Raw genomic sequence first — 250,061 nt, 5'->3', positions numbered from 1 at the left:
AAAATATTGGGGCATATGACGCGTCGGACACGCTAAATATGTCAAATTTATGAAAAAAATAAATTTATTACCACATGGATAATTTTAACTGAATCTACCATAAAACCTTTTTCCAATAATGTGGTAACCTTGTCGGACAATTTTCACGGGGCATATGAGCAGTCGGATGCGCCGATGTCAATTTCCTGAAATTTTTTTATTTATTACCATTTTTCCGACAAGATTAGTAGGTTATAAGTAATTATATTCTTAATCAAAAAATCAAAGTGTCGGACAAAAATATTGGGGCAAATCGACAGTCGGACAAAAAATTTAATTTTTATTGGTAAACTATACTTTTAAACTATGCTGGGTTCGTACATCCCTTATCTTTACAACCATTTCTCCGACAAAAGTAGTAAGTTACAAGTAATTATATTCTTAAGCAAAAAATGTAATTGTCTCACAAAAATGTTGGGGCAAACGAAAAGAAAACTTAATTCTTTTAGGCTATCGACGAGGAGGTACAGTGGAACCTCGATAACTCGGATTAATCGGGGCCGCGGCCGATCCGGGTTACCGAAAATCCGGGTTAGCCGGAGAGCATGGTAAAAATTAATAAAATACGGTATACTTATAGATAAAGTCCCTTATAAGCAAAATAATATGAAATATATATGCACAGTTACCTATAGTTGTATAGAGTTTAGTATAGACAATATAGAGTATTATTCATTTCTAGATAAAAAACTAGAAAAAATTTCTAGAGTTTGGTTGTGTCAATTTCGTCTGGTCTGCCATCGGAATGATGTTATGTAATTTAAGAACAGTGACTCTTTCATTGTTTAAAAGACATTGTTTAAAAAACAATTTTTTAAAAGACAGTTGAAAATAAATAAAGGAATAACAGGTGCCTGTTGTTTGCGATAATGAACGTCGCTCTGCCGCCGCTGTGTGCATGAGTCATTTTTACTATCATATAGATCAAATTACACAGATATTATATTATGATTGAAGGGAAGTTTTATCAATGAAATTCGATATTTTTAAGACATTCCAGAAGCGGCTGCAGATAAAATGTTTTAACATAATATGTACATACATTTTTATTCTTGAAATGTTTGTCCGATGAAAATCTGTCCGGGTTAGCCGGACTTCCGGGTTAGCCGGACTTCCGGGTTATCAGGGGCCGACTTATCGAGGTTCCACTGTATTATCAAAAAAAAAATAAAACAGATTTTCTCGGTTATTTTTGAATCCATTTAGCTGAAAATAGGTACACACGCTAAGTAAAACATTTAAAAAGGTATGACGAAGAGCTGTACCCAAAATTTTCTTAAAAAATTTTCCGACAATAGGGAAAATTTTAGAAAAATTTTGATCTAATAATTTGTGTACATACTCCTTGAACAATGACAAACGTCGTTCTATAGTATTTTTTTTGAATTAAAAAAAAACATTTCCGACAAAAGTATCAGGTTATAAGTAGTTATATTCTAAATCAAAAAATCTAAGTGTCCGACAAAAATATTGGGACAAATCCAAAGTCGGACAAAAAATTTAATTTTTATTAATAAACTATACTTTGACACTATGCTGGGTTCGTGCATCCCTTATCTTTACAGCCATTCTTCCGACAGAAGTAGTAAGTTACAAATAATTATATTCTTAAACAAAAAATGTAATTGTCTGACAAAAATGTTGCGGCAAACGAACAGAAAACTTAATTCTTTTAGGCTATCGGCGAGGAGGTATTGTCAAAAAAAAATTTAAAACAGTTTTTCTCGGTTATTTTTGAACCCATTTAGCTGAAAATAGGTACACACGCTAAGTAAAACATTTAAAAAGGTATGACAAAGAGCAGTACTCAAAATTTTCTTAAAAAATTTTCCGACAATAGGGAAAAGTTTAGAAAAATTTTGATCTGATAATTTGTGTACATACTCCTTGAACAACGACAAACGTAGTTCTATAGTTTTTTCCCGAATTAAAAAAAAAACATTTCCGACAAAAGTATCAGGTTATAAGTGATATATTATATTATTCATATAAGTGATATATTATATTATATTATATGATTCTTATATTCTAAATCAAAAAATCAAAGTGACGGACAAAAATATTGGGGCAAGTCGACAGTCGGACAAAAAATTTAATTTTTATTGGTAAACTATACTTTTAAACTATGCTAACCTTTACAAAAATTTTTCCGACAAAAGTAGTAAGTTACAAGTAATTATATTCTTAAACAAAAAATGTAATTGTCTGACAAAAATGTTGGGGCAAACGAACAGAAAACTTAATTCTTTTAGGCTATCGACAAGGAGGTATTATCAAAAAAAATTTAAAACAGTTTTTCTCGGTTATTTTTGAATCCATTTAGCTGAAAATTGGTACACATACTAAGTACAATACTTAAAAGGGCATGACGTAGAGTTGTACCCAAAATTTTCCAAAAAAATTTCCGACAATAGGGAAAATTTAGGAAAAATTGTTATCTGAAAGTTTGTGCACATACTCTTCGAACAATGACAAACATCGTTCTGTAGTTTTTTTTTTTCGAAGTTAAAAAAACCGACAAAAGGGAAAATTTCGGAAAATTTTTCGAAAATTTTGGAAAGTTCTCTACGTTACGCCCTTATATTATAAGGAGTATTTCTACAAATTTTCAGTTTGATCTATGTAGAGCTAACCGAGAAATATTGTTTATAGTTCGCTTTGGCCTCCTTGATGCTTATTATTTTTTTATATCCAAGAGAACGGCTGTTCCTGTACTTGTGACACTATATATATGTACAAGAAATTTTCTATTTTCTAAATGTGACTGAATTAAAAAAATTGGGCCAAATCCAATCTTAAAGTATAGGGAAAGACTCGCCCATCCAAATGTCAACCATCCATTTTGGTCCAAGGGTGTGGATTTTACGGCCCTTCCCATTTAGGGTCTGTTTTTCGTTCTTGTCCCAAAAACTCCCAAAAATTTCGAAAATTAAGTCCGACCTTTACGACTTCTTATAGTACTGATCATTACCTTTCCAATGCATGTTTAATTTTGAAAATTGGTTATACCATTCAAAAGTTACCGATCTCAGAAATTTTATTCAATTTCTATTTAAAAAGGGAAAAATGTTTTGTATGTGTGTATGTTTGTGGAAAAGTTACACCGATCTGAATTTTTTTTCTATGTTTTAAGAGGGGGTCAGGGCCGATTCAGAACCGGTGTAGCTTGTGACTTTCGACCACCCTTAAGCCAGCTATATGACTTGGTAGGTACAAAACGGCATATTTTTTGGGGGTACATACATATCTTAGGTTCAAGGAGAGACAGGAAAACCGCAAATACACCAAATTAATATCTTTGAGTTAAGCTTTCAAATAGTGCCTAAGTGGTTAGAATCAGAGATACACACGGCTCAGTACAGCTGAAAAACTGAAAAACTAAACTTTGAAAATTTTGGTTTTTGGATAATTACTCAAAATTTCAACCTACGCATTGCGCCAATAACTGAGGACTCTAGACGCGTCTAACGGTGTATACCTCATATCAGGAAAAATTCGAATTTTTATGTTATAACCTTCAAAAATGTGATCAAATCTATTTCCTATGGGAAAAACGGTTTTTCAAGTTCAATAGTTCCTATAATACCTTCAGTTATCATACTTGACCTTGGATGCATCCGACACTACTTCTTATATTTAGTGATCAAAATCGGTTATACCGATTAGACGGTATCTAGTTCCAAAAGTATAATCCATTTGACCATTATCGCCGAAATGGTTTATGTAGTTGTAGTGCTTGCGACGCTAAATTTAATAGAGCAATCCGAGTTCATTTACCGGCCATTAAAATAATTTTTTATTCTATTTCGAATAGAAAAAAAATCTAGTGTACATTCAATGGACACTAGATCATTTGAGAGATAATCATAGAAAGGCGACCATTTATCTTAACGTGGAATCGAGAAACAATACATTCAACTTCATACATTTAATTTATATACAGGGTGTTTGGTAAAGAATGGGCCATAGCTTAACCTCAGGTTCCTGAGGTTAAAATAGACCGATTTAAGGTAACTTACCTTGGTACAAAGTTTATAATAACCGAGATACAGGATGTCAAACTTAAACTTTTTTTTTATTTATTATTGAATATTTCCTAACTAGTATGGGATAACAACATGAAATTTGGTATGTGGAGGTTTTTTGGGTCGAGAAAACTAAATTCCCTACCAAAAATTATGTATTGCCCAGAGGACGCCACATACGCCTTTCAGCACTCATTTATTACGTTCAATTTTTTTTATCCCTCACTCTATATAATTTTGACATTAAAATGTTTATTCTCATATTAGTAATACTTAAAAAAGGTATACTTTTTCATCTCCCTAAACTCAACCGTTTTCTAGATAAACGCATTTTAAATCTGCGATACACCATCATTTTTAGCATAATATCATTGTAGTTACACCCGAAAAATAACTTAATACCATAATAATTGTGCCAGTTCTCAAATTTATGTCATTGCATCGCAAATTCCATTTGAAGAAATTTGCGATACATTTTCGGATAATTTTATGGTTTTAAGTTATTTTTCGGGTTTAACTACAATGATATTATGCTAAAAATGATGGTGTATCGCAGATTTAAAATGCGCTTATCTTGAAAACGGTTGCGTTTAGGGAGATGAAAGAAGTATACCTTTTTTAAGTAAAACTAATAGGAGAATAAAACTTTTAATATCAAAATTATACAGAGTGAGGAATAAAAAAAAATTAACGTAATAAATGAGTGCTGAAAGGCGTATGTGGCGCCCTCTGGGCAATGCATAATTTTTGGTAGGGAATTTAGTTTTCTCGACCCAATAAAACCCCACATACCAAATTTCATGTTGATATCTCATACCTGTCAGGAAATATTCAATAATAAATAAATAAAAGTTAAATTTTGACACCCTGTATCTCGGTAAACGCCCCATTATTTTTGTCCGACAAGTGATCCAATATGCATTACACATGTAAAAGAACAGTACAAAATAAAAATGACATATGTGGTAATAAATAAAAAAATTCCAGGAAACTGACATCTTCGGCGCATCCGACTGCGCATATGCCCCGTAAAAATTGTCCGACAAGGTTACCACATGATTGTAAAAAGATTTTATGATATATACCGTTAAAATTATCCATGTGGTAATAAATTTATTATTTTCAAAAATTTGACATATTTAGCGTGTCCGACGCGTCATATGCCCCAATATTTTTGTCCGACAAAATTGTTTTCGCTGTTTATATGATAAAAACCATTGATTAAAATAAAATGACCAATGTGGTTATAAATTTTTTTCTTGCATAAAATTGACAACTTCGTGACCGCTTGACAGACAAACGCCCCACTGCCATGTTGTGCTAAGCTCCAAATTTGTCCGACTCCACCCAAATAACAAGCACAAAAAGTTTCAACGGTGTGGTCATAAATAATAATTTTATATGGGGGCCTAAGAACTATAATTCTCGATGTAACCATTTTCAAAAAGTTGCTAGTTTCATGTACTACGCAGAACGCACTGAGGATGATCTGATCCAGATTGAAAGCGTTGTGCAAATCCTATTGGATGACTTTTAATGTTTTTTAATAAAACTTTTTTATACCATTATACAAACGAAGTTTTTACTTCTGTATGATTTTTTAACTATGGTATACAGCCAGCTACTGGGATTTTCCCATTAATTTTGTTAATATATTTTTTAAAAATCACTTTAACATTTTTCCTCTTTTCTGGATTGAGTACTAGATACAGATATGTACTAGTACTAGATACTAGATACTAGTACTAGTACATATCCATACCAGTGTGAATTTTACTACACGTAATTTGCCGTGTAAAGACAGAAAAAGTAGAGATAGCCGTAAAATATTTGCGAATTATGTACCGATGGCGTTAAAAAAAATAATTATTAAAGACACAGTTGCTATAATGGTAGGGGAGCAAAATATGCTAAATGTGCAGTCACTCGAGCGTTATGGGGACCTATTGGGTTGTGAAGAGTATGTCCTAAAACCAAAACAAGTTAAGTAAAGTTTTCCATTTTAGTGGGGACTTTCCATTTTTAATTAAATTTTCCATCGTTTTTTACATTATAGCGTCATCGGTCCATAATTCGAAAAAATGTCTCGAATAAAAGTTACGTATTTTTACGTAAGGAATCCAAATCTGAAATAAAAAAATGGGGGCTCTCATTTAAGATTTTAAAGTAACCCCCTACCCCACCTCCGTAGGGGGTCGTGTTTGGTGCCATTCGATAGATTTTTCAAAGATATTGAATAAGTGTATTTTTCAGTTTTTCGATCTGATGTTTATTTCGCGAAATATCGCGGGATTCGTATTTAAAATATTAAATTTATCCTCCATCCCTCTTCGTGGGAAGTCGTTTTTTGGATCATTCGAGAAATTTTTGAAAAATATTGAGTACCTACTTATTTTTTTAAAATAAAATAAAAATTACATTTTTATTCTTCTGGAATTTACCAGCTGAACAGACGGGGTCGTGAATTGTAAGTTTTTGAATTCCCTCTTTTCTTCTTCGCTTCAGCATCCATCTGGCTTGCAATTTTTAGAAGCCATGGAGGTGTCACCAGGGAAATGGACCAATAATTTTTCAATTTAAAAATCTTTTAGTAATATTTTTAATATTTTTTAATATTATCAACGTTGCTATTAGGATTGAAAACTATACCTTTACATTACCTTAATTATTTTTTAGTTTTTCGATCTGTCATTTATTTCGCGAAATATTCGCTTTTTTTTTCTTGTGAGACTTTTGGACGATTTCGAGTTGTTCTAAGGATAGATTCCCCGCCCCCCCTTTAACGAACTTCCTAGTGTTAAGAGCTAATATATGGTAGAGGTACATTTTCAGGGTACAAGGTTTCTCAGCATGTAAATAAGTATCGTTCGCGGTAACAATCCTGTACTAGTCCAGGATTACTTCGCATGCGCACTTTAAAAAAGAGCGTTCGCGGTAATCGAGTTCTGAACTGCTAGTCCGGGATTTTGTCAGATTTGTCGTTCGCGGTAACCGAACGGCGTGTTCGGAACCAGTCCAACCAATCCTTGGGATCTGAAACGAACTCGGGGTCCGAATATGCGCAGTAGGAATTTCAAAATACTTACAAACATTTCTATATTGTCCTATATTTCTATATTAGGCTTTAAACAGCTGATTTGTAGCGGTGTTTGCTTTTCATTCTGTGTTTATTTCATTTGTTTTTAATACTGTGGTTTAACTCAAATGTTTAGAAATTTATTGATTGTGATTGTCAATAAAATCTTTTTTACATACTTTGATGTATAATTTTTACAGTTTAATATGATCATAAACAAATAAAACATTTTTGAATATGAAGGAATATGTACTAAATACTGTGTGTCTCTTTAAAGTTAAATATTTATTTTATTTGTGATACAAAAATAACCAATGTAATGTAAAATTTACTACTTGAAAAAAATGAATAAAATAACATAGGTATATCTATGAAATCTTTATTAGACGAGGATATATATATATATATATATATATATATATATATATATATATATATATATATATATATATATATATATATATATATCAATCGGTTTTAAAACGTCTTGCGACGTTGTCCGATGCCTAATTTCCATGACACTCTATCATCCCATTGGCCCTCTCTAAGATCTCTTGCGCTCATCGCCTTCGTTACTCCCTCTCTCCAAGATTTCTTGGGTCTTCCTCTTTTTCTGCGGTTTGGTGGTACCCATTGCATAATTATTTTAGGGAGTCTTGAGTTATCCATCCTCTGGACGTGTCCGTACCATATCAGCTGTTTTCTTTTTATATCTGTTGTTAGAGAACCGTCAACCCCCATTCGCTGTCTTATCTCATCATTACGTATTCTCTCTCTGCGTGACACTCCTACTGATGTTCTAAAAGCGTCCATTTCTACTGCCTCCAGTTTTCTTCTGTTGTTTTCGGCTATCCGCCAAGTTTCTGCTCCGTACAATAGACTGCTTTTAATAAGAGATTCGTAGATATTGTGTTTTCTTCTTTTTCCTATTTCATGATTCCACAGTACGCTGTTTAGACAACCTATTGTTTTTCTGGATTGTGTTATTCTTCTCTTTATTTCTTCATCATCTTTCCCCGTTGTGTCAAAAACGATTCCTAGATATGTGTAATGGTCGCAGGGCATGATGATTTCATTATTACTATATTATTACTTCAGATATTATTATCGATATTATTATTTCAGACGAGGATACCCTAATATACAGGGTGTAACGAAAATACAGGTCATAAATTTAATCGCATATTCTGGGACCAAAAATAGTTTGATTGAACCTAACTTACCTTAGTACAAATGTGCATATAAAAAAAGTTACAACCCTTTGAAGTTACAAAATGAAAATCGATTTTTTCCAATATATCGAAAACTATTAAAGATTTTTTATTGAAAATGGACATATGGCATTCTTATGACAGTAGCATCTTAACAAAAAATTATAGTGAAATTTGGACACCCTATAAAAATTTTATGGGGGTTTAGTTCCTTTAAATCCCCCCAAACTTTTGTGTACGTTCCAATTAAATTATTATTGTAGTACCATTACTTAAACACAATGTTTTTAAAACTTTTTTGGCTCTTAGTACTTTTTCGAAAATTCAGTTTTTATCGAGATATTTTGAATATTTGTCAAATCCACCACATATTTGTATATGGTTAAGTACGATTATGGAGACTTGGTAATAATATGAAAATTTTTACATTTTTAGGTATATTTTGAACCGTATTAAAAAAGAAGCCATATCTCGATAAAAGTTGCCTTCTCGAAAAAATACAAAGAGGCAAAAAAGTTTTAAAAACATTTTGTTTAACTAATGGTATCGCAGTCATAGTTTAATTGAAGCGTACACAAACATTTGGGGGGTTTAAAGGAACAAAAGCCCCATAAGATTTTTATGTAAACATATTAAAAAAGAAGCCACAACTCGATAAAAAATGCCTTATGGAAAAAATACTAAGAGCCAAAAAAGTTTTAAAAATATTGAATTTAACTAATGGTACCACAATAATAATTTAATTGGAACGTACAGAAAAGTTTGGGGGGGTTTAAGGGAACAAAACCCCCATATAATTTTTATGGGAAGCACAAATTTCACTATAATTTTTCTTTAAGATGCTCCTGTCATAAGAATGCCACATATCCATTTTCAATAAAAAATCTCTAACAGTTTTCGATATATACAAAAAAATCGATTTTTATTTTGTAACTTCAAAGGGCTATAACTTTTTTTATGTGCATATTTGTACTAAGGTAAGTTAGGTTCATTCGAACTATTTTTGGTCCCAGAATATGTGATTTAATTTATGACCTGTATTTTTGTTACACCCTGTAATATATTGATAAACAATACATAATATGGACGTTAATGTTAAAATACTCCATGTAATTAATAACAATACAATAAGTAACAATAATAATAATTATTATAGACAATACCAGTAACCAGTATAAAGAGAACAAATTTTTTTCTTAGAAAAAGTATTTGGAGAATGTTTTAATATATTAAATTGAAGTGAGACCATATTATGGTCTCGTAGCTTATTAGAACCACTAAAACTTATAACAATAAAAGATTTCATTAACCATGCCTATTCATACTATAAACATATATCTGGTTGATCTGATCTAATTAGTAAAATGTTCATGCAAATCTGAATTAAAATAACAAATTCATCAAAATAAGATGGATACATAAAAACTAGGTTATAATAGTGTTATGGACTAGTTCTAAATTCGTTTGCGGTGAAAATCAATCCTGAACTGATTCTGAACCGCGCTTGCGTACAACCTGAGTACTAAGAGAATTCATAACTAGTCCTGGACTTGTACAGGATTGTTACCGCGAACGAAGCTATTATCTGAAGCGCTCGAGTAAGTGCAAAAATCCTCGCTTGGGCTCCCTTACCATAATTGTTTACTTTACATTATGTTCTGATTCCTTTGTATATGGATTTAAATTTTTGGAACAATTAGGTTTGGGCTCCGTTGTATTGGTTCTCATTTGTTGAACAATCGTCTCATGGTGTTCCAGGTCCATCTGCAGGTAGGAAGATATAATTTATGTAGTTTTTTTAGCAGTGGAGTCCGTGTATGTTTTTCTCCTCGACAAAAATCCATTTTTTTAAAGATACGTTAACAAGTAGTGATATCACAATCATCATCATCATCAGCTCTTTATGAGCCAAAGCCTTCTTCAGAACAATCCTCCATTCTCCCCTGTCTCTGGCAACTCTTCTCCATGCTCTAATTCCAATAGATTTCAAATCATTTTCTAGGTTGTCTTGGTACCTAATTCTCGGTCTTCCTCTTGCTCGTTGTCCTATCGGCCCTCTTCGGTCAAAAACTTTTCTGATTATGGCATCTTCCTCTCGTCTGATTACATGACCTATCCATCTAAGGCGTGCTACCTTAATGAATTGTACAACGTCAGGTTCTCCAAAATTTCTATACAGCTCAAAGTTGTAACGCCTGCGCCACAAACCTTGTTATTTTATGCCACCGTATATTCGTCTTAGAATTTTTCGCTCAAAACGTTTGAGCAGTTCTTGGTCATTCTGAGTAAGTGACCAAGTTTCTGAGCCATATGTTAGCACTGGTCTTATTAGTGTTTTGTAGACAGTCAGTTTAATTTTTCTAGGTATTTTTGAGACCATCTGTCTTCTTAAGCCATAGTAGCACTTATTGGCGAGCACTATCCTTCTTTTAATTTCTCCACTGACATTGTTATCTTTAGTTAGCAGCGAGCCTAAGTATATGAAGGTGTCGACACCTTCCAGTTCTAGGTCGTAAATTATTATTCTTGTAGGTGTCGGGTTGCTTGACCTAGTGCAAAACATATATTTGGTCTTTTGAACATTTATATTTAGCCCCATTCTCTGTGCAGATCCTCTTAACGATACTTCATACAAAAGAATTTACAAAATGTACAGAGAATTTGCATCCTACCGAAGTATCTATGTAGAATTATATTTATGTAGTTTAGCAGTGGAGTCCGTGTATGTTTTTCTCCTCGACAAAAATCCAGTTTTTTAAACATACGTTAACAAGTAGTGATATCACAATGGAGGGAATAAAAAGAGCCTCTCGGAGATGAAAAACAATAAATCACTTGGAGAAGATGGGATATTGGAATACTCATAGAATAAACTGAAGAAGGAGGAGAAACATTAATAAATGTGTTAAAAAAGATGTTCAATGTTTGTTGACAAGAGATGTAACTCCCCTTCCAGGGAATACGTAAATTCGGTCCCAAGAAGATTACGCCCAAAATAACGAGTAAATTGGGCCCCAAACTTTGTTTCTACCTGACAATGCATATTATGTAAATTCGGTCCCCAGTAAATTATTTTATGAGGGGTTCAGTAAATAATAACATCTTGTTAGGTATTGAATAATTTCTGATATATTCAGTGGCGGCTCGTGAGTTTTACAATAGGGGAGGCTCTAAGTATAAAAAATCTAGACAAATTTGCACTAGCAAAAAAATGCACCAAAAATGTAATTTAAGGCTCCATTTGTTTTTGACCATTTTTATTTACATTTCACCTTACGGGAACCCTCCCTCTTACCGCATGCTTGCATTGATAACTGAGATGTAGAATAACTTTTGTAATTAATAATAATAATATTGCTAGAATTATTGATACTACAGGATTAAATCTAAAATTAACGAAATTTTTCGAACTTTGAGTTATATTTACCCCACAACGATAGAAGTTCCTTGTAATTGCCGCGATTAATGGAATCATCCCTTTCATCGTGTCCGCGAAAAGCTAATTCTTGCGAAGCCCAATATATTGTTATATCGATAAGCCTTTTTAAATTCATCCCCTTCTCCAAAACCTGATTATTGTAAGTAATTATGGCCTCTTTTTGAGCTGTATCTGAAGCAGTTACTGTATTTTGTTTAGCAAAAAGTTTTAATTTACACGACGAAAATATGTGATCTTTAGATTTGGAATGTCTTTCAGTTGAATGAGGTAAACTTATTAGATCTGAATATCCTATTTTAGACCACGTTGTATGTTCGGTTTGTGTTGAAAATAAGATACAAGGATAGCAAAAAACTTTTTTCCTCTTAATAGACCCGGTTAACTAGTCCTATTTATTATACCAATTAATATTAAATGCACGATTTTGACGATTACCTGAGGATTTAATAATAGTTAAATTTGGCTGTGGTCTTCCTAAGGTTTTAATAATATAAGCTTTGTTATACGTATATACTTAAAGTATTAAAATTATTCCTGAGCAGCCAGTCAATTACATATATCTTCAGATATTTTGATTTCGTTTAACTTATCCATTTTATATAAAAAAAAACAACGGTACATAAATTGTAAAAATAACCTTACCAAGCCAATAACAACACAAATAAAAATATATGAATTACAAAAATTCACCAAACACTAATTAAAAAGAAATAAACTGATAAAATCACACCAAGAAATACCCTGACTATTAACTTCCTTATAGAATATAAGTAAAAACACAAGTGAGCCTAATTCTGGTTTAGCCTCCCTTGCATTATAGTATGACGTGAAGCGGTATTAATATTATATTATTACGTTTCTCTATCGAGTATTAGAGCCAAACCACACGGACCACGCTGCAGCGCTACTCTGTGGATCCACAGAGTGGCTGAAACAGGCGATTTTCTAGCCTGGCGACTACGCTGCGAAGTGGATCCTTTGGAAGGGTGCGGCGGGTAATGTAATGGGTGAGAAAAAAAAGTTTGTTCAAATGATTAAAAACTTGCCGGCTATTATTTTTTTTTTTTAAAGTGTGTTCGTCAAATCAGTGTTTGTAATGTCCATAGTTTTAAATATTTTATAAAATCTCATACTTAAATAACTGTAATACTTAAATAAACTCCATAAATGGAATTAAGAAGAACGCGACAAAAACAGCTATATCACAGAAAGAAGCACATACAAAGTCAACCAGTACATCTGGTATCCTATAAGTGTAAAATAGTTTGATACAACCTGACAACCGAGTGAAAGTGAAAAACATGTTAGCTTGCAACCCTCTTTTGATTGATATATTATCGTTTTGTTTTCAACAACAAACAATAAAACCTTTTTTGACCTAGAATGGGACCCCACTATTTCACATAAATAAACAAACAAGATTGTGAATACCTATTTGTTTTGTTCAGTTCAAATGCATCCAATGTATAATAAAATGTAGGTAAATATAAATATGTAATAGAGAAAACATTGCTTATGGATTTATTGTTTTCGATAGGACCTTCTTTAAAATCAGAAACAAATAATTCAAAGATGACGTCTTAAGTGCGCCCAATGCCTCGACAAGTTCATCCATGGTAAAGGGTACAGCCCGCTCAGCTTCCTCGTCTCTCCGTACACCATGCCACCTGCCCGCGGGAAAGAGCTCTCGTGTTACCTCGAGCTTCTTATCCATAGGCATTTCATACGAGGGGTACGCATGGAACTTTTTCATGGCGATCCTGTATCCTTGACCCCAGACGTCGTCATCCAGTTTTTCACACAGTTTTCTCCAGTGCCTTCTCTTTTCTGCACGAATTTTCCTGTAGAGTTCCCTCTTCCGTAGGCGGTACTCCTCCTCGATCTCCTCGATGACATCAGGATCGACTCCTGCTCTGCCCCTTGCTCTCGTTAGCCTTCTTCTCATGACTATACATTCATTTCTTTGTGTCTCGATGTCCGCGTTCCACCAGTAGGGCATCTTGTTTATATCTCGGCGACCCCTCCTGCTTCCCTCCATCGCTTCTTTAATTACCCTCTCCAGGTTTTCGACTGTCGGTGATTGACCCTGCATCATGCTAACTCTCCATTTGATCAGCTCCTCGTATACTTTCCAGTCATTTCCATCGCCGCATCCGCCTCCCGACGTACCAGACGCGCGGACTGCGTTATTAGTTCCCGCCCCGACTATCGAGAATCCGATGTACTGATGCTCCGTTCCGGTGTAGTCTGGTAAAACCTTCCAGCCTCTTGCTTTCGCCGCTATTCCTTGTGTCGCCATAGTCACGTCGATGTACGTACCTGTACCTCTCCTAACAAACGTAGGCGCCAGACCCGTGTTCAGTACTACTAGATCCAGAGTACCCACCCAGTCGGTCAGTATCCTGCCGCGAGTGTCGGTGATAAGAGATCCCCACTCCGCTGCTTTTGCATTAAAGTCTCCCAGCACTACGCATTCTCCTCCTGTGTTCCCCACTTCCTGCATGATCTCGTCCATCTTCCTCTCATACTCACCCACTGTTATGTTCGGAGAAACATAACAGCAGACCAGCTGCATCTTCTCTATCCGAACGATCACGTATCCTTCCTTCGGTTTAATTTCATACACTCGCAGCTTTCTATTGTAGATTCGTACAGCGGCCCTTCCAGTCGTATCCACAAACCATCCTCTTTTCTTAGCCGCTGTTGGGTTTGGCTCCGCCGTCACCAGCACGTCGATATTCTTTTCTACGGCGGCAGCCTCGGCGAGATCATGTGCTAATCTCGCCGTTCCCACGTTCGTTTGTAGTACTCTCAGCTCTCGGATCTTATTTCCTGTGTTCGCCATTTCTTACACTCGGACTTCTTTCACGCTCTCTTTCATACTGTTTCCACTCGCGCGCTCTTCCTGGGACTAGTCCTTAGTGGTCCCTACTTTCAACCAGTCGGTTGAACTTTGGACATCTTCTTGAATTCGCCACATGCCCGGTCACATCGCAGTTGAGACATCTGATTGTTTCTGTCTTGCATTCCGACGCTATGTGACCCTCTTTGCCGCATCGGAAGCAACATCCTCTTCTGTTCTGCCCTTTACAGTTCCATTGCTTGTGTCCAAAGGCTAGGCATCTCAAGCATCTTGGTATTTCTGTCCTTGCTTCTATGACCCGACAGGAGGTATACTCTACCCTAATTCTTCTCATTCTTAGGATCTTTTCGGCCGCGTCTTCGTCGACATCCATCACTGCACTCATCATCCCTCTTTCTCCACCCCGTGTCTCGGTCCAGGTTTTTACTATGTCACATGCCCGCTCTTTACCTGCTGCTTCCTCTGTGGCCTTTTGGATCGCATCCTCCGTTGTGTTGGGTGGGATTTCTTGCATCAAGATTCTTCTCTTTACGACGCCCCCTTTTGCCACTGCTCTCGACACACATGTGCTACCAGAGAGGAGTTTCTTCACTTCCTCCGCCATTTCCCTTCCTCCTCCCAGTTCCAGTGATATTCCTTGATTTCTGGTGTGTCTGATCCTTTTTATGTCGATGGATTTTCTTCCTGTGAGGTTACTTTTCACTTCTGTCATAAGGTCCGCAAATGATTTTTCCTTGTTTTTGCTGATAAGTACTACTCCACATTGTTCTCTGGGCTTGGTGTTAATGTTTGCCCACCCTCTTCTGGATTTTTTGCCTAGGAGCGTGATCGTCACACCCCTTCCTCTTGCTGCCCACTCCAGGATTCTCCTCGATGTCTCAACTCCTAGTGATGTTGGCGTGTGGATTCCCACTCTTTCTCTTCCTAGCTCCTCCATCTTCTGTACCAGTTTCCTGCATGTCTTGAGGAACTTCACCGACTCGAGTTCTTCCTTCTTGTTTGGGAGAAGTTTGAATCCATATTTCTCCTTGTCAATCCACGTTCCATCTACATGAGCAGACATCGTGACTCTCACAGTTCCCAGGTCTCCATCCTCATCTACCTCCGCTGGAACACCTGGTAGGTCAGGAAACATACCTTTCACCGTTTCCATGGCTTTTTTGTCCTCGTCGTTGTTGGTAACAAATACTGCCACGTCTGCTGCTATATCAGAGATGTCCCCCTCTTTCACTTCAGTTCTTTGGAAGACTTCCTCCGGCCAGTCCTCATTTAAGAACTCTGTTATTTCCTCGTACTCGCATATTGCCATTTTTTCCGTGATGGCGTCCACCCTCCTTTTAATGGCTTCTGGGTTCTCTAGGTCCACTTGAACACCCATTGTCGCCATTTTCTTGACTTTCAAGGGCTCCATGTTCGTCTGCACACCTCTGGATGTCGTGCAAACAGACTTCCTTGGAACCTCTTCTTTCTTCTTGCTTTCCTCCAGTTCCTCGGTATAATCGAACAACCGGTTTCTCAGGTTGTCGACCTCCTGCTTTATGGCAACCCTTGTATTTGGCACCTCAACCATGAGTTTTTCAAGGGCCGCTACACTATCCTGGAGGCGTTCCAACTTTGTTCTTGCATTACAGTTGGGTGTTTGCTCCTCTTCCTCCGATTCATCATCGGAACTGCTGTCAGAGCTGCTCGATTCCCCTTCTTCCCTTGCGTTTTCTTTCCTTTGACTCTTCGCTTTATTTTTTTCGTCCTTCTGTCTGTTCTCTTCTCCCTCTTTTTCTCTTCCTATTCTCTTTCTTTCTTCTTCTCTCTTGGTTTGCAGTTCCTCTCCTACTTCCCTTGTTTCCCTCTTACCTTCTCTTTCTTTTCTCTTGCTTCTGTTTGCGCTGGTTCTAGATCCGGGGTCTTCCTTTTCTTCCACTTCTCTTCTCCATCTTTTCTCCCCTTGATTCTCGTCCCTTTCTTTTTCCCCGCCTCTTCTGTTTTCTTTTTCGCCCCCGCTGCTCTCTCTTCCGCCTTTTTTGTTTTTCTTTTTTTGTCCCATCTTCCTTCCCACGAGTTGGGTCGTGTTGATCTGTCCAGTGGGGCAGTGCGCCCTTGCCCCGCCAAGGTTGTTTTCCCCTCGGGTTCGCCCATCTGATTCTACCTGAAAATCGTCAATAGGGCTTTTCATCGATTGTCATTTGTTTCAAGCTTCTGTCATTATTATGTTGTATAATCTGTGTTTAATATTAATATACACGGATTATACGACATATGGCAGAAGCTCGAAACAAATGACTGTGAATGAAAAGCCCTATAGAAGTTCACCTAATGTCTAATAATAATTTTATTCATTGTAACATATTTATTTAATTATTCTATCATTGAACATTCAATCAAACTAGCTATCATAAACGTCATTTTAACGCATTGATACATTTTTAATAAAAATCATTTTTTTCGGCTCGGGCAAGCGTTATTTTAGGTTTAGGTTGTTTTTAACATTGGGACCAAAAAAGTTTGTTGTAATTTTTGTCTAAAGTTAATCGTTTTCTAATGATGTTGTGAAGCTATTTCCTTGTGGCATTTTTATAATCAATTATTTTCAATGGGAAATAAGCCACAATTTTACCAAAAAAATGATTTAATTAACGTTTCGACGCTTAAGGCTACGGCTCCACGGGCGGGAAATTGACGCTAGCAGTAGCAGTAAAATGAACTTAAGGTTCCGCGGAACGGAATAGGAATAGCCGAACTGTACCGATTACAGGACTTGTGCGTAGTCGGTTCAGTTCGGCTATTCCCATTCCGTTCCGCGGAACCTTAAGTTCATTTTACTGCTACTGCTAGCGTCAATTTCTCGCCCGTGGAGCCGTAGCCTTAGTCGCGTGTCGTTGTCAAAATACAAAATAATAGGTACTAAATTAAACAAAAATGTTGCTTAGTAAAAAAATTCTTCTAATAATTTATTTAATCTGACTCATTTATATCGGCAATTCAGACATGTATTATACATTTTAAAGTAGAAGACTTTAAAATGATATTGCCAATATTGATAAGTTGCGTTCCTGGGAAGACTTTACTAAAAGATAGTTCATTCGATTACATGAAATCAACCCAAACTCAAAAATATCCGCCACAAAACATCATAGCATGTGATCTGTCTTTAAAAAGACAACCAAATGCCACGATGGCAGTAAAATTCTCGCGCTAGAGATTCTATAGTAAATCACGAGAGAAAAACAGGAAAAAACCTCGTGATACTATCCCGACATCGTAAGTATTTGGGCTTACATTTAGTTTACTCTCAAAACTAATACCAAATTCTGACTTTAATTATTAGCAACGTTATTAGTTTTGAGAGTAAACTAAATGTAAGCCCAAATACTTACGATGTCGGGATAGTATCAAGAGGTTTTTTCCTGGTTTTCCCTCGTGATTTACTATAGAATCTCTAGCGCGAGAATTTTACTACCATCGTTGCATTTGGTTGTTTTTTAAAGACAGATCACATGCTATGATTTTTTGTGGCGGATAGTTTTGATTTCATGTAGTCGAATGAACTATCTTTTAGTAAAGTCGTTCCAGGAACGCAACTCATCAATATTCGCAATATCATTTTAAAGTCTTCTACTTTAAAATGTATAATACATGTCTGAATTGCAGATATTAATGAGTCAGATTAAATAAATTATTAGAAGAATTTTTTACTAAGCAACAACCTTTTTGTTTAATTTAGTATTATTTTTTATTTTGACAACGACACCCGACTTGGGCGTCGAAACGTTAATAAAATCATTTTTTTGGTAAAATTGTGGCTTATTTCTCATTGAAAATAATTGATTTATCGTTTTCGAGTCATAAACAATTTAAAACTGAAAAAAAAACGAAAAACTACGATTTTCAATGCTGATAACACAAGTGGAAAATATTATTTTTGAAATCATCAAATGCCTAGATTCAAGTTCAAACCTTCTGTCAGTTCCCGATAAGCATATTTGGCAATTTTTAATCTAATGCCCAAAAAGTGGTTAACGTCCATCTTTGTTTGTCTCCCCATACTCCCCAAAAAGAAAAACGCAAGAGAATGCGCCGATTACCGCACCATTAGCTTGATGTCCCATGTGCTAAAGTTGCTACTGAAACGCATCCATAACCGAATATTGTTCCACTCATATCCACTCTAACTTTTCCCATGCGTCACGATTCATTTTCAAACAAATTGAGTCAAAACATAAAATGAAACGAACGTCGCGTCGATGTGTATATACATTTTGTATACTGTATATACTATATAGGGTGAGGCAGATAAAGGGCCTATTAGAAATATCTCAAAAACTAAAGTAAAGAAAATTATGAGAATTGGAATATAGGGGTTTTGAGATGTGAACTATTTAATGAAAATATTTTGGTCTCTTTGCTACTTCCGGTTATACCGGAAGTTGATTGTAACTTCGTTTTTTTAAATGGGACACCCTATATATTTTTACGTTTTTGGATTCTCCTCGATTTCTTATGTCTTAAAATATTTTAGTTTTGTAATATTATACAGGGTAGATTAAAAGATAATTACGTTTTTTTATTAATTTCGTAGCAAAATTCACACCCTGTAGAATTGTAGTAGTTTTACATCAAAATCCCTTAATATGTTCAAATGATTTTTAATATGGTCTACTATGATTACCAATTATTAGTATAGCTAAATTTTGAATTTTAGTATACAGGGTGGGTCGAAACTCGGAATGTATATTTTCTGAGTTTTCTTAAATCGAACACACTATATTTTAGTATTGTGATGACATGGTATTTTATGGTACTTTTTAATTTCTTAAGCATTCCCTATACCCAACTGCTTTAATTTGTGCTTAATTGTTAATCGCACCAACAATCTTAACTACGTAGATATTTTGATAGCTCAACCATTATTGGCAATTTTAAGTATCAGTCTCGATTAGTATGTATTTATATCCGAAAAATTATTTGTGATTGAATATTTTTACGGCCAACCTAATAAAATTTCAGCTATTTTGTGTTGCAATTAATGTTTGGCTTGAATCACCAATAACTCAACAACAAATTGAAGCAGTTAGGTATAGGGATTGTTTAAGAAATTAAAAAGTATCCTAAAATAACATTTCATTACAATACTAAAATATAGGGTGTTCCATTTAAGAAAACTCAGAAAATACTCATTCTGAGTTTCGACCAACCCTGTATACAAAAAAGGAAAAATTTAACTATACCAATAATTCTTAACATAGTAGACTATATTAAAAATCATTTGAACATAAACAGAGTTTATTATGTCAAACTACTACAATTCTACAGGGTGTGAATTTTGCTGCGAAATGAATAAAAAAAACGTAATTATCTTTTAACCTACCCTGTATAATATTACAAAAACTTATATTTTAAGAAAGAAGAAATCAAGGAGAATCCAAAAATGTAAAAATATACAGGGTGTCCTATTTAAAAAAATGAAGTTACAACCAACTTCCGGTATAACCGGAAGTGGCAAAGAGACCAAAATATTTTCATTAAATAGTTCACACCTCAAAACCCCTGTATTCCGATTTTCATAATTTTCTTACTTTGAATTCTCGAAATATTTCTAATAGGCCCTTTATCTGCCTCACCCTGTATAGTACTACACACATCGGCGTACGTTTCACTTTATGTTTTGATTTAGTTTGTTTTAAAATGAATCGTGCTCCATGGGCAAAGATAAAATAGAACTACTATACAGGGTGTCCCAGACTAATTTACCCACGCTATATCTCTTAAACGAATAGAGATTTTCGAATGGAACAAAAAGTGGTCTATTCTACCAGTAATACACTTTAATATGGCGTAGAAAAAAAATCATCCCCTATATATTCATCCCTTAGTTACAACCCCTAACTTTATTTTTTTAATAGCACCCTGTATATTTTTTTATAGTTTTTGATCTGTTCTTCTATCGTCTATTCAACACATTTTTTTAAAATAAAATCGGTTCGTAAATAACCAAGAAAATATCAGTTTAGTTGTGTTAATTATGTGTCCCAGACTAATTTATCCAGGCTATATTTCTTAAACGAATAGAGATTTTCGAATGGGACAAAAACTGATCTATTACATTTGTAGTACACTTTAATATGGCGTAGAAAAGAAATTATCCCCTAAATATTCATCCCTTAGTTACAACCCATAACTTTATTTTTTTTAAATAGCACCCTGTAAGTAAGGGGTGAATATTTAGGGGATGAATTTTTCTACGCCATATGAAAGTGTATTACAAATGGAATAGATCAGTTTTTGTCTCATTCGAAAATCTCTATTCGTTTAAGAAATATAGCCTTGATAAATTAGTCTGGGACACACAATTAACAAAAATAAACTGATAGTTTCTTGGTTATTTACGAACCGATTTTATTTTCAAATAATGTGTTAAATAGACGATAAAAGACCACATTCAAAACTATAAAAAAATATACAGGGTGCTATTAAAAAAATTAAAGTTAGGGGTTGTAACTAAGGGATGAATATTTAGGGGATGATTTTTTGTACGCCATATTAAAGTGTATTACAAGTAGAATAGACCGCTTTTTGTCCCATTCGAAAATCTCTATTCGTTTAAGAGATATAGCGTGGGTAAATTAGTCTGGGACACCCTGTACATTATAAACTGGACATAGACATTAATGATACACAATTTGGTATTTGGGTTTCGGAAAGTCCTAGGAACGCGTGAAGCTCTTTTTTTACTTAATAAGAGTGTCCTAATACAAAGATATATTATATGTATATAAATTCGGATTCAAAACGTCCTCCGACGTTGTCCGATGCCTTGTTGCCAATATCATCTATCATTGTAGTTTTCATCTTCTAATCCTCGTACACTCATTGATCGTCTTACCCCTTGTATCCATGTCGTTCTTGGCCTTTCTCTTTTCCTGTTGTCTGTAGGTATCCATTTCATAATTTTCTTTGGCAGTCTCTCCTCCCCCATTCTCTGAACATGTCCGTACCACGTTAATTGTTTCTTCTCAATGCATTCTACGACCGTTTCCTGTAAATTTAATATTCGCTTTACTTCCTCATTTCTAATCCGGTCCAATCTCGATGTTCTACTTGCTCTTCTTAGGGCGTCCATCTCAGTAGCCTCTATTTTTATTTTTTGGTGTTCCTCTATTCTCCATGTTTCGGATCCGTATACCAATGTGCTCTTAATTATGGTGTTGTATAGGTATTCTCACTTTTCTTTGTTTCCCTATCTCGGTCGGTACTGCACAAAACTCAGTTCAATGATTTAATTATCGTTCTTGTTTTATTTATTCTGCTCTTAATTTCTGCATCGTCCGTACCTTCCCTATTGAAATTAATTCCCAAATACTTATAATTTTCACACCTAGTAATTTCTGATTATTGTCCAATATCATATAAGTTGAATCCTCACCTAGGCATAAATATTGTGTTTCTTCTACATTCATCTGCAGTCGCCATTTTTCGTATTCTTCCTTCAATTTGCGAGGCATATATTCCAAATCTTCTTTATCGTTTGCACATATTATCTGATCGTCTGTAAACTGAAGGGTGTATGTGTACAGGCAGGCAGGTGTTGTCGTCGATTTGGATGCCCATTCCACTGCATTTTCTTTTCCATATTGTAAGGGCTTTGGCGACAGTAAGATCAATCTTAAACAGACTGGGTGATATGCAACATCCTTGTGGTAGACCTTTGTTGACTGTAAAAAATTCTGCTTTTTGTTTCCTAATTTTACTGCAGATTTCATGTCACTGTATAAATTTTGGACAGCTTTTATGAGAGTAAAGTTTATGTTGGTGTTTCGCAGTAGGTACTCCCCATAGTTTCGGTATCGGTATATTGTCAGATGCTTTTTGCCATTCTATAAAAACTAGGTGTATTGGCTTATTCCGTTCTAATTTTTTGTCGATGATCTGTTTTAACGCAAATACATTATCCGTACAGGACCTTCCAGCTCTAAACCCGCATTGTTCTTCTTCTTCATATCCTGAGTATTCTTGTTCAATCAGTTCTGTTAAAATTTTTGTATATGCTCTGCTTATTGTATTTGTTACTGATATTCCGCGATAATTACTACATTTTAGTTTATTGCCCTTTTTATGAATCGATGATATATTATAAACTATTTTCCAGTCACTGGGTACATTTTGACATTAATGCACCTACTTTGTAAAAAGATATGCCAGAGATTCGAAAAGTTTTTCAGTTCCATTTTTCAGTAATTGAGCATTGATCCCACCTGGACCCGGAGATCTTCCATTTTTTTAATTGTTTAATTGCATTTTTCACTGCTACACTGTTTATGTTTATTTCTTCCCCTACAATTTGTATTTCCGTCTCTGTTGGTTGTGAACAGTTAATAAGTCCTTATAATGTTGGACCCATTTATCTGTTGGTATTAATTGTAGTTTGTCGTTGAGTGTTTTGTTATTCTTGATCTTGTTCAGAAATTTCCATGACTCACTGCATTTTCGTCCTCCTATATGTGCTTCGATTTCTTGGCACTTTCGATCCCAGGTCTCTCTCTTACTTTGAATAATTTTATGTCTTGATTCTCTTTTCTTTTCTATATATCTGTTGTAGTCTTCTTCATTTTTTTCTGTTAAGCCATTTTTGGTATAGTATCTTTTTTTCCTTGACTAGTCTCTCTGTCTCTGAATTCCATCAGTATTTGATATTTTTTCTAATTTCTCTGTTACCAAGGGCTTCCTTTGCAGCTGCTTTTATGCTGTATACTATAGTATTATAAACCTCTCCTGTTGTTAGATTATCCGGGCTTAGTATGTAATTTTCGAGGCTCTCTAAGTTATATTTCTCGTCTGTTATATTTGAAGTATTTTTGTCTGCATCCGGGATTGTTTTCGTCTTCGTTATTGTGTGTCTTATCGGAAAGAATATTTTAGCTCTTAGGAAATGATGATCTGATATGTTACATATTCCTCTGCATACTCGTATATCTTCAATTTTCAATAAGGTTTGTTGTTTTAGTATTGTGTAGTCAATTATTGATCTTAAATGGCTTGTCGGCTGTGTTCATGTATACTTATGTACCTCTTTGTGGTTGAAATAGCCGTTGTTAATTCTTAACTGAAGTTGGTCGCATAAGTCTATAAGTCTTTCGCCATTGTCGTTGACTATTTCTTCAACAAAAGGTCCTATTATGTTGTTGTTTTCCATCTTTCCCGTTCGACTTTTGATGTCTCCTAATATAATTATTTCTCTAGTGTCACCAATTTTCGATATCTCTTGATGTAACGTTTGAAAGAACATTTCTTTTTCACTGACGACACTATCATTTGACACACCATATACTGCAAAAAGCGTTTATGTTGTAAGATGTTTATGTTTACTCTTATGATATTTTCATTTATTGCATCCCAATCCGTTATTTTATTCTTTAATGCCTAATGTCTTTCTAATTAATACCGATACACCTCTACTTGCACGTTTATCTTTTGTGACGCCACTGCAAAGATGAAGATGAAGGTAACTGCCAATTATTTCGATACCGCTTCCTTTCTTTTTTGTTTCAGTTAGTTAGTGATACTATTTCTAACTTGTGTTTATCAATTTCGTGTACTATTTCTGTTAGTTTTCCTCTGCAACCTTGCGTATTGATATAGTTCCAAAATTCATCAACCTTTTTCTATGCCGTTGTTTTTTTCCATGTCGTCCGTCCTTAATTCCGCGAGGCTACCATTAGGCTTTTTTTGCATTTTATCGTTTTTACGTGAAATGAGGAGCAGGCCCATTGTCACAATCCCCAACCTGGAGAACCAGGAAGAATTTCTGTCGGGGTCTTCTACCCTTAGCTGATGTGATCCAGATTTCGAGCGCTGGATACTCGCTCTTCACCCTCCCTCGTCTGCAGCACAACGCACATCCATTGTACGCCATGGATAAATGGATCTTCGAGGACGTGAGAGTAGGATTTGTTGGCAGAGCCGTTGCAGAGCTGAGTTTGATTTCTCAAACCCCTGACTCATGTCAGGTACTGTAGCATTGCTCAATTAAATCTGCCTGATTGTTCCACCTTGGATATGCTTCCATATAAATCTGTTGTCCACTGTCGGATCAATTTAGGATAAAAGGCTTGCTACAATAAATTTTCCCCTTTCTTGTCAATACATAACTCTTATATTTATTTTGGTTTATACTGTGGTCTATGTTTTAGCTTATTGAGAACTGGCTACGAGATTTCTACTGATTGTTCACTTTGGATATGCTCTATTTAAATCTGTTGTCCATCGATAGAACAACTTTGTACTACTCGTCCCATTCGACATTTTTTTTTTTGATTAGAATTTATCTAAATTATGGAATTTAGCAAAGGGTTATAATAAACCTTAAGTATGTATGTTGGTACCATATGTGATATATTGGTCATTAAGGCAGCCCCATTTACATGACTCATAATTTGGGGTTAGATATAATCGATCGAGTCAGATGTAAGTGTGTGTAAGTTAGTCGTTGTATAGGTTATATTGAGTTTTGCATTCATGAATATTGTTCAAATGCTGTTCTTGTTGACTATAATTTGAGCGGCCAGCAGCCTCCTCTGCGATTTTACCTAGGATCCTGACTACAAATAATGAAAAAACTAAAAGTGCGAATTTTCTGATAAAATTTGGTATGTGGGATAAGAATAATATTTGCAACAACTTGTTCAAATAACTTTTTCCGATATCTGTAATGCAAAGCAAAATATCGGTAATTTACCGTGTTTTTGGATTCGCAGTAGGCCGCTTTTAGAATTAAAAAAATTCAGTTGAGTATCTTAAAAAATGTGAACTTTCAACCTGAATGGACTGCAAAACTTCAAATCTGTATTTATTTTGATATGCATATCTACTTACAGAGATAGAATTGTTAACAAATAAACGACACAAACTTTGGTAATACACTTTTACAATTAGACTAACTATTTTTAAAATGAGATATTATGAAATTGTGAATTATGATGATATTATAAAATGTAAATAAAAAATGGTCAAAAAAATGGGGCCTTAAATTAGATTTTTTTTGGCGGATTTTTTTTGCTAGTGCAAATTTGTCTAGATATTTTACAGTTAGGTATAGCCTCCCCTATTGAAAAATCACGAGCCGCCACTGAACTCTACAAACGATTACTTTCAGGAAATTAAAATTAGAAAAAAGTGCTCTGTACAAGAGATCTAAAGTTAGAGCTAAGAGTAATTTGGCTAGGTGCTACGTTTTCTCGACTTTGTTTTACGGAATGGAAGCTTAGATCTTGAATGCGGCATCAATGAAAAACTGGAATCGTTCAAGTTGTGGGTGCATAGAAGAATTCTGAAAATATCATGGACAGAACACGTCACAAAGAGGTTCTGAGAAAGATGAATAAAGAAATGGAAGTCTTAAAGACCAGAAAATTGGAATATCTCTGACATATTACACGCGGAGAGAGGGATCTAGGACAATTGCCCGAAAACAGTTTCCCGAAAGACAAATCCGCGAAAGCAATTCCCCGAATGTATAATTCCCCTAAACCAGAGGCGGCTCGTGATAGTAGATGGTGGTGAGGCACACTACACCTGAGGAATTATGATGGTTAACTTCTTTTAATGGCCAGAAAGTCCATTTTGTGACGTTATAACGCTAGGACGAAGCTAGGACAAATAATTCCGGACAAAAAATCCCCACAAATTATCCCCGGACAAAAAATCACCACAAAAAATCCCCGGACAAATATTCTCCGGACAAAAAATCCCCACAAAAAATCCCGGGCAAATAATCTCTACAAATTATTTAGACAAAATATTCCCACAAAAGATTCCGGACGGAAAATCCTTAAGAAATATTTGCTGCCGATTAGTTCTTTAAAAGTTTTTCCGTGAATGCGATCGACTCAAATGCTTTCAGCCTCAGTATATAGAGTTATTTTGAATTCCAATTCCATATCGAAAACTTCAAATTTTACGTAACAAAAGAGTGTGAGTTTTTTCAAAAATCGCGGAAGATATGGAGAATGAGGTAAGGCTGTGAGAATCATGTTCCAATATTATTTGCTTAAATATTTTGTTCACTCTGATTTGAATAACTATGTTCAAAACATTGCCATTGTCCAAAAAAATTTGTGGGGATTATTTGTCCGGGATTTTTTGTGGGGATTTTTTGTCCATGGAGTATTTGTCCGGGGATTTTTTGTCCGGGATTATTTGTCCGGTGATTATTTGCCGAACCCTCGCTAGGGCGTCTACAGAACGGCGCCGTATTTATTTTAATGCTTGAAAACGATATTAAAATATTAAATAACAATTTTATTCGCAAAAGAATAGCAACGAAAGCTCTAAGCCTCCAACAGGTTCACACTCATAGGAGCTGTTTTTAGCTAAAAATAATTACTATAATACCACATATCAAACCAATATGAATCAGATGTTTCGTCCTTCCTTAATCTCATCAGCGTTGTACAGTCATATTAAGCAAACTTTACATTACATACCTACTACACGACAACAACGGACAACTGATTCTGTTAATATTAATCAGTTGCCAAAATGAAATTATTGTACGCAAACAATATACCCATAATTACGCGATAACTTCATTTTAGAATCAATCTCATATTGTATTGAATATAGGGAAATACAATCAAGCGAGTAAGCAAATTACTGTTATATTATAAGATTGATTATTATGTTAAGTAAACTAAGGGTTAAACTTCGATTTTTTGGTATTTTATTTTGTTTTTTTATAAAAAGCGTTCTTATAAGAAAATAAATCATTATAAAAGAAAGCATGATTTCTAAATTTTTTATTTATTTATTTAATTGGCATTGATAAATGCCACACAGCCAGTATGACATTGACAAAATCTTCTAAACATAGTCTAAACTAATATAAAACTACATCTAAAACTACATAGCAAATAAGGGAAGCAAGATCAAGTAATTAACTTCATAACTAAAAAAACACATGTTGAAGCATGCCTCAAGGATGAATGAATTTCGTTCCCAGAATTGGTGGCACATTTTTCAAATTTTGCCGCTTTTACTGTCCCATTTTAAGAAATTGTAGTATGCTAGACAAGGAGGTTTGAAGCAAGCCTCATCTGTAATGATTTGAGAAAGTTGGAATGAGATGCATGATGCATATAATACTGGCACGTGGAAGACGGATACAAAGATAAAGAGTCAGGGCCGTACCGATTTTAATTTTTTTCATAAAAATAAAGTTATTTAGGAAATTTCAAAAAACTAAATTATATTTAAAAAAACTGATTATGAAATAAGGAAATAACGTAAATAGTCGATTGATATACTGGTGAGGCACTGCCTCACCTGCCTCATAGGACAAGTCGCCACTGCCCTAAACCCGAATGGACCGAATGGACAATTGCCCGAATAGACAATGGGCAGAAAAACAATTGCCCGAAAAGAGAATTGACCGAAAAATATATTTAAATAGTTATTGCTTTACATGTATTTCCTATAAAACATTTTTTGGAAGTGTGACTACTACAAGACATTCAAGTGTAAAGCTCGTGTTATAACCTTAGAAGATGCAGTAGTAAAAAGAAGTGGGACACACCAGTGGCGCACCCAGGGAGGGGTTTTGGGGGTTAAAACCCCTCCCAGGGCATATAAAAAATAGTAGGAAAATTTAACTTGTCTTTCACAAACAATACAAAAAAATTTCGGTACGCAAGCCAAACACCCACTAGAGGAAAATTCTAGGTGCGCCACTGGGACACACAACCATATAGCGGATGCAATGCAAGTGGAAAAAGCAAAATTTTTCAATGGAATACCTACCTGAAAACGCTACACAAACCCAAGATGGTCCACATCATATAATATCCACTGCATCTGTTCAGCTTAGTCAAGCTACAGCTGCCAGGCTTCCAAAAGTGAGCAGCATTAAAAGAACAATAAAGCATGTACGAAGTAATCAGCAAGCCGCTCCGGCTTTACCTCTTCACAGAAGAGACATTGTTTTTCCAGAAGAGTATAAACTAACACAAAATAGAGAACAATTTTTACTATTTGTTTCCAGGGCCCCCGCAAGGCTGATTGGCGCCCGCGTGCGGGACATATTTTAGCGCCCTTTAAGAGGATCGGTACGTATTTTCGGCTGTAATGCTATTCAAATGGGGATTCATTTTTTTCGAATCTTGAGAAAAGTATTTTTGAAAAATTTAAACGCAGAATGAAAGATTACGTTATTAGCGAGGGCCGAAAGTCCCTGAGAACTTCTATAATGTTCATTTTAATAAGTTACAGGGGTGAAAAACTAAGAGAAAATTTAATGTGATTTTTAATTTCAAATATATCATTCAAAATATACTTTTTATTTATTCCAAGGGACTTTTGGCCCTCGGTAATAATTTAGTCTTTCATTCTGCGTTTAAATTTTTCAAAAATATTTATTGATTTTTTCAGGATTCGAAAAAAATGAACATAATGCCGTGGTAATATTTTCCAAATCTATCTTTGTCTTACAACGCACTCAGCCGAATATAATATTGTCAGCATATATTCTCAGTCAGACACTGACAATCAGTGACAATTTTAAATATTTGACATTGCATCGGGAATATGTTGAGTTATTGATTAAATATTATTGATAAATAATTGATTTAAGACGTGAACTTAATGAAAAGTTATTTATTGTGTATTATTTGTGGAAGATCCAGGCAGAGAATACATCAGGATAATATTATATTCTGTAATCCAAATATTTTGTTGTTAAAGATGTTCAAAATTGTAAGCGTCCCATAGTAACAATATATTATTAAAAAATCAATTTAGCACTTGTCCTGTTTTCTCGATTGAGTATTAGTCTTTGTTGTACTAATAAATTATTACAATCACTAAATACATAGTTAAGTGAAAAAATTGTCACATTTATTAACTGAATTAATAATTTGCAATTATAAAAATAACAGTTATCCAAGAACATTCAAAACCCATCTCTTTAAATTAATGATGACATTTTCAAGTAGAATGACATTCTAGTAATGTTTACATATCCATACCAGTGTGAATTTTACTACACGTAATTTGCCGTGTAAAGACAGAACAAGTAGGGATACACGTAAAATATTTGCGAATTATGTACCCATAGCCTTAAATCTACTATATAAAACTAATAAATATTTTTGAAAAATTTAAACGCAGAATGAAAGACTACATTTTTACTGAGGCCGAAAGTCCCTAAAAACTTCTATAATGTTTATTTTAATAAGTTACAGGGGTGAAAATAAAAGAGAAAATTTAGTGTGACTTTTAATAATTGCAAATATTTAATTCAAAAGAAACTTTTTATTTATTTTAAGGGACTGTCGGCCCTCGGCAATAACGTTATCTTTGATTCTGCGGTTAATTTTTTTTTTAAATACTTATTCGATTTCTCAGGATTCGAAAAAAAAATGAATACATTTAAAACACATTGAAAATTTTGACAGCCGACATTTTGCGCCTTTCCCCTTAAATTTTTTTGCAACATTAATAAAGCACCTGCATATTAAATTAAAAATATACATTTAAGTAATTAAATAATAATATTTTGTCATTTCAAAGTTTTCAAACAAATTTTATACAGGATGTATTTATAACTAGGAGCCATATGGGAAACTGTTTTATTATTACTTTTACGAGAAAAAGTTATTCTTCATAAAAAGTTCTGCATTGTCTAGAACTCAGAATGCAACCATCAAATATCAAATTTTATGAATCTTGTACGAGGTATGTCAAAAAATATGAATTTCGGTCAAGATCGAAGTACGTTTAGTTTTCACAATATTGAAAAGTTATTATGAAAAGTTGTTTAGCATTAAAAACTATCTTTCTATATGCAATTACATCATTCTAATTGAAATGAGGCCCTTAGAACACAAGGGGTATAAGTGACAATTTTAGAAAATCAGATTGTAAATACAAAAATGGACTCCCAAACACTTATAAAACATGGTGGCTTCAAACTTTCTACATAAACTAACAATCAAAAATGACATGTCATTGAAAACATGCTAAGTAATTCCTACAATCGGTTCGCTAAACTCACACACAACTGACTAGTGATTAGTGATTTTAGTAAGTAATTGTGCTTATTTAGTAAAATTGGCAAAAAAATAATTACTAAATAGTTAATAATTACTAAATAGTTAGTAATTTTGCCATGACAATAAACAAAAAAATTACTGACTATACCTAGATTTTTTAAATTTGTCTAGAACTTTAAACATTGTTTTTTCAAAACTTGTCACTTATACCCCTTGTGTTCTAAAGGACTAAAATATTGTGATCTAGAAAGGTACTTTACTTTTGATCGAAACTCATATTTTTTTACATATATCTCATATAAAATTGAAAAAATTTGATGGGATTTGATGGTTGTATCTTAGATTTTAGACCAGGCAAAATTTTCTAGAAAGAACTTTTTATCGTACATTAATTGTACCTTTCAACAACGTCCTTTTCATTTATTAGAAATAATGTGATAAGTCTTTTATTATTAATTTTCAGTTATTACAAATAATGTGATAACTCTATTATTATTATTAATTAATTAATCAATAACAATAAAAGAGTTATCGCATTATTCGTACTAAATGAAAAGAGCGTTGGGTATCTGTAATTTGAGAAAAAAAAATTCAATTAAAAGGATGTAATTGCATATTAAAACATAGTTTTTAATTAATTCCAAACAACTTTTCATATGTAATAATGATTTTCGATATTATGAAATATAAGGTACTCTTGATCGAAATTCATATTTTTGATACTCATAAGATTGACACAATTTTATATTTGAGTCCATTTTAGTTTTTAGACTAGGTATATACATAGCATTTTATAAAGAATAAATTTTTTCCGTAAAAGAAATAATAAAAAAGTTTCCCACATGGTTCCAAGTTACGCAGACACAATGTCTTAATTATTTTCTTTTTTTTTTTCAAAATACATTGTAAATTGTGGATTTTATTAGAGGAAACCCGATTATAACTATTTAAAATGAATTATTATTATTCTATGCAATGATTATGATACTTACCATTTTCAAAATTAATTTAATTTCCACATCACTTAAAATAACAACAAATAAAAAGATTGTCCAATATTTTTTACACGAAAACAAAAGTTTAAAATCAGGGCAGAACAAACCCAACGGATATTGCAATAATACCTAGTCGTAGGTAGGTAATAATTTTATTAACGCCAATATAAAATAAAATTTTAAACCTTTCACTGCAGGAACCCACCCGTTCACCAGTAACAGTAAATAATGTTTGTGCCTATTAAACGCATATACGAGAAGGGAAAAGATACTCAAGTCAAATACATAATCATAATTCATAGAGTATTTTTGTTTACTTAAGGGTAATTATCATAAATTCCAGTAAAAGATTCACTTTATAGGAGTAAAACTGCTTGATCCAGCAAGTTGTGTTTTTGTTGGAGTAAAACTGCTAAACTGCGTTTATGGGTGTTAATTTATGTTTCTACTCGTCAAGGAGTGTGATTTGATGTTTATTTGACTATTTTGAGTGTCGCTTTAGTTTACAACATAAAATCGATTGGATCGTATGCCAAGCGTAATTCAATCTACTTCAAAGAAAAAAATTATGAAGGAACAACAAAATGTAATATTTATATTTTTGACGGAGTAAGTTCAACATTTCAGGGAGGGAATAGTTATTTTTTCAGTAATAAGACAATATTTGATTTTTGAGATTTCTCTAGCTGTTCATGAAATAATTAAAATTGTATATGAAGAATGATTATCTCATTTAAAATAAATAGGTATTTCTTATTTATCAAACCTTCGGTTTGGCGCCCCTTTGGGGTTACGCCCGCGTGCGCCGCACGCGTTGCACACCCGGTTACGGGGGCCCTGTTTGTTTCAGGCCCACACGATGATCGGTTGTTAATTTTTTTCAACAAGACAAAATCTGCTTCTTCTGGCAAGGCTGAGTACAATATTATTTTAATCATACAGGTTGATTGATTAGTGGGGTAAAGCTCAATAGATCCGCTATAGTAATAGATAGCAATAAAAGTTAATAACAAAAATTGTAGGTTCACATTTTAAAATTAATTAGAATGTTACAGGGTGTTCGATAACATCATCGTGGCAGACCAAACTTATGTTTTTTTTAAATGGAACACCCTATATTTTATCTTATATTCGAAATCTTCTTAACTTACCCATTACAAAAATATAAAAGTCTGTTATGTTATACAGGGTATTTACAAAGTTATAACCAATTTTCTATGAAAATCGTAACAAGTTCAGCTCCCTGTATAAATAAAAATAAGCACAATAGCAATGGTTTATTGGTGCCATATTTTTTTGTTGATTGTGAAAATTTTTAAGAATGGTTGATATTGCTAATTTTCTGTATATCGAATACAGGGTGAGTCAAAACGCAAGTACATTATTTTCTCAGTAATTTTAAATGGAACACCCTGTGTTACTGTACTTTAATTTTTGTATAATATTCCCTATGTCTAAATTTATTAGTTTTCGAGATCTTTTAATTGTTCTGAGCAAATTATTAATTAGGGGTCTAAATCTTTCCAAATTTTAAGTAAGCCATGACTGAATTTTTTAAAACTAGTAATTTAAGATTACTGATTATATTATCAATCCAGTAATCAATGTAACAATGTAGCAAATAAAGAAAGAAAAATAATTTATTAGTAATAAATTTTACAAAAAAAAACACAACCACAACATACATTTTTGAAACAATTAAAAACTACTTCTGTAAGTAAATGTAACAAATAAAGAAAGAAAACTAGTTTTTTAGTTATAAGGACATCGCACACATCTTATGGAAAATATAATGTCACTCAAATTCAATAAAACTTACATGAATAGATTCGTTTCAATTTAACGGTCAGTTTTTATCATTGCATCAACTCTTAATTATGATTAATTACGGCGCAAATTGCAATTAAAGTTTATCGAAATCAGATTTTTGATGTCCATAAAGTGTCAGTTACAATCACTATTGCTCTGGGTGCTATTCAAAATAGCTTAAACCCCGCTGGGCCCAAGCGGATTAGTGAAACTAATCCGTTGATTTATGGAGTCCCGATAATTTCGGTATTTTAAAATATTTTTTCTCTCTCTAACTTATGTACCTACCCATTTGATTTCAGATTAATTTATATCAATTTCTGCTCTTATTACTGAAAATTCAGAGTTGGCGCAATGATAATAAGTGACCGTTAAATTGAAACGAATCTATTCATGTAAGTTTTATTGAATTTGAGTGACATTATATTTTCCATAAGATGTGTGCGAGAAAAAAAAACACAAACACAAAATACAACATTTTCTGAAAACAATTAAAAACTACTTTTGTATGTAAATGTAACAATGTAACAAATAAAGAACGAAAAATAATTTATCAATAAAAAATTTTACAAAAAAAAACATGAAATACAACATTTTTGAAAAAATTAAAAGCTACTTTTAGTAAAATATTTTATAATATAAAAAAGATGGAATGCAACTGCAGACACGTGTTTCTGACTCATTAGTCGTCATCAGTACAATATAAGTTAGAAGAAGGAGCAGTTTAACTTGGGAAATGATCACTACAGGAGCAATGTTACCATTTGTGACAACAATGTTAGAAGACCCTGCCTTTCAGGGCGACGACCAACACAGTCACGGAGGTAAAGCTGCCTGAGGAAAGAAAAGCCAAAACCTTATAAAATAAAGGATGTCGAGTAAGCGAGTACAACTATAAATACCTCTATAGAAAAGAAAAATCATTGGCAAAAACTCGCAATGTGAATGTGAACACAAAATTATCAATATAAAAAAGATGGAATGCAACTGCAGACACGTGTTTCTGACTCATTAGTCGTCATCAGTACAGTATAGGCAAGTTAGAAGAAGTAGCAGTTTAACTTGGGAAAGGATCACTACAGGAGCAATGCTACCAATTATGACAATGTTTTTTATATTGATAATTTTGTGTTCACAACCATAATTCACATAATTCCCATTGCGAGTTATGGCTGCGAATCATGGATATTAATAAGAAAACTTAACAGTAAGATACAAGCCCTAGAGATGAAATATTTACGAAGAGTTAGAGGAATGCGAGTGACAATGAGAGTATGAGAGACAGAATAGGAAACACAGACCTTAGGCCATTATTAGAGTAGGTAACTGGTGGAGCAACTAGTGGCTCCACCAAATTAAAGCACACAAAATATTATCGGCAACTGGTGGCCGATATGGGCAACTGGTGGCGCAACCAGTTACCGTAGTCTAATAGGTCTCATTTACTTAAATGCCCCGTGACGTAATGAGTCACTGGTGGAGCAACTTAGTGTCGTCACCAGTTGCCGAATATAATACTTTCCTTAAGACGCAATCAGTACCTACTTAGGCTATTATTAGCCTAGGTAACTGGTGACGCAACTAGTGGCTCCATCAAATTAAAGCACCCAAAATATTATGGGCAACTGGTGGCGCAACCAGTTACAGTAGTCTAATACTGGCCTTATAGTAGTTATGTTGAAGATAATTACACTTTTATAAAAAAAGAACTTTTTATAATTGGTGTTAAGCTATGTTTACAATGGATTAAAATATTTTCCGGGCATAGTGACAAAGACCAAATAAAGTATATAAAAACGTTTTAAAAAACATGGGGATTCATGAAAAGAATGAAAGACAACATACCGGTAAATTACAGGGAATTGTAAGGACTTTAAAAAGATACTTACATACCTATTTGACCTCCCTTGCCATTAAAAAATGCTGTGATGTAGGTAGCTTATCCTGTCTTAGGGGTGAAAGTAAAATAAATTATAAAATACCGGAAAAATGTGCCCCCAAGAATCAAAAATTTATGTCACTAACTTTTACAAAAATGTTGTAGGTACCTGAGGTAGATAGTTCCCGATATTTCCTCTGTTCAGTAACTGATCTACGGGGAGGGTCCATTCCCCCTAACAAGGTCCAAAGATAAGGAAAAAAATTGTTGAAACATAAAAATGTATTAGCTGACATAAAATTTAAACCACAGCCAGACAAATTCAACCCAATAAACACGCTAGTTAGGAAAATTAAGGGAACTTAATCCATATAAATTGTTAACTATGTCATTATGTAATTTGAGTTTATCTTTTTTATGTCTCTTCATTGTTTCATTGGAAGTTTCCTCCTAAGGAAAATTTTCCCTCTTAAGACAAATGTCTAGATCCGCCACTGCCTCTATGTAGTTTTCGTCCGGGCACCCTGCTGTGCCTATCTATACTAGTTTCATTTCTTTTTATCTCACAACTTAATATGTTTTCCATCTTTTGCGTTATTTTGCCGGTTATTAGCGCGCTCATCACTATAGGTATATTGTTTGGCTCACTCTATAGCTACATTGGTTGTGATCATTGTTGCTCGACGATAAAAATTAAAATTATTAATAATTATTTATTGAAAATTAAGCTTAAATTAATTTAATGTATTATGGTCTTTTATTTTGTAAATTATATTGTGAAAATCATTAGGTAAGTACCTTTATCAGTAAAAAAATCATATAAAATACGTTGCATGCCTTTGCAATCTTTTCATAACTTCCATCCATTCCTTAAAATGAATGACTGAATTTTATTTAAAAAGAATTGGTGGAATCAAATACTATGGACTATATATAGTCCATAGTATTTGGTGGAATTGACAAGACCCAAATGAAGTAAAATCAGCTGTTTTTGACATTGACAGCATATTGGGTATTGACATTGACAGTTACAATTACATTTGACATAACAAATTGTTGTAAACAAGACGTGTCTGTTAATTGCTAACATTTTCAGAAGTTGCAAATGTTTAAATATGTAAAGCACATAATATTAATAATTTATTAGTTATTTCTACAATATTGTATCGAAAGAGTGTGAGTAGTGCTAGTAAGTATTCAGCTTTATTAATGTTTAATACATACAAACTGTTTATTAACATGACGTGGCCCAAACTTAACCTTAAATTTACGTTTACAGGCAAATTTTTAAATAAAATGAATGTAATGGAACGAAGAAAAAACAAAAACAAGTCTAGTATTCCTTCTCAAATGGAAAACGGAGATTTGCCCAGTTCGTCAACGTGTAGTAACATCAGAGGCGATGAAAGAAACATATTACTTCTGTTCTTCCTGTATACTCTGCAAGGTATTCCCCTTGGATTGTCATCCGCTATCCCTATGATATTACAAAATAGGGGAGTTAGTTATAAACAACAAGTAAGCAGATCTTTTAGTATTTTAATTTAAAATTATGGGATTTGAATGCCAAGGTTATTGATTTAATTAATGCATATTATCATTTTATAGTACCATATGGTCAGTCTTTTGCATTGTACGCTCACAAAAAAACCCAAAGCTAAAACTTGCACCATTTTATTAAAGCCAATACTTGTACAATAAGTGAATAGGGCCCAGAGAACTCATATACATGTATGTATCCTCATTTTACGGACTTTCTGAGATACAGTGAACAGTTCATCTCATCATCATCATCATCATCAGTGGCGTTACAGCTCTTTATGAGCCAAAACCTTCTTCAGAACAATCCTCCATTCGCCCCTGTCTCTGGCAACTCTTCTCCATGCTCTAATTCCAATAGATTTTAAGTCATTTTCTAAGTTGTCTTGGTACCTAGGTCTCAGTCTTCCTCTTGCTTGTTGTCCTATCTGCCCTTTTCGGTCAAAAACTTTTCTGACTATGGTAACTTCCTCTCACCCCATTACACGACCTATCTATCTAAGGCGTGCTACCTTAATGAATTTTACAGTGAACAGTTGAGGGGGATCTAAAACAGAAACTAGTAAATTAAACGTATATACCTGATGACCGCAAATTTATGAATCCAACAAACAGGCAAAATTCGAATTCGGCAAAAGATCTAATTGTTAAAACTTGAAAATGGCTGGAATATGTTATAAGTGTCAGACTTCATGTTATTATAAAGAAGTCAAAAATGAGATGTTTGGATGCCCATGTGACTTATACAAAAGAGTAATATGTAAATCTTGCTCTGGCTTATCAGCTTCTGAAGTAAGAGTTGTAGTTATGTCTAATAGAATAATACCTTTCTTTTGCCCTTCATGTAGGGATGCTTTAAACATACCTGCCCTTATAAAAAAAGTTAATGATCTGGAATCTGAACTCCAAAATTTCTCATCTAGCCTTAATTGCAAAATCACATGTTTAGAGCAAAGGATACTAAGAATGGAAATTTCCAAAGCTGATAAAGAAACTCAAAGTTCCAAATTAATTGTTTCAAGTTCTGATCATGAGAAATCAACTGACACTGGTAATCATTATGAATCTTTTATAAGCGAATATAGTGAACGTCGTAAACGTGAAAATAACCTCATGTTGTTCAATGTTTCCGAATCTGCCAATGATTTAAAAACAGTTGAAGAATTACTTTCAAGTTTTACTGAAGTATCCATAAAAAAGTTGTTTCGTGTTGGAAAGCAAGGAAATAGGCCCCGACCAATTAAAGCAATTCTGGACAGTTCTGTTAGTGTTATTCGTATACTAAAAAACCGAAGTCAACTAACTTTAAATATTAGAGTAAGCTCCGATCTTACTATCAGTCAGCGGAATTATTTAATCTGACTATCAAGTATGTGCATGGAGTTCCTAAAATTTTACCTATTAAAGAAAAAAACTAGTCTGTAGGGATAAATCTAATTTAAATCATTCAAAGCTATCTGTTTATTTTCATAATGTGTGAGGCATGCGTATGAAGTTGATAGATTTTAGTCATAAGTGTATTGTGTTCGAGTTATGATGTTATTATACTTTTTGAAACATGGTTGACATATAGCTATTCTGATTCAGAATTGGGCTTGGATTCTGATTATAATATCTTTCGAGCAGATCGTATAAGAGGTGGTGGTGTCCTTATAGCCGTTAAGAAAAAGTTTAACAGTTTTGCTTTATCTATACCTCATACTAAAGTTGAACAAATTTTTGCACTAGTTAATATTGGAATAGAAAAAGTTATTTTTGGCTCTGTGTACATACCACCACGATCTGATCATGAAATATATGAAGATCATTGTAATGTCCATGATTTTATATTAATGAACAATAACTACTCTAAGGTTTTTATTTCTGGGGACTTTAATCTTCCGAACGTTACGTGGACAAACGATAATTTAGGAGTTAGTTTATCGAACTATCCACCAAATTCACCAGCTTTACATATGGTTAATTGCTATAGTTTCTACAACCTTTTTCAAAATAATTTTGTGTCCAATAGTAGAAATGTAATTTTAGACTTACTTAATCTTTTCTAATTGTAACGAGTTGAGTGTTGTAAATGCTGATTTAATTTTTCCCTAACTCCCTTAACCACAATGGTGTAATGTTCGATGTTAATATAATAAATAACAGTGATTCTTTAAAGTGTGCAGAGTCATATTATGATTTTAAAAACGGTGATTACATTGGTATGAACTTTTTCTTGTCGGAAATAAATTGGGAGTCACTAAAGGCTTTAAATATTGAGGACGCTGTGTCTAAATTTTACGATATTATCAATCATGCAATAAATTATGTTCCTCAAAAAGTATGTAAGACAAGTACATTTCCAGTTTGGTTTAGCCCGGAGTTAAAACGATTAATAATAGAAAAGAAAAAAATATCATAAAACGTATAAGATGTTCAACAATTATGATGATTTTATTATTTTTCATAACTTAAGAGCTGAATGTAGTAGACTAAGTAAAGATTGTTATAATTTATATGTTAGAAATTCTGAATTTAGAATTAATAGTGACTCACACACTTTTTGGAAATATATAAACAGTCGTAGGAAAAATTATGATGTACCATGCCATTTATATTTAGGAAATGATCAAAGTAGTTCTGGGGAGGAAGCTGTGAATTTATTTGCCCAATTTTTTTTCTACAGTGTTCACTGACCACAATACTACCCCCCACAATATCAATTTGAAAATGCTGGTAACATGAGTTCATGCTCTTTTAACATTAATACTATTTTTGAGAGTATTCACAATTTGTCTCCTAAACTAAATTTTGGCCCTGATGGCATTCCTAACTATCTATTAAAACAATGTGTTTCTACTATATCTAAGCCATTGTATATACTCTTCAATAAATCTTTGCAAGAAGGGGTTTTCCCTGATTGCTGGAAACGTAGTTACGTAAAACCTATATTTAAATCTGGTTCAAAGTCAAATGTTGAAAACTACAGAGCAGTTTGTACTTTATCAGCAATTCCAAAATTATTAGATTATTTAGTTACTAAGCAGCTTACTTGTGAATTCAGTAGTATTCTGGTGAATGAACAACAGTTTTGTACAGGGTAAATCTACAGTAACTAATTTACTTCTTTGTCAGAGTGACATTGTTATTGCTTTGGGAAACAAGTTACAAGTAGATTCCATCTATACTGACTTTTCTAAAGCATTCGATAAGGTAAATCATAATATCTTACTTGCGAAACTTACAGCATATGGTATTTCTGGAAGTCTCTTTGATTGGATGCAAAGTTACCTGACTAATCGAAGTTTAAGTGTAAAAATAGGATGTTTTCTTTCTAATACTTTTACAGCTACATCTGGAGTACCGCAAGGTTCCCACTGTGGCCCCCTTCTATTTAATTTGTTCTTGAATGATGTTCACTCTATTTTTAAGGAAGTTAACTTTTTAATGTTTGCTGATGATGTTAAAATATATAAGACTGTCAATAATGAGGATAACATTTTTCAGCTTCAGTCACAAGTAAATGATTTTTATGAGTGGTGTGTTAGAAATAATATGGAACTTAATATTAATAAATGCTTTTTAATAACTTTTGCTAGATCCCATTCGCCTATTCACCATCAATATTTTATTAGTAATACTTCTGTCACACGTGTGAACGAAATTCGGGATTTAGGTATAATATTTGATTGTAAATTAACATTTTACTCTCACATTGACCATACTGTTTCGAAGGCATTTAAGATGTTGGGTTTTGTATTACATTCATCAAAAGATTTGTCAATTCACACAATAAAAATCTTATATTGCAGTATCGTGAGATCAATTATTGAATATGGTTCTATTGTCTGGTCACCTAGTTATGCATATCAAATCCTAAATATTGAAAAGGTTCAAAACAAATTTTTACGTTTTGCAGCTTTTAAGATGGGTTTAACAGTTGGAAATTATACTTATGACAATATATTAATGAGACTAAATTTACAAACTCGTGAACGCAGAAGAGTCATGTTGGATATTTGTTATCTTTGCAAAATTATCTCTGGCGTTATTAACTCCGAAGAATTGTTAAGTCTTGTATACTTTAATATACCTGCTAGATTGACACGAAATCCACAAATATTCAAGGAACAACGGCATGCTACAAATTATGGTCAATATGCACCAATTAGTAGATTGACCCTGTATGGAAACAAGTTTAGTCATCTAATAGATCTGTTTGGTTCTTCAGTTTCCTCTATTAAATAAGAACTCGGGCGTCTTGAATTTTGAATTCAAAAAATTAATTAGATTTAACTGTTATAATGGATTCAGTTGTTTTCATCATTTAACAATATTTTCTATTTTTTATGTTTGTGTTTTATACTTAGTTGTAGTTTTACATGTATCTAAATTTTATATTTTCATTATTACGACAAAAGCTCTTAGTCCAGAAAGCCACTGCGCATCCGCTAGGAAAAATATTCTAATTCGGATTTTTTACACAATCTTACTCAAAAAGGACTCCTTTTAACAAATTTCCATGTTGCCAGGACCAAAAGGTGGTCAAAACTTTTTTAAACGTTTTTTTTTTGTTTTTTTCCTAAAATTATTTTTATTGCATGGAAAAAAGTTTTTTTAGGTTTTTTGGATCATTCCAAACAGAAAAGGTCTTTAGTGACTTTTTTCTAAAAATGATAGTTTTTGACATATAAGCGATTAAAAATTGAAAAATTGCGAAATCGGCCATTTTTAACCCTCAAAGAATGTGAAAAACTGAAAATTTGAATGTTGCCAAGGTAGGTAGATATTCTTTAAACATCGATTGATGAAATCCCGAAGAGTTTTTTGCAATACAATATTCAAAACTCCTTTGTTTTTTAATTGCGAATCAAGCGTGCGCGACACTATTTTCCACCGACAGTATGGTGCAAATGAAAGGAATAAATTCGTTATTTCGAAAATCGGCGACTTTAAGGAAAAATCCCGAAGCAGGTCGATTTTTATTTTTAAGTTATGATATTGTGGCATATATGGTATACTAGTGACGTCATCCGTCTGGGCGTGATGACGTAATCGATGATTTTTTAAATGAGAATAGGGGTCGTGTGGTAGCTCGTTTGAAAGGTTCTTCAATTCTCCATCAAGTAATGTAAACATTTACATAATTTTTTATACAGGGTGTCCTTCTACTTCTTTTTTTGTCAAATAATTTAATTTCATAAAAATTTTTTGGACACCCGGTATAAATAATTATGTAAATGTTTATATTACTGAATAGAGAATTGAAGAACCTTTCAAATGAGCTAGCACACGACCCCTATTCTCATTTAAAAAAATCATCGATTACGTCATCACGTCCAGATGGATGACGTCACTAGTATACCATATATGCCACAATATCATATTTTAAAATTAAAAATCGACCTGTTTCGGGATTTTTCCTTAAAGTCGCCGGTTTACGAAATAACGAATTTATTCCTTTCATTTGCACCATACTGTCGGTGAAAAATTGTGTCGTACACGCTTGATTAGCAATTAAAAAACAAATGAGTTTTAAATATTGTATTGCAAAAAACTCTTCGGGATTTTATCAATCGATGTTTAAAGAATATTTACCTACCTTGGCAACATTCAAATTTTCAGCTTTTCACATAGTTTTTGAGGGTTAAAAATGGCCGATTTCGCAATTTTTCAATTTTTAATCGCTTATATGTCAAAAACTATCATTTTTAGAGAAATGTCACTAAAGACCTTTTCTCTTTGGAATGATCCAAAAAACCTAAAAAAACTTTTTTCCGTGCAAAAAAAGTAATTTTAGGAAAAAAACAAAAAAAAACGTTTAAAAAATTTTTGACCACTTTTTGGTCCTGGCAACATGCAAATTTGTTAAAAGGAGTCCTTTTTGAGTAAGATTGTGCAAAGAATCCGAATTAGAATATTTTTCCTAGCGGATGCGCAGTGGCTTTCTGGACTATCTGCTTTATTGTATTTTGTATGTATTGGGTTTATCCCGTTAATACATAAATAAATAAATAAATAAAAAATAAACAGTGAATTGTTCAGCTTCTTTGGGGCCTGATTGTATCCACCTAGGAATTTTAATCGCAGCTAAATATGGAAACTCCCTGATCCAATTCTGAAAATAGGTTTCTATTTCATAATTGACTGGCATATCCCAAGGCAGTTGGTCTTCCCATCTTTTCTGCAATATGAATTTCAGAATTAACGTGGTTGGACAAGAACACCCAATAGGATCAAAGACATGCTGCACTTTTGCGATTATGACTCTTTTAGTTATAGGTCTATGAAAAGGTTGATCTGTATTTTCATTCTCATGTCTTATACCTACACAGGTTATCATCTATTTTGTACGACTTCATTCCTAAAACCTGGGTTGAAGCAGCAATAGTATTATCAGGGATTTGGCCTATATACTGTTGGCCTATATACTGTCACCGTCTAAAATCAAATTTGGCTTGGGATCATTATTATATTTGACTCTTCTATATAAGTTATCAGTTTTAGCTTAATTACTGGCGTGGGTAGTAAATAATGCCCTTCTTGGTTTGGCTGCTCCTTGAGCACTTCCTCAATTATACTCTCATCCAGCCACGCAAGGTCTTCATCAAGCCTAGTATTCCTTCCCACACGGAAAACAGTGATTTGCCCAGTCCGTCAACGTTGAGTAACATCAGAGGCGATGAAAGAAACATATTATTTCTGTTCTTCCTTATACTCTGCAAGGTATTCCCCTTGGATTGTCATCCGCTATCCTTATGATATTACAAAATAGGGGAGTTAATTATAAACAACAAGTAAGCAAATCTTTTAGAATTTTAATTTAAAATAATGTGATTTGAATGCCAAGGTTATTAATATAATTAAGGCCATCAGTACATAATTCGCAAATATTTTACAGCTATCCCTACTTTTTCTGTCTTTACACAGCAAATTACGTGTAGTAAAATTCACACTGGTATGGATATGTAAACATTACTAGAATGTCATTCTACTTGAAAATGTCATCATTAACTTATAGAGATGGCTTTTTAATGTTCTTGGATAACTGTTATTTGTATAATTGCAAATTATTAATTCAGTTAATAAATGTGATAATTTTTTCACTAACTATGTATTCAGTGATTGTAATAATTTATGTACAACAAAAACTAATACTCAATCGAGAAAAGAGGAAAAGTGTTATAAGTGATTTCAACTTCACTTTTCAAAAGTGATTTGAACTCAAAATATTCCCGATGCCATGTCAAATATTTAAAATTGTCACTGTCTGACTGACAATATGCTGACAATATTCTATTCGACTGAGTGCGTTGAAAGACAAAGATAGATTTGGAAAATATTACCACGGACATTGTGTTCAATTTTTCGGATCGTGAAAAAACCAATAAATATTTTTGAAAAAATTAAACGCAGAGTGAAAAACTAAATTATTACCGAGGGCCGAAAGTCCCTTAGAATAAAGATATTTCTTGATAAGCTAACTGTTACTTTAACTTACATTACAGCTAAGTACAAATTCATTATCCTTAGTGGAGATTTTAACATTGATTTTACGGGAAATTGTTACTATAAAAAACAGCTATTTGACATATTTCAAATGTTTAATTTGAAATTATCATATAGCGAACCAACACGTACTGCAATATAATAATATACCGTGACAAACTAACATCAAGTGGTCTTGACTATATTGTCAGTAACATCGAGAATCATACCTCTAGGGTAATCTGCCTAGGTACATCGGATCACTGAGCGCAAATCCTATCATGGTCTTTACAAATCCCAATTAAGCAAAAGTCATATAAAGCACAATAATAAGGAAATTTAATAAAAACTCGTTATTAGAATTTAAAACCTTATACGGAAAAACACTTCCAATTGAAGACGTAAAATTGAAGGACATTGATAGTGTGTTTGATAATTTCGTGTCACATTTTCAGTGGTGCTTTGAGGTAGCGTTTCCGAAACAAAATATGGTACAACACGCCAAACACGGAAATAAAATACCCTTCTCTAGTCAATTACACTCTGAACTTGAACAATTAAAAGACCTGAATTGGCTAAAACAAAATCTAAAGCTAATGATCCCTCCTTAACAGAATATTATAAAAAACAAAAAAAATTATAGCATTCTTATATAATTAACAACTCGAATAATAAAGCTAAGTCTCTATGGAATATGGTTAACTCAAAACTGGATAGAGGGAAACAAAAAAAAAAAAGAAATTATATTGTTAAATAATGGGTCGACCATAACTGGGAAAAAAGAGGTCGCAAACACATTCGGTCACTATTTCGCAAATTCGGTTTCTGATAAGATCGACAGCTTGAATCTACCCCTTAATTCTTGCACATCAAGTAAGATACGAGGTCCGAATTCAATGTTTTTTGCACCGGTCACTCAAGATGATATTCAGCAGATAATTCTAACACTTAAAAAGAAATACTCTGCTGGTATTGATGAAATTCCGGCTGTTGTATTGAAAGAATGTGTAGAAATAATTTCTGTCCAACTATCTCACATTACCAATTTATCTGTTACTCAAGGTAAGTTCCCAAAAAAACTAAAAGTAAATAGAACCATTCCTTTATTTAAAAAAGATGATCCACAATGTGTCGAGAATTACAGAATGATATGTATACTTAGCTGTTTCTCTAAAATTATTGAATTGGTAGTGTACAAACAGTTAATTGAATACTTAGACCACAATAAAATAATTACTCAAATCCCAACATGGTTTTCGCCAGAACTATTCAATCGAAACTGCTTCAATTGAGCTTGTACAATATGTCCATGAAAATATTGATCGGAACAACCACTTAGTGGGCATATTTTTTACCTAACCTGTGCATTTGACACGATTAACCATAACTACTTATCAATAAAACTTGAAGCAATGGGTATTCGAGGTCCAATTCAATCTTGGATTAATTCATATATGTCTGGCAGAACACTTAAGGTGCAGGTTGATGATGAGGTGTCTGATGAGTTTAGTACTCCTATTGGAACTCCGCAAGGTGGAGTATTAGGACCACTTTTATTTCTCCTCTACATAAATGACCTACCTTTAAGTATAACAAATGGACGTGTTTTATATATGCAGACGACACAACAATTGTAATTGTAGCTGATGGTTTAGACGAGTTGCATAAGAAAATACAAATAACCATGAATGAATTCATTCATTGGTGTCAAATAAATCACCTTCTTATCAATGAAAATAAGACAATTTTTATCAAATTCACATCTCCACTTAAGGAAGGTGACAATATGACCTTAACATTAAATAATTGCAAATTTGAGACTGTCGAACACACTAAATTCCTTGGAATGGAATTAGATTCCAAATTAAATTTTAATCATCAAATTGACTCTCTCTGTAAAAAACTAAATAAACTCTACTTTGCTTTCAATAGCTTGAAATCAAATTTTTATCAATCTTACCTACTTAACTTGTACTATGCATTTGTATACTCCGCCATCAGCTGCAATATAATTGTGTGGGGCAAAACTACGGAAATTGGGCGAATATTCGTCCTTTAAAAGCGATTCATTCGCCTAATTTTTAACTTAGATTACAACGAATCTTGTAGAGATACATTTAAAAAGAATAATGTTATGACCTGCACATGCATCTATCTTTTCAAACTATTAACCTACACTTTTCTTAATAAGAATAAGTTTCAAATAAATAGTGATGTCCATAATTACCACACGAGAAATAAAAGTGATATCCACCTAAACAAATTCAACCGATTTCAACTAAAATAGTCTCCAATGTATGCCGGAGGACAATTTTTTAATTTGCTACCAAATTCAATAAAAGAAATATTGCATTTTAACAAGTTCAAAACCAGGTTAAAGTTGTTTTTAACTGAACATTGTTTTTATTCTCTAGACGAATTCATTGGCTGGAACAATAGCTATAGTCTGTTCGCTAAACTCAGACGCAACTTTCTAGATATTTTAGTCAGTAATGTTGCCAATTTTAGTAAAATTGGCAAAAAATAATTACTAAATAGTTAATAATCACTAAATAGTTAGTAATTTCGCAAAATTGGCAAAAAACAAAAAAATTATCGACTAAAATATCTAGCCAGTTGCGTCCGAGTTTAGCGAACCGACTTTAGCAACTGATTCCGATATTTTTATAGTACTTTTAACAATATTTTATCAGTCTCGTAATCTTCTTCTCTACTAAATGTTTGTTACCATTAATGTTTTTAATAAGATAACTTTAGGGCCGGTTGTTCGAAAGCTAATCAACAATGATCATTATCAAACATTTAATTACTATCACCAACTGTCAATGTCAACTTTGTTTGGGTTGCTGAAAACATAATATGAAATTACTTAATCAATTATGTTAATAATTGTTATGTTAATTGATTAACTAATCTCATAATTTTAATCAATTATGTTTTCAGCAACCCAATAAAAGTTGACATTGACAGTTTTGGTGACAGTAATTAAATATTTGATAGTGATCATTGTTGATTAGCGTTCGAACAACCGGCCCTTAGTTTACTTTAGTGTAGTATTTTTTAATAACCTACTTATTGTACTATAAGTATACCATGTTTGTGACTTGTCTTATGTCATGTAAATGATATAAAAAGATCAATCAATTTATCTATCTATCTATCTATCTATCTATCTATCTATCTAAATAAAAAGTTTATTTTGAATGAGATATTTGAAATTAAAAATCACACTAAATTTTCTCTTAGTTTTTCACCCCTGTAACTTGTTAAAATAAACATTATAGAAGTTTTCAGGGACTTTCGGCCTTCGCTAATAACGTAATCTTTCATTCTGCGTTTAAATTTTTCAAAAATACTTATTAGTTTTCTCAGGATTCGAAAAAAATAAATCCCCATTTGAATAGCATTGCAGCCGAAAAAACGTACCCATCCCCTTAATGCATATTATCATATTTTATAGTACCATATGGTCCGTCTTTTGTATTGAACCCTCACAGAAGAACCCAAAGCTAAGACTTGCACCATTTTATTAAAGCCAATACTTTTACAAGAAGGAAAAGGACCGAAAGACAGTTTCTAAATACTCAAACTGAGTAAAAATGAAAAAGATAAAAAAGATCAAGGCAGGTTTTGTTTATATTTGATTCAGAGTTGGACCACCATCTCCATATAGCTATTTCAGCATCCTTATGCCTCATCGGTGAAGCTCAGAAATCTCAACTCTGAAGGAAATACAAACAATTCTGCCAATTTAAGGCAAACCATCGCAATGCAATGAACCCACCTCTGAGACGCAATTCAGCGACATCTCTCGTATTACGAGGAAAACAACGAAAAGCCCCAGATGCAAAGTTTACTACCTTTTAAACAATTAGAATAATTGAAATAAAAATATAATAAACAATATTTTAAATCCAAGACTTTTCGTTAATAAACTGCTTTCTGGCTGCATCCCATATCTCCGGATTTTACAATATATAATCACAAGAGACGACGAAAGTAGGAGAAAGCAAATAGAGGACGCTTAGGCCACGCATTTACCTTCCCTTCGTCAAGGAAAAGGACCGAAAGACAGTTTCTAAATACTCAAACTGAGTAAAAATGAAAAAAATAAAAAAGATCAAGGCAGGTTTTGTTTATATTTGATTCAGAGTTGGACCACCATCTCCATATAGCTATTTCAGCATCCTTATGCCTCATCGGTGAAGCTCAGAAGTCTCAACTCTGAAGGAAATACAAACAATTCTGCCAATTTAAGGCAAACCATCGCAATGCAATGAACCCACCTCTGAGACGCAATTCAGCGACATCTCTCGTATCACGAGGAAAACAACGAAAAGCCCCAGATGCAAAGTTTACTACCTTTTAAACAATTAGAATAATTGAAATAAAAATATAATAAACAATATTTTAAATCCAAGACTTTTCGTTAATAAACTGCTTTCTGGCTGCATCCCATATCTCCGGATTTTACAATATATAATCACAAGAGACGACGAAAGTAGGAGAAAGCAAATAGAGGACGCTTAGGCCACGCATTTACCTTCCCTTCGTCAAGGAAAAGGACCGAAAGACAGTTTCTAAATACTCAAACTGAGTAAAAATGAAAAAGATAAAAAAGATCAAGGCAGGTTTTGTTTATATTTGATTCAGAGTTGGACCACCATCTACATATAGCTATTTCAGCATCCTTATGCCTCATCGGTGAAGCTCAGAAGTCTCAACTCTGAAGGAAATACAAACAATTCTGCCAATTTAAGGCAAACCATCGCAATGCAATGAACCCACCTCTGAGACGCAATTCAGCGTCTACTTTCTAAATTCGTTTAAGCGTCTAAATTCCTCTATTTGCTTTCTCCTACTTTCGTCGTCTCTTGTGATTATATATTGTAAAATCCGGAGATATGGGATGCAGCCAGAAAGCAGTTTATTAACGAAAAGTCTTGGATTTAAAATATTGTTTATTATATTTTTATTTCAATTATTCTAATTGTTTAAAAGGTAGTAAACTTTGCATCTGGGGCTTTTCGTTGTTTTCCTCGTGATACGAGAGATGTCGCTGAATTGCGTCTCAGAGGTGGGTTCATTGCATTGCGATGGTTTGCCTTAAATTGGCAGAATTGTTTGTATTTCCTTCAGAGTTGAGACTTCTGAGCTTCACCGATGAGGCATAAGGATGCTGAAATAGCTATATGGAGATGGTGGTCCAACTCTGAATCAAATATAAACAAAACCTGCCTTGATCTTTTTTAACTTTTACAATAAATGAATAGAGCCCAGAGCGCTCATATACATGTCCTTATCCTCATTTTACAGACTTTCTGAGACTCAGCGAAACATTAGGGGGTCCTAAAATAGAGACTAGTAAATTAAACCTACAAATCTGATGGCTGCAGGGAACCAACAAACAGTGAATTATTCAGTTTATTTGGGGCCTGCATGTATCCACCTAGGAATTTTAATCACAGCTAAATATGGAAGCTCCTTGATACAATTCCGAAAATAGGTTTCTATTTCATATCTCAAAGCACTTTTCTTCCCAAATTTTCTACAATAATAACTTCGGAATTAATATGGTTAGACAAGAATACCCAATAGGATCAAACACACGCGCTTATGAGAGTATGACTCTTAGTTATAGGTTTATCAAAAGGTTGATCTGTATTTTCATCCTCTTGTCTTATACACAAGATGTCATCTATTTTGTTCCACTTTATTCCCAAAACCTGGGTTGAAGCATCAATAGTGTCATCAGGGACTTGGCCTGTATACTGCCACCCTCTAAGATCAAATTTGCCTTCGCTCATTATTATATTTGACTCTTCTATAAAAGCTGTCAGTTTTGGCTTAATTACTGGACTGATTTTGATATCTTTCATTTTTTTGCTAAAATCAATGTTTAAGGTCATAGGTTCATTTTTGTTCATGGTTTGCTGCTGATGATGTCAGCATCTAGGGCTCTTTAATAGCTTGTGTCTCGTTATGGTTGTCATAGACGTATGTCCTTAAATGTTGGTTGTAGCACAAAAAATCAAAGAAATTAAAATTGTATAAAATTTCATTCTTTCTATTTTTGTTTATTCATTTAAGGTGATACAGTAGCGATCAACAGGTAGCCAAAACGCGTTCCAAGATTGCGGCTGTAATTTTGAATATTTTTTCGAGATACTTGGCACACGTATTCGTAATATAATAAAGAATGGCGGTACAGAGCCCAATTTGAAAAATATATTAATATGTGGAAATTACTCTGTAATTAAATACAATATTAAAAAAACGAGCCTGTACCGCCATTAAGAAGAACAAAAAAATACACTTCCTTCAAATAAACTTTTTTATCCGATGCCTAGATTTTGTGGGATTTTGGAACTACTAATGAAATAAAAAATTTTAGTAGTTCCAAAATGACACAAAATCTAGGCATCGGATAAAAAAGTTTATTTGAAGAAAGTGTATTTTTTTGTTCTTCTTAATGGCGGTACAGGCTCATTTTTTTAATATTGTACTTAATTACAGAGTAATTTCCACATATTAATATATTTTTCCAATTGGGCTCTGTACCGCCATTCTTTATTATATTACGAATACGTGTGCCAAATATCTCGAAAAAATATTCAAAATTACAGCCGCAATCTTGGAACGCGTTTTCGCTACCTGTTGATCGCTACTGTTTCCTCTTAAGTCGCAAAATTAAAAATAAATAGGATAATCAAATAATTATACTTAGTCGCATGTAAATACTCGAAATACACGAAGATATCAACAACACGAAAAAGTTTGTAAAAAATAAATTACAGAAAATCGTAGTTTCAAATATTTCAGTCCTTAAACTTTTTGTCGAAATGTTGAGAATGGCGGAAATATTGAACAAAAACAATTGCTATAAAACTAATCAGGTCTTACTCTCGCGCCTTTACCACATAGGTACTACCTTAAATATTGATTTTAACAAAAAAATGAAAGTGGTCAAAATTGTAGAAAATTTAATTCTCTTCATGTTTGTATAGGCACATTTTTATTGTAAAACTAATAATAAACGAGATCATTCAGTAATTGGAAATTATCGAAATACTTGGAAAATATCGACCGTACGAAAAAAATGTAATAAAAGAAATTATGGAAAATCGCGTTTTTAACAATTTCAGTTCTTACACTTTTGTCGAAACGTTGAAAATGACTGAGATATTGATCAAAAACGGTTCTTAAAATTAACATGGCGGCTAACGCAACAGCGGAATTCAGTCGCGATTTTAAAGTTACACTATTATTGGCCCCCTTATTGGAGGAGGAGGTACAACTACGAAGTATACCACAGATATAAACATATATTTGGTGGTAAAGACGTAGTATCTCTCATAAGAATAGGAAGACTAAGATGGGCAGGACATCTAGCCAGACCACAGCATAACAACCCTCCTAGAAGAATCCTTATGTCACAACCTGTGTGTGTGTTCACAAAGAGGGGATGACATTAGATAAACTTTTTGCCACAGTTATTTGAAAGTTGATACCTACACCCGAGAGATAATACCTACACCCGAGAGGGTAGAAGGTCTAAAGATTATATATATATTTGAAAGTTGAAGATTGAAGATGTCATATTAAATTTTTATTTTAGAATCTTTAAGAAATTGTATGATAATATCATTAATAGTTTTGGTGTTGAAGCTTAGTAGGTGTGAAATATTCAGCGATAAACTTACATTCCGCTCCTGAAGTCTAGTAAAAAAAGTCTAGTAAAGTCTTGAAGTCACAACCTGTGGGAAGTAGAAATAGGTGTAGGCCAAAACTTAGATGGAAGGATGGTGTAGATGAGGATGGGAGAAAAATAGGCGCAGCAAACTGGCAATGGATAGGACTGACTGGCGTAATAGACTTGGGAAGGTCGAGGCTCTTTCATAGGGCTGTAGCACCATTGATGATGATGATTGGCCCCCTAAAAATTAGAAAAATAAAATTGGGGGTAGCTCGGCATGCAAGGTCAAATGCTATCCCGACTGGATTATTTAATTTAAATTTAAAATACATTCAATAGTAAATTGTTAGAATGTAAAGTTAACTTAAGAACAAAAAAATTAAGACAGGTACCCACAAAAAATAATTAATTGTGGACCTAGTCATAGAAAATAAGGTAGAATTGTAAATATGTACGCATGTACATGTAATTATGAACATTAGGCTTAAACATTAAAGTAGGGAAGCATGGGATGCTAATTTAGCACTACTAAATCATTACAGGGACCTATTTGGTTCTGAAGATTAGGTCCTTAAACCAAAAAAGTTAAGTTTTCCATTTTAGTGGGGATTTTCCTTTTTTTTTAGTTTAATTTTCCATTACCAAAAATCGTTTTTTAGTATGGTATAACTAGACCCAAACCCAGACATCCAAAGCGAAAGTTATGCTCCAACACCAAATTGTTCTATATGGTCCACACAAAGTTCGGAAAAAGTCACACCATTTTGAGCGTCGGGTTTGGGAGGGAGAGGGGGGAGAAATCGGCAAATTCGTAGTTTTTTAAGTTTTTCGTCAATATTTCTAAAACTATGCGGTTTAGCATGTTCTATACAAAACTGTTCTACATTAAATTTGAAATAAAAAAGGCCCTATGCATAATCCTTCTAAAATGAACGGTTCGAAAGTTACGAAGGTAGTATAGTATAATTGGTCCAAAAAAAGGCCTAACTCAGACATCCAAAGTAAAAGTTTTCCTCCAACACCAAATTATTCTATATGGTCCAAATATTGTTCAGTAAAAAGTTACACCATTTTGAGCTTCCGGTTTGGAGGGGGGAGATGGGGGAAAAGTCGGTAAATTAGTAGTTTTTTACGTTTTTCGTCAATATTTCTAAAACTATTCTTTAGCGTAAACAATGTTCTATACAAAAATCTTCTACATAAAGTTTAAAACAAAAAAGATTATATACATAATTGTTATAAAATCAACGGTTTCAGAGTTACGGGGGGTAAAAATGGAGGTTTTCGATACTTTTTATATGTTTTATTACTATGAAAGAAATTTCTTTAACAGGATTGTGTTTTGTAAATAAAATTTGCTTTTTCAGTGGCCGCTGGTATGTTAGTGATAAGTCCTTGAGGAAACGTCAACCTCACCACCCAAAATCATCATCAATTGCCCAAAAAATATAAAAAGTATCGAAAGCTCCACTTTGACCCTCCGTAACCCTGGAGCCGTTGATTTTGTGACAGTTATGTGTAAAGCCTTTTTTGTTTTAAATTTTATGTAGAATATTTTTGTATAGAACATTGTTTACGCTAAAGAATAGTTTTAGAAATATTGACGAAAAACGTAAAAAACTACTAATTTACCGACTTCTCCCCCATCTCCCCCCCCCCCAAACCGGAAGCTCAAAATGGTGTAACTTTTTACACTGAACAATATTTGGACCATATAGAACAATTTGGTGTTGGAGGAAAACTTTTACTTTGGATGTCTGGGTTAGGCCTTTTTTTGGACCAATTATACTATACTACAGTTGAGTCCGCGAGTCTTTACCCGTGCGTCATTAATACCTGGCGAGATAAAACACATACTTTTTATTTAGCATCATTCTCTTCCACGCATGAAATTAATGACAAACCAGCTGCCGTCTGTTATTAAGTAAAAACACATGTTATTTTTATGACCGATTTAGACTCAGTGCATTGAAAAGAGATAGGTACAAAGAAAGACGATTGGGAATGTCTTCACATATTTCAAGTACAATTTCTGACGTTTTGGTTTGTTTACTTTTGTGACTGTCAGTTTGTTGAATTTTTTGCTGTTATTTTGTCGAATTTGTGCATTTTGTAGTTTTTCCTAGTATACAAACAGTTGCCTTCACAACTAATTTTATATTAGAGTTAGAAATTTTGTGATAAGTTTATGTTATTTTAGGATAAATTTTGACAACGTACAAAGCTAACCTCATTTTTGACCCAGTTGAATGCTTGTGTTTAAGGTTCCGCCAAAGTGAATAAAATAACAAAAAGAAAATATGTTACTGAATTTTTTTATAAATTGTTTATTTATTTATTAATCAATGATAATAAAATAATTTATTAAGCTATTTTAAATGTAGCTGTAATTATGCACCAAAATTTTAAAGCAAAACTTAAATTTGACATTCTATTTATTTGATAACGTCTTTTATACTATAACCCGTGATCGGAATAATATCCACTTGCCGTTGCGTTTAGTAAATTTCCGACTTATTTCGTATGCTTTAAATGGTGACGCACGGGTAAAGACTCGCGGACTCAACTGTACCTCCGTAACTTTCGAACCGTTTATTTTAGAAGGATTATGCATAGGACCTTTTTTATTTCTAATTTAATGTAGAACAGTTTTCTATAGAAGGTTGTTCATGCTAAACCGCATAGTTTTAGAAATTTTGACGAAAAACTTAAAAAAACGACGAATTTACCGATTTCTCCCTCCTCTCCGCCCAAACCCGACGCTCAAAATGGTGTGACTTTTTTCTGAACATTGTGTGGACCATATAGAACAATTTGGTGTTGAAGGATAACTTTCACTTTGGACGTCTGGGTTATGCCATCTTTTGGATCAATTGTATCATACTATTTTCTGAAAATAGCGCCATCTATTTATAGTTCGAAGAAATGTCTCGAATAAAAGTAACTTATTTTTATGTAGGGAATCCAAACCTGCAATAAAAAATGGGGGTTTCTATTTAAGATTTTAAAGTTACCCCCCACCTCCCTCCGTGGGGGTTGTGTTTGGTGTCATTCGATAGGTTTTTGAAAAATATTAAACACACATTTTTCAGTTTTTCGATCTGATGTTGATTTATGTTCATGATGTTCATGTCGGGTATTTTCTCTTCTTACCATGGTCTTTGATGAGCGTGTGGATGTGACTTGCTAGGTGGTCGCCACCTACCTTATACAGTTCTGCTGGTATTTCGTCAACTGCCGGAGCTTTATTGTTTTTCTGGGCCTTAATAGCTTCGAGAACTTCCTCTGTGATTGGAGTTTCGACTCCATTCACTACTTCATTCTGTTCTACGTAGTTCGTACCCATTTCATCTTCCATGTCTACTTGTGTTCCAAGTAAGGTCTAAAAAGAATGCTTCCAGGTTTGTGTGACTTTCTGTTGGTCACTGATAATTTCATCTTTACATAGACTTGTTTGAGGTTTATAGCCACTTTTTATCTTTAACTATTTCCCTAGGCCCTGCTCAAATCGTTAGATTTTTGAAATATAGGTACTCTGTTCTTTATGTACTTAACTTACCTTGTCTTAATTTGACGTTTTCGAGCTTTTCTAAGGATAGATTTTTTTACGGACTGTCCCCAATGCACCCCCTGTATTAAGAGTCCATTATGATAGGGTACATTTACAGGGTACAAGGTTTCTTCCCATGTGATTTTCTGATTCGTTGACTAACTGTAAAAATCTCCGCTTGGGCTCCCCTATCATTAGGCTATATAAAGATAGTTACACTAATATTCGTAATAATTAAACAGCAACTTAGGTGAAAACAATGCACGCACTTAATCGTACTAATTATTATCAGAGTAATTTACGTGAATAAGCAAAGAAAATTAGAAAATGTTCTACTGCAAAGTCACTGCGAAACGCGTTATATTAAACAAGTCTAGTATTCCTTCCCAAATCGAAAACAGTGATTTGTCCAGTTCATCAGAGGTGTGTAGTAACATCAGAGGCGATGAAAGAAACATATTATTTCTGTTCTTCCTGTATACTCTGCAAGGTATTCCCCTTGGATTGTCATCCGCTATCCCTATGCTATTACAAAATAGGGGAGTTAGTTACAAACAACAAGTAAGCAGATCTTTTGGAATTTTAATTTTAAATAATGAGATTTGAATGCCAAGGTTATTGATATAATTAATGCCTATTATTTATTTATTTATTAACGGGCCTTGCCCACTTTTAGTACAATAATTTACAGTTTAAAGACCTCAATAGAATTAGTCAAATAATAAACTCTTAATATAAAAACAATCTAAAAACAGTCTGAAAAGTGCTTAGAAAAATAAAGTTTTTTTTTTCTTCCTTATTGGCTTTGGATTACTTGATCCATTCAGCCACGATAGATAATAAATTACTGTTTGCTACAATATTCCAAATATAATACATTGCATTACATTACAGTACAGCACTCTAATAGCATTAATACTCCTAAAGTCATGTGTGCTTCTCTTAATGAATCCAAGCATCCTAAGTGCTCTAGAAACTATGATGTCAATATGATTGACAAAAGAGAGTGTGGAGTCCATTGTGACTCCAAGGTCCCTAATAGATGAGACTTGGGACAATGGTGTTCCTTTAATACTATATTCAAAATTAATTTTATTAAGTTTTTTGGTAAAAGTTATTGAGTTGCACTTAGTGATGTTTAGATCCATGGCATTACTCTCACACCACTCATCCAGTCTGGCCAGATCTGATTGGAGTTTAAGACAGTCCTCTGGGGAGGATATTTTGAGGTAGCATTTCAGGTCATCTGCAAAACACAAGAATTCAGCAAATCTAAAACAGTCCGAAATATCATTGACAAATAATACAAATAATAAGGGTCCCAGGTGGGTCCCTTGCGGTACTCCAGAAGGGGTGGGAATATTTTTAGACATGTAATTATTTACCTTTACAGTTTGACATCTTTCAGTTAGATAACTGGCTAGCCATTCCAATAATGTTCCCTGAATACCAGCAGTTTCTAGTTTGTTGAGCAAGATTTTGTGGTTTACCCTGTCGAATGCCTTGGAAAAGTCTGTGTAGATCGCGTGAACCTCCCCGCCCCCATCCAAGACGTCCGACAGATAGTTAGCAAAAGTAATTAAATTTAATTCTGTAGATTTTTTGCTAAGAAACCCAAACTGCTGTTCTATTACTGTCAAACTTAATTTTGATCTTAAATAAGCCGCTACTATTTTCTCAAATAATTTTGGAATGGAATTAAGACTGCATACTGGTCTATAGTTGGATATATCAGCTCTGTTACCAGACTTATAGATAGGTGTAAGATAACTCGCTCTCCAAAAATCTGGAAAGATACCTGAAGCAAGAGATTTATTGAATATCACATGGAGTGGACGTGAAAGAACAAAACTACAAGATTTCAGAACTGAAGGAGGGATGCCATCCGGACCTGGTCCTTTCGTTATGTCAATATTAGCCATCTCCTCGTAAATGGTTGATATCGGAATATTATAATCAGAGATACAAATATGATTAAATGAGGGTTTACTTTGCGGATTGATATTTTTGTCAGTGTAAACTGACTGAAAATATTCTGCAAAAAGATCAGGCAGATGAGGTCCCAACTGACATTCTTTATCTTTAAAGAACAACAAAGGTGGCAATTCATTTCCACTTCGCTTGCTCTTAACAAAGTTCCAGAACTGTTTTATATTTCTATGATCTGTTAAAGAAAATTCAGATTTTTCAACAAACTCTCGGTAGCACAATTGAGATAAGTTTTTACACTCAGCTCGAAGTATGCTATAATCAACATAAATATATTATCATATTTTATAGTACCATATGGTCAGTTTTTTATATCAAACGTTCACAAAAGAACCCAGAAGTTAATACCTGCACCACTTTATTAAAGTTAATACTTTTACAACAAATGAATAGTTCCCAAATTGCTCATTCGTCTTCTTTAAGTGCTATCTCCCAATGAGAGGTTGGATATAATCATCACTATCTTTAGGTACTCTATCTACCGCTGCTCTGAACAGTTCTATGGAACTGCATTTAAACCAGTTCCTGCTCTCTCTCTCTCTCTCCTCTTCTCTATCATCTTCTCCTTCCTATACACCTTTCTCCTCTAATCTTTCCCTGTATTATCATTCTTAGCATTTCATATCGCTGTCCCCTCATTACATGTCCCAGATATTGTGACTTTCTTATGTTTATTGTGTTTATTTCACCCAAAAAATACAAAAAATGTTTTGTTTTGCGAAAAATCGCTGTTATGTAATTCCTCAAGTTCTTTGTTTATAACAATCTTATCGACATCCGGATCAACTGTTACCCAAAAAATTCGTATTCTGCGGGTTAAAATACATAAAAAAACTTGGGTAAGTCCATCTAAATTAAGGATGCCGTTGACCCTCCACTGGCGACAGGACTATATTTTCGGTTATTTTTCTAGTTAAGTATTTGTATTAGATAGTTCTTGGTAATGTATTAATGAAATGAAAAATACGCGCTAAGATGTTTATTTTTTGCATAAAAACGGTTCATCATATGAAAATAAGGCAAGAGAAGCTTTTTATCAGAAATTAACCATGGAATTCAACAATAATTTTTAATTTTGAATATCTAAGTGGCGTACAATTTTTTTATTTAAAAAATTTCAGACCATTACCCGTATACGCGCCAATCACGAATAATAAAATTTTTATCTGTATGTCAAAAAATGCGCAATAACTACAGCTTAAAACTTACCAAATTTCCATTGCCATAGCTCAACCGGTGTTAGAGTAATAAAAAAATTGGCAGCTTCAAAAAAATTTCAACACCGCATATCTCGGAAACGAAGCATTTGCGGACATAGGTATGTTTATCGAGCAAACTGTACTTATTTTTTTATGTAGAATCATCCCTTACAGTTTGTCATACTCATATTATAATGTAAGCTCCTTAATAAAAAAATATTGCCAACATAAAATAGTTAAACATTTCTAAAACAATATCTTTATACAAAATAAAAAAATACTGCTCCTAAAGAGACAAGATAAGTTGAAGAAATACGTATAGAAAAAAGAATGTGTGCCATTATATTATAAATCCACTTTAAGTGTACATATCTGCTTTTGGCATGCGCAATATTTTATGACTTACAATTGACAAGGGTACATATCGGCTTTTGGCAAACGTTGATTTGGTCATGTGGGCATATCCAGATTTAAACATGGAGGGTAAGCTGCATTTCACAGTACACTGGACATTCTACTTTGGGCACATGGAGCATATTTTATAATCACACACTATCAACTGGCATAAAAAAGTCCAAATCACAAAAAGTGGACATATCAGCTTTTGGCAAACGCCAGAATTGTATATAATTGTTGATGGATTCGACCGTTACTTGATAGAACTTCATGTTATCTAATAATAAAACACTGAAAACGTTTGTTTTCTATATTTCCACAAAATTTATTATAACTATGTGACTACAGCTGCTTCAATTGAAGATACAACATTTACAATTGCCCAACAACTCCAGACTAATTTCATTTGACGTAAAAAATCTTTTTCCTAGTGTTCCTCCTACAGAAACTTTTGTTCTAGTTAAAAATCTTTTAGACCATAATAGTACAAATCCGAACATTGCATCTGAAATTTTACACCTTCTTGAAATTTGCATAAATCAAGACAATTTTGAATTCAATAATCAAATATACACAAACAAAAGTGCAGGACTTATTATGGGTAATCCTCTAAGCCCATTGCTATCTGATATATTTGTGAACCAGCTTGAAACAACAATTTCTAAACATCCCGTATTTAAACAGTTCTTATATTGGTGGAGATACATGGATGATATACTAGTATGCTTTACAGGAACTAACAGGCAACTTGACCAATTTCTATCATACATTAATTCACTTCATAATAATATTGAGTTTACAATAGAAACAGAACAGAATAAATCCAGAAAATTTCTAGATTGTAACAATTACCAGACTACACAACAAACATGAGTTCTCCGTATCATAAACCTACCCATACTGACACAACTATACACAATTCATCATCCCATCCTACACAACACAAATTAGCAGCCTACCATAGCATGATACATAGACTGACAGAAATTCCCATGTCAAAAAATAACTTCGAAATAGAACTGAACATCATTAAACAAATAGCAGTAAACAATGGCTATAACGAACAAACAATTAATACAATTTTAAACCAAAACCTCCATAAGAAAGCTCTGAAATTAGTCTATCCACCACCACAGAAAGAACCCAGTACCTTCTGCTCTATCACATATATACTGGCAAGATAACAACAAAAATAGCCAGATACATAAAAAAGAAAGGAATAACACCAGCTTTCAGAACTAACAACAACCTAAGCAAATATATTAAGAACAATAAGAGCCGAAAGAGAAAACAACTACAGAGTGGTGTCTACAAACTAACTTATGGTGACTGTCCGAAAACTTACATCGGTCCAATTGGCAGAACCTTTGACAAACAGATAGCAGAACACAAAAGAGCTTTCAACAATAGAAAAACAGACACATTTACATACGCACTTCACCTTCTAGATCATAATCATTCTTTTAATGAAAAGTTTCAAATTCTGCATATTCAAAATAAAGGCCTTAAGCTATCTTCATTAGAATCTATGGATAATAAATTAAAAAATACAGATATAATTCTGAATGACCAACCCGAGACAAACAGCTCCCCACTCCTCAACATCTTCAGTTAAAGACTTTAAGAAGGCAAACACATAGTAAACTATTTTAGTAGTAAGTTCGGTGCTAGCCACCGAAGGAGCAACACGTACGAGCGGAGCGGAGCAGAGCAGCGACAACGCCAAAGAAGTGGGAGTGGCTTGACTGGGGACTTATTAGTTCTGCCCTGAATGTAAGCAGGGTAAACAGTTGAGCGCTTCTTACTCTCTGAGGCGAGAAGAGTACGAGGAGCCAAACGGTGGACGAAGTGTACGATTAGCAGGAATTTTCATTCCAACCACGAATGTAAGCGTGGTAGCGAAATCGTGCACTTCTAAGCCCTAGGCTAGAAGCAGAGGCAAAGGCCGTTCTACTGGATGTGGTGAACTTAGGGAATTTGATTTTATTGGATTCTCTGAGACGCCACAGCTAGAGTTCGGTCAGCAGAAGAAGAAATAGTGGGCTCGACGTGAGCCCACTACGGGATACCTACTGTGCCTCCGTAAGGGATGGGTGCAATTTAAAACATTGCACCTCGACACTGCATAGGTGTTGTTTATTTATCAACACTGTTGCAGCCCCGGCCCCTAGGTCAGTAGGTTGAGAACAGCAAGTGGAACCCGTACCTAGTTCTGTCTGGGTACGTGAACAACCGAGCGTGGTGCAGGGAGCCAACCCTGAAGTCGAGCTGGCGTCGGGCCAGTCGGCAGAAAAAAAGGCTTCGTCAAAACTAGGACAGTTCGCCCCCCAACCCCACAAGATTGATAGAGCTAGGTCTCAATCATTGCCCCGTTCTATGGCACATTCCCTGCCAATATATGAGGGCTCACGCAAAGTGGGCCCAAACCCTTTTCAGGAAATCAGCTCTGACACTGAGGGATACTCATCCGTGGATGATGCGAAAAGCGAGAAAGATGGCTTCAAACTCCCCAGGAGCGAGAGGAAAAAGGAGAAATCCAAAAAGAAGAGAGAGGAGACTAAGAAGGGCGGCGAAGAACCCAAGAAAGACGGTAAAAAACCAGAAGTAGAGCCCATGGTAGAAGACGAGGCCGTGCAGGCAAACAGAGGCACTACCAAACGTGCCAAAGAGAGTGACAGCGAAGATAAAGAAGACAAGAAAGAGAAGATAAAAAAGAAGAATGGCAATGAAGACACTTCAACCTTGATAGAGATGCTGAAAAAGATGTTGGCAGATCAAGAAGTAAAAAACGAGCAACTCACAATCGAAAACGAGAGACTAAAATACCAAATGATGGAAATGTCAAAAAAGATGGACGCCATGATGGAGCTCATGAAGCAGTCAAAACAACCGACGCCAGCCCCCGAAACCACTAAGCCAAAGCTACAGCCACTCCCTGAAGCATTAAAGCCAAAACCATCCGCAGGTGAGAGACTGACGAACATTCGAGGTGCAAAACCAAAAACCAAAGAAGATTTCCCAAAATTGAAATCCCAAATTTCAAAAAAAGATGCGACGTCATGGGAAAACCAAGCAAAAAATGCCATGAGGGCTGCTTCCCCCCCAGCACAAGATACCTACAACCTGCCCCGAGGTCAAATCCCACCAATCCATCCAGCCACGAGCGCAGGTGGTGGTGCGCCTCCGCCAAGACGTCCCAGTGTCTCAGAGTCGGAACAGATGGTAACAAACCAAGAAGAAGAAGCTGCCGTGTTGCCTGAAAAACAGGCAACATACCAACGTAAGCCGCCTGTAATAAAATTACAGAGCGTAAGCGAGACAGGGGCAATCCTAAATATAGCCCAAAAGCAAAATGTGGTCACGGTAAACAGGATCTCCAAGAGTGGTAGGGAAACCCTCATCCAGGCGAAAAGCCCGGAAGATTACCGCAAAATGACCCACATAATAGAGGAATATGCGAAGTCCATGAAAGACAGAAGATTACAGTGGATAGCCTTCCCATTTGAGGAAGAAGTAAAACCCAAAGTGGTAATAAGAGGGCTACCCACAAATACCACAGAGGCAGACATAAAGAACGAAATGGCAGCTCAATACAACATTGACTGCCAAGCAGCCAAAAATATGTCCTCAAGAACCGGACCAAGAAGACAATTGCCGATGTTTGTTGTGACTCTGAGCCAGGGGGACGTCGAGGCGGCGAGGCGTATAACCAACCTGTGCCACATGAAGGTCGTGGTAGAGGACCTACGCAAGGCAACAGGACCCACGCAGTGCTTCAACTGCCAAGGATTCCACCATGCCCAGAACGCGTGCCATAAGGATCCCAGGTGCGTCAAATGCGGCGAAGACCATTCCACAAAGCAGTGCCAACGTGCCAGAAAAGACAAAGCAACATGCGCCAACTGCAAAGGCAGCCATCCAGCCAGCTACAGAGGATGCCCTAGGTGCCCAACATGGGGAAGACCACCACCAAAGAGGCCACAGCAACCAACACAGCAAAGACGACCACAAGCAACCGGCGTCTCCTACGCCCAAGCCACCCAGAGTACGCAGAACAACATAGCGATCCCCCACGACGAAGACTACCTAGTCAACTTGGTCACCAACATAGTGACTAAGGTAGTCAAAGAAGTGATACTGGGCACCAGGGAGGCACAGAAGTAATGCTGGCAGACAAGGGATACTTGCGGATAGGCTCCTGGAACCCGGGCAGCATAGCAACAAATCAAAACATCATGGATGAACTCGCCAACAGATACGAGATGGACATCGTAGCAATCCAGGAGACCAAACTGACAAACAACTTCAGTCTAAAGTTCCCTGGGTACGATGTATATAGGAACGACCTCACAAGAAGATCAGGAGGAACGGCCATCCTAGTCAAGAAGGGAATCAAACACACCAGATTCACGACCCCACCACTGATAAACATGGAGGCAACAACAATAGAAGTGAAAATGAGGCAAGGCGCAGTCAGAATAACATCAGCCTATGTAAGACCGCAAGACCCACTAATGGACGACGACCTCGATGCGTTCCTAAACATCGCTGAGACATCCATAATAATAGGAGACCTAAATGCAAGATCCCCCAACTGGAACGATAGAGCTACGAACAGAAACGGACGACTACTAAATAGCTACATAGAAAATAACGAAGATACACTGGCAATGGGCCCAGAAGAACCAACACACTTCCCAGGAAATGGACTTCCCACCCATATCGACATCGTTGTGGCCAAAAACCTAGGACTACAAGCAGAACTAATCACGCTGAACGAAGGTACAACAGATCACAACCCCATTCTACTGGAAATAGGAACATGGGAAGAAACAAACCCGCCGAAAAGAATAAAAAAGAAAATAAAGTGGACAAATTATAAAAGATTAGTGAGTGAAGGAATAAATATAGTGCCAGTTATAAATGACCCGCAACAAATAGAAGAAAAAGTCCTAGAACTAGAAAACATCATCCAAGAAGCAATCAGAAACAGCACAACAGAGGAAGAAGTCGAGATCCACACGGGAAGGTTCAAAGACATACCACAAGAAATACAAGACCTGATAAGGGAAAAAAATAGAGCGAAGCAAATAGCCAGAAGAACAAGAAACCGAGTAGACAAAACCTGGGCAAATACACTAAACAGAGAGGTCAAAACGGCTCTGCAACACCACCGCAGCGAAAAATGGGACAACTACGTACAAGAGATGGAAGAACTAGACTCAAACATGAAAAATGTTTGGAAGCTCCAGAAAATGATGAGAAGCGACAGAAAACCCATCCCACCACTCCATGGAGAAAACGGCATGGTATATAAAATTGAGGAAAAAGCAGAGGTGATGAGGTCCACGCTCGAAAGAGAATGCAGGTTAAATTTCCACCAAGACGAAGACGCAGACTTCCTGGAAGAAGTCGAAGAACAAGAAGAAAGACCAGAAGACCCAGAAGACATCATTCCACCAACATCACCGGAAGAAATTAACGAACATATTAGAAACTGTTCACCGAGAAAAGCGCCTGGTCTAGACAAAATAACAAATAGAGCCCTAAAGTATTTGCCCAGGAGAGCCATAGTGTACTTTACAAATATAGTGAACGCGATATTAAGATATAAAATATTCCCAAACAGATGGAAAGAGGCCCATGTCATCATGATCCCAAAGCCTGGCAAGAACCACACATTCCCGCAGAACTACAGGCCAATCAGCTTACTTCCAGCGATCAGCAAGATAGTGGAAAGAATCATTCTCAGCAGACTGAAAGCGGAAACAACCAGATTAGATATAATCCCAGAAGCTCAATTTGGATTCAGGGCAGAGCATTCCAGCGAGCTACAAGTACTCAGACTAACTGAGTACATAGCAGCTGGATTCAACGACAAGCAGTACACTGGAGCAGCATTCCTGGACGTAAGCAAGGCTTTCGACAGAGTATGGCACAAGGGGCTATTATACAAAATGCGGGATTATGGGTACAGCGGAGCGATGACGAGGCTAATCTCGTCGTACTTAGGCGACCGGTGCTTCAGGGTTCGGATAGGACAAGTCCTGTCCGACCTCGGAAGCCCGGAAGCTGGAGTACCCCAGGGAGCGGTCCTGTCACCTCTGCTGTACACAATATACACCGCCGATGTACCTAGAACACCAGGAACCCTTATGAGCCTCTACGCCGACGATACAGCGATAGCGGCCAAACACAGAAATGTAGACATAGCAGTGACCAACCTGCAAACAGCGCTAGAAGACATCGAGGAATGGAGCATAAAATGGAAGATAGCCATCAACTCAGAAAAGACGCAAGCGGTACTATACAAGAAGGGAAGACAACAGCCAGAAGAACAGCTAACGGTACAGGACACCCCCATCGAGTGGAAAAATGAAGCAAAATACCTAGGAGTTATCATGGACAAAGGATTAACCTTCCAAAAACACGTAGAAGCCACAGTCCAGAAGGCCAACTTCGCGAGAGCAACATTAAGAGGACTCACAGGCAGAAAAAGTAAATTAAGACTAAAAACAAGGTTAAGACTAATAAACAGCATAATATTACCGGTATTAACATACGCATCTCTCGCATGGGGACAAGTATGTAAAACCCACAAAAAGAAGATACAAGCAGTCCATAACAACAGCCTAAGAGAAGCAGCCAGAGTCCCAAGATACGTAGCAGAACGATTCCTGTTTAGAGAACTGCAACAGGTGAGAGTCACCGAAGTGATGACAGACAAGGCAAGGGTCAAATTCGCGGATCTGGAGCACCACCCAAGCCACATACTGCGAGAGATGCTAGGGTATGACGCGTTCCACCGATGGAAGCACAGACGTCCTAAACAACAAATAGTGAACTAAAGCGATAAAGTGAAAAATAAAGTAAAAGTGATAGTAGTCAGTTCGTAGCTCGAAACTCCAAGTGCCGAAGAAAACACGAAACCCAAGCGTAGGTCCAACATCACGATCAGGTAAGTAAACCAGTAGAAAATTAGAGGAAAAGGCGCAAGCCAAACAAAAAAAACACAAAAAAAATAACAAAAAAGGCGTGAGCCAACAAAAAAATCACACAAAAAACAAAAAAACCCAAAAAGATCTTGGGCTCCGAGCCATTGTACCGAGCCCAGTTGGGCCTGGTGCAATGGCTTGGGCCCCAAGCAACCAAGCAATTTTAGTTCCCGCGGATAAGTAAATAAGAGGATAAAGGCATAGAGCGCATCACGCTGGGCCTAGTTTTTGCATTCGATTAGGGCACCACAATGGAATCTTATTACCCAGGGTTCCATTGTGAAGAGCATTTGGCTACGATAGTTGTGCCCCCATCGCGCATCAGCGTGCTATGGGGGGGAAAGGGATGGCCTGGGGCATTGGGGCGAGGTGGGGTGATCCCTGTTTTACACTCGGGTCAAAACACCTCGCCCCAATGAATTGTTACACCCGAATGTACTTTTTCGATAGGGTGGACATCTCCCACAGGTCGGGTTTAATCAAATTGCTTGCTTGCTTGCACATAGTAAACTAAATCATTTGAGAAAGACACTCTGCCGAAACAGCTGTAGGCACATAGTTGTAATAAATTTTGTGGAAGTATAGAAAACAAACGTTTTCAGTGTTTTATTGTTATGTATATAATTGTATTTATTTTTTTAGGCAGAATTCAGTTTCGTAACCTGGCCCTTCAGTTTGAAGCTGTTATGGGCCCCCATAGTGGACAGTATATTTTCGTCACGAATAGGTAGAAGAAAAACGTGGATGATTCCTTCGCAGTATTTAATCGGTGGCTTTATGTTACTTCTTTCTAGTCACGTCAACAAGTGGCTCGGAGAAGACGGATCTGCGCCGAACATAGAAGTTTTGACTTTTATGTTTTTTTCGTTAAACTTTTTAGCAGCTACGCAAGATATTGCCGTTGACGGATGGGCTTTGACGATGCTTAGAAAAGAAAATGTTGGACATGCTTCAACTTGTAACAGCGTAGGACAGACAACTGGTTTTTTCCTGAGTTACGTTCTTTTTATGGCTTTGGAATCCGCCACATTTTGTAATCAGTATTTAAGGACGATACCTGAGACGGAAGGTAAGAGTCTCACTAATTTACTTATTACTAAGGTAATTTACTTATATTGTAAGTATTGGATTTGGATTTTTGTGAGGGGATAGATAAAAGTAAACCTGACTTGTTCTTGAAATAAATAAAAAAAATCCAAACGATAACTGTGCAATGTGCTATTGCAATATCAGGATCTTCTAAAATGTTTTAATGTACATGTCAGCTGTCATTCACCCAATCACCTCTGCAAGTTCAGTATGCCCTTTCCAAGAAATACCATTCCATAGCACTATGCCGCCATCACCAAAATTATCGCTCTGTATGAGGTTATATCTGGCATACTGTTCACCCTATGGAAGCATGATTCACAAAATTTCATATACAGAGGAGTTGGCGACGGGTATGCCAGTTGCAGTGTCGTAGCGTGAGTGTCGGGGGCAGAAGACAATTTTGCCGCCCTCTTATTTAGGTATTTTAATTTAATGTATACTATACATTACATAATATTACATACAGTCGGAAAAATGAAAGAATACCCATGAACGATCACATCAATCAATTATTTTGTATTTGCTGTCTTTTTCTATAAATAACAAACGTTTGTTATAGAAAAAGACAGCAAATACAAAATAAGTGATTGATGTGATCGTTCATGGGTATTCTTTCATTTTTCCGACTGTACATTAATTATAGAGAACTTTTCGGCGAGAACAGTCATGATTATTTTGCATTATACAGGTTAGATTTTAAATAAAAAAGTTTATCTAAGATTTACAATCACGTTTATTAATTCTCTATTAATATTATTTGCAAAGCATTTGCTTCCTCAGCGCACAATCTTACGTCAAGTCCCCTTGTTTGTAAATATTTTTGTACATCATTCACTTCATGTAGCACCGGTTGCCACAGGCCCAAAAACAAAGAAAGGAAAATGACTGCATCGAAACTAGTAAAGCACCTGCATCTCTGTCCTAGTGTTTAAGCTTTCACCTGCCTTTGTCAGTTTTTCCAAAGTGCCAAAAATGTGTTTGTAATCATGCCATGTCACATTTACGGCATCGCCTCTTGCACTCCACCGCGTGTCTTGAACCCTTTTTAAGAAGCTTTTGCCTGTATCTGCTATCAGAACTTCCGAACGATGTGTCGATGAGGAAAAAATAGCAACGTTCTAAAGTGCCGAAAAAAGTTACTGAATCCACCTCAACTGAGGCAGCGTGTAAACAAACTAGGTTTAAGGAATGATTTGAGCAAGGTACGAATTCAGCTTTAGGGTTTATTTCTTGAATTCTTTGCTGAACTCCTGAATACTTTCCAGCCATAACAGCATCATATCATATGCTTGGCCTCTACAGTTGCTTATATCTAGGCCGTCAGCTTGAGTTTTGTCCAAAATCACCTTTGAAATTTCTTCTGCGGTTTTGTCTTTAGTTTCAATGAAATCTATAAAAGATGTCATTACTTTTACTTCTTGATTTTCAATTACTACATATCTTAATACTTGACTTGTTTGATCTTTTTGGGAAAGGTCTGGAGTGCTGTCGAATATAATAATTGAATAATACTTAGCCTTTTTTATTTGTCCGATGATATGTTGGCGAACATTATTTCCCAAAATGGCAATAAATTCGTTTTGTATTTGTGGTGACATATATGTAAGTGATTAATGCTACACATTTTAGAACTTACAAGATGTTCACGAAGTACAGGATTGTATTTTGCAATTAAATTAACCAATTTTAAAAAGTTTCCTCTATTGGTACTGGTGTTGTTTTCTATATGTCCACGTAAAGCCAAATTTTGTTTGGCAAGAAATCTTATAATATCAAACATTCTGGATCAGAATTTCCTGCCATTTCTTTATGTCTTATGCTACTATGTCTTGCTCTTTTTTGTCAGTAGTCTGTCCTTTTTGAAGTCTGCTCTCCAACTCCTTCCATTTGCAATAATTTTGGATGTGTGACTTGATTCGTGACTTGAAACCTTAGGATTTAATTTCCACCAAGTATTAAATCCATCAAATGAGCAAAATTTTGATTCATTCGGTGTATTTACGTTCTCAAATAAACGACAACAAAAGCAAAATAATAATGCTTTAGATGAAAAATAAGCCATCCAAGTACGTAAAACCGTTGATTAATGTATGTAAAACTTTTTCGCCGTAATTCAATGTACGGTAAAACCATTCCTTAGTAAGCCGTCTTATCTCTCCTTTTGATTAAAGATTCCGTGCTCCTTCCAATCGGTTCCTAATTTGTAGTTGCGATAAAAATATAAAATGGTTCAAATATTTACAATATATTTTTATTATATAATTTTGCCGCGCCCTCAAAAGTTCCGCCAGGGGCGGGCCGCCCCCACTACGCTACCCCACTGGTCAGTTGTAACCTTTCACAGAGCGTTAATGTTGGTGGTGGCGGCATACTGCTGTGGAATAGTATTTCTTGAAAAGGACATACTGAACTTGCAGAGGTATTTGGGTGAATGACTGCTGACATGTACATTAAAAACATTTTAGATCATGGTTTGACCATACCATATTGGATATTGTCAGATTCGTGCTGATGCACGTTAACAGATGTCTTCATGACGCTAGGATAGTGAATACTTACCTTGATAAGATTCAATATAAAAAATTTATTGGACACCATATAGCCTATATCAGGTTTAAATCCGATGGAGTATTTATATGACAGTTTAAAACATCGTATTCGGAAAATTAATCTTAAACCTTTGACACGGAGGGTAGGGTTGCAGCACAAAAAAATTCACTACACATGATGATTTCAAAATAAGCAATATTTTTGTCCGTGAGTGTATATGTGAACTAAAGAAACTTTCTCTACATTGGCACTACAGCTCAAATCAAGCCTTATCCAAGTTCTCACGTCTACTAGAACTTTTTGAGCATGCACTGCCACTTCATCCCCCCATCTTTTCAGCTTTTCAGTGGCCTTCCTTTTAGTCCTGCGCCCTAAATTTTACTGTCTAGGGCTCTTTACGGTAATCTTTCAGCTTCCATTCTCACTACATGAGTAGTCCTTAGAAGTATCTAAAGTTTAATCAAATGTGATATTTTGAGTAATCGCGACTAGTCGCATTCGATTCAGCGGGCAAAAATACACCAGAGAACACCTTAACACTATCAATTTAATTACAGGGCTTCTAATAATTCCTGAAAAACACCTAATTTTACCATAATTTGTTAATAACAATTAAACGCACCACATTTGGGCTTCCAGACCACTTCCATTGGATTCAGCGACCCAAAAAACTTATAATACCACCATCAAATCGCGGCGAACTAAAAGTGTCCACGGGACCCCCTATGTTGCGACTAGACTATTTTAAAATTGAAGAGTACAGGGGAAAAACAAGGAATGTCACATTTTATACATATAAACACCAATAAAGGTTTAATTCTTATGATATCTAAAAACTACTTAGCAGATTCTTAGCAGAATTCTAGCAATTCTTTGTCTATAATCTTAATATAATATGAATCTATATTAACCTATTAATTTAATAATGCACCAAAAAACTGCTAACATTCCTTTTTTTTGTTCAGTGGCGTGCGGACAATCCTGGTCCTTCTCATGGATACAAATTCTTAGAAAATTTATATAGACTAATCTTTCTGTTTGCTGTCCTGACTCGATAGCCTAGTCCAGGGGTCACCAATTATATTTCCTGAGGGTCCGTTTCGAAAACCTATGACACTTCCGGGGTCTGGAGTTAACACTACCGGTCTGGTTATTCTAATTCGGTAAACAAATCAGAAGAGTGCAGTGCGAAATTTTTAGGCAGAAATTGTTTTTAACAGTTTTTTAATAAATCCAAAACATCACCATTTTTGCTCCCGAAAATATGTTTATCTACTCTATGTCATATTATGTATAAGTTTTTAGTTTGTGAAACTGTCATTATAGATAGCAGTGCTTGAAGTGTTTTAATGGGACATTTAAACACTGAAAACTAATAATTTACATATGAGTTTTCAAACCTCGAAAATGCGTAGGTATTTTCACATTTTTCAGATTTTAAATCGCTTGTAACTCGAAAACCATCAACTTTTGAAAAAAATGGCGAGAGACCTTTTTTAAATACAATTTTCGGGGCTTAAAGGTAATTTCGAATTTGTATAAAAAGATTGTTTTGCCCGGCATCCCGGGCCCCTTCTGATTTGTTTAAGGGGACATTTTTGAACAGGAATCCACAAAAAAAAAACGAATCAGAAAATTTGTCATTCTTATGTGTGTGTTTATGTTTTATTGGCACTGGTTTAAGCAACCAACTGGCCAGTCAATGTGTTTTGAATTCTCTCTTTTACAAAATATATGCTTAGTATCTAAATTTAAAACTATTACTACTACTAAGTTTTTTTTACTGTTTTTTTTTAATATATTTTTTAACAATTTTTTTTATTATATTTTTTATTATATTTTTTTTTATTTAGTTTTTTTTTCTTTTGTTTTTTTGTATTTTTTGTATATTTTTTTACTACATTTGTCATTTTGTCATTCTTAATTTTTCTTAATTAATCATTAAATTTGTCATTCTTAACAAAATTAAGTTATCAATGAGAAAAATGACATTTTTTTTATGTATAACCTGTCTGAAGTTTTGGTGCAACTGATTCTCATTAGGGAGTTGAGATATTCATCTGAGATCTGTACCTATTTTTAATAAAGATCATTCTTGATAAAGCGGTTTCGCACGCATAAGTTGAGTCAAAACATAATGTACAAGTTCATGACCAGACATTTTCAAAATTGCCAAACGCTATATTCTGAATTTAATGAAGGTCCGCATAAAAGTAGCTCACGGTCCGGATGCGGACCGCGGTCCGCTAATTGATGACCCCTGGCCTAGTCGATAGTACTCAGTATTTGCTACCACATGGCGAGAAAAACCAAAATTAATGAAAAAGTGACATTCCTTGTTTTTCCCCTGTACTCTTCAATTATTATATTGGCCACCATACAGTGTGTCAATTTTAAAACTTACAATGGCTATATCTCACGAACAAAAGCTGAAAACGAAAAATGCTTGAAACCGTTTTTAGGATAGTAAGGGGGAACTAAAATGACATGAAAGAGAACTCACCCCTATCAACCCCCTAGGCCCCACCCACCACAACCAAAATAGTTTAAATTGCAAACCCCTACTTGTGATACATCATTGAAAAGGCTACAAAAAATTCTATCCAATGGTATAAATAATAATTATACAGGGTGAAGCAATAATTGTGAAACTTTGGCTTAAATGAAAAATTTAATGAGGTTTTGTTCAACTACAAATTTGATAAAAATGTCAATTAAGTAAATGTTCAAAGTGGGTTCCGTTGTTTTGTAAACAATAATACAGTCTATTTTCAAATTCTGCTCGAAATTTGACAAATGTTTTTCTAGTAATAGGACGACATGCTTGAGTAATTATTTCTCGCAATTTCCCAAGTGACGCAAGTTAAGTTTATGAACAACTGATTTAAGGCAAAAATGGCAAATTAAGTTTTAATTAACAAAAAAAAGTACGAGCGGACACTTACCATTTAAAATAATAGTCCGGAAGATAGCATTACAAATACAAAAGTCATAGTAAGCCAGCTGATATTAACACCCTGTATAATTATTATTTATACCATTGGATAGTACTTTTTATAGTAGGATAGTATATTACTTTTTTCTATGGGGTTACCCTAAATCAGTTGTTTATAAAACTCAACTTGCTTCACTTGGGGAATTGCGAGAAAGAATTACTCAAGCATGTCGCCCTATTACTAGAACATTTGCTAAATTTCGTGCAGAATTTGAAAATAGGCTATATTATTGTTTACCAAACAACGGAATTCACATTAATATTTACTTAATTGACATTTTTAATAAATTTATAATTCAACAAAACCTTATTAAATTTTTCATTTAAGCCAAAGTTTCACAATTATTGCTTCACCCTGTATAATTATTATTTATACCATTGAATAGCATTTTTATAGCCTTTTCAATAATGTATCACAAGTAGGGGTTTGCAATTTAAACTTTTTTGGTTGTGATGGGTGGGGCCTAGGGAGTTGATCGGGGTGAGTTCTCTTTCATGTCATTTTAGTTCCCCCTTACTATCCTAGAAACGGTTTCAAGCATTTTTCGATATCAGCTTTTGTTCGTGAGATATAGCCCATTGTAAGTTTTAAAATTGACACACTGTATAGTTCAAATTGAAATCCGATAGAGGATTTATATGACCCTTCAATATCGGAAATTAAATCCGGAATTATTTATTCGGAAAATAAATCCTATTCCTAAACACTGGGGTCTAAGGATTACAGCACAAAAAATTTCACTATGATAATTTCAAAATATGCAGTATTTTTGTCTGTAAGTAAATATAGTCTAGTAAAATAAAATTCCACTACATGTAAATCAAAATGTAAATTCGTACAGGTTGAAACAAATTTTATATCAAAGTTTAGGTGGGTACAAAAGATATTTTCAAGAAAGTATCCAAATCACACAAGGGGATCATTGTTTAAATAATTAAAAAGGGGTCATTTTTTCAAAAAAATTACTTTTTTAACAGCTGAGGTCATTTAATTACTAATGAAGGTCTATAGGATTGTTTTCTGCAAGGTTGAAGGGTAAATCTTTCACATAAGACTTACTAAATTAAATTTGACCCCCTATTTATTTAAATAATTATACATAAAACTTTAAAAACAAATATGCAAAAAATTATTTTTAGCGTTTTAAATAAGCACTATAAGATATCTTATTTTACAGACTAAGTTGCGCTATGTTACCAGTATTAAGCAAAAAAAAATTGGTCAAAAAATATTTAATATTTTTTGAGATATTGAATTTGTTTATTAAATGTTACTCTGTTTTAAATTGCAAAAACGCGGTTGTTGCCAAAGAAATATTCACCTGTATTAAATCTTATTATTTTTATTTTTATGTATATTTTCGATAAATGTATTGATACATTCAAATTTCAATTAAACTTCCCCCTAAAATGGCATTTGAAAATTATTCAAATTTGTTTATAATTTGATTTTTTAATAACGTCGCGGGGATTAAATATTTTGAAACGCCGTTTCGATAATTGGGTTCCTGGCAATTTTTCACTAATTAACAAATGTTTTTGTCTTTTTTTCCTCTTCTTTTTTTTTTCTTGGAGTTATATTACTACGGGCCCTTTTAGGGTTAAGTTTCATTAAGAATGTCGAATCTCTAAGTTGTAGATTCTAGACCTAAAAATATTAAGATTGGTCTAAAATCATTTAAATAAAATGTGGCTGCTTACTGAGTTACAGGGTGTTTTATTTAAAAATTTAAAAAGTATTTTTACCAAGTACAGTGGAACCCCGATAAGTCGGCCCCCGATAACCCGGAAGTCCGGCTAACCCGGACCGATTTTTATCAGACAAACATTACAACAATAAAAATGTATGTCCTTTATGCTGGATTTTCCAATTTCTTTTCAACATCTTAAAATATTTTCTTTTATCTTTCCTTATAAACATATTGTTCCAATACTATAATATCTTATATTTTTCAGGCTAATTTTATTTATCATAATAAACTTTCTTCGTAAAAATTTGTCGCTTTAGCGAATTCCTATGTAGTTCATTCGTTTCAATTTTCAATGTCAAACACATTATACAATGAGAGATAATGCGTATTTGTGTAATTTGATACATAATATACCTTAGTAAAAATGTGTTATCGAAACCAACAGGCATCTGTAGTATCCATTATTTACTTGAAACTGTCTTAGCATTGTTTAGAAAAAACTATTAAAAAATTATTTTTTAAACAATGGTCTTAGTCTTCACTCTTATTAAATAACATAAGTTCGTTCTCGTTGCGAGACGGTATTGTGTGTAGTAAAGTCGCATTGTTCGTTCCGTTCTGTAATCGTTCGTAAATATATTCAGATTTTGTGTTTCCGTGATTTTTTGTCTACGTAATGGCAATAAAACTTAAAATGTTGTTTTTGTTTCAAAATGATAACAAAAGACAGTTTGGACAATCGGTGCAAAGATAAGAAAGCTAAAAATGAGACTCTCGACGACGCTTTGTATGTGTGGAACGCGAACGTGGTTTACAAGTGTCTGTGTGCCAATTATAACGGAGTTTATCTGTAAGCATACCATATTTTAATAATTTTTACCATTTTCTCCGGCTAACCCGAATTTTCGATAACCCGGATCGGCCGCGGTCCCGATTAATCCGAGTTAACGGGGTTCCACTGTACTTTCAGACTATTTGACGTATCCTTATTATACTTGGCAGAAAGTGTGGGTACTATACAGTCTACTAAATTGTGATAAAAAAAGTTTCTAGCTACTACCAGAGGCGAACGACAGGGAATAGTTAATGGTTGACCCTTCCCAAATTCTACGGCACTGGGAGAATTACTATCTTAGCGAAATTTTTCGATTCTCCAATACTTTCTATGTAAGTAATATACTCTTTACTGGTAACGATTAAGTCATTAGTTTTCGAGATATTGGACGTTAAAAATGAAACGGCATAGTTATTTTGATTCATTCATTCATTCATTTTAAACTTCCAATATCTCTCAAACTGATGACTTTATCGATACCAATAAAGTTATTTACATACAAAGTATTGGATACTCGAAAAATTTCGCTAAAATAGTAATTCACTCAGTGTCGTAGAATTTGGGAAGGGTCAGTCATTCACTATCCCCTGTCGTACGCCTCTGGCACTAGCTAGAAACGTTTATTAATCACAATTTAGTAGGGTGTATAATAGCCACACTTTCTGCCAAGTATGATAAGGATACGTCAAATAGTTTTAAAGTACTTGGTAACAATAATTTTTAAATGTTTAAATAAAACACCCTGTAACTCAGTAAGTAGCCACATTTTATTTAAGAGATTTTAGTTCAATCTTAATATTTTTAGGTCTAGAATCTACATTTCAGAGATTCGACATTCTTAATAAAATTTAACCCTAGAAGGACCCCTAGTAATATAACTCCAACGAAAAAAAGAAGAAGAAAAAACGACAAAAAAATTTTGTTAATTAGTAAAAAAATCCCAGGAACTCAATTATCGAAACGGCATTTTAAAATACTTAATCCCCGCGACGTTATTAAAAAGACAAATTATAAACAAATTTGAATAATTTTCAAATGCCATTTTAGGGGGAAGTTTAATTGAAATTTGAATTTATCAATACATTTGTTGAAAATATACATAAAAGTAAAAATAATGAGATCTTAAGCAGGTGAATATTTCTTTGGCAACAACCGCGTTTTTGCAATTGAAAATATATTAACATTTAATAAACAAATTCAATAGCTCAAAAAATAATAAATATTTTTTGACGAATTTTTTTTTTTTTTTTTCGTTAATACTGGTAACATAGCGCAACTTGGTCTGTAAAATAAGATATTTCATAGTGCTTATTTAAAACGCTAAAAACAATTTTTTGCAAATTTGTTTTTTAAGTTTTATATACAATTATTTAAATAAATAGGAGGTCAAATTTAATTTAGTAAGTCTTATGTGAAAGATTTACCCTTCAACTTTGCAGAAAAAAATCCCATAGACCTTCATTAAGTGAATTACCTTAGCAGTTAAAAAAGTATTTTTTTTGCAAAAATGACCCCTTTTTAATTATTTAAACAATGATCCCCTTGTATGATTTGGATACTTTCTTGAAAATATCTTTTGTACCCATCTAAACTTTGATATAAAATTTGTTTTAACCTGTACGAATTTACATTTTGACTTTTTTTTATTTTATTAGGCTAATATAATTAGTTCTATTTTTTAGGTATTGTGACTCTATCTGGATTTTTGTATTTCTGGGGAATAGTATTTGTTATTACTACCACAATAGTAGCGTTTCTTAAAAGAGAAACGGATGCATCGAATGTAGATCATGAACGTGATTTGAAATCAGCATATAAATCTTTAAAGAGTATAATGGGTTTGCCAGCTGTACAAACTTTGGTTGTGATTTTGTTAACTTGTAAGGTAAGAGACTTTTGTTTTATATTATTAGTGCTGTCGCCAGAAGGTACAACGGCCTCCTTTATTTTTTTTTTCTTTTTTGGCTTGGACTATTAGGGGAGTGCAATTAGAACGAGAAGATACAATGTTTCGGAAAAAATCAAACAAGGTTATATTTTTCTAAAACTTTTTTTGTTAGTTTATAAATATGTTAAAGTAAAAAGTTCTACTAACAAATTTCGCCGCTAATTGTTTATTAATTGTTTAAACAATAACTATTGTTTTGTATGAATAATGTTAAGAATATGGGTGAATTCAACATTTTATTTTGATAAAAAATGTTTTTATATTAGTTTTGATTATGCTGAACCCGAATCTGACATTACAATTTGCAAATTCAAAATGGCGGATTCAAAATGGTGGATTTTTTCGTAAAATTCCTTAAAAAGCAGTTATAAAATCCGAATTTTTTTTATAAAACGTGTTTGTTTGCATATATGTGGATATTTTTGAGAGGTTGCTGAACCTGAATCAAATTTTGATAATTTAAATTATAAAATGGCAGATCCAAAATGGCGGATAACTTAAAAAATAGTTGTAAAATCATAATTTCTTTACAAAATGTATTTATTTCTACATATATTTATTTTTGAGAGCTTTGATAAACCTAACTTAAATGTTAACATTATAAACTATAAAATGGCGGATCCAAAATGCGGATTTTCTAAAAAGAGCATAAAAAAGAACATTTTTTTAAAACATTTATTGTCTTTATTTTTAACAGGTTGTTGAATCTGAATTAAAGAATAAAAATTTAAATTTCAAAATGGCGGATCCAAAATGGCGGATATTTAAATGAAAAACAAGTAGAATCCAATCAAACAAATATGGAATTTCATTCTTAAAAAAAAGATAAACAAATAATTTTCACAAAAATATTAAAAATTAAAATGTATTAGAAAGAAAGAACCAATTATTCAAAATCTATCTCTTCAATATTCAAAAAATTGTTGCAATGGAATCATAAATAAAAAGTTATTCTTAGTAAAAAGCTCTGCATATTCTAAAACTTTAAACGCAATCATAAAATATCAATTTTTATCAATTTTGTACAAGATATGTCAATAAATAAAAATTTCAGTTAGGAGTAAAATACCTATATTTTTCATAATACTGAAAATTGTTATTATGGAAAGTTGTTCAGAATTAAAAACGATGTGTCAATATGCAATTACACTTTTATGCAATTTTTTTACATAATACCTCGTATAATATTGATAAAATATAATATTTTATATTTGCATATTAAGTGTTAGACCATGCACAGCTATTTATGACGAATAACTTTCTTCATAAAATTAATAATAAATCAGTTATCATAAATAATAAGTGAAAATTTAATGATGTTTGGTATAATTAGTTTGAAACAATATTAAAAAAAACAAATTTTCAATTAGAAGGATATAATTACATATTGGAACATAGTTTTTAATTCCAAACAACTTTTTTTATAAAAATTTTCGATATTGTGAAATATAAAGGTACTTTACTCTTGAGTGAAATTCATATTTTTTGACATACCTCGTACAAAATTAACAAAATTTGATATTTGATGGTTGCATCTTATGTTGTATACGATGCAGAGTATTTTATAAAGAATAACTTTTTTTCGTAAAACTGATATTAAAAAAGTTATCAATAGGTTCCAAGTTACGCAGACATACTGTATAAGAGCTAAAAAAAATTTTTTTGTTGAACATTTATTATTTTTGAAGCTTATTATTAAATTAATTTTAGGTAAGTTTTACAGAAAAAAGTTTTGATCACTCTGTATATACATTTTTTCAGCTGGTAATTTTCGGTTTTTGTATTACATTTTTGTTATCTTTCTTAGTTTTCTCAAAAAGAAATTGTTTATTTCATTTTTAATCTAAAATAATTCAGAGTTTTATAAAGATTACATCCTAGGCTTTAAAAAAATATTAAAAAAATTGTATTAGATTTATTCAAACTTGAGTAATACCGTCTTAAAGTGGTGGGAATTCTGTAGAACTACGAAGTTTTCAAAAATTACATTTTTTGAGACAGCGTATTATTTGAATTAAATTTTTGAGATTTTTTTTGAATGAAACATCGTTTGTTAAGATGATTGAGAGGTAAGTTGTGCAAATTTGAGAGCTTTGTAAGTAAAATTGTATTAGTTACACATTTTTAAATCATTTTTAAACAAAATTCATGTAAGTCTCACTTTCCGCCCACACCGTACTTATGTCCATTCATTTTATTTCTTTTTATTACAACCATAAGATAGCTTATTTTATCTTCTTTCATGTCCAATTTGTAAAATTTCTTTTGATCCATTAGTTAAAGAATTACATTAAAAAAACTCAACCGTGCACTTCTTCCAACGCTAGTTTACATTGCGCCAATGTGTGTGAGAAGGGTGACTTTAGCGTTATAAATAAAAAATTACAGAAGCTAGAGATTTAATTTTAGAAAAATCTTTATATAAGGTTTTTTTTGTAAAATTTTCTGAATTTTTCAATGGTCAAGTCAGTTTTTTTCTAAAAATTATATTTTCGGAGGTATTTAAAAAAACATCTAACTTCGCTGTTCATTTGTTTAATAAAAAATGAAGCACCCACTTCTCGAGTAGAACTTTTTGATATGTTGTTTATTAAACATTTCTTAATGAAATTACAAAAAGTTTTATCTTGTTTGATTTTTTCCGAAGTGAAAATCTAAATGCACTCCCCTATATGGTCATTTAGCCAGTCTCAATCAAAAGTAAATGTATTAAAGATATTGCCAATTAGTGAAACTTGGTTATTATAATATTATTAAAATTTTTTACTTCTTATTTACCTACTCATTAAAGCTAATGTACACTTCGCGTCAAAAAAACTGGTACAACTCTTATAACCGAAAATCGTGTTTTTCAAGTTGTGTAAGTTGATCTTGTCACAAGTGTCATTCTAATCTCTAGGGCAACGTTGCCAGTTCAACGAAAATATTATATCAAACTAGGTAAAAACGGGGCTGTGCGACAGACCGCATTTTTTAATATACTAAAAACTAAAACAATTGTAATTTTTTGTCATCTCAATTAAGTATCCATACATTGATTCGTGTTTTAGTATAATTTATGAAAATATTTCAGTTCAAAAATAATGATAGATAATAAATCTTGACATGACTTTAAATTATTATGTTTAATGTCAAATCGAAAGGTGTGATTGGTTTCTCGTAAATTGTAGGACAAAACTGCATTAAGTTGTGTAGAATAACTAAAACACACTGGAAAAATTAAAAATTTGATTTAAAATTAATACAAAATAAATAACTTTTACAGTGAACAAGTGTGGAATTTAAATATATGTATTACAATTCGAAATATACATTTTAAACGTTATTTTTTTTGTATTTAGATTTAGTGCAATTCCGTTATCTGTGATGGCAACAACGAAGTGATTCACGAACAATAATTGTCAGTCTGAACACAGGTTTACATTGGGAAAAAAAGTGTACCAGTTTTATATGACGCGAAGTGTAAATACTATGTTAATAAATATAAATATATTATACTACTTAATGTTTATCAATAACACATAGTGTATACATTTTACAAATAAAAATATTAATGTTAATATTAAAATAAATGCATTCTTTTTTGTATTTTATTTTAGTTTTTTTTTTGTTGTGTTTTTTGTTTTGTTTTTTTTTGTCACTACGATAGGATGTCAACCCGGTTCAACCCTGCGGAGGTTTAAATCCTCTTAATGATTTTTTTCTTTAATTTTTTTTATTATTATTGTTTTTATTTATTTTTTTTGTTTCATGTTTTTATTTATTTTTTATTTTATTTTTTTTATTTTTTTAATATTTTTTTAAACATATTTTACAAATACCTATAACTAATTACAATAATATTATACTATCCGACAAGAAAGATACCAAACAATCAAAAATTTTCTTTTTATTCAGTGACAGAATAAAGAGAATATTTACAGGGAGTGGGATGTTGTGGTATATAATTCTTTTAATTAGGTGATTGGTTAGGTGTTTATGCTTTTTGCATTAAAAAAATATGTGGTTCAAGTCACTTTTAATCAACTATTTACAATGGGAAATAAGCCACAATTTTACCAAAAAAAGATTTTATTAACGTTTCGAAGCCCAAATCGGGTTTCGTTGTCAAAATACAAAATACTACTAAAATAAACAAAAATTTTGTTGCTAAGTAAAAAAATTCTTCTAATAATTTATTTAATCTGACTCATTTATATTGGCAATTTAGACGTATATTATACATTTTAAAGTAGAAGACTTTAAAATGATATCGTCAATATTTATGAGTTGCGTTCCTGGGACGACTTTACTAAAAGAGAGTTCATTCGATTACATGAAATCAATCCCAACTCAAGAATATCCGTCACAAAAAAATATCATAGCATGTGATCTGCCTTTAAAAAGACAACCAAATGCAACGATGACAGTAAAATTCTCGCGTTAGAGATTCCATAGTAAATTTACTATTTTATTTACATAATTTACTTTTCGAAACGATATCAAATTCCGATTTTGACCGAACCATTCCTAGCATACAAATAATTCATCAAAACTCACATCAAAAACAAATAAATATACATCTAAACAAATTCAACACTCTTCCAGAACAAAATAGCCCACATGCCCCTGACAACCTAAACAGAAACAATAACATATCAGCGACAGTTGTCAATCCATCAAATAGAAATCCAAATGCAACGGAAAACCTGGCACTGTCAAAAGGTTCAAACCACGCTGCCACTCATCCATCCATTCCAAAATTAGACATAACCAGTTCAGTGGAAAAAAACTGGTTATGTCTAGTTTTGGAATGGATGGATGAGTGGCAGCATGGTTTGAACCTTTTGACATTGCCAGGTTTTCCGTTGCATTTGGATTTCTATTTGATGGATTGACAACTTGTACGACGACCTTGTATTTATACAGATGCATCCAAAAGTTCAAATGGTACTGGTTGGGCCTCCTTTATTTAGATGGACTTACCCAAGTTTTTTTATGTATTTTGATCGGTAGAACACGAATTTTTTGGGTAACAGTTGATCCGGATGTCGATAAGATTGTTATAAACAAAGAACTTGCAGAATTACATAACAGCAATTTTTCGCAAAACAAAACATTGTTTTTTTTTATTTTTTGGGCCATTCTAAGTAAAAAATGTTCTTACAATTTTTTTTTGTAGGATGCATAGTTTTCGAGATAAACGCGGTTGAACTTTCAAAAAATCGAATATTAGTATGGTATAGTTATACCCAAACCCAGACATCCAAAGTGAAAGTTATCCTCCAACACCAAATTGTTCTATATGGTCCACATAATGTTCAGAAAAAAGTCACACCATTTTGAGCGTCGGGTTTGGGGGGGAGAGGGGGAGAAATCTGCAAATTCGTAGTTTTTTACGTTTTTCGTCAATATTTCTAAAACTAAGCGGTGTAGCATGAACAACCCTCTACACAAAATTGTTCTACATTAAATTTGAAATAAAAAAGGCCCTATGCATAACCCTTCTAAAATGAACGGTTCCAAAGTTACGGAGGTAGTATAGTATAATTGGTCCAAAAAAAGCCCTAACCCAGACATCCAAAGTAAAAGTTTTCCTTCAACACCAAATTGTTCTAGATGATCCAATATTGTTCAGTAAAAAGTTACACCATTTTGAGCATCCGGTTTGGGGGGGAGATGGGGGAGAAGTCGGTAAATTAGTAGTTTTTGTAGGTTTTTGGTCAATATTTCTAAAACTATGCTTTAGCGTAAGGAATTTCTATAGAAAAATGTTCTACATAAAATTTAAAGCAAAAAAGGTTCTATACATAATTGTTATAAAATCAACAGTTCCAGAGTTACGAAGGGTGAAAAGTGGATGTTTTCGATACTTTTTATATTCACCGATATCTCCCCCCTCTCCTCCCCAAACCCGACGCTCAAAATGGTGTGACTTTTTTCTGAACATTATGTGGACCATATAGAGCAATTTGTTGTTGGAGGATAACTTTCACTTTGGATGTCTGGGTTTATGGTATAGTTATATCATAAATATTGCCCAATAAATATAAAAAGTATCGAAAACCTTGACTTTTCACCCTCCGTAACTCTGGAACCGTTGATTTTGTAACAATTATGTATAGAACATTTTTTGTTTTTAATTTCATGTAGAACATTTTTGTATATAACATTGTTTACGCTGAAGCATAGTTTTAGAAATATTGACGAAAAACCTAAAAAAACTACTAATTTACCGACTTCTCTCCCATCTCCCTCCCAAACCGGACGCTCAAAATGGTGTAACTTTTTACTGAACAATATGTGGACCATATAGAACATTTTGGTGTTGGAGGAAATCTTTTGCTTTGGAAGTTTGGGTTAGGCCTTTTTTTGGACCAGTTATACTATACTACCTCCGTAACTTTGGAACCATTCATTTTAGAAAGATTATGCATCGGGCCTTTTTTATGTTAAATTTAATGTAGAACAATTTTGTATAGAGGGTTGTTCATGCTAAACCGCATAGTTTTAGAAATATTGGCGAAAAACTTAAAAAACTAGGAATTTACCGATTTCTTCCCCCTCTCCCCCCAAACCCGACGCTCAAAATGGTGTGACTTTTTTCTGGATATTGTGTGGACCATATAGAACAATTTTGTGTTGAAGGATAACTTTCACTTTGGATGTCTGGGTTATGCCATCTTTTGGATCAACTATACTATACTATATTTCTAATTTTTTAACCCGAATAACTTTTGATTAAAAAACAAAATAGCAATTCTGCTTGCCGCATTTGAAAGTTCAAGTCAAATTATACCGGTTTTGATTATTTTCATTGCTAAAAATTAATTTTTTTATTGTTAAACAAAACTTTCAACAAATAGTGTTTGAGCGTTTTGACGAGTGCCCAATGCATGCATTTTAATGGTTGCTACGTAGAAATTGTCTATATGGCGCTTGTACTTCTACCTACTCGTTCGATTTTAAATGAGAGATGCATCTCAAACATGAAAACATCACTCAAGCACTATGTGTTTATAGCTTTGTTTAACAATAAAAAAATTAATAATCAAAATCGGTAAAATTTGACTTGAAGTTTCAAATGCTGCAAGCAGAATAACAATAAAAAAAATTAATAATCAAAATCGATAAAATTTGACTTGAAGTTTCAAATGCTGCAAGCAGAATAACAATAAAAAAATTAATAATCAAAATCGGTAAAATTTGACTTAAAGTTCCAAATTTAACCGCGTTTATCTCAAAAACTATGCATCCTACGAAAAAACTTGTAAGCACATTTTTCCTTGAATGGCCCAAAAAACACAAAAAAATGTTTTGTTTTGCGAAAAATCGCTGTTATGTAATTCTGCAAGTTCTTTGTTTATAACAATCTTATCGACATCCGGATCAACTGTTACCCAAAGAATTCGTGTTCTACGGGTCAAAATACATAAAAAACTTGGGTAAGTCCATCTAAATAAAGTACCCCTCTGGCAACAGCACTATATTCTCATTCCCCTCCTAAATCTAATCACTATTAAGTAAGGCTATTTCTAAGGCTCCCTGCTAACTCTAACAAAATCTTTTTTATTTAACCGTTTTGTGTAGTGTGTGTGATATCAGCTGATGAGTAGTAACTTATTATTATATGAAGTTGACATCATTCTGTTAGCATAGTAGTTTTTTATATCAAAATGGTGAGGACATGAATGGAAGACTGCGGTACCTCAAACATGGGCGTAACCCATACTACGTTGAGTGTGGACTAAAGATGTCATTAAAAATAAATAAAAAACAGTGGCCGTAGAAAAATAATAGTATTCTACTCGCATGTAATGGCTAGGCGTGTGTCGTAATTCATTATCATGAGTAATGGCCATCATTACATGCTCGTTGAATAAATAATATACTATTACAAGTTATCGAACAGTTACAAGTTATCGAACCTTGAGAATGACCATTTTTGTGCTTTTTCAGACCTTAAATTGTTTATAACCCGAACGCGATGCATTTTAGAGAAAAGTTACTAAACTGAAAGCCAAAACAATTAGGAATGCACGTCATAGATTTAATGATCATTACCCATCGGTACAAACTTGGCGGCAAACAAATTCAACTAATTTTTCCTCATATATTAGTGTTTTCGCTGCCGTCAAGTTTGTCAGGAAAGCGCTGTGGTCAAATAAAAAACATTTGTATTTACAACAGCAACAAGCAACAGCAACTTTGTCTGTAAGAATGTAAGGTTATGTAAAATTTTTGTTTGTTAATTTTTTCTTCTTCTTTTATGGCCTTTGGGAGTTGTGCCTATTTAGCTAGCACCATTTCTTAAAATTAACGCCTAACTAAGCCTACCATACAACAAAACTATTACGAACCGAATCGACCAATCAAGGATAGGGAAGAGAAAGGTTTAAAAATAAACTAAATAAATAAAATATAATTTGAAAACAATAATTTGACATGTTATGACAGACCTCAGCCTACCATTTACAATCACAGCAAATATAATAATGACGTCATATAAACTCGTCACTAATTTTAGCCAATGAAATGCTGGCTGTAATAGGAATGGCATATCAAAAAATCTGGTTATTCCCTATATATTTTTTCAAATTTAAAATATGGTAACAAGACTATGGAATAAGACAAGGAATATGGTTACACGCATTCCTTATTGTTTGACTTTTCCTATAATAGCTATTTGTATAACAAGGGAGCAAAGTGCTACTTTTCCTCCCGAGAATGAAGTTTACTGCCCAACGCGTAGCGGAGGGCAGTAATCATTCAAGGGAGGAAAAGGCACTTTACTCCCACGTTATACATATGATTTTTGCAGCTCCCTCAAATAACAAGTCATTTTTTCATTTTTAAATCATTTATTTATGTAACTAACTAACAACATTTATTAGAGAACTAAAACTAACAAGTAGGTACAGGATAACTGTCAACTGTCAAATATAAGTCAAATTATAAATGTAAACATTGTTAAATAAAAATAACAATTTACTGTTTTTTACCATTCTGTAAAATACCGGGTGTTTTATAAACAAACGTTAAAATGTATAGATACTTACGTAATAGATAATAGAATATTGTATTGACATCAATAAGGTATTTCATCAATAACATACCATGACGTCACTTTTACTTTTACTCCCTACAATCAGGTCAAGAAAAGTATATTTTCGGTAGAGGTAGGCGGAAAAACCTTTTTTACTCAGATTGAACTAGTTAACATAAAAAACTAGTTCTACGAAAAAAAAATTAAATTTTACAATTTGTTTAGACTTATATTGACATACACGGCGGAGACAAGACCTGACACGTCCAAAACGAGACGACAACTAGAAACAACAGAGATGAAATTACTTCGATGAATATCAGGGAAAAATCTGTTGGATAGGGAGAGAAGCGAAAACATAAGAAGAGCATGCAATGTAGAAGACATAAATGGATGGGTGACAGAACGAAAACAGGAGTGGAACGAACACATTATTAAATGGCAGAGGATAGGATAGTACGAATAGCACGAGATAAGTTACCAAATGGAGGAAGAAGTATTGGCAGACCAAGAAAAAGGTGGTGCCATAATTTAGGAGGCTAATATTGAAGAAGAAACAGGCTTTAAAGCCTACATACGAGAAAGAAGAAGAAGAAGTTTATAAAAATTTTTTTAACTGTTAAAAAGAATTTTTGACCATCATATGTATAAGTTAGGATATTACTTCATATTTTTGTTTTAGATTGGATTCTCTTCCACTGATAGTGTTATGGGATTAAAATTAGTTGAAGCTGGCATTCCAAAAGAACGATTGGGTCTTATGGCTTTACCGTTAATTCCATTACAGTTAGCTATGCCTTTAGTAATAGCCAAATATACCACAGGTAAGTTAACTGAAAATAATGTAGTGTATGGATATGTAAACATTACTAGAATGTCATTCTACTTGACAATGTCATCATTAACTAAGAAATGGCTTTTGAATGTTCTTGGATAACTGTTATTTGTATAATTGCAAATTATTAATTCAGTTAATAAATGTAATAATTTTTTCACTAACTATGTATTGAGTGATTGTAATAATTTATATGTACAACAAAAACTAATACTTAATCGAGAAAAGAGAAAAAGTGTTAAAGTGATTTTTTAATAATATATTGTTACTATGGAACGCTTACAATTTTGAACATTTTTAACAACAAAATACTTGGATCACAGAATATATGCTGATCTCTACTTTGATCTTCGATAAATAATAAATAACTTTTTATTAAGTTCACGTCTTAAACCAATTATTTATCACATACACTATCAATATTATTTGCCATGTCAAATATTTAAAATTGTCACTGTCTTGCCATCATATTCTATTTGACTCAGTGCATTGTATGACAAAGATAGCGAATTTTCGATTTGTAAAATATCACCACGGACATGGTGTCCAGTTTTTTCGAATCCTGAAAAAACTAATAAATATTTTTAAAAAATTTTAAACGCAGAATGAATGATTAAATTATTATCGAGGGCCGAAAGTCCCTTAGAATATATAAAAAGTTTCTTTTGAAATAGATATTTGAAATTTAAAATTACACTACATTTTCTCTTAGTTTTTCACCCCTGTAACTTATTAAAATAAACATTATAGGAAGTTTTCAGGGACTTTCGGCCCTCGGTAAGAAGGTAATCTTTCATTCTGCGCTTAAATTTTTCAAAAATACTTATGTTTTCTCAGGATTCGAAAAAAATGAATCCCCATTTAAATACCATTGCAGCCGAAAATACATACGTATCCATCCCCTAAACCTCTGATCGCAAGTCCAAGGAAGAGATAAGAAGACGATCAAAAGTAACATATGTGATCCAGAAGGTTGCCATGTTAAAATGGAACTGGGCAGGACACATCGGAAGAATTGAAGGCAACCGTTTGGACAAAACGAATTCTCGAGTGGCGACCAAGGGCAAGCAAAAGAAGTAGAGGCAGACCTCAAACAAGATGGACTGACGACAACAAGCGAATGACTGGCCACGAATGGATGCAAAAACAGCAAACAGATATGAATGGACACACCTAAGGGAGGCTTACATCCAACGATGGAAGGAATAGCTGGTGATGATAATGATGATGATGATACTTATAAAATATGCACGCACCTCTCCCTTAGCGGGAACAAGGAATCTTACATAATTATCTTGTTAGAAATAATTGTTTACTGGTTTTATTGATGTTTAAGTTTATTTTGACGTTTCGATTTCCACTTCAGAAATCGTTTTCAAAATACAAAACTTTAATAAATTAAGGGGATGGGTACGTATTTTCGGCTGAAATGCTATTCAAATGGGGATTTATTTTTTTCGAATCCTGAGAAAACTAATAAGTATTTTTGAAAAATTTAAACGCAGAATGAAAGATTACGTTATTAGCGAGGGCAGAAAGTCCCTGAGAACTTCTATAATGTTTATTTTAATACGTTACAACAAACAATGAAAAGGCAGAAACTTTCGGCGAATACCTAGAAGAAGTTTTCAAACCTATACCAGCTGCTGCAACAAATAACGATCAAGAAATCTACAATTTCCTACAGAACCAAACCCCGACAGGAGAAAACACACTACACGCTTCACCCAAAGAAGTTCAAAACATAATCAACAATAATCTAATAAAAAAGAAAGCACCTGGCTATGACTTAATCACAGGTGAGGTAATTAAAAATCTATCTACCAAAGCAATTAAAATGCTAACTCAATTGTGTAATGCGGTACTAAGGCTAAAACACTTCCCAATCCAATGGAAAATTGCGGAAATTATCCTTATACAAAAATCAGGAAAGCCTCCAAATGAGCCCACTTCATATCGACCAATTAGTTTAATGCCAGTAATGTCTAAGATCATGGAAAAAATAATAGAAAAAAAGACTTCTACAAATACTAACAGACAGAAATATGATACCCGACCACCAATTTGGCTTTAGGAAAGAGCATGGTACCGTCGAACAAGTTCACAGAGTGGTCAACGTTATAAATAAAACCTTTGAAGAAAAAAGTTACTGTTCAGCAGCATTCCTCGATGTTAGCCAGGCTTTTGATAAAGTTTGGCATCAAGGACTGTTGTATAAACTGAAAAAGAACTTACCAGAGGAACTATATACACTCCTTAAGTCGTATTTATCAGAAAGATACTTTCGCGTGAAGTTTGAGTCAGCCTATACAAAACTATATCCCATCAGATCAGGGGTACCGCAAGGAGGCGTTCTGGGACCACAGCTGTATCTGATTTACACAGCCGACTTACCCACAAATCGTGATACAACGACCACCACCTTTGCAGACGATACTGCAATCCTAGCAGTACACAAAAATCCCGTCGAAGCTGCTGCAAAACTCCAGAGAGTATTAAATCAAATAAATACTTGGGCACAAAATTGGAGAATTAAATTGAATGAACAAAAATCAAACCATATTGTTTTTACAAAATGTCACGGTGAATCACCTACAGTAACAATAAATAATAAGGTAATTCCCTCAGTTACCTCTGTAAAATATCTGGGCATGCACTTGGACAGGGGATTAACCTGGAGAACCCATATATGGAACAAACGGAAACAACTGGACATAAAATTTAGTAAGCATTATTGGCTTCTAGGGCGTAAGTCTAAGCTCACGACGAGAAATAAACTGCTAGTCTACAACACAATATTCAAATCAGTATGGGCATATGGTCTGCAGCTCTGGGGAATAGCATCCGAGTCGAATGTATCCATAATTGAGAGATTCCAGTCCAAGGTGTTACGTTCAATAATCGATGCTCCGTGGTTTGTTACTAACAGGGATATTTACAATGATCTGGAAACGAAAACCGTCAGTGAAGTGATAGTTGAGTTGAGTGCAAAATCCATCGTACGTCTTGAAAGCCACGCGAATGTGCTTGCAATTAATTTGTTAGACAACAGTCAGGAAACAAAACGGTTAAAGAGACAGACACCATTAGATTTACCGCACAGACATCGACATTGTTACAGTAGCTAAGTTAATATATTTATGTAATACAGTAATTTAATATTATCTCTATAGAGATGTGTGGCGCTGGTCACAATCTCTCTTCATGTCATTATTTCTCAGATAAAATGTGCCTATTGTTATATGTTATAACAGATTGCCTAATAAACATATATAAAAAAAAATAAGTTACAGGGGTGAAAAACTAAGAGAAGATTTAGTGTGTTTTTTAATTTCAAATATTTCATTCAAAATAAACTTTTTATTTATTCTAATAGATTTTCGGCCCTCGGTAATAATTTAGTCTTTCATTCTGCGTTTAAATTTTTCAAAAATATTTATTAATTTTTTCAGGATTCGAAAAAATGAACACAATGTCCGTGGTAATATTTTCCAAATCTATCTTTGTCTTACAACGCACTCAGTCGAATAGAATACTGTCAGTCAGCATAGCATATTGTCAGTCAGACAGTGACAATCAGTGACAATTTTAAATATTTGACATGGCATCGGGAATATTTTTAGTTGTCGATTAAATAATATTGATATATAGTGTATTTGATAAATAATTGATTTAAGACGTGAACTTAATAAAAAGTTATTTATTGTGTATTATTTGTGGAAGATCCAAACAGAGAATACATCAGGATAATATATTCTATGATCCAAGTATTTTCTTGTTAAAGATGTTCAAAATTGTAAGCGTTCCATAGTAACAATATATTATTAAAAAATCACTTTAACACTTTTTCTCTTTTCTCGATTGAGTATTAGTTTTTGTTGTACATATAACTTATTACAATCACTGAATACATAGTGAAAAAATTATCACATTTATTAACTGAATTAATAATTTGCAATTATACAAATAACAGTTATCCAAGAACATTCAAAAGCCATATTATTTTAAGTTAATGATGACATTTTCAAGTAGAATGACATTCTAGTAATGTTTACATATCCATACTAGTGTGAATTTACTACACGTAATTTGCCGTGTAAAGACAGAAAAAGTAGGGATAGCCGTAAAATATTTGCGAATTATGTACCGATGGCCTTAAGAGTAAACAGTAGCGATCAACAGGTAGCAACAAAATATAACTTCGGGAGATAGTATCATAAACTTTGGCAACAGTGGTATTCTTTGACATTATCTAAGATTAATATTTTGACAATATCATAGTCGCGCTAAATGGAAGTAATAGAATACGATTTTATTATTAATAAATAGATATTTATAAAAATAAACCAAAATGGGTGAAAATTTTATGTTAAGATAGGTATTTAGAAAGGTATTTGCATGAAATTTCTAATAATAAAACAATAATAAATAATCATTTTTTATTGTGTAGCGAAACAAATTTCGATTTTCGCATAATTTTGGCACGGTTTTTAATGGACTTTTTCTTGGAAGGTTTCACTTTATTTTTCGTTTGATTTACTTTTTTAATTTTGTTAAACTATTGATAATATTTTTAGAATAAAAAATCCTCCTAAAACTTTATATACTCGCATTAGAATTCGAAATATTTTTACGTAAAATATACTTACCTACCTACATATAACTAAAACTCACAATTAACAACAATCTATTCTTTCAAAGAGGCCAACAACTTATACAACAACAAATATACAGGGTGTCCCGAAAAGATTGGTCATACATTATACCACACATTCTGGGATCAAAAATAGTTCGACTGAACCTAACTTACCTTAGTACAAATGTGCTCATAAAAAAAGTTACAGCCCTTTGAAGTTACAAAATGAAAATCGATTTTTTTCAATATATCGAAAACTATTAGAGATTTTTTGTTAAAAATGGGCATTTATCATTGTTACGGCAGGAAAATCTTAAATCAAAATTATAGTGAAATTTGTCCACCCCATAAAAATTTTATGGGGTTTTGCTCCCTTAAACCCCCCCAAACTTTTGTGTACGTTCCAATTTCATTATTATTGTGGCACCATTAGTTAAACACACTGTTTTTAAAACAATTTTGCCTCTTAGGACTTTTTCGAGAAGCCAGTGTTTATCGAGATATTTTGAATATTTATCGAATCCACCACATATTTGTATATATGGTTAAGTACGATTATAGAGACCTGTTAATAATCTGAAAATGTATTTATAATTTACATTTTTAGGTATATTTTGGAAAAGAAGCCACATCTCGATAAAAGGTGACTTATCAAAAAAAGACTAGGTGGCAAAAAGTTTTAAAAATACTGTGTTTAACTAATGTTACCACAATAATACTTTAAGGTAAGGTGGTATGACACAATGTTAAAATTTATATAGTTTTTAGGTACAGTTACCGTCACTATTTCAAAACTAATCTTCAACTTAGTGGTATGTACGTGAACTGTAGACTTTTTATTTTAATAGTATCTAGTTAATATTTCCAAAGAAAGTAGTATATTTTTTATAACTGTACTTAAAGGAGTCCATGTCATAACTTACTTAGTAACTTGTTGTAAAAATTCGTTTTGCATAATAATTTTTGAACTTGGGTAGAAAATAACTATCAGAAACGATTAACTATGCAAAAAGCTTTATTTAAAACAGAATTTTATTGTCCGTACTGCCATAATTTTTAAATTAACTGTACCTAAAGGTAAAAATTATTATTAAAAGCTGCAATCTGGGGATTTTGTTCATATTACAGCAATAAGTTGGCATTTTTCTAGTGATAAATTAGTTCCGCTGTCACTTAATAGATGAGAAGATGAGTTCACGTGTCATTTAGTAGATGGCAGCAGTGATGTATTAAATGGCGACAGATGCGCGTTTGCCGGATTTTAAGAAAATCTTCTAACAATTGAAAACGAGTTTTGTAACCACGGAAATACGATGAATCACGCGGTTTTGTTTAGAAAAGTGGCCCCACCCCCTCCCAGTACACATTTTGGGCCTTGTTTGACTTTCAATCATGATTGTATAACGTCACAGTGTCTTTACAATACAAATATACATATTTTATGCTTGAAACCGTGACGTTATACAAATGGTTGAAAGTTAAACTAGGCTCAAAATGTCTTAAAGTGTTTACTGGGGGATTATACTAGTTTTGATATAATACATAGATAACCTAAGCCAGGAGTGGGCAAATACTTTTAAGCGCGGGCCAAAATGAAATTTTCAAAATGTCTCCCGGGCCGGAGGACTATACCCAGTATGTACGCTAATGTTTTTGGTGGAGGTTTTTCTCTGCCCAGAAATTTTGTTGACAAAAATACTGTAAGTATCATTTTAAAGCATGAAAGACATTTGACTGTTAATAATAATAAATTGCCTTTCTGGTGTGTACATGCGAACAATTTGTTCCCAGTAAAATTACGAAATTTTTAATATGGTCTATTATATTAAGCCATAACAAGGATCCAGATAAAAAATGAACTTCAGAAATTCGATCAAGAATAGAATAATTAAGAGCAGCCTTTTTGAAGATGAGGAAATTTCTGAGTAACCAAAGATTCAATCTGCAAATCTAATATCGGATGGTAAAATGTTATGTCAAGTCAACCGTCATAGACAAAATTCAAAGGAGACAACTGATCTGGTATGGTCATGGACGACGTCAATGGACGATGACTGGCTGCCAAAACAAATTTTAAAATGAACGCCAATGGAAAGAAGGAAGAGAGGAACGCCGAAACAATCCTGGCTAGGCGGCATTCAAAAGGCAATGTCGGAAAGGAACCTTCACCCTGAAGAATGCAACGACGGACGAAGCTGGAAACTGGCAACCGGAAGACGGAGGTTGGCTAGCTGTATAAAAAACAGGGATAATACTAAAAATGTTATGTCCACTCTCTTCTTCTTTATTAAATTGTTAATGCTGACTTAATGAAAAAGCTGCAAGCTTTTGAGATGTGGCTTTTTAGGGGAATTATGAAAATACCATGGACCGATCATATTACGAACGAAATGGTGTTGCACAGAATGGAAAAGGAACAGAGAACTTTTGATCACCATCAAAAGGAGAAAGACATATTTTAAAATTAAAAACCACACTAAATTTTCTCTTTTTTTTTTCACCTATGTGATAAACATTATAGAAATTTTCAGGGAATTTCGGCCCTCGGTAATAATGTAATATTTTATTCTGCGTTTAAATTTTTCAAAAATACTTATTAGTTTTCTCAGGATACGAAAAAAATGAATGCATTACGCTCTTAAAAAAATTGCTTGCGGGATTTTTCAATGGGCCGGATAAAGTAAGCAAAAGGGCCGGATCCGGCCCGCGGGCCGGCTTTTGCCCACCCCTGACCTAAGCTCTAGTATGTTATGTGGGGCGTATCTAAAAATAATTTAAGTTTTATTCACTTTCTGGCAAATTTAATTTTTATAATAACGGAAATAATGCATTGTTCGGATACAATTAGCTTTTTGTAAAGACGATGACATCGACATTTTTACACACATTACACATGCCAATGGCCATTAGTATTTGTTGAGGCATTATCCTAATAAAAAAATTGTAGACAAAACACTATTGTATAATCATTGATTAATTTATGTCAAATATTTCCGTAAGTGAAAAAGAAATATTGAAATTTACTGAAGTAATAATTAGATAAACCGATATGCAGACGATACCGTTGTGGTTGCTAGCAGTATTGATGAACTTCAGCATCTTATGGACAGGGTACCTACAAAGAGCGAGTGAAAAAAGATAATTTAACCTTCAACATAAATAAAACAAAAATAGACACTGGTGAGCAAAACTCAAAAACCTGCCAGACAATTGAAAATAAAAAACCAATTCAACACGTAGAATTATAATATGTATACCTTGGAACAGTCGTCAACTCGAAATGGGATCAAAAAACCGAAATACGATGTAGAATTGAAAAGGCCAGAGCTACATTTAACATGAGAAATATATTCAATAATTGCGACATATCTGCCCCACTAAAAATATGGCTGCTAAAATGCTATGTATTTCCAGTCTTGTTGTATGGAGCAGAGACCTGGACAATAACGGAAACATTATCGAAAAGGTTAGAGGTATTCAAAATGTGGGTGTACCGACGTATCCTCAAAATATTCTGGACGACTCACACCACCAACGAATATATAATAGGTATTGCGCCGAATGGGAAAACAAAAAGAAATATCTTTCACAATTAAAAAACGAAAACGTGAACACCTCGGTCATATATTATGAGACATGATAAATATCGTATACTGCAGCTGATAATATAGGGTCAAATAGAGAGTAAACGTGGACCCGGAAGAAGAAGACACTCATGGCTTCAAAACTTACGCCAATGGTTTGGACTAACATCGATCGGGTTATAGACACGCTGTAAACAAAATTAAAATTGCTATGATGATATCCAACTTCCACAACGGACAAGGCACATGAAGAATTAGAAATGAGATGAAAATGTAAAATTTTCAGAGGAAAAAAAACTTCCCGTGTTGACATTCCAATATACAAATCAATGGTATCACCCTTCAGAGTTCCCAAAGCTTCATATACCTGGGCACAGAGCTAAACAGTCAGCTAGACCACTCAAAAAAATTAGAAGACGCATTGAAATAGCAAGATATGGCTTCATGAACATGCTTAAAATGCTCTGTAACCCCAAGCTATCAGTCACAATAAGATTGAGGACACTAAAGTGTTATGTGTGGTGTCTATTACTATATGGCTGTGAGACCTGGACATTAAAACAGTATGATGTCAACAAACTGAATTCATTCGAAATGTGGATGTACCGCCAAATGCTAAGAATAAGCTGGACCACCAAAACTACAAATGAAGAAGTACTGGAAATAATTAACACACGTCCTCATCTGGTCAATACAATCAAAATTAGAAAAACGTCATATCTAGGACACATAATGCGCCATAGGGAATTTGAGCAGCTTCAGGTAATATTATAAGGCAAAATCGAAGGTAAAAGGGGCATAGGAAGAAAGAAAAAATCTTGGCTCCGAAACATCAGAGATTGGACCCACACAACAGGAAATGACTTAATACATCAAGCCCAGAACAGAGAGAAATTTGCCATATTGATCGCCAACCTCAATAGAGAAGGCACTTAGGAGGAGGAGGACAACGCAAGAGACCCTAAGAGGTAGTTTTCTGTCCCGATTAAACCCCGATTAGCTAACCAGGACATAAAATACCGGTCCTAAGGCTCAAAGATAGATAGAAAGTAGCTTGTGAAGTGGTTACGATTGATTTGTTTTAAGATGATAATTAGGGGGTGATTTTCCCGAGGTTTTTGACCAAAAAAAAAGGGACCAACTATATTTTGAGCATTTGCTTAGATTTGATGCTACAAACTAAAAAAAAAACAAAAATAAATATTTTTTAAACACTTTAAAAAAGTTGTAATGAGTTTTTTTGGTTATTTCACGTTGAAATGTTCACTTTGAATTTTGGCGGATATGAAACTATTTTTTATTAGCTACAACTTTGTTTCAACTGGGTCCATAGAGTTCATAATATATAGACCTGGATCCCGCGTACCTAAAAAAAGTTGATTAATAGCAAGCTGAAAATTTGTTAATAGCTTAACGGTGTCTAGTCGGACAAACTTTGATGTATGGTAACACTGGAACAGGGAAAGTTTTATTTGTGGAACAGCTTAAAAATTTGGAACGTCAGACTACGAAAACGTTCCATGTATTTTGTCGGACAGAACTTCCAATTGATTTGTTAGCATTTCATTAAACTTTCATGTAAAAATCAGACTGGTGTTTATCACCAACTGCGTGTATTTTAATGAGTGGAACAGGAAGAACATGTCAAATGACAGTAATCAAGTCGGTTAGTAATAGCAGTCTGATGTTTGCATGAGAGTTTAATGAAAGGGTAACAAATCAATTGGATGTTCTGTCCGACAAAATACCTGGGACGTTTTCGTAACCCCCTGTTACGAAGTTCCCCTGTTCCAGTGTTCCCTCCCGTACATCAAAGTTTGTCCGACTAGACACCGTTAAGCTATTAACAAATTTTCAGCTTGCTATTAATCAACTTTTTTTGGAACGCGGGATCCAGGTCTAATACACCATTTTTTTTATACTTTTTTAGAAGCTACATATTTTTGTTAAGAATGTTTTTTTCGGATAAAATACTTACTTTTTGAGTTATTTGTAAAAGCCGCCTAAAAACGTGTTTTTTACTCGCAAATAACTCGAATATTAATTTAGTGAAAAAATCCTATAGAACAAAAGTTGCTTAGAATTAGTTAGTTTATCCATTTTCAGACTTATTTTGAACGTATATTTTTTCACCCCCGAGATGGGGTAAAACTCACCCTCAGGGTAAAATCTTACATCGACACACTATCACTTTTCTTGGTTGGCATGTTACCTATGTGTATGCCAAATTTCATGTTAATCCAAGCGATTATTTAAAATTTAGAGCAAAAAGTGTGATTCAATGTATATATTTACTACTTGTATTTCAAACAATTGCAAATTTCTTTATCAGTTTAAAATAAATATTTTTGACCAGGTAAAGAATTAATAATTGTCACAAAATTACAAATCACATTATTACATTATTACAAATATAATCTACATACAATAAGTGATAAAATATTTCCAAACGAAACGTTTTGTATCTATTAGCATTGTTTAAAAAAAGATAAAAATTTGTCTAGTTATACAATGCTATCTATTAATAGTAAGAATTTACCATTTCCAGGTAAAGAATTAAACACCCTCATCTGTAAATACAATAAAAGTACGATTGAAGGCGAACGGTACCGATCGATCGGTAACGATCATAAGTTCTATTTAGTACTTGGCAATGGCAACAGCGCCGTCGTTAATAGAATTAAAATTCGTCGTTATTAAAATGTTCGAATATATATACGTGCTGCCATCTACTGAAAGAATTTTAAACGTTTAGTTCGTATGATCACCAACCATTTTGACTGTGGCGTTTACATACCCCCTTTTGGAACGTACACAAACATTTGGGGGGTTTAAAGGAACAAAACTCCCATAAAAATTTTATGTAAATATATTAAACATGAAGTTGCATCTCGATAAAAACTCGCTTATCGAAAAAATACTAAGTGGCAAAAAAGTTTTAAAAACGTTTGGTTAAAAGACAAAAGTTTGGTTACGTTTGGTTAAAAAAAGTTAAAAAAAAAAAAAGTTTAAAACTAATTGGAACGTACACAAAAGTTTGGGGGGTTTAAGGGATCAAAACCCCCATAAAATTTTTATGGGGTGGACAAATCTCACTATAATTTTGTTTTAAGATGATCCTGCCATAAGAATGATACATGTTTATTTTCAATAAAAAAATCTCTAATAGTTTTCGATATATTGAACAAATCGATTTTCATTTTGTAACTTCAAAGGGCTATAACTTTTTTTATTGGCACATTTGTACTAAGGTAAGTTTTTTTTTTTCCTGGAAGCCCTCTGTTGTGAACCGGTTGTACTGCAGCCACTTGGCTTATTGTACATCTTCCATTCGTTTATGAAACCCATTCCAGAATTCTGGAACCCTGTACCAGCTTGTACAGGTCTAGTGGGTGGGTGCCATATAAATTTGGAGTCATTTCGATGTCTCCGAAAAGTGTTTGCCGCCTCCGATCCAATGCCTCACAGTCATGCAAAATATGGTTGACTGTTTCAGGTTCTCTGTTACAGAGTCTGCAGCTCAAGTCTCCATGAAACAGCCCCATTGTATGCAGGTGACCCTTAACTGGCGCATGTCCAGTGAGGAAACCTGTTATGACTCTGAGCTGATTCCTGCTTGTTTTCAGCAGTAACTCAGCTCTACTAGCACATGTCCGTCCGATATACATCTTGCCATGTGTGTGACCGGGTACACTCTCCCAGTGTGAGTTGTGTTGGCTTCGAATCCAGGCTTTTTTTCGTTCACGGACGGTGCTTTTTGGCACTCCCACGGCCGGCTCTGGACCCAGGTATTTTGTAGCTGATGCTCTCTTGGCAAGTGCATCAGCTCTTTCATTGCCGTATATGCCCCGATGACCTGGAACCCATACCAGTATAACACTGTTATGTTGTGCCAGTCTATCAAGTTCTTGTCGACATTCCCACACCAGCCTAGAGTTCACCTTAGGGCTTATAAGAGCCCCAATGGCTGCTTGGCTATCTGTGCATATGTTAACCCGCTGCAGTTCGAATGCCCTCAGGTTGTTTTCTCTTGCACACTGCAAGATTGCAAAAATCTCTGCCTGAAATACGGAGGTACATTCTCCCAGTGGAATAGAAATGTTGAAATTTCCACCACTACAGAATATTCCTGCGCCCGAACCGTCTGCAGTTTTAGACCCGTCCGTATACCAGGTGCAACCCCGCAGTCTGGGTCGAGAGTTTCCTCTGTCCCATTCGTCTCGTGGGCAAATGTCCACTTGAAAAGGTACTTCAGGCATATATCTTGATGTCATATGGTCAGAAATCATCATCCATTCGTCATCATTAGTTTCATTCGTTATTTTACTATGTCCTGATTTAACTGGTACGTTGCTCAGGTTTTCTCGCAGTCTATAATAGCCCATTCTCGCCTCACCTCTTATTGTTATATGTAAAGGAGGGAGATCCAGTAGTGCCTCCATAGCTGCCGTAGGTGTGCCCCTCATAGCCCCCGTGATCCCGAGACAAGCAAGTCTTTGCACCTTGCTTAATTTGATGATGGCACTTTTTTGCTGCACTTTTGGCCACCATACCACTGATGCATATGTAATTGTGGGTTTTACCACCGTGTTATAAGTCCAATATACCATGTCTGGTCTCAAACCCCACATTTTTCCATGAGTACGTCTGGCTACCATTAACGTAGATACCGCTCTCTTCGTTATTCTTTCTATCTGCTAATTCCAAGTAAGTCTTGAGTCTATTATTATCCCGAGATACTTTACTTCACTCACCAGATTTAAATGTACACCATTTAGACTTAGAGGACCCAATTCCTCTGAATTCCTTCTTTTAGTAAATTTCATGATTTTGGACTTTAGAGGACTGATGTTAAGCCCTACATTTGAAGTCCATTCTGTAACTACGGTCAGAGCCTGTTGCATTCGATCTCTGACTGTACCATTAAATTTTCCGTGGGCTAAGATGACTAGGTCATCCGCATAGCCCAGGACGTGATGCCTATCGATGTCGAGTCTAGCGATCAGGCCATCCATGACCAGATTCCACAATAGAGGAGATAAGACTCCCCCCTGTGGGCAGCCTCTGGCTACCTGAGCTGACACTGTATCCCCTAGCAACGTAGCATATATCACACGGCTTCTCAGCATGCAGTCTATCCATCTACAGCTTGTTTCGTCTATTCCTTTTAGACGGATCGCCCTTGTGATCGCTTCGTAGGAGGTGTTGTCAAATGCTCCCTCAATATCGAGAAATGCACCCAACATCACCTCTTGGTTTTCTAGAACGTACTCCACTCTCTGTACAAGATGGTGCAGTGCCGTTTCTGTGGAGACTCCCGCTCGATATGCATATTGTCCCTGATGTATCGGACTTTCAACCAATACACCGTCCCTGATATGCCTATCGAGCAGTTTTTCTAAGGTCTTTAGTACGAATGACATCAGACTTAATGGCCGCAGAGATTTGGCCCTTTCCTGTCCGATTTTGCCAGGTTTGGGTATAAAAGCCACCCTTATCAGCCTCCATGCTTTTGGTATGTACCCCAGCCCTAAACTAGCCTGCAGTATCTTACACAATTTTTTGAAAAGAAGGTCGTTTCCCTTCTGTAGAAGTATTGGATAAATCCCGTCCGGACCCGGTGATTTATATGGCTCGAATGAGTTTATTGCCCATTTGATTTTGTCCTGGTTTATAACTTCTTTTGCCACATGCCAGTTTTCCCTAGAACCATAATTCATGATATCCAGTCCGGTTTGCCATGTGTCTAGTGGTATCAGTTTTGTCTCAGACTCAGGAAAGTGCACCCTGAAAAGCTCTTTCAGGGTGTCTTCACCATTCTGAGTGTATTCACCTGACTCTTTTTGGAGCGAGGGAATACTTATCTGAGGGTCCTTTGAGAGAACTTTATGGAGCCTTGCCATTTCTGAAGTCCCTTCTATCTCTTCACAATGCCTTCTCCACGATTCTCTTTTTGCCCTTCTCAGTTCCTTATTGTAGTCAGTCAGAGCTTTGCGATAATCGCCCCACTCGCCTGACCTTTTGGCGAAATTAAATTTTCGTCTAACCTCTGTCCTTTGATTTGCAAGATTATGATTCCACCAGGGAACTTTCCTGTTGGAATTCCTCACTATCTCCGGACAGTTGTCTTCGAACGCTGACGTGACAATCTCTTGAAATTGTTCCGCAGCCATGTCTAGGTCCAATGTATGCCTTATCTTCCCGTTAATCCTGCCTAAGCTATATTCTATGTCTGCTTGATATGCTTCCCAGTTTGTTTTACGAGGATTACGATAAGTTTCCTTGATAAGCTCATTGCCTGTCATTTCAAAACAAATATGTCGATGGTCTGAAAAGGACATCTCATCTGAGACATGCCAGTTTTTCACAGTTCTAGCCACGTTAGTCGTGGCAACTGTTATGTCAATCACCTCCTTCCGTCGTGAAGTCACGAAGGTTGGTTTGTTTCCTACGTTTAATATGTCTAAATTATGTTGCACTAAGGTAAGTTATGTTCAATCGAACTATTTTTGATCCCAGAATGTGTGGTATAATTTATGAAAAATCTTTTCGGGACACCCTGTATAATAAATTAACTATCAATAAACACAACTTTCCTATGAAACAACAAAAACGAATTCTTAAATTAACACACTACTGCACTGAACAGATATCGATAAAGATGACAGAACAGATTAGAGAAAATCTGACGCAGGTTTATCAAAATGACAGTGATAATTTCTCTATGTTGCCTAATTAGTAGAGAGCGGAATATAGGCAACACAACATTACCAAAATATGCGCATATATATGCATTACTTTTACTACAAATATGCAGGTATTTTTTCTAAATTTGTCTAAATATGCAAATGCATATTAAAAATACTCAAAAATAAAACAATATATTAAGTCGTCAGATCTTCAGAAAAGTTGCCTTCAAAAATACGTACAACTTTCCTCAAACAGTCGAAGCCCTGATTTTTTTCTAAAACATTTTTTAATTTATTTCTAATTGTAATCCCTGTATTTCCGGGAATTTTTTGACAATGAGCAGAAAAAGTGTTAACAAGATTAACCGAATCACTTAATTGTAAATTCCTTTGTTCTAATGACTTTATTAGATCTGGTAAAAAACTAAAATTAACTTTTATGAACATAAGTTCTTTAGCAATTTGTACGTTACTTAAAGAACAAAGTACGTTACTTAAGCTGAAGAACAAAAGCGGAATTGTCTACAATTTGATGGATTTTTGTATTTTGATGCTTCTCTCTATGTCCGTCTTTATAGAAGTAAAAGCGAATTTGTCGAATAAAAACACTCTTTCCAGAAAAATTTCTTTTGTGGGACATGATGCTTTTGTTTGTCAGTTCCTCATTTAAAAAATGAAATGTGAAAATGAATGTAACTTACGATTTTGGAACAGGCCTTGCAAAATACTTTGTCTCCACTTAGCTTTAACTCGGGAAAACACTTTATCCAAGCACTTTTTTGAATGGTAGACATATTTAAATTTAATATATACCAATCACTTCAAAAACACTAAATACGATACAACGTTTACTTTAAACAAATGTTGGCCGGAAACTGACAAAATAATTATTAGACCCTTAAAAGCAGGTAGGTACCTACGACTTGCTACGCTAATAAAATAATATTTTTCTGGGGACACCCATAATTGTTAAATTCAGGTAGTAATGGGAAAGTCCAGATGAGCGATAGATAGATAAATAACGAGCTCGTTCATATCGAAGTTATAAAATTCCAACTAAGAGAGGAAAATTTTAAACTTTTATATAATTTATTTTTAAAATATGCAAAATAAATCGTGTTTAGCTTAAATATGCAATGTTGTGTTTTTTGTCTAAAAATATGCAATATATGCATCTATATGCACTTTGCATATATTCCGCTCTCTACTAATTAGTTATTTAGTTATATGTTCGATTTCTTGTTAGAAATAAAAAATTTTATTAGTTCCAAGATTACACAAAATCTAGCCATGGGATAAAAAAGTTTATTTGAAGAAAGTTTATTTTTTTCTTCTTAATGGCGGTACAGGCTTTTTTTTTCAATATTTTATTTAGTTATAGAGTAATTTCCACGTACTAACATATTTCTGAAATTGGGCTCTGTACCGCCATTCTTTATTATATTACGAGTATGTGTGCCAAATATGTCGACAAAATATTCAAAATTACAGCCGCAATCTTGGAACGCGTTTGTTGCTACCTGTTGATCGTTACTGTAGCCTCTTAAGCAAATTTTGACTTTGTTACTTGGTAACAACAATTTTCTCATAATTTAATTTCATCTGACTCATTCATATTGACATTATTGATTCAGATATTGATGAAGATAGTTCATTCGATTACATAAAATTAACTTTAACTTAAGAATACCTGTCAAAAAAATCATAGCGTGTGATTGATGAACAGGAGAATTTTACTGTAGTTTTTAAAGATCCCTCAGTAAATCAAAAAACCTCATAATACGATAGGTTGTCTTTTTAGTTTTGCATATAGCCATAAAAACAAAAAATATATAGACTTAAAGTGCTTTATTGCTTTTCAAAATATGTCCCACCAAGATCGATACACTTTTGCATACGTTCAAACCAATTGGTAAAACAGTTATTTCAGTCTTCAGCGGACACCTGCAAAATGGCCGTTTTAAAGGCATCGATGGCTTCTTCTGGCGACTGGAATCGCCGCCCACGCATTGAATTCTTGATCTTTGGGAACGTGAAGAAGTCGTTGGGACTTACGTCGGGGCTATACGGTGGATGATTGAACAATTCGATGTTTTGAAGCTCCAAAAACTCTATTGTATTTTGGGCAGTGTGAGCGCTTGAATTGTCATGGTGTAGGATGATTCGCCGTTGTGTGTTGCTTTGTCGGAGTTTCGCGATAACTTCTGGTAAACAAACGGTTATATACCAATCAGAAGTAACCGTTCTTCGATCTTCTAGAGCAATTGTTGCCACATGACCAGCTTTTGACACAAAAGTTGCGACCATTTTCGCACGCTTCGAGGACGGATCACTTTTGTTGGTTTTTGGTCATATTGAAACACCCACACAGCGGATTGGCGTTTATTTTCCGGTTGGTAGGAGTAATTCCAAGATTCATCGCCACTAACAATACTATAAACGTTTTTTGAGCTTTCTTTGTTGAACCGTTCCAATGTTTTTCGACACCAATTGACGCGAGCCGCTTTTTGCTCTTCTGTAAGCAAATGAGGGATCCAACGGCAAACCAACTTCCTAACCCACAGTTCTTCATGTAGGATCTTTTCGGTCGAGGTCTTTGAAATGCCCAATAATGCCTCTATCTTCCGGTATGTTACACGGAGCGGTCATCTTTAACTAACTGACGAACCGCATCAATGTTTTGCCTCTTGACTGATGTTTTGAGTGGACCTGGCCTGGATTCGTCGCTGAGACTGGAGCGATCACGTTGAAATTCGCAATACCAGCGGGAAATAGTTGACTGGTGTGATGCTTCATTCCCAAACACAGAAATCATTTCAGCGTGACATTGCTGTTGGGATAATCCTCGAAATTATTGCTCGAAAATGTTCTCGGCTAAGATCCATTTTTCGACCGACTAGCTAATTTCAAAAATTCACTGTATCTACACGACTTATTGTATCGCAATGAAATTCTCAATTTATGTCAACAAAAGATTGGAGTTACGTTTGTGTAGGAAGGTTTTAGTAATGGCGCCCTCTAAGCGGCTATATGCAAAACTAAAAAGACAAGCCACTACTATCCCGACATGGTAAATATGTGTTCTTACATTTATTTGACTCTCAGTATTAACACCAAACTCTGATTCTATATGTATGTTATTTTAAAACATAAATGCTGTATCCTGGATATCTTATAGACTTACAAGGGGTATTTTTTTCTATTGATTTCCTCTTTTAATATGGGTAACCAGTCCTACTGCATTCTACCGAGGAATTTCCGGCGCAAATGGTTTCATTTAAAATAATTAGAACCATTTCTTTGATTTTTCTCTTTTTACCATCTGTTTTTTTTTCATGACTATACTTGAATCTTTCCATTGAACTCTACGTTCATTTTCCCATGCGTGTTGGCATATTTGGAATCTATCAATTTCTCTATTTTTGATATAAGATTGATGTTCACTTATTCTAACATTTAATGGTCTTGATGTTTCACGTAAATAAAAATGTTCGCATTCACAAGGTATACATTGATGAGCGCGCTGATAAGCGGCAAAATATCGCAAAAGATGGAAAACATATTAAATTGTGAGATAAAAAGAAATGAAACTAGTAGAGGTGGGAAATTTAGCGATAAAAACCTATAAATTTACATTCTACTTATTGTTTTCTACCTTTAGACGTATCGGACGAGTTTGGCAACTAACACTGTGACAGTGACGGTTTTAGTTGACATACTCCTCTGATACGTCTAAAGGTGGGAAACAACCAATATAATGCAAATTTATACGTTTCTATTGCTAAATGTCCCACCTCTACTAGTTTCATCTCTTTTTATCTGACAACTTAATAATGTTTTCCATATTTTGCGTTACTTTGCCGGTAATTAGCGCGCTCATCATTGTATTGTATATAAATACAATTCTTTGTGTTTTCTCGTTCATTGTTAGGTTCAGTTTTAGATAAAATATATCTCAATTTATTTGCTGTATTGCTTGTTGTTAACGGCGTTATCGAAATGCCTCCCACTTTTTCAGGTAAATATTTTTATACATGAAATGCCTCCCAGGTACAATCGAATTGCCTCCGTTTTGTTTATGATTTAGGCTGATATTTTGTCTATTTAATCTCTGTATAATGACAGAATGTTGCCAAATCATAATTTAAATAGGTTGTATCTATTTATTTTGATTTTTCTAATTCTTATTGCAGTGTACCTACATAAAATTTGTTTCACATAAATATTTCACAGTACGACATACACATTTCTTTTTAGAAAAGAAAGTTGTTACCCGACAATCTAATATCCAGCTTTTCTGGGTAATTCCAATTCCGATTCTAATCTCTTCCATATTTATAATTCCATATTTATAATTCCATTTTATAATTCAATAAATAGGTACTTTTACTTTAATCTTTTTAAATGTTGGCCAAAGATACAGTAAAACGGTGGACATGTACTAAAAAAACCTGCAAAGCATTTTTGTGAAAACACAAGGATGTTAAAATACGATAATTGAATCAATATTAGATCATAACCACGAGAAGTTGTCTGCCGAAGTTTACAATAGAAAAGCCGTAAACAATTCAATAAAAAGAGCAGCCGTGGAAGATCTCAGCGCAAAACCAATGAAGCTCATCTGTAAAGAACTTAAGACGACAAATATAGAGACATTTACTATCAATGATATCAATAGGGTGAGACAAAATTTATATTATGCTAGAACCACAAATTCTTTAATTAAACTTCCCAAAAATATATCTGAATTTCATAAAGCTCTCGATTCATCTTCTATTATTACAAATAGAAATGAAAATGTTATAATTAAAATGACAAAGATAATCATATTGTTATATGAACATGTTTTTCAAATCTTCGTTTTCTTTCGACTGTTTCCAATTGATATGTTGACGGAACTTTTGAATACTGTCCTCGTTTTTTCACTCAATTGTTTAGTATACATGGCTTGAAAAATGGACATTATATTCCTCTTGTCTTTTGTTTACTTCAAGATAAAATGTCATCTTCATATTATCTCGCTTTTAAATATATCATAGAAGAATGTTTTAACATTAATTGTCCTGTATCCCCTAAAGTAATAACTTCAGACTTTGAAATTTCCATTCATAATGGTATTCGTATGGGATTTCCTGAAGCAGATCTTCATGGATGTTGTTTTCATTTGGGTCAGGCATGGTGTAGAAAGGTTTAAGCACTGGGATTAGCTCCAGAATACCAGAAAGAAGGTGTTGACTCAACCGAAATTACGCATTTTCTTATTTATATTTTTGGTCTTTCATGCTTACATCCTAAAGATGATAGCGATTTTTTTGATAGATTTGGCAGAAATTAAACCAGTCAATGAAAGAGTCACCCAGTTTTGTGATTATCTTGTTGATAATTGCATATCTGAAAATTCGACATTTCCTCCACATCTTTGGGCTGAGCACTCTTCATCCTTACAAAGAACCACAAACCCATGTGAAAGTTTTCATTCCAACTATAATTCTTCTTTCTACTGCCCTCATCCTAACATTAATAATTTTATTGATGTAATTTTACAATTTCAAATAAATACCTATATTAAAATGAATTCTGTTTCGACACAAAAAAAAAATTGTTGCGGAAAGTACAGCAAAAATAAGTTTTCTAAAATTCTAAATGAAATAATTTTAGAATTAAGAGAATGTAAAATAAATAGATTAGAATTTGTTAAATTAGTATCATATAAATTTAGGAAAACTATTTTGTTATTTTATATTTCTATACACATTTTGTATTTTTTCCAAATAAGTTTTTTTGTTATGATATTTTTAATAAATCTATAAAATACTTAATATGTTTATGTATTTTTTGTTAAATTATTAATTATAAAAAATAATGGTTATAATAAAATATATATTATAATGGTTATAAAACTAGTTATATATGTATAAGTTAGTTAAAATTTATAAATACCGCCTAGTGTCAATAATGTTTAATACATAAAGGTTGAAAATAAAATAAATTAAATAACAAAATACCAATTTTTGACAAAAATATACAAAGGGACGAAGATGCGGCAACGTCTCACCTTCACATAAAGATTAGAACCATGTAATTTATTTAAACCTTGGGAGGCAATTCGTATGTGACCATTTTAGCGACAGGTAAGAAATCCTATTTCGGGAGGCATTTCATATGCGGCCGTTGTTAACATGTTTGAATTTATTTCCTATGGTTCTCCGTTTCTTTCGTTTTAAACATAGTTTTAAAAAAATGAGGATTAACCCACCTTGTTAAATTGAATAAGTTCTAACTTATTAAAATGGCTTTAGTTGCTAAAGAAATATTTTTATAAATAAAAAAAATAAACAAAACTTTTCAAAAACATTTTATTTCTCATACATTCTTTCGATCCAAGTAACACCATTTTTGTACTCGTCTTTATGTTTTCTTCTCTGTCGTTTAGGTTTCAAACTTACCGAACTTTTTGATTTTACTCTGGTAATATATTTGTTATTATTAAGTGTATACCATTTACTATAAAAGTGATGATCTGAAAGTCCAAGAGGTCCTGTCCGTAAACTGACTATAGTTAAATCCATCTTGGGACAAATATGATATACTATATTGGGTGGGAACGTGCTTCCGTCCAGTCGTAAGATCAAATTGAAATGTCTAGCATCAAATACTTGTGCGTGTACATAGTTTACCTGCAACACGATAGTTTTAGATCGGGACTCTCTACTATTGACCGCGTCAGATAAAACGGGCACAAAAAATGGGTCATTTTGATGTCTCGTATCTCTTAATCCTGTTTGCAGATTTAAGTAATGTTTTTAATATGCCTTATTTTTTAACAACATCGCTGTAATAATATTGTTGCTCTCTTACCTTATTACGGAACTAACGAAACTAAAAATCCCGTTTCCTCAAAATTATCTTTCCATTATGCTGGAGTGCATCCATAATCCCGAAGTAAGAGCTATTTTTTGTAACTTTTTAGGTCGTACGAGGAGACGCTTATAATTTCCTCAACTTTTAGGTCTGTATCAACCAATCCAAATTTTATTCAGTTAGGTATTAAATATATATGTATAGATTTGTAAAAACTGTATTTGTACCAAATATTGTATTCAGTTACTGTATTTATATGTACAGATTTGTAAAAATTGTATTTGTACCAAATTGTGTTCAGTTATATGTATAGTCTTTTAAATGTTATAAATTTTCGTGGCAAAACGGGTTCTTCCCAAAGCCAATAAACCAAAAAAAAAAAAAATATTGTTGCTAAACAGGTCAATTTTCATTGTATACCGGACGTACGAATCAAACTATGGTTTTTCTCAAAGTTCGGTTCTGAAAGTGGTTTTTCACAAACACCCTGTGGAATATTATAGCATTTATAAAATATTTTCCTTAACATTCTGTTTTTTGATTCATTCGCTTATGTTGGATAATACAAAAGTTAGGTACTTTAACAACTAGCCATGTTCTTTATCAGTACAGGGTGTTTCTAAATAAGTGCGACAAACTTTAAGGGGTAATTATGCATGAAAAATAATGATAGTTTGTTTTATAAACAGATGTCCGCGAATGCTTCGTTTCCGAGATACGGGATGTTGAATTTTTTCTTGCAAACTGACGATTTATTTATTGCCCTAAAACCGGTTGAGATATGCAAATGAAAGTTGGTAGATTTTAGGAGATAGCTATTGCGCATTTTTTGACATGCAATTAAGAATTTTATATTCGCCATTGGCGCGCATACGAATAATATGATCGGTCATATTACCCGTATGCACGCCAATGGTGAATATAAATTTCTTAATTGTATGTCAAAAAATGTGCAATAACTACGTCTTAAGGCTATGGGTACATAATTCGCAAATATTTTACGTGTATCCCTACTTTTTCTGTCTTTACACGGCAAATTACGCGTAGTAAAATTCACACTGGTATGGATATGTAAACATTACTAGAATGTCATTCTACTTGAAAATGTCATTATTAATTTCAAGAGATGGGTTTTGAATGTTCTTGAATAACTGTTATTTTTATAATTGGAAATTATTAATTCAGTTAATAAATGTGATAATTTTTTCACTAACTATGTATTCAGTGATTGTAATAATTTATTTGTACAACAAAGACTAATACTCAATCGAGAAAAGAGGAAAAGTGGTAAAGTGATTTTTTAATAATATATTGTTATGGAACGCTTACAATTTTGAACATCTTTAACAACAAAATACTTGGATCACAGAATATATCCTGATGTATCTCTGCTTGGATCTTCCACAAATAATACACAATAAATAACTTTTTATTAAGTTCACGTCTTAAATCAATTATTTATCAAATACACTATATTTCAATAATATTTAATCAATAACTCAACATATTCCCGATGCAATGTCAAATAATTAAAATTGTCACTGATTGTCAGTGTCTGACTGAAAATATATGCTGACAATATTATATTCGGCTGAGTGCGTTGTAAGACAAAGATAGATTTGGAAAATATTACCACGGCATTGTGTTTATTTTTTTCGAATCCTGAAAAAACCAATAAATATTTTTGAAAAATTTAAACGCAGAATGAAAGACTAAATTATTACCGAGGGCCGAAAGTCCTTTAGAATAAATAAAAAGTTTATTTTGAATGATATATTTGAAATTAAAAATCACACTAAATTTTCTCTTAGTTTTTCACCCCTGTAACTTATTAAAATAAACATTATAGAAGTTCTCAGGGACTTTCGGCCCTCGCTAATAACGTGATCTTTCATTCTGCGTTTAAATTTTTCAAAAATACTTAACAGTTTTCTCAGGATTCGAAAAAAATTAATCCCCATTTGATTTGCTTTACAGCCGAAAATACGTACCGATCCTCTTAAAACCCACCAAAACCCACCAAATTTCATTTGCATCTCTCAACCGGTTTTAAACCAATAAATAAATCGTCAGTTTGGAAGAAAAAATTCAATATCTCGTATCTCGGAAACGAAGCATTTGCGGAAATACGATTATAAAGCAAACTTTCATTATTTTTTAATGCATAATTACCCCTCAAAATTTGTCGCACTTATTTAGAAACACCCTACACAGATGAGGAACATGGTTAGTTGTTAAAGTATCTAACTTTTGTATTATCCAACATAAGCGAATGAATCATAAAGCAGAATGTTAAGGAAACCTAAAGCTATAGTTGGGTTTTAATTTCAGTATTTTATAAATGCTAGAATATTCCACAGAGTATTGCGAACTTTCGAGAAAAAACACAGTTTGATTCGTACACCCGGTATACAATAAAAATGTACCTGGTTAGGAACAATATTACCATTGTTTATATAGGGATAGTTGGTCAACTCAATAGGAAAATTTGTTTGATTCAAATTGAGACAGTCACCAGATGTCCCCACAATTTCTGTCAGGGTCGCAACGTCAAAATGCATAGACACCAAGTTGGATACGATCCTATTCATAACACCCCAACTCGCATACATATTAAGAAAAATAAATATATATGGAAGAATATATTTAGAAATTGAATTAATGATGTCATGACATATATATGTTACCGTTAAAACCCGATTTCAGTTAAAACCCGAATTTACTAGGAAAAACTATTTTTAACTATGCGCCTTAGACAATTCTAGTTTTAACTAGTCAAAAGTAGATTTGACTGCCAAATTCAGTTAAAACTAAAAATTCCGAACACATTTCATTTAGAATAGTTTATACTAGTTCAAACTAGTTTTTACTGGAATTACTAGTGAATACCAGTTAAAATAGTTGCGAGAAGAGACAAAAATACGATTTGGCTTGTTCAGGATAGGGTTAGTGACGAAGGCGGCTGGTTGGTAACAAACTATAGTTCATTTTTTAAATAGGAGGAGTCAACTTAACAGACAGATTCACACCCAATAATGTCACTAGAAAAATAGCCAGATCCATCTTCTTTTTTGGTTGATCATATCGGCCTTCGACGGTAATCCATAAATATTATATTATACTCATACGACGCTGAAGAGTTCTAAAAACAACTGATTTTTATATAAAAGTAGACTAGTAATCTAAAAATTAAAGGAGTAACGCAGAAAATCGCAAGAAATCGGCGATATAACTTAATTAACCTATTAATTTTAAATGTCAGTGTCAAAATTTTATAAATGTCAAAATTTCATAGCTTAGTGGAGTAAGCTTGCTCGCGTTTGGACCAATTACAAGCAAGCATTTCGGCGCGGTAAATTTGAATTACTCCTCCTATTTAAAAAATGAGCTATAATGTGTGCAACTGTGGACTTTTCCGCATCGTTTTTATTGGTTATATTACACTACTGTGTATTATTCACCGTGAGTGATAATGTAGAATATCAGGTTGAGAGCAGAGATATAAGAACGTGGAAATAACGTTTTTTTGGAAAAGATTTTACAGAAGGAACAGAGCCAGAAGAAAGTAAGTCACTACAATGTTGCGACCAAAAGCATGTATAATAAATTAATAGCCGAAGTACAAGATGCGGAATAACTGTCTGCCAAGACATAATTGAAGCAGCTCACGTTGCTATGGGTCATGGAGGTTGAAATAGATTGAAGACTGAAACCGCCAGAAAATACGCAAATATGACAATTGATATGTTCAATAATTTTATGTCAATGTATAAAACCTGCTAACGGTAGAAGAGTACAGCGAAGATTGGTCTTGTGTCGAAACCTATATTTCATTCAGAAATGAATAGTCGCTGTTATATTCAGAAATGAAATAGGTAGATTTGATCGATATTCAACCACAAGAGGTTCCAATAATGGCCGTGAGTTCGTTGATGCAGTTATAAATGAGGTAATGTCATACTGGCCTGAGGCAAAATTAGTTCATGAAAAACCAAGGCACCGCTAGAGTCAAGGTTCAGTCGAACGAGCTAACCAAGTCGAGAAAATGTTAGCAGCTTGGGTGCAAAACAATAGCACAATAACGTGGTCAAAAGGACTGGCATTCTTTACGTTTATGATCTTGTCCAGTATTTTATGTTTTAGAAAAATTATTTGAAAACAACCGCGGTAGCAATTTATTTACTGATTTTTATTTGAATCTGGAAATAACTGAAAAATTTAGTAAAAACTTATTTTTGACTGAATTATGTTTAGTGTCAACTAGAATTAACTGAAAATATTTGATAGTTCTAGTTTTCACTAGTTAAAACAAGAATTGTCTAAAGCCCATAGTTAAACTAGTTTTTCCTAGTAAATTCGGGTTTTAACTGAAATCGGGTTTTTACGGTAACATATGTTATGTATAGTAGCATGACATCATTAATTCAATTTCTAAATATACTCTTTTATACAGTGAGCACGTAAAGATTGGAATAAATTCATTTTCTCGAGAATGGACGATTTGGGAAAAAAATCCCGAAACAGGTCAATTTTTATTTTTAAATTACGATCTTTTGGCATATATATCATACTAGTGACGTCACCCATCTGGGCGTGATGACGTCATCGATGATTTTCTTAAATGGGAATAGGGGTCGTGTCATAGCTCATTTGAAAGGTAATTTAATTCTCTATTCAGTAATATAAACAATTACATAACTATTTATACAGGGTGTCTAAAAAAAAATTTTAAATTAAATTTATTGACATAAAAAGAAGAATGCATGTAATTTTTATTTAGTCCAAAATACATTTTAATGTTCTTATAAAACAGAAAAAAAAATTATTTGAAAAATAATCATTGCTTTTCCCTTAAATTAAATGTTCAAACTGTCAAGAGGAAGGTGAGTGGCGGCTTTAATATTGAATTTAAGCAAAAAACGCTATTTATTTGTTAAATAAACATTCTTCCTGTTTTCTGATAGCAGTAAAATGTATTTTGAGTTAAATAAATTACACACATTCTTCTTTTTATGTCAATAAATTTAATTTAAAAAAAAGTTTTTTTGACACCCTGTATAAAAAATTATGTTAATGTTTATATTACTGAATAGAGAATTAAATTACCTTTCAAATAAGCTACCACACGACCCCTATTCTCATTTAAAAAAATTATAGATGACGTCATCACGCCCAGATGGGTGACGTCACTAGTATGACACATATGTCAAAAAGTCGCAATTTAAAAATAAAAATTGACCTGTTTCGGGATTTTTTTCCAAAATCGTCCATTCTCGAGAAAATGAATTTATTCCAACCTTTACGTGCTCACTGTATATTTATTTTTTGAAGTTATACTTCTTTACGATCGAGAGTGAAATTTTATAATACCGGGCGCATGCGCACACAGACAGTATGTAGTTTGTTGCTAATCTTTCAGGATATGTATGTATCAACGCTGTCAACGCAAATAAGTCATTAAAAAGATATATTAGTGTTTTTAGTAAATGTATTATTTATTATAATTTTTGTGTCTTTGGATTTGTCTTCCTCGGGAATAAGATATTTTATAATAATAGTAAGTATATTTAAAGTATTTTTGTATACTTCTCTTGGTCTATTAAATTTGTCAGTATGTATGAGAAATCTTGTAACCTGTCAAAGCAAATGGAATATAGCTCAGTGGTAGAGCGTGTGACTGGAGATCAAGAGGTCCCGGGTTCAAATCCCGGACGATTCATATTTTTTTTGGTATCGTTTTAATAAAAATTGTTAAAAGTGGTAGGTAAGAACGTTAGTTTAATATTTAAATAAAATACAAATAACGTGTTAAGTATATTTATTTCTTTGAAATTATACAATATTTCTTTGAAATTGTACAATAGAAGTATAACTTCTTACGTGCGTACAAAGTACACACACATCCTTTTTTAATATGTATGCGAGTTGGGGTGTTATGAATAGGATCGTATCCAACTTGCAGTCTATGAATTTTGACGTTACGATCCTGACAGAAATTGTGGGGACATCTGGTGACTGTCTCAATTTGAATCAAACATATTTACCTATTGGGTCAACCAACTATCTCCCTATATAAACAATGATATTACTACAGCGATATCGTTAAATAATAAGGCTATAACATATTAAAAAATTACTTAAATCGGACAACAGGTTTAGGAGATACGAGACATCAAAAATGGCCCATTTTTTTGGGGTGTCCGTTTTCTCTGACGCTCAGTGTATATTCACAATAAAACAGATAATGAAAAAAGCTGGGAATTTGATCGTGAGCTTCATCAGATGTTCATAGATTTTAAACACGCATTTGATAGAGTATGCAGGGCTAGACTGTGGACAACTATGCAGAAACTTAGCTTTCCTAAAAAACTAGCCACTTTGATGCGGATGCACATGGAACAGTTACTATGTAAGATGACCGTTGTACAATAATACACGGAGACATTCGGAATAAGCAATGGACTAAACCAGGGAGATTTATTTTCACCACAACTCCTCAACTTAGCTCTGGAGCACATAATCAGAAGTGCAAGAATCTAAAAACCGACTGCAGTATTTCATCGAGAAGGACCAAACTTACTGTTGGCATTTGCAGACAATATCGATCTTATAGGAAACACCTGATTAAGGATGAAGAAGACTTTCATCAGATTCGAGAAGGAAGCATGGAAAATGGGGCACCTAATCAATGAAAGTAAAACGAAATATACCTATGTATAGACGGAGAGCTAGAGCCGAAAAATCATCGTCATAAGTAATATGGAGTTTTTGTGGGAAATGTGTCCATTGTATATTGACAATTACGACCCCTTTCAGGCTGACATCTCAGTCGATACAGGAAGTAGCAATAAGGGATGAAAGGGGAAAGTTAGTGCAGTCATTAAAGGTTTTCACCTCCTATTTTGTTATACCTCCATCGATTTGCATGAAAATTGGTGACTAGTTAGATGTTAGTAAAATATTATTTTTATATTATTTCGATATTTAATTTAATTTTTTCTATCAATATAAACTGAATATGTCCAGAAACTGGGGGTGTCCAATAATGGGTACATTTGACATATTCGAATACACTTTTGCTAAATTTATATCGAAATAATATAAAAATAATATTTTAGTAACATACAATTAATTCATATGTTCTTTTTATCATCCGTAACTTCAGGCATATGCTCTTAAACAGACAAATCTTTGATCTTTAATAATTCAAAAAGTATTGATTTATTTTAATAACATGATATAACAAATTATACTTATAATTTGTCCCTCTATCGATATGTGGGGTTACACATGCCAAACTCCATATTACTTATGACGATGATTTTTCGGCTCTAGCTCTTAGACTGGTATATGAGCAGCAATAACCAAAACAGACAGGATCGGCCAGAACATCATCATCGATGACTTTAACTTTGAACGCGTTAGAGAATTTAAGTATCCTGGAACAACAATAACTGAAAACCATAACGAACCACAAGAAATAAACAATAGGATACAAGCCGGCTAATGGATATGAATGCTAAAATAGGCAAGGAGCCGCAGTTCTATGGCACAATAGGAAAACACTCACTGCACAATAAAACAAGCGAGAATGGGTAGTTTTGATAAATTTTGCCACCAGTAAAAACATAGTTATAAGTTCCACATGCCTCCCACATAAAGACATACACAAAATGACATGGATTTCACCAGATGGAACCACAACCAATCAAATTGACCATGTGCTGATAGACAAAAGGGCAGCCAGTAGTATCTCCGATTCAGAACTCGTCAATGATCGGCGGAAATGAGTTCAATTTTGTTACCTGGGGGTTTTTGGGGTCGCTGAAAACGAATATGACGTCAAAAGTGATCTCTGGAGTACCTGGTGCTCAGGATAACTACTGTGTACCTCGTCTTGTGGAGTTTTCGGCAAATTCATTAAAAATTAGTCAAAAATCATTACTTGGGGGGTTTTTGGGGCCGCTAACGACGAATATGACATCGGAAGTAATTTCCAGAGTACCTGTTGCACAGGGTACCTACTGTTTCTCTCGTCTTGTGGAGTTTTCGGCAAAAAATTTATTAAAAAATTAGTCAAAATTAATTACTCGGGATTTTTGGGGTCGCTAACGACGAATATAACATCGGAAGCGATCTCCGGAATACCTGGTGCCCAGGGTACCTACTTCTTATGGAGTTTTTGGCAAATTTATTAAAAAATTAGCCAAAAATCATTACTCGGGGTTTTTTGGGTCGCTGACGACGAATATGACATCGGAAGTGCTCTACAAAGTACTTGGTACCCAGGGTACCCACTGTTTACCTCGTTTTCTGGAATTTTTGGCAAATTCATTAAAAAAATAGTTAAAATTCATTACTTAGGGGTTTTTGGGGTATCTGACGACGAATATGATAACGGAAGTGCTCTCCGGCATACCTGGTGCCCAGGGTAATACCTACTGTTTATCTCGTAACTAATGATGTTTGACTATTTTTTTAATGAATTTGCCGAAAACTCCAGAAAACGAGATAAACAATAGGTAACCTGGGTACCAGGTACTCCGTAGATCACTTCCGATGTCATATTCGTCGTCAGCGACCCAAAAACCCTCCGAGTAATGATTTTTGGCTACTAATTTTTTAATGAATTTTAGTGACGAGGTAAACAGTAGGTACCCTTGGCAACAGGTACTCCGGAGATCACTTTTGACGTCATATTCTGATTTTTTTTTATTGTCTGTTTGAGATGCACTTTAGAATGCATTTTTTGTATACAGTTTTTCAATAAAATAAGAAGTCAATCTTTGAACACACTCAGTGATCAAAAGATACAAAGTTGGTTCACCGACCAATCGTAACAAAATCAAACAAATGAAATAGAGAATGTGGAAAAATCCCCTTACGAATTAACTCACACATCCACTATTTCGGGCTGGGAAAAATTTTCTGAATAGAATCAAAGATCCAAACACCAGTTCTCAGAAATGTGTTTCGCCTCTTGATATTCAACCTCTCATCTTTACCGATGAGCCCAGGGAGGTTGAAGAAGGCGAAACACATTTCTGAGAACTGGTGTTTGGATCTTTGATTCTATTCAGAAAATTTTTCCCAGCCCGAAATAGTGGATGTGTGAGTTAATTCGTAAGGGGATTTTTCCACATTCTCTATTTCATTTGTTTCAGTTTTTCAATATTATATCATGGCTCCGGTTCACAAAGTTTCCTGGCGCATTCACGAATCGAATGCAAAAAGAATTATTAAGGTGATACAGTAGCGATCAACAGGTAGCAAAAACGCGTCCCAAGATTGCGGCTGTAATTTTGAATATTTTTTCGGGATATTTGGCACACGTATTCGTAATATAATATAGAATGGCGGTACAGAGCCCAATTTGAAAAATATATTAATATGTGGAAATTACTCTGTAATTAAATACAATATTAAAAAAACGAGCCTGTACCGCCATTAAGAAGAACAAAAATACACTTTCTTCAAATAAACTTATTTATCCGATGCCTAGATTTTGTCATTTTGGAACTACTAAAATTTTTTATTGCATTAGTAGTTCCAAAATGACACAAAATCTAGGCATCGGATAAAAAAGTTTATTTGAAGAAAGTGTATTTTTTGTTCTTCTTAATGGCGGTACAGGCTCGTTTTTTTAATATTGTATTTAATTACAGAGTAATTTCCACATATTTATATATTTTTCAAATTGGGCTCTGTACCGCCATTCTTTATTATATTACGAATACGTGTGCCAAATATCTCGAAAAATATTCAAAATACAGCCGCAATCTTGGAACGCGTTTTCGCTACCTGTTGATCGCTACTGTTTCCTCTTAAGATCCGTCTTGTCCTTTTTTTTTTTCGGAGGTAAGACCGATTTTAGTGCTTTATTGCTTCGTTTAATGACTAAGTAGGAATGCTGTATTCTGTCTCCTCTAATCTTCAATCTCTACTCTGAAAGAATTTTTATCAAAGCTTTGCCCGAAACTGAAAAAGGTATTCTACCAAATGGGTACCGGCTAAACAACATCAGATAAGTAGATATACTATAGTATTTGCGTACAACTTAAAAGAAGTCCTTATGAAAAAAATCACATATTACAGTTAACAATATGGACTCAATATAAACGTAAAGAAGACAAAGCTTTCAATATAAACGTAAAGAAGACAAAGCTTATGATCATTAGCTAAAAAAAGATACCAGAAGGTCAACTCTACGTCAACCAAACCCCTGTAGAAAGAGTGGCTCACTACAACTATTTCGGCACCATAATAAATGAAGAATAGACCAACCACCAAGAGATACGGACACGCATCGGAAAAGCTAGATCCACCTTTCACCGATACTCTGGGCTAATTAGCAAAATACAAGGAAAAGTTATTTATGCTGAAATCGAATCTTATTATTGTATATATTAATAATATAGGTATGCAAAGTCCGCAGATAGTGTGCTACTTTTTTTATAAACAAAATGGCGCCGACAAATCGTATTTTTTACAATTATTGCTCTATAACTCCGAAGATTTTAACTTTACAACAAAAACACCCAAATAAAAATTCACCGCAATTAAATTCTGCATAGAGATATGTTTTTCACGATTTGCTCCGACGAAAATTTTCCTCGGAAAATGCGGGTTTTCCTAACAGAAACTCTAATTTTCAAATAAAGTTTTAGGTAAGTAATTATTAATCAATAATTAAATAACTTAGTGACATCAAAGCTTTTTTGGTATAGATTGTAATTCCAGAAGCCGGTGAAAATTAAACGAATATTTTAGCAACAATTCAATTGTTAATTAACAACTTACGATCGCAATAATAACCAAAATAATCATGATACATTGATCAAACTTATAAAGATTATAAAGATGAGATGCTTATTTAATATTTTATCGACAAAATATAAATTTTTCTTTTTTTTGCATAATCTTTAAATTTAAAAAAAAATAGTTATAACACCCTGATCTAATTAGTAAAGTACAAAGAAAGGTTATTTACCAGCAATTTTATTGCTGGAATCGAATTATTAGATCCTATGTATTATTAATATAGGTATGCAAAGTCCGCAGATAGTGTGCTACTTTTTTTATAAACAAAATGGTGCCGACAAATCGTATTTTTTTCAATTATTGCTCTATAACTCCGAAGATTTTAACTTTACACCAAAAACACTCGAATAAAAATTCACCCCAATTTAATTCTACATAGTTTTTCCCGATTTGCTCCGACGAAAATTTTCCTCGGAAAATGTGGGTTTTCCCAACAAAATCTCGAATTTTCAAATAAATTTTTTGGGCCAGTAATTATTTATCAATAATTATATAGCTTGGTGACATAAAATCTTTCTTGGTATAGATTATAAATTCAGAAGCCGGTGAAAATGAAACGAATATTTTAGCAACAATTCCATTGTTAATTAACAATTTACAGTCGCAATGACAACCAAAATAATCATGAGACATTGATCAAACTTAGAAAGATTATAAAGGTGTGATGCCTATATAATATTTTGTCGACAAAATATAAATTTTTCATTTTTTTGCATAATCTTTAATGTTTAAAAAAATTGTTATAAACAAATTAACATTTCTCAGAAATTGTTTATTATATTCTAATTTTAAAAAATACTTAAAATGTGTATTTCATAGTTCTTGAAAATTTTCAAGCATTTTCATGCATGAATGAACATTTCCAACCATTTGCAAAAAAGTTATGATACAGCAAAGTAAATATACGATTTCTCCGTTGTTTATAATTTGTTTTAATTGTTTCAAAGCTTAAAAGTTAGTCTATGGTACAATCTAATTACTCACAAACAATGTCAAAAATTAGTGCAATGGTTATATTTTAATCAAAGATTAAAAATACTTTTTTTTGTAATTTTTAGCGCAAAAGTCTGACACAGAGTCGGATCTAAAATGTTCACTCGAAGCGACTGACACGCAGCATACATTATTTATTAAAAGTGTACGTCACGCGGCCGGTCGTCGCTCCGAGTGAAAATTTTAGCTACAGTACTGTTTTAGTCCTACTTTCGTGCGTGTAAATTACAAAAAATATATTTATAATCTTTAATTAAAATATAACCATTAAACTGATAATTGATATTTTTTTGTAAATAATTAGCTTGTACTTTAAACTCACTTCTACACTTTGAAAGAATTAAAAAAAAATTATAAACACCGTAGTAATCGTATGCTTACTTTGCTGTTTCATAACTTTTTTGCAAATGGTTGCAAAAAAGTTTTAAAGCATTCATTTTCAAGATATTTGAAATGCGCATTTTAGCTACTTTTTAAAATTATAATATAATAAAAACTTTCTGAGAAACGTTAACTTGTTTATAACTATTTTTTTTTAACATTTAAAGATTATGCAAAAAAATAAAAAATTTATATTTTGTCGACAAAATGTTAAATAGGCATCTCATCTTTATAAGATTTCAAAGTTTGATCAGTGTATCATAATTATTTTGGTTATTATTGCGACCGTAAATTATTAATTAACAATTGAATTGTTGCTAAAGTATTCGTTTAATTTTCACCAGCTTCTGGAACTACAATCTAAACAAAGAAGGCTGTTAAGTCACCAAATTATTTAATTATTGGTAGATAATTACTTATCTAAAACTTTATTTAACCCGGGAAAACCCGCATTTTCCGAGGAAAGTTTTCGTCGGAGCAGATCGGGAAAAACACGTCTCTATGCAGAATTTAATCACGGTGAATTTTTATTTGGGTGTTTTTGTTGTAAAGTTAAAATCTTCGGAGTTATAGAGCAATAATTGAAAAAAACACGATTTTCGGGCGCCATTTTGTTAATAAAAAAAGTAGCACACTATCTGAGGACTTTGCATACCTATGTTATTAATATATAGGATCTTATAATTCGATTCCAGCAATAAAATTGCTGGTAAATAACTTTTCCCAAAAATGGCCTATTCTCCGATAATCAGCCCAGACTACGAATGTATATCCAGCAATAGGCAAAATGCATATTCAACATAGAAAAAAAATTCAGTCAGTATCATAGTCAATTAGACCTGTATACCGCGTACCAAAAAAAAAAGTTGATTAATAGCAAGCTGAAAATTTGTTAAAAGCTTAACGGTGTCTACTCAGACAAACTTGGATGTACGGGAATACTGGAACAGGGGAAGTTTTAATTGTGGAACAGGTTAAAAATTTGGAACGTCAGACTACGAAAACGTTCCATGTATTTTGTCGGACAGAACTTCCAATTGATTTGTTACCATTTCATTAAACTCATGCAAAAATCAGACTGGTGTTTGTCACTAACTGGACATTTTAATGAGTGGAACATGACAAATGACAGGAATCATATATTGGTTTGTAATAGCAGTCTGATTTTTGCATGAGAGTTTAATGAAAGGGTAACAAATCAATTGGATGTTCTGTCCGACAAAATACATGGGACGTTTTCGTAATCTGACCAAATTTTTAAACTGTTCCACAATTAAAACTTCCCCTGTTCCAGTGTTCCCATACATCAAAGTGTGTCCGATTAGACACCGTTAGGCTATTAATAAATTTTCAGCTTGCTATTAATCAACTTTTTTTGGTAGATACGCGAGATCCAGGTCTAAATTATTTAAGCACTATGTACACTTACCTGTTTTAGCACCACTACAGGATTTTTATGCTTCAACTCGTTTAAATTATTTATAACATCTTTGAATATTCGTCTATTCCTAGACCGAAGCAGAAAGTTTTGTATTATAATGGCCGCTTTCTTCTTAAATGTCTCATCGATACTTCTGGTATATAACTTACATATTGACGTGATTTTCTGGGCCAAGTCATTACACTCTGTTGCCACCTGATGTATTTGCGAATTATTTCTGACGGGAATGTACGGTGTTAAATAAATTTCGTGGTTTTCTTGTAATATTCGGAAAGTGTCACTTTGAAATAAGTTTGACATTTCGATAATTGCCACTGAGAATTTTTAATCTTAAACAGCCCCTAGATAGTTAAGCTTCGTGATCAATATCTTGCACAATCTTTTTTGCAGTCATACTAGAGGCCTGTGGATCATATTAGAATATGACGTAAGATGTTTGTGTCAGATAAACTGATGTTTATTGTGCAATTTGTGTAAATATCGCATCGTTTATGGACATATTACGCACTATAGGGCATTCCAACATGCTTTCAAAATTAAATTAATATGGCCTGGGAGGCAAACATAAATGTTATTCTGTTAGTTCTTATGGTGTTTTAGATCATTTTAGTTGCGTTTATTTGTAATTTTGTTTTGTACAAGAATTAATTTAACATTTTCATTGGAAAAGTCGATTTAAAAAGATAATAATATGCCTTATTGCTGTTTTGTTTTGGTGTGAAATGCGAAATAATCGTCATAAAGTTCAGTTTTATCGGTTACCATCAGTGCTACATTTTAAGCATAAAACCAACTAAATGAGTTATTATCTGATAAACAAAAACAATGGTTACTTAAGGCTTACATACTTACATCAAAGAAACGTGAAACGTAAATTACGTTTCATGGAAATAAAACACTGCTAAACATATATACGCCCGGCCATTTATGAAACTCTCCGAAATTAAAAATGTGTCATGAGCATGAATCACACTCGTTTCATTGGTAGGCGGACTTTGAGATTTGTTTTGCAGTGTTTTATTTTCATGAAACATGTTTTACGTTTCATGTTTCATGTTTTTCGTTTCATGTTTCTTTGGTGTGCGGCTTGCCTAAGAAGTAACGACAGTTACTCAAGGCTATGGGTACATAATTCGCAAATATTTTACGGCTATCCCTACCTTTTCTGTCTTTACATGGCAAATTACGTGTAGTAAAATTCACACTGGTATGGATATGTAAATAATAGGTTTGTTCTAGCATCAGTTTCAAACGGTTTGAAACTATCAGAAGCATGCGCATCTGTTTAATTGCGTTCAAGCACACAAATTACTAGTTTGAAACTACTAGTCGGGCGTTCTAACTTCTAACAAGAGTAAATTTTGATTTGGAAACTGGCTTAACAGGGTCAAAAGAGTTTGCGGATTTTGTTCGAAATTTCAGTTTGCACTTGCGCAGTGGAATTATTTGTTTACCGTTTACACATTTTAAATCAAAGTGATATGTTTTGATTATGTTACGTACCATTATTTACGTTTATAACATTAGTTTTCAATGTTTACCATAAATCTTGGAAATTTGTATACTTATAAAAAAATGTATTTTTAATCTAACCTAAAAATTATAAATAAAAACAAATAATTTGACGTTGGTATTTACTCCGATAAAAAAGCGTTCTAGCAAAAAACAGTTTGTTGTTTGTGGATTGAACATGCGCAGTAAAGCCGTACAATAATCTGGTGCCAAACCATACAAAACTACATGCTAGAACAAACCTATAGAATGTAATTCTACTTCATAATGTCATAACTAACTTAAAGAGGTGGCTTTTGAATGTTCTTTTGAATGTGGATAACTGTTATTTTTTATATAATTGCAAATTATTAATTCAGTTAATAAGTATGATAATTTTTTCACTAACTATGTATTCAGTGATTGTAATAGTTTATATGTACCTACAATAAAAACTAATACTCAATCGAGAAAAGAGGAAAAGTGTTAAGGTGATTTTTTAATAATATATTGTTACTATGGAACGCTTACAGTTTTGAACATCTTTAGCAACAAAATACTTGGATCACAGAATATACAGTGATGAGCGTGCTAATAACCGGCAAAATAGCGCAAAAGATGGAAAACATACTAAATTGTGAGATAAAAAGAAATAAAACTAGTAGAGTTGTTAAATTTAGCGATAGTAACATATAAATTGACATTATATTGATTGTTTCCCACCTTTATCAGAGGATAATGTCAAGTTAAACTGTCACTGTGACAGTGGCATTTCTCAAATTCGTTCGATACGTCTTAAGGTGGGAAACAATCAATATAATGTCAATCTATAAGTTACTATCGCTAAATTTAACACCTCCACTAGGTTCATCTCTTTTTATCTCACAACTTAATATGTTTTTTATCTTTTGCGTTATTTTGCCGGTTATTAGTGTATTTTGATGTATTCTCTGCTTTTATCTTCCATAAATAATACACAATAAATAACTTTTTATAAAGTTCACGTCTTAAATCAATTATTTATCAAATACACTATATATCAATATTATTTAATCAACAACTCAAAATATTCCCGATTCGTGTTAAATATTTAAAATTGTCACTGATTGTCAGTGTCTGACTGACATTATCCTGACAATATTCTATTCTACTGAGTGCGTTGTATGACAAAGATAGATTTGAAAAATATTACCACGGACATTGTGTTCATTTTTTTCGAATCCTGAAAAGTCAATAAATATTTTTGAAAAATGTAAACGCAGAATGAAAGACTAAATTATTACCGAGGGCCGAAAGTCCCTTAGAATAAATAAAAAGTTTATTTTTAATGAGCTATTTGAAATTAAAAATAACACTAAATTTTCGCTTAGTTTTTCACCCCTGCAACTTATTAAAATAAACATTATAGAAGTTCTCAGGGACTTTCGGCACTCGCTAATAACGTAATCTTTCATTCTGCGTTTAAATTTTTCAAAAATACGTATTAGTTTTCTCAGGATTCGAAAAAAATGAATCCCCATTTAAACAGCATTGCAGCCGAAAATACGTACCGATCCTCTTAACGTTTTCGACAAAAATGGTAAGAACTTAAATTGTTGCAAATGCGATTTCCTTTTTTCGTGCGGTCGATATTTTCCGAATTAATGAGGAAAATACTAACAAAGCATAATTATCCAGTTATTTCGTGTATTAACTATACGACATAAATATACATAAATAAAAATGAAGAGAATTATATTTTTTATAATTCTCTTTTTTCTATAATTTTTTTTTGCTATAACCAACGTTTAAGTCGTACACTTACGGTAAAAGTGCAGAGCAATATGAAATGATATTTTCAAGACTCTTACCAAAGATGCCTGCTTTCGATTTTTTTTATGTTATTCACAGGAGGTCAGGAGGACAGATGTCTATACAGTAACCGCCAAGCTACTAGACACACGGGCACATTGAGCTAATGCAATCCTGGACACTTCACTTGTTGCACTGTTTACTTTTATACCGAGAAGTACACAGATTGATCCTACATAGAAAGGTCCCTTCACGTAAAAAAAGAAGTGTTAAGTTGGAGAATATTCGACATTGAATAACCTAGAAATGTCTAGTGACGTCTAGAACGTCGGAAAATGTATATCAAACAGGAGTTGACAGCTTATAGAACAGTTGTATTTAAAGTTTATAGGTGTCATTGTTATTGTTGTCATGTGTTAAAGTTGTAAAAGTTATAAAATACATGACATGCATGGGATGACATGACAGACATGAAAATCACTTGTGAGAACGGGCCGGATTATCCCATAAGCCTAGGAACACGACAGCCTAGACGTGTCTACTAGCGCAGCGTTTACTGTATAGACAAAGTTTCTTATTCGCTTTCATTTTCGTTATGATATGAATCTGTAATCCTAGACAAAGGTGTTATCAGCCTAGGTAGATGTTACTGTTCTATCACTCCTCTTTTTGTAGGGTTTGAGGCCGGAAAAATACTTAAACTATCGTCTTTACTCACAACAAAAACTCATCTTGTCGTTGAAATTACAGAGAACACTATCTTTAAGACTTATTCGTGGAGCATGCCATGAACGTATCCTGAACTTACCCAGAGAGAGATCGCTTACGCATTACATTTTCGGAGGGAAATATTCGACCTTATTTAACGTCCAATTTTGTAATGCGCAGGCTTTCTCCCTCTGGGTACGTTCGGGGTACACAGCGCGAATAGACCTAAAGATAATATTATAAAAACTAACAAAAAGTTACAAAAGGTCTCCAAACACACAAGAAACAACAAAAAACATTTTTCCTGTGACTAATACTAATACTAATTTTATTTTCTAGGGCCTAAACCGCTAAATATATTCTTGAAAGCTATACCTTATCGGTTAGCTTTTGGCTTTGTAGCAGCTTTTGTAGTATTTATAACACCAATTTTAGTACCTGATGCTTCAAATGGCCTACCATTTTATTATGTAATATTATTGTTTGCCTGCTACGCTCTTCACCAGGTAAGATAGATGTTTTATTAATGTACATGATGAATGTTGGATTTTTTCAACATTAACACGTTGACGGACAGTGCATCAAATGTATAAGCAAGTGTTGTGCCACTATATGTATTTTGCAAAGTAGAATAGGGAAAAATGCAACGTCTGTAGACGTTGTGTCACATTACATCAATGGAAATTAGACGTCTAGAGAGGTTCTGTCCGTCAACGTGTTAAGGAAGAATTTTCACTTGTTTTGAATCTCGTTGGAAGCTAGGAATAACTCTTTTCACAAATAAACTTTATTACACTAACACAAACTTTTGGTATTAAAGTAATAATTTATGTGGGATCGGACACAAGCCCAACTTCCCATTTTAATCTTCTTTTATTATTATATTAACAAAACCTTAGTAATGAACTTTCTTTTTTTTTGAATAATACGCCTTTGTGTAAACTTCGAATCATAGAACATAAAACGTATAAAAACTTTGTAACTTGTACACAAGGCACAAACCACTAAACAAAATATTTTTAATAAAGTATAGTTTTACTATAGGTCGCCTGATCAGAAAACGTATAGCCAAATTGATCACATACTAATTAACAAAAGAAAACAGTCATCAATGAAGGACGTGAGAACATTCAGAGGTGCGTGTGCGGATTCAGACCACTATATGGTCACAGCCACCATAAGACAAAAAGTTAAAATCCTAACTAAACAGAAAAATCAACAGAAAAAATGGAATGTCAATAAATTGCAGAATGCAGATATTAGAAAAAAATATGAAGAAGAAGTAACAGTGCAAATAAGAGAGAAATATAAAGCAGAGGACATCAAATCAGAATGGGACATGATCAAAAAGTCAATAGAAGAAGCTGCAAAAAAGCAGGTAGGCAAACACCAGAAGAAAACAAAAAACGAATGGTATAACAACGAATGTAAAGAACTAGCAGCAAAAAAGGTGCAAGCAAGAATTAAATGGCTGAGAACGGATAAAGAGGAAGACAGAGAAAGTTATGAAAAATTAACTAAATTTTTTTATTTCATTAGTAGGTAGTTCCAAAATGACACAAAATCTAGGCATCGGATAAAAAAGTTTATTTGAAGAAAGTGTATTTTTTTGGTTTTCTTAATGGCGGCACAGGCTCGATTTTTTTTAATATTGTATTTAATTACAGAGTAATTTCCACATATTAATATATTTTTCAAATTGGGCTCTGTACCGCCATTCTTTATTATATTACGAATACGTGTGCCAAATATCTCGAAAAAATATTCAAAATTACAGCCGCAATCTTGGAACGCCTTTTCGCTACCTGTTGATCACTACTGTTTCCCCTTAATGAATGATTTTCTATTAATGAACGATTTCGCTCTGTGATTGGCAGTGGCCTGTGGTGTAGGCAACCAAACATATACCTATTTATATTCCCACTTAAAAGACTAGGTGGCTGGAAATCGACTGTTGTAGCAGAAGGTTATATAGACAATTATATGCAGCATAAACTTGAGACGGCTGAAAAACTCTTGGGAAAAATACCACTAAAGCTTGTCAAAGTACTTCCTTCAGCACCACCGCTTCTTCATCTATCACAGAATTTACAGAGGTCCAAGAAGACTTAAATATAAATTTGTCAAAATGCTATACAGCACATAATCATTTATCAATACCTTCCTTTAATTTCAGTAATTGTACTATTTCGAATATTAATGTTTACAATAATCCGCTCACGTGTTAAAATATCTCAATTGTTAATCGCCCTTATTAATACCCTTGTTGGTTAAATAACTATTATACATTGTAAATCATGATTCAGGAGTGATCCTTGTAACAGTTAACATGTCTTGGTTTGTTTATTTCTAGTGCATCTTGATTGTGATTGTAGTATAGAATGACAATTGTAATTTTACCACTTGACATTGTGAAAGTATGCAACTACCTGTCAGCGAATACGTCATTTTATGTGTACCAAATATAATAATTACGGGCGTACGTTGTTTTGTCACTTGCAATTTAATGAGATAGACAGTGCATTTAAGGACGGACGTCGTATACATCCAAATCTGTTTGTCAGATATAAATATGTTCTTAAATTTTTCGTTTAAAATTATTTTAATTAATTTTAGGTGTGCGTGTATTGCATGTTTGTTGCACAAATGGCATTTTTTGCCAAAATCAGTGACAGTGCAGTCGGAGGAACGTATATGACGTTACTAAATACTCTTACGAATCTTGGAGGTAATTGGCCGACTATGCTTGCCCTCTATTGGGTTGATCCGTTGACTTGGAAACGGTGTGAAGGAGGAGCTGAGAGTGTAGACAATATATGTAGGAATAACGTAGAAAAAGTAGTAAGTAGAAATAAACCGATTTTTTAATACATTACACACCTAAGCACCAAAATTAACGCACCACCTTAAAAATGGGATATTTTTTATTTCTTGTATTTCCTAAACCTGTTGTCCGAGTTTAGTGATTTTTTTAATATATTATAGAATTCTTATAGAATTGTTCAAGAATACCGATGTAATAATATTGTTGCTAAACAGATAAGTGTCATTGTATACCGGTAACAATGATAGTGTGTTTTTTCCTCAAAGTTTGGAACACCCTGTGGAAAATTCTGGAGTATATAAAATATTAAAATTAAAACTCAACTGTAGCCTTAGGCTTTCTTAACATTATGCTTTTTGATTCATTTGCTTATGTTGGATAATAAAAAAGTTAGGTACTTTAACAACTAGCAACGTTCTTCATCAATACAGGGTGTTTTTAAATAAGTGCGACAAACTTTAAGGAGTAATTCTGCATAAAAAAATAATGACCGTTTGCTTTATAATTATATGTCCGCAAATGCTTCGTTACGGAATGTTGAATTTTATCTTGCAAACTGACGATTTATTTATTGCTCTAAAACCGGTTGAGATATGCAAATGCAATTTGGTAGGTTTTAAGAGGTAGTTATTGCGCATTTTTTGGCATACAATTAAGAATTTTATATTCACCATTGACGTGCATATGGGTAATATGACCGGTATGCACGCCAATGGTGAATATAAAATTCTTAATTGTATGTCAAAAAATGCGCAATAACTACCTCTTAAAACCTACTAAATTTTATTTGCATATCTCAACTGGTTTTAGAGCAATAAATAAATCGTCCGTTCGTAAGAAAAAATTCAACATCCCGTATCTCGGAAACGAAGCATTTGGGGACATATGTTTATAAAGTAAATGGTCATTATTTCTGTACAATAAATATATTATACACGTCTCACTAAAATAATTAGTTACGCCCCTGTACCACTGATTTCGTAAAACTCAAGTAGTATTATGTAGACCTTGTCTGGAAATATCAGGTTATTTGTTTACACTTACATTTTCGTTTCTCGTTTTTCAACTCCGACCCCTAGCCTCTGGCAGATCGTCAATGGTTACCAAACTGTAATCATCTCTCTTCTATCGACTCTCCCGCCATTCGTTTTTTACCGCTTAGATTATTCAGTTTGCTCAGTATTACCAACGATAATTTATTTAGCGTATTATTGAGTGCCTTACAAATATTATGGTTCTGCAAATGGATTATGGCATTCAATCAGAGCTCTGATGTCGACGTCAACAAGGAATAAACTGTAAGTGTTGACCTCTACATATATGTGAACATAACTTATTAACCGTGATACTGTATGCATTTTGAACCATATACCTCTCATAGCAAATATTCTGTGTGCCATTTATGCAGATAACACTTTAAATACATTTGAAAAATCGTATACCTATTCTTAACCAGCTATACCTATGGAAATGAAATATATTTCTGTAACCGTACAATTACAGGTTACCCATTGTTGAGGGTACTTCACGTATTGCCTTAACAATTTCTTCATGTAGAATTACCCCTTAAAGTTTGTCGCACTTATTTAGAAACACCCTGTATTGATGAATAACATGGCTAGTTGTTAAAGTACCAAACTTTTTTATTATCCCACACAAGCGAATGAATCGAAAAGCAAAATGTTAAGAAAGCCTAAGGCTACAGTTAAGTTTTAATTTCAATATTTTATGTACGCTAGAATATTCCACACGATGTTCCAAACTTTCAGGAAAAAAAACACACTATCATTGTTACACTCGGTATACAATGACACTTACCTGTTTAGCAATAATATTATTACATCGATATTCTGGAAGAATAAAGCAATATACTAAAAAATCACTCAAATCGGACAACAGGCTTAGGAAATACGAGACATCAAAAATGTTCCATTTTTAACGTGGTGCGTTAATTTTGATGCTTAGTGTATAATAGGGTGTAACAAAAAGGGAATTCTAAATTAAATCTCATCTGCGACCAAAAATAGTTCGATTGAACCTAACTTACCATAGTCCAAATTTGTACATAATAGTTATTTATGTATCAAGGGCATTAAATAGATGTCTATACCCTAAGGGCGACAAGCTTATAAACTCGAGGGCCTCTGACCCGAGAGTTTATATGTCCCCCGAGGGTATGAACATCTAATAATGTACGTGGTGTATACAAAACTTTATGTCATACCGGTTCATTGCATCAATTAAAGTTCTAATTTTATTTTATATTAATTAGAAGTAATGTATCGCAGTAGCTACTTAGTACCGTTACTAGAAAAGTGATGCAACAAAAGAGTAAATGAATTAAAAATGTATAAACATTTTCAATTTCTTTGCAACACGAAAATGCAGCAGCTGCATAATACTCTGGTTAAATCGGAGACTGCAGGAAGAGTCTATACCGGTTTCGGAGGTTTTTTCCCCTCATCAGTAGTTCCATATCCTCTTCTCTCCGATGGGATGTCGTGAGACTACTGATGAGGGGGAAAAAACTCCGAAACCGGTATAGACTCTTCCTGCACTCTCCGATTTAACCAGAGTATTATGCAGCTGCTGCATTTTCATGTTGCAAAGAAATTGAAAATGTTTATAATACATTTTTAATTCATTTACTCTTTTGTTGAGTACTAAGGAATCTTTCTTGTTGGAACTTTTACCACGCTGAGCAGATGGGTTGTGAATTATTTAAAATTCTCTCATCTTAATTTCCTCGGCATCCTGTTTGATTTATAAATTTTAAAAATCTCAGGAGGTGTAACCAAAGAAAGTGTTCCACCTGTTGTCAATCTGGTGGTATGGGAACGATATTTATTGTCGTTTTCTGTGCTACTTCGATTGATAACTTATTTTGTCTTTCGGTAGATGGCTCTAGTGCATCCGTGACATTTCTTTCTTTGCAATTCGGAAAGGCCCAAAGTATGATGCCTGGGGAAATCGGAGAGAAGAGGATATGGTACTACTGATGAGGGGTAAAAACCTCCGAAAGACTCTTCCTGTACTCTCCGATTTAACCAGAGTATTATGCAGCTGCTGCATTTTCGTGTTGCAAAGAAATTGAACATATTTATACATTTTTAAGTAATCCCAGTTGAACAAAAGGGGTAATATTTTGCCTGTTGATGATTACTTACGTGAGCATTTGAAAAATTCCACTTTCAAAACGGTATAAAAACGTTTAGATTATATTTTAAATGTTATAAAAGTTAAAATTAAAACGACAATCAAGCCTATTCTGTAACTCATTTCGATGATAGAAGTCAGTAAAATCGAATAGAAGTGGCTAAGTCGAATAGAAATAGTCCAAATCCGTATTCCATAACTACTTCGGAATCTCTACAATCGTAATAGTGAATAGAAATCACTTCGACAGCATTTACCCTGTCGAGGTGAGATTTCGATTATCGGAATTGTGGTTGACGCAAGCGCATTTTGTTTTGTTTTGACGTTATATTTTATATATAAAAATAATTGATTACTACTTATTTATAATTATTTATAGTATTTCTACCTTTTTTTTTAGCTGCTTCATTTTTAGTCTGTGGTTTTATTTGTTTAGATAATTATATATTTAATTTAGACATGTTGTAGGACCTAACCTTATTTATTTGCTATGTGACATCTGAATGTTTGCCGCTCGCAGTGTTGCCATACTGTTTTTGCTTTTATTTCTTTCAATGGTATAATGTACGAGAATAGCATACAATAGACTTCTTATGCGTTGATTGATAATATATTTGTATATTATACCAGTATACCTACTTGTATATTTATCAGTCAACGCTCATAGTCTGAACAAATTATAGAAAAGTTGCCATTTTTGGGAAAAGTTGTTTAGCAGTTATTTCAGCTGGAGTCGAATCTTAAAGATTGCATATTATTAGTAATATCAATTTTAAATAATTTATTTAAACAAAATCCGTTCCAACAAAATATGATCGTCATCGGATCGTCCTTCCCACTTTTCCAACAAGAATTGTGATCTTGTAGTGACGGTTTCGTGATGACCATTTCAGTAATAATTTTTTTTTCATTTTTTTTTCATAAGTTTTTCATTGATTGTCATTTGTTTCGAGCTTCTGTCATGTGTCACATAATAATTAATATATCTACGGCATACGTCTTTGGTTTTTAAAATCCATAAGGAAAAATTTCCCGTAACTCGCTGTATACCATTAATTACAAAAATTGAAGAAAGACTTCTGTGTAAAAGGTATATTTATTAAAACCCCAATAAAGGGCTACATTAAAAGACAGAACGTTTTCGCTCTAAAGAGAGCATCATCAGTGTTCTAAGCAAGCTTTACATGCTAAGCCACCAAAAATACATAGGTTAAAACCCTTAAAACGCCGACCAAAAGTTTTACATTGGCGTGTATTATGTTAAACCCTGGCGATGGGTGAAAATGAAAAAGATATACCTCACAGCATTATATGACTCTACCACTTGTATGTGGGTGGTTGAGTTGATTTCTCTGTCTTCACAAAGAGAAAGGTGAAAGTCAACTAATTACAGGTGACAGGTAAGAAACCTGTCTTAGTAAGGTTTTACACAGCAGTCTTTCTTCAATCTTTGGTTTTTATCATTGGATATACCAACAAACATATACATATTGATAGATAAATCAGTTATCAGTCAGGTAACCGTTCCAACATCAGTTTCCAAATTACCGTCATCGGACGATAACTGGGCGACACAATTACGAACATGCGCACAACAAACGGTACAAGTAGTTTCGTGACGGTTTCTGGACCGTCCAAAAGTTCATGTTAGAACAAACCTAATAACATCAACTTAAATATCTTTGATTTAAAACGCCCGGTTTCATAATCAACTTAAAGTGAACATTAACAACTAAAGTTCACTTTAAAGTTGACATTTACCCGTATGAATTGCATTGATAAAGGTACCAACTTAAAATTTAAAGTCCACTTTAACTGATTATAAAACCGAGCGTTAAAAGCATGTATACTTCTTATAATATTCACTTTCACTTATCTTTTTATTTATCAGTTTATCTTCTTTTTTATATCAATTTTAATTAACTCTAATTTAAAACCATTTATTATCTTTTGAGCTTTTTGCATCCAGTATTTACACTAATATTTTATTTACTTTTCAAAACTTGAGGAGAGTATGAAGAAGGTATGAAAACATTGAGGATATGGCAACGGTGGCATATTTCGAGTAACAACCAGGTCACAGAACACTGGTTAATGCGCGGTTGCCGCCTCCTCAGAACCGCGTGAAATAGAAGTCAGAGATTTCGATTACGATATGAGTTACAGAATACCAATCCAAACACAAAAATGACGCGATAGATATCAAACATTCCGATTTTGGGTAATTACGATTCGACTTGGTCATTTCTATTCGATTTGTTAAAAGTTACAGAATAGGGCTGAATGTCGATGATTTAAGATTTAACCGTAAGGTGTATGCAATTTTTTTCGTTTATGGTCTTCAAATATTCAAAGTAGATGGTACTTTTGTAGCTATCCACTTGAAGTGGGAAATAGGTATGAGACATTCTCTGGTCGTCTGTGTGTACCGGGTGTCCCAATAATAATGGCTCTCGGCCATATCTCAGGAACCGTTTATAGTACAGCTTTGGGAAAAAAAAATTTATAACAAAAGTTACCTCGAGAAAAGCCTGGAAATTATTTTCATATTTGTAAGTCCACCGCTAGAGGGCGTAATTGAATGTCAAAAATTTAAAAATCAAAATTTTACAAAATTTACATAATGAAAGGGCACTGAAAATCCAATCATCGTATTCTTCGCAAAATTCTGCGAATATTTGATTTCACAAGTGTAACTCTACCTTTGTAAATAAGAGGTGGGGGTGAGTGGGAACCTTGTTAGGAAAAATGGCTGTAAGTTCGGTTCTGCTTAATCGATTTTTGCAAACTTGGTCTCGTTGAAAACAGATCTTTCTCGTTAATGTAAGATTTATAATTACGAAACAGCGTAATAAGTAATATGCCAGCTAGGGGGCGCTATTTTATGTTTTTCAGAAATCTAGTTTTCTTTGGAAAATATTAAATACAAGTATGCACTTTTAACCCTGTATTACAAAATTAGACCAAATTATCAACAGAATATCGAAAACCGCATGTCGATACCTTTTTTCTATCTCGAGATATCTTAAGAAACGTGTTAATTTTTAAACATAACTGATGATGTCTCCTGTAAACGAAGTTACGGAAATCAAAGTGGAAACAAGTAGTGTGCTGTGGAAAAAAATTAAAGCGTGACACTTGCGGAATGCCGACAGAAGTGAATACTTATTATAGATTCGATTATATTCGTTTGATTCAATTAGATTCCATTCGATTAGATTTAATTTTATTTAATATATATTATATCTATAATTTAATATAAATATATAATATATACCTAATTTAATACATAATATTATATACTAGTGATTTTAACCGTTAAAATTAGGATTAATAAGAAATAAAGATACATAAAGCTTTAAATTATTATTTTTCTTAATAATGTAACCGATATTTTTTAATTTAAAAATGTAATTACTGATGAAGTATAGTAAATTCTTCGTGTAAATTTTAATCGTAAATAATGCATGGAAGAATTCATTTATTATTAGATACTCTCATTAAAGGGGAAGCCGTTATACAAAAGTGACTTTTTTAAATTTGTTGATTACATTATTCCTTTCAACCTACTTATCCTCAAATTGTATTTTTAAACGTCCTATTTATTTTATATAATAATAATTCAATTCACTATCAAATTTGAAGTAAAACTTCTTTTGAAAGTTTGTTAATTCTAAAATTAATGGGTAAAATCACTAGTACAGTTTGTCAAACGTAGCAAAAAGTTTAAAAATTTCGGCGATTTTATGATTTTCAAACTCTTTCCTACGTTTGACAAACCATATATATTATGTATTAAATTGGGTATATTTTAAATATCTTAAATTATAAGCATAATTATAATAAATAAAATTAAATCCAATTAAATGGAATCGAATTGAATCGAACCCAATATAATTGAATATATGAGAAATATTCACTTCTGTCGGCACTCCGCAAGTGTCCCGCTCTAATTTGTTTCCATAGCACACTACCTGTTTTCACTTTGATTTCCTTAACTTCGTTTACCAGTGACATTATCAGTTTGTTTACAATTTATACGTTTCCTAAGATATCTCGAGATAGAAAAAAGATATCGACAAGCGGTTTTCGATATTTTGTTGAAAATTTGGTCTAATTTTGTAATACAGGGTTAAAAGTGAATACTTGTATTTAATATTTTCCAAAGAAAACTAGATTTTCGAAAAACATAAAATAGCGCCCCCTAGCTGGCATATTACTTAATAGGCTGTTTCGTAATTATAACTCTTACATTAACGAAAAAGATCTGTTTTCAACGAGACCAAGTTTGCAAAAATCGATTAAGCAGAACCGGACTTACAGCCATTTTTCATAACAAGGTTCCCACTCACCCCCACCTCTTATTTGCAAAGGTAGAGTTACACTTATGAGATCAAATATTCGCAGAATTTTGCGAAGAATACGGTGATTGGATTTTCAGTGCCCTTCCATTATGTAAATTTTGTAAAATTTTGATTTTTAAATTTTTGATATTCAATTACGCCCTCTAGCGGTGGACTTACAAATATGAAAATTATTTCCAGGCTTTTCTCGAGGCAACTTTTGTTATAAAAATTTTTTTCCCAAAGCTGTACTATAAACGGTTCCTGAGATATGGCCGAGAGCCATTCTTATTGGGACACCCGGTACATTGGTATCAGCCCAAGTCTCTGACGACGAAGGGATTAAAGACTTTATTGATACTGATTCACACACAAGACTTGACTAGTGCTCTTGCGCCATATATTTGGCTTTTAAATGCATCAAAGCGATAGCAAAGCTTTTGCTGAATTCCTTTACTTTTGTATATTTCGTACAGCTCAAAAGAACAGAAAATTTTATCAAATCTTTTTCGTTTATGGTCATCAAGTAGATGGCACTTTTGTAGCATATATCTTTATAATATTTTTCTTTTTTAGCTATGCGAAAAAGTAGGAGGCAAATGCGTGACAGTTCTAGACGGTTTCTATATAGAAACCCTCATCTGTGTTGCAATAGGATTTTTATGGTATTTATGGGGAGCAAAGAAAGTACGACATCTGCAGCAGTTAGGTGACAACGCTTGGAAGCTCAAAAATAAAAAATCCCAAAAGAGCTAGCTTCTTTGGAAAACTGATAAGACTTTTTACGTTTGTAAATACGATTGTTCTATTCCAATTGAATAAACCGAGAACTGGAGGATAACACACAAATAATTTATATTTTTATAGGGTACATTTTTCAGTTTGTTTTGTTTAAATTATTTTCTTTTTGTTTGTGAATGTTTACCAAGTGAAGAATATTGAATTTAAGTTAAATTATGTATTATAAAATAAAAATGTATATCATTTTTATTCAGTTGCAATGCGAAGGCAAACCTGTCCTTATTGTTCACTTGGTACAGAGAGCGCAAACCAGCACTCTAAATCGACGATTTTCGACTCTAATTGGAGTCATCATCAGAGAGGCGTAGGTTTGCTACTCTCTGCCCCAAGTGACGAAACTTCGAGAGTTTATCACCGCATTGCAACTGACGTTACAGAGTAGGTGCCTAGCGACATATCTTAACTGAAAGTCAAAGTTTTCAACCTTATAAGAATATTTAAAATATTTAAAAATATCCAAAATATTCTTAAAAGATATTTAATTGAAAACTTATTGGACCATTTTCCTGGTGAAGCCAGATGGATGCTGAAGCGAAGAAAACAAGAGGGAATTCTAAAACTTGCAATTCACGATCCCGTGTTAACTGGTAAATTCCAACGGAAAATGGACCTATGTTACTCAAAGGAGTAATACTAATATAAAATAAAAATGTATACCATTTTTATTCAGTTGCAATTTACTTAAATTAAATTTGCAATTTATTGGATGCTTTCCGAAGCTTCTTTAAAAAAACTCATGGCATTCGAGATGTGGTGTTCAGACACATTTTAAGAATTTCGTGGGTGGATGGTGTGACTAACGTTAAGGACCTATGTACGTAGAATAGACAAGGATTGCGAGATAATAAACACCATCAAAAGCGCAAACTAGAATATCTTAGCCATGTTATGAGGAATGAAGGCTTGTGAAGAGATCTGGCTTGTTGCTACTCATTCTTTAGGGCAAAGTATTTGGAAAGAGAGGACCAGGGAGGAGAGAAATAGCTTGCCTTCAAAACCTGAGAAAGTGGTTTAATACATCGACAACCGGACTATTCCGAATAGCAGCAAGCAAAGTTAGAATAGCCATACTGATCACCATCATCCGGAACGGATATGCATCATAAAAAGAAGAAGAAGACTAGTTATTAATAGACTAGTAGGAATTGTCCTTGAAATATGGAAAATATGTTTTTCAATAAAAAACATTATTAATATCCTAGGGTTAAAAAATTTATTAAGCGAAAAACATACCAACGCGATCTCGGCGCGATGGCGATCGCGATTCAACTCATCTGAAGCAAACAAGAACATGCGTATTAGAAATAAATGTTTCATCAAAACTTTCTAAATTCATTCTAAAATATTGTTATGCTCTGTATTTCTCTCTTGTTGTGAGATTGATCAACAAATTCTTATTTTGATTAATTACTTAATTATTTTAATTATTACTTATGTAAAACAAAACCAAAATTAAATTGAATTCTCTAATAAATTTTATTCTCAGGGCTATTTTAACTTTAATGCATTACCTTAGGTTTGTGGCTTCTAGTATCTCTAGTTGCTTACTTCATCGAGGGACAAAACCGGGAAACTAAACACACTCGATGTCATATAAATGTTATAAATATTTTTTATTTATCCAATATACCATAAATATACGCTTTAAAAAATTATCCTAAAATTTAATTATGTTGCAACTTTTTCTCATCTAATAAATTAAGCTTTAATTCTGATATCTCCTTTGTTTTAACAAATTTTATTTAAATAATTCATTAGAGTATTCTTACAAAAATACTAAAATTTACTTTTCGCCTTTTGCATTGATTACTTATCTCTTCTTTAAATTTTGGAATGACTAAAGTATGCTATAGAAATGCTCAATACAAAAATAATATGGTGTGGATATAAAACAAACTCTCCCCGTTGCACAAAAATTCTGACTAACCTTTTTGTTTCTTCTTTACTTCTTCTTCCTGGATTGCACAGCCTTCGATTCTCTCACACTTGCTCTTAGGATGTAGCGAATGGTCCTTCTCGTCCAAACTGCTTCACCAACAAACAAACAATGGGACTCGCTCGAAATGTCTATTCAGTTTTCTCTCTGCTCGATATCTTGTGCAAATTGATACCCACCGGCTACTCGTTCTAGACCGAACGCAGGAATCTCCTCGGGCACAAGGAAAATTAACTTCTCAACTCGGTCAACGATTTCGTTTCACCACGATCTGCTCGCAAAGGGCAATTTCACCACTTTACACCGACTTCTCACTTTTTAAAAAACTGGACTGTCCTCTCCAGATATTAATTACATCTTCTTCTTCAGGTGCCGTCTTCAGGAGGTTGGCAATCATCATAACTATTTTAATTTTTGAGGCAGTGCTCTAAATAGTTGTTTTGAGCTGCATCCAAACCATTCTCTCAGGTTCTTCAGCCATGAAATTCGTCTTCTGCCGATGCTTCTTCTGTCATCTATCCCTGCATTATGAGTCGCAAGATGCCATACTTCTCGCCCCGCATCACATGTCCGAGATACTGTAGTTTTCTTTCTTTAATTGTAAGTTCAACTTCCTTCTCTTTACCTATTCTTCTCAATACTTCATTGTTCGTAACTCTATCTACCCAGGAAACCCTCATAATTCTTCTATAGGTCCACATTTCAAAGGCGTTAAGTCGTCTCATTGTCTCTACATTTAACGTCCATGATTCCAATCCATAGTATAGTACACTATATACGTAACATTTTGTTAGGCGTACTTTAAGAGCTAATGTTAAATCTTTGATACATAGGACCTTTTTCATTTTCATAAAATTAGAACGTGTTTTCTCGATTCTGACTTTGATTTCTGCAGAGTAGTCATTATTTTCGGTTATAAGTGTTCCTAGGTAAGTGTACTTTTTTACTCTTTCGATCTGCTGGCCCTCTACTATCAAGATTTCGTTAGTATTATGGTTGTTTTTACTAATTTTCATAAACTTCGTCTTTTTGATATTGAGAGGGAGTCCGTACTCCCGACTACACCTTACTATTTTACTCATGAGTATTTGCAGGTCTTGTAAACTATCGGCTATTATTACTGTATCATCTGCATATCTGATGTTGTTAACTAAGACTCCATTTACTCTTATGCCGACTGTTTCATTTTCCAGAGTTTCTCGCATTACCTCTTTAGAATAAGCGTTATATAATAGAGGTGATAGTATGCAGCCTTGCCTGACTCCTCTCTTTATTTCCATTTCTTCAGATGTTTCTTTTTCTATTCTTACTATTGCTCGCTGATTGTAATAGAGATGTGTTATTAGTCTTAAATCTCTTTCATCTAGGTTTTTAGTTTTTAGAATTTCCATGAGTTGGTCATGTTTTACTTTATCAAACGCTTTATTGTAGTCTATAAAACAGATGTAAAGAGAACGATTAACATCCAAACATCTCTGTGTCAGCACGTTGAAGGAGAATAATGCCTCTCTGTTGCCCATACCATTGCGGAACCCGTATTGAGTGTCATTAATATCCAGCTCCAGTTTAGAGTGTATTCTGGCGTCGATAATTTTCAGCAGAATTTTCAAGGTATGTGACATTAAGCTTATGGTTCGGTAGTCACTGCATTCTTTGGCATTCACTTTTTTTGGCAAACACACAAATGCTGATGTCAACATTTCTCTAGGGATGATTCCCGTAGTATAGATAGCGTTAAACAGTTCTACTATTATGTCCAGGTTTTTCTCGTTGACCAACTTTATCAGCTCGCTAGGTAATTCATCTGGACCAGCAGATTTATTAGTTTTTATAGAGTTTATTGCCTGACTAACCTCTGATTTGGTTATCTCTGGGCCTACGTCTCCGGTTTGGCTATCTACGGATGTACTAGCTTCTCTGTGGTCATGAAATAGTTCCTCGATGTACTCTTTCCATCGTCGTAGTTTTCGTTCTATGTCCATTATAATATTTCCGTTTTTGTCGAGCAATATATTTGAGGTTTTTCTATTTTCTATTCCGGCTAGTTCTTTGACTTTTTTATGTAGGTTGAAGTTGTCATATCTGTTTTAAAGTTCTTCTATTTCTTTACATTTTTCAGAGAAGTAGGTTTCTTTGGCCTCCCTAATTTTTCTTCTTATTTGGTTTTGAAGCTGTTTATAGCGGGTCTTATTATTTGTTTTGTTTTTTCTTCTTTCATTCATCAACTCTAGAATTTCCTCCGTCATCCATTCTTCTTTCTTACATTTGGTTGTTGTAAGTATTTTCTTACTTGGCTCTAATAGGGCTTTTCATCGATTGTCATTTGTTTCGAGCTTCTGTCATGTGTCACATAATATTAATATAGCTACGTCATACGTCTTTGGTTTGTATCATTGGTAGATACCAATAACGTATGACGTTGATATATTAATATTATGTGACACATGACAGAAGCTCGAAACAAATGACTGTGAATGAAAAGCCCTATATAGAGGTTTTGAAGATTTGCCACTGCTGTTCTACGTTGCAATTATTTCCTGGGTTTCTATCTAGATTTGTGTTGATTTCATGTTTCAAATTTTCTTTTGTTTTTTCTGAGTTAAGTTTCTGTATGTTAAGTTTATTGTTGTTGCGGCTTTTTTGCGTCTTTTTTAGTTGAAGTTGAAACCTAGCAATAAGAAGACTGTGATCAGAAGATACGTCTGCTCCTGGATATGCCTTTACTGCCTGAATTGAGTTTCGATATATGTGCTTTATTAGGATATAGTCAATTTGATTTCTGACGATTTTGTTGTCTTTGTCAGCTGGATTTCCATGTATAAAGGCGTCGTTTAGGTAATTTAAAGAATGTATTTGCGACTCTAACATTATTCTCCTGGCAAATTTCTATTAGGCGATCCCCTCTGTCATTTCGTTCGCCGAGTCTATATGGCCCTACATTAGGGTAGCATTTTCCTTCGCCAATTTTTGCATTGAAATCACCCATGATCACTGTTATGTCTCTAGATGCTGTGAACTGTAATGTTTTTTGAAGTTCGCTATAAAAGTTCTATTTCTTCTTCATTTTTGTCAGCAGTTGGCGCATAAATCTGAATTAGGTTCATTTTTCCATGAGTTGTCAATAACTGCAACATTATAATTCTTTCGGACACCGGAACGAAGCCTGTTACTGATCTCTTTACTTTTTCACTGAGGATCATAGCAACTCCATATCTGTGTTGGGTGTCGCTGCTTCCAGAGTAATAAATTCGCCCATTGTCTGTATTGAGTTCGCCAGAACTGACCCATCTTGTATCGCTTATTCCTAATATATCGATATCTAGTCGCATCATCTCTTGCTGTATATTCCTCAGTTTCCCACGTTCATACATACTTCTTACATTCCATGTAGCGATTTTGTAAGTGGATTTGTATATATTTAGGGAACAGGGATTTCGCTGACTAACGGCCTGGGAAGCCCTGTCGTTACTGTTGTTTCCTCCCCTGCCGAATCTTGGCATCCGAGAATCATGATTAGTAGGTTGTTGATTGTCATTTCTGCAAGCCATGACGATTTCTAGGGATACTCCATAAGTCTTTAATGCAGTGGTTTCCCGTTGCCTTCTGCATTCTTATACCGTTGACCATTCTGTAGGGTTCATCCGCCTTCGAGACCGATTTCTCAGTCTCAGGACGAAAGAGTGCCCTGCCACTTACCAACTCATCCGCCCGAAGCCGTTGGTCAGTAAGTGGGGGATTGCTTATACCGGCAATCATTCGGTGAAGAGCATGTAGGTTGTAGAAAGAAATATGGTGACCCGTCTGCCCTCGGAAACCTAATAGTCATTCGGTGTCGGAAGAAGAAGAGGTAGCCAAGAGAGGCCGATAGGAAAGATTAAAGACATTTCACTCAAGACTATTTTCATAAGCGTATGAGTATTAATGCACTTTGTGTTCCCGCTCATACTTCGGGTGTTGACTACAGGCTGTATGCTCGTCCAGCAAAATTAATTACATAGTGACCATTTTTCTCTCCTCAAATTCAGACTCCACACTCTCATCCCTTCCATCCTTCTTTCTCCGCCAATCACAAAAATTATCTCTACCCACTATATCCATATTTTCATTTCTTAAGAACCCATTTATTTTGTATACAACTTTTCCATTTTGTTAAATTCTAGGAGATACCAAATTACTTTTCGTTGTTTCAATATGCTAAACAAAAAACCTTATATTCTAAACTCAATAAATTTGTTTATTGTCTCTCCTTCTACGAATCATTTACAAATGTCATTGTTCATTCCAAAGCGAACTAAATGTCCTTTCTAATTTTTACCGCATAATTGTATATCCGTTCAAAGAACCATTAACAAATCACTTAACGATTTCACTTTCCGCGAAAACACTGTCTACTAACTAAATTATCATATTTACAATTTTTGGTCATATACAGGGCGACGAAAATCTATGATCTCGTGGTCTCTGATATAAATTTATTTTCTAAAATTTTCCCATAAAAATTTTACAATAATATGTATAGAAACCGTCTATACCTCTCTGCGAAGTTCTGGGAACAATTTATAAAATTCTCCTTATTGCTTGTACCTCATGTTACTACCTATCCAAACATATCTTCTTTTTCTGCAAAATAAACTGCATAAATGTCTTTATTATTAAATGGAAAAAATAAAATGCCCACGCATACCTTTTATTAAATTTCTTTCTTTATCTGAATTATTTCGAATAATGAAGGTACATACAGCAGTGCTTCTTCTTCTTGTAAATCGCCATCGTGTTCGCTTAGATGTGTTCTCCGCTTTATTAGTGTATTAAAATAAACTCAAGTATATAGAAATCGGCCCACTTCAAATTTTTGACCTGAACTGTATTTTTGAAGTTATACTTCTTTAGGCGCGATTTCATTGAGGGTGAAATTTTATTAATCTGTGCGCATGCGCACACCGATAGTATGGTATTAGTCGTTATACGGGCTCTGATTGGGTGTTGAAATGATCTGTCAATAATTGTTCAATATGGAGGTTATCGGTAAACAAAAATATTGTATATATTAGTTTTTATTGTTGTGAGGACAGAAATGAAATCAAATTTATAATTATAGTGACTTTTTAAATAGTTTTGAAAAGCCGCAGGTACGTAATTCTAAATGTTTCAGTTGTATTCCAATAAAAAATTATCTTCATACCTATCTATTTGGAAAATGTAAAAAAAAATAATGTAGTTACCTATTAGTAGGCAATGCTTTAATTTACATAATCTGATTACGAACAAACTTTCTACAAATTTTCATCTAATATATCGTTTTCTTACTCTATATTTTGTTGTATTTTAATTCGACAAAAATCAAACTAATAATTTGATTAAATTCATATAAATAAACAAAATGTCAAAAATTTTACGGTGTAAACGTTTAGTTTGTGTATATTCCCACATGACGTATACGAGAAGGTGGTGCAGTGGGAAGTCGCTTCAACTTTCGTACGGCGCGATAGACGTGAAGTGGGTTCAAGCCCCAAGCAAGTTGTTACTTTTTTATTTTTTTATAGATTTTATGATTTTAAGTATATTATTATATAATTTTTTCAGAAAATACGTCTTTAATTTAAATTGTTGGCAACAATTATTGTTCAGAAATCATTTGTGGCATTTTTCAATGTGTTTGTGTGTGTTTTATTCTTTTATTTTTTTTAATTTTTGGTATTGTTTTAATAAACATTTTTGGAAAGTAGTAGAGAAACTGTTTAAAGTATATTGATTTCGTTGAAATCATATAATAGAAGTATAACTTCTTACGTGCGTACAAAGTATACACATTCTTTTTTTTTCAGAAACTAGGTACTACTCTGATCAAAAAAAGGGATATACTGTTTGAAAGATAATTTACAGTTGAGTCCAGGGTTCTTTACCCGTGCGTCATCATGTAAACCTATACATATACGAAATAGGTCGGAAATTTATGAAACGTAACTGCAAGTGACAGAGAATAGCTATTGATCCGATCACGGGTAGTGTATAAAATTTGACGTTATCAAATAAATAGAATGTTAAATGTAAGTTTTGCTTTAAAATTTTGGTGCAGCATTACAGCTACATTTGAAGTAGCTTAATAAATTCTTTTAATAACATTAGTGATTAATAAATAAATAAACAATTTATAAAAAATCAATAAAAAATTGTCTTTTTGTCATTTTATTCACTTTGGCGGAAACTTAAACACAACCATTCCTTAAGTGTGTGAATGAGGTTAGCTTTGTATGTTGTAAAAATTAAAGGCAAAATAAAACACACCTACCATAAAATTTCAAACTCCAATATAAAATTAGTTGTGAAAACAACTGTTTGTGTGATATAAAAAACTTCAAAATGCAAAAATTCGGCAAAAAAACAGCAAAAAATTCAACACAAAGACAAACCAGAAATGTCACAAATTGTACTTAAAATTAAAATCATTCTCAAGCGTCTTTTTTGTAACTATCTCTTTTCAATGTACTGAGTCTAGAGCGTTCACAAAAATAAGTGTTTTTACTTAATAACAGGTGGTAACTGGTTTGCCATTAGTTTCACGCGTGGAAAAGAATGATGCTAGATAAAAAGTATGTGTTTTATCTCGCCAGGTATTAATGAAGAACGGGTAAAGAATCGTGTACTCAACTGTAATATGTTCTAATATGAGTATACATTTATGAAAATTTATTTCGACTTCTGTTTAACAAGCAAATTAACTTGTTTATTGCTAACACAAAAAAGGTATTTGACAATTAGAAATTTAACAATAATTAAAGTTTTAATAACGGGTATGACCTCCCCTTGCGTTAATAACTTCTCTCAAACGATTAGGCATAGATCTGATCAAGTTCGCCCTTGTTTCTTGTAAGATGTTAAGTCGCCCTTGTTTCTACTGCGACAATAAGCTCTGGGATCAAGTTTGGGGTATAAAGCCTAGCTCTAATTCTTTGTTTTAGGTAATTCCATAAACAGTCTATGTCTATGGGATTGAGGTATGGACTGGACCATGGCTATTCCATGACCCGAAAACCGACCTGATTGCATAATATAATCTTGCACGATTCTTGAGGTATGCGAACTTGCATTGTCCTGCATAAAAATAAATTCGTCTCCAATGTAGTCAACGTAAGGTACCACATGCATTGCTCAAAGCTCTCCAATATATCTAGCACCAGTTAATCTTTCTCGCTTGTGAAGACGGTTACCCCTACGAATGAAAAAAAGCTGGGTTCATGCCCCCAAAGAAATGCACCCCAGATCATGCAGGAACCACCTCCATACGGACTACGCTCTTCAATGCAACATTCTGCAAAATGCTCTCCTCGTCTTCGGTACACTTTTCTTCTTTGGTCGCTACCATAGAGGCATATTCTGGTCTCATCTGAGAACAGAACAGATCCCCATTGTTCCAACGTCAAGTTCAGATGATCCTGTGTAAAACGCAGGCGTACTTGACGATGAGCTGCAGTAAGTTTTTGACCAATCACAGATACTCGAGGAGTCAGATTATTTTCCTCCGGTCTTCGTCTCACTGTCCACTAATAACCCAAGGGCGGATCCATGGTGGGGGCCATGGCCCCCTCCGAGAATTAAAAAAATATAAATTTACATATTTGCAGTTTACATGTTTTTAGTTTCAAACACATATGTACAAAACAGGAGATAAATATGTTTTCTGGACTAGAATGAAACATAAGCAGTAACGGAAGCTTTAAGAATGACATAGGATGTTTTGTAAATCAAAATGTAGATAATTTTACAGTGCCAATTCCCATATTCTATACACACAAAGAATAAAAAAGAAATGGAGTGTTACTTGGATCACAAGAATAAAAAAGAAATGAAGTCATAATAAAGGGATGACAACATTGTCACAAAACCTTTAATATCTTTCGCCAAACTTATGGGCAAAGACGGAGCCATACAAACCTATGAAAAAACATCATACCACAATGAGTGCGTTGAGGTTTTCTACAAAGTTATCGCAACCCGCAAAAGTCGGTCATTAACCAGATAGACTCTCAAAAGTCTAAACAGATACAAGAAAATAAAAAAAGACTACGACCAATAGTAGAGTCTATAGTGTTCTTACGGAGAAATACGGAAAAGAATAACGCAGGCAAACAGAGCTTATTTTGCTCTCCCCCATATATTTCGGTCTAAAAGAGCTTATTTTGCTCTCCCCCATATATTTCGGTCTAAAATTAAGTGTCCACCGAAATACAAAGATGAGAATCTATAAAACCTTAATTCGACCAATAACATGCTATAGCAGTGAAGCCTGGGTCCTGAAAGAAACATCCAAAAACAAATTCGACACATTCGAAAGGAAAGTACTTAGGAGAATACTAGGCCCTGTGAGGGAAAACGGAATCTTTAGAAGTCGATACAACAACGAGCTTTATCAACTTTATAAGGAAACTCCCCTGTCAGACTTCATTAGAATACAAAGATTGCAGTGGGCCGGACATGTGATAAGAATGGGAGAGGATAGGCTACCAAAACGAGCACTGAATGCTAGAATGCAAGAAAAGTGACCGGTTGGGAAGCCACGAAAGCGCTGGGAAGACACAGTAAACAGCGACGCACAAGCCCTTTTAGGAGTCCGTGTATGGAGAAGAGCAGCCACAGACAGGCAAGGGTGGAGGCAAAAAATAAAGGAGGTCAAGGCTCAATTTAGGCTATAGTGCCGTAGAAGAAGAAGAAGAAGATAGTGTTCTTAGGTCGGCAAAATATTCCTCTAAGAGGCCATCATGATGATGGCTTTCTGCTTATAGTCCTGTCGCCAGGGGGGGTACAACGGCCTCCTTAATTCAGATGGACTTACCCAAGTTTTTTTTATATATTTTGACCCGTAGAATACAAATTTTTTGGGTAACAGTTGATCCGGATGTCGATAAGATTGTTATAGACAAAGAACTTGAGGAATTACATAACAACGATTTCTCGCAAAGCAAAACATCTTTTTGTATTTTTTGGGTCATTTTAAGCAAAAAATATTCCTACAAGTTTTTTCGTATAATGCATAGTTTTCGAGGTAACCGCGGTTGAACTTTCAAAAAATCGAAAAATTGCAATTTTTGAACCCGAATAACTTTTGATTAAAAAATAAAGTAGCAATTCTGCTTACCGCATTTGAAAGTTTAAGTCAAATTATATCGGTTTTGATTATTTGTATTGCTAAAAATTAATTTTTTTATTGTTAAACCAAGCTATAAACACATAGTGTTTCCCGTCCCTAATACATGCGTTTTAACGCATGCTATACTCCATCTAATTTACTTACCGTTGCACGTCATCCGCGTCATAGCCTGTGACGTCACATGATACCAACACGAAATATTTAGGCGGTAGGTGTGTTCTTTTTTAGAATCACTTTGCCGAGTAAACTGGCATTACAGCCACTAGACATATTTTATTATATACGCGTAGAAATAATATTTAAAAGATTTCTATTAATGTCAACTTAAAGAAATACACAATAATATGTTTCTTTTAATTTGTATAAATGGATTATAAAGCGTTTTTATGAAGCACATGTGTTCGGAATACACTGTAACTATAATCGAACGCAGGTGATATTTTGGCATAAATTGGTAACATTTATTTGACAATTGCGGTGATGACACTTCATATTTGTTTATATTCTTTACTATAAGTATTTGTTTCATTATATTTACTGTTTTTATTATATACTTTAACGTAAGATTATAACTTAATTCCTGTTTCCTATTTCTAAAGTTTTTATTTATTTATATTGAATATTAATTTGTTTTGCTGTATAATTGACTTCCGCAAAAATTGTGTGATGTATTTGATTTAAAATGAATTCAAGAATTTTTTGTAATTGGGCAACAATGTCAACTTAGATCTCTAACGTAGATAATGACGTGCAACGGTAAGTAAATTAGATGGACTGTACGTAGAAATTGTCTCGCTTGCACTTGTAGCTACTCTACCTACTCGTTCGATTTTAAATGAGAAATCATTGAAAACATCACTCACGCACTAGCTGTTTATAGCTTTGTTTAACAATAAAATAATAAATTTTTAGCAATGCAAATAATCAAAACCGATATAATTTGACTTAAACTTTCAAATGCAGTAAGCAGAATTGCTACTTTATTTTTTAATCAAAAGTTATTCGGGTTCAAAAATTGCAATTTTTCGATTTTTTGAAAATTCAACCGCGGTTATCTCGAAAACTATGCATCCTACGAAAAAACTTGTCACAGTATTTTTTGCCTAGAATGACCCAAAAAATACAAAAAGATGTTTTGTTTTGCGAGAAATCACTGTTATGTAATTCCTCAAGTTCTTTGTCTATAACAATCTTATCGACATCCGGATCAACTGTTACCCAAAAAATTCGTATTCTGCGGGTAAAAGAATATAAAAAAAACTTGGGTAAGTCCATCTGAATTAAGGAGGCCGTTGTACCCCCCCTGGCGACAGGACTATTATGAACGAAGATGCTGGACCTAGCAATGAGGAGTCCAGGGGCAATTGTCTAGGTTTAAAATCGCATCAGGAGATAAGACTCTTAAACGACACCTATCCGCAGCAACATGCATTAGTAACATCAGTCAAAATCAATTGATAGCATACTGTGGTGAAGAAATAATTGAAAAAATAATGAATCAGGTTCAAAGTGCAAATTATTACTCTGTGATATTTGACGAAACAACTGATGTATCTCACATAGAACAGCTTTCTCTAAATTTGAAATACATATAATAACAACATTCGTGAAAATTTTGTCAAGTTCATTGACGCTTATGAGAACATAAAAACAATTAGTGAAAATCAAGAAAGAGGAGAAGAATAAGGCTTGACAGGAGAAGCATTGGGAAATATAGTATTAAACTTGTTGAAAGAACTGCACCTGGATCCGAAGAAATGTGGAGGAATCGATACTGACTTTAAAAATACTTTAATAACGATAACTTTTGAATGTCTGTATGGAACTCAAAAGTGTGTGAAAAGTGCCTTAAAACTCATCATTGTAACCCTACTGTTTTAAAGTTACTCTCTGGCCCGCCGGTACCCCTCCACAAAAAAAGTTCATGGCCCCTCCCGAAAATCGGTCCTGGATCCGCCCTTGTAATAACCACTCCTCTTACTTCAAGGAGCTATTGTTGCACTAGAACGGCAATAAGATCTAAGGTGGCGATGTCTGAATATTGTTGACACAATAAAGCAATCTGTTCCAGGTCATCTATGAAAGAATCAAATTTCCTCATAACGTTGGAACACTTTTCGAACCGCTGCGCGTGTCATATCCAGTTGTACAGCTACAGCTCGCTGTCTAAGTCCATTTTATATTAATGCAATAACTTTGCATACAATTTTCTCTTTTTTTACCTCTGTATCTTATTAAAATAAACATGGTGGACCTTTTCAGGGACTTTCTACCCTCGGTAATAATGTAATCTTTCATTCTGCGTTTAAGTTTTTCAAAAATACTTATTAGTTTTCTTAGGATTCGAAAAAAAAAATAAATACATTTAAAAAGCATTGGGACGAAATTTTGCGCAAATTCGATAGAATTCGAGCTTAGAGAGAATTCGCTAATATATAACGCACTGAAAGAAGGGTTTGGTATACACTGAAGTTCGGCCTATTCTTCAGTTCCAGTTAGAAATCCGCCGACACGATCCTTCCAATCAAGCATTAGCTGGTAGTTCAACACTTAGAAGTAGTTCAACGCTTGCTCTGGGTAATCCAACAGCTTAACACGTTCGGTACCAAACGCCACTTGGCTGGTACCACGTACCTAAATTGTTCATTTAGTATCGCAGTACTGCCGCCGACACTCGTGCGTCGTCGGCAACCTTGACGAAACCCTCGTGACGATACAGTGTCGTCGAGGGCATTAAACGAGTTAAAAACGTTCCTTATCTTCAAATTTTTCTCTTTGATTTTTTTTTATTTAACTGTCTTGTCAACGTTCCGTATTTTTTCTTAAACTTCTTTTTCTTTTACTTTTATTTACCGAATTCGTAACAATTGAGCACTATTTGACTTGTTTTGTACTTTTGATTTGTAATGTGAAATCTAAAACATTCTTTATTATACTCATCATACCATACACCGCTCATATCTAACTTGTGGTATTACCCCCGTATATATTGGGATACTTTGTGGTGGGAGAAAATATTCTGAGGGCGGTAATAAAAATCATCATCTGATCTTTTGGCGGCATATACAAGTCACAAGTATGCAAAATATGGTCAGAAATGTTTTACAGACTTTATGTAGACATGTTATCAATTGTTTTAAATACATATTGTAAACGTAAATATCTATATAGTTGTTCCATTACATCTTTGCACAGACGTCATGATTCATTTTGAAACAAGTTTAATCAAAACACTAAGTGAAACGTACCTCGATATGTACTGTCAATGTAATAATTAGGAAATGGCTATTATCCCGGTGGACGTATTTTATAAAGTTATTTTATTGAAGTGTTTAATCTTTTTTCACTATTAAGGAGATTGATGACAACATTAAACAGCTTGAATATCATACCCACTATTACCAGAAAGATAAATATAGAACGGTAATAAATAGATTTAAAAAGAAAACAAAAAATTAAACAGTAATCTCGAAAATAAACAAATAATTTTCCATTCGACAGAACTATAGCCACACTCATGTAATATAATGAAAATTTGTAGGTTCAAAATACTACTTGACACATTTTCGTAAAAAATAAATGAGTAGGTACTTACCGGAAGTAATAAAATTAAGAGAGCAACAGTTAGTCGTTCTAACAATAATCCAGATTTAGCCATACGGCTCACACTCCATCTAAGGGGAAAATTGACTCATCCCAGATACTTACGGTACCAAAAGGATTGAGCTCTGGTGGGACTCTTTCCGTGTTATCGAGCCTTAGGTGACTTGGAATGCAGGTGTATCTCCGAGAAATTTTCGTACGCATCTGGCCGTCGCGAGTAGTACAGCTTTCTGCATGGTCTTATAAAGATGTTCATTCAGACCCAGCTTTTTTATGCTTTCGAGGAGGGTCTTCGGAATGACTCCAGTAGTAGAAATAATAATCGGTATCGTCTGGGTACTTTGCATTCTCCATTGCCTTCGTATTTGAATTTCTAGATCTCTGTATTTGGCGATCTTTTCAGTAAATTTACTACGTAGATTATTGTTGTTAGGTATTGCCACATCAATTAGTGTTGTTTGTCTTGTTAATTTATTAACTAGTACGAGATCTGGTCTATTATGTGCCACTGTTTGGTCTGTGAGCACAGTGCGGTCCCAGTATAGCTTGTAGTTGCCATCCTCAAGCATACTATCAGGGATGTATTGATAATACGGGAGATGGTCTGTTTGGAGAAGTCCCAGCTTGATAGCTATCTCTTGATGAAGGATTTTTCCCACTGCATCATACCGTTTCTTGTATTCAGTTGCAGCAAATGCCTGGCAGCCCCCTGTAAGATGTTGGATGGTTTCTTGGGCTTGACATCCATATCGGCATCTGTCGTTTTGAACCTGAGGGAGTTTGATGATATATTTCAGGTAATTTCTGGTTGGTATAACCTGATCCTGAATGGCCAGTAATGAACCCTCCGTTTCAGGGAACATATTTCCTGATGTCAACCAGTAGTTCGACGCTATATTGTCGACATAATCTTGGCTGACCTCATTGGGATGTCGCCCGTGCAGAGGTTTACCTATCCAGGCGCGCACTTTTTCGTCCTTAGTAAGGTGGTTTATGCGCATTTCTGGTTCCCTCAGTTTGATCGGTGTTATGTCATCTACTGCGCAGATAGCGCGATGTAGAGTAGATGTCTCAGCCTGCATCTGAAAATAAGTTCTTAAATTAGCAATTTGTTTATCTAATTGCTCACCTATATCCATAAGTCCTCTTCCTCCTAGATTCCGTGGTAATGTTGTTCTTTCTACTTCACTTTTAGGATGGTGTTTTTGTGCCTTTGTGAGGTGTGTTCGTACTTTTCGCTGTAGAGCTTCTATATCTGTTTTTGTCCACTTAACAATACCAAATGAGTAGCTAATCGCGGAACATGCGTAGGTGTTTAGTGCCCTAAACAAATTTCTACTGTTAAGGTGTGAGCGAAGCAGCTGTTTTACCCTTCGTATAAACTCAGTAGTTATCTCTGTTTTCATTTGTTTATGGTCAATTTTCCGCGCTTGCTTTACTCCAAGATATTTATACATATCGTTTTCACCCATGGCCTCGATGTTCTGGCCATTTTGCATATCGAATCCTCCGGGCTTAACTAACAATAATTATTAGTATAATTATTATACTTGAAAATTAAACTTAAAATGACCTAGGTACACAAATACTAAAAGTTAAATAATTTGAAAAACCAAATAAACAATAAATTCAAATAAACTAATAAACACAACACATGCGCTAATGTCACTGTCACTGAAGATCATAACCGTCAAAATTCATAGTAAAAAAAAGGTATTAAAGACATGACGTATTATTTATCCTTGTTTAACTTATTGTGGTTTCTAGGGACAAGCCGCTTAATTTTGCGATACTAGTTTCTGTGAGTAAAAAACAGACCTAGTATAAAAAGTAATTCGTGAATAATTTCATGCATGGGCAAAGATAGAGAGGAAGAACTATACCATACCTTTCTCCAGTACATATTAGATTCATGGAATGAATAATACTGTAGGCCAGAGGTCGGCAGCGTTTTTAATGTAAAGATTTAAATACTAAATTAAAAATTCATGAAGGGCGCCAACTATTTTTTGACCTAACAAATATATAAATATAAACGTATAAAAAATATACGTTGTGAATTTCTTATGTAAATTAACAATAGTTTAATGGCGCATTAAAATTTATTGCAGGGCGCAGTGGCGCCCGCGGGCGCCTCGTTGCCGTCCTCTGCTGTAGGCTATCATCTACCTACTGTTGTTACGCTTTATTTTATAAATGCATACCTTTATTTTTTTCCGTCACTGGTAATATTATAAATCTGAGTCATGTTGTAAAAATTTTACAAATTATTTAGTGCTTTTAAAAGTATTTGTAAATATGAATGTGAAATAATATATTTTGTTATAAAACTGTGAGAATATATAAACATTTGTTGTAAATTTTGTGTTTTTAGGTGTAGATAATTCTGTGTGAATTTTTTTTAGTTATACAAGTCTGCTAAATTAAGTTTCTAAAAATTCTAGCGACAAAGACGTGATTTTTTATTTAAAAGTATATTAAATTCCTCAAAAATTACCAACATGGACTTAGCACATCAGTAGCAAAAGCTAACCTACCAGTCACTACGGGAGACCCTGACAAAACGAAAGAATACACAAAGAAGTTTATCACTGAAATAATCACAAGACAATACAAACCCCATAGAAAAGCATTGGTTGACTGAAGAAACTGTCAACCTTGTAGAAGAAAGAGAGAAACTTAGAACTTTACTTTATAACTATAAAACACTTATGCAGACAATAGGGAACTTGCACGTTTATTTATTACATGATAATGTTCAGTTTTGTTTAAAAATGAGATTTCCAAAATTTCACGCTTCAAAAACTGATAATAACTTAGGCCCGGTTTTTCAGTGAGAGGTTAAAATTTTGGATAGCTAACCTAGTTTAAATTTTAACCAAGATTTTAGCCCTTCTAGCGTTTTTCAGTGCTTTAAACTAAGTTAACAAAATCTCGGTTAGCTAACCACTTTTTTTCTTCTGTTGGCTGCAGTTATGGTGCTTGCGCATGTGCAATTCGAGAAATAATGATCAATTTGACAGAAAAATAAATGAAAACAATTTCATAACCAAATTAAAACAAATGTTAAATGTAATATCAAGTTCGGAGTCTTTATTTGGTTCATAACATCTACCTCGGTTTCATAACAAAATAGACCATTACAATTACTGGGACGATTTAGACTTTTTTGTCGATTTCGTTTGTCAAAGACCACGGTGATATCGCTATTGGAAATTATTAGCCAGGAAATAAGAAGTCCAACTGTTTCGTAAATAATTATTTTGCTGTATAGACAAATTGATAATTATCTTTATTTTACTGAAAATGGTTAGGTATTCATTTTTGATAATTATCTTTTTAAAATATATTACTAGGAATCATGCATTAAATCCTGTTACAGTATGTGTAAACATTGGTACCTGTTACAGAGTTATAAAAATATATTTTCTTATAATTCCTTCCTATTATAATAACGATAATAATTTAAAATTTCCTTATAATAATAACGAGGAAGAATACTTCCCGCGATAAAAACAAAATAACATAACCTAACTATTCTCTTCAAAATAAACATTCTACATTCGACTCTGACTGACCTGATGCATTCACTGCACCCATGCGAAAGCGTAACCACAAAATTCGGAGTTAAACCATCTAACGAGTATCGGTTAAAATATTGGTTACTTAAACGGGTTTAATCTCTAACCTAGTACTGAAAAACTGATTAACCATAATATTTCGGTGATACAAAAATATATAGGTTAACCCCGCACTGAAAAACCGGCCCTTAGAAATACAAATTTAAAATCTTCTGTATTTTAAAATAGTTCAGACGACCCGTGACGTCACATAGTTTTACTATATGGCTATGTTTATGATTATATTTAGGTATTTTTTTCTTCTCCTTCTTTAGTTTATTGGCCTCCACCTACTTGGGTATTTGGCCAGCTCATCGTCGCGGCATAAAGGAAAAATATTTATATTTCTAATGACATTTATCGTATGTCATTGTAATAATATATCACTTTGTTGAGATTGGAGTTTGATACAGTTTTTGAAGGAAAGGAAAGAAGGTTTACTGTGGAAAATAAAACCATTTTGTAAAAGTACAAGTTTTCTGTGAATAGTTCAAACGATCAAAAACACTTGTAACGTCACATAACTGTATTTTCTACTGACGTTTATAATTGCTAATTTAAAATTATATACAATTTTGTTTACTTTGTTGGTGCAGAATGTAAACATATAATCATATGACGTCACGAGGCGTTTTGGGCTAGCTGTTTTAATTTGAATTTAGAATCGTCTTTAGGGGCCAGACGGAACGCAAAAACAACTTTTTTATCTTTGATACATGTTTTAAATTATGTTCTGTTTGATTTATAACATTTTATTCGAATTTAAAATTTTATGTAAGTTCCCTATTACATGTATATTGTAGTCGGCTATAAGTTGCATTATTTCTGTCGGTATTTCGTCTGGTCCTACAGCTTTCCCAGTTTTCATTTCTTTAATTGTGTGAAAACTCACTAATTCTGTTCGTTTTAACAGCTCTATTGCACCAGAAACTCGTACTCGAACAGAAGCTTCAACTAATACATGGCCCAGAGCACGCAAAATAGAATTCTATTTTGCTGACGTCACAAAATAGAATTTCATAATGGGAGAATCGACGGTTGCCAGGCAACATGACGTCACTAAAATAGAATTCTATTTTGCGTGCTCCCACTGCAGGTTAGCGTAGTTGCCATAATTACTCAATGTATATTCCCTATGTCCAGTTGAACGATTTACGTACTGTATATAATCTATACATCATGGACCCTCACTTGCAATCTTTTCATCATTATTATATACTTCTGATTCATTGCACAATAGCACTTTTCAGGATACATATTTCTTTATGAAAATTAAATGCTAGAATATGTTAGTCAGCTACATAAGTTGTTAAAATAGTAAATTTGTACTTATTTCTCAGACTTGTTTAAACTTTTATGTTGTCGGGGTTTATGTTATAAGTCGGGGGTAAAGGGAATATATTGGTTGTCTATAATATTCACTTAATATTACATATACATATATGGAAGTTACATCGAAGATGATTAATATAAAAATTAATATTAAACTCACTTAATTTCCGAGCTGGGGCAAATTGAGCTTTCTTAATTAACTATTCTAATTGGGAAATAAGCCACAATTTAACTTGAAAAATAGTTTTATAACGTTCAGTGGAGATATTGCAGTAAAAAGAGAAAAATTAACGAAGCGGCTCTAATTGTGCTAAATAAAGAAAATTGTGTCGGAAATTCCTCGGTAGAATGTAGCAGGATGTGGTTACCCATATTAAAAGAGGAAGTCAATAGAAAGAAAATACCACGATTAGTAAGTCAATAACATATCGAGAATAGTACATATTTTATATTTTAGTATTATTTATATATCCATGTATTATTAATATTATTTATAATTTAAAATAACATACATATACTTACAATGTTGGGATAGTATCAAGGGGTTTCTTCGTGGTTTTTCCTCGTGATTTACTATGGAATCACTAACAAGAGAATTTTACTGTCATCGTTGCGTGTGGTTGTCTTTTTAAAGATAGATCACATGCTATGATCTTTTTGTGACGGATATTCTTGAGTTAAAGTTGATTTCATGTAATCGAATGTACTATCTTACAATAAAGTCGTCCCAGGAACGCAACTCATAAATATTGGCAATATCATTTTAAAGTCTTATACTTTAAAATGTATAATATTATGTCTGAATTGCCGATATAAATGAACCAGATTAAATTAAATTGTTAAAAGAATTTTTTTATTAAGCAACATTTTTATTTAATTTATTAATATTTTGTATTTTGACAACGACGTCCGAAGTGGACGTCGAAACGTTATAAAATTATTTAATTTAAATTGTGGCTTATTTCCCAATTAGAATAGTTAATTAAAAAAATGGCACAAAGAAATACCTTCAGAACAATATTGAGCTTTCTTCTCCCTCTCTGTAGTCTTCATCAGGACAGAACCTATTTTAAGTCTGCCGATCTCAGATAATTTAATTTCAGTAGTATTCTACATATATATTAATACTATTAATCTTAAATATATTTATATAAATAATGCACATTTCAAAAATAGTAAATATTAGAGACAACCAAAATAAGTATACGGAAAATAATGACTGCACTAGTGATGAAAGTCATATAAATTTGTAAGTTTACCTGTTTAATAAAACTTCGTTTTATACATATTTGCTTTATTTCATGAAAAAAAACCTTCACGAAAAGCTCCAATTATTAAAATGCTAAAAGTCTATAAGAAACCATAATCCATGTGTCAAATACAACCATCCCAAAAAATATTGAGACAATAAACATTGATACAGATTCTGATAAAACCAATCCTATGAAACATGAACAGAAAGTTAATTCGTGATTAAACGACGACAAATTCAAAGGCTGGATAAAGAAGGGTACAAAAGATTATTTTTCCTGTTACCTACGCTTGTAGGTAATTCTTTCTGTGTAGACAGTCTGTTTTTTCAATGTGCTTCTAGTAACTTGTCATTCCATCGTTTCGTAGTCTTCCCACTGATCGTCTTCCTATTGGGGAACCGTCTCTCACTATCCTTACTTCTCCATTTGTTGTCATTCGGCTTAGGCGCTCGTTTCATTCTACTCTTCTGTTTTTTACCCAGTTGTTAACGTTGTCCACCTTGCATCTACGTCGTATATCTGCACTTCTAGCTCTATATTATAGTGTCTTACCATCGATATTGTTTTCACCCAATTTTAAAAAAATTTGAAAACTTTGAATTATCCACGTCCGTCTGTCTGTAATCACAACTCCTCCGTCAATATACCAGCTAGAAGGACAAATGAGGTGTCAAATGAAAGCTTATAATCCAAGGATGGTACTAAAGGTGAGAAATTTGACCTAAGCTGTCTGTCCGACCGCGAATATATCTTCTCCGTCATTATACCAGGTAGAAAGACAAATGAGGTGTCAAATGAATGCTTTATAATGCAAGAATGCTAGTCAAAATGAGATATTTGACCTAGGCTGTCTGTCCGTCCGACCGCGAATATAACTCATCCGTCATTATACCAGGTAGTATGACAAATAAGGTGTCAAATGAAAGCATATAAGGATGGTACTAAAGGTGAGATATTTGACCTAGGCTGTCTGTCCGTCCGACCGCGAATATAACTCCTCCGTCATTATACCAGGTAGAATGACAAATGAGGTGTCAAATGAAAGCTTATAATGCAAGAATGGTACTCAAAATGAGATATGTGACCTAGGCTGTCTGTCCGTCCGACCGTGAATATAACTCATCCGTCATTATACCAGGTAGAATGACAAATTAGGTGTCAAATGAAAGCATATAATATAAGGATGGTACTAAATGTGCGAAATTTGACCTAGGACTTCCGGTTTTAGAAATGCGACCAGAAGTACTGTTTTAAAGTCACCGGAATAGTACACGTGATATATTACTCGACGCTACTTCGGAAGAACAAAACAAATATATACTTCCGGTTTCATGACTGTCTGTTCATCTGTCTTTCTGTCCGCGAATACAGGTCTCCATTATTAATACAGGTAGAATGACAAATGAGTTGTCGAATGGAAGCTTATAACCCAAGGATGGTATTAAATATGAGAAATTTGACATCGGACTTCCGGTTTTAGAGTTGCAACCATATGAACTGTTCTAAAGTCACCGCAATAGGATAAGCGATATATCATTCGACGTGCCTTAGCAAGATGAGAAAAAATTTTGGTTTTGGTATCATTTCCGCTTAAAAAGTTCTAACCAGAAGTGCCGTTATATTCGCAGAAATAGTACATGTAACACATCAATCGAAGCGTATTAAAAAGTTGAGTTTTAATCTTTAGTTCCTGTTTTGAAGTAATTTCTTTTTAAACAATGATGAGCCAAAGTTTAGTCAAAATTAGTAAAGTCGTATATCGATGCAAAGTTACAAGAAGCGTTCAAATATCGACTTCCAGTTCTACTTTCGATTACTTTGAGTGAAAACCTAGGACTTACGAAGTTCAATTACTTGTTTTGAAGGGTTTTCATCTCTGCTGTTTCTAGCATTATTTTTGTCCTCTCTTTATCAGGTACGTCGTGTTTCTGCAGCTTATGTCGTTATTGGTCTGATTACTGTTCTTTTTATTTCTCCATATTGTCTCAAACAGGCTGTTTGCTTTATTCACTTGATCTTCTACTTCTGTTTCGAGCTTTCTGTAGCTGGACAGTGTGATGTCTAGATATTTAAACTCCAAGACTTGTTCGATTATCTGACCCTCCAGCTCTAATTTACATCTTAGTAGATTTGCCGTTATAACCATGAATTTGGCCTTTTTGGGGAAATTAGCATTTTAAATTTTTTGGCGGTTATATTAAATTGATGCAGCATATGTAGGTAAATCATCTGCACTTTGCACTGCGTCGTCTGCATAGCAAATTATTTTAAGTTGTTTTTCTCCCCTTTTGTTATCTTTTTTAGTTCTTACTTTTTCACGAAACATAAATACGCCGGGTTTGTTGTATTCTAATGACTTCTCTTGAATCTGCCTCATTATAAATATAGCGTTGGTGCATGATCATCCACACCTAAAACCTTGTTCTTCTGCTAATGTTATAATTTTATTCAGTTTGTTATATTGTTATTACTTTGGTTGTTAATTTTGATGTTGTGACAATGGTACGGCAACAGGATTACATGGCAAAATCATTGAATATTTTATCAAGCTAGAACAGTAAGATACCTTACTTACATATCCAACATGTTAGGTTTTGCATCTGATGGTGCCAATGTTACTTTCGGGAGGCAAGCATTCGTTGATCACACTATTAAAAAGTGACATTCAATATTTTCTGGCAGAATTACTGTACCGACCGCGTACCTAATTACGTTAAGTAGTTCCCCGTTGATTTTTATTACATATGGCTGTCTCTCAAGTGCCTTTTTAAATAATTGGTCCGAGTATACATTGAACAATGTTGAGGACAAAATGCAACCGTGTCTGATTTCACGGTTTATGGAAATTTGCAAATTTCGTTAGTGTAGCTATCTCCAATTTTTACGACAGCACGTTTATTTAAGTACAAATTTTTAATGGCACTATATGTCATCTATTCCTATATTTTTGGGCATATAAATTAATGTTATAGGTACTTATTTTATTTATAGGTATGTATTTTATCGAATGCGTTTTCGTATCATGCAAATATAGGTATCTTTTCTTTTATCGCGATATTTTTGCAATAGGATATTTATTACAAAGTGCCTCCCTGGTTCCCATAGCATTTTTAAAATCAAATTGGGTATCAACGAGATCTTCGCATTTGCGTCTAATTATGTGAAATATTGATATTCTGAGCAATGTTTTTATGCTTTGTGACGAAAGATATAGAGCCAGTCTGTGGAAATCGCTCCACTGTTATAAATATATTTCATTAAAAAGTTTTACTACTACTTTTATATTACCTTCATACACTAAGCATCAAAATTAACGCACCACCTTAAAAATGGGAAATTTTTTATGTCTCGTATTTCCTAAACCAGTTGTCCGATTTTAGTGATTTTTTTAATATGTTATAGCTTTATTCTTCAAGAATATCAATGTAATAATATTGTTGCTAAACAGATAAGTGTCACTGTATACCGAGTGTAACAATGATAGTGTGTTTTTTCTTCAAATTTTGGAACACCCTGTGGAATATTCTAGCGTAGGTATATAAAATATTGAAATTAAAACTCAACTATATAGCCTTAGGCTTTCTTAACATTTTGCTTTTTGATTCATTCATTCATGATAATAATGACCTAAACGTTTAAAATTAAATAATAAACGACTGATCGTGATTTTTTATACAATAAAATATCGGGAAGTCAATATAAATATATCTAAAATCAGTACCGTAACGACTTGTAGTAATTAATCTCAATTATATTAAAACCGCTCCTTTTCTTTTTTAAAAGGGCGTGTACCTACTCGAAAAGTACCTTAACTTAGTTCATTTCATGTTAATAGTATTCTCTTAAATCTAGCTTCGATTCTTACAAAAGATACACAGAATAAAAAAGTTGTAATAGAAAAGTGTATTTTTTATATTTACATCTTATACTTAAAGCTTATAAATTTGTGAAATTTATTTAGAATAATTTGCATTAATATAATGGAAAAGCACCACAAGAAGGAAAAGAATTACTCCAAGAGCATTAGAGAGAAGTGCCAGGTGAACGTCGGTGATCATTCTGAAAATAAAAGAGGTAAGTCAATATATTATTTTCAATAATTATTATAAATTACAGTATGGTGCAAATGTCAGGAATAAATTCGATATTTCGTAAACCGGCGACTTTAAGGAAAAATACCGAAACAGGTCTATTTTATTTTTAAATTACGATTTTTTGGCATATATTTCATACGAGTGACGTCATCCATATGGACGTGATGACGTAATCGATTATTTTTTTTAATGAGACTAGGGGTCGTGTGATTGCTCATCTGAAAGGGTATTCAATTCTGTAGTCAGTAATATAAATATTAACATAATTGTTTATAGTGTTCAAAAAAAAATTTAAATTAAATTAATTAACAAAAAAGGAAGAATGTATGTAATTTATTTAATTCAAAATACATTTTACTATTGTCAGAAAACAGAAAAAAATATTTATTTGACAAAAAAGCATTGTTTTTAGCTTAAAATCAATGTTCAAACCAGCTCCCGCCAACCACCTGCCTGTTGGAAGTTTTAATATTTCATTTAGGTGAAAAGCAACGCTTATTTTCTCAAATAAATATTTTTTTTCTGTTTTCTGACGGCAGTAAAATGTATTTTGAATTAAATAAATTACATACATTCTTCTTTTTTGTCAATTAATTTAATTTAAAAAATTTTTTTGGACACTTACAGAATTGAATACCCTTTCAAATGAGCTATCACACGACACGAATGAGAATAGGATCGTGTGCTAGCTCATTTGAAAGCTAGTCCAATTCTCTATTTATTAATATAAGCATTAATATAATTAAACTAAAAAGGGGTAGTTCCCTGGATTGGCTGTATACCTGTTCTTGTATAATCACAACCATTGTTTGGTTCTGGGGCTATTTTGCAAGTATTCAAGTAAGTAATCATAACCACATTTTTTAACTTTCACAATTTCAACCATCTTTTCAATTTTAATAGTGGGATTACTTATTTGATTTTAGATCACTGATGATGGACCGATAGGTTTGAAAACGTTCTGATGAACCCATTTTATTGAATCCATTGGGATTCTAAAAATTTTTAGTAAATATACCTTTTACATAGAAGTGGTTTTTACTTCACGTTCCAGTTTGATTAATATAATTAACCATACAGGGTGCCCAAAAAATTTTTATTTGAATTAAATTAATTGAGACAAAAAGAAGAATGTATATACTTTATTTATTTAATTCGAAATACATTTTACTGTTGTCTAAAAACAGGAAAAAATGTTAATTTGATAAATAAAAATTTAAAAATTAATTTTTTTTAAATCAAGTTAACTGACAAGAAGAATGTGAGTAATTTATTTAATTCAAAATGGGTTTTACTGCTGCCAGAAAACGAATAAAATTTTTATTTGACAAATAAATTTTGCTTTTCGCTTAAATTATTCGCCTAAATGTTGAGGCTGCCAAGAGGCAGGTGGGTGGCAGTTTGAACATTGAATTGAAGCGAAAAGTAATTTTTATTTGTCAAATAAACATTTTATTTATGATTTTTAACAGCAGTAAAATGTATTTTGAATTTAATAAATTAAGCACATTTTTCTTTTTGTGTCAATTAATATAATTAAAAAAATTTTTTGGACACACTGTGTAAATAATTATGTTAAGGGCGTAAGCGCAAAATTTCGCGCCAATGTGTTTTAAATGCATCCATTTTTTTTTTCGAATACTGAGAAAATTAATAAGTATTTTTTTTAATTTAAATGCAGAATGAAAGATTGCATTATTACAGATGGCCGAAAGTCCCTGAAAACTTCTATAATGTTTATTTTAATAAGTTACAGAGGTGAAAAAAAAAGAGAGAACATTTAGTGTGATTTTTAATTTCAGATGTCTCATTCAAAAGAAACTTTTTGGTTACTCTAAGGGACTTTCGGCTCTCGGTAATATTGTGATCTTTCATTCTGCGTTCAAATTTTAAAAAAATACTAATTAGTTTTCTCAGGATTCGGAAAAAATGAATGCATTTAAAACACATTGGCGTGAAATTTTGCCCCTACGCCCTTAATGTTTATATTAATGAATAGAGAATTGAATTACCTGTGAAATAAGCTAGCACACGACCCATATTCTCATTTCAAAAATCATCGATTATATCACGCCTAGTCGGATAACGTCAGTATTATGTGCCAAAAAAATCATAATTTAGAAATAAAAATATACCTGTTTTGAGATTCATCAAGGTAAGTAGGTCATAAATTAAATCACATATTCTGGGACTAAAAATAGTTCAAATGAACCTAAATTACCCTAGTACACATACACATATGCACGTAAAAAAAGTGACAGCCCCTTGAAGTTACAAAATGGAAATATATTTTTTCTAATGTATCGAAAACTATTAGAGATTTTATATTAAAAATGGGCATGTGCCTTTACTTTAATATGACAGCAACATCTTTAAAAAAATAATTTTATGTTTTGTTCCCTTAACCCCCCTCCCCTCCCAAATGCTTGTATACTTTCCAATTAAATTATTAGTGTGATACCATTATAGGCCAAGATCCCGCGCACCAAAAAAAAGTTGTTTAATAGCTTAACGGTGTCTAGTTGGACAAACTTTGATGTACGGGAACACTGGAAGTTTTAATTGTGGAACAGCTTACAGGTTTCGAATGTCTGACTACGAGAACGTCCCATTCGGACAGAACTTCCAATTGATTTGTGACCCTTTCATTAAACTCTCATGCAAAATTCAGACTGCTTTTAACCACCAACATAATTCCTGTCATTTGACATGTTCTACGTGTCGGAATGATTAAAATGCCCAACATATTTGTCGGACAAACATTTTTTCATATACATATTATATAAAGTTTGCTATTGAATAAACTGAATATAATAAAATTGAAAATGCATCTATGATAGTACAACTAGACGAAAATACAAATTCCATCCACATTAAAAGAGGCGTGAGACAAGGAGACATAATATCGCCAAAGCTTTTCAACCTAGCCCTAGAAGACGTCTTCAAAACGACAAATTGCAGTCGAGGAACTGCAAATTATGACGGAGGAACTCGCAGGCAGCTCCCAATACGTTGGCCTAAAAATGAACATGAGAAAAACACAGATGACCCCCAGACGTATAACTATAAATGGCAGTGAGATAGAAAAAGTCCAGGAATATATCTACCTAGGCCAAATCCTGAAACGTGACAAAGAGAACCAAAGTGCGGAAATTACTAGGAGAGCAAGACTAGCATGGGCTGGATTTGGAAAACTTAGTTGGATACTCTTAAAAACGGCAAAATACCCTAATACTTGAGGAGAAAAGTGTTCAACCAGTGCATCCTTCTTATCATGACATATAGATGTCTAACCTGGACCCTAACCAAGGCAAATATGAATAAACTAGCCACAACAGAAAGAGCAATGTTAGGGTATACGACTGTCAGATAAAAAGATGAACGATTGGGTAAGATCAAAACAAAAGTCAAGACATAATAACAAAAGTTGCTAAACTTAAATGGAGCTTCGAAGGCCACACTGCTAGACAAAAAGACCAACGTTGGAATGCAACAATAATGCAACAATACAGATGAGGTGGGTTGATGAGATTAAAAGAGTAGCCGGAACAAATTGGAAATATGTTGCTCAGGATAGAGACCGATGGAAGGAGTTGGGAGAGGCCTATGTCCAAATTTGGACGATAGAAGGCTAAGAAGAAGAAGAAGATTGAATAAACTTAAAAACAGCCTGCTAGTTTTCACAATCACAAACTTGTCAGAATGACACGTTCCACAATTAAAATCATGTTCCACAATTAAAATCATGTTCCACAATTAAAACTTCCCTGTTCCAGCGTTCCGATACATCAAAGTATGTCCGACTAAATAGACACCATTAAGCTATTAACAAATATTCGACTTGCTATTAATCAACTTGATTTGTTATTAAATGCAATTGTTATTAAATACAATGTTTTTAGAACTTTTTTGCCTCTTAGTACTTTTTCGATAAGCCAGTTTTATCGAGATGAGGCTTCTTTTATATTTAAAAATTTCTGAGTACCTAAAGTATCTATATATTCCAGATCTCTAACCATTTGTAAATATGTGGTGAATTTTACAAATGTTTTTCAAATAACTAGATAAAAAAAGAACTAGATGTTGAAGCCAGAATTCCAATTAACGGAGAATGCATCAATAACATCAGATATGCGGATGACAGGGTGGTATTCACTGACAGTTATGAAGCTCTTCAGGAGATAATGAATAAGATCACAGACAACGGCGGATCCAGGAACCTTGCAAGGAGGGGGCAATGAAATAAAAAATTTCTCGTCACTCGCGTACGCTGGATTCTTTTTCGGTATGGGCTGTTACTTTATTTTGCTTCATGTACAATGTCCTTTCAGAACGTTAGTTACTATCATAGCTACCTTAATTTTATTCACTGCCATCCTAAATCAACCACGAAGTGCTTTTTCGTCCTGGACTGCGTTTGCCTTCTATTTTCACTTGCATAATATTTTGTAGCAACCTATAGTTGAAACTTCTCATTACATGTCCAAAATACTCCACTTTTCTCTTCTTGATGCCTTCTATAATCTCAGTAGTCTTGCTGAGACGTTCTAGTATTGTGGAGTTTCGAATCTTCTTCACCCAAGATACTTGTAAAATTCTTCTATAGCCTCAAGGCGATTTAGGTAAGTAGATTGATTTTATTCAGAGTCCAAAACTTGACACCATACAGTAAGACCGAGAACACATACTTTGGAGAAGGAATTCTGTCTTGGTTTCATTCCGTTATTCAGTTATCAACATGACACAAAACTCACTATTTGTTTTCAATCGTAATTATCTCTTTCTTAAAAAAAGTCGACACCAGCCGAAGTCCCAAGGAGGGGGCAATTGACCCCACTGACCCCCCTTGGATCCGCGCCTGATCACAGAAGTAAGTCAAAGATGAGGAATTTCACTAAATATTAGGAAAAAGAATGTATGATGACCTCTACGAAAGAACAGCAATTTAGACGAATCAGTGTGATCGGTCCATGAACAGAAAAGGTAAAAATACACATTTAACTTGGTATGAAAGTCAATGAAAATTGAGAAAGCAAGATAGGATAGGATAGGATAGAGAAAGCAAGATCTGCATTTCAAAAAATGGCTAAGCTATGGTTCTTTTCATGACCATTTTTCAGTGCGTCACAAATGATAGAAAAAAAGGTTAGTCCATGATACATACACATTTATGACAATTATTCTAACATGACATTTTAGTTAAATCTGACAGTTGTCACATTTTATTTCAAATTTGGTATAAAAACAAATCAATTTTGTTTATTGCATTTATAAAATGGTATTTTCTTTGATTTGTATAGTCTTATAAATTGTACAGATTAAATTTTTTTATATAGAATAATATAATATTATTTAATATTATATTATTAGCGCCATCTTAAATGTTATAAATGTCACTGACGAAATGTAATCAGCGACGTGCGTTTTTTTTCTGTCACATACAATTTAATGCGTTAGAGAGAAATTGAAAAACTGTGACGCACTGAAAAATACTCATGAAAAGAACCATATTCAAATGTCATGGGTTATCTGGCTTACTTTTGTAAATGGAGTACAATATATTTATGCCAATCGAACTTCCATGACCAACAAGCCTAGTGACAACTTGGAGTAAGGAAGTGGATTTTCCTTACTTTCCCTATATTTATATATATATATATATATATATATATATATATATATATATATATATATATATATATATATATATATATATATATATATATCTATTTATTTCAAACTTAACGCTCCCCAATTTATTGAAAAGGGTGGGTTATAAAAATGTATCATACAGTTTTATCAACAAAATAATTAGGTCTGGATCCCGCATATGAAAAAAATGTTGATTAATAGCAAGCTGAAAATTTGTTAATAGGTTAAGGGTGTCTAGTCGGATAAACTTTTATATATGGGAACACTGGAACAGGGGCAGTTTTAATTGTGGGACAGGTTAAAAATTTGGAACGGTCAGACCACAAAAACGGCACATTTATTTTGTCCGACAGAATAGACTTAAACTCTCCAAACAGAGATTAAACTCTCATGCAAAAATCAGACTGCTATTTATAACCTGCCATATTTCCTGTCATTTGACATATTCTACATGTTCCACTCATTAAAATGCCCATTTGGTGATAAATAGCAGTCTGATTTTTGCATTAGAGTTTAATCTCTGTTCGGAGAGTTTAAGTCTGTTCTGTCGGACAAAATACATGTGCCTTTTTCGTGGTCTGACCGTTCCAAATTTTTAACCTGTTCCACAATTAAAACTTCCCCTCTTCCAGTATTCCCATATATCAAAGTTTGTCTGACTAGACACCCTTAAGCTATTAACAAATTTTCAGCTTGCTATTAATCAACTTTTTTTTCATACGCGGGATCCAGACCTAAATGGAATATCAGGTGAGTTTAGTTAATATCTAGTCTTGAGCAAAAGTGATGTTTCCTCTATTCTATAACTGGAACACCCTGTAATAGAATCTAATAGAATCCATGATTGTGTTCAAAGAAATCCTGGTTGCCTAACGTATACATAAAATATTAAGTTTATATATTTCTCGATTTTATTCATCAAATAATAAATTCCATGAATTCATATCAATTATTAGACAAAATCTTAAAGACAAGTTAAATTAATTAAAATAACACATTTCAAATTATTTCTTTGCAAAGTTTTAAAAATTATGTTGGCAGCAAACAACCTAAAAATCGTTTAAAATGGTCAATATGACATATGTCAAATGTGTCATTTAAAATCGGTTTGAAAGATTTTTTCCTATTAATATTTTTTTCTTTAATATCGAGTTTTAAACTAATTAAAGACTTCTAAGTAACTTTTCAATGTAACAAGGTGCCAAAATAGTAAGTAAGGTAAGTCTAGAATTTTTTATAATAACGTAATGCCTGAATATAATAAAAACCAACAAGGTTGTATTAGTTGTATTAATGGTTATATTCAGATTTACAAGACAAGTGCTAGCAATATTATTATTACCATAAAAACAATAAGAAAACCAAAAAAACTTCTCAAATTATAATAATAATTTATACTTAACAAAGAAGCCGTAAGATTATAAATAAATATATTGTTATTCCCTTTTTCAGGTTTTTGGCTAAGTCCAAAAAAAATTGCAAAAAATAGCGTTCCACAATATCTGCATTTTTACCGTTTAAAATTTCAACCTTATATATTGTACATAACTTGTGCAATTATTATATGAAAATGCTCCAAATCCTAAACTACATGTCCAATTGGATTTAATATCGTGTAATAGCTACTAACATTAATGTTTTTACCCAATCCTAATATGAATATAAATTTGAAGATGCGACGTGTAAATAAATAGAAATATGGAGGCACTTACTTTGTTGTCTGAATTTAGTTTCGCTGAAAGACGTCTTGTAATTTATTTTTTTAATGGAAAAAATCTCTTCCTCTCGACAACAAGGCAGCCAGCCGGTAAATGTCAATTTTTGACAGTTGACGTGTTATCTGTTACGTGTATTTTTCCACCATACACATTTTAAATGGAACTTTGTTCACTTCACATTTAACATCTGTTTTCAGCCAATTACAAATAGAAGCGTGTCTGTCAATTGGGTTGCATAAAAATGGGAGTTGCATATAAAATTGTTATTTTATATTTTAAGGTTTTTTCAATTTTTATTTTTAATTTATATTCTGTAATATTGTTCTGAAGCTATTTCTTTGTGGCATCTTATGCATTTTGCTATTTTACTTCGAAAATAAGCTACGATTTAAGTTGGTAAATTGATTTATTTGACGTTTCGACTACCACTTCGGAAATCGTTATCAAAATACAAAATATTAATAAATTAAAGGAATCCTCTTCATTTGGCTTGCTAAAAAATTCTTCATTCATATTGACAATTCAGGCATATACACACACCGGCAGAATTAGCGGAACACCTTAAAAATGGGACATGTTAGATGTCTTGAAATTCCTAAACCTGTTTTCCGATTTGAGTGATTTTTTAGTATGTTATACGCTATGAGCTCGTACGTAGAGGGGATATTTAAAAATTCGCTAGCGCCAGTAGTGACAAGTCTGTAAACGTTTACTGGAAATTTGACATAAATGTCGAAAGTGATTAATTTAAAATTAAAAATAAAAACATTAATTATAAAAAATATTAGTTAGTCAAAGCTGTGGTATATATTTTTACCTTAAATATACTTACGTTGTAAATACTGAATTTAAGTTTTTTTAATGTTCCGTAATATGTAATTATAAATTAATCTTAGCGCCATCTACACGATAATTGATACGCTCTGAGCTTCGCTGGTGTCGCTCCTAGCGGATTACTAATGCAACTTTCACCGGTAATTTTTAAATTTATTATTTAATTGTTATCGCTTAATATTTACAACGCAAAAAAGTAATTAAATTATAATCGATTTTTTTAAGATGATTTTGCTAATCATTTTGATGTTCTATTGATGAAATATTTTTTTCTTACTTCGGATACTTTCACAATTATCGAGTAGATGGCGCTAAGATTAATAGATTAATTTATAATTACATATTACGGAACATAAAAAAAAGTTAAATTCAGTATTTAAAACGTAAGTATATTTAAGGTAAAAATATATACCACAGCTTTGACCAACTAATATTTTTTATAATCACATATACAGTTTTTTTAATGTTCCGTAATATCGTTGATTGAAATAAACGGTAATCTTAGCGCCATCTACACGATCATTGTGAAAGTATCCGAAGTAAGAAATTCATATTTTATTATTAGAACGTCAAAATGATTAGCAAAATTTAAAAAAAATCGAGTACAATTTAATTAATTTTTTGCGTTGTAAATATTAAGCGATAACAATTAAATAATAAATTTAAAAATTACCGGTGAAAGTTGAATTAGTAATCCGCCAGGAGCGCCACCAGCGAAGCTCAGAGCCTATACCACCGCCTCCTATACGCTGTGAGCTTCGCTGGTGTCGCTCCTAGCGGTTACTAATTCAACTTTTACTGGTAATTTTTAAATTTATTATTTAATTGTTATCGCTTAATATTTACAACGCAAAAAAGTAATTAAATTGTAATCGATTTTTTAAAGATTTTTCTAATCATTTTGACGTTCTATTGATAAAATATCAATTTCTTACTTCGGATACTTTGACAATAATCGTGTAGATGGCGCTAAGATTATAATAGATTATTTATAATTAGATATTACGGAACATTAAAAAAACTTAAATTCAGTATTTAAAACGTAAGTATATTTAAGGTAAAAATATATACCACAGCTTTGACCAACTAATATTGTTTATAATTAATGTTTTTAATTTTAATTTTAAATTAATCACTTTGACATTTATGTCAAATTTCCGGTAAACGTTTACAAACTTGTCACTACTGGCGTTCGCGAATTTGTAAATATCCCCTCTACGTACGAGCTCACAGCGGATAGGGCTTTTCACTCACAGTAATTTGTTTCGAGCTTCTGTCATATGTCGTATAATCCACGTATATTAATTAATAGTATATACAGATTATACAACATATGACAGAAGCTCGAAACAAATGACAATCGATGAAAAGCCCTATAGGGCTTTTCATTCAATTCACAGTCATTTGTTTCGAGCTTCTGTCATGTGTCATATAATATTAATATATCTACGTCATACGTTATTGGCATATACCAATGATACAAACCAAAGACGTATGACGTAGATATATTAATATTATGTGACACATGACAGAAGCTCGAAACAAATGACAATCGATGAAAAGCCCTATTCACAGTCATTTGTTTCGAGCTTCTGTCATGTGTCACATAATTTTATTATATCTACGTCATACGTTATTGGTATATAACAAACATGATACATCAAATATGATACAAACCAGAGACGTATGACGTAGGTATATTAATATTATGTGACACATGACAGAATCTCGAAACAAATGACAATCGATGAAAAGCCCTATCCTTTCATTTTCCGACTGTATTTAAGAATATCAATGTAATACAAGGTTTGTTCCAACATGAACTTTTGGACGGTCCAGAAACCGTCACGAAACTACTTGTACCGTTTGTTGTGCGCATGTTCGGTAATTGTATCGCCCAGTTATCGTCCGATGACGGTAATTTGGAAACCGATGTTGGAACGGTTATCTGATTGATAACTGATTTATCTATCATTTATCATTTTTGTTGGTGACAGCTTGTGTGCTTTTAGTCGATCACGATTCCTGCTTTAGATTTGCAAAAAGGCTCAAAATTTGCAAGTCAGTCCAACCAGCACATGCATTTGCCTGGTTACTGAAATGATCATCACGAAACCGTCACTGAAAGATCACAATTCTTGTTGGAACAGTGGGAAGGACGATCCGATGACGATCATATTTTTGTTGGAACGGATTTTGTTTACTGCGCAGTTGCGTTACTGTTTCGTGACGATTCTCGGTCGTGTTGGAACAAACCTACAGTTGCTAGACAGATAAATGCCATTTTATACCGGCGGGTGCAACAATCATACTGTGTTTTTTCTTTAAAGTTCGGAACACTCTGTGGAATATTATAGTATAGATAAATTATTGAAAATAAAACTCAATTGTAGCCTTAGGCTCTCTTGACATTTTGTTTTTTGAATCATTTGCTTATGTTCGATAATAAAAAAGTTAGATACGTTAACAACTAGCCATGTTCTTGATCAATTTAGGGTGTTTCTAAATAAATGCGACAAACTTTAAGGGGTAATTCTGCATGAAAAAATAATGACCGTTTGCCTCATAAACAATATGTTTGCAAATGCTTCGTTTTCGAGATACGGGATGTTGAATTTTTTCTTACAAACTGACGATTGATTTATTGCTCTAAAACCGATTGAGATATGCAAATGAAATTTAGTAGGTTTTAAGAGGTAGTTATTGCGCATTTTTTGACCTACAATTAAGAATTTTATATTCACCATTAGCCTGCATACGGGTATAAACATTTTAGATATATCCCGTATGCACGCCAATGGTGAATATGAAATTTTTAATTGTATGTCAAAAAATGAGGAATAACTAGGTACCTCTTAAAACCTACTAAATTTCATTTGCATATCTCAACCGGTTTTAGAGCAATACATAAATCGTCAGTTTGTAAGAAAATATGTATTCAATATCCCGTATCTCGGAAACGTAGCATTTGCGGACATAGGTATGTTTATAAAAAGCAAACGGTCATTAATTTTTCATGCAGAATTACCCCTTAAAGTTTGTCGCACTTATTTAAAAACACACTGTTTTGATGAAGAACATGGCTAGTTGTTAATGTACCTAACTTTTTGTTATCTAACATAAGCAAATTAATCAAAAAAGAAAATGGTAAGGAAGCCTAAGGCCAATTGAGTTTTAATTTCCATATTTTATATATTATGCTAGAAAATTCCACAGGGTGTTCTGAACTTTAAGGAAAAAATACAGTATAATTGTTACACCCGGTATAAAATAACATTTACCTGTCTAGCAACAACATTATTACACCGATATTCTTAAATAATAAGGCTATAACATACTAAAAAAATCACTCAAATCGGACAACTGGTTTAGGAAATTCGAGGCATCAAAAATGTCTCATTTTTAAGGTGTTTTCATTCACTTTTTTTATCTCTTTCTCAATGCAAATTTCATATCTTCAAGATATTCATAATAACATATTTATACAGTATGTCCCTGTAAGTTGTATCCATATGGAAAACTTTTTTATTATTAATTTTACGGAAAAAAGTTATTCTTCATAAAAAGCTCTTCATGGTCCAAAACCTAAGATTTAACCATCAAATATCAATTTTTTTGAATATTATACGAGGTATGTAAAAAAGTTTGATTTTCACTCAAGAGTAAGTAAAGTTTCACAATATTGAAAATTGCTATTATGAAAAGTTGTTTGGAATTAAAAACTATATTCTAATATGCAAATACATCCTTCTAATTGAATTTTTTTTTTTTTGAAAAATTATGGATAACATTATTTTCAGTTATTTCAATTCTGATAATCTTTTTTATTATTAATTTTACGAAAAAAAGTGATTCTTAATAAAAAGTTCTGGATGGTCTAAAACCTAAATAAAATACAAATATCTTATATCAAATTTTGTTAATTTTATACGAGGTATGTCAAAAAAGATAAATTTAGATCAAAAGTAAAGTACCTTTATAGTTCAGAATATTTCAATTAAAAGGATGTAATTATGGGCCATTCCACGAACATACGCCTTTTTTGGATTACTTCGACAACGAATATTTTACTGTGCAACATAAGAAGTACGAAAGTAAATGGCGCTAATAATTATTCCAATAAACAACAATGTAATTTGCAATTTACTTTCGTTCTTCTTATTTTGCACAGTAAAATATTCGTTGTCGAAGTAATCCAAAACAGGCGTATGTTCGTGGAATAGGGTATACACACTGAAACATAGTTTTTAATTATAAATAGCTTTTCATAATAACAATTTTCGACATTGTGAAAAATAAACGTATTTTACTCTTGAGCGAAATTCATATTTTTGACATACCTCGTATAAAATTGATAAAATTTGACATAAGATGGTTCTATTTTAGGTATTAGACCAGGTAGAACTTTTTATTAAGAATCACTTTTTTTCGTAAAATTAATAATAAAAGTGTTATCTAAATTGAAATAACTGAAAATAATGTTAGTTATCCAAAAATTTTCAAAAATTTTTTTTTCAATTAAAGGGATGTAATTGCATACTAGAATATAGTTTTTAATTCCAAACAACTTTTCATAATAGCAATTTTCAATATTGTGAAAAATAAAGCTACTTTACTCTTGAGTGAAATTCAAACTTTTTGACATACCTCGTATAACATTCAAAAAATTTGATATTTGATGGTTAAATTTTAGGTTTTGGACCAAGCAGAGCTTTTTATCAAGAATAACTTTTTTTCGTAAAATTAGTAATAAAAAAGTTTTCCATATGGATACAACTTACAGGGACATACTGTATAATATAATATTATAGTAATCATAACAATTGATATTGCGTGTGGAAAATATCAAAAATACCTACCAAAAAACTGGATTGAAAAAAATTGAGTTTCAAAAGTTTAAAATCGGTTTACGTAAAAATAGTTATTTATGTACCAAGTCAGTAAAGTCACTCTTTATCGAACGAGTCTGATATTATGAGCCGAGCGAGCTTAGCGAGCGAGGCGAATAACAGACGAGTTCGATAAGAGTCTTTACTGACGTGGAGCATACAAGATTTTATCGCCAATCAACCAATCATACAAAACATTAACACTTACTTAATTACATCCTTCTAATGAAAAAAGAGTGTGTGTTTGTACTTTGTATGCACGTAAGAAGTAGGTACTTAAAATAACAGCCTTTCGAAGTTGCTTTTTCCTTGTTTAATCGTAGAAAATCTAAATAAATAGTCATGTTTTGTTTAATCTTTTTATTGTACAATGTACAATCCGACTTGTCGGGGTGACGTCATTAGGGTAACTTGTCGGGTGACGTCATTGGGCAACAGCCCGAATTATTTTAATTATTTTTAATCATTTTTAAGTCCTTATAATAGTCTAAGGGCCGGTTGTTCGAACGCTAATCAACAATGATCATTATCAAATATTTAATTACTGTCACCAAAACTGTCAATGTCAACCTTGTTTGGGTTGCTGAAAACATAATTAATTACAATTATGAGATTTATTATTAATTATGTTAATAATTATTGTTATATTAATTGATTATAGACTCCACAGACTTTTTAACAACCCAAACAAAGTTGACATTGACAGTAATTAATTATTTGATAATGATCATTGTTGATTAGCCTTCGAACAACCAGCCCTAAGTATGTCAATAACCATTAATATTAAACAAAAAAAATTTCCAATACAGAAGTAAAAACTTCGAGATGTATTCTGGTATAAAATCGTTTATTTAAAACTATAAAATGTCATGGATTGCAAAACGTTTTCGTTCTATACAGAACATCTTCAGTGCATCCTGTCGAGTAGTTTGAAACTAGCACACTGTAAATAGTGTTAACCTCATCGTATATGGTTTACATAATATAATATATTAAAATTTTATGACTACAAGTCGATGTTGATAGATAAAGTGGAACACATGCTAAAAGGGTGCCATGGTTCCCTGCTCGAAGATGCTAGGTACTTGCCAATTCAATGGGCACAGACCAACAATGGGCAATAATTTTTTTTTTTTATTTCCTTACAGGGGGACTAGAACCAAGTACTAACACGTCCGTAACTACGTATCCGTAGTCCGTAACTACAGGCAACTCAGTTGCCTGCCACCTCTTGTAACATAATGACCTAATTGTTACCTATTGACCCACTTACCACGTGTGGGAGGCATATGTTGCCCTAGGGCCGTAGCCATAGGAAATTTATCCATCCTTTGGATGTTGCTATGTTGGCATCAATATAAGACTTAGTCTGTTTTTGAAAGGCTTTGACCTTTGTATTTTTTGGTTGGCTCACCATGTTCTTGTAACACTGATGATGCTCTTGTTACAGAGCGAAAACGTTTTGTTTGTATGTTTCTAGCCCTATAGGGGCTTTTTAAACTAATATACCTTTTATATATATATATAACAGCCCTAAAGGCCTTAGAGGCCCTTGGCTTCGATAGTCTTGACTAATTTCTTCCACTTTTTGCGGTCCTGTACTTGTCCTCTCCAGTCTCTTGTACCCCAGTGTGTCCAGTCTTCTAGGTCAGTCCGGACGGCATCAAACCACTTCCTTCGTGGTCTCCCTCTTCTTTTCTTTCCTTGTTCTCCTGCTGATAAAACTCTTAGGACGTTTCTTTCTTGTGGCATTCGTAAAACATGGCCCAACCATCTAACTCTCTGTGCCTTGATTTTCTGAGTTATTTTAGGTTTCTTATACATCTCCATTAGCTCCTGGTTTGTTCTTCTGCGCCATTCCCCGTTATCCTCCTTTATACCACCAAAAACTTTTCTCAATATTTTTCTCTCCCAAATCTCTAGCTTCTTTTCTACTTTCTGGTTCATTGTCCAAGTTTCACATGCATACAGCACCGTTGGTCTCACTATTGCTTCATACGCTCGGATCTTGGCTGCCCTGGACACATTTTTTGCCTTCAACAGTGCGTTTAATGAACCTACTGCTTTGCTACCTTTTAACAACCGTTTATCTATCTCTCTCTCTCTTCGTCTCCTCTATTTGTAACTGTGACTCCAAGGTACTCAAATTCAGTTACCTTCTCAAATTTATAATCTTTGTCATTTGTCCTTAGAGTAATCCACTTATTTTCTTCAGCATTTTCTCCTGTCATTTCCATATACTTGGTTTTTCCTTGGTTTATAGTCAGGCCATATTTTTTTGCTTCTTCTTCAAATTGCTTGAACATTTTTTGAAGTTCTATTCTTGAACGCGTCAGAAACACCAAGTCATCTGCAAAACCTATACACTGTTGTCTTCTGTTAAGAATCGTGCCGCTTGTCTGGATATTGGCTCCTCTAATTATATTTTCTAGTACTAGATTGAATAAGTCTGTTGACAGGGGATCCCCTTGTTTTAATCCTCTGTTGACGTTAAACTGATTTGAAAAACTGCCTTCTATCATGACTTTATTGACTGTGTTGGTTAACGTCATTTTAACTAATCGTATCAGTCTCTCTGATATTCCTAGTGCTCTTATTGCTTCGTATAGCCCGTTTCGTGAGATTGAGTCGTAAGCCTGTTTAAAATCGATAAAGAGCATATGTAAGCCTAGATTTTGTTCATAACTATTGTTTTGCAATATAGTCCTGTCGCCAAGGGGGGTACAACGGCCTCCTGTATTCAGATGGACTTACCCAAGTATTTTTTATGTATTTTCACCCGTAGAACACGAATTTTTTGGGTAACAGTTGATCCGGATGTCGATAAGATTGTTGTAAACAAAGAACTTGAGGAATTACTTACCAGACATTTTTCGCAAAACAAAACATTTTTTTGTATTTTTTGGGACATTCTAACCAAAAAATGTTCCTACAAATTTTTTCGTAGGATGCATAGTTTTCGAGATAAACGCGGTTGAACTTTCAAAAAATCGAAAAATTGCAATTTTTGAACCGGAATAACTTTTGATTAAAAAGTCAAATTGCAATTCTTCTTACCGCATTTGAAAGTTCAAGTCAAATTTTATCGGTTTTAGTGATTTGCATTGCCAAAAATTTATTATTTTATTGTTAAACAAAGCTATAATCACCTAGTGCTTGAGTGATGTTTTCAATGATTTCTCATTTAAAATCGAACGAGTAGGTAGAGTAGGTACAAGTGCAAGCGAGGCGATTTTTACGTAGCATGCATTAAAACGCATGTATTAGGCACGGGAAACACTATGTGTTTATAGCTTTTTTTAACAATAAAAAAATAAATTTCTAGCAATGTAAATATTCAAACCCGATAGAATTTGACTTGAGCTTTCAAATGCGGTAAGCAGAATTGCTATTTTATTTTTTAATCAAAAGTTATTCGGGTTCAAAAATTGCAATTTTTCGATTTTTTGAAAGTTCAACCGCGTTTATCTCGAAAACTATGCATCCTACGAAAAAACTTGTAGGAACATTTTTTGGTTAGAATGGCCCAAAAAATACAAAAAAATGTTTTGTTTTGCGAGAAATCGCTGTTATGTAATTCCTCAACTTCTTTGTTTATAACAATCTTATCGACATCCGGATCAACTGTTACCCAAAAATTCGTGTTCTACGGGCCAAAATACATAGAAAAAACTTGGGTAAGTCCATCTGAATAAAGGAGGCCGTTGTACCCCCCCTGGCGACAGGACTAATAACTTTAGCAAAAAAATTTGATCGGTTGTTCCTCTTCCCTGTCTGAAACCAGCCTGATATTCTCCTATTATCTCTGATTCATAAGCTTTCAATCTAGTTCTTATAATTTTTGCTAATACCTTATACATACACCACTTCTAACAGTGCGATTCCTCTGTAATTTTCACATATGGTCTTATCACCTTTCTTGTGAATTGGGCAGATAAGTGCTGTGTTCCATTGCTCCGGCATTTTTTCGTTGTCCCATATTTTCTTTATAAGTCCAGCTATTTTTTGCTGCAGTATATTTCCTCCTACCTTTAATATCTCTGCTGGAACTCCGCTTTCTCCGGCACTTTTATTATTTTTTAGGTCCTTTATTACTGTTATTATCTCCCTTTCTGTCGGTGCTTGTGTTTGTTGTGGTTCCGCTTCTTGTATTTGTTGTTGTTCGATTTCTTGCCCTCGCTGTTGCATTTCTGTTTCTGTTTGGGCTTTATCGTTTAATAATTCTCCGAAGTATTCTGCCCATCTATTAAATTTTTCTGTCTTGTCTCCCAGCAACATTCCATCTTTATTTCTGCAAAACATTGTGCATTTATTTTGAGTCCCTCGTGTTTTTTTTACTCCTTGATAAAAATTTTTAACTTCTTTTTGGACATAGTTTTCTTCTATTATTTCTAGTTGCTTTTCCAGTGCTTTTCTCTTCTTTTGCCTACATAATCGCTTAGCTTCTCTTCTCTTTTCTTTATAATATTCGTTACTTTTTTCTGTGTTGTTTCTAATATTTTCCATTTTTGCGTTGTTTCTCTGCTCTAGAATTCTTTTGCAGTCCTCATCAAACCATTGTTCTCTATTTTATTTTTCTGCTTTCCCAATGCTAAGGTCTGCCGCTTCTATCACAGCTGCTTGTATTTGTTCCCATTCCTCTTCTAGGTTCCCGGTCGTGATTCTTTCCAATCTCTTGTTTATCTCTTCCTCTGTTCTTTTTGCTACCTCTTTATCTTGGAGTCGCTCTAATTGGTATTTTTTCCGTTGTGTTCCTTTTCTTGTTAGCTTGGGAATTTCTTGCTTAAGTTTGACTATTGTCAATATATGATCGCTATCCGCGTCTGCTCCTCTGTAACTTCTACAATCAGTCACACATTTGTTGTGTTTTCTTTCAATGAGGACATGGTCTATTTGGTTTCTCGTTTTTCCATCAGGAGAGATCCAGGTTATTTTGTGTATATCTTTATGATCAAATTGTGTACTTACTATCTTAAGGTTATGTTCCATTGAAAGTTCTATTAGTTTTTTGCCATTGTCATTACTTTCTTTATGTAGGCTTTTACCTCCTGTTATATTCATATAAATTTCTTCTCTTCCTACTTTCGCATTCATATCTCCCACAATTATTTTTATATCATATTTTGGTATTTTCCCAATTAGCTCACCGAGTTGTTCATAGAACTCATTTTTTGTTTCCATGTCTTTCTCTTCTGTAGGAGCATGTGCATTAATTATGCTAATTTTTCTATACTTCCCGCGAAATCTTAAATAGCACAGTCTTTCTGATATTGCTTGGAAGTCAGTTACTACTCGTCTTATTCTGTCTGATACTATAAAACCAGTCCCCAGGTATCTATTTGGCCCGCCGCTTTTAAAAAGGGTACTTTTCCCAACTTTTACTATCTCACTTCCTAGTTGCTTGGTCTCTTGCAAGGCCATTATTTCGATTCTATATTTCTCTCGTATTTTATCTAAATTTCTTAATGCTCCTTCATCGTAGGTCCCTCTTACACATTCCATGTGCCCACTTTCAGTACATTTTCAATTTGTTTATTTCCTTTCTTATCTTCTTTTCCTTTCTCCGAATTCATCGTCCTTATTGTAGCCATGTCGTTACCATTTTTCTCATGTTGATTATTATTTTTTACTTTTTTGACCCCCCTGGTGCAGCTTCTCCTTTTTTTATTTCGTATAGCTGCTCCTTCTCTTCATCCCATCTCCATTCTCTACCATCTACTATTAACTTTTTGTATCCGATTCTTGCCATTTTTCCTTTTTCTCTTTCTTCTTTCGCCACCTTGCTTAATTGTTTCTGTATTTCTTTTTCTTTCATCGTTAGGTCACTGTTTATGTAAATGCGTTCGTTGTGGTTTTTTAACTTTCTCTTGTTTTTCAATATCTCCATTTTTTCAGTCATTGTTTCCGTTTCTATAACACAGAGATTCTCTCCAATTTTTGTGGCGTTCCTTAATTTCACTTTAACTTGCAGTTCTCTGACTAGGAAATTTTCCATTTCTTCTCTAATGTTTCTATCGTCGTTTGTGTCCATTTTTAATCCTGATATTATCAGGTTTTTCTTCTTACTGTATTTTTCTATGTATTCGATTCTTTCCTGTAGTTGCTTTACTTCTCTTTTCAAGTTCTGATTCTCTTGCCTCATTTCCATTAATTGCTTATTGTTTTCGGCTTGTTCCTTCCTGACCTGTTTTATTTCATTCATCATTTCTTCATTTTTCTCCATAAGTTCTTTCATAATTCTAATCATGACTGCATTTGTATCTTTGTCTGCTTCATTTTTCTGTTGTGTTCTCTTTGCTTTTTTACTTCTTTCAAAACTGTCATCGTTTCCTTCCGTTCTCTTCCGTTTAGTTTCTTCGTCTGTTTCTACCTCGCTTCCAGTTTCGCTTCTATGCTCACTCATTGTGTTTTTATTTAGAGACCTAATTCTGTATTTACTTATTACTATGTATTAATATTATTGTTATTTTATTTATTAATTATTTAATTTTTAAATTTTTATTTTACTTTTAAAATTATTTAAAAATTGTTTAATTATCGGTTATTTATTTATATCAACAATAATATTTCGACTCTGTATTTTTCGATAGGTGCAAAAAAACGTGAATTTATCTATTAGTCATTAACACTGCGAAAAGAAGCAACGGCTAGTCGCCCCAGCGGACCGTGACCTCTTATCAGTGCCAAAAAACTTAATGATAATTATTGTTTTACTGTTAGTAATTTAAAATATATTTTTATTAAAACTAGGTTAGGTTAATAATGGTTGGATCTTACTTTTAAAATTCTTGTTTAGTTTACACTCTAAATTACTTAATTCACTTATTTACACTTTGTAAGACTTTGGTGATTTATCTGTTCGCAATACCTCAGTAATTTTGAAGCTAAATTGCGGAGCAGATTCAAATCGACCTCACTGTCTCTTTACCAGGACCGTATCTGTCCTGGTACCTTTTACCTTTTACCAAGCCAAAAATTTTTATTAAATTTTACTTGTAATTAATGGTATACAGCCAGCTACAGGAAATTATTCCTTGTGGATTTTTGCATAAATCCATACGGCGCACAGTCCACATCAACAAAAAGTTCAACGCACACAAGCAAAATTGTGTCAAATAAAAAATACAACGTAAATTTTTATTGATGTGGATCCGGCTTAAGGTTTTTCAAGGATCTGCCTAACTGTAAATGTCTGGTCCGTTGTTGATTTATTAGGACGTAAACCGCACTGATATCCTCCCACTATATTATTTTCGGCGTAGAAAAGGATTATTTTGTACAATACGTTGGACAACACTTTAAATGCCATATTGAGTAGTGTGATGCCTCTATAATTATCGGTAAGGAACCATTTACCGAACAATGGAGTTTAAATGTTATTTATGTCTGTGATGGGCATGTGGAGTCAAGAAAAAGGAGCTGGCTCCTAAGATAGCAACATGAGTAATATCAACCTATAATCAACAAAAAAACTGGATTGACCCAGATCTCTCTCATCCTGTCTCAATTTCTTTCTCTATCCTGGACTTTCTCTTTATGATTTTTGATTTGGTCTATGCTATGAGGAATTCAAAATTCTCTCTGCTTTCCATGGCGACACTTATCAAGTTGTCAGGGGATATATCTCTTCTCCGCATTTTGTGCTGTTCCGACGCAAACGCATTGCTTCTAAAGCTAACAGTGCTCCTCGTCGTCTGTTACGTTGCGATTTTCATTTCTGATTTTTCGAATACGATACGTAAAACACCTGAAAGATCCTTGTCCCGTCAAGAACTGCATAAAATAAAAATTTACTCGTTTTAACTTACATTTATACCACTTTTATCACGTTGGGTATTAGTTTTTTGATCCATTGTGCCTTGTCTATCTGTGCCTCCCGTTCTGTTTGTAATTATATTAGTAATTGCTCTCTGGTGGCGGCTCTCACCTATGGTAAGTGACCATCCCGAGAGTTGTAAAGAATCTGCCAGTCTTTGGCTAGGAGGTGAATGGGTAGCGTACCCGCTATCACCTGTAGGGCCGTCGTCGAAGTAGTCCGGTACGCGCTTATCACTTTTAGTAGGAGCTAGCGATGGACTGTAATTATCATATCTCTGTATTTTGGTAGTACGTTGATCTAAGGTATTACGTATTATCCGCAAAAGGATATTACTAACATTAGTTACTAATGTAGCAAATGTCGTTATTGAATAAAACTTCCTGTAAATTAATACAAAAATTCTGTTGTAGATATGTATATTGCATCAGCTTCCACCACTATTAAGTTCCATGAGTTTCCTGATGGCAACGTTATTCACAATTACCAGCCTGGAAAAGTAGAGGGCCCAATCCGTAGCGTCTCTTGGAGCCAAGATGGTAATTGGTTAGTCGTAGTTCCTCATTCGGGTCAGACTGAAATAGTTAGTACTAAGGACCAACTCAAGCTTCTTAAGACTATCCATGAAGTAGATGAGCCCACAGTAGCTTGTTTTCAAAACACGACAAAGAAACTTGTAGGTATAGGAACAAAGAGTGGGTTAGTGCTAATATATGATATTAAATCTAGAAATGTAAAGAAGAGATTTGCCAGAGCCTCTACGCAAGTTACTCATGTGGCGTTTACAGCTAAGGATACTCATTGTGTTGCAGGTTGTAAGAACGGGGAAATATTAGTTTACAATAATGTAACGAACAGTCCACCTAGTAACCTTAGAGTTCCAAAATCAAACTCAATCAGTTGCCTCAAAACGAATCAGTTAAAAAGAAATTTAGTTTTAGGAGGTAGCAATGAAGGGGTCGTAGTTGTTTGGGATATCAATATCAACAGAAGCAAATTTTGCACTGAGGCTCACAAAGCTCCTGTCAGTTCTGTAGCTTTCTCACCTGTCAATCCAGACTTGATAATTACTGCCGGTTCTGATAGACAGTTTTGTTTCTATGACATTGTAGATAACAAATGCATAGCTAATGTTCCTGTTGAAAACAACATAACTGCTGTAGATTTCTCTCCGGATGGAACCTCCTTCGTTATGGCGTCTCAAAATGGCCGAGTGTATGTGTATGATTCCAGAAATATTCAAGAACCTGTTCACTCATTTACAGCCCATAAAAGTGCAATAAAACACATCACATTTCAAAAAGTAAACGAAAGCAGCGACTCAAGTGTATGTAGTATATCTAAGTCTAGCGACAACAGTGCAGCCGAAGATATCAAAAAGAAACCCTTCAGAAGTGTTAGAACAAGCGACTTTTTTGGAATGTACGTCCATACCGTAGACGGTACACGCGAAGCACACTCTGTAGCTTCTATAGAAGGTGGTGACTCCTTCATAGCGGCACTAGGTTTAGATAAAAGCAACGCCTCAGAATCTGTGAATAACGATGACGTTTTTATTAAAACCGATATCAGCCGCTTACCTAGCATCCATGATGCTGAACTTCCTTCTTCGAACTCTATTGCAAAGCCAAACAATTTAAGCGATTGTAAACCCAAACAATTCTCTTCGACTCCCAAATTTCAGTATTTCGCAAAATCGGAAATGAGTCCCATTACTGTACAGAATGTCCTACCTAGTAGTGCTTCCAACAGCGACATTAAATCTGTAGTCAGGGAATGTTTCAATGAAGAGTTTAGAAATGTGGTGAGTGATTTAAAGAACGATATTAAGTACCAAGCTACTCACACCACCTACCAATTAAGGTCTATGCTTCTCGATGTGCAGATGGCGATGGTTAAGGAGTTTATAAAAGTTGAAAATTTTAATAATAGATTACGCGATGATATGTTGCCGAACTCGAATTATGAAGCTAGTTTAGTAGAAGAAAACGATAGATTACGGAAACGAATTGATTTCTTAGAGGAACAATTGAAGAATTTATCAAATGATAAGGAAACTGGGGAGTAGTATGTTTGTTTTTCAAAATGTTTATGTGTAACTTTAGGTGTTTTGTATTGTATTTTCTATACAGATAAATATATTTTTAATATGCATTTTTTGTTTTGAAAACCTGTTATTTGATAATTCAAATTTAAAATAGTGTTCCAGCTGTGGTAAATTTTTTTCGGGGTTTATAGGCCATAACTTGCAATTTATATCTATGGCATAGAAGATAGATGTGGTATGCATGACTAAACAAATTTTGCAGTACAACAATTTTAAAGTTTCTAGTATGTAGTATTAAGTCTAGCGACAACAGTGCAGACGAAGATATCAAAAAGAAATCTTTCAGAAGTGTTAGAACAAGTAATTTTTTTGGAATGTACGTCCATACCGTAAGTAGACGGTACACGCGAAGCACACTCTGTAGCTTCTATAGAAGGTGGTGAATCCATAGTGGCACTAGGTTTAGATAAAAGCAATGCTTCAGAATCTGTGAATAACGATAATGTTTTTATTAAAGCCGATGTCAGCCGCTTACCTAGCATCCATGATGCTGAACTTCCTTCTTCGAACTCTATTGCAAAGCCAAACAATCTAAGCGATTGTAAACCCAAACAATTCTCTTCGACTCCCAAATTTCAGTACTTTGCAAAATCGGAAATGAGTCCCATTACTGTACAGAATGTCCTACCTAATAATGCTTCCACCAGTGACATTAAATCTGTAGTCAGGGAATGTTTCAACGAAGAATTTAGAAACGTGGTGAGTGATTTATCTATCTATCTATCAGCGAGGTTCCTACAGCCTCTGCCGCTTCTCGCATTTCGACCGCCATCGTTTTCTGTCCATCCATTCGTCTTCTTTGATGGCTCTATCTTTCATGATGTGCCGTACATTTTCTTCCCAGGCAACTGAAGGTCTTCCCCTTCTTCTTCTTTGGTGTGGTATGTAATTTAAAGCTTTCTTTGGCCATCTATCTTCATTCATTCGTTTCACGTGACCATACCACACTAGTTGTCTAGTTTCAATTTTATCTACACTGGAATATACAGTATGTGTCCTCCTTCTAATATCTTCATTCCTGATGTGATCTTTTTTAGATATACCACACGCTCTCCTTAGATAATCCATTTCTACTACTTCTATTATTTTCCTATCTTTTTTTGTCATCTGCCAAACTTCTGCCCCATAAGTCATAATAGGCTCTACCAAGGTACGATAGATTGTCAATTTCGTTTCTTGCCTTATATCTTTAGACCACAGTAGAGAGCCCAGAATGTTTACCGCTTTTTTGCCCTGCTGCGTTCTCTTTTCGATGTCTCTTTTGGTAGTGCCTTCTTTAGATATTATAGATCCGAGGTATTTATATTCATTACATCTTTTCGTGGTTCTAATTTCTAACTCTGGATCTTCTTCATCATCCCCTATTTTAAGATACTCTGTCTTTGACATATTCATATTAAGGCCCCATTTTTCATATTCTTTCTTTAGTTTTCTAAACATGTAGTCCATGTCTTCCTCATCATTCGCTACGACTACCTGATCATCTGCAAAAAACAAAGTTGTTAGACATTTACCACTAATTCTTTCCGCTAATTCTTTGAATACTTCTGCTTGTTTGGTTTTAAGTCCTTGCACATTCCATGTAGCCAATATCATTTTCCTTTTCCGTTGCATTAGTCGTCTTTGTTTTGATCCGTCCGCATTCCGAGGCGTTTTGTCGAAATTTGTAGCATTTATTTCTTTTGACAAGGGACGAGTTGCTAGCCCATCGCCTCAACCCTCCTCCTTTATCCGGGCTTGGGACCGGCACCGGCATTTACTGAGCTACTCAATCCACCCAGCACTTACCGGAGGCGGAGTTTAAAGAACGATATTAAGTACCAAGCTACTCACACCACCTACCAATTAAGATCTATGCTTCTCGACGTGCAGATGGCGATGATTAAGGAGTTTATAAAAGTTGAAAATTTTAATAATAGATTACGCGACGATATTTTGCCGAACTCGAATTATGAAGCTAATTTAGTAGAAGAAAACGATAGATTACGGAAACGAATTGATTTCTTAGAGGAACAATTGAAGAATTTATCAGATAGTAAAGAAACTGGGGAGTGGTATGTTTGTTTTTCAAAATGTTTATGTGTAACTTTAGGTGTTTTATATTGTTTTTTTAAATATATTGATAAATATATTTTTAATATGCAGTTTTTGTTCTGTAAAACTGTTATTTGATAATTCAAACTTAAAATAGTGTTCTAGCCGAGGTATAATTTTTCTCAGAGACTTCTTTCAGTACGTCACAGTTTTTCGGTTTCTTTCTAACGCATTAAGTTGGAAGTGACAGAAGAAAAGGTACGTCCGTGATTATACTCATTTATAACATTTATTCTAGTTGTTGATAGATGGCGCTATAATAAAAAATCATTTACGTATTATATACGACTATAATCTGTACAATTTATAAGTTCATACAAATCAAAGAACATACATTTTATAAATGCAATTAACACGGTTGATTTGTTTTTATACCAAATTACAAATAAAAGGGTTATACTGCAATAACCTTTTTATATTTGGCTGATTACGATTCTCACAACTGTCGGAAGTAACTAAAATGTCATGCAATGATTCTCTACATTCCTAAAATCATATTAAATGAAGTCAAAATTAATGACACACTGAAAGATTGAGAATAACTTGAGATTTTATTCGTATGGATATGGAACAGGTAAATAATTTTTTCCCGTACCTCTTTTTCTGTCACTTGTGACGCAGTGAAAAAAGTCTCTGAGAAGCACCTTGCATTGCTTTCGGGGTTTATAGGCCATAACTTGCAATTTATATCTATGGCATAGAAGATAGATGTGGTATGCACGGGTAAACACATTTTTCAGTAGAGCAATTCTAAAGTTTGTAGTATGTAGTATATATAAGTCTAGCGAAAACAGTGCAGCCGTTATAACAACAACATGTGCAGATATTAAAAAAGAACCTTACAGAAGTGTTACAACAAGCGATTTTTAAGAATGTACGAATAAATACGAATGTACACCGTAGACGGTGCACGTGAAATACACTCTGGAGCTTCTATAGAAGGCGGTGACTCCTTCATAGGGGCACTAGGTTTAGATAAAAGCAACGCCTCAGAATCTGTGAATAACGATGACGTTTTTATTAAAACCGATATTAGCCGCTTACCTAGCATCAGAGCCGGATTTAAGGCAGTGGGGGCCCCTGGGCAGATATGGTGTGGGGGCCCCTGGGCAGAATTGGTGTGGAGTCCTACCTCCTATCATTAAAAAAATTGTTATAACTATGGTATACAGCCTAGTATAGGGTTTTCCCTTTTAGAAATAAAAAAATGCTGATCTACTTTTATAAATATATTTTGAAATAATAGAACACATAATTGGACTTCGTAAGTCCTAGGTTTTCACCCAAGGTAATCGAAAGTAGAACTGGAAGTCGATATTTTAACCGAGATTTTACTAATTTTGAGTCATTTTTAGTACACTTTGGGTCATCATTGTTTAAACAGAAATGACTTCAAAACCGGAACTAAAGATTCAAACTCAACTTTTCAATACGCTTCGATTGATGTGTTACATGTATTATTTTTGCGACTGTAATGGCACTTCTTGTTAGAACTTTTTAATCGGAAATCATATAAAAACCAAAACTTTACATTTGTTCTCATCTTGCTAAGGCAAGTCAATGATATATCCCGTAAGTATACTATTTCGGTGACTTTAAAACAGTACTTACGGTTGCAACTGTAAAACCGGAAGTCCGATGTCAAATTTCTCATATTTAATACCATCCTTGGGTCATGAGCTTTCATTCGACACCTCATTTGCCATTATATCTGTATTAATAATGAAGGAGCTGTAGCGAATGATCATAGATGAAATGATAAAGCAGTCTGTTGCGGACGGACAGACAGTCATGAAACCGGAAATATATATATATATATATATATATATATATATATATATATATATATGTTCTCGTCTTGCGAAGGCGCTTCGAATAATATATCACTTGTACTATTTCGGTGACTTTAAAACAGTACTCCTGGTAGCATTTCTAAAGCCTGAAGTCCTAGGTCAAATATATCACCTTTAGTACCATCCTTGGATTGTAAGCTTTCATTTGACACTTCATTTTGTCATTCTACCTGGTAAAATTTACTGCAAATAACTAAAATAATAAACACTAAGTATTAACTTAGTGAAAAAATGTTATAGAACAAAAGTTGCTTAGAATTATGTAGTCATCAGTTTATCTATATTAATGCATTTCATGATTAGTTTTGGTACATGGTAACTACATTAGTACATGGTAATACATGGTCTTAACTGTCAGAATACTGAACCAACTAGGATATTTACAAACAAAAACAGTGTAATTTCACGATCAAAACTAGATTATTTTCTTACTAATATTCCTCAATTATACAATGAGGCTGTGGTGAACTACAATTTAGGTGATCATCTAGGACTTCATTTCAATTTAAATATATCTGAGAGTAACAATACTGCTACATCCCAGATAGCTACTTATAGAAACTAGTCAAAAAATTGTTTGTCCAATCTTTTGTTGAGACTTGATTCTGAGAATTTCGAAAATGTTTATACATATTCAAATGATGTAGATGATGCATATAGATCCTTTTTGAACTCTGTCTCCTATCATATTGATACAACATGTCCTTTAATGTCAAAACGCATAACTAATAATACCAGCAGAAATTGGATCAATACTGAAATTCTTCAGCTTAGTACAAAGCTAAAAGATTTATTTTGGCTAGCGAATGTTAGTGGTAATCCAGATTTAATGTTTAACTATAAAATACAGAAGGCCAACTTTATCCGTAAGGTGAAGGATACAAAAAAAGCCTCCTATCAAATTTATTTACACAATCAAAATAATAATAAAAGAAGAAAGGAGATTTGGAAAACTGTGAATCGTCAAACTGGTAAAAATAAAAACAATATTGAGTGGAGTATTACTGATAATAATAAATTATTGATACATCCAGAACAGATAGCACACAAATTTGGTGAGTAATTTTGTACATCAGTTAAGGACACATTATTAAAACATTTCAATAACTATACCTTTCAAGATTTCACAACTATGACAATTAATAACACATTCTTTTTTTCTGAAGTCTCACCATTTGATATTGAGAATGTTATATCTTCCTTAAACAATACCAGCTCAGTAGGTATCGACCAAATCCCTACTAAAATAATAAAATACATTTCTTCATATATATCTCCAGTTCTGTCTCACATCATCAACCTATCTGTCAAGGATGGCAAGTTTCCAAGTGACCTTAAAATGGGAGTAGTTAGTCCAATTTTCAAAAAGGGAGATCCATGTTTGGTTGATAATTACAGGCCAATCACTGTAACAAGTGTACTCTCTAAGATTATCGAAAAATGTATTTACAATAAAATGTTAAATTTTCTGAACAAATATGATATCTTAAATAAATGTCAGCATGGGTTTCTGCCTGGTAAGTCTACGAAGAGTGCTTCTATTTAATTGTTTAATTACATCCACGCTGCTTTGGATCGAAAAAGGTATGTGGGTGCACTCTTTTTTGACTTAACTAAGGCTTTTGACTCTATTAACATTGAAATTATTCTGCATAAATTAGAAGCGCTTGGTTTTAGGGGTCATTTCTTGAACTGGTTAAGGTCATACTTACAACATCGTAAATTCCTAGTAAAAATCGATAATAAGAAGTCATCTGTTTTTAATATTGATCAAGATGTACCGCAGGGCTCCGTATTGGAACCCTTAATATTTCTATTATATGTCAATGACTTGATAAATTTTTTAACTGCAGATCATACAGTTCTCTATGCAGATGATTCAACAGTTTTAGTTGACGCTTCAACTGAAGTTGAACTCATATCTAAAATGAACTTGGTAGCACAGGAATTTACAACCTGGTGTAAAAGGAACTCTCTAATGGTAAATGCAAAGAAAAGTGCATGTATGCAGTTTTACTCGCGCAGTAAGCCATCCCATGATTATAAGATCACAGTTAGTTCTGAGGAAATACCTTTTAGTGATAAAACATTATTTCTTGGTAGCATTCTAGAAAGTAATATGACATGGGATGATAATGTTACTAAAGTCTGCAAAAATATGAATAAGGGTTACTATGCGATCCTCCAGTTGAAAACTCTGTTTAATACCAATCAATTGATAAGTGTGTACTATGCATTGGTTTACTCATATATGGCCTATAATGTTGTCTTGTGGGGAAACTCTAGGAACTCTTCCAGAGTTTTTATAACTCAAAAGAGAATTCTTAGACTGATATTGAATATTGATAATAGCCAATCATGTCGTAAATATTTTATTGAACACAGACTGTTGACTTTCCATGCTTTATATATTTATAAGTGTATTATTCATGTTAAAGCTAAATTTCAAAAGTTTACCCTCAACTCTGATTATTATCATAGTTACCCGACAAGGCACGGGAGGTTGATAAGCGTGTGTAAACATTCCACAACTCTTTTTGAAACTAGCCCTGATTTTGAAGGATCTAAGTTTTACAACTGTTTGCCACTTGTTATGAGAAATGAAAATAATATTCAAAAATTCAAAAATAAATTAAAATCATGCTTGATCCAATTATGCGTTTACAACTTAAATTATTACTTTGACTTAATAAAAGACTACATGGAATGAATACCGACGGGGTTCAGAAACGCTCTATATTGCAAGTCTTTTTTTTTATTATTAAATTGTATTTTGTTGATTGTATTTTATGTAATTGTCCTATATGACTTTTTGCTTATGTTTTATGTACCTACATGACATGTCCTTTATCACATTGTGATCGAATTGGATAAATAAAGATATTCTATTCTATTCTATTCTATTTCCGGATTTATTTTGAACTTATATTTTTTCTCACCCGAGAAGGGGTGAAACTCACCCCTAGGGCAAAAGCACAAATCGGCACAATATCATTTTTTTGACATGTTAGCTATGTGTATGCCAAATTCCATATCAATCCAAGCGGTTTTTTTAAATTTGGAGCAAAAACCGTGAGTCAAGAGACTATGGGTACCAGTAACATTGAGAACACATAGCACAATTTTATTTAAAAATACGCACCTTTTGAATAATTTTAAAAATTAGCATCTAAACTTGTATCTTAAAATTCTTTACAGTTAAAAATCCAATGTACAATTTAAATATTTTCCGGCCTGGTCTGACCATGTTTGTATGAGTAGCATGACTTTATTTAAATTTTTATAGTTTAAAAATCCCCAACCCTCCAAATACTAGACACGAAAATTCTAGGCTGTCACAAAAATAAAATAAAACCTTACCTTTTTCAACAGGGGTAACAGTCCGAAATAATACAAACAGATGAGTAATATTGCTGTTAAAATACTAGATTATCGTAAATCGTATTACAGCTGACAATTATTCTTTCTGCAAGTAGCAACTAAGTCAGAAAACAAATGAGTGGCTTAAGTGTTTAGTGTCAGATTTGCTGATTCCACGATTTTTGTCGTTTTTGTCGGAATAATTTAAGGTCAAACTCATAACCAAATTGGAAAATTATGACTCAACAAAAAGGACTGAATTCCACTTGATTACGTTCTGAGTATTTTGCAGTCCATGCAAAAAGGGTATTTAAAAAATATGTACATATATGATTTAGTAGGCAAATAAATTATTGTAGGCGTAGGAGGCAGGTTTGGCTCCAATTTGAGTTCAAACTTTTTAAATGTGGAGTAAGCAATGTCTTGAATGCGGTATCACTGTTATTATACTCAGTGGCGTAGTACCAAGTCAAGATAACGATAAATAAAACATTATTTTTGATATAATTGTGTGTTTGCATAAAACAAAAATTATTTCATGTGAATAATGTGCGGATTTTTTATGTTTTGTGGTTTTGTGGGGGCCCCTCAGAATGTGGGGGCCCCGGGTAGCTGCCCAGCCTGCCCTTCCTTAAATCCGGCCCTGCCTAGCATCCATGATGCTGAACTTCCTTCTTCGAACTCTATTGCAAAGCCAAACAATCTAAGCGATTTTAAACGCAAACAATTCTCTTCGACTCCCAAATTTCAGTACTTCGCAAAATCGGAAATGAGTCCCATAGATTGGACATTCTTAATGAATCACCCTGTATAAATATCGTAAAACAAAAAAATAAATAATAAAATTACTTTAATCAATTTTAAAAATATTTACAATTTAAAAATACAGAAAATAGTGTGCAGCTTCACGCAGGTCTACAGTACCGCCTACTGTATTATTTTTTCCTTATTTTGCCAAAATGTTCCACAAATGATGCATATGTCTTCATTCTCCATAGCAATGGCAAGGTCGAGATCATTTCCATCAACTCAATCTGGTCTATTAATATCGAATTGATTTTTCCATAATTATATGTCAAACAATGATGAATATAAAACATGTTATCCTTTATATAACATAAAGTCATAAAGTGAATTCGATAGATTTACAAAGATAAAAAATCTACATATCTTGCTCAATCTGTCATATTATGAAGTACTGGAAATAGTAGATATTGTTTAAGTCGTTGATCACAAAAATTAGTTAACCTTATTATAAAAGTAATTATAACAGTACGGGATATATGCTGCAATATATTCCCCGAGTGTAGCATTTCTCTTTTTCTTCTTCTTTTGCCCTTTAATTCGTCCAATTTTAAACATAGGCTTCCTCCAGTTTCCTCCATTCGCTTCTGTTTAGTGCTTCTGTTTCCAGTGCGTTCCTCCGATCTTTTTAATGTCGTCTCCCCATCTCATCTGGGGTCGTCCTCTTGCTCTCTTTCCTGTCCATGGTCTCCATTGTTGTATCGTGGTATTCCACCTATTGTCCGTTTGTCTGCGTTATGACCTGCGAAGCTCTATTTTAGCCTAGCTATATGTTGTCCTGCGTCTTTGTTTTATTTCTTACCCAGGTGTTTTGCTTTTTGTCTGTTAATTTTACTCCTAACATTGCTCTCTCCATGGCTCTTTGTGTCTTCATTATTTTATCCATGTTTGCTTTGGTCAAGGCCCATGTTTGGCATGCGTATGTGAGAATTGGGAGTATGCACTGGTCAAACACTCTTGTTTTTAAGTATTGTTCTTTTATTATTCTGTGTATATCTGTGTATGAAGTTCTTTTTACGTCGGCTGTTTGGTTTTCGTTATTTATTTTTATTATCTGTCCCAATATATAATCATTAACGGCTTCTATTGTGGTGTCGTTTAGCATTATGTTTCTATTATCTTGTGTGTTTGTCATTGTTGTTGTTTCCCCCATTTCTCTACTCCTTCTAAAATCATAACTTTGTTATAAAGAAACAAACAAATATAGTTATTTTCCTAACTAGTGCGAAAAGTGATATCACGCACGAGACTGCCGTTGACCCGAACGACGCGATAGCTGAGTTCGGGCAAGCAGTCGAGTGCGGGGAAGACACTTTCCGCATGAGTTAGGAACAATATTTTTTCTAGGGCCGTACGTTTGGAATAAGCCACAAAAAATAGAGTTACCTATATAAATTTTTATTTAGAAGTGAAAATACACAAATTAATTCTTTGGCAAGGTTATCAAAACCAAACTTTCAATATAATAGGTTCCCACGACGATGATATTGGTTTCCATGACGACGATTCAAAACCATTGTAATTTTCTACTGATCTGACTTTTAAATATGTCAAAACAATTTTATTTCATCGAATTATCGCGCTAATTTCATTAAAACATGAACACAATAAGATAAATTTGAAATAAATTAGTAAATAATATCTAAATATTAGTTTATTGCATGTATTATAATATATATTATAATGCCATATTACAACGAATTTTACTTTCCCGCATGCCGTGCGGGAAAATTTACTTTCACGCACGTCGTGCGGGAAACTGCAACTTTCGGCAACGAAATGCGTGCGTGAAAGTGGCTCTTTTAGCACGGCCGCAGAAAAATAATTTTTATTTGAATAAATCTGATTGTATCACCGTTTTAAGATCAGTCATGTTAGTAGTCGAATATTTTTCGTTTTATTTATGATGGTAAATGAGGTGCAATTTTTTTCATTGTTATGTCAGCATCTGAAAGTAATTCGATTCTTTGAAAGCCTCTCTTAACCCAATGTTGTACCAAAGGAAGAATACTGCCATATATCGAAAAGTTTTTAAGGCAATCTTCAATATTTTGTAACTCTTTTTTAATAGTGTCGTTACGTAGATATTGAATAAACGCGTTACCTTTATTGGAGTCGCAAATTATTTGATATAATGAAACATTACTATTCTTTATTATCACATTCTTCATACTTGTCATTTCTTTTTGGCAGTCGTTATAATATTGCGATAATTCTTTGAAGAAAGGACAACCACCCTGAATAAAATTTTCAGTGGGATTGTAAATTAACACGGTGTATTTGATTATTAGTTTTGCAATTACCACATTATCTGACTGTTCTGACTCTTCATAATCACCTGACACATCTTTTAAGGCTATCGATAAAATAGATTTGCCTGTATAGTCAGCTTCTTTTAAATCAGCTCCATTTAGAATTAAGAACTCTGCAACTTCTGGGCACATATTCTTTATCGCAAAATATAATGGAGTAGCTCCTTTAGGTAGAGTTTTTTTGTTAACGTCTGCACCATTTTCAATCAAATATTTAACCATTTCAATTTGTTTAAATCTTGCAGCCACGTGCAGAAGAGTATATTCTTGAATTGTACCGAAATCCACGTCTACCCCTCTGCTGATAAAATACTTTACACTTTCTAGAAGACCGTTTTCACATGCCCAATGGAGTAGAGAATCATTCTGGGATCTCCCCTGTAGGTTACACACTGCACCTTTTTTTAAAAGTAAGTGGACAATTTCTAAATACCCGTATCTACAAGCTAAATATAAAGGGGTCCACTCGAACCTATCTTTAGCATTTATATCAACTCCCTTTTCTAAAAGGATTTTAACAACTTTAGCATTCCCTCCTTTAACACCATAATGAATTGCACTCCGATTCTGATCATCTTTGAGACGCACGTTAGCCTTATTTAACAGTAAATAATCTACTATTTCGATGTAGGCTTTACAGGCAGCCATATGAAGAGGCGTCATTTTGCTCTTTGTATTTGTAATATCTACATCTAACCCATTTTCTAAAAAATATTTTACAATTTCTAGATATCCTTTTTCGACTGCAGTATGGATAGGCATATTTCCATTCCATTCTGAACACTCCATATCTGCTCCAGATTTTGTGAATAATCGAATCATTTTAAGATCATTATTGAACGTAGCATAATTTAAAGGACTACATTTATTACACCAATCGATTGCGTTTACATCTGCACCGTTTGCCAATAAATATTTGACTATTTTCATGTGTTTCAAATATGCAGCTATATGTAGTGCCGTACGGCCATCGGGATCAATTGCATTAATTATAGCTCCTCCTTTAATCGACAGTTTAACTTCATCTAGGTTTCCCATTTCTGTTGCTGAAAGGAGTGCTTCTGATCGTGCTGATAAATGGAGTGAAAATTCCATATTTAAACGTACACGCTGCGTCGACTTTATTCACTCTTTTTGTATTATTTTTCTTTAAATACCTGAAACAGAAAACAAACATAAAAGTTAGTACAACAGTAACTGATAATATCATGCAGTGATAGATTTTTTGATGAGGAAAAAAATCATAAATATTCTTTCAAATAGGTACAGGACCTGTAGAGTAGATACAGTGCGCTGGAATAAGTGTTACCCCCCCTTATTAATTTATTAACTTATTTATTTTAAGCACATATAGTCCTGTCGCCAGTGGGGGTACAACGGCCCTCTTAATTCAGATGGACTTACCCAAGTTTTTTTTATGTATTTTGACCCGTAGAACACGATTTTTTTAGATAACAGTCGATCCGGATGTCGATAAGATTGTTATAAACAAAGAACTTGAGGAATCACATAACAGCGATTTTTCGCAAAACAAAACATTTTTTTGTATTTTTTGGGTCATTCTGAGCAAAAACTGTTTTTACAAGTTTTTTCGTAGGATGCATAGTTTTCGACATAAACGCGGTTCAACTTTCAAAAAATCGAAAAATTGCAATTTTTGAACCCGAATAACTTTTGATTGAAAAATAAAATACCAATTCTGCTTACCGAATTTGAAAGTTCAAGTCAAATTCTATCGGTTTTGATTATTTTCATTGCTAAAAATTAATTTTTTTATTGTTAAACAAAGCTATAAACACATAGTGATTGAATGCTGTTTTCAATGCATTTCTCATTTGAAATCGAACGAGTAGGCGCGCATACATACAATTTCTACGTAGATTACGTACATTAAAACGCATGCATTAGGCACAGGGAACACTATGTGTTTATAGCTTTGTTTAACAAATAAAAACTTAATTTTTAGCAATGCAAATAATCAAATCCGATAGAATTTAACTTGAACTTTTAAATGCAGTAAGCAGAATTGCTATTTTATTTTTTAAACAAAAGTTATTCGGGTTCAAAAATTGCACTTTTTCGATTTTTTGAAAGTTCAACCGCGTTATCTCGAAAACTGTGCATCCTACGAAAAAATTTGTTAGAACATTTTTTGCTGAGAATCACCCAAAAAGTACAAAAAAATGTTTCGTTTTGCGAAAAATCGCTGTTATGTAATTCCTCAAGTTCTTTGTTTATAACAATCTTATCGACATCCGGATCAACTGTTACCCAAAAAATTCGTGGTCTACGGGTCAAAATACATAAAAAAACTTGGGTAAGTCTATCTGAATTAAGGAGGCCGTTGTACCCCCCCTGGCGACAGGACTAATAAGCAAAACGCTCGGACAGGTCGATTTTTAAAATAATCATTGTATATTATAGCATCAATGTTTCGAACTTTACGCGATACCTCTTCAGGTGACAGGCATAAGTTTTTAAGTATTTTAAGATTTTTTTTAATGGGAAAGTACATCATGTGACACCTCATTTGGCTTCTGAAATACTGATTAGAAAAATGTAATAACTTTAATCCTTTTTAAGAGCGTAGGCGCAAAATTTCGTTCGAATTATTTTTAAACGCATTTATTTTTTTCGAATCCTGAGAAAACTAATAAATATTTTTGAAAAATTTATAGGCAGAATGAAATAATATTACAGTATTATCGAGGGTCGAAAATCCCTGAGAGCTTCTATAATGATTATTTTTATAATTCACGGGGGTGAAAAAAAGAAAAAATGAATGTGTGTGTACTTTGTACGCACGTAAGAAGTTATACTTTACCTGTACTATTATACTGGGTGTCCCGAAAAGATTGGTCATAAATTATACCATAGATTCTGAAGTCAAAAATATTTTGATTGAACCTAATTTACCTTAGTACAAATGTGCACATAAAAAAAATTATAGCCCTTTAAAGTTACAAAATGAAAATCAATTTTATCCAATATTTCGAAAACTATTAGAGATTTTTTATTGAAAATAGGCATGTGGCATTCTTATTGCAGAAACATCTTAACAAAAAAAATTATAGTGAAATTTGTGCACCCCATAAAAATTGTATGGGGTTTTGTTCCCTTAAACCCCTCCCAAACTTTTGTGTACCTACGTTTCAATTAAATTATTATTGTAGTACTAATAGTTAGTCGCAGTATTTTTAAAACTTTTTTGCCTCTTAATCTTTTTTCGATAAACCAGTTTTTATCGAGATGCGGCTTCTTTTTTAATATGTTTACATAAAAATTGTATGGGGGTTTCGTTCCTTTAAACCCCCCAAATGTTTGTGTACGTTTCAATTAAATTTTTATTGCGGTACCATTAGTTAAACACAGTGATTTTAAAACTTTTTGGCCTCTTAGTATATTTTTATATTATAAAAATGTAAATTATAGATTTTTCATATTATGACCAGGTCTCTATAATCATACTTAACCATATACAAAATATGTGGTGGATTTGACAAATATTCAAAATATCTGGATAAAAACTGGCTTTTTGAGAAAGTGCTAAGAGGCAAAAAAGTTTTATACATACTGTGTTTAACTAATAATACTTTAACACTAATTTAATACGAACATACACAAAAGTTTAGGGGGGTTTAAGGGAACAAAACCCCCATAACATTTTTAAGGGGTGTGCAAATTTCACTATAATTTTATTTTAAGATGTTCCTGCCATAATAATGCCAAACGTCTATTTTCAATAAAAAAATCTCTAATAGTTTTCGAAATATTGAAGAAAATTGATTTTTATTTTGTAACTTCAAAGGGCTATAACTTTTTATGTGCACATTTGTACTAAGGTAAGTGAAGTTCACTCAACATGTTTTTGACCTCAGAATCTGTGGTATAATTTATGACCAATCTTTTCGGGACACCCTGTATAATTTCAACGCAATAAATATACTTAACAGGTTATTAGTATTTTATTTAAATATTAAACTAACTTTCTTACCAACCACTTGAAAAAAAAAATATTATTAAAACGATACCAAAAATTAAAAAAAAAAAGAATATGAATCGTCCGGGATTTGAACCCGGGACCTCTCGATCTCTGGCTCTACCAACCAAGCTATCACGCCTGTAAGTAACATCTCGGATATAATTACACATCACGGTGACAAATAGATCAAGTGAAGTATGAAAATAATGTTATAATAGATATTTTATTATCTTACTTCCAAGGAAGACAAATCCAAAGACACAAAAATTATAATAAATAATACATTTACTAAAAACACTAATATGTATATCCTTTTAATGACTTATTTGCTCTGACAGCGCTGATACATACATATCTTGAAAGATTAGCAACGAACTACTACAGACAGTCTGTGTGCGCATATGCCCGGGATTATAAAATTTCACTCTCGATCGTAAAGAAGTATAACTTCAAAAATTTAGTCTAATTTTTAATTTCAAATATATCATTCAAAAGAAACTTTTTGTTTATTCTAAGGGCCTTTCAGCTCTCTGTAATAATGTAATCTTTTATTCTGCGTTTAAATTTTTAAAAAATACTTATTATAGTTTTCTTAAGATTCGAAAAAAGTAAATAATGCGTTTAAAAATAATTTAAACGAAATTTTGCTACTACGCTCTTAAAAAAGATTAAAGTATTATACATTTTTGTAATCAGTATTTCAAAAGCTTTTAAATTAGGTGTCAAATGATGCACTTTCCCATTAAAAAAAAAGAAAGTGTGAATTTTGGATTTCGAAAAATAAAATCGGTTTTTAAAAAATATTTTTATTTCTAAACTACAATTTTAAATATGACTGAACTCGACAAGACCAAGAATAATAATGAATTTTACAATGCAAATATAATGAAACAATCTAACAAACTTCTGGTGGAAACTGCAGAGTAAGCTGCAGGTGTTGGTTGGGATTCTGCCAGGTCCGGACTTTCGTACCATGTAACTCCTCCGTCCTTAAGAGGAAAAAATAACGGAGGTATTTTTGGATTCCAAATTTTGGGGACATCTTTCTTCCAATGGGATTTCGTCAGGAACCTTCTTATTTTTGTAATATTTTCGGCATCTAGTAATGACATAAATTGTAACGATTAGTATTAATATACTTAGGATGACTGAACCAGTGCTGATAATGGGTGTAGTTGGAAAGCCAATTTCTTCTACAGGTGAAAGATTTCTGGTGATTCTGTTAATTTCGTATAGTCCTTCCACATCGATTTTGCTTAAATTGGTTACTTGATAATTTACCTTTTCAGTCGAAAAATGTTCTAATTTTGGTAATATAATGATTTTTCCAGATTGGATACGTGGGTTGTTTGAAAATTTTAAGGTTCCAACCTCTATTTCACATTTTGGTGGGATTTCTATTAACGAAGGTTCTTTTATTTCCAAAAACGAATTGGACACACATTTTGAGATGAATTTGACAGTACTGGACGGAATTATCAAGATTTGGTTATCCATAACGTGTTCAATAATGGGTTCTTGTAGATTTATTTCAGTGGCGTAGCATTTCTCTGGATTACGTCCATCAATCAATTTATAGGTGCAGGTATCTATTTGGGTGTAGTCCTGTTGACAGTAGTATCTGGTTTCGAGGATGGGACATTCTTCTTTTATCGATAGTGATTTTTCTCCTTTTGCCAAGTAGGGATATAAAGGAATATATGTTTGATGATTTTGTATTACGGGGTAAACATGGAAGAAATCGTAATTTTCTGATTTGAATATAGGAACATGGATAGCGAATATAAGCTTGGATTCATAAAAGGTTACTTGGGTACTGAGAAAGAGATAGTATGTTAGCACATTGTTAAATTTTGCGATCTGTTCTTCTTTGTATATATGTGATAAATATGACATCATTTCTGAGATTTCTTGGGTAGATATTATTGAATTGTGAAGAGTATTTAATTTAGAGAAAACGATCGAATTTTCAATATTGTCAATAAATGTTATTAAATTTTGGCAATCGAGATTAATTTGGTAAAGGATACTTTGATAAGTTATGTAGTTACCCAAAGTAATTATTTTGGTTTCTAATGAATATTTAAATTTTTCAATATTGTCTTGCAATTTTTGTTGGTTTTGCCACAAGGTTGATAAAGACTGATTATAATGATTAACAAGCTTTTTGTACAAAGTTGACTGAAGGTTAAGTTCATGAATTACATTTTTCTGATTTAATTGTAAAATATTGATTGCTTTATCGTATCGTTCTCCATCGTCGGCATCTAAAGTTCCAAAAGCCCATTTATTAATTTTGCCTATTCCATCTATTAAACCTCTTTTAGAGCGAATATGTGGATTTAAATTTTCAAATTTTCTTTCAAGAATTTTTATTAAGAATTCGGTTCTTTTTGTCATTTGTTCAGCTAAGTTATGAAAAGATATAGGGTTAGAAGCATTACTTACTATTAGACTATTCTTAAGGCTATAAAAATGTTTAGTTAAACTAGTTATCTGTTTAGTTACTTCTCTTAAATCTAGATAGTGTATAAAAGTATGCTTAGTGTAAATAATTTTTCCACCTACCTCTACCGAAAGTATACTTTTCCGGACCTGATTGTAGGGAGCAAAGTTGTACTTTTCCTCCCTAGGGAGGAAAATATTTTTCCTCCCTAGGGAGGAAAAGTAAAAGTGACGTCATTCATGAAATATAACTTATTGACGCCCTGTACAATATCTATTTTCTATTACGTAAGTATCTATACATTTAACGTTTATTTATAAAACAGAATTATTTTGCAGAATGGTAAAAAACAGTAAATTGTTATTTTGATTTAACAATGTTTACATTAATAATTTGACTTATATTTGACAGTTGACAGTTATATTGTACCTACTTGCTAGTTTTAGTTCTAATAAATTTTGTTGGTTAGTTACATAAATAAATTAAGTAAAAATAAAAAAATGACTTGTTATTTGAGGAAGGTGGAAAAACCATATGTATAACATGGGAGTAAAGTGCCTTTTCCTCCCTTGAATGATTACTGCCCTCCGCTACGCGTCGGGCAGTAAACTTCATTCTCGGGAGGAAAAGTAGCACTTTCCTCCCTTGTTATACAAATAGCTATTACAGGGTCCTAACAATATGGGTAACAAAGGGTTCGATATAGGAGTAATTTTTACATCTTCTCCTTCACATCTATGTTGAAGTGCCAGGAATATCAGGAGCAAACACGTTGTCCGGATTTTCATTTTCCTGAAAAGATATTTTTGGTTTTATTTTGGGTTTTCTGATTATATTTTTATGGTAATTTCCTTTATTAGTTTGTAATATAAGACCTGAATCTTGAACAATTTCAGTCTTTTTAAATTTGGGTGCCTTTTTATCGCGCAATTTTGTTTTGACGTATGCAACGTCTTGGTTAGAAAAATCTGGAGGGTCATTTCGATTTTCATTTAATTTATTAATTATTTTTTCTTTTGTTTCTTCGTTTCTAGTTTTTATTATTTCATATAACTGTTTACTTGCTTTTTTATGATTTTGTACATAGTAAGATAATATAAGGTTATCGTCCAAGTCAAAAGGATCTGGACTATTAATATGTCCTTTTATGATTTCAAATGGGGTAAATTTAGTGATGGAATGAATTGAATTATTATAACTTAGAATAGCATGTTTTATTAATTGATTAGGGGTTAATTCTTTATTTTCCTCTCTAAGACAGCGAAAGCATTCTATTAATGTAGAATGAAACCTTTCTACGGGAGAGTTGGAATTACTATTTTTAGAAGTTGTGAAATGTAGTTCTATATGGTGAAGTTTACAAAAATCTTTAAGGTCATTATTTTTGAATTCTGTGCCACAATCGGCGGTAATTTTATATGGTAAACCATGGTGGCTTACAAAGAGAAGTAAATTTTCCACTACAGAGGTGCCATTGACACTAGGTAAAGGGTATGCTTGGGCATATCTCGAAAATGAATCTATGATCGTTAAATATGATTGATTAGAAATTTTAAAGACATCTACATGAATATGTTCAAAGGGTTTTGATGCAGTGGGAGTTAAACTAAATTTTATAATTGGAGGATTTCTATCGTATTTATTTTTAAGACAGGTTTCGCAATTATTTATAAATTGTTCGATATCTTCTGCCATTTTTGGCCAATAGTAACGTGATCCTAAAGACATTTTTACTTCGTTTATACCACGATGTCCTTTTTTGTGTACATGATAATATTCTAATTTTTCTTTTTGTTCCTGCGTATTTATTATGTCAGTTAAAAATTTTGTGGAATGTACAAATTTAAAAGCAGAATTTTTAAAATAATTCTGAACTATTACTACAAATGTTTCTGGTAAAATATTTTCTCTAAAATACAATGCATAAATCTTTTTGGGGTCTATATATTCTTTTACAAATTTAAAAATACTTTCTTCAATATTTCTTTGGGGTAAAGTAACATAAAATCTATTATTATCAAATATTTTTTCATTTTTGCATTTTATTTTATTTATTTCTCCACCTATTATTATAATTTGATTTTTATAAGTATTTAAAGCTCTTTCGGTTATGGGTATACCTAGAATTGGATTTTCTAAAGAAGTATGACACGTTTCTAAATCTGAGTCTTCTGTTTCTGGATTTTCGAAAGGGGGTCGAACTTGTATGTCCGAAATAATATTTATTTTATTTGTTGATCCATCATTTAGTAAGGAGTCAAGGTCTCCTTCTGAAAGTTGCGGTAAATCGTCTAAGTTGCTTAGTTCATTATCTATTATTTCATTTATGTCGCCTAAATTAACATCCATCGATTCTGTCTCGATAGCATTCAAGTCGGAATCTATTTTAATTCTAGAAAGTGCGTCGGCTACTTTATTATTTTTTCCTTTTAAATATTGAATATTATAATCAAATTCTTCGAGCTTAAGTCTCCACCTTACTAAGCGAGAGTTTGGCTCTTTAAGTGAGAACAACCACTGAAGGGGTTTATGATCAGTTAAAATTTGGAATCTGCGACCGAAGAGATAAGGTCGAAAATATTTGCAACCATATACAATCGCTAATAACTCTTTTTCTATGGTTGAATAATTAATTTCGGCTGAATTCAAAGTACGTGAGGCGTAACATATAGGATGGTTATCTTGCATTAGAACAGAGCCTATTGCGAAATTAGAGGCATCTGTTATTAATTGAAAAGTTTTATTAAAGTCAGGATAAGCTAAAATAGGTTCTGAAGTTAAAAGATTTTTACAAATATTAAAACAGTCTAAGAATTCTTTATTGTGGATAACTTTCTGATCCTTTTTCAAACACATGGTCATAGGTTTAGTTATAGCTGCAAAGTTTTTAATAAATTTTCTATAGTATCCTAACAAACCTAAAAATGATTTTATTTCCTTCTGTGTACGAGGGATAGGAAAATTTTTAATAGCTTTAATCTTTTTTGGATTAGGCTTAACTCCGTCTGGGGTCACTATATGCCCTAAAAATTCAACTTCCTTTCTGAGGAATTCGCATTTATCAATTTGTATTTTTAATTGTGCATCTTTTAGTTTTGCAAACACTAATTTTAAATTTTGAATGTGCTCTTGGAGACTTGTGCTAAAAATAATTATATCGTCCATATATACCATACAGATTTTATTTTGTAAATCCTTTAATATTTCATCCATTACCCTTTGGAAGGTGGATGGTGCGTTTTTTAAGCCAAAAGGCATTCTTAAAAATTCGTAGTGTCCATTATTAACGCTGAATGCTGTTTTTTCTATGGAGCAGGGGCTCATCTCGATTTGATGAAAACCGCTAGCTAAATCAAGAGTAGTAAAATATTGTGCTCGTCCTAATTTGTCCAATATTTCGGTAATATTGGGTATCGGATATCGATCACTAATGGTTTTATCGTTAAGTTTCCTATAATCTATAACGCAACGAAATTTTTGTTGATTGGAAGAATCGAGTTTCTTCTTTACGATCCAAAGCGGCGATCCCCAAGGACTGCTGCTGGGTCTAATAATCCCGTCGTCTAACATTTTGTCAATTTGCTTTTTAATTTCTTCCTTGTGGACATACGGATATCTGTACGACTTTACATGTACAGGTTCTTCGTCGGTTGTTTTAATAACATGTTTTACTTTTGACGTAAATGTAAGTGGGTCACCGGGTTTCAAAAATATATCTTTATATTGAGAGCATAATTTGATAATTTCGGATTTTTCTTCTGCGTTCATATGATCCGTTCTAACAAGATTTTGTATTTGCATTTTATCTATTTTATGTTTATTTTGTCTATTAGAAAATTCAAATTTATAACATTGATAAACATTAGAATTATATGGATAAGCGTATAGGGGTTTTAATAAAGTTATAGATAAATTTTTATTTGTTTCATTGACAAATTCTACTAAAGCTAAACCATTATTTGCTACAGTTAGCATTTCTGGTACATACATATCACCTAAAATTATCTTATCAATTAATATTTCACCGTTTGGTACGGTCACAGGCACTTCCTTTAAAATCTTTTCATAAGGGCCAACAGATATTTCAAACTTTATGTCTGATGGTTTTCTAAATTTAATAGGGATTATTGCGTTAGTGCTAACAAGACATTTATTATTAAGGTCAATATTAAACCTCATTGATAATAGGTCATTTATACCGACCACGCCGTCGAAAAATTCGTGGAAGTCGTATAATATGAAATTTAAGATATTGTCGCGGTTAAATTCTTGAAACGCTGGTATCGCAGCTTGGTATTTGATATTTTTCGTACCGAGAGACGTGGAAATTGAAACGTTGGAATGAAATATACAATCTGAATAAAATTGTTCAGCAATACTTGGTTTTAAGATTGACTTAGTACTACCGGTATCTACCAATAATTTTAATGGAGGATTAGAAATAGTAATATAAGGTAAAGGGTTATTAGAGGTTAAATTCAATTCGATTAAGTTATTTGGTTTTCTGAGGCGGCTTCCTGAAAATTCTGAGAAAAATAATCTAAATCTACTTGCTCACTGGAATGGATATCTGCGTCGACGTCGCTATGCGTCTGTTCGCATTCCTGTCCATCGTAATCATTATTATATAATTCTTCAGCTATTATATTTGGCTTTTGCCCATTATTTTGAAAATAGTTTGTCCTAAAATTATTTGTTCTTCTATTGAACGTTGACGGGAATCTAGAATTTGTAGACATATTCATCGGTTCCGGTTTCGGAAGGCGATGCTGGGGAATTTGATTTCTGAGTTCGTTGGGAGATTTTTAGGGGGTAACTGTTGAGGCTGTACGTTAATAGGTTGGCGAGGCCATGGGGGATTTTGAAAATAATTATTATTTGTATTAAAGTTTGGATTTGGGGGAATAGAAGAGTTTGGTTGAAAATATTGATTGCTCATAGGATTATAAAATTGCCTGTTTGGATTAGGGAAATTCTGCTTTCTGAAATTGTTTCTATTTTGGTGTGATTTATTGTCATTAATATCGGAATAGAGTTTTTCGAAGTTCTCGAATTCATTTACATAAGCTATGGCGTGTTCTAAAGAAGCTGGTGCTTTTAAATGCATATTATTTCTTAATGTGCCGGTACAACCCGCAATAAAAGTATTTAGTGCTGTATTTTCGCAAAATTGTATGAAAACAACTTTTTGATTTGCATCAAGATTAGTATCATTGCTAATTCTTTGTACTATACTACTTCTCAATAATTGTAATCTATTTCCAAATTCTATTAAATTTTCATTTCTTTGTGGCCTAGTTCTAGTCAGTTCTTGTGTTAAACATTCTAAGTTACGTTTATCAGAAAAACATTGTATAAGCGCGGCTTTTAAAAGTGTCCAATCATTTTATTCTACCCTATTTCCTACCATAAGCTCAGCCTTTCCTACAAGTTTATTTTGAATACATTCAAAAATGTGATTATTTAATTCTTGGTCATTATATGCTCTATATGTAATAACTAAATTATCGCAAAGAGAAATAAATTTGTTTAAGGTATTAGTATCGCCATCATAAGGTCTAATATTTGAAATTTTTGATTTAAATAATTCCCAATTAATAGGACGACGTTCAGCTTGACTAGTTGCCATTTTAATATTTTTCTTATCTTTACTCTTTTTACTTTTAAAGCTTACTTTTAAATTCTTAAGAGATTCTACCAAGGAATCTTCATCAATCATAAAAATTAAAATATCGTTTCATAAACAATGTCTTAACAAAACTATCTTCCGAATTTATGAAAAATAAATAAGGAAGGCAAGAAGGAAACTTGGCACTCACCTCGATAGTCTTTGCCAACTACTTCTCCAAATTCGTCTACCCAAATGAAGGTCTGCTGTCACTGAAGGGCTGCTTTCCACTGGGGCTGCTTTCCACAAAACGGAATGTTCGTTTGGATTTGCACTTAAGGTGTTAAAACGCCAAAGTCCCGAAAAGTTCTGTTTTCCGATAAATACGAAATTCACAGTTTCGCGACTCGCACAAATCCTACTGACTGCGCCAATTTTGGATTTCGAAAAATGAAATCGGTTTTTAAAAAATATTTTTATTTCTAAACTACAATTTTAAATATGACTGAACTCGACAAGACCAAGAATAATAATGAATTTTACAATGCAAATATAATGAAACAATCTAACAAACTTCTGGTGGAAACTGCAGAGTAAGCTGCAGGTGTTGGTTGGGATTCTGCCAGGTCCGGACTTTCGTACCATGTAACTTGTGTGTACTTTGTACGCACGTAAAAAGTTATACTTCTATTATATGATTTCTTAAAAATAAATATATGTATGTACTTTAAACAGTTTGTTTTAATTTTTTTTAAACACTAAACTAATTTTGTGCTTACCGCTTTCAAAAAAATATAAAAAGTACATATAGGATTGCACTGGATTCGAACTCACGACCTCTCGATCTCGGCCTTACTGTCGATTTTTGGCGCAGTAAGACGGATTTTAATGCAGTTTGGTGCGTTGTATTCGTGAGAATGTCAGGAAATTTTGTGAAATATTGTAATGAATAAGAAATCTGAAATTGCATTTGTGCATAAGAATAATTCATTTCAAAAGTGCATTTTGAAATAGGCAATTATTATAAATTTGCAACTCGGTAAATAGTTGGGCAACATCCCGATTAATTATTTTAATTATTTTTAATCATTTTTAAGTCCATATAATAATAGTCTAACTAAGATGTCAATAACCATTAATAATAAACAAAAAAAATTTCCTTATGGGGGAATCGAACCAAGTACTAACAGATCCGTAACTAGATACACATACCGCTAGCTTACGCAGACACTTGCTAGACAAGGGCGATATTAGGTATAAACAAAATCAAATAGGTAAGTAAAAATTATAAAGAAAATTACTACATACTTAAATGTATTATAAAATTAATATATTCCTAACTTTTAGAAAAAACATTCGTAAATAGGTATTATTAATATCTATTAATGTTAATAAATGAAATATAAATAGTTTGACGTTTCACAATTTGACAATTGACTTTTAACTGAAGTGCCTTAAAAATTTTTAAGCACGGGTGCTTTAAAGTAGCATTTTTAATGCTGCTATGGAGTGCTATACACTGCATTTTTAACACGTTTGTAGAAAAATATATGTAAAAACGCTAATATATTCTTTCCAAACTTTTTCTGGACTGATACATACATAAATTAAAACATTTAGTAACTAACTTCATACTGCCTGTGTGCGCATGCGCGCAGATTAATAAAATTTCACCCTCGATGAAATCGCGCCTAAAGAAGTATAACTTCAAAACTCAAAGTTATGCCTGTCACCTGAAGAGGGATCGCGTAAAGTTCGAAATATTGATGCTATAGTATACTATGGTTAGTTTGAAAATCGACCTGTCCGAGCGTTTTTCTTGTGCTAAAAATAAATAAGTTAATAAGGGTGGTAGCACTTATTCCAGCGCACAGTATAATAAGAAACATATCAATTCCGCTGGGCTTTTTCTTCTATTTATTAAATTTAACATTCTTAACCTTTAACTACCCGCGTATCAAGTTATAACATAACTACACGCGTGGCGTACTTTATACGCCACAAGAAAATACACTTAAAAACAGCGGATTTCTTTATTTTTTTTTTGAAAAAAATACACTTAGTTGTTTGCTATAAACCTTATTCGGCTTCAGTGAATATTGGGAGTTTCTTCTCAGTAAGCCAATTGGGATTTATAACTGGAATCATAGAATAACTGGATTCCATGATAAATAAAATTACCAATAAAAAATTTTTTGAAATGTGATTTTTTACAGTAGAAAAAGTATTGTTTATAAAGAAAAATATATTTTGTGCCATAAAGGCTGTATGACACTATACATTTTCTTGTATCATTTCTAATATCGTTTCTGATATGTCAAAAAAATGCATAGTGTCATACACAGATACAAGAAACGATATCAGAAACGATACAAGAATTTGTGTCAGGCACAGATTATTGTACAAGAACTGCGCCAATTTCTGCGCAAAGAGCAAAAACGTAAAACCTGCTGGTAAAACATCTAAAATGTCATAATTACTTACTCATAATGGCGGCTGAAATGAAAATGGGATAATGTATTGATGAATTTATTTGTGTTTTTGTAGGTATTATTTATAAATCGTTTATTGATACTTAATATACCGTTTGGTATGGGCTACTGTTCTAATAATAACCATATATTTAGCTCCTAGTAAAGTTCAAACTATAAATTTAGGTTTCATGGTGCATAATTTTTTAATAGACGAAAATACAATAGTTCCTAATTTGGATCAAACTGAAGATAATTCTAATGCAAATATTTTAGCACAAATATCAAAACAAAATAAAAACACAAATAATCAACCTCAGTCAACGTAAAATTCTGGTTAACATTAAAATGTTAATTATATAAAAGTTTATAAATTTTATAAAATATTTAAAATCAGCTGTGTCTGTAGATGCAGTACTACCATAACGTGACACAGGGTGACAAACAAAATTTCGACCAATCACGTGCCGAATTTCATACAATTTTCGATACAAGAACTTGCATAGTGTCATACAGGGCACAAATGTACGTACAAGAAATGATACAAGAAAATGTATACAAGAAACGATATCAGAAACGATATTAGAAATGATACAAGAAAATGCATAGTGTCATACAGCCTTAATGACTAAAAAACAATTGGAATATGTACTTATATACCTACTACTTATAATCGTGGGGATTCGCGGTGTGCAAGTACTTGGAAGGGGAAACGAGAAACGACCCTGCGCGAGTCGCGGAGAAATATTGCAACTATCTTAAATAATTCATATTGTCAATTGAAATTGCCAAATTGACGTATATTTCATACCTTCTGTCAATGAAGCAGAAAAATTATATATTGCTCCACAATATTGATATGATATGCAATTATTATATAAAGGTAAATTTAATTAATTTTATTTTGCTTGCAGTACTGCATTTTAATAACTAATTTTATTTACTACATACAATTGTTGACGTTTTCATAACATAACCTGAATCTTATTTTTTCTTCTTATTATTTTTTTGGACTATGGCCTTGACAATTATCCAGTAACCAGGACTAATATAATTGGCCAATATAATTAAAAGTGCGAATTTTAGTATAGAGCGTAATAGGGGTCGCTTTGCCGAACTTGCACGGTCCCATTCAACAAATAATAAACTGTAAATTACGATCTTCCCAGAACGCCGATTATAACGAAACTAAAACCAAATTGTAAAGCATATTCCAGTAATAGGTTAGAGAGATAAACAAGTTTAAAAATTAAATTTTTAAATATATGTATTTGCAGTAGAATTCTTATATCTGGAGTACAAAATACGTCTCAGCGTGTAGTTAAAGGTTAAGTACACATTTATGATAAAACGGTACCCGAAAACTACAGAGGAATAAACCTGCTTAGTACCGCTCTGAAATTGGCCACACAAGTCATAACCACCAAAATCACCAGAGAAATAGACCTAGCAGATGAACAAGGCTTTAGATCCGGACGATCCTGTAACGATGCAGTTTTTTTCGTCAGACAATTCATGGAAAAATCACTAGAAAACAACGTCCCTGCTTACTTTTGCTTCATAGATCTACAAAAGGCATTCGACCGTGTAGACCTGAATGACGTAATTCACCTGTTATATAAACGAAACATACCGTCAGGTATTATCAAGACTATCGAAAACGTATACAGCAGAAATAACATACAGGCCAGACTTAATAACAAACTAATACAGCCGATACCAGTGGAAAGAGGCATACGTCAAGGAGACGCATTGGATGAAATTATTTATGAAGTCAAAAACCTGAGTATAGGGTACAGAATGGAAGATGATGCCATACTTATTGCAGAGAGTGAAGATGACCTGAGACTTTTATATCAATTTAATATAACAGCAAGAAAGTTCAACATGATAATATCACCAAATAAAACAAAAAGTATAGTAATCTCTAAAGATCCAATAAGGTGAAAGCTGGAAGTGGACAGCAAAATAATCCAGCAAGAAAGAAGTATCAGCTACCTGGGAGCAACGGCAGATCCAGCAACCTTGCAAGGTATCGATTATATCGAATTTATGAAGAAGAAGAAGTATTTATTCAAAATTCTTCTTCTTCTTCTTCTTGTGCCACTCCTATCGGAGATTGGAAATCATCAAGGCTACCCTGACTTTGTTTACAGCTGACCTAAAAAGTTCATTAGTGGTGCAGCCAAACGCTCTCAAATTCCGCATCCACGAAATTCTTCTACGTCCTGGATTCCGTTTTCCTTCTATTTTTCCTTGCATTATATTTTGAAGTAATGCGTATTTATGACCTCTCATCAGGTGACCCAAATACTCGAGTTTTCTTCGTTTTATCGTTAATCAAATTTCTGGGTCTCTTCCTATCTTTCGTATTACTTCAAGATTTGTGATTCTTTCAACCCAACTTATCTTCAGCATTCGACGGTAGCACCACATCTCGAAACTTTCAATATTTTTTTATGTTGTTCTGTTTGAGAGTCCAAGCCTCTACACCGTATAATAGCGTGTTAAATACGTAGCCACTTAGCATTCTTAATCGTAGAGGGATGCTTATATCTCTGTTGCAGAAGAATTTTCTCATCTTTATGAAGGTGGCCCTGGCAATTTTGATACGTCTTTTTATTTCATTGTTTTGGTCTCCAGTTTCGTTTATTAAAGTTCCCAAGTATTTATAACTTGATACTTTTTCAATTTGAATGCCGTTTATACTAATATGTGCTGGTTGTGTCATGATTTTACTGAAGACCATATACTTGGTTTTTTTTTGATATTAATGTTTATGCCATAATTGTTGCAAGCAATATTTATGTTTGTAAGTAATCGTTGTAATTCTTCTACTGTTCTTGCAACTAGTACAGTGTCGTCTGCGTATCGAATATTATTTACAACCTCTCCATTGATTACGATTCCTTCATTTGCTTGCAAAAGGGCTTCCTGACAGATGCTTTCACTATATACATTAAATAGCAGTGGTGACAAAATGCATCCCTGTCTTACTCCTCTACGTATTTCTATTGCTTTTGATATCTCGTTTTCTATTTTGATGTTAGCTTTCTGATTCCAATATAAGTTGAGAATTATTCGCAGATCTTTATTATCTATGTCTTTTCTTTCAAGAATGTCTCTTAGCCTATCGTGGCGAACTCTGTCAAACGCTTTTTCAAAATCGATAAAACATGCATGTACTTCTTGATTAACGTCTAGGCATCTTTGTGTAAGAACATTCAAACCGAAGAGAGCTTCTCGAGTACCTAGTCCTTTTCTGAACCCCATCTGTGTATTACTAATATCTGATTCCAACTTTTGATAAACTCGGTTGTGGATGATTTTTAGAAATATCTTTAGTAGATGGCTCATTAAAGATATGTATTGTTCGATGTTCTGAACATTCTTTTGCATTGGATTTCTTTGGCAGTGTAACGAATGTAGACAGCAGCCACTCTTGAAGTATAATACCAGTATTGTATACTGTGTTAAATAAGTGCAATATTATACCTATTGATTCATCATTCAAGAGCTTTAGTAATTCAGTAGGAACCTCATCGGGTCCATTTGCCTTTCCAGTTTTGGAATTTCTAAGTGCCATTTCTACTTCACATTTTAGGATTTCAGGTCCCGTTTCACCATTTACCTTGTCAATGTTATTTCTGTTGTCCTCAAACAATTCTCTTATGTATGCACTCCATCTATTAATTTTTTCTGGTAAGTCTACAATAATATTTCCGTCTTTGTCCTTAAGCAAACTTATTTGATGTCTTCTTTGGGTTCCTGTAAGTTCTTTTACTTTTTTATGTATATTGAATGTGTCATACTTTCTTTCATAGTCTTCCATTTCTACACATTGTTCTTTAATCCATGATTCTTTAGCCTTCTTTATTATTTGCTTTATGTTCTTATCAACCTCTCTGTATTTTTCTGAATTATTCTTCAATTTGCGTCTTTCATCCATTAGTTCTAGTATGTCTGGTGTCATCCACACCTTATGTTTCTTTGGAGATTTGGTTAGGTGTTTCTTTCCCGTAGTTCTTATTATAGTGTTTATATACTTCAGTTTTTCATCTATGTTGTCTGTTTTGCGGATTTGGTTTTCTGCTACACTGAGGTCGGTGTTGATTTCTTCGCGCACTGTTTGTCGTCGGTGTTCACTTTTAAGCTGACTTAAGTCTAACGTCGGGATGATGATTTTTCTCATTTTCTTTGGTCTAGCTTCTAACACAGATACTACTGGATTATGATCCGAACCGATATCAGTTCCAGGGTAAGTTTTAGTAGATTTCACGGCATTACGGTATCTTTTTGTCACCATTATGTAATCTATTTGGTTTCTGATTACTTTTTCTTGTGTGTGTTGAGGTGACGTCCACGTATACAGTCTCATTGGGGGTAATTTAAAGAATGTATTAGTTATTATTAAATCTTCGCTTTGACAAAACTGAACTAAACGATCACCTCTTTCATTTCTATTACCTAAGCCGTATTCACCGACATTTTCTCCAACTTTACCCTGACCTACCTTGGCGTTCAGATCGCCCATTACTATGTTAATGTGTTGTCTCTTTGTTGTTCTCATCACCTCTTCTAAGTTATTATAGGTAACCCTAATTAGGTATATTCAAAATTAGGTAACCCTAATATACAGTTACAATTTGAGATATTTTATAATATGTATATACAATTTAAATTATTTGACAATAGAAAAGTGTTATTAAGATACAATATCCAAGTCATAATAATAAAAATAAAACAAAAAACACTTAAAATATTCCATTACAATACAAGCATTAAAAATACTACATTACTCAAAATATTACATTAAACTACACGCAGTTAAAAACACATTTAGAAGCCACATGAGACATTAAATACGATTTGCAACATAATTCCCAAAATTTTTCCTATATGTTAATTGAGGTCTTCAACTTGAGTTGCGTTGGCAACTTATTGAAATTATCAAAACCTTTATAGAGAAGTAATAGTCTAGGCGCCAGAGGGGTCACCGTGTCATATTCAATTCTGATGGACAAAATCAACGGTTTCTTATGGATTTTTGGCTGCTGATTACGAATTTCGAGGGGGGATTTCGATCCGAGTGGTCAAAAAATTGTTATAAACAATATAATTGTTTATAAATTGTTTATAAAGCTCTGGCTCATAAACTAAAAGAGATAAAAAATGTTTCAAATAAAATTTGTTCCTTAATAAAAAACGAAGAAAAAAGCTTTATCGATCGTAACTCGGCTTCTACGCATGCAAATAAGTCTTAGAAGGTGTCGTTTTAAAGCTTAATTAACAGGCTTCCAAACGAAGTTTGTTAAATTACTTGATCTTCATTTGTTTTAAAGTTATATCCGTTTGAAGTTACAATTTTTTTAAAAATATTGTACATTCATTTGTTTATAAGGGTTTCAAGCAAATTTGAGCTATAAACATTTATACTTTAATGAACAATAATGATAGAAAAACTCAAAAAGAAAGAGCTGAGACTTCTGAGCTTCACTGATGAGGCATAAGGATGCTGAAATAGCTATATGGAGATGGTGGTCCAACTCTGAATCAAATATAAACAAAACCTGCCTTGATCTTTTTTTTATCTTCAAAAAGAACAATTTGAGGTTATGAAAATGTTCATAAGTTTATTTTTGGCCAAGATGTCGATATTTTAATGGCGCGCGCTATGAGGCGCAAGATCGGCTCACCGCGTAAAGGTTCACGCGCTAACTTCTCGATGCAAATTATAATTTCTGTGTATACATACGTTATCTTCATTTTTCATTTTTGAAGATCCTAATAAAATTTTATCATATAATTCTTATAATTAAATCATCATACTGTACCTCGTGTCACCTTTCATTCTATTTACATTGCCTTCTATTTTTTGCACTAAATGAGAAAAAAACATTAAAAACTAATATTTCAGGAGTATAACTAAAAAGTAAGTTGATATTATTTATTAATACTATTTTTACAAACATTTTTTTCATGCATCTGCAAATCTGCATAGAGATATACAGGGAATATCAGCTTTTATACATCTGCATAAGTTCTTAGCGAAATTTTAACAGTTACATGGTACAAGTCTGTTCTTGTAGGCAGTAAAACTAAAACTTTTTGAGGCTTCAGAGTCTAATTATCTATATTATGATATCCATATAAAGTGGATCTAGTTCTTTTGCAGCATCATCAAGGCTCGTCAATTGCGTGTATGCCGCCACATCATAAATGCTCGTTTTATATGCAATGATGATGCTGCAAAGAACTCGATCCATTTTTATATGGATATCACATATTGGCTCATTTTCATGTGTAGAAGCCGAGTTACGATCGATAAAGCGTCGAAGAATACATACTTACTTATGACTGTGAGCCAATCTTGCGCCTCATAGCGCGCCATTAAAATATCGACATCTTAGCCAAAAATACACTTACGAACATTTTCGTAAGCTTAGATTGTTCCTTTTGAGTTGTTTTATCATTATTGTTTATTAAAGTATAAATGTTTATAACTCAAGTTTGCTTGAAACCTTTATAAACAAATTAATGTACAATTTTTTTAAGAAAATTATAACTTCAAACGGGTATAACTTTAAAACAAATGAAGATCAAATAATTTAACAAACTTTGTTTGGAAGCCTCTTAATTAAGCTTTAAAATGACACCTTATTAGGCTTATTTGCATGCGTAGAAGCCGAGTTACGATCGGTAAAGCTTCGAAAAATACTTATTTTGCAATTTGCAATTTGCGTTGTGCACTAATTTTACAATATCTTGAGTTCTAATTGTCGGATTTAAGTTTAGTAAACGGTTGTTTCCTCGTTTTTTATTAGGGAACAAATTTTATTTGAAACATTTTTTTATCTCTTTTAGTTTATGAGCCAGAGCCATATAAACAATTTATAAACTATTAAATTGTTTATAACAATTTGTTGACCACTCGGATCGAAATCCTCCCTCGAAATTCGTAATCAGCAGCTCAAAATCCATAAGAAACCGTTGAGTTTGTCCATCAGAATTGAAAATGACACGGTGACGTCTATTTGGCGCCTAGACTATAATGAGTTCATAGCACCTGTAGTATTGGTTCTGCTGATGTAAATATTATTAGAATTTCTCGTAAAATAAGGGTGAATATCTGAATTGTAACTAACAAGATCGAGAAAATATTTAAGTGCCAATCCATGTACAGAACCGTATGTGCCGTAAAAGACGTTGCGATACAAAAAACCACTGCAAAGTATTCAACGTCAATGTGACAGGTGTTAATCTACTTGTACGTAAAATGATCCTCATTCCACGATTCTGTAATTTTTGTAATTTGGCTAGTTGGTTAAGATTTAAAAGATATAAGATGGATGCACAAAAATCAAAATGAGGTTGGATTATCGATTTATATACAGTGATCCTTGACTGAAGTGACAAATTCTTAGAAATTCTTGTAAAGAAATACAATTTTTTTGCGAGTTTTTTACACGTATACTCGAGATGCTTGTCGAATGATAGAGTATTATCTAATTGAAAACCAAGATATTGGCTGACAGTTGTCAGAGGAAATTGTAATCAGACGTGCGGTGAGACAGGGATGCGTGTTATCGCCAATTCTTTTTCAGGCCTACTCGAAAGAGATCTTTAAAAGAGCTCTTGAAGGTGAAATAGCTAAAATAAAGGTAAACTGAGTTCCCATTAAAAACATTAGACATGCGGCTGACACTGTCACCTTAGCCGAAAATATTGGGGATCTTCAGAGGCCGGTGATCAGAATAGTGGAGTTTGGACAAGAATACGGTCTAACAATGAACGTCAAGAAGACAAAATTATATGAGAATATCGAAATCTCAAAGAAATAACGAAAATCTCTTCATAAACGAATCTAATGTCGAACGAGTCGAGCAATATGCATACCTTGGAACAATGATCAACTACATAGATGATTACTATCAGGTGAGGAAATCAAAATCGGAATATAAAAGGCTAGAGCAAATTTTAACAAAATGAGAAAAGTGCTCCGCACAAGAGATTTGAAGTTGGAGCTATAAGAGTTAAGTTGGCTAGGTGCTATGTTTTCTTGACTTTGTTTTATGGAATGGAAGCTTGAAACTTGAATGCGGCATCAATGAAAAAACTAGAATCATTCGAGCTGTGGGTGTACAGAAGAATTCTGAAAATATCGTGGACAGAACATGTCACAAACAAAGAGGTTCTAAAAAAGATGAATAAAGAAGTGGAAATCTTAAATACCACCAAAACAAGAAAATTGTTTTACATTAATAGATATCACACGTGGAGAGATATACAACTTGCTCCACTTGATTATGCACGGAAACATTCAAGGAAAAAAGAAGAAAGGGAGACGCAGAATATCGTGGCTGCGCAACCTGAGAGAACGGTACTGATGTACATACATCAAATGAACTTTTCAGAGCAGCCGTCTCTAAAATCCGAATAGCTATGATTGCCGACCTCCTTCGCGGAGATAGCACTTAAACAAGAATAATTACAAATTCAATTATTAAACATTGCAAGCTTACCTCTTTCTATTAACATTTTCATATTACTATACTGTTCGTTGTGTTCATATGCTGCACTATTATAATATTATATGTATGTGTATCGTTGCGACCGACACCGATTTCCGACTATAAAGAGAATGGCAACTGCGTAAACGTGACTAATACACATAGTTTCAAAAGTTATGCATCACCTAAAGGCGAAATTACACGGTTTAACCAATTTTTTTTTATTATTTTATAATATGTCTTTGGCCTAGCCAATTACCCAGACTATTTGTTTTTTGTATGGTATTACAATAAAAATTAATTTAATCATCTAAGCCTACTTATAATCTAAATTTACAGTGTGTTATAATATTTATGGATACATTTTTCAATTTTGTGTGATATGTTTACAATTATTGAAGTTATACTGCTTTAGGCGCGATCGAGGGTGAAATTTTATTAATCTGCGCGCATGCGCACAGAGACAGTATGGAATTCGTTACTAAATGTTTTAATTTATGTATGTATCACTCCAGAAAAGGTGTGGAAAGGATATATTAGTGTTTTTAAATATATTTTTCTATAAACGTGTTAAAAATGCAATTTATAGCACTCTACAGGAGCGTTAAAAATGCTACTTTAAAGCACCAGTGCTTTAAAATTTTAAGGCACTGCAGTTAAAAGTGAATTGTCAAATTGTGAAACGTCAAAATATTTATATTTTATTTATTAACATTAATATTAATAATACAACTTGCGCAATTTGAAAAAGGTGGTTTAAAAGGTTTTTTTTTTTAATTTAATTTAAACTGTATTATTGCATTTTTAACACGTTTGTAGAAAAAAACTATTAAAATTTGTGAGAATATACAAAAATAAAAGTAGATGTTATTCTATAGTTGTTATGATTTACGTATTGACAGTATATACAGTTTTGATGTAATGTCAAGAAAAATATAAAAATGGAATGTCAGTCAAGTTCAAGTATAAGTTTTTGTAGGTATTGTCCTGTAAGTGAGAATGAATAAATTATAATTGTTGATATATAAGACATTCGTAGAAAAAATATTGTATGATATAGGTGTTAAAAAGTACATTTTTAAGGCACTATGTGAATTGCAGAATGAGCGAAGCGAATCTTTCACATACGTGCCTTAAAATTGTGATTTTAACATTTATATCATAAATAACTATTATTATAATTTTTGTGTATTTGGACTTGTCTACCTCGGGAATAAGATAATAAGTAATATTTAAAGTATTTTATAATTCACTTCGAATGTTTGTCACTATGTCTCAGAAATCTTGTAGCCCGTATAAACAAAAGGGTATAGTTACGTATTTTTTATGGGAAATAAGCCACAATTTTACTAAAAAATGAATTTATTTATTATTTATTAAATTTTTTAGTAAAATTGTGGCTTATTTCCCATAAAAAATACGTAATTATAAAAATGCCACAAGGAAATAGCTTCAGAACAACAAAAGGGTATAGCTCAGTGGTAGAGCGTTGGGCTGGAGATCAAGAGGTCCCCGGTTTAAATCCTGGTGTTTTCTAATCTTTTTTAATTTTTGGTATTATTTTAATAAAAATTTTTGGAAAGTAGTAAGTAAAAATTAATTTAATCTTTAAATAAAATACAAATAAACTGTCCGAAAGTATATTTATTTCATTGAAATCATATTTAGAAGTATAACTTCTTACGTGCGTACAAAGTACACACACATTCTTTTTTTTTTATTTTATTACCTAAGCCTATTTAAAATTTAAATTTACAGGACGTTACATATTTGTAAAGACATTTTAACGTCTGCTTATTAATTGAAAAAATAATTTCATTTAAATTGATAGGTAAAGGGCAATTTAGATCAACTAACTCTTCATACATTATTTTAATATTTTGTCTGTACTGTCTACACTCCAATATGAGGTGCTGTAGATCTCCAATTCCACCACAGGCGTAATATGGGTTATCACTGATACCTACCTATGCTGTGTTTGTATGCTGGGGTTAGTGCGTGATTTGATCTTATTCTATTTGATGTTTTTATAAATAACCTATCGGACTCATTTTTAAACCACCTCTCATTGGGAATTAGTGGTTGGCAATTTTTAAAATTTATTCCAGTTGTACAAACGTTGCCAATATTTTTTGCAATTGTTTTTACTGATATCATCTATATCAGTTACGAGTAGAAGTATATATGTTTATGTTTCGTTTGGTTAATGCTGCAGATTTAGCTAATTTGTCGACTTCTTCATTTCCAAATATTCCAGAATGTCCTTTAACCCAACAAATAATAATTGAACTGCCCGAGGAAGTAATATCATAATATAGACTCTTAATTTCTATCTCAATGTGGTTTAGACTTTTTGTCGATTGGATAGAAGTGAGTTTGTCCACAATACTTCTACAATCGGTGAAAATGATATAATTGTCCATACCAACAGAGGCTATATATTTTAGCGCAAGTAATAAAGCTGATAATTCGGCAGTATATATTGAAGCTTCATTAGGCAATCGGCATGATTCTTTGTATTCAGAATTCCAGTGATATATTGCACTTCCGGTTCTATTTTGAATTTTGGAGCCGTCAGTAAAAATATATTGAAACATATAGGCCACTTGTCTTTAATTATTTTGTTGATAATACCGCCTGGAAGGTTTGAATCCATGTAATATGTTTGTATTACCTTGGAAAAGAGAGTTTCAGGAGGTTTAGTGTAAATTGGAGGTATTTTATTTTTGTACATTTGGTCTTCATACATTGTCAATTTCCTGTAGCTTTCAACATATATGGGGGGTTTTTAGTACACCAATATTTGTGGCTTAAATCTAAATATACAAGTTACGAATAGTTCTTACGTAGCTGACGTTTTTTGATATAGCTCTAGCTACAAACTTATTTGTACAGAACTGTCTGCGTAGAGTAAGTGGTGGTTCCTTAGCTTCAATTTCAATAATAGTAATACGAGTAGATTTTAAGTAACCAAGACAAAGTCTCAAACATTTATTCCTTTGGATTTCAACTTTATTAAGATATCCTGTTGACGCAGACCCATATAAATGACAACTATAGTCGAAAATTGGTCGAATCATTGGGCAATGTTGAGTTCAACCAAATTGAATCACTTTGGTTGAATGGAGCAGAAATGAAAGCGATGCTATTTACACGTTATCTGGAAAGTGAACTGTTCACATAGTCTGCGAAAGAGGTCGTCGAATGAAGTCAAGCGTTTAGTAGTTGCATAAAAAAATGACCGAAAAAGAAGCAATGGAATACCATCGTTGGTGGGTGCGTCCAAGTATTAAGAATACAAACCTTAGCAGCCGCTTTTGGCCGATCGTTGTATCTTTGTTAACTCACAAGTATAAGAGTATTTATATTTTTTATTTTCAATTTTATGTCTTCTTCGGTTATACCACTAATGTTCAAATATTCAATTAGCGATTTAATAGCATTTCCACAGCATTTAAGATGCTACGTGTTTTTGACTTTGTTGTATGGAAGGGAAAGCTGTACACTAAAAGTAGACAACATAAAGAAGTTGGAAGCATTTGAGATGTATTGATGTAGAAGGATTTTGAAAATACCATGGATTCAACGAGTTACGAATGCAGATGTGTTAAGAAGGCTACGATTGGATTGCGAGGTGATAAAGAACATAAAAACAAGAAAGCTGGAATATTTGGGCCACATTACTAGAGGTGCAAAATATGAGATATTAAGGCTCATAATGCAGAGCAAAATCAAGGGGAAACGATCCATAGGTAGAAGAATTTCTTGGCTGAGAAACTTAAGAGAGTGGTATAGTTGCAGCTCAGTAGATCTTTGCAGAGCAGCCGCCAATAAGGTACGGATAGCTGTGATGATAGCCAACCTCCGATAGGAGAAGGAACTATAAGAAGCATTTCCACGACAATCTCAGTTTTTATAACCCGTCGTTTTATTTCAATTCTTTCAACGCCATTGGATTGGACTTGGACGCCGACTTGGAATGATTCACTTTTATGTTTACATTGATCAATTCGGTTGCTTCATCCAAATTGAAAGTCAAAAGTGAACCGTGTAATTTCTCCTTAAAAATATACCTACTCATTTTCATAGTTGATTTTTTCATGAACAGATTAACGGATTCTGCTAATTTTTTTATTATTTTAGATTTTTCTTTCTGGCTAATTGGCTCGGCCAAGGCCATCAAATTCACTCAAAAAAAAATAGATTTTTCTTTAGTATTTAGACAGTTGTGCAAAGGTTTACTCAAACTTTTTTTTGTACTTATACCGGGTAGAAGAAATGTTTTTCTTATGTTAAGTTTAAGACACCCTATCTATACGGAGGACAAGGTATACCTAAGTGTGCAAGGGCGGATCCAGAACCAATTTTCGGGAGGGGCCATAAACTTTTTGGGGGGGGGGTATATGGGAGTCTGGGGGAAATTTTTTAAATATTAGTGTTAAAATGGTAAGTTTAAGGCACTTTTCACACACTTTTGAGTGTCATCATAAAAACATTTGCGTTACAAACGTCAAGCACCTTTGTTACTTCATCTGGCAATAATAGAAGAATGTTCGTCGAGTATCACCAATGTCCATGATAGTCCATGAAAACTGTTCAACTGCTTTCTTCAAAGGTTTGAATAGTTCCACTCTTTTTTTTTTCTCCTTAGGAGAATCACCTAGGAGTGTGAGAATAATGCCTTGTAGCCCCAAACAAATCAGTGAGGTGACATGTATAGTCTTTAGAGTTAGTCTGAGACGTTAAATCGGTACAAACATTGTCTAGAAGTATGTAAATTGTACGTCTGTAGTATTTTTATGGGCCACCTGGATGATTGGCTCTCTTAGTCCGTCTACCCACAAATCTAGGTAACTTCACTTTAACGTCCAATTCGATCGTCTGCTAATTCTTTAACTACAGTAAAGATCTTATTAAAACTTTTTTCGCAGTTAGATCTTCGATCTTTCAAAGTCAACATGGTATTGGAAACAGCCTTAGTCGCCAGATTCGCATCAAGAGATTCTGTTTATAGAAGTTAGTGGTTAGTAGTTGGGGTTAGTGGTAATGTTAATTTTAGTATGTAAATCAGTGACCTCATTGACACTAGAAACTCATATGTGCATAAAGAATTAAGCAAAGTATATGTAAAATGCCAGATCTGAACTGGATTACCTATGCTTTCATGGCGTTCAACGCATATTGTTTCGCATAAACTCGTTAAATTTTATCCGAGTTTCAGTTTTAAAACGTCATTTCTTTTGGCTGGCATGTTAAAAAATTACTCACTTCATTATTCCCACTTTGTTTCTGATGGACGATACATAATAGGAGTTGAAAGGGAGTTATTTAAAATATGATTCAGGCAAGGACATTTGTTGCAACCTTTTTTATTTCTCCACAAGGAAGAACTTCCTGTAGTTGGCTGTATACCATTAATTACAAGTGAAATTTAATAAAAAAATTTCTTCTTGGTAAAAGGTATATTAGTTTAAAAAGCCCTAAAGGGCTACAAACATATGAACAAAACGTTTTAGCTCTGCAACAAGAGCATCATCAGTGTTACAAGAACATGGTGAGCCAACCAAAAAATACAAAGGTCAAAGCCTTTCAAAAAACAGACAAAAGTCTTATATAAATGAATACATCGAAAAATCCAAAGGATGGATAAAATTCCTAAGGATACGGCCCTAGGGCAACATATGACTCCCACACGTTGTAAGTGGGTCAAAAGGTAACTAGGTCATTATGTAAGGTAACTAAGGCAACCTGTTGCCTGCCACCTCTTATAACATAATGACCTAGTTACCTTTTGACCCACTTACTACTTGTGGGAGTCATATATGTTGCCCTAGGGCCGTATCCTTAGGAATTTTATCCATCCTTTGGATTTTTCGATGTATTCATTTATATAAAACTTTTGTCTGTTTTTTGAAAGGCCTGTTTTTGTCTGTTTTTTGACCTTTGCATTTTTTGGTTGGCTCACCATGTTTTTGAAACACTGATGATGCTCTTGTTAAAGAGCGAAAACGTTTTGTTCATATGTTTGTAGTTTTAAACTAATATACCTTTTACCAAGAAGAAAATTTTTTATTAAATTTCACTTTTTTATTTCTGTTACTGCACGGACCGCTTCAGAGCTCATTACTCTACAACTGTCAGTACCGATTCCTACACATTCCTTCGGATACAAGTGCAGTTCTTTCAACAAGTTTAATACTTTTTTCCCACTTCTTCTCCTGTCAGGCGTTATTCTTTCCCTCTTTCTTGATTTTCACTTATTATTTTTATGTTCTCATAAGCGTCAATGTACTTCACAAAGTCTTCACGAATGTTGTTATTGTGTAGTTAGTCTGGGCTGATTATCGGAGAATAGGCCATTTTTGGGAAAAGTTATTTACCAGCAATTCTATTGCTGGAATCGAATTATAAGATCCTATATATTAATAATATAGGTATGCAAAGTCCTCAGATAGTGTGCTACTTTTTTTATAAACAAAATGGCGCCCGAAAATCGTGTTTTTTCAATTTTTGCGCTATAACTCCGAAGATTTTAATTTTACAACAAAAACACTCAAATAAAAATTCACCGCGATTAAATTCTGCATAGAGACGTGTTTTTCCCGATCTGCTCCGATGAAAATTTTTCTCAGAAAATGCAGGTTTTCCCAACAAAATCTTTAATTTTCAAATAAAGTTTTAGATAAGTAATTATCTACCAATAATTAAATCATTTGGTGACTTAAAAGCCTTCTTGGTTTAGATTATAGTTCCAGAAGCTGATGAAAATTAAACGAATATTTTAGCAACAATTCAATTGTTAATTAATAATTTACGGTCGCAATAATAACCAAAATAATTATGATACACTGATCAAACTTTGAAATCTTATAAAGATGAGATGCCTATTTAACATTTTGTCGACAAAATATAAATTTTTTATTTTTTTGCATAATCTATAAATGTTTAAAAAAAATAGTTATAAACAAATTAACGTTTCTCAGACAGTTTTTATTATATTGTAATTTTAAAACATAGCTAAAATGCGCATTTCAAATATCTTGAAAATGAAGGCTTTAAAACTTTTTTGCAACGATTTGCAAAAAAGTTATGAAACAGCAAAGTAAACATACAATTACTACGGTGTTTATAATTTTTTTTTTTAATTCTTTCAAAGCGTAGAAGTGAGTTTAAAGTACAAGCTAATTATTTACAAAAAATATCGATTATCAGTTTAATGGTTATATTTTAATTAAAGATTATAAATATATTTTTTTGTAATTTACACGCGCGAAAGTAGAATAATACAGTACTGTAGCTAAAATTTTCACTCGGATCGACGACCGGCCGCGCCAGACGTACACTTTTATAAATAATGTATGCTGCGTGTCAGTCGCTTCGAGTGAACATTTTAGCTCCGACTCTGTGTCAGGCCTACTTTTGCGCTAAAAATTACAAAAAAAGTATTTTTAATCTTTGATTAAAATATAACCATTGCACTAATTTTTGACATTCTTTGTGAATAATTAGATTGTACCATAGACTCACTTTTAAGCTTTGAAACAATTAAAACAAATCATAAACAACGGAGAAATCGTATATTTACTTTGCTGTTTCATAACTTTTTTGCAAATGGTTGGAAATTTTTTTTAAAGCATTCATTTTCAAGACCTATGAAATACGCATTTTAAGTATTTTATAAAATTAGAATATAATAAACAATTTCTGAGAAATGTTAATTTTTTTATAACAATTTTTTTAAAGATTTAAAGATTATGCAAAAAAATGAAAATTTATATTTTGTCGACAAAATATTAAATAAGCATCACACCTTTCTAAGTTTGATCAATGTCTCATGATTATTTTGGTTGTTATTGCGACTGTAAATTGTTAATTAACAATTGAATTGTTGCTAAAATATCCGTTTCATTTTCACCGGCTTCTGAATTTATTATCTATACCAAGAAAGCTTTTATTTCACCAAGCTATATAATTATTGATAAATAATTACTGGCCCAAAAAATTTATTTAAAAATTCGAGATTTTGTTGGGAAAACCCACATCTTCCGAGGAAAATTTTCGTCGGAGCAAATCGGAAAAAACATATCTCTGTGCAGAATTTAATTGCGGTGAATTTTTATTTGGGTGTTTTTGTTGTAATGTACCAATATTAGAGAGAACCCTCTATAGCAAATTATGCAAAAATACAAAGATTGCGCTGGGCAGGTCACCTTATAAGAATGGACAACGAGAGAACACCTAGCAGAACGCTTAGAACCATGGTGGGACGTCGGCCAGTGGGAAGACCAAGGAAGAGGTGGATAGACGAAGTGAGAACAGATGCTAAAGAGATATTGAGGGTGGACAACTGGAGGAGAGCAGCCAGGGACAGAGATACTTGGAGGCGGATGCTAGGGGAGGCCAGGGCCCGACTTGGGCTGTAGTGCCATAGGAGAGAGAGAGTTTTTGTTGTAAGGTTAAAATCTTCGGAGTTGAGTAATAATTGAAAAAAATACGATTTGTCGGCGCCATTTTGTTTATAAAAAAAGTAGCACACTATCTGCGGACTTTGCATACCTATATTATTAATATATAGGATCTTATAATTCGATTCCAGCAATAAAATTGCTGGTAAATAACCTTTCTGTGTACTTTACTAATTAGACCAGCGTATTAATAACTATTTTTTTTTTCAAAATTTAAAGATTATGCAAAAAAAAGAAAAATTTATATTTTGTCGATAAAATATTAAATAAGCATCTCATCTTTATAATCTTTATAAGTTTGATCAATGTATCATGATTATTTTGGTTATTATTGCGATCGTAAATTGTTAATTAACAATTGAATTGTTGCTAAAATATTCGTTTAATTTTCACCGGCTTCTGGAATTACAATCTATACCAAGAAAGCTTTGATGTCACAAGTTATTTAATTATTGATTAATAATTACTTACCTAAAACTTTATTTGAAAATTAGAGTTTTTGTTAAGAAAACCCGCATTTTTAGAGGAAAATTTTCGTCGGAGCCAATCGTGAAAAACATATCTCTATGCAGAATTTAATTGCGGTGAATTTTTATTTGGGTGTTTTTGTTGTAAGGTTAAAATCTTCGGAGTTATAGAGCAATAATTGAAAAAAATAAGATTTGTCGGCGCCATTTTGTTTATAAAAAAAGTAGCACACTATCTACGGACTTTGCATACCTATATTATTAATATATAGGATCGTTGATTGATAAATACGGAAAGATACGAAAGCCTATGCATTATTTTGTTGTCTTTAAAACCTGCCCGTATAGTGGCGCGCCTAGCTTAAATTTGTTGGAACTAGCCTTAGAGGGAAGTGTAAAATTCTCCCTACTCAAGGAACTAGCCAAGAACACGCGGTTATTTTGCGTGGCCCGTATTCAAAATTTTAACGCAGCAGTCACTATCATATTAATTTGTATTATTTTTTTTTTGTTTTTGTTTCTGCAAAAATGTTGAAAATATAAATTGACTATAGAGTTTTTTTTTTCACTAGTCTTGACCTCACAAGTAAATAAGTTAATTTCGAGTTATTTGCGAGTGAATATATTCATTTCTCAAAAAATAGTACGTTTTTAGACGGATTTTCGCAAATAACTTAAAAAGGAAGTATTTCACCAAAAAAAAACATTCATAGCAAAAATACAGCTTATCAAAAAGGGAAAAAATATGTTTTATATAAATATGACATATGAAGTCGTAGACCCAGTAAAAGCAGAGTTGTAGCTAATGAAAAGTGGGTTCTTATTATTTGTCAAATTCAAAATTGAATATTTCTACATAAAATAACCAAAAAATTAAGAACTTTTCGGGGAAAACTCATCATAACTTTTTTAAAAAGTTTAAAAACAGCTTTATTTTTTTTGAGTTTCTAGTATCAGAAGTAAACAAGTTGCGCATAAAATAAAGTTGATCCCTTTTTTTTGTAAAAAAAATGCTTTTTCACGCTTTTTTAAAACTATCTTTTACAAAAAAGGACCAACTTTATTTTCAGCGTAACGTGCTTACTTTAATGCTAGAAACTTTTTTAAAAACAAAAACAAAGCTTTTTTAAACACTTTAAAAAAGTTGCGATGAGTTTTCCCAGAAATGTGCTTTATTTTTTGGTTATTTCACGTTGAAATATTCGATTTGGATTTGACGAATAAAAACTTACTTTTCATTAGCTACAACTCTGCTTCTACTGAGTATAAAGACTTGATACAGACATTTTTTTAAATTTTTTATAAACTATATTTTTATTGAATACTTTTTTCGATAAAATACTTAGTTATTGTGTTATTTGCGTAAAACCATCTAAAAACGTGTTTTTTTTTGTTAAAAAACGAACATATTCACTCGCAAATACCTCGAAAAGTATTAGCTTAGTGAAAAAACTCAATAGAACAAAACTTGCTACAATATAATCAGTTTATCCACTTGATAGATACTAGATAGTATTAGACTTATTGTTATTATAGCTACCTAGCCTTATACAAAGTGGGTTTAGAAAGTCCACATCTACATTAGACAACCTAGTGGATATTGAATCTGTAATTCATGGGTCATTTGGATGTCATCAAGTATGTTTGGCTTATGGCTATCTTTTATTATATTTTATAATGCGTGCCATTTGGGGATTAGATGTAAGAATTCTATTAAGTTGGTCAATTCCAGGAAATATAAAATTTATTAGTAATTTCCTATATAGATGAAACTTATTCGAATAGATAACGTTCTTTTAGACTCAAAAATCCAATTAAACGACATTCCTCAATGGTCTACTCGTTGCACTTTTCCTTATTGCCATCAATGACATCGCTAAATCACTTAACCCACTAGTCATTTAGAAATTAGAGAATTGGTCGAACACTACTGGCCTAGAATTTTCTCCCACTAAAACGAAAACAATAATCTTTAGTAAAACTCGAAAGAAGCACATTATACTACCAAAAATCTACCTAAAGAATTTCTTCTTCTTCTTCTTTTTTATATAGGTAGTACTGTCTGTTTTTCTTCAATGGTGCCTTTCATTCTGCCCCTAAGTTGTCATTCCATCTTTTCCTTGGGCGTCCTATACTTCTTCTGCCTAACGGTGACTTGTCCCTGGCTATTCTTACTATCTTTGATTCAGACATCCTGCTTATGTGTTCATTCCACTCTTCTTTTCTATTCTTTACCCAGGTATTTATATTGCCTACCCCACATATGCATCTGATTTCCTGACTTCTTACCCTATCCCGTAGTCCTTTTCCAGCAATCCTTCTTAAGATCTTCATTTCGTTGGTCTCCAGACGTCTTTGTATTTTGCTTGCATCTGGTCTTGTTTCGGCAGTGTAAGTCATAACTGGTCTAATAACTTCAGTCAAATGACTTATATATTCGGTCCTTTGTTTCCACTCTAAGATGTTTGTTTTTCCAAATTGTGTCGTTTAGGCATCCGGCCGTTCTACTGGCTTTAATTATTAGTCTTTAATCTCTTCTTCGATATTATTGTCGGCTGATAGATTAATTGCCAGGTATTTACTTTTATTGTCTAAGTCCAATTTGCATCTTATTGGTTCTTTGGATATTACTAAGCTTTTTGTTTTTTGGGCTGATATTTTCATATTCATTTCTTTTGCGTTAATGTTGAATTCGTGCAGTAATCTTTGTAGGTCGTCTTCGCACTCTTCTACTAACACGGTGGCATCAGCGTAACAGAGTATTTTTATCTCTTTATCGCCTATTTTTTACCCCCTTTTTTTCTTCACTTGTTCTATTATTGCATCCAGCGTTATGTTAAACAGTAGAGGGCTTAGTGAATCTCCTTGCTGGATTCCTGTGTTTGCTTCTATAAGGGTTCTGTTATTATTCCATTGACTTTCATTCCTATTTTATTTCGTACTTAAATGTTTTCTATCAGTTTTATAATATCCAGTGGTAAATTTTTTTCATATAGTAGGTGTATCACATCTTTTAATTGTATTCTATCAAACGCTTTCTCTAGGTATATAAAACAGAAAAACCCGCGCTTGTTATATTCTAATGATTTTTCCGCTATTTCTCTTATCACAAAAACTGCATCGTTATGATCTTCTACTTCTAAATCCTTATTGTTAAACCGATATATTTATGCACGCCATTATTTTCTTCATCAGTATTTTTGTTGTGAGTTTCAGTATAGTGCTCTACTGGGGTCTGCCCTATCACTTTTCTTAAATAACGCTATCATCTGAGTGGTACTCCATTCTTCTGGAATTCTTCCTGTATTTATTATTTTACTTATCAGGATATTCAGTTCTTTGTGAAGTCTCTCTCGTCCGTATTTTAAAAGTTCATTAGCTATTCAATCTTTCCCTGGTGCTTTTCGATTTTTCATCTGTTTTAAGGCGTTTGTTATATCTTCCTCTTTAATTTCTGTTTGCTCATCCGATTCTTATCCTGGTTTTCCAGTTCTTCATGATTAGCTGTTTGATACAGGTTTTCTAGGTAAGTTGTCCATGTATTTGTATCAATATGTTTTACTTCTATCAATTCCTTCATCTCTGCTGTTTGACCTCTTATCATTTTCCACATTTCGTTTTGCATCCCGTATAAGTCGTGCTCCATCTCTTTTGAAAATGCTTACCAATGTTCTGTTTTCTTCCTTCTTACTATTGAGTTTAACTCATTTCAAACTCTTTTATATTCTTCATATGTTTGTCTCGTTCTTTTGAATTTGTATTCTAGCTAGATTTTCTTTTTTGCTTGGCATTTTATTTTTATTTCTTCACAGATCCATGGTGTTCTCCTTTTCTTTCGTATATGTTTACTTATCTTACGTTCTCCAAGTGCGTCCGTTACTGCCATTTTGATATTATCTCTAATCTTTCTCCAACTTTCTTCTATGTCTTCATCTGGTGTTATGTAGTTTTCGTTCAGTACTTTTTGCAGTCTTTTCTGGTATAGATCTCGTGTTGACAAGTCTTGTAGCTGTTCTACCTTTATTCTTGTCTCACATTTAATAGGGTCTTTTTTCCTGTTTTTTTTTGTAGATGTATTCTGATTTTTCCAAGTACTAGGTTGTGATCACTTCCGATATTAGCTGCACTTAAACATCTTATGTCTAGTACTTGAGAATGATGGATGTTTCTGTTTTTCAATATATAATCAATATCGGATCTGTGTGGTCTTGTATATATAATCAATATATAATCAATATATAATCAATATATAATCAATATATAATCAATATATAATCAATATCGGATCTGTGTGGTCTTTTGAATGTATATTTTTGTTGATCTAATAAGTGGTTCCTAAAGAGTTTACAATAAATTATTCAGAATTGATTAACTTCTTGGGAATAAAACTGGATAATCGTCTATCTTGGTAAGACAATATACACTCACTCCGACAGTCAGTTCAAACGGGCTCAACTTAATGAAAAATATCTCTCATAAACAATGGGATGCCGACTTCCAAACTCTTATGACTGTTCACTGAAAGTTGGGTTTCAACCTGAGATACAAACAATACGCTAAAGTATTACGTTTGGCTTGCTCTCTTGTATGGAATGAAAGCATGGATAATAAAGGCCAGGTCCTAACAGGCTTGAAGTCTTTGAAATGAGGTGCCTGCACCGAATGCTTAAAATATGGACATACTTAGGGACATATTGCGAGGAGAACGATATACTTGTCGGCAACTGGAACTCGAAGGAAACATAGAGGGTAAGAGAGGTCTAGAAAAAGATGTCATAGCTGGGTAATATTCGCCAAATGATATTAATGAAATTACTCTTAATAGAATAATGTAATCGTGACTATCTAATATCTCACCTGACAATACAACGCACGGTGGACGCCTACGCAGAAATACACGGCGCCTTTAAGAAGTAAAGTTAATAATAAATAATTCAATAATTATACTTACATTAGTCACTATTTTCCCCCTAACTCGGAAAATATCGACCGCACGAAAAAACTTGGAAGAAATTGTAGGAAATCGCGAATTCAACAATTTACGAGTCCTTACCATTTTTCTCTCGAAGAGTTTAAAGTGGCCGAGCGGGTTATTAAGTCAATTTCATTTAAGTAAATACGGTTGCAATATCTCCAAACAAAATATACAATAATCAGAAGAGACTGTAATTAACGAAAATAACTACCTAATTTTGTATCGAGATTATGAGGCAAATAAGAAATTTACAATATCTAAAATCACCCAGTGAGTATTTTTCTCGTTAAATAAATTTTTTGTTAAATAAATTATATTATTATATATATTATATAAAATTATTAAATAAACTTTAGAATATTCAATGATTTGTTTCAAGAATTCAAATTAAAAGACAAATTACAACCACAATTATTCTTGCTAATTTAAAAACGAGTTTTTAGAAAGTAATACATAGGTACACTCCAATAATTATTTTAAAGATTGCCATTGTTATCGTTGAATGAAAACTCAAATTTAAATGCATCAAAAGAAATAAATAATTTTTATTATAATCCGTTCGACCCGACCGACCCCAAATTCCGATAACCAAAGCTACCTGAATACGTCTCATCGTTGTCTCAGGTAAATTCAATCTCGTACCTAGAAAGCTGCTAACGCCATCTATTTCTAAAACCACTGGTGTCGTACATAAACGCTCATTTAGTTTCGTATCTTCCAGTAAATTTATCAGTCAACGTATAGGATCTTATAAATTCGATTCCAGCAATAAAATTGCTGGTAAATAACTTTTCCATGAATTTTGCTAATTAGCCCAGAGTAAGTATGTATCTCAAATTAAGAGAAAGCTCTTCTACATGGGATGCGTCGCGCATCGGTCCTTTCATCAAATATGACAGAGTGATAATTTGCACTTTGAACCGGATTCATTATGAATGTGGCAAGCGAAATATGTATTTGAAAGTAGGAACATTTGCACTGCAAATAGCAAATATTTAAATTTATATTTTTTTAAATTCTCGGAGAGGCCATGGCCCCCTCTCTGGATCCGCCCTTGTAAGTGTGAGTATGCATCGGATTCGTATTGCAGTCTATGTTTTTTGAACATTTTATTTAAACAAAGAAAATAGACTTTATCTTTAAAATGTGTTTAAACCGAAACCAAAGTTTGAGACACCCTGTAGAGAGGAAAAGGTACAAAGGTGGGCATACATTAAAATTATGTTGTAGTCTCATATTTTGTGAACAATTTATTTTTTTAGCTTTTCTCATATTATCTTTAATAACAAAGAAACTAGACAGTTTTACTCATTAATCTGTTTTAACTGACTACATGCGATACGTGAGGAGGCCATGTCTTATCATAGATAGACTAGGATAAAACTATTTACTATAATATATACTGAGGAAAGGAACAAAGTGTGTAAAGAAAGAAAATACGTGCATTGAACTTCTCGCTATTTACAGAGCCTCCACGTAGACAGCAAATCCGTACTTACTCTGAAGAAAATTCCAGCCCATAACATCACAGAGCCTCCATTAAATAATCTTTTCTATCTTATGTTGCGCTGTGCATACCGCTCACTTGGTCGACAAATAACTCTTGTTATTTTTTAGTGTTAATTTAGTTTTGTTTCAGTTAAAACACATCATGTTACAGAATAAAATCGTCTATTTTCTTTGTTTCTAAAGATATCAGGGTATTAAAAAAAAACAAAATATTCACAAAAAATAAGACTACAAATATGATTTCGATGTATACCCACACTTATATATCTCTTCCTCCGTAAGAGTGTCTCAAACTTAACAACAGAAAAACATATCTTTTCTTCCAGCCTGTATAAGTTCAAAAAAGAAGTTTGAGTAAACCTTTGCCCAACTGATGTGTAACTACCAAAGAAAAATTTAAAATAATAAAAAAAAATAGTGGAATCCGTTAATCTGTTCACAAAAAAATCAACTATGAAAATGAGCATAATTTTAGGTGATGCATAATTTCTGAAACTATGTTTATATAATATCAGCGAATAATATATTCGTTGAATATATTTTATAAACCCTCGGAAATTATTTCAAAAAGTTGCATTTGATATAACATAACAAATAATTCTGATAAAAAACCAGGAATGGAAAAAACCAAACCACGAACGAAGACCGCTTTGTCATTAAAATTGATAACGTTATTACTATAGTGTACCAGATAAGCGGCGATATCTTTTACATCTTTATGAATAACATATTACCGTTAGTCGAGGAAATGAAGCATTTTGGCTCGCAATTTATTCGTCCAGCATGGATTTACTTGAAATTTTCACAGAAGGTAGGGAATAGTCCAAGGGTCATTTTCTATATCATGCCGCTGTACGCTAAAACCTTGGGGATGGTTGCCACCCCATCCCGGGGGCGGGAATTTTTTATTACATTTTTACTATGTAAATCGAGGTAAAAAGTAATTCTAAGAAAAAAATGTATTTTACATTTTCTTCGTAAAACTAATATTTTTCGAATTAGTCGCGCTTGAAAGTATCAGTTTTTCGATGAAAAAATCGACTTTTTTAGAGGGTTCTTTGAGAATCCCTCGAAAAATACGCATTTAATCAACAAACCTGTAGATATAAAAATTGTGTCTTTTAGTAACACAAACCAAATTCTTTTTCTGTAATATCTTGAAGATCAATACAAACCGACATACGGCATGTTAAATGTAAACTTTTTTCGTCAAATGCATAATTTGAAATATTCAAAGTAAAATAACGGAAAAAGTTTGCATTTTTCGAGAAAAACTTAAATAATCGTTTTTCAAGTGTACAGTTAGGCCTTTCAAAAAATAATAATAAAAAGTTTCTAGCCTGAAAATTAAGCGACTGATTATCAAAAAAAGGTCGGTATCTGCCTTTCTCTATGAAAAAATCAGTGAAAACAACCCCCTAACTACCCTCCTAATTAAAAATTGATCTTCACATTTCGATGATTCCTTTTATATTTGTATTATCAAAACAAATACAAAGTTTGATCTATTTAGAAGGCCTAAGTTGAGAAAAATTGGAGTTTAAAGAAAAATTGATTTTTTGCAATTTCGTATTTTTCACTTTTTACTTCAAAATATCTCCGAAAATACTGGAGATACGAAAACAATAGGTTTGTTCGTAGTACGATCCAATCGATCAGCAACCGTTGCCAACCATCAGACTCATGCGCAGTTAACAGTTAGCGCTGCGCAGTTAACAGTTCGAGTTCGTAGACTACGAACGCGCTTGCGTCTGACGGTTGGCAACGGTTGCTGATCGTTCTACGAACAAACCTAATGATGGACTACTAAATTGTAGCTTTTTCAACAGCTAAAATTCCCTTGTACAAAGATTTTCATTACAGTGATCAGTTAGCGAGATATAGCAGTTTAAAACCTCTATTTACGAGGAAACACCCACTTATTCGAGCCCTTTAAACCCACCCTAATTAAAAACTAAGGGATCTTACGGAATTTAGTTTACACAGTCTTATAACTCTTCAAAAATTCTACAAAGTTGTTTTTGAAAAAACTTTTTATCGAAAAAAATGAAGGAGCTATGTTTATAAAACGAATTTTTTTTTTCGAAAAATTCGGATAGTCTGCTTATGGATAATTTTAAATGTATGTATAATACCACAGAACCGGTTCGTATGCTGGAAGATGGCTAAAAAACTATTTGTATTTGCACATATTTGTAAATTCGTATTTTTGTGTAAATAAATGTTTTTGTAATTCTTTAATTCTACTTTTTTTCCGTATAGATCTATTAAAATATCTAATTATACTGTAATGTTATTAAGGGTGGTTTTTAAGGGGTGAAATATGATGATATTATATCCTAAAGTATAAAACAATCATTATTTAACCAATCAAAACCAAATTTTACCCATATTAAAGTTTATAATGTTTTTATATAATTCTTACTTACGGGTAGCGGGTAGGAACTCTTTAAATTCTTGAAGACAGTCCTATCAGGGAAAATGAATCAATCCCTGCCCACCGCAGATTCCGGGGGTTTCCTGACCCGGGAAATTAGCACCTGTTTAGGGTCCCTTGTTCAGGGTTACGGATGAAGTCCACAACGGCAGACACGGCGGAGAAGCAGAGCTTCGGTACGAGGCGGACGGCGGAAGTGGCAACCCTTGATGTTAGGGTTAATATAAAATCAAATTCCTGGAGACGGAAGCAGCGTTTTCAGTACCAAGTTGTGGCGTACAGGAATAGATCCTGGACCGGCTCATCATTGGATACTAGGAGGCATGACTAAAACAGTTTTAATGGCTCCTACACTGCGATGAGGAAGGCAACCGGAAACCACCTCATTAAAATCCCTAGTAAAATCATCATGACTACAAGTAATGAAAGATTAAAGATTACTGATCATGGAACACGGAAACCAAGATCCGACAGGAGTGGCATGACAACATACTGCAGGGTCCCTCTGGTCGTCAACCTGCGAAATCCCTGCATAAAAATTGTTGCATGGAATGCGAGAAGTCTATATTCTCCAGGTAAAATCGATAATGTTGTATCCGAAATGAAACGACTGAAAATAGATATTCTCGGCATAAGCGATGTTAGGTGGCCAGGAGAAGGTAAATGTACAACAACAAATAACACGATGTACTATGTAGGAAACAACAATCCAGCTCATCTTTATGGAGTCGGTATTGTTCTTGACAGTCGCATAAATGATTCGATGATAAATTTTGTTCCTTATTCAGATAGAGTAATGCTGATACAATTAAAAGCACAACCGAAGAACATTAATATTATTCAGGTATATGCCCCTACAGCAGATAAGGATGACAATGTAATTGAGGACTTTTATACACAATTACAAGCGGTCCTCAAAAGTATACAGAAAAAGGAACCCATAATAATAATGGGTGATTTCAACGCCAAGGGGGGTCAGGGTAGAGTGGAAGATTGTGTTGGAGACTATGGGTTAGGAGACCGTAATGAACGTGGTGACAGAATGGTTCAATTTTGTCAAAATGAAAAATTTGTAATTACAAACACAATGTTTAAACTCCCGAAGCGTAGACTTTACATATGGAAATCCCCTGCTGATGGTAACGGGACGATGATTAGAAATCAAATAGATTACATTCTGGTTAACCACAGATTTAGAAATTCTATACTATCAACAAAGACCTACCCAGGTGCGGACATTTACTCTGACCACAATCCGGTTGTATCTGTGTTAAACATAAAATTGAAGAAACTAAAAAAGAAAAAAGCGACTCGGATAGATTTCAATATACTAAAAGATACAAGAACAAGAGAAGACATAGAAGAAAAAATTAATAAAAACTTGAAAGAAATTAATAGCGTGAACTCCGAAGAAGTTGAAAATAATTGGAAACAGATAAAGGCAGCACTAACAACTAACAACAGCTGTTAAAGAGACGTTGACTCCTAAACGAACTGAGAAAACTAAAAGAAAGGCATGGGTGACAGAAGAAATTCTTAATTTAATGGATGAGAGACGTGCCTATAAGAACAAAAACAAACAACAATATGATGCAATAAATCGAACCATAAAGAGAATGATCAAAGAGGAAAAAGAAAAGTGGCTGTCAGAACAGACTCAGAACAATGCAAGGATATTGAGGAATGTGAGAGAAAGTACGATAGTTTCGGCATGCATAAGAAGATCAGAGAAATGGCTGGTACAAAGAAGAAGACTCATAGTGGAATGGTGAATGATTCAGAAGGCAAGATTATAATAGATTTCAAACAAAAACTCACAAGATGGAAAGAATACGTAAAAGAACTTTTTGACGACGAAAGAGAATTAATAACAGTGAAACGAGAAGAAATGAAGGGTTTAAGGATACTTAAACAAGAACTGGAATATGCTTTAAAAAACACCAAGGATGGTAAGACACCAGGGCCTGATGAAATACCGGTTGAAGTATTAAAACTTATTGATGGAGAAGTGATGAACATGATACTCGAGTTATTTAACAACATATATGATACTGGAATAATACCACAAGACTGGTTAAGGTCCACATTCATTTTAATACCTAAAAAATCAAATGTAAAAGAGTGCTCGGATTACAGAACGATTGTCTTGATGAGTCATATGCTTAAAGTTTTTCTAAAAATCATTCATAATAGAATTTTCCGCAAACTTGAAGAAGATATAAGTGAAACACAAATGGGCTTCAGGAACGGCCTTGGTACGAGGGAAGCGCTCTTTGGTGTGGGCGTACTATTTCAACGGTGTTTGGATATCAATCAGGATGTATACGCCTGCTTTATAGACTTTGAGAAGGCCTTCGATAGAGTCCGACACGACCGACTGAGACAACTTCTAATCGAAAAGAACATTGATGAAAAAGATATTAGAATAATAACTAATTTGTATTGGAAACAAACAGCACAAGTCAAGGTAGATGATGAAATGACTGAGGAGATCAAAATATGTAGAGGAGTAAGACAGGGGTGTATTCTGTCTCCTCTTTTGTTTAATTTTTATAGCGAAGTCATATTTAAAGAAGCTCTGTCGGACGTTAGTTGTGGTGTAGTGATCAACGGAAATACAATCAATAATTTGAGATACGCTGACGACACAGTGATATTAGCAGACAATCTTGCAGATCTGCAACGACTGATGGAACGCACTAACCACTACTGCAACAGCTACGGACTTACATTAAACCTCAGAAAAACTAAATGGATGGTAATAACAAAAGATCCACACGCCAGGAATGATTTGGTTGTCAATAACACGGTTATAGAAAGGGTATCCTCCTATAAATACCTTGGAGCTTGCCTCGATTGACTAATTGACTGGCGCCCAAGAGAAGACAAACGCAGCAGAGGACGACCACCAACACGCTGGATGGACGACATTAAACGAATATCCAAGAAATGGCAACAAGAAGCACAGAACCGTGAAGAGTGGCGAAGAATGGGAGAGACCTATGTCCAGCAGTGGACAGAAGAGGTTGTATGATGATGATGATTGCCTCGATCATGCAGGCGATCAAACAAAAGAAATAAGAGCAAGAATAGAAATAGCTAGATCAGCATTTAACAAGATGAAAATATTTCTCTGTAGTCGTGACATAAATCTTGATCTGAGAGTGCGTATGCTGCGGTGTTATATCTTCTCCACTTTATTATACGGAGTTGAGTCATGGACCATCAAGATGGGCAGCATTAAAAACATTGAAGCTTTTGAGATGTGGTGTTACCGTAGAATGCTCCGTGTATCGTGGGTGGACCACGTGACCAATGCCGAAATTTTACGTCGGATCGGAAAAGGATGTGAAGTTGTACTTACTGTTAAAAGAAGAAAGCTTGAATACTTTGGCCATGTTATGAGAGGTGACAAATACTCGCTGCTGAGACTGATAATTCAGGGTAAAATCAGGGGTAAGAGAAGTATCGGTAGGCGCAGAATATCTTGGTTAAGAAATCTAAGTGAATGGTTCGGCTGCAGTTCCATCGACCTATTTAGGGCAGCCGCCAGTAAAAGAAGAATAGCTGTGATGATTTCCAACCTCCGATAGGAGACGGACTTGAAGAAGAAGAATATAATTCTTAACAATAAGGGGTAGTTTACACCCCTAAAAATAATCAAAGCCCTTAAACATGGTATAGAATATGAAGTACAGGGTGAGATGATCCTAATCCGAAATTTTTAAGTAAATCTATGCAAGCCGAAATTATTCTTTTAGGATAAGTAAATTTTTTATATACAGCTCCAACAAGAGTGGTTTTAAGGGTTGAAATAGTATGATAATATATCTTAAAGCATAAAACAATAATTATGTAACTAATAAGAAACAAATGTTGACAATATTAAAGTTTAAAGTGTTATTTTATAATTTTTTACAATTAGGGGTAGTTTTCACCCTTAAAAAACCAAAAGAGTACAACGGCTCAATATAGAAAATGAACTAGAGGGTGTAATGAGCCTAATCTTAAATTTTTCTACAAATTGATGCTGGACGAAAAAATTGCGAGGTCTGCCGTTTGTTCAGCTTCATTTCCTCGACTAGTTATGTTGTGTTAATCAGCGTCAGTCAATATTTTATTGTAATAGTCCGGAATATATCTTATTTATACATGTTCAATGATTTTTGTTTAATTTCTCGTCGTTCTTCTTTTGTGTAGACATGATTTTGTCTGTTTTTCAATGTGCCTCCCCTAATCTGTCATTCCATTGTTTTCGTGGTCTTACCACTCGTTTCCTATTGGGGAACCGTCTCTCGCCGTTCTTACTATTACAAGATACGAAAGCCTATGCATTATTTTGTTGTCTTTAAAACCTGCCCGTATAGTGGCGCGCCTAGCTTAAATTTGTTGGAACTAGCCTTAGAGGGAAGTGTAAAATTCCCCCTACTCAAGGAACTAGCCAAGAACACGCGGTTATTTTACATGGCCCGTATTCAAAATTTTAACGCAGCAGTCACTATCATATTAATCTGTATTAATTTTTTTTTGTTTTTGTTTCTGCAAAAATGTTGGAAATATAAATTGACTATAGAGTTTTTTCACTAGTCTTGACCTCACAAGTAAATACTTTTCGAGTTATTTGCGAGTGAATATATTCATTTCCCAAAAAATAGTACGTTTTTAGACGGATTTTCGCAAATAACTAAAAAAGGAAGTATTTCACCAAAAAAACATTCATAGCAAAAATACAGCTTATCAAAAAGTGAAAAAAATGTTTTATATAAATATGACATATTATGAAGTCGTAGACCCAGTAAAAGCAGAGTTGTAGCTAATGAAAAGTAGGTTCTTATTATTTGTCAAATTCAAAATTGAATATTTCTACATGAAATAACCAAAAAATTAAGAACTTTTCGGGGAAAACTCATCATAACTTTTTTAAAAAGTTTAAAAACAGCTTTATTTTTTTTGAGTTTCTAGTATCAGAAGTAAACAAGTTGCGCACAAAATAAAGTTGATCCTTTTTTTTGTAAAAAAAATCTAAAAATCACCTCCTAATTAGCATCTCAAATGAAATTAATCAGTAGCGCTTCATAAGTTACTTTACGTATGTATGCTTATTATAGAGGATCTGTAAGTTTCATCGGTTCAAAGTGCTTATTTTTGAAAGGCTGTAGTTGAAAGGGCTTCAATGAGTCACTAATCACGAGTATATGCAAATTCGGAACAGCCATATCGTAACCAATTTTTGTATTACAGTAAAACAAAATATTCAGAAAACCAAAACCTTTACACTTTGGGATATTTCGTATCACTGATAATTAAAAAATTATTTAAAAAAAGGCATTTTTTCAAAATAAAAAAAATACTGTAAAACTAAATTTACGACTAACTTACAGATCATATGTATTATAAACAATACATAAGTAAAGTCACTTGTGAAGCGGTAACAATAATTTGATTTTATTCGTCTTGATAGGGGCCAAACTAAAAACACAAACTACTTTTTTTCTTTTTAAATCGTGTTCTGTTGTGATTTATAGCAAATTTATAGCATCTCTTTCGAAATAAAAATTTTATGCAAGTTCCCTTTTAGAGGGTGATTTTCACGCTTTTTTAAAACTATTTTTACAAAAAAGGACCAACTTTATTTTCAGCGTAACGTGCTTACTTTAATGCTAGAAACATTTTTAAAAACAAAAACAAAGCTTTTTAAACACTTTAAAAAAGTTGCGATGAGTTAGCAAATTTATAGCATCTCTTTCGAAATAAAAATGTTATGCAAGTTCCTTTTTAGAGGGTGATTTTCACGCTTTTTTAAAACTATCTTTTACAAAAAAGGACCAACTTTATTTTCAGCGTAACGTGCTTACTTTAATGCTAGAAACTTTTTTAAAAACAAAAACAAAGCTTTTTTAAACACTTTAAAAAAGTTGCGATTAGTTTTCCCAGAAATGTGCTTTATTTTTTGGTTATTTCACGTTGAAATATTCGATTTGAAATTTGACGAATAAGAACTTACTTTTTTAGCTACAACTCTGCTTCTACTGAGTATAAAGACTTTATACAGACATTTTTTTTTTAATTTTTTATAAAGTATATTTTTATTGAATACTCTTTTCGATAAAATACTTACTTATTGTGTTATTTGCGTAAAACCGTCTAAAAACGTGTTTTTTTTGTTAAAAAACGAACATATTCACTCTCAAATAACTCGAAAAGTATTAGCTTAGTGAAAAAACTCAATGGAACAAAACTTTTAATAAAATTAAAATTTTAACAAAACTACAATTAATCAGTTTATCCACTTGATAGATACTAAATAGTATTAGACTTATTGATATTATAGCTACCCAGCCTTATACAAAGTGGATTTAGAAAGTCCACATCTACATTAGACAACCTAGTGGATATTGAATCTGTAATTCATGGGTCATTTGGATGTGATAAAGTATGTTTGGCTTATGGCTATCTTTTATTATATTTTATAACGCGTGCCATTTGAGGATTAGATATAAGAATTCTATTAAGTTGGTCAATTCCAGGAAATATAAAATTTATTAATAATTTCCTATATATACGAAACTTATTCGAATAAATAACGTTCTGTTAGACTCAAAAATCCAATTAAACGACATTCCTCAATGGTCTACTCGTTGCACTTTTCCTTATTGCCATCAATGACATCGCTAAATCACTTAACCCACTAGTCATTTAGAAATTAGAGAATTGGTCAAACACTATTGGCCTAGAATTTTCTCCCACTAAAACGAAAACAATAATCTTCAGTAAAACTCCAAAGAAGCACATTATACTACCAAAAATCTACCTAAAGAATTTCTTCTTCTACTTTTTCTTTTATATAGGCAGTACTGCCTGTTTTTCTTCAACGGTGCCTTTCATTCTGTCCCTAAATTGTCATTCCATCTTTTCCTTGGGTGTCCTATACTTCTTCGGCCTAACGGTGACTTGTCCCTGGCTATTCTTACTATCCTTGATTCAGACATCCTGCTTATGTGTTGATTCCACTCTTCTTTTCTATTCTTTACCCAGGTATTTATATTGTCTACCCCACATATGCATCTGATTTCCTCACTTCTTACCCTGTCCCGTAGTCCTTTTCCAGCAATCCTTCTTAAGATCTTCATTTTGTTGGTATCCAGACGTCTTTGTATTTTGCTTGCATCTGATCTTGTTTAGGCAGTGTAAGTCATAACTGGTCTAATAACTTCAGTCAAATGACTTATATATTCGGTCCTTTGTTTCCACTCTAAGGTATTTGTTTTTCCAAATTGTGTCGTTTAGGCATCCGGCCGTTCTACTGGCTTTAATTATTAGTCTTTAACCTCTTCTTCGATATTATTGTCGGCTGATAGATTAATTCCCAGGTATTTACTTTTATTGTCTAAGTCCAATTTGCATCTTATTGGTTCTTTGGATATTACTAAGTTTTTTGTTTCTTTGGGCTGATATTTTCATATTCATTTCTTTTGCGTTAATGTTGAATTCGTGCAGTAATATTTGTAGGTCGTCTTCGCACTCTGCTACTAACACGGTGTCATCAGCGTAACAGAGTATTTTTATCTCTTTATCGCCCATTTTTTACCCTCTTTTTTTCTTCACTTGTTTTATTATTGCATCCAGCGTTATGTTAAAAAGTAGAGGGCTTAGTGAATCTCCTTGCTTGATTCCTGTGTTTGCTTCTATAATATGGGTTCTGTTATTATTCCATTGGCTTTCATTTCTATTTTATTTCGTACATAAATGTTTTCTATCAGTTTTATAATATCCAGTGGTAAATTTTTGTCATATTGTAGGTGTATCACGTCTTTTAATTGTATTCTATCAAACGCTTTCTCTAGGTATATAAAACAGAAAAACCCTCGCTTGTTATACTCTAATGATTTCTCCGCTATTTGTCTTATCACAAAAACTGCATCGTTATGATCTTCCCCTTCTAAATCCTTGTTGTTCAACCGATATATTTATGCACGCCATTATTTTCTTCATCAGTATTTTTGTTGGGAGTTTCAGTATAGTGCTCCGTAAATTTATCCCTCTATAATTACTGGGGTCTGCCCTATCACTTTTCTTAATAACGCTATCATCTGAGTGGTACTCCATTCTTCTGGAATTCTTCCTGTATTTATTATTTTACTTATCAGGATATTCAGTTCTTTGTGACGTCTCTCTCCTCCGTATTTTAAAAGTTCATTAGCTATTCCATCTTTCCCTGGTGCTTTTCGATTTTTCATCTGTTTTAAGGCGTTCGTTATATCTTCCTCTTTAATTTCTGTTTGCTCATCCGATTCTAATCCTGGTTTTCCAGTTCTTCATGATTAGCTGTTTGATACAGGTTTTCTAGGTAAGTTTCCATGTATTTGCATCAATATGTTTTACTTCTATCAATTCCTTCATTTCTGCTGTTTGACCTCTTATCATTTTCCACATTTCCTTTTGCATCCCGTATAAGTCGTGATCCATCTCTTTTGAAAATGCTTACCAATGTTCTGTTTTCTTCCATCTTACTATTGAGTTTAACTCATTTCAAACTCTTTTAGATTCTTCACATATGTTTGTCTCGTTCTTTTGAATTTGTATTCTAGCTAGATTTTCTTTTTTCTTGGCATTTTATTTTTATTTCTTCACAGATCCATGGGGTGTTCTCCTTTTCTTTCGTATATGTTTACTTATCTTAAGTTCTCCAAGTGCGTCCGTTGCTGCCATTTTGATATTATCTCTAATCTTCCTCCAACTTTCGTCTATGTCTTCATCTGGTGTTATGTAGTATTCGTTCAGTACTTTTTGCAGTCTTGTCTGGTATAGATCTCGTGTTGACAAGTCTTGTAGCTGTTCTACTTTTATTCTTGTCTCACATTCAATAGGGTCTTTTTTCCTGTTTTTTGTAGATGTATTCTGATTTTTCCAAGTACTAGGTTGTGATCACTTCCGATATTAGCTGCACTTAAACATCTTATGTCTAGTACTTGAGAATGATGGATGTTTCTGTTTGTCAATATACATATAATCAATATCGGATATGTGTGCTCTTGTATTTTTGAATGTATATTTTTCTTGATCTTTGTGTCTGAAGAACGTATTGTTTATTCGAAATTCGTTCTGAGAGCAAAAGTTAATAAGTAGTTCCTAAAGAGTTTACAATAAATTATTCAGAATTGATTAACTTCTTGGGAATAAAACTGGATAATCGTCTATCTTGGTAAGACAATATACACTCACTCCGACTGTCAGCTCAAACGGGCTTAACTTAATGAAAAATATCTCTCATAAACAATGGGATGTCGACGTCCAGACTCTTATGACTTACCTGTTTCAACCTGAGATACAGTCGGAAAAATCAAAGAATACCCATGAACGAACATATAAAACACGCTGTATTTTCCTGTCAACATGTCGCAAAGAAAATTGCCCAGCGCAAGTACATGTAATAATAATTATTACATGTACCTGTGCTGGCCAATTTTTTGTGTGACACGGTGACAGGAAAATACAGCGTGTTTTATATGTTCGTTCATGGGTATTCTTTCATTTTTTCTACTGTACAATACGCTAAAGTGTTACGTTTGGCTTGTTCTCTTGTATGTAATGAAAGCATGGATAATAAAGACCAGCTCCACTAACAAACTTGAAGTCTTTGAAATAAGGTGCCTGTACCGAATGCTTAAAATATCATGGACATACTTAGGGACATATTGCGAGGAGAACGATATAGTTGTCGGCAACTGGAACTCGAAGGAAATATAGAGGTTAAGAGAGGTCTAAAAAAAGATGTCATGGCTGGGTAATATTCGCCAAATGATATTAATGAAATTACTCGTAATAGAATAATGTAATCGTGACTATCTAATATCTCACCTGACAATACAATGCACAGTGGACGCCTACGCAGAAATACACGGCACCTTTAAGAAGTAAAGTTAATAATAAATAATTCAATACTTAGTCACTATTTTCCCCCTAACTCGGAAAATATCGACGGCACGAAAAAACTTGGAAGAAATTGTTGGAAATCGCGATTGCAACAATTCATGAGCCCTTACCATTTTTCTCTCGAAGAGTTTAAAGTGGCCGAGCGGGTTAACTAAGTCAATTTCATTTAAGTAAATACGTTTGCAATATCTCCAACCAAAATATACAATTATCAGAAGAGACTGAAATTAACGAAAATAACTACCTATTTTTTTATCGAGATTATGAGGCAAATAAGAAATGTACAATATCTAAAATCACCCAGTGAGTATTTTTCTCGTTAAATAAATTTTTTATTAAATAAATTATATTATTATATATATTATATAAAATTATTAAATAAACTTTATAATATTTAATGATTTGTTTCAAGAATTCAAATTAGAAGACGAATTACAACTACAAAATTATTCTTGCTAATTTAAAAACGAGTTTAGAAAGTAATACATAGGTACACTCCAATAATTATTTTAAAGATTGCCATTGTTATCGTTGAATGAGAACTCAAATTCAAATTCATCAAAAGAATTAAATAATTTTTATTATAATCCGATCGACCCGACCGACCCCAAATTCCGATAACCAAAGCTACCTGAATACGTCTCATCGTTGTCTCAGGTAAATTCAATCTCGCACCTAGAAAGCTGCTAACGCCATCTATTTCTAAAACCACTGGTGTCGTACATAAACGCTCATTTAGTTTCGTATCTTCCAGTATATTTATCAGTCAACGCTATTACTATATTTATTGTCATTTGGCTTACGTGGTCGTTCCATTCTACTCTTCTGTTTTTACCCAGTTGTTAACGTTGTCCACTTAGCATATCCGTCGCATACCTGCAATTTTAGCTTTATCCCATCGATTGGTCGAAGAAATTTCATGTCTGCTGTTTCTAACATTATTTTTGTCCTCGATGTACCACGTATGTAATTATTGGTTTGATGACTGTTTTTGTAAATTCTGAATTTCTTTTCTTTTCCGATATTTGATTTCTCTTACTTTTCTCTTTTATTTCTATTACGACTCTGTTTGCTTTATTCACTTGATCTTCTACTTCGGTTTCGAGCTAGTTAGTGTGAGGCCTAGATATTTAAACTCTATGACTTATTCTAATATCTGACCTTCCAGCTCTAATTTACATCTTAGTATATTGTTTTCACCCAATTTTGTGAAAACTTTAAATTATCACGTCCATCTGTCTGTCTGAAATCACAGCTCCTCCGTCAATATACCAGCTAGAATGACAAATGAGGTGTCAAATGAAAGCTTATAATCCAAGGATGGTAATAAAGGTGAGAAATTTGACCTAGACTGTCTGTCCGACCGCGAATATAACTCCTCCGTCATTATACCAGGTAGAATGACAAATGAGTTGTCAAATGAAAGCCTATAATGCAAGGATGGTACTAAACGTGAGAAATTTGACATAGTCTGTCTGTCCGTCCGACTGCGAATATAACTCCTCCGTCATTATACCAGGTAGAATGACAAATGAGTTGTCAAATGAAAGCCTATAATGCAAGGATGGTACTAAACGTGAGAAATTTGACATAGGCTGTCTGTCCGTCCGACTGCGAATATAACTCCTCCGTCATTATACCAGGTAGAATGACAAATGAGTTGTCAAATGAAAGCCTATAATGCAAGGATGGTACTAAACGTGAGAAATTTGACATAGGCTGTCTGTCCGTCCGACTGCGAATATAACTCCTCCGTCATTATACCAGGTAGAATGACAAATGACGTGTCAAATGAAAGCTTATAATGCAAGGATTGTACTAAATGTGCAAAATTTGACCTAGGACTTCCGGTTTTAGAAATGCGACCAGAAGTACTGTTTTAAAGTCACCGGAATGGTACACGTGATATATTATTCGACGCTACTTCGCAAGAAGAGAACAAATATATACTTCAGGTTTCATGACTGTTCATCTGTCTTTCCGTCCGCGAATACAACTCCTCCATTATTAATACAGATAGAATGACAAATGAGGTGTCGAATACAAGCTTATAACCCAAGGATTGGGTGAAATGAACATGTTAAATTTTCTAGCGGATACATTAAATTGGTGCAGCATACATTAGGTCAGCTAGTTCTTCTTCTACTTTTACTGTGTTGTTCTGGTAGATATTTTCGAGCGTTTTAATTATTCCTAGAGGTAGTTTTGCGTACAATCAATGATTAAGGTCCTTTAATTTGACCCTGTCAAATGCCTTCTAGAGGTCCACGAAACAAAAATATGCCCGTTTGTTGTATTCTAATGACCTCTCTTGAACCTGCCTCATAAATATAGCGTCGGTGTATGTTCTTCCCGATCTAAAACCTAGTTGTTCTTCTGCTAATATTATAATTTTGTTCAGTTTGTTTGTTATCACGTTGGTTCTTAATTTTAATGTTGTGTTTAATAAATTAATTCCTCTGTAATTCTCCGGATCCGATGTCTCCCTTTTTGAAGAGGGTTATTTTAGTGTGTGTGTGTGAAAAATGGCTTGGATGCGGGTCCGTTAGCCACATATTTTTATTTTATTTTTACCTCTATTTATTAGTTTTGTTATGTTTATACGTATTTCACTTAAATGACTATATTTGTCTCTTTCAAGTAGTTTATGAGTATTAAATATTTCCATTTTATGATAACTTAGTAGATATTCTATACTGATTGGAAAATGAACTTGTGTTTGTTGTAAATTATAATATATTTATATATCTCTCGTTAATTTTAGGTTTATTAGGAAACTTTTAAGAGGGTTATTAGGAAAAGTCAAACAATAAGGAATGCACGTAATTTTTTCCTTGTTGCCATATTCTAAATTTTAAAAAATATATAGGGAATAATCAGATTTTTTGACATGCCAAGCCTATACGCTCTGAGCTTCGCTGGTGTCGCTCCTAGTGGATTATAATTCAACTTTTACCGGTAATTTTTAAATTTATTATTAAATTGATATCGCTTAATATTTACAACGCTAAAAAGTAATTAAATTGTAAAAGATTTTTTAAGATTTTGCTAATCATTTTGACGTTCTATTGATGAAATATTAATTTCTTACTTCGGATACTTTCACAATTATCGTGTAGATGGCGCTAAAATTAATTTATAATT

The 250,061-nt window shown here is 33.3% G+C and overlaps 5 protein-coding genes across 7 annotated transcripts; 2 read left to right on the top strand and 3 right to left on the bottom strand.

The window, feature by feature from the left end:
• Window positions 1-14,708: 14,708 nt before the first annotated feature.
• Window positions 14,709-16,823, bottom strand: LOC126893343 (uncharacterized). Its single transcript, XM_050663412.1, has one exon. It carries the CDS (start codon window positions 16,821-16,823, stop codon window positions 14,709-14,711), a length of 2,115 nt encoding a protein of 704 aa, XP_050519369.1.
• A 19,570-nt stretch (window positions 16,824-36,393) lies between these two features.
• LOC126883570 (acetyl-coenzyme A transporter 1) lies at window positions 36,394-158,612 on the top strand. 3 transcript variants are annotated; one of them, XR_007697713.1, is made up of 9 exons: window positions 36,400-36,559; window positions 36,650-36,888; window positions 66,844-67,270; window positions 77,047-77,249; window positions 87,020-87,161; window positions 126,908-127,074; window positions 129,185-129,409; window positions 137,468-156,809; window positions 156,849-158,612. XR_007697713.1 is itself a non-coding variant. In XM_050649216.1 (8 exons), exons 2-8 carry the CDS (start codon window positions 36,667-36,669, stop codon window positions 137,645-137,647), a joined length of 1,566 nt encoding a protein of 521 aa, XP_050505173.1. In that variant the 5' UTR covers window positions 36,394-36,559; window positions 36,650-36,666; the 3' UTR covers window positions 137,648-158,612. The 3 variants fall into 3 exon arrangements, 2 of the variants coding, with proteins under 2 accessions (XP_050505173.1, XP_050505183.1); XM_050649216.1 differs by having other exon boundaries at window positions 36,394-36,559; window positions 137,468-158,612; XM_050649226.1 differs by lacking the exons at window positions 36,400-36,559; window positions 36,650-36,888 and adding an exon at window positions 43,632-43,685 and having other exon boundaries at window positions 137,468-158,612.
• A 3,849-nt stretch (window positions 158,613-162,461) lies between these two features.
• Window positions 162,462-162,640, bottom strand: LOC126883560 (dolichyl-diphosphooligosaccharide--protein glycosyltransferase subunit 4). Its single transcript, XM_050649205.1, has one exon. The coding sequence runs from the start codon at window positions 162,637-162,639 to the stop codon at window positions 162,535-162,537; it is 105 nt and encodes a 34-aa protein (XP_050505162.1). The 5' UTR covers window position 162,640; the 3' UTR covers window positions 162,462-162,534.
• A 6,770-nt stretch (window positions 162,641-169,410) lies between these two features.
• LOC126883556 (protein NEDD1-like) lies at window positions 169,411-185,738 on the top strand. Its single transcript, XM_050649191.1, has 2 exons — window positions 169,411-169,545; window positions 183,998-185,738. Exon 2 carries the CDS (start codon window positions 184,000-184,002, stop codon window positions 185,650-185,652), a length of 1,653 nt encoding a protein of 550 aa, XP_050505148.1. The 5' UTR covers window positions 169,411-169,545; window positions 183,998-183,999; the 3' UTR covers window positions 185,653-185,738.
• An 8,097-nt stretch (window positions 185,739-193,835) lies between these two features.
• On the bottom strand, window positions 193,836-219,240 carry LOC126883559 (putative ankyrin repeat protein RF_0381). The gene is made up of 2 exons (XM_050649195.1): window positions 219,144-219,240; window positions 193,836-197,271 (listed from the first exon to the last, which is right to left on the bottom strand). Exon 2 carries the CDS (start codon window positions 197,207-197,209, stop codon window positions 195,704-195,706), a length of 1,506 nt encoding a protein of 501 aa, XP_050505152.1. The 5' UTR covers window positions 197,210-197,271; window positions 219,144-219,240; the 3' UTR covers window positions 193,836-195,703.
• Between the last annotated feature and the right edge of the window lie 30,821 nt (window positions 219,241-250,061).

The sequence above is a fragment of the Diabrotica virgifera genome, chromosome 1 (assembly GCF_917563875.1).
Source record: "Diabrotica virgifera virgifera chromosome 1, PGI_DIABVI_V3a".
Taxonomy (NCBI): Eukaryota; Metazoa; Arthropoda; class Insecta; order Coleoptera; family Chrysomelidae; genus Diabrotica; species Diabrotica virgifera.
The sequence above is the reverse complement of the archived record's forward strand: the minus strand, read 5'-3'. Positions and strand labels throughout refer to the sequence as shown.

Coding starts and splice junctions, on each gene's coding strand:
- LOC126883556 (XM_050649191.1), top strand. CDS start 184,000: ATGTATATTGCATCAGCTTCCACCACTATTAAGTTCCATGAGTTTCCT.
- LOC126893343 (XM_050663412.1), bottom strand. CDS start 16,823: ATGAAAAGCCCTATTGACGATTTTCAGGTAGAATCAGATGGGCGAACC.
- LOC126883559 (XM_050649195.1), bottom strand. CDS start 197,209: ATGGAATTTTCACTCCATTTATCAGCACGATCAGAAGCACTCCTTTCA.
- LOC126883560 (XM_050649205.1), bottom strand. CDS start 162,639: ATGATCACCGACGTTCACCTGGCACTTCTCTCTAATGCTCTTGGAGTA.
- LOC126883570 (XM_050649216.1), top strand. CDS start 36,667: ATGAATGTAATGGAACGAAGAAAAAACAAAAACAAGTCTAGTATTCCT. Junction 77,250..87,019: donor TGATTTTGTTAACTTGTAAG/GTAAGAGACTTT, acceptor TTTTTGTTTTAG/ATTGGATTCTCTTCCACTGA. Junction 129,410..137,467: donor GGAATAACGTAGAAAAAGTA/GTAAGTAGAAAT, acceptor TTTCTTTTTTAG/CTATGCGAAAAAGTAGGAGG.